The sequence below is a fragment of the Gavia stellata genome, chromosome 1, assembly GCF_030936135.1.
Source record: "Gavia stellata isolate bGavSte3 chromosome 1, bGavSte3.hap2, whole genome shotgun sequence".
Lineage (NCBI taxonomy): Eukaryota > Metazoa > Chordata > Aves > Gaviiformes > Gaviidae > Gavia > Gavia stellata.
In genome coordinates this window covers 83603481-83851483 of record NC_082594.1, presented here as the reverse complement: position 1 = coordinate 83851483, position 248003 = coordinate 83603481, and the positions used below count along the sequence as shown (strand labels likewise).

The following is a 248003-nucleotide window of genomic DNA, read 5'->3' as shown; positions in this document are numbered from 1 at the left end:
TAATTTTTTATGAGGCGGGTGGTCAGATGTCACTTGCAATGCTGAAAAATAAACATCTCCATTTCCAGGCTGAACACGAAGTGCTACCGTCTGACTTTCTGTTCCCAGCACTAATTGATGGATCCATTTCCAAAGTACTCTGTTGGTGGTGGGTGGATGCTGGCGGCAGACGAAGAGCAAACGCGCCGGGAAGGGACTATTTCTGATCGTGACTGGAGATTGGCAGTGTGTGTGTGATGATTAGGATGCAAGTGAGGAATCATTTGTGGTGAGCAGGTTAATGCATTAGTCTCATGCAGCCATTTCACCTTTAGATGGACCTCGTGTTTCAATTCTTGCTTTTTGCCAAAGAAAGAGGCCAGCGTGAGGGAGGTAAAGCAGTAGGTAGCAAATTACTGCAACTCTGCAACTTTGCTAACTCAACAATTAGTGTTCATGGCCCTGACTGCATGTTTATGAGCCTTCAGGAAAAGGGGTACAATGTTGAAGGGGTCAGAGAAATAAATGGCTCAGTAAAAGGCTTGTGAGCTGGACTTTTTCTGAGAAACGGCCTCCTTCTTGGATATAAAATGTGCTCCTTTATAACATGTGCATTATGGAGATAATATTTCTGATGGAAACCAACTGAGAGGCTGCACTCTTAAAGCATACTAATAAAGTCCAGTATTTGTTCAGGTGAATAAATACACTGTGACTTACATTGCCTACACCCAGTAGTTCATTTATTTGCTTTATTTTTTTTGCAAATATTAGGGAAAGGGACATCTCAACAGTCATATGTCTACAGATGACTGTATGGGGGAATAGCTGGTGTGAGCGATGTGCTTTTAGGTCTTTGCTAGTACTTTGCCACTCAGCAAAAAATCAAGAGGATTCCATATTGGAGATGAGGGAGGGACTTGGTGCATTTGTGTGTAGGAAAGTGTTTATTATTTCCCTCATAGCATTTTGTTTGCCCAGATTTTTTTCTCTACTCTTTCACAATATTATTATAAAGTGTGCTTGTTTTTTCCTGGTAAAAACTGCCAGACCTGCATTTAAAACAAAAAAACCTGCCAGACCTGCATTTAAAACAAAAACAACTTCCCAGCCCCCTGCATGTGCCCAGGTAGTAAATGTCTAGATTAATTCTAGAAGCAAAGATAAGGAGACAGTTTGTAATCAGTTTTTCTTCTTTCCAAAGGGCAGAGAAAACATAGTTTTTCTTTCAAAAAAAAATTTTTCCTCCTTGATTTTGTCCTTCAAATGACAAACAAAACATTGATCTCTTTCTGGATGATCTTTTTAATCCTTTGCTGCAACTGGAAGGCAATAGTGTTAACAGGAGATTTGAAATACATGTTCTCTTCAGCTGAGAGCAAAGTTGTGCCCAAGGCACCTTTTAACACAATGAATTCATATGTCCATGGACCACAAGGACTCAGCAACACTTACATCTCTGTCAGTACGAAGCACTGATTCGTACAACAGAAGGGAGGAGAAGAACTTGCTGCCTGGCTGCTTCCTAACTAGTGGGGCCTGTTTCATTCTGATCTTGCTGGATTTGGTGAGACAACTACATTTTGGCAGCCCCCTGAGCCGAGCGAGGGGTGACCCAGACGGGTGTGCGCCTGCCTAGAAGGAAGGAGATCTGCAGAGGAGCCGCAGCACAGACTGATGTGGCCACTGCAGCTGCCTGGTGCACCTGAGGGTGCGCGGAGTCACCCTGAGGAAGTCCACTCGTTGTTTGCTTTTCTCTGTTTTACATGAGCCAAGGGGCGAGCTGAGCGATGTACCTGGACCCCACCCAGCCGGCGTGGGCTGATGGCTGGGACACAGCCACAAGACTAATAGTTACTGTTCTCTCAATAACAATCTTAACAAGAGTTTAGCCTTAACGCTACTTATCAAACACCTTACAGTAATCTTGAAGTATTTTAATGACCTATTTTTGTATAGTTATTCTAGCATTTTTATGAATCTATATCTAGCATCTGTCCACATCCTCATTTCTGTCACTGAACTGTTGCTTACGTTTCATTACTCAGTATAACATCTAACACTCCATTTCATTTAATGTCCAAAATTGAACTCTTCCAACACAGCCAAATGCCACCTAGTGATTAAAGCAAAAATTGCGCTTACACTACCGTATTGTGTGCAACAAACTCGCTGCTAGAATAATTTTTAAAGACAGCTAATTTATCTTTGTGATTAGAGAAGTCTGTTATAAAATCGATGCCTGCTGTGAGTAAATCAATTTGTTATCTCCTAATTAGAGCACTATACAGTTGCAAGCATCATTTAATTGTGATGAGATGCATTTTCCCAAAGAAAATGTTTCCCACTGCATTTTAACTATAGTTTATATAGATAATATGTATAGTGCGCGTTTCCCAAGATACCTCTGGATTGATGCATTGCCATAGACAGGATGGACGGCCAGCTGGATAGCATGGGACATCTGTTTTGCCTCTTACATAAGTGACATTTTGCCACTTCTGAAAATCTACCCAGAATTCTGTTACAGAAGATTGTGGTATTTCTGATTGTGTATTCCTTAGTTATTTTTGTGTTTCGCAAAGACACGTTCTCTCCAGTGTTGTGTCATTATGATTGCAGAGGTAATGCGAAGACAGAACCCATTCTGTGGAGAGGAATTGCTTTATTTTCCCTGTCATGATTTCATACCAGGAGCTCTCCTCTTGGAGGCTACTGCACTGTCAAGCTCTGCATTTTTTTACTGAATTTTCCCCTGTTTGATGGTACCCTCATGCCAACTAGGAGCATCTCCTTCAGATATCAGCCTTGTGGGTTAGCCTGCATTCACGGGGAGCAGCATTTGTGCAGTGTGGGAGCTGGCTGGATGCTCCTGCAGGGTGCTAAGCCTCCCCTTGGGTCTGGTACCTAGGGGTGTGTTGCTGTCAGCCCCAAGTGAGGAGGGACTGTGCAACCCAACGCTCAAAGCTGCTCGTCTGGCAAAGTGTGTCCCGCAGTGTGGGGAGAGAGGCCGTGGCCCCTGGAGAGCAGGCAAGGCACTGGCTGCTTCTGCCTGCGCCCCTGGGAAGGGGGCTGTGGCAGCACTCCTCTGTGTTTGCTGGTGGTTGGTACCCTCTAACACTGCCAGCACGGGATGACTGTATTACGCTGCTAAGGGAGGACAGTGTGGGGCACCCCATTCCATCAAGTCTGCACAATGAGTGAGACAGATGATGTAATTTTTCCTCCCTTACACAGCTTTCTGTGACACTTTACTAGTCACAACCTGATGCCTGCCTTCACCCAGCCTGGAATAGAAATTTCACGTGTGCACAGTGCGACTGCTGCAATGCCAGCAGATCCAGTGCCTCTCCAGGCATCAAATACCATTCCTGGTCCTGGCTTGGCATAAGAAGTGTTTTTGAGAACTGTATCTGGTGGCACATGACTCTTCACTTGCTCGATCTCTGTTGATGCACCACAGTTCCTGATGCAATTTCCTATTGCTTTGCCCTCATTTCTCTTGTGTTGACCCACAGGAATATGTTAAGAAAGGGGATTGTTCAACCACCTTTGTATGAAATTGACCTCTGAATGGTAAAGATCGTAAACAAAACTAATAGCTTCTGAAAATAAACTAGTACCTAGAATGCAATAGATGGTCTCCAACCACAGAATAAAACAGTGTCTGGCCTGAAAGGTGTAAACTCCTAAAATAAACAGCACAACTTTTAGCAGAGAAATACATGACTTTTTCAAAGTAATTTTTATATTTATATTATTATAGTCATATAGAAAAGAGAGAAAAAAAATAATTTCTAGATTATCCTGGCCAAACTCTTCTCTGTGCAACTTCTCTGATGTCTGTGGAGTTACAGGACAAGAGGGTTTGGCCTTTCATCTTAATAGTGTGAATGTGCTAGAGCAGAAACAAAGAATTTATCAAAACTGGCCAGTACACTGTACATCTATTTGTCTATTTTTTGGCAACTTTTTTTTTCCCCATCTTTTTTTTTTTTTAGTGAAGTTATCTATATAGGAGACTGAAAGACTATTGCGATTAAAGTTTCTGAAATGCTGATTTACTTTTAAATAGTGCAGTAAAAAGCCCAAGGAAAAAAAAAAAATCATTTCTACGGGATTCGATAGTCATTTATAAGGGAGCTGATGTCACCCAACAGACTTTGAAATTGATAATTAACCAGAAACAGGAAGGTTCATCATTTGGTAATGAGCTGCCTGCAAACCCATCTGATGAATAAAGGCTGTCAAACAAAATCTCTTGGCATGGCACATCCACCTGCAGGGCTTACTACAGATGGCACGACAGTGTCTGACCATCTGATTCAGTCAAGAGGCGCCGATGAAAAAGCGGTGTGTGCTCCAGACAGTATTTTCTAATTCTTCAAATGTTGCAAGAACAAATGATATAATTTCTACATCCTCGACCGTGAATTTCAGGGGAGGAAGGGAAACACAGTCCCAGTCTGGTGTTAGAAGCAAAACACAGTGTAAAACAACAAAATTACGTATGCATTATTTAACACCATTACTGGAGAGGATGCAGTGGTGGGGAAAAAGCTACTATAAGAGGATGAAATGGAATCCCAGAACATTTATAATATCCATCTTCCCTGTGGCACAGACTGGCATACATACAGCTAGCTGTTATTTGTTGCAATTTGTACAAGTCAAAGCTGTTTTTCACCCCTTTTTAAAAGACTTACCCACTAGTCTTTACTCAAAGGAAAACTGGTAATGATAGTTACTGAAGGCTGGAGCTCCATTCATCTAATAATATAGAGCTGAGTCGTACAATGAAAATCGTCAGTTCTTTGAGGCTGTGCTGCAGTGCTGTAGGCACCACAGATGTTAAGCTTTAGGGAGCTCATAGGGTACCATACATGTGCGTAAAAGTCAATTGGATAGAAATGTATGCTGGTAAAGAAATATACCTTTCCTCTCCCCAAATAAAAATGTGTTCTGGGCTTCATTCAACCACCTCATGGTGAAGAGCTTCGTCGGCACAGCCCAATATGATATGCTGAGAGCTAACCCCAGGCAAGACGTAAAAATGAACAAAAAGGGCCCATCCTGGGTGTGCGCAGAGGCAGCTGGTGCGCAGCTGGCTCCATGGGTTTGCAGGAGCAAAAGTAGCTGTGCGGTTCCCAGGGCCAACTTCTCCCAGCAGTGAGGGAGTTTCTTGGTAAACAGCCCAGCTGCCTCTGATCGGTCACGATGACCAAGGCTCATGGGCTGCACCGTTCAGAGGGGACAGGGCGGTTGCTCTGCAGAGACCCCCATTTCTAAGGCTCAGCATAGCTTATGGTGTACGAAATACCTGTGAGCACCCTCAAATTCTTTTCAATACAAAGTGCTTCTCCGCATCAGCTGCCAAAGAGCAGTTAGCACAAGCAAGGGTGTATCGCTTGCTGCCATTACCAGCAGGTAGTGTTGCTTGGATCATTTGGGCAAAACAGGAGCCAGGTATACAGCTGCGCCAGCCACCTCTGTGCATGCACCATACCTCATCTCTGGTAGGGAGTTTGTCAGGAGCCTGGGAGAGCCCAAAGGATGGGGACATTTGTAACAGAAACATGAAGATTGGTAGGACAAAGTACTAAGGGAAGCGAGTGTGTGTAATTGAGCACCAGAAGAACCAGCAGAACAAAGGGTTAAATGCATAGATCCTCCCCCACAAAGACACCTTTTCCAGCAGTAAAATGGAGGCAAGTGTTGATATACCAAGCCAAGAAGACCTGCACTATGAGAAGACCCCAGCCCAGCCGACTCTTCAGCAGACCCTCCACCCTAACAACAGGAGGGTGGCACCAACATAGCAACATATCCCATACAACGTAGCACATACGCCTTTTCCCATTAGCCCACAAGGAATATAAAGGTCTTTTCCAAACAAGTTAAAACAAACAATGGGCGGCAACCTGGCCTAAGAATTAAAGACCTGAAATCAACACTATGCTCAGACTAGGGAGTGCTCCATAAGAGCTGATGGTTCCTAATGGATATGAGAGATCTGTCCAAAATGTCATTTTGTGTGGCCCTCAAGAGGATCCCCAGGGACAAACTGAGGACTTGGCAGCTGGTGCCCCTTGTCCTCAGTGTCATGCACAAGTGATCCAACTCAGATCTGAGCACAGACATCTTGGTGCTTGTGAGTATGTGGTATGAGAGAATGGGTGAACAAAATGTATGAGGGAATGGCTGTGAACAGGTAAAACTGACTTTCTGGGAGAGGTTTGTAAAGAAATATCACCTTCCCTTTCCATCATATCTTACACTGAGTTTTGTACCACTAATTTCCATCCAAGTAGACACATCTGGCCAGGTTTAATAACTCTAAGCTGCCTCCCAGGCAAGCTGGATCAGGGTGGGTTGTGCTTGTGGTGCTTTGACCAGCTGTAGGGACCATGTGCCGGCAGACCCCGACTGGTCCCCTGTGTGGTGAGTTTGGGTTTGGCAGGTGGGGTCCAGGCTGCACACCAAGCTGAAGTGGGGTAGCTAATTCCCAAGGCAGCCTTGGAAATGGCATAGTCACATTCATGCCTGATAAACCTGGCTCTACATGAGCTTCCTCTATCAGAGGAAGCCTGTGCACCACTGGTGCCAAGGGATGGTTAATTTGGGACAAGATAAAATGCCCTGTTTTTAAAGTGGGTTGATTAGCTGACCAGTGGAAGATACTAGCATGTGAAAGGCAGGAACGGTGATTTTGTTTATGTTTCACATTTGTGGGATTTCCTAGAGCGGGCTATCAGCAACGTGTTGACCTGCTGAATCCCATAATGGTCTATAAATATTGATAAACCCCTTACGGAGTCATTTGTTATGTTTTGTAAGGGCAAACCAAGAATAGATTGACTTTTTTTTTTTTTTTTTTGATAGATTCATTTTAAGGTAATGGAGACTAATGTTGCAGCGAGCAGAAAAAATGTTTCCTGTTCCCCCAGTGCCAGCACATACAGGACGCGTATGACTGCTGTAGTGACACCATCTATCTTGAACGTAATTTAATATGTGGAGTTTCATACATGCAGCAATAAACAATGTACTGACTGTATTATTTGACTGAACTCACAAACCTTTACTTTAATTATATTTTAAGATTTTTTTGATATTTGAGATAGTTTAATTATGAAGGTTAGGAGCAGGTCCACAGACAGGGTTAAAATGAATTTTGTACTCAAAAAGTTTCATTTTCTTAGTATGTGCCCTTCCCAAATGACATCAGTTGCATTTTCTAAGGCTTTACAAATTAAACATACTGATTAGAAAATAAAATGAATTCATATTAGTATGCCAGAGCACGTAACAACCAATGTACAAATTTTTTTTGTGCGCGCCCTTTATCTCCCTAGCAAAAGCACACAGTGTTATCTCTTGCTTTGTACACGGCAGCAAGATTATGAAGGAGCTGCGTCTTCCCCTTCCCCCCTGCTGAACTCAAAATTACTGTGTTTACTCGCAAAACACGAAGGCTGCAAGCTACACAAACCCTGCTGCGTTACCAAAGCCCCGCTGGAGGAGTTATAAAGCATTTCGAGTGCCACCTGCTAGCTGACTGCACAGCGCAGAGGTACACCTCACACCTGTGGAAGCCTTATGCCAGTATTAATTTCCATATGAATGCCCTTTGGAAGGAGCAGTGGTCATCTGCAGCTGCTCTTCCTCATAACTGACCGTCCCTCAGACACCAGAGACAGCTGGTCACCATAGTTTGCTAAAACAGCTCTGCAGAGGATATGTCCCCAAACATCTCCCTCTGCACTAAGCAGAGATGAGGCCACGCAGCCCTAAGCAGGAGCCATTTCCAGGAACACACCTCCGGCGCCGTTCTTGGATCATGGCTAGAGAAAAGCCTCTGTAAGGGTTTGCACATATGACCAGCCTTTAGCGTGCAACAGGAAAACTCGCAAAAGAAAAGGCTAGTGAGAGGGAGAGGGGTGAGAGCCGATTAGCCCACTGCTGCTGCAACCACCAGGGTGACCACCAGCCAAATCTGCCAGACCAGACTCCCGTGGGGATGTCAACTCCAGGTCACCTTGGGACCTTTCGTTGCTCTCCAGGAGGCTGAGCAATTTATTCTAACAACACAAGGAATAAATAAGAGGTTTTCTCTTCTGAAAAAGAACAGTTTTTCATGGAAGATAATTTTCAAATGCAGAAATAATAACATCAAAACCAAGTGTCGATCCAAAACTTTTTGAAAATCACAAGGTGCTTGCTGTATCTTCTCTGGAGAAGAAAAACGGAAAGGCAAATTAGACTGTAGACGTATGGGATGTGTACAGGAGAAGTTGAAAGGTGGTACGGCTTAACAGAAAGCTGTTTAGCAGGAGTGGTGCTATAAAGTCCCACATTGTCATGAGTTGCTCCAGGAAACCTGTCTATCCAGGTAGTCTTGCGGTTCCTGTTTCTTTACCATTGATTTGAAATGCATGTTCTGGTTATTTATTTTTAATGTTTTCCCCTCAAGGTGTCACTGCAGGGTAGACATAAGGCTATTTACAAGCACCAGCTGTGTATTTTCATTCCTAAAAGCGCTTGCCCTTCTTTGAAATGCAACCTTAACTACACACACCTTGGGTAAATAATGCATGGTTTGAAGGTAATACAACATCCCCATATAATGGCAGTCTCCCTTAAGTTACTCTTCTTCATTTTTTCATCTTTTTTCCATCTTTGTGTAGGTCACCTGGGAAGAGAAAGAGTTGTGAATGGCTAAGGCATTGGGTCTAAGCCCATTGAAAAGCAGCCTTCTTGCTGGTACTAGAGAAATGCTGATCTGGGATACCACATGTCCTTCCCGTCCCTGCAGTAAAGCTGCTACCCACACTAGCATACTATTGACAGCCCTTTCTGGGAGCCCTTTAGTTCTCTGTGCAAGTCTTGAATTTAAGAGGCTGTCAGCACTAGCTGACTCTCTACCTGGGATCTCAGGTGGTCAGAGGTTTAGGGAGAGCAACACAGGCTTACTTCAAGTTCTTGCCTCTTTGTTGAACAGGAATTGAGGCAGACTCCTTTTTCATTATTTAGTCTCAAAGTGGTGCAATTGGTAGGAGCCTTCAGGAGTCTGTGAGAGGAAAAATCAATTATTCCACTGGCAGTAGGAGAAATAAAGCCTTATACTCCTAAGCCTTCCCTACTTTACAGTAATCCCAGTTGCCTCGTCTAGCCGCTGTGACACCTCCATCTGAGTGTGAGATACATGTCAGTTGGACAAATGTGCTGATCGGCCAGCCAGCGGGTGTTAAAAAGAATGTGTAACACCTGAAATATGCCTATCTTTCTGTCAGGGAGATGAAGGGATTAATGAAGAGATTAATTTTTAAATCTTCCCCCCCCCCCCCCCCCGAGATCTTGGTTTTCATATATCTTGTAGGGTATTTTAAACATGTGCCTTACATTTGATTGCAGTTAGCCAGTGAGCTCAAAAGTAATGGTTCATAAGCATCATTTTCTTAGGACACCAAGCTACTGGATAAAAAATACTGCGTAGATGAGTTAGGGAAGTTTCTTCTACTGTGACTTGGATCCTGTAAAATCACTCTTCTACTTGCTTATTATGCACGGGTTGCAGAGATGAGTGAGAAGATGTAAGTGCTTATTTAAGCATCCTCTATAAAGGAGTTTGTACCCTCTATAGGCATGGAAGTGAATAGGGAGTCTACTAGTACTTGGGTTGGTTCCTGCTCTGCTCCCTGGTTATTTTGTGTACTATATCTAATGCACACAGCTGCTAGTGACAAGTGTCTTCTTCGCAGATGGTGCTTGCAAACAATATTCACCTCAGTCTTAGCAGATACTGTGATGGAGCTGATGAGCCATGGAAGCTGGACCATCTTAGCCTGGAGTGCTTCATGCATGTTAAGTTCAAATGTGTCTTGGTGGGAGAAGGTAGCTCTCACTGTGGTCCTCATTCCACTTCTGTCTTGTAGATATTTTGACCCCAGGCTTTCTCGAATTTCTTCCCCTGTCCCATCTGCTTAGCCAAGTACTTGATCAAGCATCCCTAAGAAGGAAAGTAAGCATACAATGAGGGTCAGCGAGCAGAGTCTGGCTTGTACCACTCCTCTTCCCACAACTGCATTTTGTCTTGTGCCCTTCATCTCTTTCTTGTGACATTTTCCTGTTGTTGAAAACAATAACATATTAACATTCCTACTTTTGCTCTTAGTAGCAGAACATCAGAGCTACCTCTTAGAAAACTGATTGGGACAACAGTGGGTAGTATGGGGAGAATCTGAATTAAAGCATGCCTAGCTGACATATAGAGAGATATGCAATTAGGGGCCATTAAGCTGAGCGTCTCTACTTGTGATGCAGTTGTGATGATGTTTTAAGCCAGCCTCTGCAATCTAATTACATTCACTAACTATATTAAGAGGGTGTTATAAGGGTGATAATTCAATCACCCAAAAGTTAGAAAATACCAGCATTTAAGTTATAACTGTGATCCAAAGTCGGTATTCTACAACAGTCCCCAATTACTTTCTTTAAATATATTTTAAAAGTCCCCTTCAGAAAATAAAATCTGAACACAAAAGCAGGACTTGGGGGCTAGGTGTGGGCTGAAATCTTTCTTGTGGCTGCTATCCTATCTCATAGGGTGTACATGGTTAGAGAGAATTTGCTCATGCCCTCCAGTTCACATCCCTATCAGCTTTCAGATACCTCCAGCCACCTCTTTCCTCACCCTCTGCTGCTGCTTTCTAAAATAACATTGCTCTTTTCCAGCAGGACAGTCGTGCACTGGGCCCACCTGCCTCTTTCCAGGTCCTACCTGCAGATTTCTGTTTTAGTGGACCCTCATCTGGGATTTTCCCTTCTCTTCTTTACACATGCAGGCGCCCTCTGTGGCAGGTAGACCTCACAGTCATCATTTAACACTGGGCGTTTGTGAAATTTGGTTGCTGCCTAGTGAAAGGATAGAAATGAAGAGTGGAAATCCCACGGTGTGCAGAGCCTGAGGCCTGGGCTTGCCCAGAGTGGGAAGTCTAGAAGGGCAGTCACCACCAGACCAAGAAGAAGGCAATGTGCAAATCATTCAGAGGAAAAATCATCACAGGTTACTATCCCTGAACCCACAAAGGTTATGTCTACATTGAAGCTGCAGATGTAACTGCTGTATGTGCTGGCATGTCTGAGAAGACTTAACATCACTAATTCAATATAATAGCAAGTTCAAGCAATTCAGTAACAGTACAAGCTCAATCACAGTAACAACAGCAGTGTAGTTACCACAACACGATCTTCATCTCCATGCCGTTTCCCAGGCAGCCAGGGTCTCAGATGACCTGGACAGCTTAAAGATATCAGGGCATAGGTTTCAGTGCATTGCTATTATCATACCTGCCGACTAAATTGAAGTTAGCTCATATGTGCACTACAGTGCATACCTTAGATTTTATCACAGGTATAAGAAACAGCATGATTTAAGTGTGGCATATACCATTTACCTGTCCCTGACTATGATTATGATGAATCAAATGTGAACACTGCTAATCAATTAGAAAAGTTGTGATTTAATTTCTTCAGGCACAGCTAAATGCCAGATTTCAGTAAGATGCAACTATGTGAAAAATTTGAGGAGTCTATGCCATTACTTTATCAAGCTCATTAGAGCTAACCACTATGAAGAAACTCTCTCTGAATTAAAACAAAAACTAGTTAAGAATATTCCTTTGGAAACAGGAAAACCATCCTAACCCATGATAACTCAGTATTTCCCTGGAGAGAAACTGTTGCATTTTCAAATAAAATCCCTGCGAGCAGTCCACACCTAGACAAGAGGGATACAAAGTAAAGATGCTTTTTTATTTCAGAAAATACAGGCAGACCATTGAGTTACCCAGACCTGCTCAGCTCTTCAGCATTCATTAAACTGCAAATGTTGAGGTTCAGAGAACACAGCAGTCACCCTGTAGTCTAGGATGTATAATTGCTCTATCCAATTTTATTTGCCCTCCTTAATGCAAGATGTCAATTCCTGACATATTGATTCAACTTACAGAAGTTATTTTTTTTTCCAGTTCATTTAAATTATAGTTTAGGCTGAACGTGCTTGAAGGAGATGTCTATAAATTATGTCAGGTTTCAGTAAGTCTACATTTAAAAATACAATTTAAATCAAAAGTGCTAACTAATTTTGTTTAATTATTGATTTAAGCCTACTCTGCTCCTGGAAAATGTAATTACCAAAGTTGAATTTGGCCAGATCCACAGAGGTTTATATGGATTCAAGTGGTAAAGGAAATAATTCAGTCTCCTAGATCAATGATGGAAATGCGTTCTTTGATAGTGGCTCCAAAGAAGTCAGCCAACGATGTTTCAGAGTGTCTGTCCTTCTAACCATTCCCCAGAGGACAGCAAGTGTCAGTGAGTTTCTGTGTCCTTTCCAACATGGTATCTCATCGAAACATTGACCAGAGTGATGCTGTTTGAATGAAAAGGAGGTCAGATTGGGTCTCAAGCTGATATGAATGTCTGTGTAAGTGTGTGCCTTATACAGACATTATACCTTCCTGACTGCATTTTTATCATCCCCAGAGGCTGTTTTGCTTTTCCTGTACACCCCAATCTGAACTCCAGCAGAGGGACAGGAGGAGTCTTCTCAGGAGAGGGTCACTGCTGGAGGCCTCAAACCTGTGAGGTAGAGAAGGACAGAGTCCCAGGCCCTGGCTCCAGAAGAGGCCTTAAATGAGGATCGCAGTTTAAATTGTGATTATTCAAATGATTTCTGCATGTTGCCCAAGAAGGAGGTGACTCTGAGACTTTATACACCTGGGAATCAACCAGCTCCTTGAGGGGTGCGCTTTGACCAAGTCGCTCCCATCCATAGGGATTCCTATGAGATGATTTTGCCAGATCAGCAGGTTAAAAAGTTTTAAACCAAGAAGTTTTTAATTTAACCTTTTTGTACTACAAAAAAAAAAGAATTCCGTTGCCTTCAATGAATTCCATAGTTCTCTTGAAGGTTAAATTTATTACTCCTAGAAGATTTCAACACTGATCAAATAAAAATCTTTTGCTGATACATTCCTGAAGGGTAACATTAGGTTTGAAGGAGGATTTGAAAGATTATATGAGAGCTTGTGAAACAATTTCAGGATAACCTCAAATTCGTGTTTTTGAATGACAGCAGCTTCAGTGCAGAAACCACAGTGGGATGCTTTCTTTTCATTACAAATCTTCAAGCTCACTTTCTATCAGGAAAATGGGAGTCTCCGAAGGGCTTCTCCTTCCCAGATAATTTAGGTATGCTCGCAGTCCTCCTTCTGATAGAAGCTGTTTGTTTTTCACTTGTTTGCACTGCTGAGCAATTAACGGCTTGAGAAGTAAGTCGGGGCTGGAGAGGAACCCAGCTGCACTTGCTCTCCTCTGTCTGCCTAGCTCGCCCAACCTTTGCCAATCTCAGCAATCTTTTTGGCAAGGCAGTGAGAAGATCAGGAATCTTTGGACAAGGATTTTAAGGTCAGCAACAAGAATTAGACTGGGAACGAATATCAGGCTGCGTGAATTATTTGCTGCTAAAGGAAGGCTCATATTTATTCAGGATTGACTGACAAACCCTGTGCTTCTTGCAAAGTCAGGAAGCTGGGATCTGGTTGGTTTTTTTCCAAGGCTGTTATTTTGAGAGCCTTTCCCTCTGTAAATCCTTGACTCACATAGTATCTACAGGAAGGTGATTCCTGTGAGGAGCTGAGATAAGGTTGATGCATCTCTGCCAGGACTTCCCTGCAAACAAAAAGCAAATCCGAGCTACTGCCCTGCTTGGTCAGCAGCAGGGGAAGATGTCCCTGCTCACCAAGCAGCTCGGGTTATCTCCCTCCAAGCTCTCGGCCGAGAGGGAACAGCTTGCAGCCCATGTGGCACTTCAGCGTGAGCAGTAAACATCACATTAACGTTTGTAGGGACCCAATGACCTGTCACTGTGAGTTTACCAACGCTGCCTGAACTGCCTCAGCATTTGCAAGCCATGCAGCCAAGGCAGCTGGGAGTGCTTAGGGACAGCTTGCCCCTGCCCCTGGGGGCTGCACGGGCTCAAGGAGGGGGAAGAGTGGGGGGATCGCCCATGGCCAAGCCATCTCTGCAGTTACCTTGCGAACGGAAGCCAAAACGGAAATAATAAGCAGCCCCCATGAGCTCAGCCCTGCCCTGGCCCAGGGAAGCTTGGAGCAAAAGGGTGGGATGTTGGTCTTACCGAGTGTACACCCACAGGCCAGGGCAGTGAAGACAAGTGGGGGGAGACTGGGGAGGTCCTAAGTAGCCATGGGTTGGCAACCCCCTCCCTGAAGTGGAGCGGAGACTAAAAGTCGCTCCTGGCACTCCAGAGTCTTAGTCTCTGTAAAGCTGTCCCGGGGCTGTAGCTTTGTAAAAATACATGCTTTTACCCTTTTTTCCTTTTTATTCACTACTGCCATTCTTTCCTTAAAACAGGGACTCAAAGTCTTGCACAGGCACGTGGGCTGGAAAGCTGTTCAGTTCGACCATAGCCAGGATAAGGATATCTGCAGGGAAGGGCCGACCGGAGCAGTCCTTGCTGCGTTGTTCCCCAAACAAGTGCTAAGGAAACCTCAGTCATTTCACAAGAGTGGTGGTGCTGTCAGGAGGTTTCCCCTTCCCCCAGCTGGAAACTCGTACACCCCCCTGTGCAAAACCCCACGGCCTGCCCTATGCTGACACCACTACATGCCGTTGGAAAACGCGGGGGCCCGAAGCACTGGGAAAGTGCAGAAAATGGCGCACCTGGAGGATTGTGGTAGAGCACATCATGGCTCCTGCTAGAGGATACTGGAACTGATGTGACAAACACATATATATGCATAGCTCCAGCCAGAGGACATGATCGAGATCTACAGCCTGCTGTGTGGGAGAGTCACTTTTTTGGATATTGATGGTCTTCCAAAAGCCTCTGCTGAATATGATACAGGAACAATGGGGAAGAGATGTGATGTCTGGGAAGATCTGGGTGTCCTTTTTTAGTCTTCTGGCTCTGAGATATGTAGGCAATGTTAGTGTGATGCAACGACCTTCTGGACTTGCCTTTTTGCTAGGATGCTCTTAGAAAAATGTCTGACAGCCGTCTTTCCAGTTTTTCTTTTTCCTGTTAAGGCAACCTCTACAGCCCTTTAAAATTTTCCCATTGCAGAGATGCAAGGTGCAACCCATCATGTCCCCAGGGGTTTTGGGCTCTGGGGAAAAGGCCAGAGGTCTGTTCAGAAACTACTCTTTGTGAGAAAAAAACGAAGGAGGGAGTTACAAATCAATGACCAGTAAAAAACTCCAGGTAAAAGAAGTAGTTTGACCATAATATTTAAGGCTGAGATTTCCAGAAGCACTTAATGATTTTGAGTACCTCACTTCTTGGGTATTCCACCAGAGAAGTCTTTGGAGGCTTTACACTCAGAGAATAAGTGCTTGGCATTTCCTGAAAATTATGTCTCTGTTAACATATTTCAAGTGGTGCATGAAGAAGGGAGCTATTGAAAAATCATAAGGCCGAGATGTTCTTTAGTGACTTAAAATGGTCAGACAAAACATATTGTCATGCTGAGACACAGCTCTTCAAGGATTTTGAACATTTTTTTTCTTTCTCTGAAAGAGAGATTAAATAATATTATATCTGAAATCTTACACTGCACTTCAGTTGTGTCATGAAAGATAGAATTCATATTTGATATTAATGGAGCAGGTGAAACGTGAAATGATATTTCTTTAATCTTTAATGAAATTTCTGGTTTTAACATTTAGCTCGTCTGTTCAATGACACAGAAGAGCTAATAATATCCCTGGTTTTGAAGGATACATTCACTACAGGCAGCCTGATTTTCTGAATCTGTAGGAGACTGTTTAGGTGCTCCAATGATGCATGAAAATAATAATAATAATAATAAAAAAAAAAATCCCATGTCCTTGAAGCCCAGTGAGCAGAGTTGGAAAGGTATAATTAAAAAAGGAAAAAAAAATCTCCTAATAAGCCACCACATTGGAACAAGCACCCAGTAGTTTAGAAAATAACAGTTCTCAGGAATTAGCAGGATCAACGGGGTTTCAGGAAGTCTTTGACTGAGCATGCTCTATAGCTTGGATAAATACCTGTACATTCAACACTGAAAAGTTGGATGGTGCTTTCTGTAGCAAACTTCCTTTGCTGTACGAATTTGTTGATTGAAAATCTAATAATTGCTTTTGTAAAACCCCATGAAATGGGAAAAGTTACTAATGAAGCTGCAAATTTTTGTGGGGAGAAGCTGAATTTTTCTCATGAGGATGTATAAATAAGAAAACACTGTGCATGACAAAAAGTTTTCTATCAGTTTGTCTGTTGATGCTTGCCTCTTAATTTCTTTCCAGGTCCTAGCTGCTTATCCTTCAGGGGGTGGCCGTCCCAGGGCAGGGTATCAGGAAGAACCTCTTGACTGAAGAGTGAGACAGAGCAGAAGCAAGAGGAGGTCCCAGGGGGAGGTGCAGGGGAAGTTCCCGTGGCTGCACGACCTGAGCGCTCACCACAGGCACCAGCCAGGAAACAGGGAGTCACTGAGGCGAAGACAAACATACAACTTCTTACAGTTCCCCAAAATCCCTCCCATACACCCCTTCCAGCCTCCACACTCACTGATACATAGTCAGTGTCCCCTCTCCAGCCCAGCCTCCTTGGGGCCAAAGTAGATTATGCAACCTCTTAAGGTCATTCCCACCTTGATTTTCTATGATTTCAGCCTAGAATTTTCTTTTTTTTTTTTTTTTTTTTTTTTTTTTTCCTGAGGGGACGGTGCTGACCTTCTTAAAACAGGAACACTGAAGCAGTGTCCAATGGATGCAGTTATACTTCCAAAAATCAGAGTTCTCCAGTACCCATTAAAGCTAGCCGGTAATGGAGCTAATACAAACCTTGGCCATTCTCCCAGCTGACTGTCCTAATAATAGAAACGCCCCTCTGAGTGAGTAGCTGATACTGGGGATCTGCCAGGCGATTTCCATTAAAAAGAGCAATTGGTGACAATATCCTTGGTGGAGTCCTACTTGTCTTCCTCAGAGCATGACTGGGATGAGCAAGAGGAGACCCTTCCTCCACTCCCTGTTTTCAGTTCTTTTTTTGTCGTCAGCACTTTCCTGAAGTCTCTGCTCTTTTTGAGGTGTCTCCTAAACCTGCTTCTCTTTGTTTTCCAGTTACACTTTTTTGCACACAAAACATTGCAAACAAATTCACCCTCTCGCCCTTGCACCAGCTGGTAGGGAACCTCCCAAGCCTGCGTGGCTGAGCTGGGGAGCAGCGCTGTATGTGGTTTGGTGTTGGTGGGTGGGTTTTTCCTCCATCTGTCTTATTTTACAGAGGACCTGGCTCACTTCCATCCAGCCTGAAGGGAGAATAGCTAGTGAAGCTGGGAGGGCAGCTAGTAAACCTACCAGGTTGCAGTGACCAGGGATGAGATGTGCATGAGGCAGTTGCAAAAGTCACTGGTGTGTAACCACGTGGCCATTTAGCCACAGCTTGAAAATACCAGTATGAACATTAGGGCTCAGGCAACATAGAAAAGACAATTTGACCAAGCTGTGATGACGAGATTAAACCACTTGTAAAGCAGCCTGATCTTGGAGTGCTGCAAGCACCAACATTGCTCATAGCTTAATCTAGATGCCCCCCGACCTGTTGGTTGCTGCAAGGCAGGACCCCCATGTGCCCTGTGAGAGGTTGGGGAGGTTGGGGTTGCTTTCCCAGGCACTGGTGCCATGGGGACCCTCCCCAGTTGCAGACGGGGCTTTTGGTGTCCTTCTGCATCGTTGTGGCTCTTCTGCCAGCAGCAGGCACAGGGAGAGTTTGAAGAGCTCTCCCCAGGCCTCTTAGGTCATGTTTTCCTTCTGATTTATTAATATCAGCTCAGATTTTAATTTGCAGAAAAGACGTACCTCAGTAGTCTTGAGATGTGACCCAGAAACCTTATCAGAGAGCACTGTGCCAAGTGCCCGCTTAGCAAAACTCACCGCAGGTACATGTGAGTGCTGCCATTTGCAGGATGTCTGAGCTGTGCCTCAGCTATTTCAGATGATATATATATTTAATCCATGGCAGCATATTAGCAGATCAGACTTAGATTAATCAGGTTGAAGATAACTTTTGGACCTTTTCCACAACTCGGTCAGAGATAAATAAGGTAGATATTGTTCTGTGCTACAACACCTGCAAGCACTGGGTAGCAGGTGAAATTTTCAGGGACATCAGCCAAAGAAATACTGTAATAAGACTAAGGGAAGCAAAGTGAATGGGAGGGTGCATGTATCTGCATGTGTGTGTGCAAATGCGATTCAAGCTTTTCAATTTGCAGAAACCATTAATTTCCAGTGAAATTTTCTCTGCTGTTATAGCAGCAAATTTAAAAATTTCCTTTATGCTAAAATATCCTCCTCTATTTCCTTAGTGTCATAAAATCAGTCGTGCCCACTGATATTAATACAGAAAGCTACAGCTAGAATAACAGTGCAGCTGTTCAAAACCAAGGAAAACTCCCCACATGTCAGGAACGGGCCTTACGTTTTGAGGCTTGGTGATGCCTGGAATGCCAGCAAATGCATGGGAATTAGTTCCTTTAAAAATAGAATAGGTCACATTTAAGATGTCTAATGTGAAATGTGACTGTGGGTATTAAGGGGACACTTCTTTTCTGCAAATTAAAAACCGAGCTAATGTTAATAAATCAAAGGAAACACTAAAATGTTCCCCAGCCTCTACCAGTGTCCCTTGGAAAAGGCCTCTGAAGCACTGTGATACACACAGATTCTGATTATTTGATTGATTCAAATGTGATTGAAATTCTAAATGATGTTTAGAAAATTCTTCATTTTTGTGCTCACTTACTGTACTTGCAACACCAGGAGGGCCAGTGATGAAACCTCTCATTATGGTAATTCAAGGAAACAAAGTCATTGGGCTCCAAAGTGAAAAGCAAATGTGCCGTAACAGCAGACGGCTGAGATGCAGGCTGAGGTCTTGCCCACATTGAAGCTTTCACCATCAACTTGTAGTGGCCTGGATTACATCCAAGGTCAGCATAAAACTTTCTCTTGGTTTTTCCTTGAGCTACTATATGAAAAAAAAGTCAAGAAAAAGATGCTTTTTTTTTGCTTTGCTCCTTTCATGGGTTAGTGGAAGATTCTGATATTCTTCCAAGCAGAGAGCATGCTTTCAGGGCCCTATTACAATGAATGTAATACACATGGAAGTGGAACGCAATTTTCCTGCAGGAGGCAGCTCTTTCAGCTCTTGTTTTTTAAGCTAATGGCTCTGTAGCAGCCGTGCTCTTCACCCCTCCTCTGAAGAGCGTCTTTGGTAACCCCTATTAGGACCCACACTGATGATGTCCTACGTCTCTCCCAGAGGACAGAATTCATTAGCTTATTACAGGAAAAATGCACTCACTGTCCTTTTCTAAAGGTTAATTAGCTCATCATAGACATTTGTCCATGCTGTTCTTGTTGGTCTCCCCCAAAAGCAGCCATAGACATCTCCCCTTCTCACTCCAAGCAATGGCTAAGAGGACATCTTTAACCACACAGTGGCAGGCTTCTTCATTTCCAGACCCTCATGCCTCTTCATAACATCTCTGCCTGACAATGCAAAGAGAGGAGAAGGTAGTGTCTCCAGTGCAAAATAAATGACTAATGCTCTCATTTACTCACTGGAAATCCCTGCTAAAGGCTCCGGTTCCACATGCAACTTTACGATTTCTTTCTGTTTGGAGCACATGCCCTATCAAGTGTTTTGCAGTAGGGTCTTCATTTTTGTTAGTGGGATTGCACCCACAGATGAGACTGAAGATATTCTGTAAATACATATTTTGGACTTGACTCTTCTTTGATGAGTTCTCCCCCTTCCTGTTAGTCTGATTTGGGGTGGTCTCTGCTCTTGGCCCGACCACTGTCCTGTCCTGTGGCCATTACTGGGCCACTTCCCATCACTGGAGGGTCCCCTTTCCCCACTCCCTTTGGCTTCTCCTGCTCAGGGGCCCTGTGCTGGGCACAGTGGGCTTTCACCTCAGGCCAGGCTTGCAGAGCAGCCCAAGATGGTGCCTGCATTGGCTGGCTCATCCCCACATCTCCCCACTGCCAGCACCCTTGAGCTCCCTCTCTTCTTGCACCAGCCCTTGTGCTCCTCAGATCCCTTGCTACACTCTTCTGGCACCTGGGTCAGGAAAAAACAGGCAACGCCCAGGATACTGTGGGGACACATCCTCACACGAGGGTCTTCAGCACTGCTGCAGGCAAAGAGGACTTGCAGCTGAGAGAAGGGAATTGTCCAGGGGCCAAGGAATAAAGATGAGATTTCCAGACATGCCCAGCCAGGGGCCTGATCCTGCTGCTGTGATGTCAGTGGTAGCACTCTGTGTGTCCTTAAGGAAAATGGATTCATGCCAAAGCAAAGGGAAGGTGGAAATCTGTGAATCTTTCAACCCATCTGTGTAAATGCATTTTCACTAAGTGCTGCTAAGGAATGTATTCCCCCTGTGCACTCTCAGGGGTCTTGCCATTTTTCCCAGGCAGTGGAAAGAGGAGCAATGTGTCCAGCTGCCATTTCCCCGGCATGGCAGACGCTGTCCGCCAGCCCCAGCAATAGCAACCCACTCTGCTGAAAGTCAGATTCAGGTCTTAGAGTAAGCTGTTCAGATGACTTCTATTTTATAGAATTTGTCCCAATAAATTTGTAGTTTTTAGCACAAGTGAAACACTGTCAGGATCCCCAGAATTCACTGTTTTTTTATTAATATTGCCTCACAGGTTTCTCTATAGCAAAGATATTAATTCAGCATGTTTTTTTCAGTGGAAACTTGAAGAATTGAGTGTATGCATTTCACAAAGTTAGTTTTCCTAATTATTATCTGAGATGCTTATTTTGACTCAAGTTTCTATTCCTCCTTAGAGGATACTGAAGAGAGCTAATCCACTCTGAATATTTTTCCTCCCAGATTATTTCTGCTGTTTAGCATTGGAAAATTATCCTTCATTAGGGACTGATCGAGAAGCTATTGAAGTCAATGAAGCACTTTTTTTTTTTCCCTTCTGATTTCAGTGAGCACTGCATTGGAATTGGAAGTAAATTGGCTAGATGAGTCTGTCTGGAACTGGTGAAACTGCTCATGTTCTGCAGCTTAACCCTAAATGTGATGACATTTCACATTTTCTATGCAAAAGTAGGAAAGTATCTTCAAATGGCATAAATATCTTCTTTTTCTCTTCCTGTCAAACCAGAGAAGATTAATTTTTAAAGTAAAATCTGTGAGGAGCATTTATGGAGAAAGCATGACTTTGCTCAGATTATTCTCCTAGGCAGGAGTTCCTCTAGGCAGCCTTGGTTTTGGTTTTCCTGTTTTCCAAAACGTTGCCGTAAAAGGCAATAAAAAATGTTTCTATAAACACGTTAACAACAAAAGGAGAGCTGAGGAGAATATTCATCCTTTACTAGATGCAGGGAGAAACATAGTGACAAAGAATAAGGAAAAGGCTGAGGTACTTAATGCCTTCTTTGCCTCAGTCTTTCATAGTAAGACCAGTTGTTCTCTGGGTACCCAGCCCCCTGTGATGGTAGATAGTGATGAGGAGCAGAATGAAGCCCCGATAATCCAAGGGGAAATGGTTAGCGACCTGCTACACCACTTAGACACCCACAAGTCAATGGGACTGGATGGGATCCACCCAAGGGTACTGAGGAAGCTGGCGGAAATGCTCACCAAGCAACTTTCCATCATCTGCCAGCAGTTCTGGCTAACTGGGGAGGTCCCAGTTGACTGGAGGTTAGCAAAAGTGACACCCATCTTCAAGAAGGGCCAGAAGGAGGATCTGGGGAACTACAGGCCTGTCAGTCTGACCTCAGTGCCAGGGAAGATTACGAAGCAGATCATCTTGAGCACCATCACATGGCACGTCCAGGGAAACCAGGTCATCAGGCCCAGTCAACATGAGTTTATGAAAGGCAGGTCCTGCCTGACTAATCTGATCTCCTTCTATGACAAAGTGATCTGCTTAGTTGCCGAGGGAAAGGCTGTGGATGTTGTCTACCTGGACTTTACTACAGCCTTTGACACTGTTCCCCACAGCATTCTCCTGGAAAAACTGACTGCTCATGGCTTGGATGGGCACGCTCTTTGCTGGGTAAAAAACTGGCTGGATGGCCAGACCCAAAGGTAAATCCAGTTGGTGGACAATCACAAGTGGTGTCCCTCAGGGCTCAGTATTGGGGTCTGTTCTGTTTAATAACTTTATCTCTGATCTGAAGGAGGGGATCAAGTGCACCCTCAGTAAGTTTGCAGACAGCACCAAGTTGGACAGGAGTGTTGATCTTCTGGAGGGTAGGAAGGCTCTGCAGAGGGATCTTGACAGGCTGGATCGATGGGCCGAGGCCAATTGTATGAGGTTCAACAAGGCCAAGTGCCGGGTCCTACACCTGGGTCACAACAACCCCATGCAACGCTACAGGCTTGGGGACGAGTGGCTGGAAAGATGCCCTGCAGAAAAGGACCTGGGGGTGTTGATTGACAGCCGGCTGAGTATGAGCCAGCAGTGTGCCCAGGTGGCCAAGAAGGCCAATGGCATCCTGGCTTGTATCAGAAACAGTGTGGCCAGCAGGAGTAGGGAGGTGATCGTGCCCCTGTACTCGGCTCTGGTGAGGCCGCATCTCGAATCCTGTGTTCAGTTTTGGGCCCCTCACTACAAGAAGGACATTGAGGTGCTGGAGCGTGTCCAGAGAAGGGCAACGAAGCTGGTGAGGGGTCTGGAGCACAAGTCTTATGAGGAGCGGCTGAGGGAGCTGGGGTTGTTCATCCTGGAGAAGAGGAGGCTGAGGGGAGACCTTATCGCTCTCTACAATTACCTGAAAGGAGGTTGCAGAGAGGTGGCTGTTGGTCTCTTCTCCCAAGTAACAAGTGATAGGACAAGAGGAAAAGGCCACAAGTTGCTCCAGGGGAGGTTTAGATTGGATATTAGGAAAACTTTCTTCCCTGAAAGGTTTATCAGGCTTTGGAACAGGCTGCCCAGGGAGGTGATTGAGTCACCATCCCTGAAGGTATTTAAAAGACGTGTGGATGAGGCGCTTAGGGACATGGCTTAGTGATGGACTTAGCAGGGTTAGGTTAATGGTTGGACTTGATGATCTTAAAGGTCTTTTCCAACCTAAATGATTCTATGATTCTATGATTGTAAGACATGAATGACTATGTCAAAAAGCATTAGAATAAATTACTTTGTAAGTCTGGCAGAAACTTATTTTTCACAGATACTTTATTATAGATAATGAAAATAATAGATTCATTAAAATTATTTTCATACTACTTTGTGTAATGTAAATCTCATCCTACAGCTTTTGTTTCTTTCGTCCTTGCCGTGTCCTAATTTTAAAGGAATAAGGCTTAGAAAACTGTGCGTATATAGACTTTATGCCCACACATCAAATCTATTTCTTTCTGTACTTAGAAATATATTTCTAAATATAGAAATGCCAATACTACACTGGGTCAGATCTTTTGAATAACTTCATGAAATGTGACTTCCAGGTGAAGCAGAAGCCTGTTGCTGAGCCAAAGATACCAGTTCAACCCAGTGAGAGCCCTTTCTGGGAAATACCCATGCCTGCAATTTCAAAGATTAGTTCCAGATTCCTCCACAATGCTTTCAATAAGGTAAACTGTGTAAGGCTGTAAGTTCTGGCTGGTGCCTCACCTTTGGTCAGCAGCTCCTGTACCACTGGTGTCAGTGACAGGTTTGCACAAAGATGAAGGGCTGTAGCAGTTCAGCCTGCAGTAGATGAACATTATTTTTCCATCAGCTCTTTCCTATTGCCTTCAGCATCTCATGCTGGGGAAGAAGGGTGAGAAAGTCTCGATGCCTGTGGATGAATGGGGTTGGCCCTTACTCCCCATTTCTGTAGGACAAGAAAAAATCTGACCCCAGAGGCATCATGTATCCTGGAGTTGTCCCCCAGTAGTTATGAATTGCCAGTATCTCCAGACTCCAAAAGCCTCTATTGCTACAACATCTCTCACCTATGATTCAGTACATCACAAGTGATGGCTCTGCAGCCTGAAAAAATATAGAGAAAAAGAAACAGGAAAAAGAGATCTCTCATCTCATATTGCACTTTTTTTTGCTTTCCTCCTATTGCAACGAGGTTTTCTTAAAGACCTGTTTTATCGATTAGGCTTTATCATAGCACATGACAGCATCTATCTGGTGAGAGATGGTTAAACCTTTCTCTTCAAGTACTGAACCACTCAGGTCCAGCCTGTAACAACAGGATGCCAGTGACCTGACCTGATGTTGCATCCTTTAAAGACATGCTTAAAGCTTTTTAAGCTTTCTTGATAAATTAGAAGTCATTACTTATAGCGAAATGCAAGTAGTTTAAATGCCCTAGGGCTTCATTTTATCTTACTAGCTAGAATTGTAACCTGCAGGTTTTCCAATACATGTAGAAGCTCTTCAGAATTAATCCCGGGTCTCTTTCCTTCCATCCTGCTGTGTCTCCTGCTTCATGAAGGCTATTTGTCCAGGACTTATTTCCTAAGCCATTCTTTTTCCTCTTTCAATAGTGTCTTGAAATGAAACTGCTTCACTATTTAATTCTGCTACTTCTCTGAGTAAGAGGTGGCCAGTGTTTGAGTATTGTTTCTCTGATAACCCTACTGAGCATATGTTTAGGAAAGTTGTGTCCTTCTGTAAGTCCTGCTACACTTGTTATTTAACTTTTTATCTTCAGGCAGTTTCTCAGCCAGTATACATCCCCTTAGTGACAGCTAGGAAAGGTTCTTTGATACCTGTCTGATAAGAAACCATCTCTATGTGAGATAGTTCACAGGCCACTGACCAGCATGCCAAGAACTCTTCTGTATCATGTGGCCATTCCTAATTCTTATGCTTGGTGGGCCTTGTCCATTTGCATGCATCATTTATGTCCAAAATTTAGTCAGATAATTTCAAGATTCACAACTAATTGCCATGTAGCTATAAATTCCGTCTTCAGAAAGAGAGAGACCTGTAAGGATTTTGTGCACAGATTACTCCCATGACTGGACCTACGTTTATATACATGGCAACAGTGGAGCAACCTTACCATGCATGCTGTCAGCATACCACAAATCTGATCAGCAGAATATCTTTTACCAAACTATTTAGTCAACGCTAGTGAGTTTGTGAAGTGGATGCTGGAGGCAGACGAGCTTCACCTCAAAAAGGGACGTACAAACATCCATCAGCTGAGAACAGTTTTGCATTCCTATTGCAGTCATCTGCGGTTACATGGGGGAGCTATGAGCAATAGGCTCTGACATTCATTAGCAACACATCTGTGCTCTGAGGATTAACATTAATCCTGGCATTACATGTTCGTTTAAAGCAGAGTTTCTGGAACAAGGGGCTGGCAAAAGTGAGCTCTGAATGTTTATCTACCAATGAAGGCCCCTAAATTCCCATGCAAACACAGTTTACAGCTGAGTATCCTTGCCGTGCCAGAGCTCATGGGACTAGGATTGCACTGAGGTTATCCTCAACTACATTATCCATAAATCAGATACTGTTCCACTGTAAAAAAGAATAAAAGCAAATCCTACACTATAGAATTTACAAATATTACGATAGCTAAATTTGAGTCAAATGCTTATTCTGCAAAGCAAAATAGTTTGGACAGTTGTTTTGAGTTCTTACTTTAATGTCTGGTTCCCCCTTCCAGGACTGTCAGTCACATCTGGATCCACGGTCTCAAGGAGATGAAGATGACTGTTGCCACTTCTGTCACAGGTGTAAGTGATGGGAGAGTCTGCAGAGCTGAGGAGGGTATGGGGAGATAAAATGCACAGCTGGCTTTTTACCATTAATTTATGTAACTGTTTGGGAATCAGCCTGGCAAGATCTCTAGATGCTCTTCCCAGTCCTGGGAGAGGAAAAAAGCCTGGTAGTTATAGGCAGCCGTGCGGGGAGGGAAGGGGTCATGGACATGGACGGACACACAGACACACATAGAGGCTCGGCCAGGCTGTGGTACCTGTATCCACAGCCTATGAGCAGAAGCTGGTCTATGAGTCAAAGTGGAGTGAGAAATATTGCAGGTACAGTATGTCTCTGTACCACATCTCACTAGGGGAGGCGGAAAAATGTCTATGCTGGGCAGCTACAGGGTGTGTCTATGCTGAGCAGCTACAGGGTGTGTAGACTCTCAAGGGAAGGGCGGTGAACTGGGTGCAATGTAATTTGCTTTTAAACTATCAGTTGTTATGATGTCTACATGAGGCACCTGAAGTAGGCCATCTCAGCATGTCCTTCAACTCACCAAAGTGACAAAGCTGTAAGAAAGTCAGGAGAAAGTTTAGGATACCCCCCCAAGCCGGGCCCAACACGTGTGAAGCTGAGGTGTGCTTCTTGCTGTGCACAGATGCTGTAAGCGGGGCGCGGCGTGCCTCCTCCCCCAGGCCTGCCTCCACAAATGCAAATGTTCTGCAAATGCTCCTGTCATATCCTAGCCACGTTTCTGACACAGTCCTTGACATACTCCCAGGGGCTGCAACAGCCCCTTTGCTGCAGGATAGATAGCAAAATTTGGCGTGCTAAGCCAGGTCAGCAGAAGGTTGCTTTCCACCCTCCTTCTGCTGACCGAGCGGTGGAAGAGCTCAGCCCTGGCGCAAACAGCCCTGCTGCTGCAAATGAAGAAAAGAGTGAAGCAATGTTAGTACCACATTTAGCTTTATTGAAATTGAACAAATACCTTTTTTTAATAAACCCTTTTACAGCAAGTGTAAAATTTTAATGTTTGATTCATCTTATGTTACAGGTTGTTTTCTTCTGTGTAAGCAAAAATACCATCTTTTTTTTTTTTTCATTTTCTACTTTAAAACATGTAGCAAGGATTTGAATAATGCAGATCTGGCACCAAAAGGTAACAGGTTCTGAAAATCACAGTACAGTTTTAAAATTCTTAGGTTAATTAATGATATTTAAAATGATAGCCACTTTGAGTAAAGATATAAATTAGAGGTCTGTAAACAAGTTGTGTTTACCTATAGAGCTATTGTTTGCAGCTACAATGAGAGCAGTAATAGAAACTCAATGCTAAACTGAGCTACACCTTTGAGGAAACAAGTTCTTACTAAGTAATGTGGTACAGGGTAGCACAATAGGTAAAATACAGTTTGGCACCTCAAGTTGCATGTAAAATCAGCAGAAATAAAATGAAGTAAGTGCACTGTCTTCCAACAAAAATAAACCAGGCAGTTTCACTGGTTTTGGTGTCAACTATCAAATAAATCACACGACACACAAGTTCAACCCCAAAATTACAATTCTAGTAAAGCAAGATAATATTAAAATGCACACCCACAAGGATAATAAAGTATAAATTTTTTTCTTTTTTTTTTTTTCCTCTCCCCTGTCAGTAGAAATAATTTACAACCCACAAAAGGACTCCTTGGTGAAACCACTAACTACAGACATGGTCATGGAATGTAGCTCAGTAGACTTGTTTCAAATAGAAAGGCAACATTATCCTGAAAAAGTTTGGTCCTCTTATAACTCACTGTACTGTAGCCACCACAGTCTCTTGATAGATGTTTTAGGAGAATTGTTTGTTTTCTGATTCTATTTTGTTTTGAAGGATAGTATCTTGGTGATAAAGCTGGGTAAAATTTGGCCCCATTTACAGATGTCTGGTCAATGCTGAATCGGGAAGAACAACACTGAGAGTACATAGGGGGAACCCTCATTGACTGGTCTTACAGCATATTTTTTCATACAATCACTTTTCCTTCTATACTTCTTTTCCAATTTGTTCATTTTTTTCTTCAGTGTCCTGGGGGGGAAAGAAACCCTTAGTCCAAATGACAGAAAGACATTTCACTGTTTATTTACATGTGGATCACTTTGGCTAAGTAGTCCCGGCAAACCAGAGTTGCCTATTTCTTGTGAATGTCCTCATGCCGTATAATTTTGTATGTAATCCAGTAAAAGATGTTGAAAATGAGGAAGGCGAGTGGGAACGCAGCACGGGATATTGTATCAATCCTTTTTGCACGATCAACAAACTTCTTTTTGATGGAATCTGAATCCTTTGGTGGTGCTGGAGGTGGGTTGGGTGGAGTAGCCTTGACTGCTGTGCCATCTTTGACCTGGAGGCAGTGACCCATGCCATAGCCACTGAAATTGAATCGACTGTCACGAGCAACTTCATCTTCCTGGGGGATAAAGAAGACAAATATGACACACAATCACCTGTCTATCAAACACACCATATACTTCAGGATTGAGGTGCACTGCTCCAAAGCACCTAAGTAAATTAGCTGTTTAAGCTACGACACAAAATCCAGGTTTCAAAGACAAGCAAGCAGTTAAAACTCACATAAAAATACATGGAAATTAGGTGACTGCCAGTGTTTGTGAATCAGAGCTTTAATTTTTCTAGCTGTGACTAAATCAAGTGCCCTGAGCAGCAAGCTGTATCCCAGCCCCACAGGGAAGAGATCTGACTCCACAGGTTTCTCATCGCTCTCCTTGGGCTTGCTGTGGGGAGGAAACATGGTCATGTTGGTAGCAGGGAGTCTGCTCTGGCCAGGTTGAATTGAATGACCCAGAGATCCAGGGGCCCAAGCTCATGGCAACGTGTATCCATTGCTTGATCTAACCCCAGCCTTGCACCTCCGTCTCTGATCTAAGAAACAAGGATAGAGCATGGCCCCTCCTTGCTCACAGGAGGACTCTGAGAACCAATATTTCAAAGTGCACTGGGCGCTTGGATTTAGTGGTATCTGGGAGTTAGGTGCAATAACAAGAGCTAATATAGCACCATCTTGCAGAAATCCATTCTCTCTCTTGTCTGAGTGGGTAATATTTGTTTTTGCAGAGGTGAGTAACTTACACTGAACTTTATCACCATGATAACTGTGTGATGAAAGGTTTGTGACTGTGCTAGTAAATTCCGACTGCCATTTCTCTTGTCTGATAGTACAATAATACACAAGTTATTGGCAGCCCTCCATGAAGGATTCAAAACCAACAAACAAGCAGCTCTATTCTTTTTCATTCCAGCAGGGATGAATTGTAGGTCCAGCAGCTTGCCCTAGTTAAAGACCTTCTCCTTGACCATCAAATACTTCATTGTTGACTTAAAATGACCACTTCTTGGGCTCACAAGGAGCCCACTCCCTCACAGGGAATACTCACTCATATCTCTCACTAAACCACAGCCTTCTGATCTTAACAGAGAATCAGAGACTGCAAGAAAAAACATCACAGCAGCAAGATATTGAATAAGGAGTACATTTGTTGAACTTGGGAGTGGGGAGGGAGGATAATTTACACCTATTCAGGATGTAAATCACTGCTCCTTCACAGAAGCACCTCTTTCAATAATTGCATTTTTCTCTCTCCCCAGCTCCAGCATTGGAATTGAATATATAACCAGACTTGCTCTCCTTACCTTGGAGCTGACACACAAACGTGAATAACCAGTAGTGTGATCCACGGCTACCGCATGAGAAATAGTCACTCTGACTGCTTATGACATTGAGTGCTTATGGAAGGAGGATAGGCAGTAAACAGTACTTTGGAGCCCCTGTCACTTCAGCATAAGGACTATTCTACAGTCTACCCATGAGCAGGTGGGTAATTGCAGTATTGCAAGGCTTGTTTGAGCACTTATCCAGGGTTTATATGCCTTTCATTTCAAAAGCTCACCATCATTAAGAAAAAGAAGCATGATCCTCTCCTTTTTCAATTTTATTTATTTACAGTTTGCAGTCCCTCTGTGAAAACACTGAAATTCTGCTTGTCCTAGTGATTATAAATATGCAAAGTATTTTAAAGATGAACCCACTGAGACCTAAGTTCTGGATAGTCTTATAGGCAAGGCTTCTTTTGCATGACTTAATAACACCACAAAGTCCCCCAACAGTACAGGGAGCTGCCTTCCTCACAGCGCTTTCCCTTTTACTGAGTTTGAAGGATAAAATGCATGCCCAGGACACGAGAGGTGATTAAAAAGGGTAACAGATTTTCAGCAGCTGTGTTGCCATATGTACTTCATTCATTTTTTAAAAATTTAATTTCTGTTAGTCGTGAGGGATCTATGGGAGGAAAGAAAATGTACTGAGCTCAATGCAGGACTTGGAGAGTCTCGACTTCTACTGTGCCTTGCTGGGTCGCAGCTTTGTCGCGTGGGGCTGGGCAATTCATCTTCAATGTCACAGCCCTGCTTTTGAGCTTACACTGTTATGAGTCGAGCGGGAAGCCATCTGAGAGTAGGGACAGGGATGTTTAAATCACATTCTTTCAGGTCTTCAGCGCCCAACCTTTAGCTGTAAGGAGCCACTCATTTCCCAGGGGGATTTATAGCCCTGCTTTTCCCCACACAGACAGTTGGCTGTGGCACTTCTTTCTCACAAAACCCAGAGGGAAGTGTGCTCAGTCCCCATGCTAGGTTTTTATTTAGACTGCAGTAGATGCTGATTTACCCTGGATACAAGAGGTACAGCATTCATCTGGGGTATGAGGAACATGTGCTTGGTTTCCTTCTCTGCTTGAGCAGATTTGAATCTCCTCCCTGATAAATCTCTTGGTCGGTTTGTTACCTGTTCTCCCAACATGGAGCTGTTTGCTGATTACAAAAAAGTGTGTGTTTATGTAGCTTTTTCTAAAACTTTATCAGAAAACATTTTTTCAAAGACTAAATAATTAATCAAGAGAATGGCATTGTGTTTCTACCGGGCCACTTGTTTCTGTGTTTGATATTACATCCTTACAAAAACTTAGCACTAGAGAGACCTAGCTGTAGCTGTGCCACTGGAAGCAAGCAAAGCCAGTCCTTACAGACCCACCTCTAGCCCTGGAGGTGCCACAGCTCCATAACCACCACGTCATTTTCAGCAGTAAAATCCTCCAGGAGCCAAAGGGGCTTTGCAGTCTGGCACCTGCCTGCCCTTTGAGCGCTGCCAGCATCTGCAGTCTCACAGGCAAGGCCTGACCCCATCGGAGCTCTCCCACCTGACCAGACATCACCTCAAAGACCTCAGGGTGGTGAGGTCTCTGCCCTCTCTGATGAAATTGGCCAATAGTATTGAAAATAAACAGTGAAACCCTGCAGAGATTGAGACCCCCATGCTAGGAGGATACTTTTCCCATGAGACTGCAGTCAGGCGTATGTCCTATTGGCCCCCTGAGCCCTTAAACTCATTCCACCCAAAATGACACAGAAAGGCTTCCTCCCTGCTGCTGAAGGGAGCTGGGGGTCAACCCAAGTGCTAGAACTTCATTGTCCACGCTGCTTGTGGGTTAGCTCACTCTGGCGTGGGCCATGCCGACAAGCTTTCTCTGAGAAAAACCTGCTCCACTGGGGACTAACGCAACACACTGTGATCATGAGCCATGTGGTGATAGCTGGCCTCAGGAACAATAAAATCACTGATGTGACTTACTTTAGCAGTATGGATGTAGTTAAAAAAAATGTCCCTCAAACACCATAATCTTATGGCAAAACTACAATTTGACATTTCAGGTGATCTTTCAACATTCTGTTACATATAAAGGATTTGGGGCAATAGTCACGGAGAAAGAAGACCAAATTTAGACTCTTTGACAAAGAGAACTCTTTTTTTTTTTTTCATGTTTCAATACATGACATGAAGAACTGACCTCAAGCACCTTCCCTTAACATAGTGGGTGTGCCTTCCTTTAACCTAGGGGCTTGGTGAACTACTGGTCAACCTACCTAGGGTACACTCTGATGTGGTTGTAGAGTCACTCTTCATTCTCAAGGTCATATTCAGTTCACAGTGTCTGACTTACATACTCTACCATGGATACTGATCCAGACAGTCTTCAATCTGAGCTGTTCACCAGCTTAGTGCAAACTACTTTGAAAAAATTTCTATCATTATTTTAATCAGATTACACATAAAACTTGCATTCATTTTAAACCAGACATGATCTCACTTGCTTAAGTCCCAGGCTATTTATGTTTTTACAGATTTTAAAACCAAAATCAAAGAGCAGCTGAAAGCCACTGGACATCAACTGGAGTGTCAGAATCCACTGCCATTGATGTCATTGACTTTATCCTTCTAAAGGGATGTGAAGTTAGTCTTGCCTAATACGTAGTCATAACTCAATCTGTCCTTGATAAAGACATGGGGAAAAGGGTCAGAAGCTAGGATGAGAAACAGAAAAGAAATAAATAGCAAGATGAAAGTGTTCTTTTGCTAGTTTTCTCTCAGATGTTCAAAATCCTGAGTATCTTAGAAGAATTATCCTTTGAAAATGAATTACATTTCCTGAGGTTTGGGAAAACGCTTTCAACAGATGCTTTTTCAACAACTTAGGTTTATGTGTATTATCTTATGGTGTCATACTGAACATGCTTAGGTGTTGGCTATACACTATTTTCATCAAACAAGAAATACATTTTTTCTCAAATTTTAATTTCCCTTCATGAATTTAATCATTTTCTGTGCTTTACAAAACAATGAAATCAGATTCTCTTGACTTAGCTTTACAGTAGGCAACATGTAAATCAGGGGCCTTATATTTCTGACATGGTTTTCTTTCTTCATCTTCCATCTTTGTAAAGGTTTTATTTCTACTCCATAGGGTCTAGAATGTAATTCATACTACCAACTTCACACTAAAGCAATCAGGAATGGGAAAAACACTTTAGAAAATCTAGTCCATTCACCGCCTTGCATGCACAGCTTTCTGTACAATGCATTCTGAAGTGCTTTGTCCTGACCACTTTTAAATGCTTATTGTCAGCATTGACTCAGCTTTAACAATGAGGAAAATGAGAGAGAGGCTGGCTTCAAACAGCATATTTAATTTACTCTCTGATGTGATTTATTCCTTTAATTTTGCTACTCTTTTTCCAACATATGGTGGGCAAACGATTTAAAAGACTATCTGGTTTAATTAAATTTCAAGGACATAGGAGATTAATTTTAGGTATACGGTAGAGAACATCAGGGAAATTTTCCTTTTGGCATTCATAAGCACGAAGTTAGAAAACCACAATAAATTCAGACTTGAATGCAAAATGGAATCAATAGGAATTAGATACCAAAATAGCTTTGGAGACTTCATTCCTAAATCATCTTTATGATTTTGAGACACTCCCATCTCTCAGTACTTTACATAATTCATGGTGTGGTTTTGCAAAGGCAGTCATGCTCACATGGTTTCAGCCCTCAGGAGTCACTGAGTATGTGGAGGAAGGTAGTTAAGCTGAGAAGCATGCTTGGACTTTCAAATCGTCTTTGGTTCCCAACAGAAGGCTCTTACAAAGCTAAATTGTCAGGAGATGAAAGAGAAGGTCCTTTCACAGATTAACTGTTTAAAAGGCAGTAACGGAGTTTAGGAGTAAAAGATCAATTTCATAATTGAGGTATTCGCTGGAGGGGATCCCCAAGAATCTGTGCGAGAACCAGTAACAAAGAAGAGATTTATAAATTAACTGGAACAAAGGTTCCCAAGGGAAGGTAGGCAGGTGAAACAGGCTATTCAAAGCGGACAAATCTAAGCCAGGCTTTCCAGAAGGATTTCTAAACGCTGAGTGACTCGGTAACAAATGGCAGTAAGTGAAATACAGGATTGATAAATGCAAGGTAAAGCACATTGCAAAAGATAACCCTAATTTCATATAGACAGTAATGGGCTCAAAATTTATTTTTTCCTGGGTGGGAGTTTGGGGAATTCCCACGTAGATGATTCTGACGTTAGTCCTCTGCTAAGCAGCCATCAGGCAACAGGCAAACAAAACAGAAAACATCATTCTGCCACTTTATCCACTCACAGTGTGATCAGTTTTTGAATACGAGGAGTGTTTCTGGTCACCCAAAATCAGTAAAGCAGAATGAGGTAAAGTACAAAGGGGAGCAGCAATGATGATAAAATACTTTTTCTGCATGAGGAGAAACAAAGTAGATCAGATCCCTTCAGCTTAGAAAAGCTGTGTTTGGGGGTGGATATCACAGAGGTCATAAAGTCATGGTGAATATTAGTAAATGGAAGACAAGGGAGTAGGTTATGGGGTCTTTTGTATATATGGTTTTTTTCAAGGCAGGAAACAGGAAAAAACACAATGACACTATGAGGGAGAAAGGAAGAACTTATTCTTTAGAAGGAAGTTATCTTTCATTTACCAGTGTAAATCATTGTGTGAGAACATTTCAGAGAATGAAAATAGCACAATGGCACAGATTCATACGTCCATGTGCAGCTATTGAAATTGCAACATAGTTCATGCAGAAGTGCACCCTTGGTTGATTATTTTCAGAAGACAGAAAGTCCTTCTAGGTTTGTCTTGGAGCTTTTAAATACAATTTGTCTCAATATCCATGCCAGACCACTGCTGGAGAAAGGATCCTGGAAAAGAGGCCATTCCTTCTCACCGAATATGGCATTTCCTATGGGAATTCAGGTCTTTCACCTCTTGATAATATGCTGGGAGCTGGAGCTAATGTTGAAATGTCCTGTGTTTTCACTAGTTTTTAGTACTTTGAGTGTCATTTTTTTCCTCTTCACATAGTTCTGCCTTGAGGCTAAATCCTGTTGATGCAGAAAGAGATCACTCTTACATAGCAAATCTATGCATCCCAGTTCTTTAGATGGGAGGAAAAAGTTAAGTTGGAGCAAGCTCTGGTGGCATTTGGTAATAAAGAGTCACTAACAGGCTTCTCTGATTTGTTCCACCCTGAAGAGCCCTGGATCTCAGTTCACTTACACCAAATGCCATTCCCACTCCTCTTTAATCCAGGCTTTAGAGGAACAGAAGGTGATGTAAAATTGTCAGTTTCTCACCTCAATCCTGCCCAAAGTACAAATCAAACATGTCCCACAATTTGGCCTAAGTATTGTTTTTTATAAATCTTCACCACGGTGTTTCATCAAAAACATTAGCAGTCTCTGACTGATCCTACTGCATGGTGCTGCTCCATCAGGACCCACCATCCTATGTGCGATAGTGCTGTTCGCCCCTTTTCTACCTCTCTTAACACCAATTTTCCTGCTCACTGGGGTTTGGTTTTTGCGTCATTTGGACACTCATGCCTTATAAAATCTAAGTAAAACAGACCTTGTATTATAAATAGCACCGGCATTTTAATTGATGGAAGAGAAATCGGTCATTGATGTCTTCAGTAAGAGTTTCCAATGGACAAATTTAGGTTTGTTTTAGAATTCTGTGTTTAATAATATCTCCTATCTCCAATAAACAGCAGAAGAATCTCTGAAGCATGAGTGATTTACTTACTCATTCTGTAAGAACAGCAAGTGAACTGTTGTTAATACAGTAATGAAATGGTAGTTAATGTGGCTTTGCCCTCTTCGAGTAGGAATTGAACATTATCCAACTGAAAGAGTAACATAATTTAAACATGTTGTGGAGCAAGAATATTTTCCAGGCTTGAAATATCTTTAAGTGAGATCTAAATTTTTCAAGGATTACTTTAATAATAAAGATTATACAGTCAGTAAGTGTGATAGGTTTGCTACCAAAAAAAAAAAGATTTTCCTTTTTCTTTAGTAAAGCAAAGCTTTCTTCTCTCAATTTTGCAAACACTGTTAATGTAAATTTCTTATTCAACTTCATGTTTTATATATAATATAATTAATATTTTAATTTTGGGGGAGGGAGGGAGGGAGAGCCAGATGAACTGCTGTTTTGCACAGCATCATAAATGTTACGGTGGAGTTACAGCTCCTAAATAATAGCGGATCTATTCCTGACACAGTGTCTTGTTTTCCCTTTGTTTTAAATGAAAATAATGCCTTAAAATATCCAGACCTAGTGATCTTTGAGTGTCCTATAGACATCATCTGCCTGGATATCAAATCCTCCCAGGACAGCGAAGTCTGGAGAATTGGCTGCTCTTGGATAACTCTTCTGCCAGTCTCTCTCTGATGAAAGCAGAGGCTGGCCAGTTTATCAGTGTGAATGGCACATTAGTGTGTTTTACACCAGACAAATACGAGTTAATGACCTAGATTTGAAGGATAATCTGCTCTGACCAGAAATCTGTTGGATACAGGGCAACTAATTTCTGCTCATTCTATCTGCATGCAAGGCTGAGCAAACTGCAAAGCTAGTGTTTAAGTATGTGACTATTTCAGCTAGAACATGGAATAGTGGTTAATGGGCACATCAAAGTAAAATAATGTAAAGCAAGACTATATTTGCTAAAATTTTAGAACCCCAAAAAACCTAAACCACTGAGGGAAAAGTACCTAAAATTCACCTTTCCCACGTCCTCTTGCTCTCCGCAAAACATCTGCCCCTGGAGATATGAGATGAGGCACATGCAGACTCTCTCACCTGCTTCTTGTCGGCAGCGTTCAAGCTCCAGCCTCAGACTTCAGCGCTTTCCTGTCCTGAAACCTGGTGCAGGACCAACAACGCCTGGCAAGTCCTATCCTGGGACAAGGGCGCACGCTGCCCCGGCAGTGTGACAGGCTTGGGGAACCTGCCACCACAGCACGTGGGGCAGCCGAGCTCGCAGCCACCAGTCGCAGACAGGAACATCTGAGCACCCAGCCCCCCCGGATTTTTCCCATCAGGTTCTCTGATGCTTTTCCCCTAGCAGATTTAAATATTTTTGGGGAAGATAGATAGTTTTTATTGCACCTTTGGGAAATTTCTCACTGGTCTCTGCCTCAGCTGTAATCATTTTAGAACACTTTATTAGAGCACCCCTGTGCCCTGACCGTGGCATCTCAGAGTACCTCATTTGTTAAACAGTCAAAATTAAAAAAAAAAAAAAGAAAAAAGTGTATATGTGTGTACAGGGCCCATAAACGGTACTTGTGATTTGACCCATGCAGACTACTCTCTAGAACAATGTATTGTGGGGGATTTTTTCACGCTCGTTTTTTAATTCCCTCAGTTCCACCAGTTTTCCTGGCCGATCTGCAGCCCAGCCCACGGCAGGCCAGGGACAGTGGACGCTGTCCTCCCCACCTGGGCCAGGGCTGGGGACAAAGTGCTGGGACCTGTGGCATCTGTGAGTCTCAATGGGCACTGGCTGTCTCATGCTAGGTGCATGGAAGAGTAAGGGGAAGGGGAAGGGGAAGGGGTAGGGAAAGGAAAGGGAAGGAAGGGGAAGGGGAAAGGGAAGGGGAAAGGGAAGGGGAAGGAAGAGGCTTTTTTCCTCTCTGTTGGTGCATTCTCTCCTTCAAGCCATTTGCTACAACAAACACCCAGAACAAACCCCAACAAACGCAGAGGGAGATTACCAGTGCTTTCTCAGACAGACTTCATGCATTTAATTTACACAAATACTGCACAAAACAAATTAAATATTGCAAATTATATTAATAATTTAAATTCTGTAGCTAAAAATAGTCAAGAATATCTGAATAATCTTAAAGTGTACACATGCAAATTTTATAAGTTTTGTGGGGGTCTTTTTTTTTTCCTGAGACAGACAACTCATAATTAAATGCCTTCCTTTTCCAATTATCAGTTCTTAATGCCAGATTTCCAATAAATAATGTTTTGGGGTCAGTTTTCTTTTCCTATCTTCTATTACACAAATTATCCTTTCCAGCTTTGCATAGCATTTGGTTCGTGTTGTTAGCTCAATCTGGATTTCTCTAACTGTTTTTACATAGCTCTGAAGTGTGATTGGGTTAAACAAAGTATTAGCCATCTATCTGCACTTCAAACTTGTTTCTAAAATTAAATTTTTGCATCTTAGAAACATGTTGACTGTTTAAATGTATTAGAAATTTACTACACAAATAGACTTCTGTATTTTCACTTTGATTTGCTGCTATGAGGGTTGCTCTATAAAACACTGATATAATTTATTCACAGCAAAATAAATATTCATCATGACGTAAAAATCAATGGCACTCAATGCTATAGCAACTTGATAGTGCAATCTTTACACAGAATTTTTGGGGTTTTTTTCATCATCTGGTAAGTAATAAATCCACAAATCCTACAAGGTCATTGGAAGTATGAATACAATGGAAATGAAATGAGATTTCATTTAAAATGGGTTTTATAGTTTTTCTTTTACTGTATTACACACACACATAAATATACACACTCACACAGTCTGTATGCACCCACACATGTAGATATGTGTACATACATATACATGCGGGCATTTACTTAATTTAGTCATCTAATGCCTTTTGTATTCCCTAAAGGCATTTGTTATTGGTAAGTCCACCTAGTGAGCATTTTTGTACTCCAGCTTAAGGTTGGGAGCTCTCTCCAGAGCATTTATCAAACTGCAAACTCTGTTTTTAATAACTTCTCAAAATGCTAATTTTCCTGCTAACTTTTCCCCTTCAGATGGGAATGCGGTTCTGAGGAACAGGGATACAGAACACATGGGCAACGGTCATTAAACCATCCCAATTCTCGCTGTCCACGAGCAGGCTCTGTGATGGGTGCTGGCAACTCTCCAGGAAACCATCTGCCCAGGCACTAGCTAAGCAACAGATCGCCTGGTGATGGACTTTTATTACTTGGCAAAACTGATTAAAGGATAACCCGAAACAATAGATTTAACAGTATATAAGAAAAGTCAGTACTGAGAGGTATAGATGAAACGTGGAAGTGTGGTGATAGCAGTGGAAGAGGTATTCTTGAGAGAGGATCTCACACGCTCTTCTGAACTCAAGTTTTGCTCAAGAATATAAAGGAAAATGGGAGAAGAAATGTCCAATTAATTTATCTAGAGGAGAGAACACAAGAATAACACCAAAATAAAGGGTTGCTATGCCAGCAGCCTTCCTGAAATGTGCATGTTGTGTGTTTCATCTTTTATGTGTCCTGGAGTAATTCTAAATCAGTGTTTGCGGTGCTGGAGCGCTGGAGAAACCTGTCCTTGGGTATACTGAAGAAGTCAGGACTCACTTTGAGGGCCTATGACCCCCTGACCTTGAGGTCCTACTTTTGTGACGGGATAACAACTGGGGAAGGATTGTGTTCAGAAAATATGCCAATAAGCCAGAGAATGAAGCAGTGTCCTTGACACAAAGGGAGACCCAGCAGCATAGATTTCTACATCACTGGACATCCAACAGCCTCGTGACTCCCAAGCAGGAGCTCTCTACCAGAATCACACAAGATGATGGGTTTGGGGGCAGCCTAAATACTGAACAATAGGATATCACACACACTGTGCATTTATAATGAGTGGGCATTAACCTGATTTGTCTGTCCTCTGAGCCGGAAACATGAACGGGGTCTTAAAACCACTAATGTGAAACACAGGCAAATTGATTAAGGAAATGGTATTCAATAGCCACTCCTGGTCCTTTTGCTTCCCTGCCTCTGTCCTTCTGCACCTGTCTCTTCTCTTCTCGACTCCTTTTCTACTTTTTTCTACCACACATTTTGCCTCACTAATTCCCAGTTCTGCTCTTGCTAACCTCCTCTTTGATGCTTTCATCCTTACTGATTTCCAAATATGTGACCTCCACTTTCTGCTTGCAAAATTCAGTTCCTTCCTCAACTCCTATCTGCTCTTGCCCCTTTCTGCTCTTTGTGGCTAAATTCTCTTCCTCCAAAGAAAAGACAAATCATAAAAGGAGCTCCACCTTGCCAAGTCCACATCTGAACTGAGAGGCATTATTCTACCTTTTAAGAATAACCAGGAAATAGTTCATTTTTTAAAATGAAAACCTTTCACATTTGGGTATCCACAGAGCTCCTAATTGCTCAAAGAGTTTCCAGTACCACAAAGCATTTAGAAATGTATCACTTCTCATTTGTACTACTGTTCCTGACATACAGCATGGCCAGTTCCTGGCATGGAAAGCTGAAGATCGCTGAGGGCATTGGCCCATGGAGCCGTCCGTGCCTTTGTTCTGACTGCCCAGAATGTGCAATAGGATCCATTTGGAGGCTTTGGAAAATGAACACAATGAGTGCTGCAAAACCAGCAAATGGGATATTCTAAGTTTAAAGCTCAGCAAAAAGCGTTGCTGTTTGTGCATAGTACATGTTGTTCTAGTCAACTGAAAACTGAGTAATGTGGTAGTATATGCAAATAGTAATATATTAAAGATTTGGCATGCTCTGGAATACTCCGATGACATGTCCGATCACAGCAATACCATCTGCTTTTCCTCATATGTGCTAAATTTATAACACTGTGGTAATTTCTATATTAGTTTACACACCACCTTCAGGAAATTATACTTAACAGATAAGCAATATTTAGGCTTTGTGACTTATCTTTAGCAAACAGTTAGTAAATGTCTCTCCAATTACTCTCTGCTCTCTTCTTAGAGAAAGGAAAGAAGTTTAGAAATCAATAACATTGATTATGTACTCTTTTTATCCCTGAAGGAATGGCAATGACTTGCAATTCAAATGTTATTTCCCTAAGTTTTTGCTCATGCTAGAATTTTGACAGACCAAAAGGTGATCAGACTTTCACCTGGAGCTTGGACACCAGTAAAACACAAGAACCCTGGTATTGCACAGCTAAATTAAAATGAACCCCTTCTGTATGGAGTGGAAATTTTACCATATTGCTAACTGTACCATCTTTTCAGGTGGTGTTCAATTTGACGTTACAGAGAATACCAGCTTACTGATCAATGCCATAAACAAACCTACAAAACACATGGATATGCTCTCCCTGTAATTTGGAAAGAAAACAAAAGTAATGGAAGAAGACCCATGGAGTCTGCACAATATGGACAATATCCCCCTCCTCATTCTTGCTCACTGACACTCTGAAGCACGGGAAGGCAGTTGACCAGGCAAGGAAAGGCTCCTTTCAATGGCCTGGGGTTTCTATGAGACTCTTGCCCTGTCGTCTTCATGGCTGGATGGTTTACTGATGATCCCAGAGCTCATTTGCAGTGTCTCTGCATGACACTGCATGATCTCTCCCCACAGGATGAAAGGCTGAGTTATCCCTTCTTTGGGTCTGAGGGGAGTAGGTACTTCAAAGCACAAGACCATTGAACCATCACCTGAGGGGACAGCTGTCTAGAGGATTTTTTAAACGGGTTTGACACATTTAAATAGATGGTTTCAGCTTGCCAGTCTTGGAATGGCTCCTAAAATAAACGTCAATTTAAAGAATAAGGCAATTTGGTTTGGATGATTAAGAGAATCTGGCTCATATATCTAAGGTATGACAATTCCAATCACATCTTCATTTCAATATACAGGAAAGAAATAAACTAGGCTTCATTATTGTTCATACTGCTGGTGCTATATATTTGACACGATAATCTACAGTATTAGTCAGTAAATTGACTCACTGGACTGCCCTTGATCATATGTTCCATTTTCCGCTCAGCAGGGCTCTCTTTAGCAGCTATATATAACCAGGGAGAAAAAAAAAAGAGACAGTTCTCTCTTAGATCATTATAAGATGATGTTGCATTCAGTTTTCCTTTTGCTTCAAAGGTTATAAATGATGTGATCTTTTTGACATCACAGATAATATATGGCTGCTGTTTGTCTGACTTGTCAACTCCTCACACAGAAATCCGATACTCGCCACTTGTCACATATTCATTTCAGATGTGTGTTCTTTTGCAGGGCCCAAAATGAAATAGTCACTGTATTCTTATCTATCTGCCAGTTTTCAAGTCTTGCCTCATGTGGTCCTACTTTGTTAAACCACGGTTGTCATGCTAGCAACCCACATGAGTACTTGCAACAAACGTAAAGTCTCCTGATCGTAACTAAAATTCTGCATGCTTTTCTATTAAATAAAGAAAATCATCATGTATCTTAATCCGTAGCACTGCTCTTCTGCCACTGTTTTTTAAATGTCTGATTACTGACCTAATTGCTCAGGCAGGTTGTTTTTAGACTGCATCATGCATTTATGGGTTTTATATCACTGTCAAAATAAGTATTGGATTAATCCTGGCTCCTCATCAATGTGTTGAAAAATTGTTTCCTCAGTCCAGACAGAAGTTAAAATTAGGAGTAACCTCTAAAAGGGGCTATAGGGTGAAGGGCAGTTCTCAGTGCTAAGAAAGGATGAGAGCACAGACTCAGAAAGCAGACAGCTCAGTAGGAGATTGGCACAAGTTACAAAATACAAACTTGTGTAGCTGTATTTCAACAGCATATCTGCAGCTGTAACCTGTGCTGCTGCAGAAGGAAGGGGGACCAAAGAGCCTTAGGATAGAAAGAGCCTATCGCTATTCTTGTCCAGAATGTTAAATAATTGTTCAGAGACTTTTTTACTGACCTTTGTTTCAGGAGTACTTGCAAGTCAAGAATTACAGGGTGTAAATCAGAAATACTCAACTGAGGGTCAGCACATCCACAATGAGATATAATTCAGCTCACAGTCTCCCTGAGAAACAATCCCTCACAAATCTCTCTTAAACTCACTCCTGATATATTGGGCACATTACAGAAGAAACTGTTTAAGAGCACTGATTAATATTTTCAGGAACTGTAAATCTTCCAATGTACTGCCTGTTGCCGGCTCTGCCAGCTGGCTCTCAAGGGCTCTTCTGGTCCTGTTCCCTGCCATCCTATGATTCTGTGTTTGCAGTTGGAAGAACAGAATAGAAGTCAATAACCGTCCAGGGCAAACAGCTTTCTCTACGTTGTAATGCTTTACACATGCAAAGAGGATAAATTCTAAGTCTCTTTCCTTCGAAGCTACAAAAGCTGCTGGCAGAAAAGATCCTCAGATTCACATGAATTTGGTACTAATTCCTAAGACATCTTCACTTTGATACGGAAGGCAAGAGGGGAGGACATGTGGAAAAAGGAAGGTCAAAATTCTCATCCCACCATGGCATGTCAATTACCTCTGGGGGACCCCTGTATCCCTGGGGTACAGTGCTTTGGGAGTGCAGTCATCTGCTTCGGGCTATGGCAGCCCACAGCTCACACAAGAGATAAGGTGTGGCACACCCCCCCAAATACCTTTCTCTCTCCCCTCTGATGAATCAGACCTCACTGCAGGAGAACTAGGTTCTTTCATAGCTGAAGGAAGTAAATATTTGACACTCACGAGAGTCACCTTAGGCAGCAAGGAACATACATATAGCAGTGACAGAAAAAAAGTGACTCTGACAACATTGGCTGGGATGCCACATACAATAAAACCATCTATTAGCCTCACGTGGGGTTTGAAAAATATTCAGGAAATAACAGCTGTTACGTTCAAACACAGTGTCTGATGAAAAAAATCCGTTGTCATGATATAAGCCTGTTATTCAACCCCAGCTATGCAAATACCCACAAGATAATGCACCAAACAAAGGGAAAAGCAGTAACAGAACAAAGAAGAGTGACGAAATCATCAGTCTTCACATGTCAAAAACCAAATTTCAAATAAATTATTTTTACAACAAAATAACACAAGATAAGCCACAAGGGAAAGTGAACAAAGATCAAAGAGCAAATAAGAGACAAACACAAACAGGCATCCCCAGTATCTAGAAGTAATAGAAGAACAGGCGCATACAGCCCTAGAGCATCTTAAAAGAGCTGTCGTGTATTTGGGGAAAAACATCCTTTGTGCAAACTTGAAAAAAAAGAGTATTTACAGCCAGGGAGCAAGACATTTTCTGTGCCTGCAAAAAGCTACCTTCTCTGGACTTTTTATTACTCTTTCCTCACATGCCTGTTTAGTCCCTATGAAAAAGTACAGTTTCTGTCTGCACTGCATGAACATCCACCACAGGTAAAAATAAGGGCAGAGTAATAAAAGACCAACCCATTAGTGAAAAATACAGAACTGACTCCACCGAAGTTCATGACAGACAAATCTAGGACATCTCCAAAATAAGGAAAAAAATGGCAGTGCTCAAAAACATTTAAAAAAAGAACCTCAACAGCTAACTAATCAATTGCTTTTAAGTAAGATCTGAAGTTGTTGTGAAAGGTGAAGATTTGGAACAGCAGCATTGACTTAGTGCTTCATGTTTTGTTTTGGTTTTTCTTTTGTTATGGGAGCAAATAATCTTGCTTTCCTCCATTGTTTTTGCTTCCTTGCTTGCATGGGCTAAGGACCCCCAGCCACCACCTGAGAAATCTGAAATGGCAGGATGAGGTTGGCTTATGCTCAGTCCTTAAATATGCTAAATTTGTTCCTGCTCTTGTTCATGTAATTGTACTGAGAGAAATACCTCAGATCAGGAAAGAAAACTAGCGTAACTAGCTCTCCTCCTTTCTCTTTCAACCCTGCTCTCCTTGCAGGCACAGTCACTGAACTCAGTATTACTTTGTTCATGACAAATACCGACTGAACCCTGCAAATATGCATTACGATTTGCAAAACCATTAGTCATCCTATTTGCTTTCATCTAAGACATAACTTTGGTTATTTCTATTTCTTGATTGACCTTGCCAAGGTCTTCCTCCACTTCCAACACCCTTTTCACTCCCAACGTACACTCCTGGCAGCTCCAGTGGCCATATGTACTCCTAGTCCCACAAATGCTGAGGAGCTAATACAAACAACTCATAGCAAGTTTAAGAAAAGTGTTTTAATAATTTGTAAATCATCACATTGAACTGACTGCTCTATCCATAAATAGTAAAGGCTATTCATCACGAAAGTACCACTTCTGGCTTAGAAAGTCCTTGAGCTGCAAAGTCCTGGAGCCTAGGAGGATGCATCGAGGACATACTGCTGTGACAGTGAGCTTCTTGTGCCAGGCAGAGCCCTGGCCTAACACGGGACAGCCTTCTTGGGGTTTATCTTCTCCACATGGAGCTTCCCACAGTGAAGAGGTGCAGCCAGCTGCTGAACAGCTGCCCCATGAATTTCAAATCTACATGGGCTATTTAACTTCTTAGTTTGGATAATGACCAGAAGAAATGTTCCTACCAAGTCCCTTTGCCTTCTGACTATAATGCAGCATGTTCAGCTTAAACAGGTGGCAAGTTCATTTTGCCTAAGATGTAAACCTGAAGACAAGAATCTAAATCCAATATTATACCTTTCTGTAGGTATTACTAAAACAATTGTTTACAAGCATTTTTAAAAAAATCTGTAATAAAGATCTATTATTTCTGATAGGAATCCAGTTTTATGGGGTCTGTGATAAGAACCTTGACTATTGCTAGGGAGAAAGGTTAAGCTGAAAACAAATGCTACATGAAGAACACATGGACTAGGCTGAAAAGCCAAAAACCAAATTTGCTAACTGGGTAGGAAGAGCAACTAAGCTCATGCTTGGTAGGAAAGGGTTGAAAAGTAATTAGAAAAAGCTATATAGAGCAATAATTTTGAAGGTAGCAGATAAATCAAGAAAAATCTAATCCTCTTTAGTTTGGCTAGGGAAATCATTACTAGAAATATTGGTGAGGCTACCTGCAGTGAGAAGCATGATACCCAAATGTAAGAGGCTCAGAGAGAGAACTAGAATTAATAAATTCAGAAAAGCTGAAGCCCAGGCATGGCAGGACATGCCAGCATATGAGAGCCTGGGGAAAACTGGCAATTACTAGGTAGACAGGCACAAAAGAAATCCTATATAGGAAATACAGTGTAAAGCTAATGCAGGGAAATTAATATCTAAAACATGTTACGCCTCCTCTGCTTTTTCATCTTACACACACACGCATGCACAAATATGCAAGGAGGAACCTGTCTGTTGGAAGATCAGTTGACGTTACAGTCTAATAAGGAAACTGCAGTTGAACAGCTGCATGATTTGCCACTACTCCTCTGTAAAGGATGGGGCAAGAACTTGCAAAACTTGCAAGAAAGGTTATTGTCTTCTGCAAGAGCCACTGGAAGTTTATAGGAAATACCTATATAGCCTATTGGTAGGGCTGGAAAATTATTGAGCAAGATCACAAAGTGATTGTCAGAAGACTTGAGTATCCACTCATCGGTGTAAATATCTGCAAACACAAGAATGTCCCCCAAATTTTGCATGGGAAGTCCAGTGACAGTGGCAGGGTCACCAACCTTTCAAAGTTAGGACAGAGTACTTCTGTAGTATAAGTACCCATGCTGCACATGCAATGAAACACATGGGACCAGACAAATACATCTTAGTTCATCTAACTAGGTATGTAATGGTGAAAAAAGAGTACTAGAACCTTGTACATCTTCCAGACAGAAGATACCAAGGGCTTTAAAAGAGCATCCTGTGATGCACAAATTCTCTCTACCTCACCAGCCTGTAGTGGCATCACACTTGATTCGACGTGCTGTCATTTCCCTTGCCTGTCATGCTCAGCACAGAAAAGAGCCTACAGGACAAAAATTCTGCAGATGGGACAAATGAGGAGACTTAGTGTCTGGTTCTACAGTGTGCTTTGCAAAACCTGAAGATTGTGAATGTGGTAAAACCCTTTGGTTTTTTGCATAAGTATGTGTTGCACAGCTCTTTCCTGTCAATTTGACAACAGAAACAAACCATATTAGAAAAGTAAGCCCTCCATGGAAGTGAAAGAGAAAGCTGGCATAAGTTAACAGACAACAGACAGATTAATTTCTTGGAAAGTTTGTGCTAGAGAGTATCAGGGCTGCTGCATGCAGGTACCTGTAAGTCTTTACATCCTGAAGAGGAAATGTACAACTTGCTTTCCTAGAATGGCATCCAAGATCTCACATTCGTGCAACTCAGATAATCTCTAATGAACAAGGTCTGTGATCTGTGTTCTTAATTAGTTATTCTTCTGACAGATGAAAATTACAGAGCACCTGAAGGCAAGTCTCTACCACCAGCAGGCTTGGGAAGGTTTAACAGAAAAATGAATGAGTCAGTCACAGGAGAGCATTTCCACATGAGTAGCAGAAAGAGTTATCTCAGAAAACTACATGGAGAACTGCTTGAAGAGAGTGAGGTGAGGCATGAAAACAAAGACATCATGTCTCCTGGGAGTCTTGTCATGGTATCACAGAGAAATTAAAACCTTGGCACCTTGGTGAAATAACTTGCACTTATGCAAGTGGATTATGTATGTGTGTGTACCAATACACACACAGTATCTGTGTAAGAAATTACATACACAAGTTAGAAGTTAAATGATTCGAAGAGCTATGCTACTGCTCAGAGAGAAGTTACAGGCTCGATGCAGAAATTCACAGGTAGGATTCTGGACTTTTGTTACTCCACATGTTTAGGCAATGCACAGTAGCCTTTTCTGACCTTACCGATCTGTTTATCCAAGAGCTAAAAAGACTCTGGCACGCTCAGTATGCCAGGTATATTCAACCAGCCACTGCAAAACTGACATTTCCAATAGTAAGTCCTTCTTGACATTGACCCTGCTGCAGTAAAAAAGTGTTGCGTGGGAAAAGCCAGGGCTGTGCCAGCTCTGAGATGCCATGGAGAGAGTCCAGTCACAAGAGCAGAAGTGGGTAAATTTTTAGCGACTGCCTGGGCTTGGCAAGGAGTTTTCAGATGCTCCCAACTTGAAATGGGTCTTTGTGAGGACTCTGGGAAGACTCAGCAACAAGCACTCAGAATATGTGGAGCTTCAAGTTGTTTATTCCTTCCAGTGTAACCATCTCTAGCCCACTCCTCATGTTGAAGCAAAGAAAATCTCCTTCCCCACCTGTCCGTCTACTCTCAGTTGGCCAATTGCTTCTTTTGTGCAAGATAAATTGGTGTTCTCACAAAAGAAAACAAAAAAACCCCAACAAAAAAATCCCCAAAAAACAAGCAGCAAGAGAAATACCCAAGTAGAGATATCCATATTTACAGTAAATAGCATCTTGCTCTAGCAATGGATCAAGTGGAATAAACATGTCTAATCGTTAAATCAAACTAAATGTGTCAGAATCAGGCTCTGACTGATCAGTTCACCATAAGCAATGGCTGTTAACTTGAACAGAAATGACTAAACAATGTTGTTTACCATCTGGAAAAAAAGATAGAGAAATAAATGGCTTCAACACCACTGTTTTAAAAGTACTGGATTTTACTGGAACCCATGAAGTTTTTCAGACCTTGAGACAGCATGAGCTTTCAACAGTCTAGTTAATACAATTTGGTTTTGCACAATGTCATTTGGACAACATCATTACAGAATGCTTCACAATTAATTACATTCAAATAGCAGCTTCTATCCCCTGTGGAGAACGGGATTAATTGGGTCAGATGTAAATATGCATTTCATGGATCCTGCTGAACACTTGCCCATCTCACCAATTTACCATGTAATTTGATACAACTGGTGTACTATGCTCTGGAGATGGGCAGGGCGAGCACAGTTGCAAGTTAGGGTAGAAATACATTGATACAGCAGCACTGGTATTCTCAGGCTGCAATATGCTTGGCTCTAACTGTGTGACCCTTTCATTCTCTTGCAGAAATAGTAATTTATATTTATCCATGCTGAAATACTCTGCTGTTGAAAATGAAGCTTGGGACAGAACTCAGAACAGATACGAAGCATCGTGACGGACCCCTGGCAACGTGGAATCAGAAACTGTTCTCCTCCCAGGTGTCTTTACCCCACCATTGGAAGGAGGACCTGACCATCACTGCAGTGAGAAACCCTGAGACCAGGGCCTGATTGGGTCCTGACTCTGGGCGGTGAAAGAGTAAAGATAAGCTACCTACAAGGAAAGAACAAAGGAGCCAACTTTGGGCCAAAGTTGTTTCCTTGACCCCTTGTGCAGCCTAAGCCTAAATCTTGGGACTGCAATGGCTTTTCACTCTCTTTCTGGAGTCTTAGGTAGGAACAGTTTAGGATAAACATACTCCTCCTGAAGTCCCCTTTTTTCATTTTTTTTTATCATGAAACACATATTCGACTGGCTTTTTCCCATGAAATAAGGTGGGCCGGAACACATCCAGTGGAAGAATCACCATTTTCTAAAATAATTTGGAAAGCAAAAGCTTGTGCCTGAGGCAGGTGGTTCTTGAAAAACTACTTCTTATTGCTTTAAAGCATCAAAAATAAGAACACAGTTTCCTGGCTTTTTCTAGCTTCCTCTGCCCTATTTTCAGTTTGCACTCTCCCCTAGGTATAATAAAAAATGAGACATTTGCACCCAGCTGGAAAGTACCTTTCATGAGCTGGAAAACTGCAGAGTTCATTTCTGGCGTGTTTCCTGCTGTTCATGAGTAACTACCAGGACAAACTCACTCGAGTGAAGTGCAAACTTCAGTCCCCAAGGCTTGTCTGTTCAGAGCTGATCCTTTCAGCCACTGCGTGCAGGGTAGGTACAAGAGACGACTCAGAGTTTCTAAAGCAAAGTAACACTACTGAGCAAACAAAAAAAACTTTACCAAGTACTCCTTCTGGCTTTTCCAGTTCTACCTGTCCCAGGTGGTGCAGCATACAGTCATTTTGTTGTCCCAGATCTGAAATATTGTAATATTACTGTTCTGTAGCCCCTTTAAACTTAGTTTTACAATGCTTATATCCTGTTCATGTCTTATTTAATGTTAAGGAGCAATTTGCTAAACTATTTGCAAGCTGGCCAACATGAGTATCATGTCCTACTTACTGCTTTGGTGCCATGCCCGGTCCCTACAGTTTGATTATCTGTCCCCTGCTCCCACTGAGTACTCTGTGTTGCACCACTCTGATCATTGCAGTGGATATAAAGATTCACCATCCTGCAGCCTTACCAACTCCCCATCAGTTCTCCACTTCGATGGTTTCTACCACCTCTAGACTAAGCATTTTTTCCCTGTCCTCAATTTTTTTATTTTTTTCAGAACTATGAATTTTGTTCTCCTGATTTTGTTCTCTACTCTGGTAGAGAGATTCCATTACTTCAGCTTGCGCACTTATACTCTACCAGCTTTAATTAATGCTTAGATATTTGGGACTTGATATTTGGAGGTCCTTCTCAGGAACTGGTATTACATGTTCCATAAATTAGTCTGCCTTTGATTACAGAATGTTTAATGTACCCAGATTTTTATGTGGTTTTCAGAGTTGTCTCCCTTGAAATGTAACTATCCTTTTTCTCTTCTGTTTCTTGGTTTGGGGTGAAAAATCCACCCCATATAATCCATTATCTTATTATGTCTGAGGCTGTAAAACACATGAAACACAGATACTTGGTTTGAGGTTTTTTAACTTTCCGCCTCCAATAAGGGAGTGAAAAGCTTCCACTTCACTTTTCATGACACTTGTAAACAGACCGTTATAAAAACCAGTTTCTCTCTTCCACTATTTCTTTGTCTGTGTTTGCTTTTCACTGGAAAATCTGCATTGCCAGTAAGCTTAGTCTTACCAGATTTTTGATCCATTCCTTGGATACCACCCCCATGGCTGAACTGCTTCTTTTGTCTACAGGTTTTTCTTTCTTTGGGGACTCCTGCCTCTCTTTAGACTTGTGCCTAGAGCTAGGCTAGGATTTATATGCAGACGTTTTTCCAGTTTGAAATGATGCTTTTGTTTAAATGTTAAACTCACTGTAGTAAATCTATTTAATAAACAATAAAGATATTTTGACTGATGCTAACTTGGGCCATTCCTAGCCTATTCATGTTCACATTAAAATGACAGGCAAGGACATTCAGATGAAGTCACAAGGTGACATGGCAACATGTTGAAATGTATTATGTCTATTATTCAACTGGTTCTGTGCAGTCATATGTGGGACTGTAACTTCAAGCTAATTGATGATTTTTGCGTATTTATCTTCTGCTGGATTTTTTCTGTGCAGTTATATTAAAGTGCTAATGCAACTGCCCTGGAGAAAGAAAAGTAATCACAATATCTTGAGGGTGTTTATCTACAGCAGAAGCTATGTGCTCTTTAATCTGTTAAGCAAGTCAGATGTGTGTGAGAGAGAAAGCCATTCAGACTGGGATTCCTATTTTTCACAAGGAAACTCGTGTGCCTGAGCTTGCCTGATGAGTACCAAAAATAGCTCAGCAAAAAGGGCTTTCCTTGAGCACTTCCATTATTCACATGATGCGGCACCTTACATAACGCAAAGCGTGCACGTCATCCCGCCGAGGGTGGTGCACATGGATACTAGAGGGCAAAAATTTCCACCAGGGACAGTAGTACCAAGAATTTTAAAGGCAAAGTCAGTCTGAAGGCACTGATTTGTTTCATTGGGCAAGTCTAGAAGATCTTAGAAAATTGTTTGGGGGGTCTGACGGAGGGATTTCAGCATGATTAAAATGGTAGAGACGGCCTTTGAAAATCGCTGTTATTCAGTGTGTACTTCTTCTCCTTTTTAATGATGGAAATATTATATCACCTTGACAGTCGTAATGACTTTGTTTGGGCACTTGGGGTACCTGCCTTGCCACCTGCAGCTCCATCCAGAGACCAGCAGTTCTCTGAAGCACTCGTCCGGGTGCTGCCACCTTTGTTCAGTGCAGTTATCCTTTGCTGCTGTAATCACTTAGGCTCAGTCCCAGCTCTTTCATTTGAAAACACCTTTTGTGCCTCCCTTTGCTAATCTGAATGCATGTGAACCCCCCCAGCTGCAGCATTGTTATTTGTATTGCTCTGTGTTCCCTGCACATGGGATTAAAGTCTGTCACAGCCTCCAGCTGCAGAGTTTTCCATTCAAGCTATAAAGTATTGCTTTTAACACTAATGGTCCCAGATTTAACCCCTATTCTTGGTCACAGTGGCAACCATCACACATATAATTTAGGAAGTCGTCTTTGAGATGATGGTATGAATACTCGTATACTGTGAGTCATCCTGACTACTGATCATATAACATAATAATTACTGTTTTCAAAAAGGGATGACTGAACCTGTGTAAACAGAACTCTTCTGCTTCCTGAGAAATGCATAATTTTGAAAAATAAGTAAATCTTGTTTGATTATTACAAATCATATTTAAAAAATAAGTTCTTTTCTTTCAGGTGATTTGGTTCTATGCAAATTTAGATTTGCATAATCTAATGAAACTGCACTACATCCTCAGTACCATCAGACTCACAGCTTCTGCAGCCTGTACTCTCTCTATGCAAAAAGTAGTACCATGATATATAATAAATAGGCAACCATTTCTCTCAGCAGTGAAGTATTGCTACTGTTGGGTGTATTTCACTGTGAGCAGGAAGACTACACAAACCTTTAGGACAAGCATTGAATGCTTCCTCCAACAGAAACTGCATGGGGAAGGCAGACAGGTTGAAGCACTGATTGCCTTAGGATATAGGGATTTATTCTGTATGGAAAATGGCAACAGGTCCTGATAGTGCATTCTGTTCTAAGGCAATGACAGGTCAATGGTTCAGCTGTAAATACAATTTCTGGATCATCAACACCACAACCCTGACTTTCCTAGAGAAGTATTAACCGACCTGATCTTTGGCTTAAGAGATCTGATGGTCTCTTAAGGTGTCTCGTGCTTTCATGCAATGCTCTGAGGGTTGCAGCACTAAGAAGAACAAGACCCAGAAGAAGCGATAATGAAAGCAGTGACAGAGATACAGGCTTACAAAACTGAGAACAGTATTTTTCTTGTTTTGTAGATCTAGCTGCTAAACCCAGGAATCCTGGTCAGGCATGGTTTGGCACCTATTTTTTCTCTCCCCGGATTAACACTGAATGATGCAGTATAAACATTCAATCACCCCTCTTCTACACTGTCTCCTCTTGACTGTGTCACAATCACTTGCCTGTCACTTTTAGATTCGCATTCACCATAAACCCTAGCTCAGTGAGCAATACCTCAGCAAGTCAAGCTCCCTGCTTGTGAGGCTTCCTGTGGCACCACAGGCTACGTTGCCTTGTTCTCCTTTGCACACAAATGTCCTTCTCTTGAGCAGAAAAGTACTGAGCTGCAGCTATGGTAGCATTGGTCCAGAAACCTCCGTCTTGGTATGTCTCCCCTGTTCACCTCTCAAGTGCACATCACTTCTGTGGTGGGAGTTCTCCAGGGGAAATCAGTGCCAGTGCAGCTCCAGCTCTTAGTTCTTCGCAGCAAAAGTACTGCAGTGACATGGCCCCTCTGTGTACTGTACTGGCTGTATATGATGTAATACACTATATTCAAAAGTAGAAGAGAGGTTTCTGCAAGCATTCCTTAGACAGATGGTAAGCGAGCCTTACATGAACCTTAGCTGGACTACTAGCACTGTGTGACTGATAAGACACGCAACACTGAGTACTTACTCGGACTGTTTTTGTAATTGTATGGCATCAGCTTTCCAGTGACAGCATAGTAATATTGATCCTATCTTCTAGAGAGACCCTGAAATTTCTCTTTTTATGTTCAGTTTTGTATATGTGTAAATACAATTATTTCTACAGTAGAAAGTATCCAGAAATGAAGGCTCTCTTCTACTGCTTGATATTGTAGCTCTGAAAGCAAACAATTTATTGCATTGCAAACCCTCTATCCTAGTTTTGCTGTGTAACGTGAACTGTGATTTTTGCTTTGATTTTGAAAGCTACTAATTCCCTTTACAGTGTACAAAATCCTCTGAAATCATCTGCATCTTATAATCACATAACTTTACAGAGCACGATCAAAGTCAGAGGCCCATTACAGCTCAAAAGCTGCTCAGGCAATGTTTTTGTTCTGGGAAATCAGGTCCTGAGAGATTTAAATCCTGGTCCCGTTTTATTTAAATTAATAAATTTCATTTCTCAGCCACCAGTACCAAGCACTGAGCTGCACACTAAGCTCATTTCTCTCTCCATCACTGATTTTATTACCTCCACAGCTCACCCGTAATCTGGAGCTATCAGCTGTTATCATATTGCTTCAGATCTGCTACGTGTTATGCTGTGTAAAAGATTTCAGCTCCATGGCTCTTCTCAAATAAAAAGAAACCAACGACATACATTTTTTCATTCATATATATTCATACTCTACTAAGCAGGACTCAGGACATCATGAGGAGGAACACTGCAGGTTGATGGTTCAGGAACATAGATCATACCAATAAAAATGCATTTCATTATACATACCAAGTTTTGTGGGAATGTGCTCATCTGAAAGATGACACAATGTGGGATTTTCTGTCCCAGAGCATTTCCTATGCTCCTGTCGCCCCCATTCACCCTATATTTATACAGGACCAGGCTACCAAATAGACATGTGCTTTCCTTGGGAAGTTTGGAAAAAGGGTGGCACAAGCCAACCATGGAAAAAAGCAAGCATAAGGATGCACCACAAGAATGCACAACATGAAACTGCTGTTCATGCTGGGGACAGTATTGTATATTTCATGGGGACATTTAGCAAAGAGAATACAAGAGACTACCAGTGATGCCATCAAAATCATCCATTCTGCTGATTTATGACATCATTGCACATACTAAAATTCTCTCTTGCTTTCTCTTTCTCACTACAGTTTTACCCTCAAACTTGAATTGCCGATCTGATTCACTGTCCCGTAAGCTGACGACTCTTTGCTCCGCAAGCCATTCATGCGCCGCACGGACTTGACGCTTTCATTCCCAACAGTCATAGCCTGTGCCTGTCCCCAGAGTGTCAGCATAGATAGCAGCAGCAAGAACGAGAATATCACAGCAGTAACACAACAACACACATACACAACACGCAAAGAGAAGAATGGCTCAGTTAGAGAAGACCATCATGCAAAACAACGTGAATCACTTTCAAGGCAAAATAAACTGAGAAAATTTTGAGAGACAAACTTAAGTAAAGAGATGCAGAAAACACCTCCTAAAGAGATGGCCTTAGTAACATTATTCCCTGTTTGGAAATTCATGCAACCAGATTCATAGTAAAAGTGGAAGCAAGCCTGTGCAGATGGTTAGGTGTCTCTTACTCCAGCACAATATTTCCTTGTATTTAATTAGGGCATTACCCATTTTGCAAAGAATCCGTGTACCGACTGGCTCGGGATAAACACAGATCTCCTGATGATATAGTTTTAAATAACTTTCTTTTAATAGTCACCGTAATAATCATTCCCACAGCAGATGAATGACCACTTCCATGGACCAAAATTTTTGAGTGATGCCACTGGATACTGTTACTTACCAATGGTGGCTTCTTGCCTACTTGTTCATCTCTAAAGAAGACATCGTATCCAAACCTGCAATTACAAACCCCATACAGCAGCTTCTGCTGCTGCCATGCTGGTTTTGGAAACAAAGACTTCCAGTGGCAGTGCATCTGGCATGTGTGCCTGCAGACGGGCAAGCATTTCTGCTCTCTCCTGTAATTTAGTCATAACGGGAATTTCAATTCACCTGACAATAATATTAAACCAGAGAACAGCACTGGATTGCTTCCCAGAGCATCCATCAAATATTACATTAGCTACAGAACATTTATTAGACAGACCTGTCAAAACACAAATATCCTGTGCCACTGTTGTCATTCCTCTTGTAAAGGAAACCATTATTTGTGGCTTGAAGCACTCGCGCAGCTCAAGCAAATATTTACTTCACCTAGCAAATGCATACGTACAGCATAAACCTAAATGTTTCTACTGATACTGAAAACCAGTGACATAGATACCGGAAGGATGAAGCCTTTATAGTTGTGGGAATGATCATAACTGGACTAAAATTCAATTTAATATCTATTCTTGTCTTTCCATTTACCAAAGAAAAAATCAGGAAAGGTGGAAAGACTTCCTAAAAATATTTCTAGACTAATATCTAGGTTAGAAACAAGCATCTCTTCTACATTTCAATCACTGGTATGAAATGATGTGATAACGATACTCACAAATAGTCCCTTTGCTAAAAATGTGACGTTAGTATCAGTAACAAACTGTGAAAAAGCAGAACGTAGATAGGAAATTGTCCTAATCATTCTCTTTTTTAAAGTGGCCATGTTTCTTGGTTTCAGCTGGGAAAGACACCAGTCGCTGGTGGTTTAGAAGTGAGGGCAGACCTGCTCATCACTCTGCAGTGGGCTACCCTAAGGAATCTCCCATTTTAGCATGACTAGCTAGGGTAGCACTAGAAAAGACAGGTCTCGAGCGTGTGCTGATGTCAGCACATCTGGATGATGTCAAGGAAATAATACTGGTACTCTATCTATGTCTTTGCTTCAAACTGTTCCTTATCTGCTGGCGGGTGCCACATAATAGCATAATATTTGGGGATTAGAAGAAAATCTAATTTCACGAGTAAAGGTACAGCTGCCTCAGCAATTGCAAGAAGAGAATAAAATTTTTGGAATCAGTGACTAATCTATTGACTATCAATAACTTCATAAACTGCAAATAAACCCAGCGGCCAGTTTTCAGCTTCTTATAAAGGAGTAAATCACTCAAAAGGAAACCTTAGAATAAGACTCTCCTGCAAGAGCAAGAAGAACTGAGGTGAGAAATCAGCTGCCCCTGTGCTATCAAGGCAGACTCAGTCACCCCAAGTAAAGAGTAGCTGTACCTTGTTTTGTCGTCTTTGCCTTCTTCGAAGCCTCAGAAACTCCTTGTGCTGCCGTGAAACGAAGTTGACTGCTGCATATTCCAGTAATGCAGCAAAGACAAAGAGAAGGCACACGGCCATCCAGATGTCAATAGCTTTTACATAAGAGACCTACAAAGAAATAAGACATGTTATATTTCAAACTTCTTCATGAGCTGAAGATATTGATGTGAAAAAATAAACACATTTCTGCACTGCACGAGTTCCAGTTATTCAATGAGGTGGCATTTTCTTGTTTTGTGTTTTGGTTTGTTAGTTTATTGGCTTATAACAAATAAATAATCCAACTATTAATGGAAATGCGTGTTCACAAAGAACACACAAATTATGAGCTATTGCCTTTAGGAAAAGAATCGGGATTAGTCTAACAGAATACAAGTGCTTTTATAGTCACAACCACAGCTTATCAGAAAGAATACAGGGCGTGATACAATACCTATTGAAAAACAACTCTAGAAAGTTTCTAGTTATCACCTTTTTCATCGTTTATGAACCAATCACCATATTGATTAATTAGCTATGTTTGATATCCATAACCTCAAAGTAAACTCAGGGTACTGTATCTTACTGGTTGATATGACTTTACTAATATATGTGTTATTAAATATTCGATCCTAGTTGCGTGACCTTTATCCAACAACTGTATAAGAAAAATAAATCTTCATAGATATTATCTACTACAAATACCCAAATACCAAATGCTTCTGTTCTAGTAAAAGCCTGTTCTGATTTGAATTGACTGGTCCACAACAAAATCAGATGTATTACTGCACTGCAATGTCACAGGATTTTTATCATATTACCCACACAGTAGGCCAAACAGTAGATAATTAATGAGCTACATACTATGCATACCAAAGGTACATTGCCCTCCATAGCTGTATTTGGCCTCTGTCTTTCTTTGTAGTCTTGCAGTTTTTAAACAAAGATCTTATGATTATGCAACAGCAGGTTGTCTCTTTTGTTTATCAGGTATTACATCCAGGATGGAATTAAAATCATCTGACTTTTAATGTCTACAATGTACCTGTGAGCTAGTTGCCTAAACTCCTTCGATACAAATAAATCAAGGGATGAAGAACAGGCATTTCTAGGATGTAATGCATCTGAACCGTTTTAGATGTGTTCTTTGGGATGTGATGAATAACACCCAAATAGTGCTGCTTCATCTTCATGTCTGTAAAGAGGAACTTAGAAGCACTGCCTAAGCGTAGACACATAGGGCTTTACTCCGTTGTCTAAATAAAAGCATCACATACTGCCACATTAGGTATGTAGCCTCCATTTGCTAATCCAGCAGAGCACAAATGTCCAGTATTGTACTAAGCAGTCCTCTGGAGATGTCTCAGATACCCAAGGTCACCTCAAATGGCACCACCATAAAACTGAATCAAGATAAGTAAAATGGATCGTACCTAAACTCTGAAAAATTATAATCAAAGGTATTTAAAGTCTGAATAATACCCTGCAGGCCAAACATTTCAATGTAGTCAAAACATACAGTGGTCTGAAAAGAGAGCAGAAAAGGATGTGTTGTGCATATAACACTGTAATGCTTAGGAGACCCAATCTCCACCCTGGAAAACTCCACCTCTACCCTTTGCAGACACTATTCAAAATCACCTTGCTCTCATGGTCAATGCTACCATTTCATGATGAAAGGAAGCACACCTATTTCAGTAGATTTTGTTCCTGTTTACCATGTGCTTGAATAGCATCACTTTTCAAAGTCTGTAGAACATTTTTTGTTAATGTCAAATGGTATATATTACACTATGTGCTCCAGCAAGCAATATGAGCAGAGGAGCTGGCATTTGAAGCATGGCAGAAAGGATACAGAGCTCCATCCTGCAGATGCTGAACACTGAGCAGGATGTTTCAGAGGAGCCAACTACTGTTATTCAGCCTGCACCACGGGAACATACCTTTCTGTAGCTGAGGTTATACTCCAGCTCCACACTACCATGCCCATTGCAATTCCCACAGTACAACATGCACAGGCTGAGATGGAAGAGGAGGATTTAGCAGGCTAAGGTGACACTACGAATCTGTGCCTTTCAATTAGATACACAGCAGGTATGCATTTCTCTCTCCCACACATAAAAAAATCTTACAAGTTACATCTTTACTGAGCAGCTGTGAAACCCAGTGAAAACTCGACTATGTCCCAGGCATTCTGTGCCACAGGCTGAGGCGCAGAAGGAATCAAGTCACTGTAATTTCTGTAAAATGCAACTGAGTTTAGATTGTTTGTTACCTTCCTTGAAGAGGCAGCTTGTTTTCCTTTACAAATGCCCTTAGGAGATGTATTAGACATGCATAAACAGCTGGACTGTGCTGCCAGAGACAGCACAATGCAGGGAGCTGAAGCCACAAGAATCAGCATTTCTGACTGTGCAAATCCTGTCCTAGCAGGCTTAAAGCAGGGAGGGCAAAATAATGAAGGAAGCCCTGAGTTAGCCTTCCTGCCACTTACACAATGCTGCCAGAAATGGCATCCACACAATTGCTGAGCCAACTGGGTTATTTTAACTCCAGCCTGCTGGGCTGGAATCAGAGGATCACGATATACTTGGCTGGTACGTAGCTTGTTTTATTGTTTAGCCATTGCCATACCATGGCACAGCTTTATATGCGAAAACAGCACATTAGAAATAAATAAATGGAGAAGTCTTGCTGATCCCTTTGTTTTCAAATCACTTTTTATGTAATTTTATCTATGTCTTGCCAGTATGTACAGAATTATGCTGCTAAAAGCCTAAAAGCCCGCGCAATTTTCTGAAGTCAGACTTTTTTCTAGCCACCCCTATGCATGGAAAATGATGTGGATCTATTACACCAAGCCTATGAGAGCCTCACCCGGTACACATTTCAAAAGAAGTCCTAAAGTGAATGCCCAGATTTTAGACCAGTGCTTTGGTATCTAAAGCATGCACAATGCAAAGATTCAGTGGATTTTAGGGTGTCTGTCTACTTTAGCTGACTTTAACCTGTGTCTTCCTGGAAGAAGGAAATGGTCACATCTACCAGATCGTAGACTGATCTGAAGTGAACCTCTCTCAACCACCCTTGCTGAAGCTGTTCCACTTTGTATGAAAACACTTAAAAATCCATTAGCTTGGGGACTGGGAACAGAGTCTCCACTTTCTAGATGCAAATATTATGCAGTAGAATATTAAGTCATTCTCTGTCTCGGTGTCCGAAACACATGCAGGGATTGAGAAAGCCCTATCACAGAGTATTTCATGGTGCTTGAACAATTTCCTCAGTGATATGTGCACAGAAAGGATGTGAATTTGATCTGCTCATTGCAGGTGAGTGCTATAACCACTTGCCTACCAGACGCTGGAGCTTCTTACTGTGGTGTCTCACATGTCAATGAAATGCCTTTTTCGAAGAGCTCCTCAGCCATTTCCCACTTATCTCCACAGGAAACTCTCCACTTGGCAGGTTCTAGTGTGCTTTTCATTCCCAGGTGCTTATCTCTCCTTTGCACTGTACAAGGAATCTTTCACATCTAATTTTCAGTTAAAAATATTGCTGAGTGACACGGTCATAGGAGCTGAGGTCTGCAAAACTGAGTACTTCGTCATATCATAGGCACATCCATGGCTTCGGGAGGCTCTTTCACCAAACTCAAAAACAGTGTTACCAGCTATGTTTTTTCCCAGATCATGGTATAGCTTGAAAACTTGCATGTTTGCTCAACTAAAAGCCTTACATCACCTGCTTTGGTAAGGACTCATCAAACAATACTGTATCTCCAGCTTCCTTAACTACCATGTCCATGCTTCATGTCCCATGCTCCATAGTCACTACTGTGTACATGTAGGACAGTATAGACCTTGATTTTTTTTGAGAAGATTTCGTCTCACCTAACTTAAAACATGTTATGTACATCTGGTTTTTTTTTAATTAATGGTAAGAAGTAAGCATTTTTAGGACAAAATATATCTAAGGGGAAGGTAGATATCTACACTATAGTCAAATGAACTGCACCCTAAAAATGCCAGTCTCTCATTTTTGACCAAGACTGGAGTTTTGGATGGCTTTTTCAGGTATATATGTCTGCTTCATACAGGCCTATGTTGGTTAGATAAAGGCTGTGAATCATCTCCATTAGCTAGTGTCTTGAGAGACATAGAGCAGAATAAAACAAGTTACCCACACAAACCTATGTAATAGAGACTGTTACCTGAGCATTTGCCACCTTCCCCATAATTTCACTTGGAGGACAGAATGCAAAGTGTGCAGTAACACTCCAAACTCAGAGTAAATATTATCAAGCTACTAAGTAGTAGTAGTGATTGGTGTTTTTTCAAAGATAGCCTGTAACCCTGGCAGCCCACTGGCTCCATTTACTCTGCAGTACTTTTAGAAGTGGATGTTTGCAAACTCTGCCTCATTCAATGTTATCGTGTTCAGAAAGCACATTAAGATTTTCTTGCCCTTCTCTTTCTTTAAATAGCTGCTCCACTTTCTACTGCATGTTGCAGAGCTTCCTCTCTAATGTTGTTTGGGGGGAGGGGATTTAATGGCTCCCACCAATAAAACCATAAATCATATCAATTATTCAGGTGCTCTGTAAAAGTTTTAGGGCCAGCTAATGAGGGAAATTTTTCAGAATGAGAGCTGTCTGCACCAAGAGCCAAGTATGATAAGGCTGAGCACTGTCAATGTGACAAAGCAACTCCTTTCCCTTCATAATTTTCCTCATTTGTTATTTGGCCACGCCCCCTATGTAAATAAAAGACCAGTTTGTCCTCTATAGAGCACTGCTGTAGCATCAATGACCCCAGTGAAGTTCCTGGAAATGAAAGCCTAAGGAGGATTACACTGGTCATGAAGGCCTTGCAAAGATTAAGCCTTCCACTTTTCCAGCTCTTTTTATTTTAGCACTGTGACTCTCTCACAGCTTCTGGGTACCTTGTGGAATATCGCCATGTGTCACCACCAGAACGAGGCATGCTTTTGCGGTGAGAAGCCGGGGGAAAACATGGTCATGAGTCCTGCAGTTGAGCAGCTGTCATTTGTTGACATTTGTGAATCAACCCGTATGTGAGCTCTATTTCTGCTACAGCGCCAGCCTCATGAGACTCCAGACAACTGCTTTAACTCTCTGATTCAGTTGAGCAGGTGTAAAATGGAAGTAAAGACACATCCATTCTCTCCCAGAGTTCTGCACTGTGAAAATAACTTCAAATGCAGTGCGAGGTGCACAGCCTGTGTTAAAAAACATATATTCCCTTATTGTGGTTGATAGGATCTCATGAAAAAAATCTTTGACTTGTGATATGAAGCCCCAAACTTCTACTTTTGCACAATACCACATTCTAGGCAAGATCTTTTTAAAGAATAAAATTTTCAGCTACTGGAAAATGTTACAATTTGAAATTAATTTCTCCTATGCATTAAAAGAATCTCTTGGGGAAAAAAGTTTCAGAGATTTTTTCAGATTGGAAATGTGGAAATAGAACAAAGTAACATTTTAAATCAAAACTGAAACAAAAGCTATGTAGAACTGTCTTCCAGTACAAGGCATTGATGTTCCATTAAATTTCACTTTATTTTTTTAAAGCAAAACACCTACACGAAATGCTGTTATCATAAAACATACTGGTTTGGGTGTTTTGTTTTTTTTTCAAATCTTGAATTCATAAAGAAATTGATAACTCTTGCCTTCATATCAGCTTTATATAGCTGCAGCTGAAAGCACCAGTCCTGGTTTCATCACATTTTCCAGGCAGAGAAGTTTCTGAATGAAGAAGATGCTGTCAGCTGCTATTACAAGGAAAGTATTTTCTTTCTGTCTCCCTTTTACTCTGGATCTTTCTTTTCACCCAAATATTTCAACCCCATGAAATATCATCATTCTAAAACAAATTCATATCAGAAAATGCACATTACTTTCCCAGTCCTAAACCCTCAGCCATTTTATACTATCCTGTTGTTGCAACACTTTCCAGTTAATTGTCCTTCACGCCATGTAATTTTAAAGGGGCATAGTACTGTGCAATACCTTGATGGGTCAGGTCAACAAGACTTCTTAGCTTAGTGGACAATACACATAAAAGAGAAAGTGGTTTAGATTCTACCAAGTTTAAAATTAATGGGATTGATCACCTGGTGAGGAAACCTTCATGAAGTGTTCAGGAGAGGGCAAGTAAAGCAACTATCCAACACAGCTGGCTTTGGGACTTGTTCTCGAAGGGGACTGCTTCTGCAGGGGAGGGAATGATAATGAAAGCTTTTATCTTCCAGACTGCGGTAAATGTTTGTTTGCCTCTTCAAGACTTTAATGTCCATATTCTGTCCATAATATACTTTGCAATGCAAAAGGTTAAGCTATCAGAGCTACTATTCTGTTACTGGGAAATAAGCATTCATATATGGGGCAGATTTTGACAGGAGATGGTTCATTGGTGAATGAGTCCTGTGGAAGTTGTAGGTGTCCTTCATCAGCTCACTTACTGCATTGCTAGGCAGCTTGGGAAGACAACCAGCCTGGTTGGAGACCTCCTTTCCTTTTGAGGTGAAATGAGGTTAAAATCAAGTCACAAATGTCCCACTCGGGAACCAAGCTACTACCCTCAGAATAAAATGCCTGTTGCGAGATGATGACATAACTAATCTGGTTTGTTTGTTGGATGAATGAAAAAATGACAATATTTGGTGAATGCGAAACACACTTTTTCCAGTTATTTAAATAAAACAACTCTTTTTTTTTTTTTAATTGACCCAAATATTTGGTTCAACTCTTTTTTTTTTTTTTTTTTCCAAAAATACCTACTTCATCTTCCATTTCTAAATGAAATGTGGGCAATTTTCAAACCAAAACAAGAAACAAGCAAGAAATATTTAATGTAAAAACACTAAAACAAACTTTCCTACCCTCCCTCCATTATTCAGATTCCATCTGAAAGCATCCACCTAACTCAGCAAGGGCTCACAAGTTGTTCCAGTCACCCAAAATTGCCTTTTTCAGTTAATAAACTATTCATCCAAAATTTTTTGCTCTATTTCTGTCACTGGTTCTGCCAAGTCATGAGATGCTAAACCTACCCACTGCTGATACAGAACTAAATGCCGAATGCATTCAAGCCAGGGAAAGTATGGAAACTGTTTATGGTTTGGTTTTCCTTCAAAGGTGAAGGAAAATTTTCTTCAAGTCTTCGAAGATGATTAGGGAGTTAAGGTGTTTACAAAGATGCTTAGAGAGAGGCCCCTGGAGCAACATGCTCCCTACCTTAAATCAGAGTGGGGTTGGCCCCCAGGAAACTGCGGGTATTATCCAACACTTTCTGAACCTCTGCAAGACATGGCTAACACCTGATTCAGATGATGCAGGCCTGTGTCATAGTACATCATGCAGGATGTGATAAAGGGAGCACGGAGCAGTAACTGCACACTGGAGACTAGTATTTCTTTAAATTATGTAACTATATTCTATATGACACATTATAAAAAAAAGTAAACCTGTGTTCCAGGTAAAGGAAAGCCGTTCTAGAGAAGCAATAAAATATTTCTTTTTAGCATGGGCTGTGTCTATTCATACTTTATGTTCCTTCTTCTCAAACAGCATATTTCCACCTTTGAAAAATGTAATCCCACTCATACAGAACCAGTTATCAGATTGGTGAAGCCAAGACTAGTTGTTTTTCCTTCCCAAGGGCGTATGAAGTATTGGCATGTTCATCATGTGTCATTTTGTGCAATCATATGGTATAGTTGCCTTGTATTTCCCATTCCTGACAATTGATTCTTTCTGTACAAGGAATTTAGACAGGATGTACCATTTCCACTTCAAAAGGCCTTGACTTCCTTGAAAATAGTGTGGCTATTTTTCGGACGAAGAACAAAAAATCTGAGCAATAGCTTAAGGCAGTTTTTCTAACCAAGCAGGTTACAGCTGAGAAAATAAAGGCTTGTGCTTTGGACAGATAATGGCATTGGTTCTCAGCTTGGGAGCAAACTGTGTGATTTTATTATGCATTGATAATGCAGGGATGGGCTGAATTCTGCTACTGGGAGTGAAGTAACACTAATTGAAACTGTAACCAGGGTCAAAAGCCCACTTTCGCGAACAGGTAGTCAACAGTGCTTTGTATCACTTTTCACTAAGGTCACAATGAAGTGGGAATGTCTCTTATACCTAGGCCAGGAGTTCAAGTCTAGCTCAGATCACTGCAGAAATGGTTAACAAGATGGTACAGATGAGAAATGCTGAATTATTTGGAAACAGGAGGTTCTGGTGACCCTCCCCAAGAACTGTGTTGAGTTCATGCCCTGTAAAAAAGGGCAGAGTGGAACTAGGAATGAGCAGATCTGCATCAATCAGGGTGTGTGAAGTTTGGGCACACGGATGGACCAAATAATAAAGGGACTAGTTATTTCTGTCTGGTTGTCACTTTTCAGCCCCCTGCAGAAATAGATTTTGGTAAGAATCAAAACTCTGAAAGAGAGAGAAGGGGAAAAATTCCTCTGTTCATCATTAATTAGGACTTTGGCATCCACCAGGGCACTGCTGACTGTTCACATTGCCCTGATCCTGAAAAACACGGGGCAAGAACAGGTCAGGGGACGCCACCACTCCCACCAGCTCAGCCACATCCTCAACGCTGTATGGAAACAGGAAACTGTGGGTTTTGTCACTCTCCAGCCTGGTTGCCTCTCTCTGCCTTCTTTTTTAAAAAGTCTGGTTTAACTAGCCAACAAAAATGTGCTCTGCAGTAGTGTTGCAGACCAAGAGGCAGCTAACCCCACCCTAATCCAATGTCACAGCCAGAGGTGGTACGGTTTTGTCAGATCTCAGACAAGCCAGTAAGACCCACAATCTGTGCTCGAGCTGTCTCAGAAAGAGACCTGCAACACCAAGCATCGGCTTCTCACCACTAATATTCTGTACATCTTTGCTATTTTACTCAGTCCCATTTTTTATGTTTTCTCTTCTTCTGCCTTCAAGAAATTGGTCTTGAATAAGAGCTCACAACCATGTGACTAAGTCTTTTTCTTTTTTTCCTTCAAAAACAAACAAGCTTTTTACAGTCAAAGGGAAAAACAGTCCTGCCCTCACAAAAAACTAGGACTCTGTGCTCACAGACTCTGCACAGTTTACTGCAGCATCTCAGTGCCCCACCAATTAATCCTTCGGGTTTGGCTTGTGAATAAAGAAAGGCAAAAAAGCAAGATCATGTTGGCAGAAACAAAATAAATAAAACCAACATTTGTGACATTTCTTGTGTATGGACCAAAGAAAGTAATCAGCAGATTGGTGGAGCCATGGTGATCAGTTTATGAAGGGGACATAAGGATTGATGGCCCTGCTCCAAGGAGGCAGCTTCTTATTGTTAAGTAATTTAAAGATATTTATCACACAGAAACACCCCCATATCCAGCTGTGGTCAGTGCAGATTGAGAATTATATGTGGCTGCATTAAGACACAGGCAAATACACATAGAGGCAGCCTTCGTAGCTAGATGATATCAGTCTTGGGTCCCATTTACAATAGAAGTTCCTGGCTCTTCCTTCCTAGTGAAATCAACAGATAATATTTCTTCAATGTCATTAAATACTCACTTGACTACTTGGACTTTAAGTGGTAAATTCTTCAGTGGATGAGAGTGTGGATAAAAACAATCACCAAGGAGAAAAACCTGAGGAAGATTAAAAAGGAGCCACAACACCGTGATTGCATGATTGCTAGCAGGAACCACTGGCAGGATTTTGAAACAATGTCATTAAATTCATAAACAGAGTAAAACGCTGATACTTACCAGAGGAGCATTGCTATTTAAGATTCATTTGAAATAAGAAGCCTATGCGGTATGTATCTGAGTACAGCCAGAGTGCCTACTTCTAAAATGCAAGCTTTTCTGCTGTGATTACAGTTTTCTGAAAGGTTTTTTTCTTTGGTTTTCTTATTTTTCAAACAGAGCATTAACTCAGGTTCAGAAAACCCTTTCCATTTCCTCTGTAGATCCAAAAGTACCTCAGCCACCTCAGGTGAAAAGTAATCTTCATTCAGCTCAGCTGCAGTCATGCCAGATGCAGTTATTACCTCTGCCACCCAGTTAGGAAGAATTGCACTGAATTGCATTATTCTTTGACCTTTGAAGAGTTAACTGACTCAGTGCATGACTGTTATCAAATAACAAGTCAGGATTTTATTTTTGTAGCAACAAGAACAAATCTCTTCTTTTCATGTGAAGCAGGTAAGAATCACAGAACTGGCAGATGGCAGTGTAGCCACCGCGATCAATACCGAGAACATTTGCACCTATACGTACATTTTTAGGTATGATTTTTCCATTGGATAGCATGAAAATTGTGTTAATGCTCAGGTGACTGCAGAACATTCTGTAACATCCACTCTGTGCTGTATTTCCTATTGTAGTCACAACTAAGTGAACCATTAAAAGTGATCCAATTCACTGAACCAAACAACAAAAACCTAAAATTAGAAAAAGGATGCCTAGGGCAATATGCCTTTTTTTCTTTAACTCTTGGTCTCTGCTGTTTGTGAATAGAGCGTTGATTTTTCTAATTCTTCCCTAAGATTATACTCCTAAATTCTGGATTTCTTAGGACTTCCAGCAATGTAATTTGGTGGGAAAATGCATTTGCTTATTTTTATGACTGCCATTCTCTCTAGATTAGAGATGGGCAAATTGAATTAATCCTTTGGTCAGAGAAAATTGCCTTACCAATACTAAATATAACATCAGACTAAAACAACTGAGAATAGGATGGTTCATTACATTACTCAGTATCTACATATGCTTCTTTCTTGACTATTACTTGATCAGTCACTTACTATTCCTGAGCCACTTATCATTCTTAATGATTCTTCTGGCTCTGTGTTCTGAATTGCTACTTCTACCTGGTTAAACTGGAAGGGAGAAAAAATAATGTATTTGTGGATAATATAAGCAATACGTAACTAACAATAATGGTGCAACAAACAGATCTGTATATGCAGTCCATCAAATTATTCTCTTTCTATCTTTGGGAAAAAATAGAGATTTTAAATGAAAAAGTGTCCCTAAAAAAAGATCCCGAAGCTGACATCAAATAGAACATAGGCTCAGGAGACATAACATGGTCCAATTCCAATTGTAAGTGTGAGTGAGTCATATTTCATGTACAGTAAAGCACTTACGGAAATGCAGAATTGAAAGAGGATGTGCAATGGGAATAATAGAATATGGCAAAGGTGAAAATGTACGTGGAAAGAAATTGATGGCCTGAATATTAATAAGCAGAAAGAAAGAAAATGGGATAAAGAAGGCAGGTTAAAGGAAAGAAAATGGTATTCAAATAAAGGGGAAAAACCAGCAGCATTTAGTGAGATTCATACAAAGATTTCATTTTTTTTAAACTTTAACTGGATCAGTTTCCATATTCTAAAGGGATTAGAGCTGCCACTTTAATGTAAATGTGCTTATCACACACCCAAATTAGCTCAAGCCCTTAGGCTCAGGACCTGGAATCAACGCTGCTGCTGTGTTTGGTGAAGCAGAGGTTGCATGCCCAGACCACTGTTTTGCAGAAGGTAACCTTGCTCCAGACGGCGTAGAAAGCCAAGTGCTTCTTCCTTTCCCATGGACTCCTCCAACCAAGGACCCACCCAACCCACTCTGTAGGTCCCACTAACCAGCTCCAGACAGTCAACCTGCACCACCTCTTTGGAAGAAAAAGGCTGGGACTGAGGGCTCATATTGCACCAGGTTTTGTGATAGAAGCAGACCCACACAGTGGGTTTGAAACTACTGGCAAGTACCTCCTTCCCTGTTTTTCCTGTTCACATTCTTTGAAATTTAACAATCTTCCTGTTCTCTTTTCTAAACTCATGTAGTACTTCCTAATCACAATCTACCTGTCCTTTCCAGCCAGAGATGTCTGACCAATTAACTTTTCGATCCACTTGAGGAAGACCAGCCATGGAACAAAAAAGCAGGAAAAGCCAGCACAGGAACACATCATTGTAGGCTCCCTTTTGTGTCCATGTGGAACCACCAGGAACACCTGTGAGGACTCACCAGGCTACTCAAGCACAGAAGAGAGAGTGTCACCTTTCATGCTCATTTTCTGCCTCGGATTCTGATTATTTGTAATAGCTTACTGATGGTCTGCTGCTAACATTATAACTCAGAATGCAATTCTCTCCTCGGCAATTCAAGAGACAAAATAATCTGTTGATTTATAGTAAAAATTGGGCCTTCAAATTCTGAGACTTTGCTTCCAAGCGCAGTATTGTACTAAGGTTTTGTTTGCAGCTATCGTGTTTTTCACAGAATTTCATTTTCACCTGAGCTGTAAATCCAAGTACTTTATGAATCATATTGTAACGTCAAATTGTTTCCAGGACTCTCATACTAAGAGCTTTGTTCCAAACCCGGCCATCACACAGCAAGGCTGAGTGAAGTCATTTTCAGCCACAACAGCTAGGAATCTAGTGCAAATATATTAAAAAAATGGTAGCTAAGAACATCATTGCTTCTCACTGAAGGATGTTTGTGCAGTAGCTTCTAGCTGTGCATTCTTGTATTTGGGGCATATTTATATTCCCTTCTCAGCTTATCTTTGAGCCAAAGTACTGGACTTTCATAACAGGAGAATCCTTTTCTGAAGGTTATTTGATTGCTTAGCCTAAAGTCCAATGTTTACTCCTATAAACTTCTCTTTACTCCTCATCCATTTTCTAATGCCAGAGTGGGTGCATTTGTTCTGTACTGTCCGCAGCTATAGTTAGAGCATCCAGAGACTGTCCAAGGACCGGGAAATCAGAGACACACACCACCAAATGCTAAAGGCACCCACAACACTCTCAGTACCAGTGACTGACTCTAGAGCACAAATGGAGAGTTATATGAAGGATCATGCAGACACCTCTCAGAAAGGCTGCTGTTGGCTCTGGAGGTTCAAAGCACTGCAGCACAAGTAAGGGGAATGGTTTTCATGTCAGTCTGATCCCACATGCTCAAGACTTTTTGAAGTCTGTTGCCCCCTAGCAAGCAAAAGCTTTCTGGCTGCTTGCATGATACTGACAAATGAATGCTCACCTTACAAAAAGCCTGGAGAAATCCTGGAGGGAGCTAACAATTCCCTATCTACTGAGCATATCACCGTTGCTCAGTGAATATTCACAGTGAAGATTGCTCATCTGTGCAGGAAGTAGGGAATAAATCACTTCTGGTTCTCTTATTTTTATTTGCAATATTATAGGCTCTTGCATACAATGTATTGGATTATATCCTTCCTGCAAGCAAGGCATTGTAATTGATGGTATAGGTCCGTTTACTTCTTTTTTTTGTGTGTTCCTAGTTTGTGTCACATGCTGTGTCTGTAAGACAGTGAATAGGTGAGGCTGAACCACCTACAAGGAGGGGAAATTGCTGCATCCTTGCGGAACTGCTAATCTTGCTCAAATGGAGAAGGTTCAAAAGACTTAATCATATGGGATCTGGAGAAACTGTACTGAGGAGTAGCCAGACACGCCTCAGAGATGATGGATGGAATAATTTGCTAAGACCCAGAGGGGACCAAACTGAGTTTTCTGCCACTCAAAATCATTGGGATGGCTGGAATTGAGGACACAGTAGGTAGGAGGAGAGCCGTGTATAAACTTTTGCGTTTCTGCTTAGTCTTACCTAGGTGCTTTGAGTTTTCTTTACTTAAGAAAGAGAATCAACTTTTCTCATTCTATTTGTGTTCTAATGAAACATGGGTAATTTTTAAGTTCAAAAAAACTTTTAATAGCTTGCGGGATCTCATTGTGAGAAGAAGATACAGGCACATCCACCTCAAAGCTCTGGCTGATATAGGGTCTTGACACAGGCACCATTTCGCAAAACGAAGAGACTCTGTGCTTTTCAGATGACTGCCCAGCCTTTCATGTGTCAGACACAGAGTCAGTGGGCGTTTCCTCTGATACTCCTCTCTGTACTCCCAGGGCTTCAGAGCAAGAAGCAAAAGCCAGCTTGTTCACCAAAAGCATAATTTACGGCTGCCCTGCAATGCCCCCGAAAAGGAGCAGCCACGTAATGCACAGGGATTGTTCCTCTTGCAAAGTCACAGACCTGGGTGCCCCAGAGCCCATTTTCTGCTTTCCGTCTGACGGCGGGGCCGCCTGGCGCGGGCGCAGCATGAGCCCAAGTTCTCCAGGTCGAGCACAGCACATGTCAAAGGTGGGAGAGAAAGGGAACAGCTTTTCTGACTTTCTGGCAATTCTGTCCTGCTCAGATGAGTCGTGTAACTTAAAAGAAGCTGCAAAACTGAGCTAGCCTACACAAGAGAAGACAACAGCCTACATATAAATAACAACCTATATAAGTTTTCCTCTGTCAGCTCCATAAGTAGCTGGAGAAGAACAAAGCTTTGAAGTGAGTCATGTTAACTCCCTTTCTCTCTCTCTTTTTTCCCTAACTCTGAACATTATAAGGAAGCTCAGAAAACACATTGGTCAGAATTTTAAGTCATGAAGATCAGGGTCAAATTATAACTCTTTCGGGAGATTTTAATGAACTGCCTAAGCCAGTAATTCTATTTGCATAACTGGCAATGAACATGTATCTTCCTCAAATCATTTTGTAGGCATTTGCCTTACTGGTAAGACTAGAGTAGTAATAGCTCACTGCCAGGTTTCTTTCCAGCGCTACATGTTCTTGCAACATTGGTCGGTTCCTGCTACTAGCTTAAAAGCAGGAATTCACACCTGCATCTTTTATATCCACGTGGTTACTACAAGCTCCATTTCCATTATGACTCAGCAGAATTAGCACATAATACACAGTTTTGACTCCTGTTAGTTCAAAAGAAGAGTCTGCTAGTCCTGTATAGAAGCCCATATTGTGATGCTGTTACCCAATATTCATGTTCAGCATTAATAAATGTATCATTTGAAAGGTCCCTACCTCTTAATAACTCTGACCCCACTACCAAGTTGCTGAGGAGAGTGACACATGGCTAGAAATACAGATAGACACAGTTCATATTATATTTAAGAGCTATCTTTATGTCTGATAAGTTATTAAGAGATGTCAGAAATTTCAGTAACATTCAAAACATTGTTTTAGCATTATTAATTAGAGCTGTGGGGAAGTAGTTGCCTGGCTCGTGAACCCTGTTAAAAGTTTCTCACATAAACTGACATTTACTCACTTGTCATTATGATGGAGATGAAAAAAGAAAAAAAAAAAATAAAGAACTTCTGCATGGAACAGTACATTTTAGCAGAGAGTAGATAGCATCTGAGACTCAAAGACACAAAAAAGGTCTCAGTATTTCTCTGCCTCTTTCCACTGAAAGATCTTAATGAAGAGTCTTAAAGAAGCTAAGCCACCTGCTTCTCAAAGAGTATGTGCAATGCAGGGAGGTATTACTAGCTCCATTTTACAAATAGGGAATTTAAGGTGTGCATACAGCAAGTACATTGCCCAGGGCTACAGGAGGAGCCAGTGGCAGAGCTCTGAACAAAATCTTAATCTTTTGGCTACCACACCCATGTTTTAGAGTCCAGACCATCCTTCCCACCTGACTGTGAGAGTGATCCACATTGCTGGCTGTTCCACAGAACTGCCTAAATCCATGAGAACTTTCCTGGGGAGACTGCATCACCACCACACTGCAAATGGGATTGTGCAAAAAATGCATATTTGTATCACTGTCAGACACATCAGGAGGAGAACGGGAGAGAGACAGGGAAAAAATGTGCAATAATAGTATCCACTCTTTTTTGACTGTTGCTGTCAACTTGGTTTTGGACATGCTAGGAAGCAGTGAAAAGAGATTTAAAAAGATTTGGGTTTTTTCAGTGTAGGTTGCACTCAAATGTTTTGGGTTTTTTTCCAGCACATGCAGCTGCAGGAGAGATTTTGCTTAAGTTGTCAATACAATGTTTATTTTGTAAACATATTTGTCAAGTTTGCAGCACTTACTCTGCCTAAAGGGTACCTTGAACCTAGTGTTATTCCAGCAGCCATGACTTTGATTGATTGCACATCAGGAAGCTTAAGTGCAAAAAACTCCTACACAAAATCACTTTAAAGTATGGAAATTAAAATTTAGAGGCTGCTTCTTTAACATGCTTTGTGTGCCAGAGCAGCCCCAGCCCCAGTCTGAAGTGTGGGGGCAGCAAGGAGGAAGGGGGGCACAGCCATTCAGCCCTACTCCCACAGGTCATGTCATGGGCGCAAACAGTACATTAAGTGGTGTAATGTGGGAGGGGAGCAAAGGAAAAGAGCGTCCACAGCCTCCTGTTTCTAACAAACCCACATCTGTTTAACATCTCTAGCTGCCAACTAGCTGCAGAAGAGCACAGAAAAAGCCGCAACCAGGACCTGGTTCTCCAACAAGCATGCTCGCCATATCCCTTTCATGCACATCCCATCAAAATCCATCATTGCCATCCAGTTGATATGAATGTGCTTTTACCAGAGGAAGGGGTGCACACACCATCCTTCACCAAAGCCTTCTGATCCTTAGTGAATATCTTCAGAGCTGCCCAGCATGTTTGACAGCAGGCTTTCCTGCTAAGGATTGTCTCCACAGAGGATCTGCTGAGCTCTTGGGGAGGTCTTTGCATTCTTATCTGAGGGCTGTTATTTTTAGAGTGCTCCTCAATACATCTTCAGGAAGGCTGCAAGTCAGTGTTCCTGTTGGCGGTGGTGTTGCAACGCAGCAGGTGCATTGGCACTGATTTTCCGTTGCTACAGTAAAACCTCACGATCTCATTCCTGAGGAAAATGTCCCCCTTTTGCAGGGCAGGTGACTTCTCATGACTGCATTATGTCCAGTGGCCTGTGAAGTCATTTGCTATATCACACTATGTTCTTTCTTTCCACTCAGCTCAAGCAATGTTCCTCTCTTGGCCTTTCTTAACCCAGTTCTCCTAAGTATTTACTCTTTTCTTTTCCGCCCAATGGCTGTACAAAGGAGTAACAATTAGCTGGAAGGGAGTGTTTAATTCATCTTTCCTCTCTGTCCAATATCCCTTTGATCGTAGATACATGAAAGATCTGGGTGCTTAAGTCCAAATGCTTTGCCCTTGTTCAGCTGCTGCTTGACTCTGGAGATAAGTTCAGTAAGTCCTTCATTGTTTAACTTCAATGTTTTCTGGGCAGCTGAGTTCTGTTCATGCCCAGAATATCTCCTTCTATGTGCAGGGAGGTATCTAGATCCAACCTGCGTCCAAACATGATTCAGGAGCTACAGTGAGAAGGTATAGGGACTGTGCACAGGAGTTTATTCAGAGTCCACCAAGCACACACTGACAGCTTCAGGTGCTTTAAAAAAACACCTTGGTAGCTGCAGGAATATTAAAACAAAATCACGCCAGCCTTTACATTGGAAGCATTGTAGCAACGGCAGTCATCAAGGGAGAGGGAAATACACCTTAAATGCCTTCCCAAGCCTGAGAGGATATCAGTGCACCTCTTCTATCTCCCACAATATCTGTATCAGGTCACGAGCAGGGCTGGGAAGAGAAGCGGTTTTAAAGCTCAAACGGGAGCTGTTCTGCTGCACAGAAAGGAAAGCAAGATTCATGAATTTTGTAGCAAGGAAGAGGAGAAAAGGCGCTATACCTTAGATGCCTCTGGTATATTGTCAGTCACTGGCCAGAATGAAGAAGCACCTTATCTGGTTGGTATGTTATTCGCTCTGTGTCCAATTTGAAATAATGGTAGTGCTGCTGTCAGAGGAACAGTCTTCAGCTATGTGAGTGATAGGGGGAGGATTCAGCGCACCAGCTGAACAGATAGGTAGCTCCAGGGTAGACTTCATCCCATCTACTTCAGATGTTGATTGGCCATAGGGATGAATTGGCTCTCTGTAAGTATCAATTTCCCTCCACTGAAGAGGGAACTAAGATAAAGAATACCTGCTAGCCAAATCGATCCGAAAAGCCAGGTCGGGCATTCAAAGTGGGGAGGAAGGGGAAGCTAGAAATACAGGGGAGAAGAATTCAATGACATTAACTTGGGGTCCAATTCAGAAACTACAAAGATGTAGGGTTCCCTGACGCATTCTGTCCTCTTTCTTGCTGTGAACAGTTTCCTAATTGGAAGAGAAGTTCCTGTGTTTTATATGGATTTGTCTATTTATCTTCAAGGCTTAACAGAGACAAACATGATTAAAACACAGTTTGGAAAAGCCTTTCACCACTGCCATTTATTTTAAATATTATTGTTTAATCACCGATTTCCCTGTGGTAATTATGCTATGTTTAGGCTTTGGGGTTTTTTAATTGGTGTTTTCCTGTGGCTTGGGTGTGATTCCTGCAGAAGCCTTGTAATAACCAAATAACTAGGACAGCCTAATCTAATAATTTGTGCATGCATATGATGTTCAGGGGGATTATTAAAGTTATTTTCTCACTAAAATGTTATCAGCTTAGAAAGCCGAGCTGTTCCAGGCTGATGGCTCTTTATTGCAAAAATATTTAATACAGTCATATGCACCAGACTGCAGTTGCACATGCTAATGTCTGATTTTGCCTTTGAAAGGGACCTTGCTACTCTCTAATTTTTGCTTAAAGAAATCCTAACAAGCAAAATAATGTTGTTCAAATGGCAAATGTTTTCTCAAACTGAAAGCTGGAGCATTTGTCTAGACTAAAAAGGTTGGATATGCTTTAGTTTGACAGGACTTGTTATTAAATTAGGACATGAGGCCTTGAGAATTTTTTCCCGCTTTAATAGCATTGTATTTCAGGCCCCCAGCACAACTAATTTAAATGGTTCCAGGGTTAGAACCTAATCAATTTTGAACACCAAGATGGAAGTTCAGTCCCTTAGTACTAATTTCCCTGCAATGTAAAAACAGTGATAACAAAGAAAGGCAAAAAAAAAAAGAGAAATAGCATGAATGCAAATAGCATTACTCAGACTTTTTAGTTCTGCTGGAGTAGTCTGAATTTCAAAGCCACCTCCCACACATACAGTTACATATAACATTTTGAAATACAATACTTCCTCAGATGTTGCATTCATTGTCATACAGTTTATTCCTAGATATGGAGTATTTTGCTACAGAAAGCAAAAATACATTAGTATTTTTCTGCTCTAATGATTCATTCTGGACACTGAAAGAAAGACCTGATATACAATAAAACAGGAGCACAAACAAAGGGAAAGAGATAAAGATATGGGCAGACAAATGTCAAATATTATTCAGTTGCTTGGGCCATGATATGCACAGTATGTCATGACTCTGCAGTCGTACATGCTTCGTATTTCTCATTTGAATGATAATTCTTCTTGGTGCAATTGTAGCAAATATAGCCATATTGCAATTAACATTGTATCCATTACCCTTTCAGTGAATTATCTTAGATTTTTTTTAAGTTTCAGAATCCAGCCTAGGAAGGCTTTGTTTAATCAGCTAGAGAAACCATAGCACCAAACTGTGACAAGCCTTTCTTAGAGACTCTAAGGAGGCAAAGGCTCAACTTGCTGTTCGTATACACTTGTTACTTAGCCTTGATTATTGCAAAAATAATGTTTACTGCAGAAAAGTTCAAATAAAGCATTGCCTTCTGAAGTTCAGTTGCATCTGAATGTTGGCCCTTTTTTTCAAGAGTGTTATACAAAGCCTCTTGTTAAACAAGGACACTAGCAGATGTGGTAGGGAAAATGAAGATATTGTCAGATCCCTGGGGACTCCAGCAAGACTTGGTTGCCCTCACCAGTCTCACTTGAGCCCCCAACCAAGCTCCCTCTGTCTATAGGTCCAGGAGTATCCTGGTTTGGGCTGCGTGTTGTGTGACCATAGGCTGTGACCAGCCAGGTCTCCTGCATGGACCTTGGACCTTTGTTATAGTTAGCCCTGCCACCAGCCTGGCCTCCAGCTGTCCTCACTGGCTGCCTGGGCTTCCTGGATCAGCTCTGGTTGGATCTGGGATCTCTCTTCCTTGCCTTCAGTCCTGTCTCTCCTCCCGGTTGCACCCCAGCCCTTGCTCATCACCTCATCTGGGACTGTCAGTGGATTACATCACTGCCACCACCCCAGTCCTGCCCAGATCCTGTGGGTCAGTGCCCTGGCCTGCTCTGTGCTGTAAATGCCCTTGGCCCCCGGCTTGCTCTCCCTCATGGAGCAGCTTGGCTTATGCTGCTCCCTGACAGATATCATTGGGCTATCACAGTCATTTATTACTTCCTTCATTTTTTCTGGGTCTTTCCCACTGCTATGGGTTTGGACTCTGAAGACATTTCAATGTGTAAAGTGCATAGCTCTACCTGCTATACATTAATAATTGACCTGGGTTTGGAAAGCTTGCTTCATAAGGGAAGCCAGTAGATGTGGGGTTTTTTTGATTTTAGCAAAGCTTTTTATACTGTCTCTCACAGTAGCCTTCTGGACAAATTGTGCAGCATACAGCAAATACATTGGGTGAGCAATTGGCTGAGCGGTCGGGCTCAAAGAGTTATAGTAAATGGGGTTACATCAGGCTGATGGCCAGTCACCAGTGGGGTGGGTTCCCCAGGGCTCTACTTTAGGGCCAGTGCTCTTTGATGTTTTTATAAATTATCTGGACACAGGAATCAAATGCACATTAAGTAATTTTACCAATGGTACTAAACTAGGAGGAGCTGTGGACTTCTTTGAGGGCAGAGAGGCCTTACAGAGAGATCTGGACAGACTAGAGGGCTGGGCAATCACCAACTGTTACCAAATTTAACAAGAGCAAGTGTCAGATTCTGCACCTGTGATGGGATGGGATAATCCTGGTTATACATACAAATTAGAGGTCAATACAGTGGAGAGCAGCCCTGTGGAAAGAGATCTGGGGGTTTGGGCTGATGGTAAGTTGGACATGAGTCAACAGTGTGCCCTGGCAGCCAAAAGGGGCAGCCATGTGCTGGGGTGCATCAAGCAGAGCATAGCTAGCCGGTCAAGGGAGGTGACTGTCCCACTCTGCACTGCACTGGTGCGGCCCCACCTCAAGTACTGTGTGTGCAGTTTGGGGCGCCTCAGTATAAGAAGGACATCAAACTATTAGAGTGTATCCAGAGGAGGGTGACCAAGATGGTGAAAGGCCTCGAGGGCAAGACTTATGAGGAGTGGCTGAGGTCACTTAGCTTGTTCAGCTTGGAGAAAAGAAGGCTGAGGGGCGACTGACTTCATCGCAATCTACACCTTCCTCAAGGGGGGCAGTGGAGGTGGAGGTGGTGATCTCATCTCTCTGGTGACCAGCGATAGGACATGAGCAAATGGTATGAAGCTGCGTCAGGGGAGTTTCAGATTGGACATTAGGAAAAGGTTCTTCACTGAGAGGGTGGTTGGTCACTAGAACAGGCTCCCCAGGAAGTGGTTACAGCACCAAGCCTGTCAGAGTTCAAGGAGCATCTGGATGACACTCTTAGTCATATGGTTTAGTTTTAGGCAGTTGTGCAAGGAACAGGGAGTTGTACTTGATGATCCTTATGGGTCCCTTCCAACTCGAGATATTCTATGATTCTATGATCATGTAAATTATTATGCAAAATTATTGAGAATAGTTTTTTCTGTAGAAAAGTCTATCAAAAATCAACATTTAGTGTGCAAGAGTAGTCTTTTAGCAGAAGTATGAAAGCTACAGAGATTACAAATAGTTATCATAGTGATTCTGGGGAATCTCAAGTCCACTGAAAACTTCATTTTGGACTTTAATATATATATATGATCTTGTTTTAACTTATCAAACCCGATAATACACAAAGGTAATAAATACATAATAATTCACGACGGGATGGCTAAAAGCTGCCGCTGCAAGATTATGAAGCTTCAAGACAGCCTTCCCACTTTCGGTCTAGCCAGAAATATCAGACTCCACAGGACCTACAGGACAGCAAATGCTCTACAATGGAAACAGCTTGGGCAGTCTCCTGAAACTTTTGTGCTGCTGGGGGTTCTGGTAATGCATCTGCTTTTCTTGAGTTGTCTCTGACCCTTCTTCACAGGTAGGAATGAGAAAGGACAGAAAGCTTCTTTGGGGAAATTTCTGACTTTCTCTCCACATGTGCCCTTGCTTTCTCTGTCTGCAAACAATGAGTGAATGGTTCCCTATTTACAGGAAGCATAGTCTTCTCCACTTTTAATCTTTCCTTTTTTTTTTTTTTTTTTGTTATGGAACACATTTTCTTTCAGTAATCCAGAAAAAACACTTGGAAATTTTATCCTAGTCTTCCATACCATTTTAGCAAATCCTGTCTTCAAATTATGACCCATTTGCTGTACAGGTTCCTGTATTAGGATGCTCAAAACAAGGACAGCCAAACCATCATATGCTATAATTAATTGGTTTTGGTGGGTTTTAAGATGGACTGTACTGAAATCAGAATGAAATTCAAGATAAGAAAGAAGATGGTATCAGGATTATATGATTTTGATCCCCTAATATGAAACGTACAAGGAGTAGTGATGAACATCTATACCATGTGAAATCATTACTTTTATTGGGCAGTTCAACTGTATCACAAAAGGAGAATGTCAGCAGTTTATTAAGAATATGAACATCATCTTTCTAAAAGTAGTTGTCGGTCATGAATCTAGGGTAGAATATAGGAAGTCCCAAAATAGAGCTACTTTCAATCATTATTTCTGTTTTCCAGTGACCTTATGGTCACAGAAATGTCTACTGCCAGGAAGGAACTCTCTGTTTTACTTTTTTACTGAGTTCCTACACAGCAGAGATTTTTCCCTTAGCTCCTGTGAGCCTGACACAAAATACATGTGTGAAAAGATGCCCTAAATGCAACTTTTAAGGATCTAATGTAGCTTCTTAGCCTGACCTTATATTTTCCGGCAAACAGCTCACTGAAGTTCACTTTTGATCAATGTCACTGTCATTTCTAGGCTCATCTTTATTCACGAGTAATGGCAGAACCTCCTCTCTGCATTTCTACCCTTAGGTAATGGCATGATACCCATGATTTGTGGGTACTGACTGTTTCATACAAGACCACAGTTGACTACATTGAGAAATGCAACATAATATGCCCATCACTTCTTTGGTCCTGCTAAAAGAAGTGAAACAATGTAATGCTACGTTGGCATCTGAGGAAGCCTGGTGCTATGGTAACCTGCCACATGAAGCATCCCTAGGAAGCCCTGGGAATCAACTAAAGTCTCCAGCAACACACAGTCTCCACATAAACATTCATCGAAACCTTGAGTCAGTGCCTAGCTGCACTGCACAACTTCAGCTCAACAGTTCACGTGCTCCAAAAAGAAATATGTAGCTAAATTTGGACAAAGGAGGAGCACTTAGCACCTGACAGGACAGACTCTAACAGAGCTAGCAAGGTGACTTCTGACAAGTGAAAGTAACTGCAGTTTTCCCTACATTATTATTTTACCTGCTTTCAGTAAGTAACGCCGTTCTGAGAATTTTCATTCACAGTTGCGCGTGTGTATGCAACTTCAAGCCATTATATTTTCCCTGTAAAACATGTAATTTCTCTGCCAAAAGGAGATATGAAGAGCTTGAATCCCTTTTAATCTATATTTGGCCAGCAGCAGTACATGCTAAAACCCCTAATCACATCTTATGTTTTACCAGGGCCACAGGTAAAGAGATGCTGTTTAACCTTTCCCAGCTGGTTCCTTCCCATTCAAACGCTGCATTTATGCATAATGACCTCCAGGGCTACAAGAAAGCTTTGGTCCACTTTATACTGCTTGCACTGAGATGCAGAGGGATGGGGACACAGAATCCACCTGATCTCCAGGACACAGGAACTGGCCGTATGTGTTTCTGGAGAGTTTGGCCATTCCTAAGCTTGGCCGAGCACAGTAAAATTCCTGTGCCCATCCTCAAAGGTCTTCTGCTTTCTTCCAAAATGAAGTCTAATGCTTAGCTCTAATACACTGGAAGCACAGGTCAGCACCACAGACTGGGGTACTGACACCCAGGTTGTGCTGTCGGGGTATAAAGAGCCATCAGGGAGCATGGTCTGAGCAGGAACACACCCTGTCTTCCCCACTTACATCAAAATCAAGCAGGAAGGGACACAGGATTCACTTCTCACAAGCAGCTACTGACAGTGAACATGCATTTCACCCTTTTCTCTGTTGCTCAGAGCCAAGGACCAGGTGCTTATAAGCCATGATCCTCTAAACTCTTCAACCCCTGGAGGTGCAACAGGCAAAGGCAGTGTGTTAAACTGCCTGTAAAATCCCTTCTAGCCCAGGTCTGCGTGGCATAGCAAGCGCAAGCGCTTACAAAATGTCACAACTTCACACCAGCAAGTTTCAAGAACCTGCATTTTCCCTTGGAACTTGCGATTTTAAAATACTCGAAATATATTTGTATTGTGTTTATCCTCTCCATTTTCACGTCAAGGAAACCTGTCAGCAATCTGCTATGCGGATAGGTAGAAGGGATGGGGGGAGTGCGCTGGAAATACTAGAAAATTGCCTGCCATCTTCATCAGCTTGATGCACAATAACACGTCAAGCCAAGCACAGCTCGGTGGTGCTTAGTCTCCTGACAAGACAGAGCTTTAGTGTAAGCACCTAAAGATACATGTATATAGAGACAGCGGTGGCTGCACCACCTCAGCTTTCAGCTTTTCCCTTTTAGGCAAGGTCAAAATAGTCAGGCAACCCGTACAGCAATTTTGTCGTACGGGAATGGGCAAACCGGCTTCTTTGTGCCACAGATCTGACCCAGAGGTTTTTCCGAGGGACTGTTCATTGCAGCTGGCAATGCTTTAGAAATAAATCCACAATTTTTAGTGGGATAGTGATGGAAGACTAGAAAATTCCTCTCCTTTTATTCCTCTGTAGATCAGGACAAACTCGAACCTCAGTGATATCAGTCAGTTTGTTGTCTTGAGGAAAGTGTAGCAGACGGCTCCTGGTTTAAATTTGCTCTGTTCCCATCTTCAAATCACTCAGATTTTGGAACGATTTTTCCCAAGAAACAAGCTTCATGTTATTATGGAGACAATTTTAAAAAAGTACCCATGCAGTAGTGTTCAAGAAGAGTTTTATGAATTTATAGCACTCATGTTAAAGTACCTTTGAAATACTAAGGTTCACTGGCAAAATAAAAGCATTCTTTCTGTTTCTTTAACAAAGGGGTAATCACATTAAGATTCTCAGCAGGCCTTCTATTCCTTTAGGTTTTTTACGTGAATGCATGCTGAAATAAAAGATCAATGATGGTGTCATTGGTACATAATTTGCAAATGGCTTTGTAAGATGTTTATTGCATTTTGTGTAAGTATTTTTGCATGACCCATGTATTCAATGTGGGTGAGTTGTGGGAAGTGAATGAGTATGACAACTCCATAATTTCCATATAAAAATAAGAGTAACAGGCCAATACCAGTTACTCATACCTTGAGAAGGGCAAGAAGAACAGCTTATTTACTCTTTGCATGTCTGATTCATTGCTTTTTGTTCTCTGAAAAAATGTCTAGCTGAAATCCTTGCTTAAATCATGATATTTTTACCCTGCTCTGATCCTAAATTTAAAACAAAACAAAGTAAAAACTTGCATATGATAATGTGATGTAGTTTTGCTGGATAGCACGTTTACTCATTGCCTTTTTCTGCCATGACTTTTAGGTACCTTGCAGATAGCCAGACCCTGAAAGGATGTATGTACAAGGATCACAAAACATTAGTCAAATTCCAGAAGACCAAAATTGGTCCCGTAGTTATGTTTGACATCTTTTATCCACTTCAAATAAACATTACAATAACAAGCAAGTTTCCAGTTCTCTCTCATTAACTCTGCCCTGGCAGAAGATAGACTGCCAGCTCCATCGTTTGGTGGCACCCATGTTTGCTGTGCATACTTCCTGAAAATGGGACCTGGTTTATCATGATTTAATGACGTGACTAACCTGACACAACTGACTAGCCAGTAACTTTCAACATTAACTGACAAGAGCTATCTCTCTATCAGCTATTTCAGCACAATTAGCTGACATGATACTGGACATGAAGTTCCTCGGAAGAGTCAGTCGTGCAGAGCATCATGTTAGCTAATTTGATTTTTGGCTTCTACATTCAAAGGAAAACTGATGTCTAATCAGAAAACACATACAAAATCTTTCTCTCATTTCTCTTGTGCATGTTATAAGGTTTCAGACTGACACATTCATTTGAGACTAGCCTAATGAGCACACTATTGACTATGTGAAAATATGCAGCATGTTTGAATGTGAATGAAGGCAAAGAAGTTCACTGTATATACTGCAACTTTTAAAGTCCCAGTTTCTGGAGCAAAAACACCTGTAACAAGATTTTACACATTTTGATTTTTCAATTTTTAGCCTGATTTCTAAGGAAAAGAATGCTGTATTACTGTACATGTCCCTCTTGCTGGTCCATGCATATCTCTCTCTGTCACTTCTTAGAAACTTGAAGAAATCAAGCAATTTCAATAAAATCTGACAGCAGGGCAAAAATTCAAAGATATCAAATCCCCAAAGCTATTGAATCAACAAAGATTCATATTCTAGGGAAAAAATCCTAGAATCATAGAACAGGCCAGGTTGGATGGGACCTCCAAAGATCATCTGGTCCAACCTTTCATGGGAAAGGAAGCCTAGATGAGATTATCTACCACCCTGTCCAGTCACATCTTGAAAACCTCCAGTGATGGGGGCTCCACCACATACCTGGGGAGATTGTTCCAGTCAATGATTGTTCCCATTGTAAAAAACTTTCTTCCTTATACTGAGATGAAAATCCTCCTGATGCAACTTTTACCCATTGACCCTCGTTTTCTCAATGTGTCTCCTTGTGAATAAACAGGGGAGGAATTTTCTAGTCTTCCATCACTATCCCACTAAAAATTGTGGATTTATTTCTAAAGCATTGCCAGCTGCAATGAACAGTCCCTCGGAAAAACCTCTGGGTCAGATCTGTGGCACAAAGAAGCCGGTTTGCCCATTCCCGTACGACAAAATTGCTGTACGGGTTGCCTGACTATTTTGACCTTGCCTAAAAGGGAAAAGCTGAAAGCTGAGGTGGTGCAGCCACCGCTGTCTCTATATACATGTATCTTTAGGTGCTTACACTAAAGCTCTGTCTTGTCAGGAGACTAAGCACCACCGAGCTGTGCTTGGCTTGACGTGTTATTGTGCATCAAGCTGATGAAGATGGCAGGCAATTTTCTAGTATTTCCAGCGCACTCCCCCCATCCCTTCTACCTATCCGCATAGCAGATTGCTGACAGGTTTCCTTGACGTGAAAATGGAGAGGATAAACACAATACAAATATATTTCGAGTATTTTAAAATCGCAAGTTCCAAGGGAAAATGCAGGTTCTTGAAACTTGCTGGTGTGAAGTTGTGACATTTTGTAAGCGCTTGCGCTTGCTATGCCACGCAGACCTGGGCTAGAAGGGATTTTACAGGCAGTTTAACACACTGCCTTTGCCTGTTGCACCTCCAGGGGTTGAAGGTATCTTCCTTCCATCACTTCTCTCTCCATAGTTACTTTCTCTCTATGGGACTGCATGTATTAGAGCCTGCAATGTGAAAACATAAGGAGAAGAGCAAATGAGGAAGTCCCATGTTTGAAGTGTGTGTTGTGACTGTTCTGGGGAAACCTCCTCATCTTTATTTTGAAGCTTGGAAAATTGAAGACTACAGAGTTTGCTTACTTGAGCAGAACTACCTGGCCCACAACACGCGGAGCTGGGTAGGACAGTCTCAAACATAAGGATGTTTTTTTGGCACAGCAGCCGCAGCAGATTTTATACGTGAGGCGCAGTGAGCCCATTGTCACGAGGTGCTCTCACTCAGCTGTGTGCCGCATACGTATGAGGTCTGACATTGGCTCTATTGAGTATGGACACCTTCATAATCTGGCTGCTTCTGGACCTGAGCCATGCCCTACAACCTCAAAGAAGTTGGGATTAGACCCTGAATCTAAAAACACTTGGCCCAAGAAATCCTGGAATTCCTCACCCATGGAAGTATCTGTACCTACTCTGGTTACAGAGTACATCACACTGAAGAGATGCTCTTAATTAGTGGCAGGATCTGAACAACATATTACCCTGAGCCCCAAACAACAACCAGCAGAAAAAGAAATTAATTGTGGTAGGGATACACTGTTAGTACTCCTCAGTGCGCAGTTTACGGAGGGCTAGGTTCAGAGCCATGCCTTAGGAAGCATCTGTTTCCCACTGCCTGCCCTGTGCCGAAGCACCTCTCTACTGAGCCTTTCTTCTTTCCCAGTCAACTAATTAATTCCCAGAATGGGGAGCAAATTGAATCAATCTGGGTTCCATCTTGCCTCCCCCGTCTGATCCCTGCACATGTAACTAATAACCTCTGCTGCCTTTTTCTCTGCTCCCCACAGCCAGGCCCCATCCCCAGTCTCTCCAGCCCATTTGCCAATTCCCTGCCGTGCACAGGCTCTGTTCAGGAGCTGAAGAGTCCAGCACAAAAGCTCCTGGCTTTCCAAGGAGCAATGCAGAATGAGCAGGGATTCCTCCAAATGGCATTTACAGGCTGTCTCCTTTCAGCCCCTGCAGCTGAGAGTACACATTTGCCATTCTCATTTGGCTTCTCCTTCTATAATAACCTGCAGCAGATGTTTGATGTTTCACTCAGTACTAACTAGAGATGCATATTGTTTTAATTTGCATTAGTGAATCCCTGACACTTTCAAAGTCTTTTTTCATGTTTTTTAATACTCAACTGATATGCAATACAATTAAAATCTCCATCTCACAGAGGGTGTTCAAAATGTTTACTGAAGCACGGATTTTCTCTTTTTGAGAAAAAGTGATTAGACTGACCATGCAGCTTACTGAAGGGTTGCCTTGGCTGCAGTTTTTTAATACAAAACCTGCAGAAGATAATGATGGCAGAGTCTTGGTCAGAGCCGCTCCAGGATATTATTCCAGGACCATCCAGCAGGAATCAAGTCAACGCTGAGGAAGGACATAGCCATATCACTGAGTTTCCTAGCACTGTTTTTAGCAGCTGAGTCTTGAAATCTACTGTAATTCAGCAGAATGCGAATGAATAACAGCAGAGGAGTTGCTGCAGCCATGATGGGCTACAGACTCAAAAGAAACAGGGTTTGAGGAGGTGAGTTCTCTCTTATTAGAGCAGATGATTTTCCTGAGAAAAGCAGATTGGTTTGTGGACGAGAGACCCTTTATGAGCGTGATGCTGACAGGAAGCATCACAACTCAACGAACCAACAGAAGTATATTAAAGGAGTCTATTGAGTCCTTCTCCCTTTCCCTGAGGTCATTCTCTGCTCTCACCCCTATCATCCTGTAGGTCTGACCTAAAAGGACTCTGGTCCCTGTCTCAGAGACTGTCTCACCAGCTCAACTCTCTGCTGATCTGTGCTCATGAAGGTGAAGGCAGGGAGGAGGTCCCAAGGACATGCAAAAATCAGATGGAAAGGTGTATTGAGGTACAGAAGCCTGTGTTTTTCCCCAGACTTGGTCTCTTGAAGGGCCTGTGCAATGCTGTGGTGGCAACAGAGTCAATGATCCTACATCCTCCCTACTCTAGCTTTGGCAAGAGGCTGCTGTAAAGAGATAACTATGGGGTGGCAAGACACAGGGGCAAGGGTGGTCCAGAGAAGCTTCTGAGGTGAAACTGCAGGTTGACAAGAAGGGAGCTGGAAAGGCACCTTCAGTGAGGCAAAAAAGACCTCTAGATGCAGTTGCACCTTTTCTGTGACTCCTCCTCTTCCCCTGATTCCCATCTCAGCTGGAGAAAGGATGGGGAGAGGGGGAAAAGTTATGTGTCTGGACAGTGGATGCCATAGCAAAGACAAGTCAAGAAGGGCTTCAAAAGGCTCTTTAAGATTTTAGGCAAAATTGACTTTATCCTGATCAGGCATGCATAAAATTAATTTTCTTCCATTTAATAATAGTAATAAAAAGTAAATATTCAATCTATCCCAAAACATTAACAGCTACTACCATGATACACTGAGGTGGGTTAGATTTCATTAATTCTATCCTTTTCTTATAAAAGCACTGGTTCCACCCCCCCACCCCCCCCCCCCGCAATGGTTGCTTGAATTTCTGTCCCAAGGAAATAATATATGTTCAGAAAATAATTTTCTCACCAAGAGCTGTGTGTTTGCCTTCAATAAGGAAATGGTCATAACAGGCTTCAGAGAAAGTCGCTTGCAATGGAAACAGTTAAAAAATCTCAATTATATGAGTTGCTGAACACTCTTCCTCCAGTGGAGTTTCAGCACAGCAGCTACCATGGCTTGGTGCTCCCCTAGCCATTTGCAAGGCTGTCACTCCCACTGCCCACCCCACTAAGCACTTCCCCTGGACTCACACACATGCAACATTTGAGCTTTTTCTTCCAGAAAGTGGAAGCTGGCTGAGTTGTAGGAAGCAAAATATGAACTTCAGGGTAAGGGTTTATTTTGGATCTAAGTGTGAAAGAAAAGGCATGAAGTATTGCTAAAAGCATTATTTGTGGTCAGGAAGGAATACTTGGGTGTCCTTATAGGGCTTTTCTAAACTTAAGTCATGAACATAGAGGCAAATCAGCAGCAGACATTTAGTTTGAGTTATTTCTTTGAGAGGGGGCAAAGGGCAACTCACTTTTACTTTTCAGTTTTTGTTAGGGCTTGGGCACTTATGAAAAATTCATGTTTGCTATTGTCCTAATGGTGCTGAGGAAGCACAAATCTGACCGACAAACAGGAAGAGGTGAGTGATGCTGCTCATATTGCTTATGTAAAGTCATGCCTCTCTCCAGGTGTTTTCTTCCTCAGTCCTTGCTATTTGCTTCCATCAGTCTCAGAGGTGGGAACTCAGCAGTTAACGTGGCTTATTTGCACACTTTTATAAAAGTTACAATCAAAAGCCGTAGGATGTCTGCCCTGGGGGCAGGAAGGGGGACTGGCATGTAGCAAAATAGCTGTTCTTTTTCTCTAAAAGGTGAAGTCACCAATTATTCTTGTCCCTTTATACAGGGCCTCATTTGCTCGGTAAGTTTTAATTACTCTAATCTAAACCTCAGTTTCTTTTTTCATCCTAGCTACCTGTAGTAGATAAGTTGCCTTCTAAAGTATTTCATGTGAGTGGGCAGGACTGACTCCTTATACAGGCTAAAAATATTTGCTCTCTTAATGCCATGGTAGGTTCTATCCATAAGCGGATTAATTAAACCACGGCTGTGAATACACAGATATCATGGTCACCAACCACAGAGCACATATGCACACACACAGAGTGAAATGAATTAATGCCTCCAGAGAACCGTGTCACTTGATCTCCCAGCAAACTTCTCCATCCGGGCCCTGTTTGGCTGGCTCTGAAGTGGGTACAAGGGACCTCATCCCAGTTTTGGGTCCTTTCAGGCAGGATTGAGTCGCAGCACAGAGGAGGCAGCAGAGAGTGCTCCAAACCTCTTCTCCTGCCTCTACACAGACCCAGAGGATGCCAAGAGATGTCAGTCAGGGACTCCCCAAACACAACCTAGAGGAGGCTGCATTTCATGGGGCAGGATTAACCCACACTTCACCAAGGAATTCTGCAGATGACTTTACAAACCAGTTGTTGCAGAACTGAGGTTGTCACCAGCTATTCCCTGGAGGACAAGGTGTCTTTGTAACCTTATGACAACATGCTAATAGCAACAATACCTTTTTTTTAAGATGGTCATGCTATAGCAGGCTGGCCAGAGCAGAGACCGGAGTTGGCTCACCTACTATATGTCAGCTTGTGACTGTTATTTCACTTGACTGGGTTTGGAGTTCACAAGTAACCTTCTGTGATGCAGAACCTAACATGGGTCTAAGGTACATCCAGAGCTGATCAGCCATTTTCCTAGTGAAGTTCAGGGCACCTCACACCAGGGCAAGCCAAGGCCATCAGGTTGTAATGATATCAATGATAACGGTCTCAGTAATTTGAGATTCCCTTCCCTTAAAAGGATGAACTGACAAGAAAAGGGGGTCACAAATAGATTGTAGGACAAAACGTTCAGGGATAAGTTATCTTGCACTGGCTTCACTGAAATAATGGTACAGTGAATTTGGTGTTACGTCTCTATTGAACTTTTTACCTTGCTACAGAAGGAAGCATGGGCAGGGAAAGCAGGCTGTTAGCACCTGAAGTTTCCAGGATTTGTTACTATAGGAGTAGCTGCTGTTCATTTGTTGGCTGATACTTCAGGTGAATCCAGGGGGTTCAACGTCCAACTCCTAGGTGCTCTGAGGTTGAGGGGTGTACTGTCCTGTCTTCCTATGTCCTTCCATTTCCTGGGCAAAGCCAGCCATGCAAGGAGATCTTCAGAAACCAAATTGAAGTATGTCTAAACTGTTCAGGAATGAGGTGCAGAGAAAAGCAAAAAGGCTTAGACACCTAACTGTGTCCACTTGCTATGGACACAACTTCTCTGCCTTGGATTTAGGGATTGAAACCTACTTCTTCTGTCAGCACATCATCACAGAGAGAATCTGCCAGCTGCCAGCTGTTGAGGAGTCTCCAACCTTGCCCACAGTCAGCAGTGTTACCCACAGCTACTGAGGGGCTCTGCTGTTGTCCATACTGACAACCAAGTAAGATACTGAACTTTTATATTATTGAGCGGGGTAGGTGAAGGTTGAGAACCATGGATTCACAACAAGTATTCAGCAGGTACAAAGTCATGTTCGACGTGATTCAGAGAAAAATAAGTACCAGCTCAGTGCCTTACCTCCCAGGTACTACCTACTCCAGGAGATAGGAAAAGTGCCAAGAAATCAGGGGAAAGAGAAAGGGAAGAGAGGGAAAGAGAGAGGTTTTTCTGTCCTGCACAAATAACAATAGACTTTTAATTAAACACATTTCAAGAAGAAGCTTCTTGTCTTTAGCTCTAGGCAGAGCATGAAGATAATTCCAAACCTCTCGTGTCCCTGAAGTGCTGCTGGCGCTGGGACATGACCATGTCTTGCCTCTCTTGGAAAATGCCTACAGAACATACTGGGCTGGTGAGACATACTGTCTCCGAGAGCTGCTTTCCAAGGCTTCGGCACAAGCTAGGGTTCCTCACTTCTCATCGGATCAGGGGCAAGACTGTTGCTGAAACAGCATTGAGAGCTTAGACATTTAAAGGATTAACCTTCCAGTAATGATGTGTATGGGCCCCTAAATAGCATGAACCATTTGCATTTGATTCTCAGATATCACTGTGGAGTCTACAATATGTCTATGTGGTATTAGGATGTCTTTTCAGAAGAGTAAATTAACCCTTAGCTGTTTTACCAATATACCTTTCCCATGTCTGTTTGCTCACTGTCACCACAAAACACTGCATTCTCAAGCAGATTCTGTAGGAAATCGGTGGTGAAAGTTTTCTCCCATAATTCAGAGGTTGCTATGTCTATATTGCAAGGCGTGTGTGTCTACACCACTGGCTGTACTATCCCAGTATCCATATAGCACAGCCCCTTCCCATTAAAAGTGTAGCATGAGTTAAGGCACCTGACATAATGCACCAGCCTTTCCCTCATGTGACACTGAGCTTTTTTGGAAACCTATAAGCAATTTGTCTGCTTGATGCTGAACACATGATATCACTATAAGAACTGATGGGATAGGTAGAGGGGGACACTGGCTGGGCATAATCTACCCGATTCACTCACATAACTTCCCTGCCATAGTCCACAGAGTTCATGTATACCTCATAGGGCCATAAAGCAAGTCTGGCTTAAGTATAGCACTTGGGAGTTTAATGCAGTTTGCCACTGGCTTTTACTGAGCTGCCCGAGACAGTGTCCAAGACAGCTGGTGTAAAGCTAGTTCAGCTGAGCTTCCCCACAGCAGCATTGCTGGCACGCATGAGACAGCTAAGCAAACCCATTTTCCGTCAGTTAGTTTAGATTGGGAATTTATTTTCAGTTAATCAAGGACAAACTAGAGAAAAGAGAAGTTAAATTCTTGTAAAGCAGTTTAGCCACCTGGATTTTAGCTCTGGATCTCATCTTATGACAAATAAAAAGGGAAGGACACTCCTTAAAATGTCCTTATCATTTTTGTCAGTGCCTATGCTGTCGTTCTCTGAATAAGTGGTGTGCATGTTTATAGATTGCAGCTACCTGCGTGAATCTATCAGACCACGCAGAGCTTTATCGTATAAGACGGCAAGACAATATCAAAGCATTTCAGCACAGAATGTGAAAAAAAAGAATGCAAGGAGAGGCCGGTAATCTCAGCAAAAAACAACTGAGAGTAAAACCATATCCAGGACCATTACACAAAGAATACAATTTTTAGGTTATTTTATAAAGTAGCCATGAGTTCTGTCTTGCCTGTTCGCATAAAAATGGCAGTACCCAAGTGTTAGTCATAAAAATGCTATGTAAAGAGGTAAAATCATCTTTCTGTTCCCATTCACAGCTGACACACCCATAGACCAAGTTAGCCCCTTTTGCACAGCACCTGTCGGTAGTCCCTGTGTAGTTGCTTGTCCACTATAGTTTCTAAAACTGGGATTTACTGTTTTCCAGAACACATTTCCTGATGTGTGAGCCATGCATGGGTAAGACTTTGAAAATAAAAATCCTGTCTTGGAAATACTTGGAGTTTGGTGGGTTTTTTTGTTTTTGTTCTACTATTCTAAAACAAAATGGTGATCTGTCTATATTTTTCAGAAGACACGGTGGAGGGAGAAGCTCAAAAACTAAAATAGCCAGTAAAACAGTAGTTAGCGCACTAGCCGCAGATACGTATGATAGCAGGGCGTCATTTCATCTAACTGCAGCATCTTTACAGCTCTACATCTGACCTGTTATTTCTACAATAAGGAGAGAGGAAGAGACATCTCTGGGGCATAATTCAGCTCATCTATTTGAGTCATTCATATTTATTCAGTGGAGTTAAGGTTTAGTTTACCCTACTTAGAGTTAAAATCAGACCTGGTTTTAAATCAGACTCAGAGATGTCAATTTCCCAGTTTTGTGCTTCAGTCTGCTAGTTACCCTGGGATCATAAAACATTATCCTGACTCCAGGAAATTTTCCTGAATTTGACAAATCAATATTTTCAAATAAAAAAATAAGATTGTGCTAAAAAAATCCCCCAATATGGTCACAATCCCTATTCTTCAACGGACAACTTGGGCACTTGACTGCAAGTATGAGTCCAGAGCATTACTTGGACCTCTGTACACTGATGGATGGTAGAGTAGTTGACATCAGCACCTTCCTTGCTGCTTCTCCAAGAGCCAGAAACACCAGGTAAGCTCAGTGACGCTTAACTGAGACAAATGTGAATGACACACTGGAAGGAGCAGATCTCAACAAGCACATGCTCCAGTGTATTCTCACATATTCATGTGCCTCACCCAGAGAGCACTAACAGAGGTGCCTCCCATACCTCGCCTCTGATGTGTATCTCCCGAGCCTGCCAAAGTGGCATGAAAACCCTGCGAAGAGAGGCCCTCTCCAAAGCAATCACACTTCTGTACCTGGTAACAGCTGGGAGCCCTGTAAAAACAACCTTTCTTACAGTATCCTGGCAACTCTGGAAGGAGTGTGCTTATGTGGGAGGGAAGAGAGGTAGGAGAGGGGAGGACATGTGGCTTTTTGAAAACATTTGTGGAAATATGTTCACTTCAAGTTCATTTCTACAAGTGACACGAACAGCACAAGGACAGATTGCTTTGTACTTTTTTTCCAGTGCAGCTTTGGTTTTGTATGAAACAACCAATTTGCAGGTTTTCGGCCAAGTTCATAGCATCAGAAATGACAGTTAAAGACAAAAAGGATGCAAGATAATTACTTCCCTCCAATTCCATTCTGACACTCAAATCCCAGTTGCATTGCTCCTATCCACTGTTACATTTGCCTGTTATTACCGGGCATTAGTAGCAATGGCAAAGTAGTTAAAGGCTTTTTGTGATGCAGCAGTAAGCAGAAGTGTTGAACATGTACAATATCCTTGATAAAATTCTCAGAGGAGCAGAATGTTCTCTGCAGTTGGCAAAGCATGTGCTTATTTGTTAGGTAAAATGGAATTTCACTTCTGGTTAAATCTCATCACAGAATTCTTTCACTTTAAACCATTTTTGAGAGTGTAAATTACAAAATATTCTGCTTTTTTCGCTAAATTCATGTATAAACAATGACATCTGAAAATTTAAATAATTGCATATGAAAAGGTGCAATGTACAGACCACTGCTAGTTTTAGATCTGAACTATTGCGCTGAAGGTTATCTAGTAGAATAAAGGAAGAGCAAACAATTCCACAAGATGGGCATATTGGGAACTTGTTGTGGTTTGACAGAAGTGTTTTCCTTTATCAGCAAAACTACCTGTTGTTTTAGGATCCTAGGTTGTAGAAATGACCAAGAGACAACAAAATAGGGAGATGATAAATCACGTAATGTACTCAGCGCTGGTGAGGTCACACCTCAAATGCTGTGTTCAGTTTTGGGCCCCTCACTACAAGAAGGACATTGAGATGCTGGAGTGTGTCCAGAGAAAGGCAATGAAGCTGGTGAGGGGTCTGGAGCACAAGTCTTATGAGGAGCGGTTGAGAGAGCTGGGGTTGTTTAGCCTGGAGAAGAGGAGCCTGGGGGGAGACCTTATTGCTCTCTACAAGGAGAGCGATAGGTTGGAGTTTGGAGGTTGGAAAGGAGGTTGTAGCGAGGTGGGTGTCGGTCTCTTCACCCAAGTAACAAGTGATAGGATGAGAGGAAACAGCCTCAAGTTGTACCAGGGGAGGTTTAGATTGGATATTAGGAAAAATTTATCCACCAAAAGGGTTGTCAAGATTTGGAACAGGCTGCCCAGGGAAGTGGTGGAGTCACCATCCCTGGAGGTATTCAAAAGACCTGTAGATGTGGTGCTTAGGGACATGGATAAGTGGTGGACTTGGCAATGTTAGGCTAGCAGTTGGGCTCAATGATATTAAAGGTCCTTTCCAACCTAAATGATTCTATGACTCTATGATTCTATAAGCAATTATGTGAACAGTGTTGAAAAGTTAACAGCAGCTTCCCTCTAATGGAGCACTGGAACTAGAAAGAGTACACACAACAGCGTACATGTGACAGCTTTCAAATTTGGAACAAACCAAAAATCGTTCAATAAGGAAGGGCTGCCACATATTTGCTGGGGTATGGTTTAGCTCTTTGTTCTCCTGGGATCTCTATGGGTTTTTCTTTTAGCTCAGACTACATGTCCTGTGATACCTTCTCTTGGAAGGAGCCGGTAGTGCATTATAGAAGGCAATAAAGCATCTGAAATGTCAGGGAAGGACACGGAAGGAAGGGGACTATGACACAAGTGATTCCCAACTTTCCTGAAGCAATTGCAATAGTGTATCAAAATGGAAACATTTTAAGCTTTTCTTGGATGTTTTGATTTTGAATCATCTGAAGAAAAAAATCCCTAAATCTTCCATTAAAAGAAGATACTTATCTACAGAATGTTGATGTAATTAGAAAAAATAAAATTCTTCCATTAAAAAATAAATATACCCAAGCAAGGTCTCCAGCTGGTAAATTAGCCAGATGATTTGTGTCAGTTTAAAGCAACTGAAGATTTAGCCTCCTCTCTGAAAAGCAGATCTCAGTTGTATGGTGTGTGCTTGCTCCATGCATATGAGAGATCCACAGATCTGATAATACTGCAGAATTTATCCAAGAAATGTAAGAAAACCAATATTGGCTCCAGTCAGTATGCAATGTGACCATTTTATACGCAGGAGAATTTGATAACATTAATTGGTGACAATCCATTCTTGAAATGCTTAAATCATTTTTATCTAGAAATGCTTGCATTGAAGAAATGACTGACTAATATAAACCCTTTTCTCTGATTTCCTCCTAGAATACATAAAACCGTGTGCCAGTTTATGCTGACAATTGATTTTTTTAATCTGCTGTGAAGTTACATGTCTACTGTTTCAATTATTTTTACTTTGCATGGATTCAATTTTCTAATTTATAGCTCCAAGAGTCAAACTGAGTCCTTGTGCTCATGCAGTTCTTTGCCTGTAAAACTGGTACTGGAGACTGAATTATGCCCCACTGGTTCTACACAGGGCCTTAGAGTCACTCACCTCCTGTAACCTGTTTGTCTTAAAGATTAACAGATATCTTAACAGACTGTAATGAAACAAGGGTTGGATACCACCTCATCCACAATTCATTTGCTCTAATCCATGTTGGCACTGCACACGAAAAAGAATGAGGAGGAAAAAACTCATTTCTTTTCCTAGATACAACAGGTTTTACCTTAATCGCACACAAATAGTAGGTGTAAGTAAGAAGATTCTCATATAGCTACTTGTCTGGAAAAAAAAGTAGAGCTTAACGCTTTGAGTATTTCTGTATTATGATGCACATTTTACTATTTTTCACACTGTGTGCTTGGAATTGGATTTACCTCATGCCACTTCAGACATCTGACTTTCAGACCGGTCACCCTGGCTTCCCTTGTCAGCACTTGAAACAAGTGTTTCATCTGACCTACCTTGTGTACCTGTCTGAGCGTCAGAAGAATTTGGCAGTAGAGGTGTCTCTTTCTCTCTATTGAGGCAGTCTAAAACAACTTTCAGCCATCTCAGTTTTGACAGTTGGATCTCAATGCAGGTTTACAAGTCCAATATTTACTTTCTGATTTAAAACTGGTTGTGAAAAACAGATGCATATAATAAAGTAGCCATCATTAGTCTAAGTGGAAAGAATTGCTCTGGCTTTCCCTGGAAAACTTTAGAAATGCAAATGGGACACAATTTCTTTCCATTATGGGCTATTTTACTTTTTTCTCAATCTGTTATTACAAGCCACAGCTGAAAAATAATCCTCTATTCATGTTCTTCACATACAGCTACCCAGGAATATTTTCAGTGCATGTACATCACTAGCTGATTTTAAGCCATAACTATTAAAGGTCTTGTTATTTATTTCCTCCTTTCTTTTCCCCCTACCCCCATATGTTAAGCACTTTTTTTCTTTTTCCTGTGCATTTTTTGTCTTGTGTGGATGGAAAAGTAGCTCTTTACATTATTACAGTTCCTCAACTCCAAAAGCAAGTCCACATTTTTAAATTTTTACTATTTTTAACATTGCCTTTATTCACTTTAATTTATACTAGAAATGATTGCCTATCCGACTTTGCTTATGAAGAGCTTTTTCTCTTCTCAGGCTAATGTTGCCACTGGAATTCTGTTGTCTCACAGTTAATGAAACTCATAAACTTCTCTTTTATGTGTTTCATCTTAATCCACATCCTATTTAACACTGCACAGGCTTGACTTCTTACCAATTCTTACTTCTCCTCACCCATGCACCCAAACTGTCAACTGCTTGTCTGGCTGGGGACCTGGAAAGCTCTCACGCAGTCGTGCCTCTCCCAGCTGCCCTAGACTCTATCACTATTTAACTGGCTAAATGGACATAAACTGCCATTTTTCACAACACCATCTGATACTCGTTGCAAGTTGCTGCTCAATTTAATCTAATTTTTCCATTTTTATTTCAATTTAGTACTCAGTATACCTTCTTATTCCACGAATGGCAAGAAAAGTCGTGGAAACTTTCCGAGTCCTCCTTTTTGTCCTTATTTACACTCTGATAAGTCTTCAGCTATAGCTTTCTCTGTAAGTTTCCTCCCACTGGGAATTAACCTTTTACAACCAGCTGGGTTTTCCGAAAGCAAGTAACTTTGTCCTAACTTACATGGCATAAGCACAGATTGTCACAAACCTTTTCTTATTTACTAGCAGTAAGTATGTTACAACCACACAAGATTTAAAGATTCTAATAACTGCAATTCCACAACCACCAAACGCGATAAATTTGGGGTTTGAATACCCTTTATGGCATTACAGGAGAAGCAGAAATAGCCATTATTATTGAAAAAAAGCTAAAAAGGAAATACTTAAAAGCCAGGTAAAACCATAAGAAAATGAGCACCAATCATTAGAAACAAAAAATGCTGGAAAAATGAAGAAAAATATCAGAAGAGATAAAGAATGGTAGGACTATAAACAATGATATAATAAGGTGCATAATAAAGTAGAATTAGGATTACTGGGCACTTCCAAACCAAATCCTTGTGAAAAGACCCCAGTACCAGGTCACACTGCTGGAGTCAAGAAGGGGGCCACATCTGTACGCAGGGTGGCTGCAGCGCACACCACGGGTGGTACTGAAAGGGACTGACGATGAGCATCGGCTGTGCAAAGCTGTGGGGAAAAGGTGAATATAACTACTGAGTCTATAAACAGAACAGAGGAGGAGGAGGAGGAGGAAGAAAGCTATATTAAGAGTTTCCACGGTAGCGTAGTTGTGATTGCTATATTTAAAAACATGATCTTGGCACAGTGAGGAAGATGCAAGATTGAAGGCTGAAGAAGACATTGTACGAGTGAGAGACAAAAGAAGCTCAATATCTGTTTAGTTTACCAAAAAAGAGACCAAAAGGTTGCTCAATTTCATCATAGGATTTCTTGAATGAGAAAAGACACCAGGTCTGGAAAGCATTTGTAGACCAGCAAGAAATGCATAGGAAGGAACACTGACTGGAGGGTAAAACCAGAGAATCCCCAGTCTCTAAAAAACATCTACCTTTAAGAACGTGCATGGCTAGTTATTGAAATAAACTTCCAAACTTCATTTTCAAAGCTAGGCTGCACACTTTTAAGACATGCTTAAGCCAAATACAGAGTATTTATAGAACACAACTGTAACGGCACTTGGATGCAAAAAACAGTGTTATCCTGGAAGGCCAAATTGTCCCCTCTGGACTTTGAAAAAAAGAAAGAGCTACGATTTCTAAAATTCACTAAGCCACATTAGAATAGAAACAACTGATTAAACTGTGCTCCGATGACTTGAAGCTTCATATACGGGCTACAGTGAGCATGGCTGGAGCTCACTATGAGGCAATTTGATTTTATTCTCTTCTTCTCAGACTGTTTCAGTGCCCGAGCTTGATCTTGTGACTGTAGTAAGATTTTAATTAGAGCAATTTTTCTCTGAACTCTTAATATTATTTGAAGTTGAAAAGTGCCTACCAGTATCTCACTAAATGTTAGATCTGAGTGGGATGTGATTTTTTCCCTTCCCTGGGGATTTTTGACATTTCAGAAATATCTTCTAATTTAGAATAAAAAAGAAAATGTAAAAAAAGGCACAAATCACAAATTCAACTTTTTAAAATCATGTCAGTTGAACCACTTCCATCATTTCCATTTTCATGTCAAACTTTTCAGATATTTTTAGATTGATTAGCTTTTAATTTCCAAGTAACAAGGAAGTTTCAAAAATAAAAAAAAAAGATGTCTCGGAGAAATCAGACAGTGGTGGTTAGAAGTCAACAGCAATGGTTTGGGAAATTTTTCCAATAAATGAGAACATTATTCTAAAGTACCCTTTACATAGCTTCAACAAAGGAACATTTTTTTACAAAAAGCAGTTCCTCAGAGAAAATGCCTCACCTCATCGAAAATGTGTATCACTGCTGGAGCGCCAATCTAATACAACGTGTACTACACAGACAAAGAGGAGTTAGGAAGAACTATGTATTTTGTTTTAACTGAAAATAGCAGAATTTGGTTTTACCTGAAAATATTAGAGCAGAAAATTCGTTTTCATTCTCTCTTCAGGGTGGTTTTCAGTTGTCTTTCAGAAAAGCATCTCAAAAGAGTATGAATTACAAAAGAAATTCAAAATGAGGACAACAGCTAGCACTGGCAAGGATTTATTTTAAAAGCCTGTTTCACAGATGGCAGACAGAGGAGTTGGGTAAGATGCTTTTGAACTCTGCTGCGGTCAACAGCTGCTACTGAGGCTGCCTTTCCTTAACTAAGAGGGAAATACATCTGGAGGAAGTCAGCCTAATCGCGGAAATCATGAATGAAACTGGCCAGATGAACTTGCCATGAAGTGCAGTTCCCATATTCAGACAATCCACAGTCTTTTAATTAGATATGCCTTTCAATTTGGGAAAAGCTTTTACTGAAACCTCATTAATGTAAGAAGCTAATCAACTCTTATAGCTGCACTCACTGAGAGAGTTTTACCTTTAAACAATTCAACATGAAATCATTTGCCAAGCTACAAGTCTTGCCTGGAAGCATATGTAGTACACACTTTTTTGACTTGTTGCAAAACACCTGTCTCCTGTTCCAGTCACTGTGGAAAAAGATAAGAAGTCACCTCTATACACAGTGGTGTGGTTGGCACATAACACTTCTAGTTTGAGTAATGCAGTATTTATCCCCATTCTAACAGAGCTTTGGAAAATTGCTAAAAAAAAATAAAGTTCTCATTTCTTATTTACCAAAAAGATAACACTACCCAGTTAAAATCAATGCTGCACCATTGCTAAAGAATGACAAATGAACCAACTTCAGAAAGAATAATTAACCAATTAAGAGAATAATTATGTCTTATTCTTCCCACTCTCTAGATGGGATAGACAGAGAAAACAAGACATAAAAAAAGACTGCATTGCTTCATAGAGAAGTATTTTAGCCATTTTTAGATACATAAAAGCGAGGTTATTTTTGTTTTCATATCAAGGGATAGATATATGCACAACTGAGTTGCTCTGCACTGTTATCTTCGTGGCATATCCCTGTCATTCTTGACTTTGGGGAGCCCTGTTAAGAAGTAACAGCAGCAGTAAAGCCTGAGCATCTGAATGCTTTAACTCAAGTCATTCCCAGTGACAGGATTTTGTTTTCATTCCGAGCAGATTCTGTTTCTGCTAGAAGGTTCAGGAGACAGCAAAATGCAGCCAACAAACTCATAAAATAGATCCTGTCAGACAACTACGGCTTCCTTAAAAAAGCAACTGAGTAGTTTGATTGTTTGAATAAGAAAAAGTAACAGAACACACTGCCTAACTCTAAGAGTTTTTATTATACTCCTGACATTGGGGCTGCTCCACTTTCTTAATTTTTCATTTTTTCTTTGTCAGTTCCATGCAAATTTAAACTGTTTTTAAGTCAGTTTTTTATGAGCAGAGCACGCTTAAGCATTGAGTGGTGCAGCCCAGGAAGGTGGTATTCTCATTGCTGTCTGTGACCATCTACATGGTTGCCTGGAAAATGTAGAGGTGTTTTTAAGTTGATCATACACTATAAAGGGATGGTCATCAGTGCCTCCTGACCACAGACAAATTTTAAAAGTACTTTCTCCCATATGTGACAGATACTAGTATGTTCTTGTTATAATACTGTCATTACTGATAATTATTTATAACATAACTGTACTATCTTTTCTATGAATACAGATACAGAAGAACATCTGTTATGTGTTCTCCCTTTTTTGTAACTTATATTTCATGCTGTGATTTATTCATTTAAGTTTCCCTCCAGACATACTGAAAGTCCGGGCTCAATTCTCCAGAGCCTTAACCTTTGGCAGAATAAGGAAAGACAGCACACTATGTCTATTTCTCACAGGCAGGGAGGCCTGACAGCAGATACAAGCTACTGAGGATCAAAGCTCTTTGCTCTCATGCTCCCTTCACTTTGAGGTGAGATATCTCAATTAACTCCAAGCTTCTAAAAGGAAGAAATAAGGAGGAAAAGAGACTACTTCATCAGGGTTTTTAATTTTACTACTAAGGATCTGTGAAAAATGATGCATTCTAGAGTGCATGACTATGTTTTCATGCCCTAAAACCAAATGGTATTGTTTTCTTGGCATTGCCTAGTTTAGAATTGTTTAATTTCCAAAGTTGATGTTCACAGAATCACAGAATCACAGAATTACAAAGGTTGGAAAAAACCTGTAAGATCATCAAGTCCAACCAAATGTTGCTACAACAAAGAATAGTGTGCCCAGCTACTGCCAAATTAAAGTCATAATCACATCATATCACAGATACTATATATAAAACCAAGACAGTGAGTCGTTTAGTTCCTCCTCCTGCAGAAGTTCTTTTGACGCATCCATGAAGAAAAGTAAATTGCCTCTCTCTGTTTTCATTGGGGGGGGGGGGAGTTGGGGGGGCAGGAGGGGAGAGGGAGAGGAGAGGAGAGGTAAAGAAGGGGTTAATACTTCCAGGCATCAATATCAACAATGTTTTTTCCCAGAGAAACATTTACCAAATGAAAAAAAGACCTGTCATTCAAGCAAAGGAGTTCATATCGTTGCACTGTAACTCAAAGACAACTTTTGGGGAGTAAGATGTCAATGGCCCAGCTGCCTTAACAGCCATGGGCAGTGTGCACTGATGTTCAGACTGGAATGTGGCAGCCTTAAGGTACACTGCAAATGAAAGTGTTTTTCCCAGACTCCAGGGGGTCCCATCAACATTATTTCAAATGAAATATTAACAGGGGATATTCATAAGTAATATTCCTAGATGATCTAATAGAGTCAAGGCTTGCAATCATTTGAAATGGATGAGCCACAACAGCCTACGTTGTTGCTTCAGAGCAGGTTTGCAGTGCTTATGTGTATGAAAGAGCGGCACGAAGCATTCCTCAGAGAGCCACTAAAAGCCGCCAGAAGGTCCTGGAGGGTGTGACAATGAAGCCAGAGAGCCCCAGTACCGTGCCAGGGTTATGAAACAACCGGCAGACTGGTGTGCACAATAACTTCAACTCTTCTCTGATGCTTGAAATAGGCTCTGCTGAATGCCAGCCCTCCCAGATGACTGCATTATAAAACCTGCTGAGGAAGTGCCAGGAGTACTCAGACTACATCCCAGAGGTATTCAGACACATTATATCACATATTTTTAGCTGTCACGCATGTCAGCAACTACTGTTTTTGTAGTACAGTAAATGCCACTGTCTTCACTATACAGAAAAGTAAACTTTGAAGTTCAGATTAGTACAGTGGAAAAAGTGACTGATTTACTAAGTCTTGGTTTTTTTTACTTTCATAGAGTAGAATCTGCTATAGACCAAATGTATTAGTCTTCATCCAGTGTCTCGTCAGTCAGCTTGGTACGGAACGAAAGGCAGCAAGAATTTCACTAGACTTTGTACATAAACACTTTAAGACCCAGAGATTGGCCAGGACACCTCATCTCTGTGGCCAAGCTAAACAGAATAATGTGGTAATTTCTAGCAACAGATGCAGGTGCTCTGTTTAACATCTACATACTTCTTCCCCCTGCTCTTCTCACAAAAAACATTGATCATGCTGGGTTTTGTCTTCTTACCCATGCAGCAGATGCAAATCTTTGCTTTTGCAGAACTGGAAGTGATTGTGGAATGGAAGAAAAAAATTCCTTTCTATAATGGATGCATGATCACAGCATATATAACTGTGCCAAAGCTCGTCCAACATAACTTTAATTGAGATACTGCTCCCAGTGAAGTTGTAACTGCATAGGCTAGCTGTGTAAGTATCTACCTAGATCTCAAAGGAGCAAGATTTGCAAGAAGGAAAAGTGCCTTTTACAAGACCAGCTGATGTAGGTGGAAGCAGCAGAGAAGTTTCTGGGCACCACACAGTCTTTTCATCAGGACCAAGCATGTATTATCAAGCTGGTACTAACAGGGCCACAGTGTTATTGATACTTGAAGTGGCTAGAAAGTTGTCTCTGGTACTTCACGTATCATCTGGTACACGTGCCACATCTTCCACTGCAGTTCAAACACTCTCTTGCCCTCAAGCATGAACACATTAATATCTTGCCTCAAAACCATTAATGAGAAAATGTAAGTAAAAAGGAAAGAAGAAAGAATAAAGAAATGATAAAGCTGTAGCGCAGAATCAGAAAACACCTTTATTGAAATATAAGTTATGAGCAGGTGTTTATAAACAACTTGTCAGGAATTTATTTTACAGTGTTTTGTAGGACTGCTTATTTTGTACACAGAACTTTATGTTTAGTGACAATTAGTTTGTACTGAAGTAATTGCTTCAATAAGTCACAGCAAGCAAACACATGCTCACTTACTTATGACCCTTGTTTTATTTTGGATTTTTTTTTGTTGAAAAAGAGCTTCAGTCTGTGTGAGTCCCTTTGTTATAGAGTGTAGGACAAATCTCTGTATCCAAATTCAAATACTGTATGGAATATAACAATGGATATTGAAAGCACTGTCTGAATACAGGATTTAGTTGTATCTAGCTTTGTCAAACTAAAAAAAAAAAAAAAGAGCTAAAGCAGGTTTCATGATTCTCTTAATATAAGTAAAAGAAGGAATACATGTTATATGTTAAAGCTATAATGGAGAGGGAGAAGAAAGTTATATAAGAACATTGGAAATGAACAAAACAAGTGACTGCTAAAACTTTTCCGTGTAGGCACATGACTGAAGAGTAGACCCTCGTGGTTACCTGACAGCACAGCCTGACTTCCCAAGGGTTTGGACAGCATGCCCACTATTATTACGGTCAAGAAAACTGACAGCCACTAGGATGTTTCTTTTTAAATCCACTCAAGGCCCCTGAACAAATTATTTTAAAGTGGAATTTTTTTTGCAGTTCCCCCATCAGAATCAATAAATATATGACATAGGGCAGGTATATTAAATATCATGGTACTGGTTTAGGACCATCAGATCTACAACAGGAATTTATAAACCCCTAATAAAAATAGGGTTGGCCTAATTATTTAAGCAGCACATCAGGTGCTCAGACACCCATATAAGCCAACTAAGTGCCAATTAACATATCTCATGGTCATTGAATTACTCCTGTATTTCCTCTTCAGATCCTGAGACTAGAGTAAAAGTAATTTGTCAAAAAATTGCTTCCATTCCAAGTTATTTCATTATTGGTATTTTACCGTAATGCTGCACCAAAATGTATCACCTCTGTGTTTTGTTACATGAAAGAGTAAGCTATCACCTTAGGCGCTCTACTTCCTATGAAAACAAATGAACACAGAATAATATAATCTCTGAGAAGAGCATCTATTCCTTTTTCTTTATTGTTATTTCTCCTCATTTCTTCCTTTTTTTTTTAATTTTATTATGGCATCATTTTAACCTTAATTCAAAATAAAAAACGTGCTGTGTTCTTGGAGCTTCTTTACTTGATAACATTCAGCATTCAAAAAAGGAGAGGTTACTTTCTCAGACCGGTCTGCCAGAAGCCCAAGAATCTTGAAAAGGCTCCAAATACGCTGGGGATAGTGGACAACACATAAAAGCAGTCATTTACTGCCAAAGGGATAGACTTCATTGACTTTGGTTTTGCAAGTCTCTGCACCTATTAGAATATAATGCTTTTATTGCATTTGGTAATGCATTTAGTGATCCAAAGCAAAATGAAGCGAATGGAAGGACTCCCAGAGGTTTCAGTGAGCTTTGAATGAGACTCTTTTTTCTGCACAGATTGCTCCCTGGGGAAGGAACATGCATTCATTAAGTACTGTGCATTAAAGTAACACAATATGAATGCTATGCAACTGTGTAAAATACGGTTGCTATCACTTACTTGACTTAAAGTATCCTCAAATGTTTTGCTTTATGGCATTAAAAGTAATTCATTTTCTTGGACTGTTGTTGCGAAGGTTTGGTTTATATAAGTGTTTTAAGAAGAAGGCAATCTGAAAAATACCCAATTACTAGCACAGCAGAGAATTCATTATTCTTTCAAATGCCTCTTTTAAAAATGCTTTAAAACTTTTGATTCTGTTGATTCAACAAAAGAGAAGGTGTTTAAAAATAAATAAAATAGTAAGAGAATAGTCATTCAATGCTCTGAAGAAAAGAACTTTTCTAACACTTCTCAACAATTCCGCGCTATTGCACCTTGATATCCTTCCCTTTACTCCCCCAGCTTAAACACAGCTGGGACCACAAAATACGTAAAGGCATATTCTATGTCTCTGTGTCCCTTAGGATGCCCAGATGTTCCTTATCCATATTTTGATGAATACATACTGCCATTTTTGTGCCATGGATCTGATACTTCCAGAAGGCGTTGGACCTAAGCATGTGCTGAGTATTGCATGGATATACGGTAGGTTACATCAGATTCCTGATTTGTGTGCTGTAGAGTTTCTCTGCATAGATGAAGTCCAGCAAACCCTAGGTGCAAGGGAGCTCCCAGGCTCATGCACAGGACTTGCATAGAAAGCTCAGGCTTTCCTGAGGGTTTCATTCTGCATGTGTGGTCACACTGATCACCCAACTGGCAACCAGGATTTCTGCTCAGCTGGCCAGTTGGCAAGAGCTACTGGTGTAGCTGGGTGCACAAACATTTATCTAGCTAAACTTTCTAAGTGGAAGATGATGATACGACCAGAGGAATCCAGACATAGAGTACCAGATGTAGGTAAGACACATACCCATGAACGTGTGGGAATGGGAACTGATCATAGGAACCCTGCTATTTTGGATCACCATTCCTGGCCATTCCAGCAATGGATTAGCCAAACTGGAGGGAAAGTATTCAATCCCAGCTTTCTGGACGAGTTCCTTACCACCCCCTAACACAGCCAGTAAGGGTAACTCTGTTCACAGGATCCCTCACTAGTCTTCTGTAACAAACACAAACTAATTTCATCACTATAAAAGAGGTTGACACCATGGTGAATATTTCTCTGCAGATACATGAAGGAAGCAGGACACGGTATTGCTCAACTTATGCTAAAACTGTGGAGGAAGAGAATCTTTCTGCTTTCTGCCTCAGGCACTGCCAGCCTCCCTTCCTAGAACAGTAGCTTTGCTGGGATGTAAACTCTCTCATGTTTTATTCTTACCTTTTGTAACAAAGAAATCAACTTTGTAGAAGAAAAAGGAAAAAACATGCAGATTGCTTTCTTTATTACTGTGATGCTGATACTGGAATTTGACCCTATATTCTTAGCCAGAATTTCAAAATACTGCAAAGATAGGTAATAATTCCACAGAAATACTACAAAATTTACCAAAGAAATATAATTATATTTCATTTCTTTTCCCTTCAGCAGTCTCAATCCTATGTTCAATTTTCAATAAATGAATGCCTAATGTCTATGTTGCCGTGGCCTATCATTATGAAATCTGTGTATCGAAATGAATATTAGTTATTAATATGGAAAAGAGCAGTTTTAAGCAAACAGAACTCTGTCATGTAAACTTATACCAGGGTTGAGAACAATATGTAGGTAGTTACTTCTAAACAGTACCGCTTTCATCATTTAGATAGTAACTTGGAAACTGACAAAAAATATACCCAGGAATCTTCTCATCATAATTCTTCTTTACCTTTTTCAGGTGAAGGAATTATTCCCTTTAAAGTTGGTGAGTTTTGATGCTTTGTTGTTTTTTGTGGTAAAGCTCCACTAAAATAGAGAAGAATGAGAAGAAACTCCTTGCATGAGACAGTGGGTAAATTGAAGGTAAAGTTAAATTGTATAAATGTGTGTTAATAAGAATAGGACACAAAGAAGAATGGGGGAAAAAATATAACTCTTGTATTCAAATCTAGGCTGCTTTCACAAAGCAAAGTTGCATCTGGTTTTTCAGTACTCTTGCAAAAATAACCCTCCTGTCATGTCTTATTCTGTTAGATACTCATGCTTGGAGCAATTTTTAAATGGATGTTTTATTGACAGCCTAACTTCCTGTGTCTTGGCAATATGTAGACAGGACTTAGAAAAACATTACTTTTAAAGACCCATTTTGGGACTTCAGATTTAACACTGATTTGATTCAATTCTTTTCATATTTTTATTTCTAAAAGCATTTCAGCTGAACAGATTTTATAAAGAAATACAATTTTAGTATTAAATTACAGATGGGGTTTTAAAATAGCTAGGTGCTTGCAACAGCAACAGCAAGAAAAGCTTGCTGCTTCTTTGTGTAAGGAATCAGATACTGGTGATATGACACCTATGTAGCTATACACAGCTATACAGCTACATGTGCACACAAAGTCTCTTTTGAAGCACTTTGGTTTTGGTCAGTCCCGTGTTTCTTCAGGCAGCTGACTCATCCAAGGTGGGAGTCAGCTGGCAGGTATGCTAACATTTACTTAGAATCACATTTTTAAGTCAACTGGTGCACCTTCAAAAGCCCCCATGAGGACTAACTCACTTGTATGGAGACCAAACCTGTAACGTACAGCTCAGCTGAATTACACAGTGGAATTGCAACAACCAGGTGTAGCCTTACTGAAATAAGTGTGCTGGGCTCTCTGGTGAGGTACTTTTCCTTAGTGCCTATCTTCTCACAAAGGAACACAGCAGAAAACACTAGGAGAGGATGAAGTAGAGCCAGAGCATCACTGTTCTCTGACAGCTGCTGAGATAAATCTATTTAATCCTGAGGCTGGAGAAGAACCTCACTGATAATCAAATAGCCACAGTCAACATATTCTGGATCTTCCCATTTCCTCCACTCTGCAAAAGCCCAAAAAATTATCCAGCAAATACTTTTCTGCTCAAATGAGGCAGAATACAAAAGGGAGAAATATTTCAGCTGGATCAAAAACGTATAATGAAAAGTCTTTCTAAAACATTAGCATTTTGGGCATGCCAACACTGCAGAGCTTCTTGGCAGGGTATATTTGCCCAGTTGGAAATGTGGGTGGAAATCTCCACTACAGTGATTGTACCACCTCTAATTCTCAAACCAGTTAATTTGGAAGAAACTTGGAATATATCAGCATGGAATCGTGTTGTACCATCTAGACACCGTCTTCAGTGACTCCAAACCTGCTATCTACAGAGCCTGTATGCTCCTTGCCAAGATTATCTCTTTGTTGACTTTCTTTTCAGAGTATTCACTTGGTAATATTGACTGAATTGTCTGAACAAATGTTTAAGAAATTATCCATTTGAAATTCTGAGTTAATATATGAAAGGCTTTCAGTTTGCATGGAAAATTATACATATCTCCAAGTGAACAAGTGAAGCTGAACCAACTGTTGTAGTCACCAGATTTTTAAGTGATGCTTTCTCTTTACCAACAGAAGCGTAACACAATCTGTGCTGTTTTTGAAGTTGCCCTATATATGCTCCATTGGAAGAAATGACAGTATTTGGAATGAGACTAAATATGCTAATGAGGGCAAAGCAGAACAAAATACAACATGCTTTTTGGAATGGATCATGATCTGTACAAACAGTCAAAATTTGTGCTTTCATTGCTGAGAGACCTGTTTTATGATCCCGATCCCTGTGATGATGGACTGCCGTGAAGAGGACTCTTCAGGGAGTGTATCTCATGGCTCCTTAGACTATTGCAAACTGATCTACCTCTGAGCTCTCTTCCACAAAATTGTACAAAGCCTGAGCATACCCATGAAATTCTGCTGGGAATGCTATCAGCAGAAGCATTCAGGCTGTGCCCATGCCGAAAAGAGCTGTCAGCCTGACTAAACAAAGAATCCAGTTTGTAATCTGTAAGCCCATCTACAGCATCTGGCCTGGATTAAAAAAACCACAAAATTCAAGTGAGAGGATTTTTTTGTGCACAGACAGGATGGAGGTCTGCAGATGACACTTGAATGAGAACATGAAGAAATTCTGCTGTGAAGCAAAGACACCAGCAGTTCCTCACTGACAAGATTTTATAGATACATATATATATTATGTATATATCCATTGGACTAAATGCCATATCTAGAAACATTAAGATATTTGAGAGTCTAACAGTCCAGAAAAGACCAGACAGAGTTTATAAAGTCCCCAGCCAGACAGAATGTCCAATTTTCATGAAAGTGCTTTCAGAAATCCAGGCAGGTACCTAAATACCCAGAAAAATCTGGCTTCTAAATGCTGAAAACTGAGTGTCAAAACTAGTAAAAAACTCATTAAAAATCCATACCTTTGAATCCCCCAGCCATCCAGCAAACCAGCAGAAACCTGCCTTAATCCAAATGCAAGGATATTGCAACAGTTTAACACCACGCTGCTACCACTTTCTCCTGTATTCATACCGTCAGATGCATATTTACACAGATCTTTCAGAAACTTCAAAACTAGTACAAATATTTCTTCTTAATAACAAATTGGTGGTAGAAAATGATTTCCTTACTTTTGGGAGGGAAGCTCTCGATCCTGAACTTTGCGTGGTCATTGTCAAAACTGTAGTGATACCCAGTGCGACTCTAGCTGGAGCAGCATCCATGTTGATCCAGAAAGAAACCCAGGACAAAATGACAATCAGCAGGCTAGGAATGTACATCTGGATTAAATAGTATCCCATCTGACGCTCCAAATGAAACTTGACTTCAATGCATGTAAACTTTCCTAGAACACGAAATTACTTTCATAAATGCTTTTTGCACATTTTTATCTTGTTTTCTGAACACAAGTTAGATGCGTGGCCTGTTTCCTAACCTAACACTATGAGCAGGTCCTGATACACAAATGCGAGTTAGCCATTTGTTGCACGCTAGCCTGGGAGACGCATGGGACCCCTGACTCACATTAATTGAGAAAATGAATATTAGCACAGTTGTTTCACCTCCAAAAAATATAATGTAATGTTTCTCTTCTCAAATTTTAATAAGATTTTACTTCAGTCAAATATAATGGTTCGTATTAAAAGGGGACAGCATTTTGTTCTTTTAATTACATGCGATTAAGCAAATGTAATTAAACAGACAAACTTTAAACAATCAGTCTTACAGTCTTATGGTAGATCACATCCCTTCTCATTTTGGTCATGTCATTTGCCTGTGTCTGTGGATTGTTTCTCACAGCAGAATCAACTCAAAGCCTACATTAAGTTTTGCCAAAAGCCTCACTCCAGGAAACCCACAACCATCTCTTGTGGGAGGTGAGTGATTCTTCAAACAACAAATAGCTGCTCCACAGGGGCAGTGAAGGACAGAAGTCTAGGATTGCCTGACAGGGGAGCTGGTCATGCAGCAGGGGATGCAGAGTCCTGAGTTGCAACAGTTCGTCGCTGCTAATCCCATCGCTCTGTGCTGCTCTCCACATTACTGTGCATCCTTACTGTTGTTTAGGTGCTGTGAAGGCTGTCATTCAAGGCAGACTACTCCAAGTACAAAAATGTCTCTCCTTCCTGAGATGTCATGCTAATGGTTTCGAAGGACCCCTTTTGCCTTTGTTTGTCAAATGCATGAAGATGCATTGGTCCTTGTTCATGCTTTCAGGTGAAATTAGGTTTTTTGCTCCTTTTTGTGATGCATGCATATTCTTTCGCTAGTCTAGAAAGCTGAATGGCAGAGTTGGCACAAAGGACAATGCAGAGGCTGTTTGGCAAAGAGAGGAGGGGAGAAGAACTGAATTTCTTTTGGCGGGGCAGAAGCTCCTGTATGAGTGGCCTGACCTGTTGAGTTGCCTGATTTGTGACCCTGAAGAGAGACTCTGCGACCTGGGTAGCGACTGATGCTGACCAGTCTGCCCGTACATAAGGGGACCTGAAAGGTGTGGGGTGGCCAGGTGTGGCAGCAATGGCATTAGAGTAGTCCAATCTGTCACACGCTCTCCAGCTTCCTGCGGTGCAACCTGGACAGAGCGCCTTGCAGTGTGGGTAGGAGGAGAAGGCTGAATAAAACAGCTTTTATCCACATTGGAATTTCACAGCAAACCTGAAGAAGCATGCTACAGAGAAGACAGCAATGTGGGTGCCTGTAGGCAGAGTTTTCTTTCACTCGAATATTGCTTTTCAGTTCCCCTCGCCAGGCCACACACTTTTAACTTCTAGTAATTAGACATTAATTTTGTTTAACTACATGCAATGGGAGCTACTAATCGGCATTTTTATCCTTTGTGGGGAATCTTCGTGGGTATACAAGGAAGCTATTACTCATGCTCTCCCCCCTCTCTTACTTTCAGGTTTGACTCTGCAAAATGGTTATGTGACAGTAATTAGAAAAGCAGATGAACTCACTTATTCAGAGTTTGAGTTATGTGCTGGGAAATGGGTAAACTTTGTATCAGCCAAATTACAAATAAGTAAGCTCTGTCTATTGGAATTACTCTCGATTATCCCCTTTAAGTGTGAGAAAAGATGAGAAGTCACAGCAGTCCTCCTTTCCATGGGTCTTGGACTGTGGAATCACAAAGTTTTCCTTCCATGGCACTTTGGGCCCCAAAATGAGAAGCTGTATTTGTAAAAATTAAAAACAATCATTTTCTTTTCATAAGAAATGAATGTGACTAATTTTTGGCAGAGGCAGAACCTATCGTGTTGTGTTATCTCGCAGAATGAAACATGTATTTCGTACAACCAGATTGGCTCTTATGCTGAAACGATGAAAAAGCTATTTCAGATGAGAGGGATTATATCTAATCCCAGCAAGCACCCAGCAACCCATTCTCTAAATGCTCTCCCTATTAAATAAACTCCAAGCAGCTAAATCCAAATTTTAACAGAGTTCTTTCTGCTCTGTAAAGCTAAAGATAGAAAACACAGAATTTGAAACTTCAAAATAGCAAATATAGGAAAAAGATTACAGTATTAAGCAAACATTCAATTTCCCCACATTTCATGTCTGTACACTATTCAGATCAGCAATGAAAGCATTGTCTTTTCAAATACTACATTTCATAAATTAGACCACACATAAAAGCTGGTGAAAATTTGGTATTTTTCCTCATTGGCCCTTTGATATGCTGGAGAAATAAATCAAGTTCCAAAAAATCAGTACATTAAAAATGCTGAATCAATATTTAAGAAAAGATTCAGTTTGTTAAGAGTTTAATTTTAAGGGAATCAAAGCAACTAGATTTTTTAATCAGTTTTTTAAGATTTTAAATTCCTTAATGATTTTAAGGATATTAGAATATGTATATTAGAATACCTTTAATGAAACTAAAGGAAATTTGGAAACAAAATCTTTCAAACAAACAAAAATAAAAGGGAGAAAATTTTGTTTTTTCAGATTTAAAAATAAATGTGGCTGAATCAAGGTTTAATTTCAGACTTTTTTTTTATTTTACCCATCTTTTCCCTTTACAAGTTGACAATAGATACCGTTAGAGCAATTAATAGAAAAAAATAAAATAATGCTCACCAGTGTTGTAATGTTTTGTGCAATAACCAAGTTCTTTATCTTCTTTCAAAATAAACTGTGGCAAGGTTAAACCCTCTGCAACTTGCACAGGTCCATCACTTAGCCACTCAAAGATTAGATCATTCATAGTGTAGCCAACTACAATAAAGAAATCAGAGTTTGTTAGATGGTAACTGACTGGAAAACATTAAAAGCAAATATTATTATGTCTGAGAAGCATGTTTTTTTATTACAATACATGTTATCTCAGTTATATTTTTAAACTGTCTGATTAACAACAGCACTATTGCTGTTAGTTACCAGTTACTATTACTGCACTATTACTCTATTAAAAGCAACAAGTAACAACATTATGTTCTGAAATACTGCCCTGGTTTGCCACTAAAAAATAATTTTGCTGGCCCATCAAAGATACTGTTTACAACTGAAATGACATTTCTCTGTGCCCATGTATCAGCCTGCATTTTGCTTTATTTTCATCATTCTTTGATGATGTAGTTGGTGGGCACCAGCAAAACAAGGATTTCTAGACTGCAGAATGCTGGGCCCTTACGGAAAAGAAAACTGCAGACTTTGTAGACCTGTGAGCCTACCACTGAGAGGTGCGGAGGGGAAAGAGTGAGGCTTCAACGCGCTGAAGTCTCTTTTTGACTGCAATGATACATATTTACGGGTAAATTAAACAAGCTGTGTGCTGACACACTTAAACAAGGTGTGTGCTAACAGCTACGTGGTACGGACGAGTGTGTGCCGGTACCCAAGTCCATGCCTTGGCCATATTTAGCTGACTAGTATAAGCATGCCTACAGGACCTCTGCTTCATCAGGTATGTTGCTTCCATTTTTCAAAAGACCATAGCATGTCTGGATCAGACATAGCTAATCCCTGGCTGTGTAGTAATTGTTATTACTTTCCTGAGATATAATTTCTCCTGCACAGCATCGCTGTGGTTATCCCTGGAAGTGATGCAGCCCTGATGGGTGAGGTGATGTGCCTCAGGAGGCGGAAAGGGAAGGGAGCAGGAACAGCACAGAGACAGGGGACCTGCAAGGTACGGTGATGGACAGTTAAAGCACCGTTCCTCTATGTTTTTCCCTTTACAAAATAGGAATATTGAGTCTCACCACACAAAGACAACAATGTAGATACTATCTAACCACCGAATGTTATGGTAAAATCTTGTTCTTCACTAGATAAAGCAGTTGGACACTCACAGCTCTCTAGCTGCATTGTACATGTCTGTACATCCATAGGAAAATTCTTCAAGTCCATGGGACAGGATAAGGTTAAAGTAAGCCTAAAATCGGAGGGGGAAAAAAAAAAAAAAAGAAGCTATTGTTAGAAATCCACAGGTTTTATCCCAAGTCCCATATTTAGAGTTTAAAGGATCAAGACCAAATCTTAACAGCTCAGAGGCTGGACTCACTCTCCCCTCTGAGCTTTTAAGGACACAAGAGCTGTGAAGACAGAGTGGGTAAGCAAACCAGGCGCTCGCTGGCTGCATTGGCTGAACAGAACAGGGACAGAGAAGACAACATCAAGATAGCAAGAAATGTTCTCCACTAATGCACCAGTGAATGTTTTATGTATAATACTGAACCCAAATAATGCAAAAGCTGAAATGACTGATCATGGGACACACATTTCTAAGCTTTGTTTTGGAAAAGCAAAGGAATGAAACAACAACCATGAGTTTTTTTCAACAGAGAGTGCTTTTGTTGTGTATGAAGGCCATTTCTAACCCTTCATTCTTACTGCTTAGCCATTAAAAGAAAGAAAAAAACACCATACAGTAAAAGCTAGAATCACGTAGCATTAAAAGATAAAGAGTGCAGACAGAAGAAAGTAAGCCTAAAGGAACATTATCATACAAACTAAATTTCTTTTTTAATTTTTTAGTTGTTATTGTCCCAGATAAAGCACAATTTTACTTGGATGGGAATATTCTTGATGTTTCTTTCTTTCTTCTTTTCTTTTTTAGTTCAGTTTACTTTTGCACATTTGATTGAAATCTGTTTCAATAGTTCTCCTCTGCTTTACTTCTTTTTTTGTTTGTGTGGGGAGAAGAAACCATTTTTAACAAACCAAGGTACTGGGGTGACATAATTACAAACAACAAGCTGCTTTGAAAAATAGAAGAATTGCTAAGATTTTGGGTTAAGTCATATAAAAAGAGTACGTTTTTATTTCAGATTACCTTCACCACAAAAATCACTTTGACACAAAGAAAGCAAATAAACAAAAACCTCTGCACGTATTTACCATCAAGGACAAGAACTAGATTGTCTGATTTGAAGGTACACTGAAACATTAACACAGTACAATGAGAATAACTTTTTAATTATGCCAGTGAACCCACGGGCCAGCTGCTAACCTTGAAAGTATGTTATCCTACAGACAAATGCAACTGCATGAAGAAATACTTCACTAAGCTCTGTCTCCCGTGGTGACTTTGTGCTTCTCACCACATACAGCTGATTCATGGTCTTTCAGTCTATTTCTTCATCATATGAATTTTTTTGAATAGCCTGACTGGGCCTTATAGACCTACTGTCCTGCCATCAAATCACTATGACAAGAAGATGATATTTAGATAACTGAGATCAAAATGGTCTCAGCCTGATCAAAAATCACATTCAACATCTCTGCTTTTGCCTCTCGTGGGCTACCTAGAGAAGGTCACATTATTTTCCCCTTGATACAGTCTTCAGTGTACAAGATGATAATATCAGGAAATTAGAGATCAGTTGTCTGTGGCAGTGCAGTGCACTCTGCAAATGTTAACTAGTCTCATTTTTACTAGGAAATTTCCTAGATTAAAGATTGAGCTATTTAAATTGCTAATCTCCAGTATTAACAAAAGACTGCTTCTGCCTTTTTTCCTGAAATGTTGATATATCAAACTCTCTTCCTTCTTTTCAGTCATCTTCTAAACATGGCTTAGATGGTTTAGGTTCATTTCAAACATGCCTTTATGCAAATGCAGCCTTTCTAAACATGTCATTTGTTTGCATTCATTGAAGTAGGCATGGTCTCTCCACCCCTTAGATTTTACTGTGGGGCCTACATGCTGACTGCCCCTTCATCCCTTTCTACTCCCCAAAACCCTCAAAGGATCTGGGGGTTTGACTACATGCATGGGCAGGGGCATCTCTTATTAGTTTAATAACAAACTCATGAGAAAGTGAACACATCCAGTTGCAGCTTTCAAGCCTCCCAGGGATAAATTGATCTGTCTCCATTGATGTAGGTAGATATATCAATTTTTTTTTTCTGGAGGTAAGCTGAGAAAATGCTCCTTATGTTGGTTGACACAAAGGTTGACATTTCTTTCTCTTCCTAACCACTGGTGTCTTTCATGAAGACTAAATTATTCTCTTCTCACCCTGACAAATGGAAAATAATTTCTATTCATTGTATCGATAAGGCTAGCTCGAGAGATCATGCCCTTATACCTTTTCCTCTACTTGTTGTTCATCTCAGCAGAGTAGCCATTCATAGTTAACATCTTTCCCTCCGTAATCCCTTCTACTAGGAGTAATGCAACTGTTGAACGCAACACTTATTGCCTGGTATTGTCCACAGATCTATTGATTTTCAACAAAATTACTGCATGTTAAATGTTCAGCTGCTGGAGTCTGAAGTAGCTCCAGTGAAGTCCATGGTGGTGGGTCAATTTATAGCAGTTGACTCTTTTTCAGTAAAAATATGATCCTGCAAGTGTTTCCAAACCCAGGTATCATGTCATTACTTGTATAATTACATTAATAAGGAAACAGGATCACAAATGTAATGTATTAGGCAGATATAGCTACCCATATTGCCTATAACAACAGTGCCATTCACAGAAAATATTTCAGAAAAGTTAATGTGTCACACTTGGCAAATTCAAGAAGGGCCCCTGGAGATTTGGTGCAAAGTGCAAGTTTAACTGGCAATTACATTGATGAATACTTTAATCGTTAATAAAAAAGAAGAAACTGCTATAGAACAACTATTTTATTTTTCAGGCACCCCGCCACCAAGGGTTTTGAGATGCATAAACAACAGATTTGGTGAAGCAGTGCCATAAAGCACTGATGGGAAGAGTTTTATGAACAATCTGTGCAAAGCTGGAAGGAGAAGCTGACCAAGGACCTGATTTTGTCTTCAGTTACCTGAGCACCCTTTACCCCCTGTTATCCAGGCTCATGTAGCACAGCTTGCTCAGGGAGAGCTCTGGGGTTGGGCACATTGTATTTTAGGATATATTATAGGAGAGAGTCACATCTCCAGCATTGCAGCACTTCAGCAACAACAAGCCACCCCAGAGGAGAGGTAAAGTTGCTCTTTTCTTTCCCTCCCTGGTCCCTCACCCATCCCGGAGTCAAGGAAAAGTCAAGCCCTGGAATAGTGCAAATAGAGTAAGAACAGAACAAAATACAGAATCAGAGCCAGAAAACAAAGAATGAGAAATTAGCCGGAACTGTGACAAAAATAATAAAAAAATAAATCAATAATATTACTGAGCAACGCTGTGGCAGAGGCAGGGCTGTAATCCAAGTACTCCAGGGCAGCATTGCCTGTCTTGAACTTTGGACCCTCTTCCCTCACACACTAGGTAAGTCCTTTTGAGCAGCATCTACTGGTACTTTAAATGCCTTCAAAGTGCAGTGGGCACTGCTGGGATTTCTTCACTCAGCATTTCATTCAAACCCCCCTTTTTCATCCCCAGGTTTCACCAGAACATCCTGAGAAATCATTCAGACTTGGGCTGTGGGTCTGTCTCTCTTCCCACCCCAGCTTAATCTTAGATTTCTGGTCGCCCCAGAAACCCCCTTACAGCATCAGAGGTCTGCATTTCCCACTTCTGCAGTCAGGAAGGCGAAAGTCCTGCAGACTGTGGCTTCCTTTGTTACAGAAGCCAGAATAAGGCATCCCATGGGAAAAAATAAATAGCCTGACAACATCTTATTAATCAGAAACCCTCATGCTGGTGACCTTTAACACCTGAACACGTTTTGCAACATCAGTGTTTTCTCCAGATGGAAGCAGACGTGCCCTCAGACAGGCCAGCAGCAGAGCTTAGCACAGGCACTACCGCTGCCCTAAACGTAGCAGCTGTAGCCAGCCATCGTCCTCCAAGGAATAGCCAGTGGAGGGGAGTGACAGACATGTGCAGCCGAGGGAGCTCAGAGGTATTTACATGCAGTGCAATCAAGTCCTGAGCTCAGTGGTGGGGCTGAGACACTGCTTTCTATTCACCCTTCACCCATTCCTGCCCTTGTCCTGTCCTTTCTCTGGCCCTGGACATACTTTCCCCATCTCCTCCCACGTTTGCCCATCTATCCTACATGTCTCCAGAGACACCTACATGACCCAGAGCCCAGCCTCTTTCCTCTGCATCCTCATTTGCCCTCCTACACTTTCCTCCTCCCTTTCCTATTGCCCTCCCTTTTACCCCAGTTCCCACCAAATCCCACCCCCACCTCTCTTTGGGGTATTAAGCACCTTGAGGCCAGTCTGCTCATTGACACCTAATGCCCAAAACAGCACTATCAGTGGAGGGTAAGGTCCTTTAATACAAAAAAATTCAATAGGAGTAAAATGTTTGTAAACAGATTATTCTCAAGATCATCTCCAATCTCTTTCTTTCTCTTAGACGATTTGAATGCTGATGCTCATCACCATCATGCCACTTCTCTGATAATCTCAAGCTACAAAAACACTTCAGCATACTACACATACAGACTGCTTGTGAATGGTCTGCAGCACAAAACTGAGGTAAAGAACTGCTAGTGTTAAACCCTTAAGGAACTGGGTTTACACATTACATAAGCCAAGAATTTTTTTTTTATAAATCTAAGAGTATATCTAATTTTAACTGGGATTTGATGTATTGCCTAATCTGCAGCAAACATTAAACTGTATTCTAACCCACTTCTTTATAAGCAGCTATCATGCCATAGCCTGATGTGTTGCGACTCACCCAAAACTTCCCTTGATCTGAGCGATAACTCTCGCCCTGGAGGAGGACACTGATCCCACAAGAGAAAGACCCTGTGGCTCACAGTAAGAGGTGTCTGACAACAAGGGGAATATAATTTTAGTTAATTATCCTGCAAGTGGGGTGCTTTGTGAGTGGCTACAGAACAACAGCCTCCCCACACAGTTTTTTCTAGTGAGAAGTAGCTAGGGTCAGTGTTATTAAGTATAGAAGTACTGTTGGAAATTTAAATAGTCCTGGAGATAAGGGTACAAGTCCCTTCCATGGAAAAAAAAAGCATGATTATGTCCTCATAAGCATGAATAGCAACAAATGCTTCACCATAATGGACATGGTATCAACAATAACTTTTTTTTCTATTCTTATCCCTTCATTCTTTCAAGCTACACCCACCTGCAGCTCAACCGTTGAGACAGGAGACTTTGCAACCTAGGATTTTGTGCTGCAAATACCAGAACGCAAGTAGTACAGGCGTGGTCACTGCTAACATTGGCTATGTGCCTTTTTTATGAAAAGTCTTATACCTGTGAAAAGCCCACAGTGTTGGGTTTAGTGAGACTAGTGGGATTTTTTTTTCAGTATTGCCAATTCTAAAGATGCCATCATAAACTGCAATATTTCTGGTATTTTTCTTAAAGCTCCAAGCTGACAATAAAGGTAAAAATATTCTTAGCGGTACATTTTTCTTTGGAAGATTAAATTCCTGATCCTTTAGCTGCTGAAATAACATTAAAATACTACTTAAGCGCAAGCAGACAAAGTTCCCCGTTAAACTGGCAGGGGAGATGGAGTTGCACAGCAACCATGACAGCATCGCATGACACAAAAGCAAATGCCATTCAGACTAGTGGCACTGAAACAGGGAGGAGAATCTAAAATCTCCTTATATTCCCCTCAGCCCCCTCTCTTGGGTGATAGCTGCCTGAAAGGACACACACACTGTTAATATATCAGAAGGCCAAAAAAAATTCCCCGTGACATTCTTCTTTTAAAGGGCTTTTCATTTTGCAGTCCATCTCATTATATTTTCAGGGACCTGACTCATCATTTTGAATGTCAATTCTGGTAATTTTCACAGTCTACAGGCTTTGTCCTGTTAAATGGAACAGTCAAACTGTCTTCTTTTTCCCTTATATTTGAGGAGTCCTGGAATTCCTCTCTAATATTTGTCATGTTCCACAGCTTCATTTCTGTCAGATGGGAACGGGCTGAAGTTGAGCTTAGAGGACACGTGGAACCTTCTTTGCTATGGCAAAATGTGAGGTGTAGGCTGGAGTTTCACGTACTGGTGTTTATGAGCATGTTCTTGCTCCCTCCAGTGCTTTGCTTTGCTCCGCTCCATGTGCTGCTTAACAACACAGCAGCTGGCACAGAGTGGGGTGGTGGATTTCTCATTACAGGCATCCCACTTCTCATTGTAATGCAATCATTGTCTGTAGATACACAATGCCAGCACATGAGCTGCCAGCAAATGATTTTCCAATTATTGCTCAAGCAAATCTATGAAATTAAATTCAAGTATGATTTCATGTAACAGTTAAATTCTGCGACCACCTGTTTCCTTTCCGTGAATAACAGTATTTCATCTCTCCTTTCTCCTCTGTCATTTTCGATCTTAATTTTCCTGCAGTGTGTGTTTAGTATGGTGTTGCTTTCCTCCTGGCATGATGACATCTCTGTTCTAAGCCTTTTATTGCAATGCAATTGGCAAAAGACCTTCCTCTCATCCCTGCGAGCACGTTCCAGGAAAACACGTGTTTTTTGTACCATTTAGAAAGGGCTCCCACACCTACATCATTTTACACCTACCCTTTAATGGCTCCAGTGCAAGTTCAATGGGTAAATGGAGTGATTGGTCACTAGCAATCAAGGACAGGCATTGGCATTAGCCGTAAGGAGAGCAGGTACACAGACACGTGCCTTGGCTCTGCAACTATCCCATTGGCGTAGACATCCAGAAGTAATCACCTGCCAATATTTTTTTGATCCTGTCAGCCAAGAACAACTTTATGCATACAAATTGGTCTCCAACAGCATTTCCCACTTTTTTTACTTAGAACAAAGTTTTTTCTTTATTTGAGACACAGGAATATTGGGCCATCAGATCTGGTCATCTGCTATCACACACAGTCGCATCATCTATTCCCTTTCAAAAATGATCAAAGTTCGTTTAATGATATCTAGTTCCATTCCCCCCGCCCCCCTTATTTCTGTTGCAATATTGTTCAGGGTGTATATGGCTGGAAACTTTGTAACTTCCACTTTAAGCTTACTTATGACCAGTTCAGAGCCAGTTCTCCTGGCAGCATTGTCCTTCAGTCTAAGTAGCTCTTCTGTTGTGTTTGTATTTATTTACCTCACCTCCAGTGCTCTTGTGTTGTCAGCTGGAGACGTGCACGGCATTAGAGGAAGAAGTGAGGCAGTACATGTTCAGGTATAATGTCCATATCCCTACTTTGCTTTAAATGCCTTATGAAGTGAAAAAGCAACTAATTTTGTGTAATTAAAATGTAAATTATTCTTTCCTTAAGCAGGATGATCAATAGGGTTTTGACAATAGCTGTGCTGGTTGCATAACAAAGTACCCGCATTAGGCTTTATTATTTATTTAGTAGCTTTTATTATTTGCTATGCAAAACAAGTACTTCACATACAACAGAAAAATAAGGGTATTGGAAACCCAGGGCTAGATCCTCAGACTGGATTTGTAGATTGAGAGTAAGTGAGAAAGACAAGAGTGGATGACGGGAGGGCGCAGTTAAGAGTGTTAGGAAACCACCCCAAAGGATGTGAAGAATCTCAGGCCATTTAATTAATAGACCCCAAAAGGAAGGAGGGTGGGGGTGGAAGGAGAGGCAGGAGTAAGGGCAAGAAGGAAAGAAAAAGGACAGGTGAAAAGTGGACAACTAGTGATAATCCAAGGACACTGGGTTCAGCCATAATGAGAACAGCTGCTTGTCCCACAAGAGGCTGCGATTTTTTAGCCTCTGAAACCATTGTTATTATTGTAATCATGCCCATGGGAAGATGAACTTGTCAAATTCACTGGATTCACATAACATGCAGCCACAATTTGGGAAGTCACCGTGTCCCAGTAACGTGCAGTTTAATAAAGTCTAGTGATTCTAGCACTATTTATATAATGTCTATAAGGCTTCTGCCTATAATACATAGTCAAACCCAAAACTTATGTGCTCTATTTCAGTTAGTATTTCTGCATTGATTATTCTTCAATGCTTTTTTCTTTTTTAAAGGTGGAAAAGTTACTTTAAAGTATATGAAAATGTTTTATGCTTTCGGAAAATCAGGGCAGTGAGCATGGGGCAGTGTGAACATTTCTATGAAAATGTTCCTGTGCTGATTGAGATTAACTTCCAAGGGAAAATCGCCACCTTGTCAATATTGGTATTATTCTGGTAGGAGCTGAGATAATAAATATGATTGTGTGAGGTCAGAGAGAGGGGTTCCTACATAGTAAACAGCCATGTCAATCATGATAACAGTCTCTCTGCTCCCCCTTCTGCTAATCTGTCACATGGAAAGACAATGCTGCTAGTAAAGTCCAAATCCTCTTAAATCCCAACATTAGATTGTAAAATAAAATTGAAGTCATCAAATGAAAGCGCAGGATGCACACAGAGCTGTAGAATATAACATTTCCTACAACTCTGTTAGGCTAGACTGTGCTGTGCCATGGATGATTTATATACAGCGATGTCATCAGGTGTAAATGGAGCTTCATTATTATATAGCTGATAAGGCCTGTACCCCAAAGTGGTTTTAGAAAACCCACGCCTGACTTTACTGTGACATGGAAACATATTCTGTAGTAGCTATGTTAAAGATCTAAGATCCGATCTTACTTAAAGCCAAAATATTTCAGAAGGATAGTGGATTCCCTATGAATAGTCTATTGCAGAGGGACTAGCAGTGTTACCTATGTATTTCCTTAACTTGCTTTGTATTCCTTTCCCACTGGTCAAAGAACACAGCTACAGAGGAGACACAGAAGTTTCACTCAGAAAAGCTGAATTATAAAATGCTATAGATTACTTCTGATGATTTACATGAGAGACACAGTAATCATAACTCATGATATAACCCCAAATGGTGTGTGGGGCAGTGGGGGTGCAGGGGGGAGTAGACTCAGTGCTCTGTCACTCGGCACTACGGCCACACTAGGAAGAGTTGATTTTTGGAAACTCCTGAGTCGGGCAGCTGGCACGGGAGATAGCATTGCAAAGAAATGCGCTGTTTTCACAGATACTTCTCTTTGGTTGCATAAGCAGGCGAGGGCTTTTGGATGTGCCAACTCATCCTGTCAGCTACTTGTTGCCGAACAGAGGGTCTAGTAATCACCCCCAGAACAGCTGCACAAATAGAGAGCAATCTAATAGCTTGAATTTTCTCTGTTTCGTGGTGCCCTGACAACACAGTACTGCTTTCTAGTAGACACTCTACCTTCGAACATAATAACATATAACAATTAAATCTAGGTCAAGTGTTGAAACCATGAAGGACTAATTGTCTACACAACTGTAACACTTCTTGCATTGTGCAGATAAACAAAGACAGAAAAACAGATATTTTGAAATACTTGAGGAAATTCTTCCTGGTCATTTCATTGCTCTTCGAACAGGAATAGCAAAAATGGGGGGAGAAATGTAATTTGTGAATTTGCAGAAATCTTAGAATTCCAGGTGACTCTCTTGTCAAATTATGCAACACCTTCTAAAATCTTTGCATATTTTAAAAATATGAAGTAATCTGCTTTGTAACTCTTTCTGGCTAAATGCACTCGCACTACGTTTCAGAGCACAGCTCTACAATCTTATCAGGCAGTTGGGAGTGATTTCTGGAGCAGCATGTAAAAAAACCGAGTTACAGCCCCTTTACCTTCCTGACCAATATATTCTAGGTTCAATGCCACGGATCAATATTACAGTTGAGTTATAACACACTCTGCATCAAGCTCATACGCCTGAGATGCACTGAAAATATTAAAAGGAGAGGGAGGCAATTAATGCAGAAAAAAACCCAAACCTTAAATAAAACCATTCCACTTTCTATCACTTTTCTAAATTAAGCTTTTTGGCAGATGCTAATATTCTGAGCTGGCTGGCAGCCTGAAATGAGTTTGTGGGAATCAGGTAGCACAAATGGGTGGCTCAGAGAGAATGCGAAGCCTCCTGTGAGGTTATTTAACATTTTCCTGATGTCCCAGGTGTCCACAATGGGCCAGAGAAGATGCGATCCTTGCCCCTGGAACATAAAATCAGTGCAGCAGTGTATACAATGCAAAATCTGTGTGTCATACAGAATATGATAGCCAGGAACAGGATTCTCAGTATCATCACACAGCACTGCCACTCTTTCCAAGTGCATAGCCCCCTACAAAATCCGATCCATGCAGAGATCATTCAAGGGTTGGGAGCAGATAAGTCACAGCCATCTGGAGGGTGATGTTATGTGGGTTCTGATTTTAACTCTCATAATTTTTTCAGCATACAAAACATATAGAACTTAAGCTAATTTTTTTGAACACTTTTATAACAAACCCCTCTTGTTGACTGCTCTCTGCAGAGGGCTTTAAAATAAAAGTTACAGCTATTTAACTGTTTTGCAGCTCAAAGAGTGCAACTGAGACTGATCTTGACTAAAGTGTAGTTGTTTGCCAAATATAACTGCTGTAACTGCTGACTTCTCAAAATACGTGCACCTCTAAGAGCTGTAGCGTCATCTCTAGTGGCAATAGCATGTATTTGCGGTACTGAGTAGTGCTGGGTTCCCTCTCCAACATTCTAGTTCTTTCTGCAGCACCCAAAGGTTTAGACCAGTTACCCAGTTATAAAGCCTCAGGCTCTATATAGCATATATAGCATGCTATCTGAGATCAAAACAAATACCAAGGTAGTCATTTGAGCATGCAGCAAATATCTAAAAATAGGTTTAGACTGCTAAACTTATATGATTCATAGGTGGGTACATCAACCATCAACAACTCTGGCTTTATTTTCTATAACAGCTCCCAGAAAATTGAATATAGATCTAGGAGTCTGCAAGCATAAGCATCATAACTAATTATTCTAAGGTAAACTATGATGGAAATCTACGTCATGCTCACCACCACCAGTAAAAGCAGGATGGCTTATCCCTTGCTGAGAGAAGGGCAAAGAGCCTCATGTTTACCACGAGGTGAGATAATTCCCAGAGCTAAGCACGACGGTGGGGCTAGCACACAGGCCAGACCCTCGCTGACCCTGCCATGACTTATCTGAGCACCCATATCCTACACCGTGTGTCTTGTTTTAGTAAAATATGGACAATGAGATCCAGTCCCAGATGACTTTCCAAATTCTTTTCAGAAAGGGCACGACTGGCCTCTGAGAGCATTTAACAGCATAAGCCAGTTGTGCCTCCTGCATAGTATATTTCCATGTTTTCAGTGCAGTATACAGGGAAGAGGAATACCACTGTCGTATAATACACACACCTTGCTTCTTACCCATTAATTACCAGGAGCAGTTCTAAACTTATTTTATGCAGAAAGCAGTTTATATTTATGTGAGATTAACTTGTCCTTGATTTTATTATATTTGGAATTATGACAAAACAGCCTACACCACTACTTCTCAGACATCTTTGTAAAGTGCTTTAAACATTTACAGCATCCTAAATGCTAAATGTTAAATATCATGATGCCAGGCTAAGTGCTATTGGTGCAGTAGTGAAAATGGCAGCTTTATAACATTCTCAATGTACTGAAACCCATCACTATATTCCTGTTTGTTTTCGCGTAGCACAACTAAAAGTGACTGGCAATACACAGATTCATCTAGCCCAGTATCTAAAGAGTAAAGACAAGTTTTTCTAACTACCTGTGATTTCAGATTTTCATACTCTGGAGTTTTCTTCACTGTAAAGTACTATTCAAAATTATATGCCATGTTAGAGGTGCTAGGTAAGCCTCTATCACTGCTGTGCGATACAAATGAAAAAAAATGAGTTTGCTTAGTACTCCATTGGAATACTGCTTACTTTGCTTCAGATTAATTTGCATTTAAGTGTGGGAATTTTACAAATGTGATATGACAGCTCGAAATATTACTTTTCCTGCATGGACAAATGTCAGGGAGATTATCCATCTGCATTCAGAACAGCACCCAACTGCACTGTTGCCTCCAATAAGATGGTGTCTGATGTCATTCGAACAAACAGATGCATTCATTTCTTTCCCGGGGTGAAAGATGAAATATTTGTAAGTGACAGCATATTTATCACTCTTAAAGTGCTAGTTTCATCCTTGTATCCTATTATTTTTCTCAAACTGTTCAGGTACGCCTGTTTGAAACCTTGCTCAATAAACATTTATGTTCCACGCTGCTTAATCCATCCAAATATTGCTGGGGTCTTATCAAGGAATTTCCACGAGAATTAAACAAATGGAGGAAGTGCTATGCTATTACTTAATTATTTAGCATCCTAAAGAACACAGCTGTCGTGAACCTGGATGAATAATAATTCATTAATGAAAATGCAGGTCACAAACAGAATGCCCAGTCAGAAACAACTGCCTTCTAAACTAATCTTCCTTACAGATGAGTAAATTCACTAAACAACCTCTTAAACAAATACTATCATGTTTACTTTCCACAATGCAAGAAAGGCAAAAGCTGAGAAGTATTCCCAGGCACAAATAAAACACAGTAATTGCTTTTTTTTAAACAATTGTAAGAGCAATAATACAGTGTTTTGCATCTTTGACTACCTATATTAAGCGATTAGTGGTGACAGTAAGCTGAATGTTAAATAAATACTGCAGATTATTTGCTGCTGTTTATGCCTGTGCAATGCAATTCTGATTCTCTGCATATGTCCCCTTCCTTCAGGTCATATCAATCATGTTTTGTCAGTGTTTATTAATTCACCCTAAATACAGTCACATGACACACACTTCAATGCACTTGGTATTAAAAAACGCTTTCCGTAATTCCAGTTATTTTTAAATGTGAGTAGATACATCTGATTACCCAGTGACTTGCATGTCAAGTTTATTGCATTTCAAGCATGTTTTTACTTCAGGTGTTGAGCAGTCATTTAAAATACTATTCCCCTTTACTTCTAAATTGCAACCCACAAACTACTGAAGAGTTCATTTCCTCTCTTTGTAAGAGGAGTGACTTGAGCTAACGCTACTGGGAATTATTGGGGCGTACCATTAAAGTGTTAGACAGCCTTAAGTTTCCAACAAGACTAAGAAGTACTTGCTGTGCCACTTAGAGACTATTTTGCAAAAAGTAAAAGCTTAGCAAAGGAACGTAGGCAAAATTTTTTTCTACTCTGCTATGATTAAGTCTCATTTCAGTTGTACACATGGGACAACAAAAAATTAAATATGTACATTATGTTCTGTAAGCCTAGTTACATCCAGAAAAACGGAGTGAGGGGAAAAAAGGGGTTGAAGCCAAAAAAAATGAAGTTAACTGGTTTACCTGATACTGTACAACACTTTTCCAGTTTTAGAAATCCTCAGCAACTTGTTGTCTGTAGTGACATCGTGGAAGTTTGCTCCCTTCTCATTGGCAAAGAATAAATCCGGCTTCCAAATAGAGTCCAACATAGAGGGATCCAAATCCAGGGAGTCATCAGGATATTCACTGTAAGCCAGACGTGAGTCGTTCCACTGCTGTCTCAAAAAAATGTTCACTCTGTAGTCCTACAGAAATGCCATGTAAAAAGGTTACTAAGCCACTTACCAAAACTGGAAGCCCACTTTAGCTTTCTTTATGCTCTTAGACTTACTACAGTACCAGCTTTACAGCAAATGTTTATATTATCCTTTGAACATACGAGTTGTCATTTGAAAATACAGGAGTCTAAATGCTGTATTGAACCAAACAAACACAACTGGTACATTTTCCAAATCAAAATTACTTCAGCGATAAAAACAATATTAACCGCAACCTCCAACGTTAAATATAACCCTCTTTCAAATGCTATGGGTTAACTCAGAGTACTTAGAAAGTCAAAAAGCATTGCATCTAGATATAGACACTTTCAACAAAGATTCTGTAAGACTACTAATTTAAATAAATTTCTTCAAATGTGTAAATCAATTATTACTAATGTACTCATGAATAGTTGCTAATTCCAGTGAAGCCAGATTTGTATAGAAGAAATTAAATCAGCACTTCTTATTTACTGTTTGTATTCTTTTTCTATCTACCGTATGCTTTTCTCTGTATGTTCCTTCATTCACTCCTGCCTCTCTGCATCCCATTAAAATTGTTCTAATTGCATTCTTCTGCTCAGTAGTCTGCTAGTCACGACTGGGAAAGGCAGCAATTATTTAGAGGTTCATTCATTAGAGAACCAAGATTAACGCTGTGTCAAGAACTGGCTATTAATGGGTAGTGTGAAAAGAGCTTCTAGGGTCTAAACTCTCTAGAGGGAATGGAAAGATGCTAATGCTTATTCTCCTTATCCTGAATTTCCAGAGTCAGCAAATAAGAGCTTCATCTCCACCACCTTTCCCTGCTATTATAGCATATTTACCTGAAATTACGACATCTAACTTGCTTGTGAACACTGTCTTAGAAATACATCTACTCTTCCTGTAAAAGGGTAATATTTAATAGTATTTATATCAATTATATTATCTGAAAGACTATGTTAGCAAATAATTCTTCCAACTGTACAAATCCCTCACATTTAGGATTTACTTCATGGTGGCAGCAGTACTTTAAAATAGCAGCACTGTGCTTTTGACTTGGAAGATGTATGAGTTGACCTGGCTTTAGTTAGGCCACTGAACTGCATAGTCTAAAGAACTTATCATCCTTGAAATGTAAATAAATATTCTTACTCTGATTAGAGCTGCGGAAAGCAGCTTGCCCAATATGCAGACTGTGAACAAGCCCCTCCAAGCTTCAGTGTTTCCCACCCTTCATTCAGTAGGTTGGTGATGAGGTGTGCTGCTGCCCTGGCAGAATATTTCTGACATCCAAACTGATGCAGTTTTTGAACCCTATGGGATGATGCTTTACAACCTCCCTAGAAACATGATTTTTCTTGCTTTCATTATCATTTTCATTTTGCTGTCGGGTAGATGAGAGTCAAAACAGGCATGTCTACCAATCAGAGCAAGACAGACCTGAGAGAGGTTTCAAGAATAGCACAGTTATTAAAGATACTTACAAAAGCCTGTATCTTTTTTTTCACAAGCCACTGTACTTTTATGATGGTGGTGTTTCATACCGTTAAAGATCAAATAGCTACTTGCAGTTCTGAGCTTATGAAATGTTGTCACATCTTGTGAGGTTACACTAACCCTAAGCATACTTTCCCTTGTTTCTTGGTCTTAGAAACTGAGAGTGTCTTCTAAGTTTATATAGAACAGTTTTAGTTATAAAGCCAGGAAAGCACTTGTATTTCATTCTGCAGAAAAGAAGGCAGGAGCTGTCATCAGCAACTGCTGATAGAATAAAATTGCTACAACTAGTTGTGCAACGGCGTTTAATTTTTCTTTGAAATAAGATATACAATGAAGTCTATGGCAAGCAGAGGGATTTCTCCCCCCACGATGCGGAAATCGTACATCAGTCAAATCAGTAAGTTGTTTTGAAATATCTAAAAATAAATGTGCTTTCATAAGTTTCAGTAGTTGGTGATCTAGATAACAAAAAACAGTTTGAAAAATCCTTATTCATAAAAGAGTTTGCATATGATGATATATATTATATCAAAAGCATAAATAATACCAATAGGATTACACTTTTTCAGTATGTACCTTCATAAATATATCAGAGCCATCACACTGATAGACTTAGAAATGCTTTTTCTCTGCAAGCTTTGTTGTTAGAAGCAAAACAGCACTGAAACCTTTGTTTATGTCTGATAGGCTTTGCATATACATATATATTATAGATAGTTTAATAAGAAATAAAAATGGAAATATAGTATAACACTCACATCACAAAACCATCATTACTTTTTTCACCTATGCTTGCAGTATAAGCAGCTGAGAGGGATGTGTGTTTACACAGTCAGACCTAATCATGTGCAGAATTTTGAATTTACTTTTTCTGTACTAACATTTTAACTATCTTCTGAAGAAAAATTCTCCTGAGAACAGTATCACAATGTGGAGCTCAGGCAGACTACAGTGTGTATCTTGCAAGTTCCTGAGGGTAGAAGTGGGTGGACTGTAGTAAAGCACTCCTACACAACCATGAGCACACTTGCTCCACAAATTCTTTCTGACAGCACCACGGCTCTGAATGAGGAGTGGGGACCTGAAGATTCAATCTTGATGCAACACCAATGCCAGTGGTAGCTCAAGGCAACTCAGATAAACAGTTTTCCTCTGTTCTCAAGCCATAAGATCAGGGTAATACTAACATACTAAAGGAATATTCATCTGATTAGTTTTAGTAGATTTATCTGAAGATTCAGGGACTCCATCCACAGATATACTTAGTTTTTTGCTGTAGGAATCTAGAGACAAATAGTCTTTCAGCAAACCCATGGCCACCAGGTTCACTCCCCAGAGCTTCAGCAAAGCTCTGGGTCCCTTTGGCCTCAGGCACTGCTGTGGCAGGGGGGTGCTGGGGACCCCCGCTCCATTTGCTGTGCTATTTTCTGTCTCTGAATGGGTGGTCATCTTAGATCTTAGACTTCCTCCCGTCTTCCCCTCAGCATTGATCCCCCAGGTATTGAGTGAGATGTCTGAGGCAAACAGCAGATTTAGCTGTCCTTCCTTGGATAGGAGGTGCTTGCCAAAGAGACTACTCTCTCTCTCTTCAAATCCTAAATATGAATGCTAACTGAAAAGTAGTGGTTTAATCATCTTTTTCAAGGCCATGTGACAGAAAAGCACTTGGTTACCTACGTACCAAAGCACGCAAGGTGTCCCCAATGGCTTCAGTGGGAGTCTCTTATGCAGTTAAAACCACACATGTGATTTAATCATAATCTAACAAGCTGATCTGTAATTATGTTTTTTCTGGTGGGAAGACAATATCATACAGCCGGCCACAGCCAAGCTTTATTGCTCCTAAAATTTTAAAAGGAACAGCAAATTTTTCTGCTAACATAAGTACTCAAAACACAACTGGAGTTTGATGCATTTACCCCAACAGAGAACCTGCTGCATGGTGTCAGTCATTGATTACAGGGCATAACGACAAAAATAATGTCCTTAACAGTTAGCCATTTCTGTAATTAACAATTAGCTCATCAATGTACAAACTGCTCTTAGCTTCTCCTACAGCTGATAGCTAAAAAATCCTGGTCATTAGCAACACTGAACATCTGAATTCTTTGGGACTCTGCCCAGCCTGATGTAGATTACTCATCTGTGATACTCAACTGCAGCCATGCTATACAGTGAATTTTCTGCTGAATACTGCATGTGTGGATGCTTCCAAAAATAGATACAGAGCTTACTGGCATAACTGCTTTATTCAGTGAAGTTACTCAGGAACGTCTTTTTCTCTTTCTTTGCAAGTTAGGGCTTAAATGAAAGCCGAGCGAATCAATGAAGAAAATTTCCAGCTATTCCATCTTGACTCTGATCTGGCCTTTTTTTAACTATTTTTATTTTGGTATAATATATGTCATTCTAATATGGAAGAAAACCATTTCTTTTGGAGAAAAAAAAATCAGTTGTGATATTGTCCCACATGTGCATTATAGTGCAGAAAGACTAATACATGTGCAATTTTTTTCCCTAGACTTTTGGGAACAAAACTCATGAAGACTCTATGGAATTCATCCATTTGGAGAGAGCCAGCACAAAATCCTGTTTTATTTCTGAATGAAGGGGTTTGGTTTTCAGAAGAATATACTGAATATAAGAGTTGTGCTGCCTTTTCACACAGGGATGAATTTCATCTTGGTGGCTGTCCTAAGCAGAAAACAGAAGCTACTCCTGCTGACGTTGCTGAGAACCTGGCCTACTGAATTTAGTCGGTCTGGGACTGTCATCCTGTTTGCCATGTTAATTTCTCCTACTGAAAGCTTCTCTAAACAAGTTTTCATCTCCTAAGTTTCCAATGAGCTACTGTAGATTGTCCAAGTTATATTCTGATGATGTCCCTTCAGCATGTATGCATGGTTTCACTAAGCATTCCTGTCCTCTGAAACAGGAATGTCTCTATTGAATTTACGATCCAGGGTTTTAAATGAATCTTTTAGTTTTATGTCAAAACCATCAAGAGCATTTTATAGGGAAAAATGAATCCTAGGAGTAAAACAAACCTCATTATTTATCACAAGGGATGCCAACATTTTTACCACATGATTACATCTGTTTGAGAAAGGCAAAGTAGATGGAACAGTAATTGATGTCTGCCTCTCAGAGCGGTTTTAAAACATCCTAAAACTAGTCACACTAGTCATTAAAGAAGTGACAGCATTAAGAAAATCAATATCAAACCATTGAACAGCATCTAAGAGAAATCTTTCCACACTTTTGGCAGATATTATGAACAAAGCAAAATAAGAAAGCCAATAGGTTTTGTTTTCGTCTACTTCAATGTTTGGCTATTTTCAGCAGAATGTGTTAATGAACATTGGAAAGGTGCACATTAACATATTTGATAGAAGGTAAAATGCAATGAGGGGATTTAATCAAAGCAATGAAGGAGTCTAATTAATGCAATCAGCATTAGGTCGTGCAAATATTTTCATTGAATGCCATCTTGTAAAGCCAGTGACGTGCAGGATTTTTGCTGCTTAACTCTATGCCGATGCCTCTACACTCCAGGATCAACAGACATGGCTGGGTAAAAAAGGCTACATTCACAGCTATCATCTTCTCAGAATCCTTTAAACATAGGAAAACAAATGAAGTTTTCCAAAGAACTGAAAATTATGTCTGTTGATAATTATGTTACATCAAGATATGGTTTTCCTGTAATTTTTAACTTGATTTTAGTTTTCTTTTCTTTTAAGGTATTTTTACAACATTACAGATACATACTCTAAAGCATTAAGTTATCTATTTTATAGCACTGTATGTTATAGCTTGTCATTTATAGAAAAGTCTTTCCCACACTATTTAAGAAAGCAACCTGCCTAGCAATAACTTGCCCTTTATCTCTAGAAGACATTAAATGACAGGGTGGTTTTTTAAATGAAAATATTTAGGAGCAGAAGATTTGAGTTCCTACATTCCTTAGGCACTGCTTTCGAAAATGTTGGCATGAATTACAATTGAATTTAACTGACGTATTTGAATACTAAATAAAATAATTAAGTTGGGCTAAATATCTGCTCTTCCTTCATAACACAAGGATTGCAAGGCAGTATCTGTTCCATTTTATAAAAAAAATAGTTCTTTGGTATACCTTAAGTCCTTTTGTGGGTAGCAAGTTCATTTTTATTTACCAAGAACTCAGTCCTACAGGATGCTAAGCACCTTTATTGCCTCTGGCTTCAGCAAATACAGAAAGACTTGGACGCTGTGTAGGAATTTCCAGAAAACAGAGTTGTGAAACTACATTGCAATTGCTTCAAAAGTGTCCATAGCTGTCCATAGTGTCCTGAGGCAATGAGAATAACTCTTGTAAAATTTCAGTGAAGGTGAGACCACCCATTTTTAGTTTATTTTGTGGCAGCGGTGACTTGAAGAGTTCAAAGTCAATCTGGGATTTGTCACTAGACCCTTGCTAGAATGTGTTTAACCCACTTCTTGTATATGAGCACCTGATAATTATTATGGGTTTATCACATTATTATAAGAAAGCCATCAAAAATCTCTCTCTGGACTAACCCCAGTAGTCAGGTGTATGTATGCTTGAATAAATAACTGATCTTTTTTGTTCATTGTTTGAAAAAGAAGATTAAAAAACTAAGCACTTTTTTAAACAGACTCAGAAAAAATCTTTTTCATTTTTCTTATCAAATATTGAAAAAAAAGAAAATTCACTTCTAGACTAAAAAAGAAAAAAGTTGGACTAAAATTTTCATTTCCATTTTTTTAGCTTGACTTCATAAATCCTAAATTTTGGCAATTTTTAAAAGAAAAAGCTCATCTTGAAATTAAAAATCAAACTATTTATTTTTATATATATCAAAAATAAAACTCTGACATTTTCATTTTGTCTTTGTTTTTTTGACTGATAATATTACTTGAATTCAGTCAAAATACACATTTCAATCAGCTGGGATCTCATAATTTCCTAGTACCAATTTAACCCTCAAAACACCCAAGTGTCATTATAGCTATATATTTTAGTCATTTGACTCAAGTTATGCATTCGCTTCAGTTATTGATGTGGCTGCAATTCACAGAGATTTAGCTAAGTTAAACAAGACCATTCTGGCAGTTCTGTCAGCACAGTCTGCAGCAGCAGATAATTCAGCGTGTGGTGTGAGACCCACTCAAAATACAGAGTACTTGGCAGGGAACCCCACAGCTGAGCTCCAGCCATTCCTCTGCCTCTTCAGTGCTAATAAAACCTGGGAAAACTGGTTTGCACGCACCTGTATTTTCTGTCATCACAGTCACTACAGACTATGGTGCAGTCACTACATATGTACATTTAGACTTGGTAGTTGAGTTTAATAATTTGTATGTCTCTTTATATAGTTATTTTATTTTGATTTTATTTTAATTCAGCTGGTAGGTTTTTAGTAGCTTCATAACTCAGTAAACATCCCCATGTCCTGAGCATCTCTATTCTACATCACATCCCACTCCTTCACAAGATGGCTTCAATGACCAGTCCCACTCACCATTGTAGTTTCTGCTATTGAACCAAAGCTGTTGATAAATATGTTGCAGGTAACATTTACAGGAGGACCTGCAAGTTGAACAATAAATAGAAAAATTGACAGGTTTTGTTCATGACATATATTAAGTATTGTTGTTCTCTTGCCAATGGCATCATAGCACTTACCATTGTGGTTTCTGTGACTGATCCAAAACTGTTGATAAAAATATTGCAAGTAACGTTTACTGGAGGACCTGTGGAATGCAATAAAAATGTTGCAATATACATTGAAACAAAAGTACAGACCCCTCAGCCTCCGTACAATCTGGTACAGATGTGGCTGAAAACAAACAGAAAGTGAGTTTTCCCAAACAGATCATGTAAATATTGATCAAAAGAAAAACATTGTCAACACTAATTTAATTAACCTAGGTTCATTGGGAGTTGTTATATAAATACACAGAACTATATCCTTGCATTTAAGGATTTATGCGAAGAGTTGATCAAGGGCATGAGTATAACAGCTTTTTCTTTATCCACAGTACCAGCGCAGAATATGCTTTAGCATTGCAACAACTCCTCTCTCCCTTCCTTCTCAGTCTTAAAATTAAAAGATTATCTCTCCACACCCATTCCACTCTGTATGCAAAGGCTTGCCGCTGAAATTCCCAGCAAGGGCAACTTGTCACGTTGACTCCAGTACACAGAAAATGGTCTTAGATGAGCACCTCTTCGTGCACCTGATCTGAAGATGTCTGCCTTGCCATAAACAAATATTTTAGCAATATCTGTTCTGGCTTGACACAGCTTTCATTAAACAGCTATTTGTAATTCCTTCCCTCCCACATCCCTTCCTGCTATTCAGCAGTCACAGACATGTAGCAGAATGAATGGGGACTTAGTATTTAATTAGTTGTCTATTAGCTTCCTAGTTTTTTAGGCATGATGAAATAAACAGGGGTTCTCAACTGAATCAATAAGGATTAATGCCAAATGCCTGATTTTCAGTGACACAAAAGTTGATACAAGCATTGAGTATCAAGTACTTTCTTCTCTTTTTTCTTGTTATTATTTTTAATCACGTAATTGTCCTTATATTAATAAAAAAGTCAGTGCACAGAATATAAATACCTATATTTCATTTCATATTTAGATCTGAAATTGCTTTACAAAAGATGGAAACATTATTATTTCCTTTTTTGAAAAATGGAAAGATACAGTAATGTATCCAGTGAAACCCAGTACACTATCAGCTTCCTGAGTGCTAGACCACCCACCTTTGAGGAAACAAACATGTTGGTTTTAGGGAAAAAAACCACGACAGTAATATCTTTTAGGGCTGTTAAATTCCAATGAAGTGTGTTGTTTAACTCAGTTTTTGCAACAATTGTTTTTAAAAAAACACTTTCTTTTCACATTGTAAATGTGTTTTCACTCTCAACACCAAGGTAAACAAGCTAAATAGTCTGCTATTCTCCCTCATAGTATCTTTTTTTTTGCTTTTTACTTGATGATATTTCTACTAAGTGGGCAGCTTGATCAATGTATTTCTCTACATCTAAACAAACAGAAACACTGAGTCATTGAAGTTGGAAGGAACCTCTGGACATTACCCAGTCCCCCTAGTCCATCTAGTCCCAGAGCAGGGTCAGCTAGAGCAGGTTGCTCTGGACCATGACCCATCAGGTTTTCAATATCTCCAGGGATGGAGACTCCACAGCTTCTCTGGGCAACCTGTGCCAGTGCTCAGTAAATGGTTTTTCTTATGTTTAAGTGGAATGTCCTGTGTTTCGGTTTGTGCCCACTGCCTCTTGTCCTGTAACTGGGCACCACTAAGAATCTGGCTCCACCTTCTTTACGTATGCCCCATCAGTTATTTATGCACATGGATAAGATCCCCCTGAATCTTATCTTCTCCAGGCTGCGTGGCCTCAGCAATCTCAGCCTCTTTTTGTATGACAGATCCTCCAGTCATTTAATCACCTTCGTGACCATTGGCTGGGCCCATACCAGTAAGCCCATGTCTCTCTTGTACTGGGGACCCCAGAGCTGTACCCAGCACTCCAGATGTGTCTCACCAGCGCTGAGCAGAATGAAGGATCCCCTCCCTCAAGCTGCTGGCAATGTTCTGCCTAATGCAGCCCAGGAGGCTATTGGCCTTCTTTGCTGCTAGGGCATGTTGCTGGCTAATGTTCAACTTGGTGTCCACCAGGACCCCTATGGCCTTTTCTGCAAAGCTGCATTCCAGCTGGTCATCTCGCAGATTGTTCCTCCCCAGATGCAGAACTGCATTTCCCCTTGCTGAACATCATCAGGCTCCTGTTGGCCCATTTCTGCAGCCTATCCAGGTCCCTCTGAATGGCAGCACAACCCTCTGGGGCATCAACCATTCCTCCAAGTCTTTTATCTCCTGCAAACTTGCTGAGGGTGCATTCTGTCCCATCATCCAAGTAATTAATGAAGATGTTAAAAAGTATTGGCCCAGTATCAACCCCTGCAATACACCAGTAGTGACTAACCTCCAGCTGGACTTCATGCTGCTGATTACAACCCTTTGAGCATGGCAATCCAGCCAGTTTTCCATGTACCTCACTGTCCATTTAGCTAGTCTGTTCCAATAGTTTGGTTATGAGGATGTTGCGAGGGACAGTGCCAAAAGCCTTGCTAAAGTTGAGACAAACAACATCCACTGCTCTCCCCTCATCCATGAAGCCAGTCAAGTCATCATAGAAGGCTATTAGTGTGGTCACGAATGATTTCCCCTTCATAAATCCATGCCAACTGCCCCCAGTCATCTTTCTGTCCTTCATATCTGGAAATGGCTTCAAGGAGGATTTGCTCCAGGCTTCAAGGTAAGGGTGGCCAGCCTGTAGTTCCTGGATCCTCCTCCTTGTCCTTCTTGAAGATAGGAGTGACATTTTTTTCCCCATGATGAGGAACCTCTTCCAGTCGCCATGACCTTTCAAAAATAATTAAGAATGTCCTCACAATGCCATCAGCCAGCTCCCTCAGCACTTGTGGGTGCTTCCTATGTGGTCCCATGGACCCGTCTGTGTCCAGTTTGCCTAAATGCTCTGTAGCCTGATTTTTCTCCACTGAGTTTTCCTTGATCTGGACTTTCTCACAGGTCTCAGGGGCATGGGATTCCTGAAGACCAGTCTTACCAGTAAAGACTGAAGTGAAGGAGGCATTGAGTGTCTTGGCATTTTTCCATGCTCTTTGTCAACTTTTCCTTAATCTCATGGCGTTGTCTTGCAAAAGCCACCATATGTGAGCACCACAGCTTTCAATTCCTGAGTGCCAGCAGAACCTAGTAAACATGCTTACCTATGTTAGGAAATATGCTACTGCACCACAGACTGCAGTTCAGATGTAGACTAAGTAGGTACATGCTAGAGCACTGTATCTTACAACAAAGAAAATATCTCCCTCCATTTCTCTACTCAATTGTATAATGTCTTTTACTTGCCTTCTGCTGGTAGATGTGAAATAGTATAACAACTCAGTAAACCTAAGTACTGCCAGCACAACCAGTCACGTTCTCTTCATCCTCAGAGTTTTCTGGAAAGAGCTTTATTGGTGAGATATCACCAATTCAATTTTTTTCTGATAGTTTATATTGTTTATAAACATCAAAAGTGTAATGCAAGATTTGCAACCAAATGAAAACAGAAGATGCTTCTCAGAGGATCTTAAAAAATAACATTTGATCAAATAACTTACAGATTCTAAGCTAAAAGTAAAACTTTCTCTTAAGTCAATCTGCTAGTGATGTGGTTTATAAATGTGCATAGGAAACACAAGCCAAATGAAGTAGATAAGAAAAACATAACTAACTGAGCACTGAAGTTTCCTTCATGCATTTATTCCTTTTTTACTCATCTTTTTTTTTACTGTTGGTATTATTCCAGTGGGGAGGGGGTGTATAGATGTTGTACATCTTAAGGAAGAAGTGTGCTTTAAAGAGGGTACACAACATCACTTTTTCCAATGAAACATTTCACACACTCCATCCTACAAGATTTTTCTAATCTAATAGTTCATTTAAAATGAAAGTGGTAAACTTCTATGAAGTATAGCCAAGGTTTAAGAACATACTCTAAAACTCTTCAAAGGCAATGGAAACATTTAATTTGACTTTATTGCCTAAAATCTAAAAAGAGTTGACATTACCTCTAAAAAATTGAGCAAAGTCTACTTTATAATGAAATCCTTTTTTTCCCCTAGTTTTCCTTTTGTCACCTCCAATGCAACAAGGTAACAGTCCCAGTGCCTTTCAGGCACATTCAAGATATTCAAAGCGATTTTCCAGTCATAAGGAAAATGTCTGTTTCTTGAAAGGACTCAGGCAAAACAAACCCAAACCCAAACCAGGTATCTAATGCTCAAATCTACCAGAAAGTAGATGTCAGGTATTCTGACAAACAGCTAAGATATTGCCTCTGTCCCCTGCAGCTCCCTTCCCCTTGCTTCCCGGGGAGGGAGCTGCTGCTGCTGCCAGCTGACAGGAATCTCCAAGACACTGCCTTTTTGAAAAGCCCTGACATTATAATGTCTCATACACCTCCCGTGACTTCAGGGCACTTAGCACTTACAGAAAGTCCTCAGCACTCATCTGCTCACCTTACCCACAAGAAACCCTGAAGATACCAAATGTTCCCCTGAGTTTGCTGTGGCATAAAGCCTCATAGCTCCTGTTCCAAAGGTGGCTGTGACCTTGCCACCGCCTGGCTAGAGAGTGAATCCTTTCCTTGTCAGCTGCCAGAACAGGTGAATCCATCCCAGTGCGTGGGGAAATCCCCATGTTGAGTGGCAAGTGCTGAAAGAGGTAAGCTGAGCCCCATCCAGCTGCTAACACAGTTTTTGCTGAATATTCTCCAGTGTTTGGGGCCACATGGCTCCAAAGCTTCCTTCATCTGGTAGGTTCTTGAGGAGATTTACTTGTACTCTTGCCCTGGAGATCATCCTAACTGCAACTAGTCATATCTGTATTTTCATGTCCATCCCAACTCTGCCGTTTTGGTGTACAGTTTCCAGGCTGCACCTGGTGACATTTTTTTCTTCACATTAATTACAGCCATATAGCTAAAATGTCCTTAGTAGGAATATTATAATCATACAAGAGATTTAAAATGATACCTGTGCACTTGCCAATTGTCTTTGATATGTGTATTTAAGGGATTTTGTAAGGCAAACTAAAATACAGTACATACATACACACGCAGAGAACTGTGGGCAAAGCAGAGAGATGTGGAAGCCAAAATGAGAGATAACGAGGCAGAACCATCTCATGGAAAGACAGTGAAAATATTGGCAAGGTATTTACAGATCTGTGAAGAATCTTGAGTCTTTCTCTATACATAATGTTTTTTGGTCCACCTTCTGACTTTGCCCCATGCGCCAATGGAAGGAGTCTTTTCCCACCATCTCAGATGTTTTATTTCATCCCGTAAACAGGGGAGAAAGGTGAACTGAACTGCTCTTCTCCCCTTACCACAGAAAGCAGGATAAGCATCGAGACTGTTTGAAAAGACTAAAATCAATCCCGCCTGAGTGTAGGGATAAAGCAGGGATCCAGGAACAGGACCAAGGGATAAAGTGAGGAGGCAGCGATCTCACCCGTGACTGGGCATCCCCTTGTCTGTAGAGCAGGGATTTCATGTCTGAGCTTAAATGAGGGGATCAAAATGTGGGTGAGGGCAGAAGAAAGACTCACGTGCTGACCTGAGCAGCAGTTAACACAGATCCCAGGACAGCAGGGGAGGGTAGCAGAGCTTGCTGGAGATGGTTTTTTAATTGATAGTTCTGGAGGCATCTGGGGTTTTAGCAACCATTGCTCCTCAACCAAACTGAACAGCCTCCAACATCCAGCACAGTCCTCATGAGACCTAAAACAGAGCTAACCTCCATGGACAGCTCTGCTTTTGCAGCTGCAGTACTACAGGTACCTGAATTACTACTTCAAGAGCCTGCCAATGCATCTCTTCATGGCCCCGCAGGCACATCCCTGGAAGTCAGATAACAAGGCTGAACTACTGCTGGGACACCTCAGCTGGCCATGGTCATTAGGCAGGAGGAAGTTGTTTATTGTCCTAGCTTCCTCCCTGCTCAGAGTGAGGCAGGCAGGCTAAGCACTGGAGAAGTGCTATCAAATGCAGCTCAGCCCGTCCTGTGGCCAGGGACCATGGATATTGGGCCAGGGAGAGAAAGGCAGATGCAACGCACTATAAAAGTTCCTCTGAGCCACAGGGATCCTGCAGCTGCTCCAGAAGCAGTGCAGCTTGCACACTTGTTTTCAAGGACCTGTATGATGCATAGTCCAACCCCTGATGAGAAAATTCACATGATGTAACAAGTTTGCTTAAGGTTCTAGTAAGAAAGCAGGAGGTAGAACACAGGTAGTCTTTACCGCAAGTACCTAGGTAAGCCTTCTCTCTTTCTCTATATCATTCTGACTTTGGGCAAAAGCAATGTTTTCCTCCATTTAACATCATCACCTCATTAGAGTGTTAACAGCAAGGGAAATGTATCAGTCACAGAAGGCAAAATTAATGACACCAGGACAACAAGTTGTAAGGCTTACAAATCAAGGTGACATTTCTTGTTGGGAAGTGATGCCTTTCGTTTATGAGGTTGTCCTGCTATGGGATTTCCATGAAGTGCCATCACCCTGACTTCCTAAGTATAATCATGCCCGGTAAACAGAGAATTCCTTCTTCTTTAGAAGTATTCACCACAATCCAATGTACCACAGGAATTATTATGCTTATGTCTCTTAGTATTCATCGATGACAATTCTACCTACTAAATAAACAAACAAACCCCCCTCCAAATGCCAAAAAAACCCACAAGGGCAGAGATCTCAGGAACCTCTGAAATACAGTACTTTGCACTGATGCAATTTGCTGGAAAAATCAAATATAGACAAAATTATTGTTCTGCTTCATCAAGCTAAAACCAACATCCTCTGAAAGTTCATCTGTCATATATAATAACTGAGCTTGCAGAGAATGCTGTATCTCCTGGTGGGAATGTGGCAACAGTTTTGGGTGCTTACTGTTGCATCTTGGACTCAGAATCATATTCTGTGATATCAATATACATTTATGATGAACAGAATAAGGCTAAGAGCCATGAAGGACCTTACAGAGCCAGAGCAAGACCTGCAGAGATATTTAGGAGTCTAAATCCTTTTTAGGATTCTCATTCCCACTGATCTCACTGAGCCCAAATACTACGAAGTATCTGAGGAAGATATGTGAGCAATGCCACTTATGGCAATGGTATTTACAGACTGGAGGAGAGACACAACATGCCCTACCCAAAGCAGGCAAGAAGTAGAGGCAATGCTGAACGGAATCAACAGGAAAGCATTACAGATAGAGGAAAGTACAATTTTTCCCTAGTTCCAGCTGCCTATTTCCAGAAGTGCACACACAGGCAGACTCAAATATAAATAAACAAAATGGCATCAAGAAAACTCTTCAATTACATCAAGATTTAAGCTACCTCCCTTCACTTGGTTAACTTGAGAAAACATCTGAGCAAAAATATGGCCTTATGACATGACCTGGACATAAAAAGGGCATGTCACATTCCAAAATCGAAAGCTCTTCTTCAGCAAAATACCACTGGCGCCTCACAAGAGAAATATTCCAGTGACTGTCAGATCCAGGTGATTACAGGGTGAGTCACAGAATGAAAATATCTCTGGAGTAAGTACAGCTAAAGCTGTATGTATGTATACGTTGACATAGTCTGAGGTCAAACAGTGAGTAATCAATTTCTGAACTGGTATGTGAGTTTTCAGCTGTGGGACTATTGCTGAATGTAACGGGAGTCATACCGGTAAAATCCTATCAACGTTTCAGGGAAGGAGAATCCATGCTAAGATGCACTTTTTTGTGCCTTAAAGCGCTTGTGAAAATTGCTGGATTGGCATGCTTCATATTCAGTGAATGCCTTTGTCCATGGACACGGCTCTGGAAGAGGAAGGTAAGTCTCACACTATACAAAACCTCTTCAGTTCTGCATTTGGCATTACAGGATAGTCCATATGACATGTTCATTCTTCCCTGCCTCTTTCTGCTGAGGCTGATAACAGGAACATATATTACTGTCAGCTCTGGGGTGCAGTGGGATATTTCCACATAGGTTATCTAATAGACACTGCACAAGAACAATTTTCAGGCACTATTTTATTTCACTCCACAAACCAGGAGCTCAGAAATGAAAAGCCCTTTAAACAGTTGACATGTTCCTGATTTACCCAGCTGACCTGAGCTAGTCTACAAAGAATATATAGCCATAGCAGTCACAACGGATTGTATAAATGCACTGGAGCTGGCTTTCACGTAGGTAGTTTGAGGGCTGCTACCGACGTAGTCATGGCAGGCTGGAATTCACTGGAGGCCATTAACCTCAGGCATTATAGCTTGTGCTGAGCTCTGTATCATCTTGATGTGGCACACAGCACCTCTGAGCAAATTACTTGAAAGCTAACTCAGATATTTCTACACAACCCTCAGTCACGCTTGTGACTGAGTGCAGCCAGTCCCAGAGCTAAAGCCTTCCATGTGCAAATGAGTCTGTGGAAATAAATCTAAAAAACAGCGAATCAGAAATCTTACATCTGGAAACTTCCCATTGGAACTAGAAGCCTATAGTGCAAAGTTACTTAGTACTTATGTTAACTTTAAAAACGTTCAAATAAATGTTTTTATTCTTCATATGTCCATCAAACTATTTTTTTTTCTCTGAGCATTCTGCTCTTCTTTCAAATATTTCCATTCCAAGTCATGACAAGCACCTCACTGCAAGGCATCTCTTTCTGCAATCTTCCTTCCTCCAATGCAATAGAGCAATAGGTAGTATTTGGGAAATTGAATTCTTTGTTTTTCTTATGACATGAAAAGATCCAGGCACCTACTTCTTTTCTTATCACAAAACAGTGCTCACTGAAGTGAGCAAATGGAAAGGCAGAGACTGTTGGCCTCACTGGGAGCAGGCAGCAGACATGCTCCTCGCATCTGATTCTAAGAAACTGCTCGGTTGTTTTGCATTAATGAAGACAGAGCTCTTCGCTGCTGATTGGCATGTGAACTGCATAATGTGTACAGAGGCCTAGGACATTCCTGAATGTGGTTAAATAAAAGATGGTATTACATGTCTAGTCATGAAATCCGTGCTCCAGCATTGGGTCAGTCAGACTCCTCCTGGGTAATCTTATTTTTAATAATGTTTTACGAAGTCAGTGTAGCCAACTCATCTAAGAGACCACATGGAATGACAAGACAAAAAATGTTCACTGAGAAGAGAAGGCAGGAAGGAAGATCTACTCAATGAAAAAAAAAAAGTATTAATAATAATATTGAAATGTTGTCAACCACTCTAGTTTTCTATTTTCAGTCAGAATGAACCACTTCATTCTACTCAGCATACTCATCTCGAAACATTTATTAAAAAAAAAAATTGGTACTTTGTTCCTTTCGCTCTAAATATTTCTTATTTTGTTCCTTCTCTGTGATTCTGATCTTGTGCTGCAGAAATTAATGGAAGCTCAGTTATAACAGTCAATAGGTACTGTCTCAAACACAGGGCTTGGTCAATACCTCTCTCTGTGGCCACAGAGAGGTCTCAGAATTGATTTTAATTCCTTTTTTTTGTTCCTCTCAGCTCGGACATTCACTTTATTTCACAATTCTGCCAGCTTTTCCTTTAATGTCTCCATAATGTTCTTTGCTTTACTGTCAGAAGGCATATGCAGGACTTGAAGAAAAAGAGCGTTATGGGTCACTAACATTACTGGGCATTCATTGATTTATGGGTGCTAGGGAATTATACACCAAATGATACATGGGACACAGATGAACAATGGGGTTTAGAGAAATGGGATGGCTCAGGCATAGGGACAAATGACAACAGCAATGGTCAGGAGCTGGTACAGATGGCAATCTGCAAGTGGTCAGAGACACACAGACCCATATACTCACCACATCTAGCACTAATAAAATAAAAATTTCCTTCTACTTTAAAACATTTCAGCTTTTGGGAACTTCCCATTTTTTACTTATAGTTCAACTCATTTCCATACAATCTGCACAGAATATTACTTTGAAATTAATTCCTCCCTCGTGACTCTCAGCTTCAATACTCCCACCAGCTGATCTGTTGCATGTTTAGCTCAGTCTCCTATTCCCTCCCCTTCACACTTTCTCTCTCCCTTTGGGAGCCTCCTATGTGATCTCTCACATCCTGAATACCAAACAGGATCTGCCTTTTAACTCCAAGACATCCTTAAGGCACTTCTTGGGTGTCATTCACCAGCAATTTTTTCAGTCATCACTTCTGCCTATGTATAAAATGGCTGGGAGAATGGGAGAGGGAAGGAGAACTCTTCACCAGCTTAGAAAATAAGCATCTTCTAAACTGACTAGCTTACTTTTTTGTTGATACCAAACCACCTGTTGTAAGGAAATTTTCAGCTCTTTGATGCAGGATGCTCACTGCATTGCTGAGAGGAGCATCACGTGGCTTTCACATAGGCTCAGAGCCCTGCTGACATAAAGCATGTTGGAGGGTCAGGGCATATGGTCTTTTTCTGGTTTCTACCACGAATAGTCATGCTGAGTAGGAGTCTTCTACAAAGTCATCCAAATGAGGCTATATCCACACTGAGGATCTTACTGGCCTGAACTGAATCTGTCCCTAGTTATTTATAACTTTGATAAGTCAAAGATTTTATTAAAAAAAAAAAAAAAGTTAAAATCTGTTTTTAACAGATTGTGTGTGCTTTACCCCACACAAAACACACCTCAGAAGTGTGACAAAACCAAAATTCTCAGGGGTATGGAGCCAAAGATCTGCAGTTATTCCCAGGAGTATAGAGCCAAAGAGCTGCAAAATTCTCCCAGATGCTTATTTTTAGGATTGCTCCTATAACCAGACTGACCGAAGGCTTTTTACACCTCAGACTGCTCCTTCTGATGGGATATCATTGTCTGGAAAGGAAAATTGCTGCGGTCTGAAACCCTTATGTTGAGTGCTCACATACGCATTTTAGTTTGTCATGGGGGAGAGTATGTGCATGTGTTTATGCATAGGCAATAGGCTACTTTCACATCTGGTAAAAAAGAAGTTTTTACACACGCTTCTGGTTTGGACCCATGCATGTAATCTGCATGCATCTCTTTAACAACTGCTTTAAATTGCAGTGTGAGAGTTTATAGCAGCATTCTGGCCAAAGTGTTACTGTTATTTTATTTATTATTTAGGACTAACTCTTTATTAGACATAGTAAACAGCACAAGAAGAAAGAGCAGTCCTGATAAGACAGTTTTATAGCCTAAGATGAAGACATTAAGACAGCACACATTGGGAATGTAGTCATTAGAGGCAGCCTAACATAATGAGTATTGATCTGGTAAATTTTAATCCCAGGTTTTCCCTGACTAACTATGCTGGTTTAAGAAGAGCATTTAGTCTCTTCTTATCTATATTTCTCCAAGTACAAAAGTGAGGGAGATAATACATAGACATGTTCCCAGGATGGAGGAAGAATGAGTTTGTTGGTGCCATGTATATCAATTGAATATCAGTTACTATTCTTTAAGGGAAAGTGCCCACAATTCAGCTAGTTGCAGATGTGCCCGGTTACTTCCATGCAGTCCTGGGCTTTGGAGACATATAAGACCACAGGTAGAGGTTATTAGCTTTTGGAGAACAGTATCGTACCACTGCTGTGCTGCCCTGGACAGCCCACTGTTTGCTATAGCCAAAAAAATCTCAGCCCCATGGCAGGTAGAAGCAGTTGCAGTGTCTGACGCTTTGGTGCATAACACTCAGGCCCTTGTGGAGGAACCCTAAGGGCCTCATACAGTCCATGGGCAAAGCACAATGCTTCAGCACAGTGGGACACCATTTGCAGAGAGCAAATAATTTGCAATAGGCTCTTCGGGGGCCCTCCTGAAACCCTGCTTCTCAGCAAGGTTGAGGTACCTCACTCAGGATCCACAGTTCAGAGCATTTTCCACCAAGTCAACACATACAACCTTCCTTTGCAAAAGCATTCAAGATTTTCAGTCTTTCCTTCTAAAACACAGCCAGCTTTTCAGCCCATTACAAAATGTTGAGAGATTTCATGCAGAAAGAATCCTTTCTAGGATCTTCTATGCCTGCCTTGGATTGAAGGGATGCAAACTTGCACCTCCTAGGCTACAAGGCTGTGGGTTCCTTGGGAACTGGGGTGGGAAATCTCTCACTGTCTCCTATTCAGAGAGGATGGGATTCATCCTAAAGTGCAGCTATGGTCACTTTTAAAAATATTTAATAGGTGTGGATAGCCTACTGAACCCAGCAAGTTGTACAGCAAAGCACTTAGGATACAACATCTGGAAAAAGAGAGAGAAAGTGCGCTCATGCACATTTGTATCTTTGTGGTCAGGGCAATTATCAGGAAGAGTGAGAGAAGCGCTGGCTCCCAATCCCTGTCCTTACAACTTTTTCTGTAACAGTCACATCAGCTGCCCCTGAGGGGTAACGGCTGCAACAGTCATTTCTGTGCATCACATCAAAGTGGTCAAGAGTAAAGGTTCTCCCCTCTCAGAGAAGTAGCTACATCACAAGGTTGAAAAGCCATGTTCCACTTATATTTTCTCCCTGGCTTAGTGAAGTTTGAATTCTTTGCTGCAAAATGGGCCATTCAGAGTCATTTATAGTCCTTTGGATCAGATACTGAACCCTTTAAGCTGAGGGCAAACTGGACCAAAAATCTATATACTGCAGAGGAAGGCAGGCCACTCTTGTGCTTGTGGGTTGCTTTTTTTTTAAGTGATCACAGATCCAGCCTGAGAGGAATCCCTTTCCTGTGGAATATAAGGCAGACTCTGAGATACCTGGTCCCTACAGGGAGGTGGAGGTGGAGCAGTGCCTCATCAGAGAGCCTGGATTTGGCTGAGGAGTAAGGTGGGTGCTGAGTGAGGCAGTTCTGGGCACACTCAGGAGCAGAACTGAGAGAATCAGAGGAGCTTTAAAATTAAACAGCAATGCACTGCCAGCTTTACACAGCAGGTGGATGGGGGATTTCCGGGGGGGTTTGTTTGTTTGTTTGTGGACTTATATTCTGTCTAAGTCCGGTTTTAAAAGCTTTCTTCTTTTATTGGCTCATGAAGCCTTTATGCTTCCACTCTTCCCAGCTACTGACATATAGATGAAGCATAAGGAGTAATCAATGTGCCTTTGTGTCCTTGCAATACCTGAGAACTGCTGGTAGGCTGCTCTAATTTATCTCTTGCAAGTAACTGAACGCTTGGTGAAAGGCACTTCTGTCTCATGAACTGCACTGCTCAGATATTGCATGGTTTCCAGAATCACAGCCTTTGTATTTCTGTAGATTTTGAATTTTAATCATGGACTTGGTGTTTATGACATTGGCAGGTCACTATTTATGCCAGACATTGTGTAACCTTCATCTTAAAGCTGTGTCAGACCCCGTACCACCCTGTCTGCGTAATTCTGGGGGCTCTTCTCTGCAGACTGTTAAAATTGCTCATTTTTGTGAAAGATTGCGAAATGCATATTTGGAAGCTGAACCATCAAACATACATTTTCTGATGATTTAATCAGAGATTTATATTCATATTTCCAGAGGGGAAAAAAAAAGATAATGAGTCTGTCTAATAAAACTGCACATTTCTGCTTTATGTATACATATTCCCAGTTACTATATCACCACATGTAGTAGATTTTCAGTTTATAAATGTATATTTTTGTAGTAAATTAAGTGTACATGTTTTTATATATTCTATATATAAATTGCATGTTTTCTAAGATAACCGAAACACAACAAGATGCTTAATGAGTGACCTTAAGGCATTGGCTTCAACTGTATAGAAAATTTAACAATACGATTAAATTAGAACACGATCAGAACAATAGTGTCTCCTGCTTTGATATCAAAGATCTTTGGCTCTGCTTTGACATTTGTTTTTCATAAATTCCCTTGGTAGTTTATGCAGCAGCAGACCAATATTCCATGACAACATCCAAATCTATTGATATCTCTTAATAAAATCACTGTTTCTGAATAAAGGGCACGCACCAATACAGTATGGATCACTGTGGCTAACCTTTTAAATGTAAAAGAAGACCAGGGACAGATCCTCAGCTTGGATGCCATGCAGCACTGCTTGGCTTGTGTTTACGCTGCTGCATGCTCGCAGCCTTTCTGACTTGCTTTGGAGGGAGCTGGCTGCAGGAAGCTCAGAAAGAGACCCAGGGAATGAGCAAACAGCGAAGCAGCGTAGATAATCAGGGGGGCTGCTTGAGCTTGCTGTCTGGCCCCATTTGTCTGGAAGCCTAAGTCATAACCTAAATGGCCATGCAACTCCCCCAGCCTACTCATGTTCTGGGAAAGAACCTGAAATTAAAGAAAGATGAGCAGAAGGAGAAGTTCCATAGCCCTCTTTACCAGCAAATTTAAAAGAAACACAATTAAAAAGATCCTTGCATAATTGCTGTAAAAAGGTTTCTGCATGCAAACGACCATACCTAGGGCAGGGGCTGAACATCATTTCCTAGCTACATTTTTGCAGCTGAAGAAAAATTAAATAAAACCAAACAAACCCGCTATCCTGTGGGCAAGGATCCTCATGCAGTATCTAACTGTGCGGTGAGATGCATGTACGCAGCGTCATCTGAAAGCAGTGTAAAGTTGTAGATATGTTTCAAGGCAGAAAATAAACCAGAAGCATATCTCTCTAATAACGGATGCTTGCACATCTCAAGCAAGCTATATTCAGGGAGTGCAATGACCTGGCCACATCCACAAACTGGCCACATAGCCTCCCTCCTCCTACAATGAACCTTCAGCCCATGCCCTACAACGGGAATGCACTGATAGTGTGCACTTCCCTGCTACATGCTGTCATGCAGAATGGGATTTGAGTCTCCATCATCTATGGCCCTTTGAGGCTAAAACTGTGTGGAAAATAGCCCAGTACAGGATACTCACTGCATCTGACTTCATGGCCAGTAGTTGTTAGCAACTGAAGTCTGGCTTTGGGAAGGTTGTTAACCACTGGAGAACAAATCACTGCAGCCCCGCAGCCTATCTTAGGAACGATTTTCAACTTTTATATGTATTCACAGGTTGTTTTTCCAACATTATTTATTTATTGTATTTATTGTGAAGTGTCATGTCTAGATTAAGGTCGACTTCTGCAGACAGCGCCTCTTCTTAGCACGTACATAGAAGCTGCTTTTATTTATTAAGCCTGATGCCATTAATTTCACCCTTGAATGTCATTCAGTGGTTTCCATTCATGCTTTTTTAAGCATTTCATTACTGATCAACTCAGGGGCCAAATAAGTAAGCAATGGGCTTGAACGTATGGGAAAAACTGACCTTTGCTGCCAAGGAGTTAAGGTATTAAAGTGCATAAGCCATTTCCTGTAACAGTTGTCAAGCTAATTTTCAGTAAATTACTTAGTCCATGTGTTTATTATTCCAATATAAACCCACTGACTCGGCATGAAAATGGCATTACACTGCTGTAATCACAGATTAATCTTTTACAACTACAGTCACTACACCCCAAAACTGCATCCCTCTGACAAGATTTCTCTGAGTTCAGAAGCAGCAGCTTTTGAGCAAGTTAAATCACACTGCATTGCACCATCCAGTGATGAGGGTAACATTAATAGGCACTGTTGCTGCACGCCTTCATGTAAGTCCATAAAAATCAGAATATTCTTTAGCAAATAATGACTTAATGGGAAAGAATGTACTTAAAACATAGAATGAAATTCAATACAAAAGAAAATCACCATCATCTTCATGGTAAACATTTTCCATGCCAAAAGATAACACATTTCTAAGAGTTCTTGGTGACAAACTCCCCTTCTCTCCACCCAGTGCATGACAGCCAGTCTACTACTTAAAGTATTTGGCATAAAGGACATAGTAGTGCCTATAGATAAGTAGTTTTCTCTATCCGATCATTTCTAGCTTATGTTTAGATTTTAAGTGGTTTTAGAAGATGAAGGTGTTAAAAAGTGGAAAGAATTTAGTAAACTCTGAAGAACACCACCTGCTAGGAAATTTTAAATTCAAGCTGACTTTCCATTAGCCCCACATCTCATGTTGTGATTAAGTTGTAGATTGATCCCTTGTATCACGGCATTGCACACAGTGCTCTGGAGGGAGCCTGAGCTGAATATACACTAATCTAAGATACCACTTCACCATCCCTGGTTTCTACTGGCAAGAAAGCACATTCTTGGCTAGTTTTATAACACAGGTGCCCTACACTGCTATTTCTGGTTGAGGAAAGCAAAGTGAGCAGTGGAGAAAGTGCAAGACATCACGCTGGTTTGTTGTTGTTGTTTTTTACCATTAAAAATGTGACATTAATATTAATCAGGTAAAGCATACATCATGCAGGTTTCACTTTCTATTATTTTACAGAAACTATGCTCAACTGATGTCATAATTGAAGAAGAAACAGCAAGTCAACTCATAGGACCACGAGTGTATGTTCGCTGTCAACAGAAAGACTCTCAGGGACTTCAATTAGTATTAGATTGCAGTCTTCATATTTACATTTAAAAGTATTCCCCTCTGTATCCTTACACAAATTACTAGCCTATTCAAATTCAATAAAAGATAAGTGTAAGATGAAAAAGTATGCATTAAGTATCTGACAGACAGTGATTAAAGAAAGGCAATTTTGAGAGCTGTCACTCTGGCACTTCTCTCTAGCTGTTCATCAGGGAGACAGTCCCTCTCAGTGCCTGGTCATTTTGTATCGGATCAGTTGGTGTGTCAAGAAGAACCAGAAATCTGCTCCTTTGCTTTCAAATGATGGTATAAGACAGAAAGATACTACAAAGAAAGATTCTTTCAGTATACAGTACTGCTGTAAAAAAAAACCCCAAACAAAACCCAAAAAACTGTTGTTGATGTTTAAACATTTATATATTCACCCGTTGTTTTCCCACTATCTTCCTGAATTTTCTAATTCACAGGAGGAAGTTAGAGAAAAGCAGTAACTAATGATGAAGTGCTTTATCTGGATAAAACACCTTGTTCCAGTAAGTAGCATTTTCCTCTCTCTTTAGAATGCGTAACCTTTATTCCACAAATTAATCAAATAGCTGCTGTTTTCCAGTAATTCAGACAAGTCATAAAAGTATATTTAATTATTGTATAATCAGTGGTATAAGAGAAATGGATTCTACTCAGTTGCCTTTCCATGAAATCAGACTTTTCTGACACTTTAAAATGCCTACAGTGGACTAAGAGAAAGCTATGTAAGTTGTCTAAAGCAGAAAAAGCTAGACAAATGCATGAGTAGTGGCACAACTATCTTGACCCACAACATCTTTGCAAAACACAGGAAACAAATATTAACCCCAGACTACATGCAAAGCTAGATAGCAGATCCCTAGTTTAAACCATTGTTCCTGCAGACCTCTTTTATGCTTAGAAGTTCTTTCCTTAAAATACAAAAGGTGTTATAACTTAGGTAATCAATCAACAGTTTATACATCCATCCATTTATATGATTTAGCATATCATTATTGTACAATAGCACATATCCCCAAAAAGATCTCAAATAGATTAATGAAGCTGAAACAATTTGTATTATGGTCACAATAAAGACTCAGTACAAAAAATATCTTTATAATACTTAACTCCATGCAAGATAAATTTATTTTGACCTCTTTGCAGCTGTACTTCTTATTTTTTAAAAGGAAAATATATGCAATAAAGAACAAGAAGTATTTTCAATTTTTTTTAACGTTAAGAAGACTTGGGTAACTAGAACATGGGTGTGCATCGTATTGACTAATAAAAATGGTTATCAGCCGAGAAGGTTCGACTGGTGATGTGTGGTTCAAAACTGCATGACTTAACTCTCTAGTTCTGAACTCTGAGATACAAAATACCCTTCAAAGGAACATAGCAAGGAACAAGAAAACCTTTCAGACCCCTCACCAGGAGACTGAGAGCTCCAAGAGAGCTCAGAGATATGAAGTTAGAAAAAATGCTGAAAAACTGTTTATCAGTTCAAACTGCTGCAAAGTACCATCCTGCTCTGGAAAGTGACTTAATAAAAAAATCAAAAATAAGAAATGGCAGATTCTTTGCCGTTAAGGGTTCATAGGTGTCATCAGGCAGCAGCTTCACTTTGGGAACACAAACAAACGGTGGGACTTGGAGGGGAGCAGTGTCTGTCAAACAGCTCTGCACGCACCATACAACATCGTCAGCACCATACGTGCTCTACCAGCTTGAACATCAGGGGAGCAAAGCTGTGAATCTGTCTCCCCCTGTGTTTTTCACAAAACGGTTTTAGACATGTACTGGGGAGCAATAAAGGTCTGTCTTTAAGTTGCCCTAAGTACAGTGACTGCTACTATTCCCGGTTTTATTTGAGCTGCAAGAGATGAAGCAGAAGTCTTCTTTTAGTGTCCCTCCCATATAAAGGGCAGGAGTAAGTTCTTAATGATTGCTAACTTGCTCAGTTCAGGCAATTTCTGCCTTCATTTGCATTCTCTAAAATTTCCCTGATACTCATGCAAATGCACAAAATGAATGTGAGAGTCTAATGCAATATTACTTACTACAAGCTAATGTGGACTCCAGTTCAGGAACTCAGTAAGCACTTTGAAAACTATTCTGAAATTAAAACTTAAGACTTCCATGAGTAGAGTTTTTTTAACTTGTCAGCTTTCGAACCTTCGGATCTGAAAGCCATACTAGGTTCCTCCTCACTCAGGCATAGGAAGCAGACAAAAAAGGCACTTTGTTCCAAATCTTGTAAATTGCATGTGGTACAGAGAGAAGAAACTGATCTTTGATCTAAATTTAATTAAACATTTTTCTTACTGACATGTGAGCTTCTTCTTTCCAAACAGTTTATTCACTGGCTAAGAAGCGATTGTTTATTCCACTCGTTACCAACTTTCACAGCACTGCTAACAAGGCTCAATACAGGAAAACATGTCTTTCAGTGACCAAAGCCGATAGATACACGTGCAAATGTACATTAGCATCAGATTTGTTAAGGAAGGAAGCATTTTAACAGTTTTCAAAGTAAAACCACATTCTGAGCTTTAAACTGGTGTAGAAGAGCCAATTTTGGTGGAATTTTAGGGCTTTCCAGAAATGTTAAATATTTGCAATGAAAACTTCTCTTCCAACTCCTTTCATTCAAAAGCCACAAAACATTCTGTACCCACTTCCATAGGGATTTACAGGACTACAGCAAGAAAAACTTTCTGTGAATAGTAATGGTTGCAAAAGAAGCCTCCAGTCCACAGCCTTCTTTGTGCTGGAATGGTGGTGGCGACTCTCCGCAACTCAGTCCAAATTTTGGAAGAAACTCAGTCCAAATTTTGGAAGAAAAGGGAGGAGTCATGGAAGTGACAAACAGAATATGTTTTTTATATTTTGTAGGAATCCTGAGAAATTGGTTCTTATCATTCAGCCAACATTCGCAGGATAGAATCTGCTATGTGCATACCTTGAGTCCTATCTCCCTACTTTGGGGAAGAAGGTTTTACTTTCTTCAAGTTGAACAAAAGCATAGACCTTTTCTTCAGACACTGCTATAAAGAAGACAGAGCACGGAAGTGTTAAAGATATAGTCTTCAGGGCTTAAAAATTTCAGGAACAAGTCATCTCAATTGCTTTTGGTGTGGAACCTGGAATCCTATTTACTTTGTGGAATTAGTAAGGTCTTCAGAAGCAATCTCTGACAGCTAAACATTATTGTCATGTGAAAAGAGGGCTTTCAAGCTCTGGATCCTTATTACCTACACTGCTTTCCTAGTCCTCTCCATGGATCAACTGATCTCCATGACACTATCACACTGGAAAACTGAAGCTATTGAAAAGAGAATCAGAACCCAGACGTAAAAACCTCAAACCTATAATTTGTCCAAAATATAATCGATTAATTAATCAAGTCTTAAAAAAACTTACCTTTAAAATTTGGTCTGATTCTAGCATCATACCCCGATGTCCTTCCCATCAATTTGTCCAAAAAATCTGAAGGAGACAGGGTCTGTGAGGGGGATTTTCCAGATCTTGAATCATGTTCTTTACAGAAAGACGTCCTAAATAAATTATTAGCCACCATTAGCTAATATTTAGCTTGTATTGTATTCAAGTCATGGAGAAATTATAGCACTAAATAAAATTGTCTCAATTCAGTGAATGTAGCAATTAATATTTTTATAGAAAAATATAGTGTATTTTTCATCTGAAAACTTTATTCTAGAAATAAAAATGAGCTTAAGGTAGTATGCATGGACACAATATGCTATTCAGAAAAAAACCTGAGCTTTAAAAAGAAATTTATTACAGCTTTAAGACTTTAGAAGATTCAATTTACTTTTCATCTTAATGTGTAGAGCAATCTTACAGGGACTTTGATACCCTATTTCATATCGTTGTTTTAATTACATGTATACTGTTAAAACTATATGTTAACACTGGTTTAAGGTGATCTTAAACTTCCAAACAATAGCTGGCAACACTCACCAGGCAACACTGAAAAATACTGGTTTTGTTAAAGCTGAGAAAGATATAGATACAAAAAATGGTTTTTACAGATGCTACCCAACAAAGATTTAAGTCATGCTAGTGAATGTCTGGATTCTTCCCCAACACGGCAAAAAGGGTTCCAGAGTCAGTCACATCTGATCTTAGGGGTTTTTACCAATGAACATTGAGTAATAAAATTTATCAGTATTATCACCAGCTGGTATGTATATGCAAGCTCTTGGAACACATCTGTTTTCAGGATTTAAGAGCAAACTTCTGGTACCATATCATGTATGCGAAACACTGTGTACATAGCATATTACATTTTGCAAGCACATTAAATATTGCAGAGAAAGAGAATTTAGGAGTTACCCATCATTGTTCCCTAGGGAAAAATAAAGTAGAATGAAATGGTTGTATTTGGTGTGTAGAGGCACCGATTTCATCATAAAGCATTATCTTGATTCTTAAATAACCAATTTCATTGTATCTATGTTTCAACATAATCTTTGAGCTATATTAAAAGTAATTCTATGACTGTGTCTTCTTAACCACTCTCTGTTTAAATATTTGCCCAAAGGGAACCACTCAGTTTCAAGACTGTTTTGGGGGGGGGGGTTGTGCATCTATATGCAAGTATAAACAAATTAGACATACATGTAAGCATCTGAAATGAGAAGCAAACTTCAAATACTTTATCCCTTTACAAAAGCAGCAGAATTGTTAAAAGGCAAAGTGATAGTAAATTCTCGTGGTGTGATTCCCTGTGTTTTTTCAGATTCCATTTACAGGGGGCAGTTGCTTCTTTTTGCTTTAGTCAATGACATGGTACCGTTACAAAATATCTTTAATTTTTAATACATGGTAGATGATATTCCCCACTTAAATATTAACAACATTCAGTTAAGATAATAAAAACTGGAAAATTAATCCAGTCTGCTTATTTGGGATGTTACTGTACAAATTACTTCTTTTCTCTTTCAGACCCCACTAGTTATGAGTTGCGTTGTGATCCCAGACTCGCAAATATAAACACTATTACACTCTGACACTGTATATATACACCTCATTATTCATATAAAAACACTTTATATGTGTACATGTAGATACACAGCAGTGTACAATACAATAATGAATCTCAGCTAAAATGGTGTTTTGGTTAATAAAGTCTTAAGTCAGTCTCATTTGGTTAATAAGACTGACCTGTTTGCTTTGTACTGCAAAAAGTCAATAGCTGAAGCAAAACCTCATGAAACGATAAAAAAGATTAGAAACAAATACTGGTGTGATCCAGGGTTTTCCCAAAATCAGAGGAGAGGTTCTCTAATTGCAAATAAGTACGTCCCTGACAAAACTGGTTCAATCATTTCCAAAGCTTGAAGAGGACGGAACAAAAGCAACTTCCTAAACAACCTCCGGTGGGAGCAAAGAATTTGCATTTCGGAAGAAAAACTGAAGAAAATGTTTTTCGCTATATTGATACCCAGTGAAAAACACATGCCTTTGAATCAGAGAAATGGAAAATAGATCACCCAAACTTGAGATTGTTATTTTTTGTGTTTGTTACCAAGCAACGAGTCTCCGAGTGTAAAAGGGATAGCCTGTATAGAATGAACATGAAATACTCTCAAATATAGCAAACACATTAGGTTAATGTGACGTAGTATTTTTATAGTTATGATTTCCACAACCTTTTGACAAAAATCATCACATAGAGTCGTATCACCTACCTGAAGTGGTTTGTCTCTAAGAAAAATGCAAACAAGGTTGTCAAAATTTTCACTAGCTGCCGGTTCATTCCTCCTGCTTTCTGTGATGATTTGGAAAATATCCCAGAAACGATTCCAGAGAGATGCAGGGAAAAAGTAAGCTTGTGCTGCCTAGATTTCCAAATTCAGCAATAATTTAATTTTCTTGACAATCAGGAAGAGAAGGTCTGGATCTCTACAAACTGGGGGCAAAAAAGAAGTGCCAGTCCTTGGAATCATGGTCAGGTCAAGCCTAGGCTCATCTCCAGCAGCCAGCACAAAAGAGACAAAGCATCAGACCTGGTCGTTCCCCCGCCTCGCTTTTGGTGATGGAGGGGAAAGAAAGAAAAAAAAAAAAAAAAAAAAGAAAAGAAAAAGAAAGAAAGAAAAAAGGAAAGGAAAAGAAAAGAAAAGAGGATACCCAACTACCCGAGGAGCATCACGCAAAAGGGAATAGCGCTGAGAGCGGTTCTGTTGCCGGTATGTTTTATTCCCCTTTCGCTTTGAAAATTAGTATTTATGAACGGTGGCGGGGCTACTGGGTCCGTCTGCTTTCCCCCTCTTTGGGCAGGGAGGCGTCCGCGCTGCCGGGGAGGGAGGGAGGGAGGGAGGGATGGAGTGATGGAGCGGGGCTGGAGCGGGCGGGGGCCGCGGGGAACCCCAGCGCCTGTGCTGGAATGAGGCAGGCGGGAGCGCACCGCGCTATAAATTCAGCGCTCGGACAGCTCCGCCACCGCCGCTGCGCATGCGCCTGGCGATGGCGGGGCGGGGGGCGAGTGCGCGCGTCTGCGCCGGCGGGGGCGCGCCCGCGTGTGCGCGCCCGGGGGTGTCTGCGGGGTGTGGGGCGGTTGTGAGAGGGATGGGGGGGTGTCGTGTTTCTGCGTGGAAGGGGTGCGGTGTGTTTCTGCGAGTGGGGATGTGTGGGTGTGTTTGCTGGGGGGTGTTTCTGCGTGGCGGGGGGGGTGTGCCACGGTGTGTGGTGTGGCGTCTTTCTGAGCGGGGGGCGGTGTGTTTCGGGGGGTGCGTGTGAGGGGGTGTCTGTGTGTTGGGCCGTGGGGGGGTGGGGCGTGTATCTGCGTGGTGAGTTTGTGAGTGGGGGAGTCGCTGCGCGGGGGGTGCGTGAGCGGCGTTTCTGTGCGACGCCTCTGCCAGTGGGATGGCGCCTGCGGCTGTGGGAGGTGGGGGCGTGGGGCGCGTGTGCGCACCCGCCGCCAGAGGCGCTGCCCCCGGCCGGTGCCGGAGCCCGCCGCCGCGGAGGGGCCCTGCCGCCGCCCCCCGCGGGCCCTTCGCCCCGCCGCCACCGCCTCCCGCCCGGCTGGCGGCCCTCCCCGGCGGCGGGCAGGAGGGCGCCATGTCGCGCCCCTCGGGGAAGGGCCTCTTCCCGCAGGTGCCTGTGGCGAGGCGGGGGGAAAGACCTCCCCTTCCTTGGTGGGGAGAGGGAGCCTCTCCCCGGCTGCCCCGTGGCTGAGGGAGGAGGGCGGAGAAGGATGGCCCCCACGTCAGGAGCTCGCCCCCCTCTTGGAACCTACTCCATGAAGACCTCAGTGGGTGTGAGGAGGAGGAAAGAGTGGTCTGCGGGGAGTTTGTGGAGAAGCAGAAGGGAGGGAGATTGCGCAGTTTCCAGTTGTTCCTTGGTTTTATTTCTCTTCTCCATGTCGTGGAGAAGATAATGACAGGCAGCTTACTAGGGGATGTTTCCATCTGCAGACCCTGGCATGCTGGAGGGAGATACTTCTCTTTTTATACACAGGGAGTTGAAACAGGGGATGCAATTACCGGAGACCCCACAGATGGCCAGTGATGGAGCAGGGGTGAGGCCCAACTTTGCCATTCTCCAAAGTCCCAGTCCTGTGTCCTTCCCCCAATGCTTCCCACAACTTTAATCGCTCAGTTACAGGTCTTCCTGTTAAACCCAAGCTGTCACTGAGGTGTCACATTGTTTAAGAGAAGGAAGAGAATAACTTGCCCCTCTGAAGCACGCATGGTGGCTGATGGAAACTGCTCAACACATTACAAAGCTTAAAGCGTTTTGGTAACATGGTTTTAAATGGGCAGCTGGGGAATCTCATCTTGTGATGTTCAGGGAATATAAATGCTTTTTCCTCTGCTACCACTGTGGTTTTCCCTCCCTCTCACCACTGGTTACTCTCTGGTTCTGTGTACTCTGCAACATCCTGAGGAGAAGCTGGATGCTTCCCCACCGGTTCGGTTGGTTCCCATTGGAAAATCCTAAATTTTGTGTAAATCAGAATCAAATCTGTTTCAACAATCTGGAAACCAATTCCTGCAAAGAAGTTGTCTTTTTTACCCATGCTGCACTCCCAAAATAAACAAATTACTCTTCTTCAGTTTTAGGTCCAGCTGTATTCTTCTGCCACAGACCCAGTCCACCTGAACACTGCTTCACTTCCATGAAAGTAGTTGCACGCACACACATTTCTCATATCTCCAGGTAAAAACCCTACCAATTCATGACAGGTACTCTTACCATGTTTGTAGTCGTCTTCAAAAATTGCTTCTGAAAAGTGGTTGTTCTGTTCCCGCGTTAGCAAGAGATCAAAGCTACTTACCGTTCATTAAATGAAACTCAGTTGTTGCATTTTGTTTGCTTATTTTACTTTAATACTGTAGGACATGCCTAAAGAAAATCTACCATACCAGCTATTCATAGGTGCAAATGCTGGATAATAAAACATCTTATGTACAAATAAATTAAATAACTGGAAAAAGAAGTCCAAATATGCAAACATAAGTTAAATCCTTTACTGCCTAGCCTGCGGAGTCTATGTCAGTAGGATAAAGCAAGGTCCAGCAGAAGAAAGGCCACAGAATTTGTTTTTATTAAAACTATCAATGTTTAACGGTAGACACTGAGGGTTGATGCTGAATCACTGTACCATAACATTCTCTAACCTCTTCAGAAGGTAAGTCCTCCTGCTAACATACTAAAAAAGAGAGGTTGTGTTATGTCTCTTACTGCAGTGTCTTGTGTGAGAAATAACAGCTCACAAGGCTGCATCTGGAAATAATGGAATAGTTTTGAGTCACCAAAGACGTACTTTTCAAAATTTGTGCCTGTCCCCATCTAGATAGGAACCCAATAACACTGCTATATATCGTTACCTTGGTAAATGGGTAAATGGAGAAATTGGAAAGCGACTATTTCTATCAGCTGCAGGAAAAATCTATGTCTCTTTAACCTACACTGCCACCTGCTTAAAAGCGGGGGGAATCTCAGGACTGCTTGCAGAGTTCCTAATGCAGAAATCACTGAATACGATGACCGGTATCTTTCCGATGGGGCTGTTCACATGGATTTTGTGACATGGCATGCATTTAAAGACCTATAACTGTTCATTACCTTTTTTGGTGGAAGAAAGTAACTGAACATTTCTGTAAGTTTTCTAACTAGAGAAAACCTACCTGAAAGTCTGCTTTTCTGTGCTTCACAGCTATTTGAAATGCTAAGTAACTATATCCCTAAGCTAAATAAAAGTTGCAGGAAGTTCTTCAAAGTAGCCTGCCTTTAATTGGGGTGGGGGTTGTAAAAACATGGTGAGAGACCTAATAATGAAAATTTTTGGTATCTACTCCATTATTCCTTACACTTCCAAATGCCTAGAGGCTTCAGCAACATGTTACTCAGCATGGTGGTAACATGGAAATGCCAAACAAAACTTAATTATTAAGGGTTGAAAACAGTGCGCTACTGATACTAAGTTAAGTAACAGCAATGTTGGCTCGAATAGCTCTCTTCGTGAAACTCTGAAGGCTCAAAGCAACTATTTTCTCTAACCAGAGGGTTCCAGGTCAAGCTCCCATCTGTATTTGGGGGGGGCACATTTCAGTACATCCTTCACCTCTTTTCCATGAATTAACACATGCGTGAAAAAGTTCCTGCTTTCAGCCATTCTTGTAACACAGTCTCTCTTCACCCTCCTCCCATTTAAAAAAAAGTTGTTTATGGCTGTTTTGAATACTCTAAGTCTCTAAGTTGTCATTCATCCACAATATCTATAAAATGCATACCTGATGGTGAGGGATGATTCACAGCTCTGCAGATCAGGGGGAACCGTTTGGAAGCACTGTGCCTGGATGTACATGGCGCTTCCAGGGGCCCCCTTCCTGTGCAGGAGCCAGAGCTGCGAGCAGTACAGCCGTGGTTCTGCAGCGGTTTCTGGATGAGCTGTGTATGTCGTGTTGCACGGATGTGATTCTTTCCAGTATCACTCACCTCTTATCTCTCACAAGACACTTCTGACAGCAGTGTGTGGCAAATGAATGGGAGTCAAGGACTCCCACCCGGGATGGGACGGGGAGACTGGTAGTAAAATGGTGCGGGGAGGTGAAGAAAGATGAGAGGGAAATGCTGTTCTTCCAGTGAAGAAGCTAAATAACACATCCCTGAGGTTCCCCAGACATACACCGAAGCTTAATAATCGTACTAAATATGATACATTGTATCAAGTATGAACTAATTCAGTCATTTCTCTATTCCACCTGAGTTTCTTAAGCAGTAACTGCTGGGCAGAAAATAGGACAGAATCATCCTGTTTCCAAGTAAATGGTTTTATAGCAGTTAGTTGATGGCACATGACTTATGTTTGTTTGCACTGTGTATGCATTTTTGGAAACCTACGAAATGGAAGCAATAAGGTCATACCACTTTCTCAAATTATGATAAGTAAGTGATCCAGAAGCATGCTTCTGAGGAAACAAAATCCATCACTCCAAATATGCAATTAGTGTCTATAAGAAGAGAAAATTCAATATAACTTTCAAAATGGTATGTCATATTATCATAATTGTTGGATGTTTGTTAACAATGCCAAGTGTATTTCAATATACTGCCAAATATAAATGAATAAAGAGTACAGTCTATGTTAAAGGTCCAATTATAGTGAAGGTAAAAAAGCCAAAACAAAAACCTGAAGGTTATCTAACATGACTGCATGATGATCTAAGGATAAGAAACCTGTTTCTTGAACTGTACCATAACAAATTGTGTAAAGGATCAAAAAATGTAAACATCTGTCTTTAATTTTGAGACCTGTGGTAATAGGAAGTCTCTTTCACTGAATGACAGTGATAGCCTTAGTTATGTTAGGACAATGCAATAGCTAGTTCTTCAGCTGTCCAATATGGAATCAAATGATGTATTTCAAACATTTTTATACCTGACATTATCAGATTTAACAAAGCATTTGTCAATACAGCTCCATTCTGCATGTATTCAAAATATTTTCACATCCTCCCTTCTTCTATTAGTTGCCTGAGTCTCTCTAAACTTTTCAAAAAAGTTGTCTGTTTTTTTTCCTTGTAAATAATAACAAGCATAGCTGGAAAGAGAGCACAGTAAATTTATCTTGAATGGAGTTAAGTATTGTAAATATATTTTTGTATTGAGTTTACGTCCTATTTCTGAATTTTGTTTTCTGAAAGTTTTAATATATATCTATTACATATATAATATATGCATATATTTAGTTTTGTATTATAAAGTGCCTATCATTACCCAGTGTGATTTTTTTACACTGCAAAGACAAGAAATAAAGATTGCACTAAATCTCATTTGAAAATTTGCTCTATCCTGTATTAAAGGTCTGAGAGTCTCATGGTGTTATTATGTAGGGAGTTACTTCAGTTTTACCAGTTGGCTCAAGTGGGTTCAGCTATTGGTTTTTGGCATTGCCATCAGATTCCCAGTTTTCCCAAGAACTTCCTATGCCACAAGGCCTGGTTGGGTGATTGATAACACCTTACTCCTTGTGTGGCCATTACAGAATAGGGGAGCATTTCATGCAAATAAAATGACAGTATCTTGCATTTGGGATAGGATGATGTTGTCTATAGTGGAAAATATGAACATAAAGTTACATATACTTCAACCTGTCCAGATCACCTTGGGGAGTAGGAGGAGGAAGAAAGGATAAAATGAGCTACTCGTGCAGCCCTTGGCCTTCAGTCCCAGTATGTGGTTCATACTGGGAGGGGCTGGCAATACCCAAACAGGAGGAAAAATAATGCTCAGAAACATCACAAAATTGTTCCTACCCCTCCCTTCATATTGTCTCCTGCCAATTTAGATGCAAATCTGAATCATTCCTAGCTCTTAGGCATCATTTATGACTTAAATTCTTCACAACAACATGTATTATATGTCATGGATTTCAAGAAAGTATCCAAAGCGAACCCTTCCACCAAGGGTTTTAATCTCAATTGAATGGAAACATCATCAGTTACAATTTTGACAAAATACATCGCATGCAAATTGAGATTACTAAGTGGGGCCACTCAAAAGAAAAATCAAAGATGTGAACTACGTTATTTTGCGTTAGCTGTACATGAACCTGTACTCAAATTTATTGCAAATACATGCTCCTGCCCACCTCCTTTGTTTACTTTATCTAACCACAGCTATGAGAGACAAGTTTTCTGTAGGAAGTCAACAGGCCAGTCATTCCTTACAATTTGGTAGCCAAACTCAATGTCTGGCTAACATTCATTCAGCTTTAGTATTTAGAATTTTTTAAGTTCTGAGAGAAACAGTGGCAAGAAAGAACTATACAAAAGATTTATTTAATGTGTGTCTGATAGGATGACTAACAAAGAGGTCTGTTATATTAAGATGATTTATCTAGTGAACACTTGCTTCCGACATATATATACACACACACAAAAATTCTGTCATGCTCCTTGATTTCATTTGCAGTAGTTATTTTGTTCCAGATGTTACATATTAACCCAATAAACAAAATATCTTACTTCTACTGCAGATTAGAGACTTCGGCAGACAGCAGAATTGTATAGTAATGACGATTAATGCTGCGCATCGTAGTCAGTTTGATCATGTCTTCCCTTAGTGCTTGTAAGCTGAACTTGCTTCTGTGCTGATGCTATTATCTTGTAAATTTTGGTCTTTGATACATAATCAAGTATGCATTCTTCCTGGCTTGCAATAAAACTTTTTTTTACCCTATTTAATGCTTGTCAAACTTATTCAAAATAACATTTTTTAAATAGACTTTACAATATGGCATCTGATCTAGCCAGAAGGATGCTGAGATCCAGAGCGGTGTAATAATGAATGCAGACTGAAGAAAAGCTGTAAAGCTTAATTTATTTATAAATGGATTACAAGAGTTTCTTTAAACTGATCTTTTAATATTATACGCCTGGTGAAGAGCATGATGAAAACAATCATAGTACAAAATATAGATGATTTAGATAGCTAGATAATTATGTGTGTCCTGCTTGTGCTGGTTCTACCTTACCAGGATTAGCCATCCCCTAGCAAGTCCAAAATGCAGACACATACTCATTTTCAGTACTGCTAACAAATGCTGAAAAAAAACAGAATAGAAAGGGGAAAATACTTCATCCCAGGTGATATTTGGATACTTACCAGTGGCATTTGCACTACAAAGTTCTTTAGTCACAGAACAACATGCTGTCACTATAGTGTGGAGTATGTAATAAGTTATCAACATCACAAAACAAATACTGCCATGCACACTGAAAAGTTTGTTTTGTGGTTTTCCACACCACAAAAGTGTCTCTCACTTCTGTTCTTATCTCTAATGTTTACTAGAGAGGAGTATCAAGAGCAAACATGTGTGAATGTGTGGGTGCATAAACGCTTTCCCCCTATCCTTCCCACGGCTCTAGCTACTGGGAGGGAAACTGCTTTTTCTACCTCATCTGACAACCTCTTCGGTTTCTGTGGTGCAGAGTAGAGAGGGAAGGATCTCAGTTTCTGCATTCAAGTGACTCACTGCTAGTTCTCCAGCCACCTGGTAGCAGGCAGAATGTGGGTATTCCTGGGATAAGGAGTCTATTAAACTTCAAAAGCAGAGGAAAGACCCGAAGATGTGTTCACTCCAGACTCACAGGCTACATGTTATTGGTATGCACATTCATAATCAGTTTTCTCTGTGAATAGAGGCATCTGCAAGGTATCCTCTAAGTCATTAGCAATATTAGAGCTATGATTGTTTCTTAACTTTAGAGCATCTGTTTGTTTATGACAGTAATACATCCTGTGGCGGGGTCAGGTGCTTGGGACCTAGAGGAATTAAAATGCCACTGAGTTATGTCTCAGTCACCTGTGAGGCTGTTTCAGATCCAAAGATGAACAGTGTTCCAGAAAGGGCGATTTATTTGTAAATTTATTGAGCAACATTAGCATGCTATGTGATTTTATATTAAAGACTTTCTTGGATTCTTCTTAGCATACACTGAATAATAGATAGCACTAGAGAAATTGCATAAACCAGTATTTAAAACTTGTTGAAGAAAACGGTGTTATTCAAGAAGTGGTATACGATCATATAATTAAAGGCTATAACATAATGCATTATTCATTATGGTGTAAAATGAAGATTGCCCATGCATTTTCTGACTGGAATGCTTAACCATGCAGGTTTGTATTCTCTGTCTTGCTTTTTGTATGAAATTTTTATTAATCCGATGTTTAAATGATCTTCTCACATGTGGTGGTATTCACTGATAAAACCAGTACTCAATGATAGTGAGAAAATATAAAGAAAAAATTATTACAAACCATATCTTTTAGCTAAAATCTTTTCTCTTTGGAAACTAATTAAGCAACAAGTCTCTATTAAACATTTTACCTGTATTATTGCTACTGCCCTGACAGTAATTTGACTAATGCTTATTCACTCACTGCATTGAACAGTGGTCTATAGAACAGTTGTAATAAGGTTTTATGAAGAGTTACCAATCTAAAATTTCCATTCCCTCCCAGTGCATGTGCATAATTACTATCAACACCAATCTGAGTTACACATTCATTACACAGTATGTACTGAAAGGAGGAAAAGGCTCCTATGAAGAATGTGGATCTGTTCATTTCGCTATCTCGGTTGTTTACACTCTAGGGAATATGCAAAGGTCATTTTCCCAGGCTTTTTCTCCTTTCCTGCCAAAGTGTGAGCCAAATTAAAGTCAATTGGAGTTTCATTGGAGCTTTCAGACATTTTAAGTATTCAGCTTGTTAAACAGGTTTGCTTCAAAGCTCTTATAAACAAAAAAAGGCCTGCTTTGTTTTCAAGTAAATTCAGTAAAGGCTGCTTATGTCAAGGTTTCAGTCATCTCCACAGTTATATTTTATAGTCAGGTAGTTACTGCCTCTTCTAAAATCATTTGGGTGGTGGTGTATCCTAACAACAACATCCCAGAATCTGCTGTTTATAAAGAAATATATTTTGGCAAAATTGGAGTGTTCAGCTTTTGCTGCTTCAATAATCATTAGTGTACAACAAGAGACAAAAAGAAAAAAAAAATCAACAAACCCAAAGCCTTCCTAACAACATAATCTTAAAATACTAAGATTGTCTGGCAGCTGTTGATAGCCGTATTAAAAAAGACAAGAACAGCACTGATTTTTTGAAAAATAGATACTAATCACCCACTAGTTAAAGTTGTGGTGTTGTGGAATTAATCCCGATAGCAAGCTAAAGACTGACACCAAGACAGAAAGACAGCCTTCAAGTTCATTTAAGCAAATATAGATCTGGGAGTAAGCAGCACCCAAAGTATAGCTACAGAACCTTAGCAATACACTTAGACCATTGCCATAGCCCAGTTAGAGAGACAGGGACCCTAGACGTTCAGCATCCTCGGTTTTTGTTCTTTTCTCTTAAACTTGAGGTCTTCCAAGCTAAAACATGCAGTTTTCTGCCTAATGTTGAGTGCCTCAGTCATGTGAATTATACAGGGCTTTAAAATCGTCGGAAAACATTTTTTGGAATAAAGTAAAACAAACCCTATAAATTACAGTTTTGTTAATGACACTGAGAAGAAGGCATCATTAAAAAAATTACCTAGCCTGGATCATTTCCTTTTTTTTTTAAGGAAAATCCTCCCTGTAGCATGAATAAAAGTTCCAGTACAGTGCAGGATTCTCTCCAAATTTGATCTGGCAAAATAGGATACAGAAAAACTTTGAAGCCTGTGAAGCTTTCACTGAGACTCAGAAAGCAGAAAGTTATCACCTATCTTATGTCCTCGAACCTCCCTCTGTTGGTGCAAGCCAAGGCAGCTCTTGCGCCTGGCTGCCAGATCTGATATTTCAACAGTTCGTCAGCACTTCTAACTCTGCTCTCTTGGAGGCCAACAAAAAATTAGTTAGGAGCAGGGTCAAGAAAAAGAATATTTTTACTATAAATGCAGAGGAAATACCACCACCACAGCAAATGTGTAGTTCTTACATAGCGTCTCCTTAAACAGATCTTGAAGGAGATGACGATGGATGTGCCAATTTTCCCAGTATTTAAGCTCAGAATTGCAATTCACTTGCATGTGAACCCTTTGGGCACCTGAAGACAGCCTTCTAGAAAACCTTCAGATAACTCAAGTTAGCATCAGCCTGCCTTACCCTCTCCTACCTAAGCCATTACAAACAGTGAATTCCAGCTGCATCGTGAATCCTCGTGCACTCCATTATGCAGAATGCTCAACCAAAGGTGTATGTGTTCTACAGACAACTGCTGTCTTGGAGCTGTGGGACTGGAAATCCACAATATTTATTGAGAAAATAATTCATGTCTTTGAATGAAACTAAAAGCTAATGTGTTTCAGTTAACTGTCTATTCCTTCTTTCTCTTTTAAGAAAATTTTGCTAGGATGCTGAGGTCTTCCCTGCGACAGTATGATTATTTGGAATATTTTAATGTGGGGATATCCTCCAATACTAGTTGTGGGGATAATACAAAGTAACTGGAACAAGAAAAAAAAATCACCAAGTTAAGATAAATGGTTATCAGTGCATAATTAATGAATCATCTTCCCTATTGTGTTTAACCCAGGAGAATAATCAAACATGCTTCAGGCCAAACTGAAGTGTGATATACTGTACCAAGTCCTGCTAGCAGGTAGGTAAGTTGCTTGCAGACTTTTAAAAACTTAGATTTATTTATCTAGTGGACCTAACTGGTCCCTTTGGAGTATTACTGAAGATGTTTCTATGAATTATTCATACAACCTGGTTTTAGTATTTGAAGGCTTATAGTATATCATTGATGGTGTTTTTTGCAAATAAGCAGTGCAGAGAATTTAAAAGATTTATTTTATGTATAATCTGACCACATTCTTCTGTTATATTGCTACCTAATTTCAATGCTGGAAATGGAAACTACCCTCTGTTCACAAGGGAAGCTTTACACAGTTAAATTCACTTACATATTCCATATTCAGCTCATGAATGTTGGCCTATATCCATGTAGCTTTTTTTTTTACAGAAACACTGCAAGGAATATATTTTAAATTTTCTATTTACTTATTTTTGGTTTTTAAATCTAAATTCTCTTCCCCAATCTGCATCACTGATTTCTACATGTCTTCGTATAGAACTCATATTGATATCAAGAGGAATTGTGATTGTTTAAGACTTTATTTACCTCCTAATGCAATCAAAATAAGTCTGTGTTCTGACTTCAATTAGAACTCATGTTCACTGGGAAAAGCTGAATAAATATGCAGAGAACGAAAGGGAGAGTTCAGACCTTTGCCACCTTTTTTTATTATAATTGCTTTTGAAGCAACTTTTTAGAAATGTAAAAATTATCTCTCTCTGAATAAAAATGCTAGTCTTTTCCGTTTAGCAAATATCAATCTTTTTGTCCTGTATTTTTGTTACAGCATAGTCTTCCTTCATTTTATTTCCTTTCTTGTGATGGAACGCTATTCATGATGTCTCTGATCCGTCACAACAAATTCACAGAGCACTGTAGTCTCTTCCACATTATTTATTTGCTTTCTTTTTTTAACATATGTCCTCAAAGTAACATCCCACTTAGTCATATGCTAAACACTGGTTCAGCCCCACAAAAAGCACTGCTCCCTAAAATATCCTTGACAGGAAAGATCGCCAAATTCCTGCGTGGCCGTGAACTTCATCTAGGGCTTCCTGAGGCATTACGGAATTCAGGACATTACTGAAACCCTGTCTGAGTCACTACATGATCTCATCAAGTGACAAATATCTGTAATAAGAAATGCCCCTTTTCCCAACACAGAGCTACACGACACTTTTTAGGATGACTCCCCATGAAGACAAACCTAGACTTACTCTACAAGAAAAATAGCTTAAAACGAAGATGGTGTTTGAGCTAGAAGGGAGCAATCCTATTTAGATAAACAAGATAGTATCACTTATATGCAGGATTCTGTGTGGATCTGGGTAAAGATCTGTAAGTATTATTCACATTATGTCATCACTAAATCTGATGAACACAATCTGACTGAAGAGCAGTGCTCCCGGATTATCAGTGCAATACTTCTCCAATAGAAATCTTGTTTCAGGACAGCTGCCTGGGAACACTGAGAAATCTGGTGCTGGAGGGCTGTCACCTACGCAGAGTTTTCAGGACCCTGAAGCATCCCCAGCCTTCAGCCTCACTTGATTCCATGGGCATCCATCTTAAAACTTAGCCTTCATGGCTAAAGAGAAAGTAAAAGAAACTTTTCCAATTTAGAGAAGAATAGTTTTATTTCACTTTGCAGACACCTTCTGGATTTTCATGATCACAACTGTCATTTTAAACTTAGCCACTGGAGTAATATCCTGTTTTCTTCACCTGGTGGAAGTGATGAAATACCTCACCTTTATCTCTGCATCAAAAGATTACATATAGTCTTGGCTGACTGATAGTCCAGCTACAGAAATTTCTGTTTGAATTCCTCTGTCACCTGTGTGAGGAAGACACCTGAGTCACTGAGGACATCTGAAACACAATGGTCACTTGAGTTGATTACCTGACTCAGTCACCCAGACCAACAATGAAATGAGGACCTAAGTTTCCATGGAAATGATACAAATTAGGTGAAAAATTATATATACCAACATTGGATGCCAGATTTGTTGAATGTTCTGTAGAGTTATAAAAATAAAATGAGCTTAATCAAATTTTTATTCATACTTTTTTTACACAAGCTGACATTTACTGCAAATATTTTGGAGGTACTTGCCAGTTCTTCTTTGTTCAGTTACACATCATCAAAAAAAATGTCTCTGAGAATTGGAGGCAGGGGGGTTAATGCCACCTTCAGAACAGGAGGTGGTAAGATCCCTCATGAACCATTGGAGCTAATTAAAGAAGGTTTAGATGGCTGATTATTAGGGACAAAAGTAATTTTCCTAACTGATAAAACCTCATTTTCATTCTTAAAGATTAGCCCTCATTAATCTAAAGCAAAACAGCAAGAAAACTTCTAAAATTTCATATATAGTCTGTCTATTCCTAGCTAGACATCTCAGTGACACTTACAGTACTTTTAAAAAGGGGAGGGTTGTATAATCATTAATAGTACAGCTTGTCAAGAACTGTTCCATCCATCAAATCAATTTTTTTTTGGCTCATCATATCTCTAGAACAATGACGTGAACCGCAGGTCCTTTACACCTATTTTTCATTAAAATGTAGTAGGAAATGCAGAAGCAGCAGGAAAAAATGAACCATAAACATCTGACTTTATGTAAGATAGATAAATTAGCCACATATTGTTTCATGGAAGACATTCATGGAATTTCCACACTGAGAGCAAATGAAGTTTTTAATCCAATGTTTAAAAAGATACACACACATACATATTTTAAAGTAGTATGATCGAGCTTGTGTATTAATGTTTTTTTTTTTCTGAAAGAACATTGAACATTCTTCAAAATTAGAGGACTAGATATATTTCTTTTTTGTTTTTATCTTCTGCTATGCCATAAGCACTACTAGATAAACCCGCATATTTACTCAGCTTATGACTTTGTCAGACTCTCATTTTCAAAACACTAACTTCGAGACCAAATGCTGTTCTCTGTCAATAAGTGGAATCAAGCAGTGAAATCACGAGGGAGAAAATGACTGGCCTGCTGGGACGTTTCAGACCATTCCCTGCTTGCAGACTGGTCTCCTGCGATGTCCCCTCTAAGGTCTTCCTTGCGTCGGGTGAGCAGCTTCATCTCCTGGCTCCTGGGCTCTCTGCTGCCCTGTCTTTTCCCTCCTGCCTCCCCAGTTACAGCCCATGGTACTTTCCCCAGTAGCAACCTCTGGCTCACTCTGCCCATGCGTATATCTCAGAGTCAGGTATCTTCTGGTTTTCCTTTTACCTGGACTCTGAAGGGCTCTAGTGACTGGATGCTTAATATTGCAGGAAGAATGGATGAATTACTACAGCTGATCATATGAAAGGATAGAAACAGCCAACAATCAACAGGCAAAAAAAGAGGGAAGATTAAAAGTCTGCATCAGATTTTGGATCAGACAGCTTGAAATGGCCAATAAATTTATTCCTGTGTATAAAGAAAATAGATCTCCATAACATAAACTGAACTATAGCTGTAAACGCTAAGAATTTTCTTATTTGATGCTAAGTCCTGGAAGTTATCTTATCCACATTGTTGGTATACGTATTCAAAAATGCCAACACTGTGACACGTTTGTTCAGACTAGTTCGCCTTTTACACCCACAGGAGACAGCAAGACTTTTGTGAGCTACATCTCTTTGCATGAATGACTCCATAACTATTGCTGTATGAATGACAGCCCACTGGTGTCTGTGACACAGTCAAAAAAATGTCTTTTCAGTTAAAAGTTTGAGACAAAGAATGCCCAGTGGTCCATGAAAAATTGTGAAAGTTGGTAGTAATATAGTCAAGGACTCTGAGGATCCCTGTTATAGACAGCTTGTAAGATGAATGGGAGGCATTGCTTTTGCCTCACAGTTCAGTAGGATGGGCACAGTATCAGCACTCCCGCTGTTTGATGGCTTTCCTACTCTCCTTAGCACAGCTTCCTTCATCTGTATACCTTAGTAACAGCATGTATCTAAGCGTAATATTGCATGGCATATCTCATTTAGCTTTATAGCCACCTTTTGTCCTGTTCTTTAACTGAACAATAGTTCTGCATCTTTCAGACCGGGATTCATTAGACATGCTCCATTCTGCCATAGATTTCCTGCAGACCAACCTCACAATTCCCCCAGTCTCAGTTTTCCTCATGGAGGAAAGCATCCAATGACTACTAATGGATTTGAAGGCCAATATTTCACTGGGTTTTACCACAGTTTAAGGAAGAAAGAGCTAAAAAAGGTTTCTATGAGGCATCATTATTTTAACTAATCTGAAGTGATCCATCCTGTGCATAGTACTCCTGAGGCATTCCTAGAAGCATTCATTTAAGTGATAGTGTTTTGTTGGTAGGGAAGGCAGCATTTCAAGGCCTCCTCGTTATTTCTAGATGTGCCTCAGAATAAGACTGTTAACAATTACATTTGGTTGCAGACAACACAGAATAAAAATTACAACATAGAAAGTACTGCAGCTAGTAAGGAAATCCAACCAGGTACAGGAACTGTGCAATTTTTTTTAAACCTTTGCAATGAGTAGGAAATTTAATGTAGCCTGCTGTTCTTTCTGATAACAGATGACAAACCAGCATCCAGCATTTGCAATAATTAACTGAAAATACATGGTAAGATATTATTACTTGGTTGTAAGTATCCATTACTCCCCTTTCAGAAAAGGTCATGTATTTCTCTAGGACAGGGAGGCATACAGGAAAGTCCATGTTCACATTTTCCTTTGAAATACAGCCCTTCTGAGTACCACAGCATTGCAGTCAATGGTCTCCTATAATTTCTGTTTGATGCTGCAGAGAGCTGTATCTCACCAAAAGACATAATAATAGCAATGTGATAACTGAAAAATGCTTGTGAACTTTCAAAGTGAGGAAAATGCTTTAAAATGCTTACAGCTGAAGTTGAGTCAGTGGCATTATGCTGTTTTTAAAACAGGAAAATTGTATCATGATCTACAAAGAGGAGCATCATTACTAAAACAGTTTGAATACTCTCCATTCTGCTCAGCACTGGGAAGGGCTCATCTGTAGGACTGGGTCCAGGCTGGGGCTTTGTTTCCCTGAGATCCATTGATCAATTAGAGAAGGGTCAAAGGAAACAGCAAGAATGATCAGAGGTCTAGATGTCCTGTAGACTGAAGATATCTGGGTTGCTTAGTCTAGGGAAAAGGAGCCCAAGGTGATGTACAGCTGTTTTCAGCTACAGAAAAGGTAGCTGCAAAACGAAAGATTAATTAACCATCTTTGACAGAACTAGGTTTAGGGCAAAATATAATGGGCTTAAATTACATCAAGGAAAATTTAGATTTGAAATCAAGAAAAAATTACTAATAGTAAGAATAGTTGGATGCTGGAATAGATTTCTGGGAGGCTGTAAAAATGTCCAGGCACAGAGAATATTCCTAATACTTCCGTCCTGAGAAACAGGAAGAGGTGACATTGCACAAAGAGTAATTTACTTTGTAAGAGATCTCTGGAAGTCAGCTGGTCCTATTCACCTGCTCAAACAATGCCAATTTATGTTGCAATTGCCCTGTTTGGTCAGGCTGCTCAGGTTCCTCAGCACCCTATTTTTTTGCTATTGCTTGACTGGGAAAGTATCCATCATGTTGTGTATGGTCTTTTCTATAATCAATATTCTATCTCCTCCTGCTTTCATCCTGAATTCTTAATAACTCAAAAATTTGTGTATCCTTATGTACTGGCCTTCCCATCAAAAGAACAGGCATCTTTCACAATCCATGTACATGAATACTAATGTAACTGTATCTTCAGATTCCTTTGCCTGGAGAAGCAGCAATGGACAGTATTGTACATGGAGGTAGAAAATTCATCAAAGCGCTATCAAGAGGGTAGCATGAATCAAATGATCTGTGGAAGTAGTGTTTGGAATCAGTGCACTTCTGGATAGTTATTTTTCTGAATGCATCTTACAATGTTTGTATCTTTAAACCTTTTGGTGTATGAACATTGTGAGATGTATTTAGAAACCAAATGGTTTAAAGATCAGAACTCCAAGGAGCAGCTCCAGTGATCAGTGACCTGCTTTTCCCAGAAGCATCAATTGCTTGATTAACAGGAATGGCTGAGGAGAGACCCATCCTGCTGACTTTCAAACACGGCTCAACTCTACAAACACCAGACAGAAAGCACAGCAGGAACACCTCTTCTAGTTTCCCCTATTCAAAGTGTTAAATGTCATTATGGCCAATAGAGATAACACAGGTTTCAGTTTAGCTGCATAACTTTCCTCCACAAATGCAAAAACTGTAACTAATAATTTCACCAACCTAAATGGAGCCTCGAATTTGGGAGCACAATCATATGCACAGCTGCCATCCAGCAACCAAAAAGGTTTCCTTAGAGCCTTCCTGTTCCTTTTCAATAATGTCTGTAATGTAAATATTAAGAACACCATGGAAAGTAAAAGTTCAGCTATGGGGATTTTAAAATTTGCAATGAGAGCATGAAGTGTATGAGAATTATTTCTAGTTGGATAACATCTTTGTGTGTTAAAGATTAGTTGGGTTAGGAATTGAGACTTGTCATCTTTCCTCTCACCATGAGAAGCATAATGTCCTGATTTTCAGTGTCAAAGCAAAAGTCACCATTGCCTTCATTGACATTTCTAGGCACTTAGCACTTTTGGGACTCAGTTTACACCAAGTCAGTTCAGCAACATGTTTGTCCTAGATGGAGCCCAGGAAGTAGCCTCCATTCTTAAAAGAGATCTGGAGGTAAACACTGCTACACATTGCCTTGAAGTCTTCATCATTAGATTTGGGTGTAGGCAAGATAAATGTCAGTAAGGAAAGACGAAAGGTGAAAACTTTCTCCCTGTTCTTTGGGAGAGGGATTGGATTTCCTGCCCTTCGAGTCTTTGATGATATACTCAATGCATACAGATTTGTTTAACGAGGCTTCCTTTGCCTCATAGAAATAAATAAAAAATTGAAATAATAGGTTATTTTGGAATTTTCAGCTTCCTAATTTTATGCGTATTCTTGGAGCAGCTCTTCAAAGTAGTCTACCATTAATAAGTTACCTTTTGCAGAATTATAGTCTAGTCCCAAAGAGACAGAATCAATTTGAATGTACTTATTTTTAATTTGCAGAACACTGAATTTTTGAAGAACAGTTTTGGTATTTTTAAGGAACTGGAGGTATGCCAACACTACTGCTACTAAGATTTTTTTTTTCCTAATTACAATGTTGAACATGGTTAATTTCATACCAGTCATGAGATTTTACAATAGGTTGTAATATACTGTGAACCTACACTTCCACATTATATCAGAATCAGAAGTGATAATTGCATTGTATCATCCTACAATAATGGTCCAATTAACCTATCATACTCTGCTCTAGTAGATCCCATTTTGATGCAGTAGCTTTGTCTAGTTAAAAAAAAAATAGATTAGGTTCGCTCTAAGCATTAAAGAAGTACGTAATTCCCCACTTCCTATGCCAAAGACAGCATTAAGCTCTAAAAGAAATTACTCTTTTCCTCCTACAACCTGGGTTGTCCAAGGAAGGGTACCCTGGGGTATTCTGGAATATCACCAACAAAGGTCTGTCTGCAATGAGGATGAAGTAATTAAACTGAAAATTCTTGCCAGCAGCCTTCCTCCATTAGTCTAAGGGTCATACTGAAGAAAACATTGGTTTTCTACAGCTGCTACAAACATCTTGAGTTTGGATCCCAGTTCCTCCCACTGAAACCTGATTTCCATAGACCCATTTCTTGGCATTTTCCCATTTTCTAGCAATATATTTTCCTTCTGGGATTTCTGATGTGCACTTACATTTCAAATGAACTTACACTAACATGAAGTTTCCACAGTCTGCCAGAAGCTCACAGTGAATCACGTGCAATGTAGCTACCATGAAGGTGCCCTTTGATCAGTGCTACCACATTCATTTACGGCTACACCTAAATAAGTGCTTGTTGAACATGTCCCTTAGATAAAATTATCCTGACTTTTCACTCAGGAACCTGGTCCTACAGCAATGTTAGAACTGCCATAGGTGAAGAGAAGAGGAATTACTTTGGAACGCCTTTTCTGATGGATAAACATAGAATGAGAGAACCAGAACAATTCAGTTCATAAGGAAAAATGGTTTTGAATCTATATAAAGCCATTTCACATCGAGGAAGTCATGACAGACAAACATCTATACAGTGTGGCACAAGTGTAGTGGGAAGAAGGAGTGGTGACCTCAGTGTCCTTTCAGTTCAATTAATGGTAAAACTTGAAGCTATCCTGCTTGACTTGGACTGTTACAACTATTGTAACTGTTATGTTATAATCCACCCCTATTTCCATGAGTGGGATGGGTTCAAGGAAAGGCTTCAAAAGCATTGACTCTTTTTCCAAAAGGGAGCTGCAGGAAGGAATTTGTCCTTCTGCTGATGGGATGCTGTGGACGACTTTCACTGAAACCAGCTCTTTAAAAAGAGAGTTAAAAGACAAAAAACATAGAATTTATGCTTTACAAATGCATGCTGACTTGAAATGTGGAAAAATGTTTTCTACCAAATAGAGATGATAAACTTGTTTTTCTTATTACTGTCACTAAACAATATCTAAACTCAAGTTTGCAGAGTATAATTGGCAGATTTCCATTTATGCCAGTTTCTTGTTTCCTTCATATTTCTGTTCCTGGTATCAGCAAAAAGAAGTGTTAATTAACCTTAGCAGCCAAGCAATGTGAGACCATGCTCTGAATTCAGAATATCTTCTGACAGGAGACTGCAGTCTGCAGTAAATTGTAAGTAATGCTGGCCTGTCAATTAAACAGGACAAGATAGGGAAAGAGGGCAGAAGATCTTCATATTGTTTTCTTGAACTGAAAAGATGAACAACTCGGTCAGTCAGAAATAATTGTCTGCATTACTGCCTGCAATTACTTTTAATGGGACTGTGATAATATCTGCACAATGTGCCTATACAGTACTTGTGAGCCAGAGAGATGAAACAGTGTTTGTTCAGCCTTTTGAAAGAGGTCAATCAAGGAGAGATGTTTCACTGCAAAATTGTAGGTGCGTTTCAGAAAGAAATGCACAGAACAGTGATGTTCTGTACATTTTCTGGAAACAAGCACAACAAACTTCTGAAATGGGCCAGAATTGTTTAGACTATTATATTTGGCTTGGATAATAACAGTAATGCTGTGCATGGGCTGGCCAAATAAAACTAACTTAATTGAAGACACATCTGTAAAACTGCTTTTTTCGATTTTTGTAATCATAACCATTCTCACGCTAAACAAGTTCTAGGAAAGGAGTCATCATGCATAAGAAGCGCTGCCTTTCCATGGAGGGGAAATTTCAATTCCAGTGAAAAAATTTTGATAAGGTGGATGAAAACTGACAAAAACCTGTATGTTTCTTACCTGTTGTTTATTTACTAGAAATGGTTTATATTTTGACTTTTTTTTTTAGGAAAACAGATTTTTCTTGATGTTCTTATAGTTTTAAAAAAAAATTCATATCTCATTAGATTTTTATGTGTTTTTCATAAGCAGTCGATGTTTTTTTGTTTGTCACCTACTCTTACAAAGTTCATACCAATCAGAAAATGGAAAAAGAGCATTTCTAGAAATATGGTTCCAAAATTCCAATGACATTTTCAAAATGTGGAGCCAAGAATGACTGGGGCATGTGACAGTTTTTTTGTTTGTTTGTCTGGAGTAAATAAGCATTTAATTATAGGTTTGTTATCAAATTAAATACACATTAATTAAAATTTAACAGCAAGCTAGAAAAGATGATAAACACCACAGGCCTCCTTAGTTTTCTAATAATGAAAGTTTCACACACACAAACAAAAGCTTATTAAAAAACACATGCACAAAAGGGGACAATTATGGATGGCATACTTCTCCATGAATTAAATAAAAATGTCATAATGATTTTCAATGGATTTATAATTTTTTTGCTGTGGTATTTTCTTCTTTATTCTGCTGAGGTCTCTCTGCTTAAAGAATCTACTGCTTGTTATCCAAATCGTCTCGTGATTTTGCTAGTTAATAATAAAAATATCTCTGTGCCAGTAATGGGAATAATTTCAGTTCTGAAGCTGAAAATTATGTCTCAGTTCTATAGAGACATGTTACTCCAAGAAATTTTAAAGATTCCCATTTGCTGACCAATGATGTGCTCTGTTGTCTCAAGGGTTTTCTACACTTACTGTCAGAATCAAGTTCTTCCACTTTCCACTACTCTTTAATGAACATATTTCATTCCTGTGGGAAGGATGTTCAGTGTAAACATAGTCTGCATAGCATCCGTGCACTGAATTTGAGATTTCTACTAAGAAAAATGATACAAGACCCCTTGTACTGTTTGACTACCGCCAAAACCAAACTCTGCTTTTTGTTATCAAGGCCCTACCTCCGGGTTCATATTAGAGGTAGGAAGAGAAATCCTTTGCCGTACTTTAACTGCAAATAAATGCCTTCTGGCATTCATATGACCATCCCAATATCTTACCTTTCAGAAACAATTTGCTCAAGCATTTTGCAAGAGCAAGGAAGCATGAAATGACTTGTCCCTAGCATCATAGCAATGTCAGGAGAGTTCCCAGCTTGTGCTAGTTCCAACATTTGTATTTCTAATTTAAGCATCTGAATTCCAACACCATCAACTCTTCCCCAGAAGTTATTTACAATTGCCTACAAACGCTTGTGGTTTTTTCTCACTCTTAATACAAAGGTGGACATTCTGCTTAATATAATTTCCAAGTTGCAAGTACTGCTCTGTTTCTCCAGTCACGAGGATGCCATCCAAATAATACTGTGTAGCAGCTGGTCTATGGTGATTTGAAAAAACACAGTGCTGCAATTCTGCATCCCAGGGCAACAAGTTACACTGGAATAATCCTTCTAATAAGTGATGGCAAGGCAGGGTGACCAGCCAGCACCACCTTCTGGTAAGCAGGGACTGAGCTCGGTGAGGCCTTGTCCTCCCGAGACGCGCCAAGTGAAGGAAGCATTGATCCATGTCTGAGGAAAGATTAATTGCTACTTTATAATCCTCATGAACAGGTACACCACCATCTGTTTTCAGTACAGTAGACACATAGCAGGGAAGATTATCCTTTCGTTTTCTACCTCCCTGCACTGCTGTTTCATAGACTCTTCTGGAAGCTTTGGCGGGGCTTTTCTACGGATTGTGGAACTGCTCTGCTTTTGGACTTGACTTTTAGACTCGACCTTTGGACTCAGCACTATTAACAGAGCCTGCTCCTAACGTGAGCATAGACGTTTGCTCAATGAGCAGTTCCCTACAGACTGAGCATGCTGCCCCACGCCCGACCTCTCTCAGCTTCCGAGTCCAGCTTAGGTAGCAGACTCCCATAAAACCCCCACCTACTGCTATTGCCTAATGCTCCCGTATCTGCTGTCAGTCCCCAGCAGCTGGCAGACCAGTACCGGAGCGTGTCCAAAGGCTCCAGTCTAACACAACTGTGTATGTGCACCCAGCTTCACCCAGGTCTATGGCTCTGCTGAACTGCGTGGGGTTGTACTCACTGCAGTGGTAGCACCGTTCTGCCAAAGCATGCTGAAGGTACATACTTTTAACCAATACCTGCATTTTCTGTCCTACTGTATTGCTACTAACTGAACTAGGATGACCAATTTTTGAAATAAGGAGCATGGATAACACATTTTCTTAGAGAACTGAAAAACGCCAGTCTCATCAAAGAATCAAGTATCACAAGTACTGAGATTTTCTTAAACTAAAAAAATCAAGATGGTGTGGCAAACTCTTTGGCAGTTATGTCTTTGCTCTGGCTAACTGAGAAACTGATGAAATGGCACATTTTTAATGATATTCCTATTTTCAAGCTACAGTTCCAATGTTTTTCAGGGTCATTACAGATTGTGCTATTCCTTTTATATACAACAGTGAGTAAGGAGTTGTTTGGTTTCCTATACCTAGAGATCTCATGATCTCTATTACTAAAAAACATCTCTAGCATTGAAATAAAAGCAGCAAACTTTCAGAGTGTCTCATCATGTCCAGGTATTTTCTTTTCAAGTTAGCTGATGCCACCCTGCAGAGGTGACATTTAGTTACAATTAACTTAAAAAACAGGAAAAAACCCAAATCCAAAGCAGATGATAGGTCTTCAACACGTGTGTGCCTCAAGTAAGGAGAAGGCATAGACAATTCAGGCAGATATTTGCAGTGAACTATACAAATGTACAAATGCTAGAACAACCATTGTCTACTTAATACAAAATAAAATTAAAAGTAATTCAAAATTAGGAGAGGTAACTTGGAAAAACATTTGTGAAAGTCTTTAACAACTCACTTCTAACACACTCGATGACTAATGCTGCATTTATTTGATGGCCATAGATGCAAGTAGCAGCAGTCAGAAGCAAAGTGCAACGGGGAAGTCCAAATTTTAGGAATTTTTAGGTGAGAAGAAAGAAGGATCTTTTAGCGCAAACTACCCTCTATCCTGACTTTCTCTGATACTCTCTCTTCATGTTGTTCTCTTTTCAGCTATTAACTTAGCTCTACAAAAAATCATCTTCATGGGGAATTTCACTATTTTTCCTGATCTTCTAAATCTGAACGCTGATGAAATTTGTCCTGCAGCAGCATCTGACTCCACATGTATCTATCGTACTGCCATAGCGCCCAGCGGTGGCCTCAGGAGCTTCCTGTTCACCATCAGCTAGTTTAGCCCTCAAAGCATCTATATGGACTCCCCCAAAACCCTGTCTTGTGATACCTTCCCTTATCTTGTCAGTGAACCCAGCAGGGCCTTTGTGAGATGATCTGACTCTTTTTCCTGTGATGATGACCTTGCACAGATGTGATAGCTCATACAGGAGATTGGAAAATAGGCTTCTTCCAGCTGCACCCTGAAGAAGAGCCATGCCACTTTTCAGTCACAGTATAAAAAAAGATGTGTTTTTATACAATGGCCCCAAAGAACAACAGAAGATCATGCATAATCACACCCCAAACCAACAGGTCATCACTGAGGGCCTGAGGGACCATGCACTAGGTTACAATATAAAGCACACTGAAATTTTATAAATCCTGCTATAGAGAAACAAGACGCATTTCCAGTTACTTCTAGACATGTCTTTCCTCTTTCTAATTGTTTTGTTGGAAACTTATCCCATTGTCTACACAATTTAACAGTAAACTTCCTTTCCTATTCTCAGGACAAGAAAAATTGTACACCGGAAGAAAGCAGATGCTTGAGACAGTCAAGCCTGAAATACAGGTTAGCAGCCTTGAACAGGAGACCGGAGCTAGGAAACTGCTAAAACTACTTGTGCAGGGAAAAGCCTTTAAGATTACACAAGCTTAGGATAAACCATTGGTCACAGAAGTCAGTTTTACCCCTTTCTCTTCAGTAGTCTTAAATTTCACTTCTACTGTATACAGGAGAAAATAGCAATCCATACATTTTACTTGTTACCAGGAAATTCCTATAAAACAACAGTCTCCATGCCGTATAGATAAGTGCTCTGGCTTACTCTTCTCTGAAGTAGATACTTGTCTATTAAGCAGCACTAGCAGCGCATGTCTGCCCCAGCAAACATAATGGGCCAAGACCTCTCCTAGGCTGAGTCGCAGAACAGCTTGCACCCCTACACCTAAGCTTTCCACCCCACAAAAACAGAACAGCCTTATCCATATCATCTATTAGGAATGGTCCACGGCCTGCGATGTTCCCTAAGCCACCTTTGGCCTTTTATGAATAGCACTTGTTGACAACTGAAACTGAACCAGAGAACGTGCTAACAATTTCACTCGACTGGGGTCTGCTTACCTGCACTATGCCCTTACTTAATGGACAGCACACCCTACCATGGACATAGCCAAATGGACCCCAAGATCATGAAGTCCAGCTCCTGCCAGAATACAGCAACTGAGTCTTACAAGGCTCTTATTAAACTCATCGGTCTCTGTTTTAAAACTAGTGTGGGCTTGTCTCCCTCTGATGCTGAAATGGCCAGAGACCTGAAGTAGAAAAACTGCCTTCTTCTCAAAGCGAGCATGCCACAAGGCTTCCAAGCTCTACAATTTATGACCAGATAGCTCTTTAGGGTGTAAAATTCAAACCACAAAAGTTTGAAAACAAGCCTACAGCCAGCCCATGGTGGGAAGGGATGTCCTTCCTTCCAAACCTGTTTTCCCAGCCAGCAATGTTTTGTGGCTTCTGGGCTCCAACAAAACTCTGGCATCCAAATCTCTTTCTTCCACCATCTTTGAGGCCTGTCTGTGAGTCTGTTCCTTGCAGAAAGCAGCCACTTGCTTCTGTCTTGTAGTCTGTCCCTGTGCTGCAGGCTCCTTGCCTGCTCTGCCTCCTCCTCCAACCCCACCTGACACATCTTGGCTCCGAAAGCTTCTCCTGACTGAGTCAGCCCAAGACCACTTAGGGTAGAGAGAATCTCCTCTCGTGTGCAACAACTTTGCCAGCCAGCATGGAATAACTAAGCAGCCTTCCACTCTGCTGCTTACCATGTGCTCTTTAAGAAAATACATAATATAAGCACTAACAGAGTAAGCCTCCATAGCCTCTGTTGCATCACCCCATGTCTTGTTTGTAAGGCTGCTCCAGTACCTCACTGCTTTCCTAATTGATCAAGTTCTTTGACTGATCAGCCTAAGGTTAATTCTTGGTCCATTCCCATCCACTTGTTTTTTGTGCCAATATTATGTACGAGGTGGTGCAGAAGGGCCAGGCACTGGACAAAACTAATTTCCTGGAGTCTCACATTGCCATGAAAATCTCTGGATGCTGAGGAACAGTTGCAATGGTTCCTGGCTGTTTCCCAACCAATCTCTTGAATTGAAATGGAGCTCGTTTTTGGTTGAAGACCTCCAAATCTGTCATTAGCAGAGCAATTTCTGGGCCCACAAGCAGCAGCCAGCTGCTAGGCATTAGCTTGCGAGCTATGGCAAAGTCCACTGCAGATGGGCACCTGCAGACAAAAGGCCAATAACCTGGTCTGGGAAGTCCACAGTGTGGATCCACACAGATTTACCAGCTGGGACCTGGAAATAATACACCTCCTTTTGCATAATTCAATGCCCAGTTAATGCAATCTTCCCTGGGCTATTAGACTGGGAAGAAGCAGTGTTTGAACATGCCCTCTGCTTCCAGGGCTGAGGTGTTTCCACACTGCACTGCCCACTGACTCTGCTATGTCCTAGACGGCTGCAAGCAGCAGCAAGGACCACCTTGTCTCTTCTCCAAGACCAAGCAAGAACCGGCGACCAGACCAAATGATTCATCCTTCCATCTCTTCAAATTAACTGGATAACTGACTCTTCACCAGCTAACACAGTAAGTGTTGATGCTGTTTAGCAAAGGTGGTGAAAGCTGGGGGGGATGAGTTTAAGAATTTCAACGAGAAATAGAAAAAGATCTGTCTACAATGATCTTCTGGAAGAAGAAATTACATTGAAAACCCTTTCTCATGCCTCTGTGTGCTGTCATAAACCAATGCACAATGAAAGGCATCCAGAGTCAGCTTTTAAATGATTTTAAGCTTTATTGCAAATTGCCCTGAAGATACCTTAGTATGACATGGCATAAGTTTGTTGCCCATGACATTTATTTTAATTCCTGCAACATGACAGCTTGCCATAGTGTCTGCAGTGTGATTCAAGAATGGAACAAAGTGCAAACAAATGTTAGTGTACCATATGCAAACTACATTTAAATTTGCTTTTGGCAGCATAATTCAAAGCGTTATTCAGGAAACTTCCATCCATGACCCTTGTTAAAAATGTCAGTCTGCAGTGAAGTACTTGCATGTATATGAAAGGAAATAAATCTGCAGGATTTTTAAAATTATCTTTGATTGGGATATGCTTAAACTTTTTTACTTGTTGCTACTGACACAATCATTCACCTTCGAATCTTGACAAAACCTACGTTTATTAATAAAGTATTGAATCATACACTTTATACTGTGAACAAGGTGGACTTCATCCATTAGAATAGTTTAAGGACCAGAATGTTAATTTCGCTTGTAATTTCAAAATTTTCGCTTGTAATTTCAAAATTTTACATCAAAATTTAGAAAAGCTAGCGCAAAAAGAGCTACCTACAGTCAGGTTAGCCACAATCCATGTAATCACCTTATGTTGAAAGGACTTCTTGTCCAGGAAATATCACCTAAACCAACACGCTGCTGTAAGATGGCTGACTTCTGATGGAAGTCCATTCCAGAAGAAAACTTGTTGCAACTGCAAAATACATCTTGAAACAGAAGAAAGACCTGTTATGTTAGTATAGCCAGCAGACTATACTGTCTTAAATGCTTCCTAATAAGATTGAAGCAATTCATTCTGATAACCTCAAATAACAATATAAATCAAGGTCCACAGTGTTCAACATACTGGATGCTAAACTAATAAGGCAGGTTCCTGGGGAGATTGTGGGGGAGGGTGATCCAGCAGTTGTAGCCCTCTTTTCATATCAAGCAGCAATGGAGAGGTCCCCAAAATGCTGAGCCCTGTCTCTCCTCTGGCCGTGAGAGTATCACCACACCCCTAATATGTATTCTGCTAAATGTAACTGTTGTAATACACTGCACTATCAAATACCTACCTTCTGATGTCATCAAAACAAAAGATTTCAGTCTTGTCAAGATTTTTCAGTCTTGTCAAGATTTTTCCCAACGGCTTTTGATGACACTGTAACTATATATAGTGTCATCACTATACAAATGTGTGTATGTGTCCTATGAGCTTATGTATATGTGTGTGTTTGTGTTTGGCTAGAAAACTCTTTCATCCGAGGTTTTTTGATTAGAAATAACAGAACATAATTATCTTTCTTTAGTCAGATTCTTTTAATATTGTTTTCTTCTACCTAAAAGCAAATGCAGCCAGCACACTTAGTCCCGTAAATATTTGTCACAAGTGTCTGTATAATGTTTATTCCTAATTGGCTATGCTTATGTGTTTTGTATTCATCATTGTTGTGGCATTATAAATTAGTATTTAAAATCTGGCAAGTTTGTATAGTTCAGGTGGGTTTTGTTCATACTTATGGTGGAACTCTAATTACATTTTAAGGTTTTTCACTATACTGGTTTCAATAATGTGATTTTTGTTTTAGGAAAAAGATGGTGAATCAGTGTTCAGTATTATCATTCCAGATAAAAGCACAACATCCTAACAAAGATACAGTCCTCAATTTTTAAGTCTATGCTTGATGAACCTATTTGCATGATTCAGATCAGCAGAGCTGGACACAAGATGACCTGCATTCATTGATTAAGGAATGTCATGCAAAAGAGATCCTCAAAGCTTGATGATTTGAGATTCTAAAGGTTACCACCAAGTAATCTTAACTTTATTTTTTTGTTGCCCAGAGAGAGAGGGCAGATCTAAGCACCGTGGAGGAGTAGGAATGGGAACAGCAATGGGGTTCAGACCCCAGTTCCAACACTTGGTGGAAGGAGAATCTGGGAAGCTGCACAGGCAACTGACACTGCCACCTTCCCACTGACAGTGAGCCAAAGACAACTCCATCAGGCTGGGAAAAGTCTCAAAAAATAAACCCTCAGGTCACTGCAAGTGAAATTCTTTCAGTCCTTGAGAAAAAAAGTGGGGAGATTAAGATTCCCATATGACATAAGGATTGATACTACTACAAAAGTCTTGGGACATTGAGTCATTGAAAAGCATCCAACAAAATACCACCTCTTTTCAGCAGAGCACTCTGTCTGAGAGAGAGGAGGTAGATAGCCTCCAGGAGCTGAGGCTAGCATGAATGAAAGAGTTTTAAATGAAGGAATGAGGGTGAAAGTTGGCAGGTAGTTGTGTAATCACCATACTTGTTCCTAATACAGAGCAAAACAAAACCCAGTTCAAGCGGAGGCAGTAAAAGAGCATCAAATCCTAGAAGCTGTACATCCTGAAGAAAGAAGCTGGTAGTAGTGGTTGGAACTGTAGTCAAATGTGCAGTCTTCCCAGACAGCTATACATAAAATCTTGTACCTCATCCACACAGATACTGGGGTAAAATCAGTAGGAAATACTTGATATGCGTAGCTTGTCTTTGGCTTACCCCTTTTCTTATTTACAGCAGTGTCACTTTATGCAACGCACAGGGTTGCCTTGCTTGAAACACACAGTAACTCTGGGAGTGTTGTGCCATTAATGTCTGAGGGATTTTGTTCTCGCATTTACAACAGCCCCACTGCAACTTCTCTTTGCTCATCTTAGCAGGCAGCTCCATTTGCTTTGCCCTTGGGGCCCCCCATGCACCCAGGCCCACCCCTAGTTATCAGCATGACAGAGCAGCCCTGCCTGATCTCTTCCGCGAACAGCGGCACATCACTCTGCTTTCAGGCCACTGAGCAAGGGCTTGAACAAACTTTAGATATAGTAGCCTTTGAAGCCTTGTGCAGGAATTGGAGGGAGTGTCAGTGAAAAGAAAGAAGCATGACCTCCTTCAGTCTCTCTCACCCTGTGGGCATCAAGCCAGAACATACATTAGCCTTGCAACGAATTGAATTAATTTGTCCAATTGGGGCTCATAATGATCATGTGGTGCTTTATGTACGTTGTTCTTGAGATACCCAAAAGCAACATGTGTTCTAGCATAATCTGTGCTTTTAAAGACAGTTTCAAGAGCCTGTGGTGTATCGGCTCTCTATTGTTCCAATTAGACAGTTAGGAACAGATAGCTGAAGCTTGCAGGAGTTCCCTATTGTCTTTTACCCAAGCAACGTGTGTCAGATGTCATCATTTATATTCTAGCAATAAACTGTCACAGGGCACAAATGCCCTTGATGCCTGTAATGTCTACATTTATTAAAATAGCTGGAGAATAAAAAACGATTAGCCAAATCACAACTCAGATATCTGGCTGCCGTGACAGATCTCATATCTCATGACACATCGTTTTTCTAAGTGAGACCCCTGCACACATGAAACATGCCTGTTCTGTGATTCTCTAGGCTTTTGGAAGGCTGTTCAAGCAAGCCTTTGGACTTTCGTTTGCACGGTGTGGTAAGCAAAGTAGGGTGTTTGGATAGTCATCTTCCATTACACAAAGGGAATAGGTGTTTCCTGTACAGTGGGTAGCATCCTTTCCATTCATCTCTCACAGAGCTCACCTTGAGACCTGTGGGAGCTGAAGACACTGGAGGCTGTTCCCGTCACCGCAGGTAGGTGAGCGGGTAAGTCTCTTTACCTCTTTAGGTAAGGCCCACATGGACTGGAAGGCAAGTGGCCTGGATCCCATCCTCACTGGCCATACTTGTCTTTTGTTCAGACCTTGTACTTCTGGCAAGTGCTGCTGTTAGTTTGTTTTTAACACAGCCCGGTGATTTTTGGGGGTTTCCACTGAACTTCACATTGAACAAACTCTTTGTGCACACACTTTTATCTTCAGGTTTTTTTCCCTCAGGATGTATAAACTGGTGGATTGATCAAGGATCAAAGTGGCACCTGGTTTTTCTGATTAGGGACTGAAAAAGACCCTTGAAAGACTCACCTTTTCACCAGAAAAAAAGCAGGAAACAACTTTTTGGTTAATGAAGCTGTGGAAACGATTAATAGAACTGATGAAAGAAGTGGAAAACTATTTCCATAGACAACTGTCTCTTCACACAACTTCTCATGAAACATTTCAATACACTTATTTTTGTGGCCATGAAAAGGTGGAGGTCCAAACCTTTCTTCTCACATGAGAGGATTTGTTGTAGAAAGGAAAAAAATCTCTCTGCTTCCCACTTGCTTAGTTCAAGTCAACTGTTTTGAAAAGCCTATTTTTGGATTTCTGATTAAAGCCTTCCTAAAGTTCTTAATCAATCTGAATCTTTCTTTCTTCTTGAGTTGCAATTACTGTTCTCCTTATTTAAAGGAAATGTATTTAAAATTACTCCACCATTTCAGAAAAAAAGAATCTGAGGTTTTGGACATCAAATACCTGAAGTGAAATTCTGCCTCTGTGTAAGTCAATGGGAATTCTGATGAGGTACAAAAGTTACCATAAACAGAAAAATGGAAAAGGTTAGTTTGAAACTCATCTGTCAAAGAGATCCAGAAGAGCCCTCTTCCAGGCCTGCTTTTCAGCCTTCAACGCCAAGAACAGAGGCTGACACCCTTAGACACAGAGTATCTCAAGTTTGTTTAAGTGAACATGATGGGAAGAGAAATTACCTTCTGAATGCTGTGTAAGAACATATGCAGATATTTGTTTTTCCCATTCTAGGTAGTCTGGGATTACAGATTGTACACTTTAGTCCTACTTGGTTCAATTTTTGTTACTTAAATCAAAGTTGTTGCCAAAATAACCTACCATAAAAATTCCTTCATCCAATTTCTGAGTCTCATTATTGCTCTTGTTTCTCTCTCTGTTCCCTTCTGAGGAAGATGATGCATTTTATCTCCATTAAATCTGAACAGTGACTCAACCTGAAATGACGACACAAAGCTAGAAAATGATTTCTGAATCCCATCCTCAATAACATATGCAATGGAGAGGTCTCTAGTAGCTGTAAGACATGAGCACAGAGAAGCAGATTCACCTGGCAGTCAGAAGACTGGGCTGCCACTATTGCCAAGCTGATTCCTATTTAACTACAAAACGCTTTCTAAAAAAAAAAATTCTACCAAAATTAAATAATATAAACTTTAACACAAAGCTAAAAATGGTCTGCTTATGGCATTTCTTCCATTTCTTTTCCAGCATGCTCTGGGGTTTTGGCCTTTGATTTCATTATGTTGTCAGGCTGCATGTTTTCATTTTCACTCTCCAAAGGAGAAAGTTTGTCATCAGTGTTAAGCAAAAGGTAATTTGAGCTATGGTGTCCTGCCTCTTTAAAATATATTCAGTGAAATACACACAAACCAGCACCATTTTTTCTTATGATTTTCCTGAATTTCCTCTACCACCCACGAACATTTTTAAACATCTCAAATTATCTTATATTTGGTAATGACTATGAGCTTCCTCTTCTGGAGGTAAGCCAACAACAGGATCCTAAATCTAATTTGGGTTTCTTGCCTCATCCAAGAATCTTGTAAACAATCAGTTTCTTCTCATGGGAAATCAGCTTAAAAGCAGCAACTGCAGAGAAGTTCCTTTTGGATGTGTAGGAAGGTGTTCTGCAGGAATAAATCAGTAACCTCACTTTTCTCTTAGCTAGAAGGTAGTGGAGTTTGCAACACATGAATAAAGTGCTTGTGAAGGCTCAGTCAACCGAACTCATATTCCCTCCTTTGCAGTTATGGCTGTGCCTGAGGGAAACCAGGTCAGCTCCCTCAGTTCCTCTGGCAGGTGAACAACTTGTTTCCTCCATTTTCTGTTGTTTGTTTGGAAATCAGAAGGAATGATTTTCAGAGAGGAAGCTGGTTCTGTATGCATTAATCATAGCCGTTTGTGGCAGAATCTCCTATGAGGCCATACAAGGAAAGGAAAAGCAAGCACCTGCTTCAGGAAGCAAGCCCTTAGGGAGAAACTGCAAAGACAAGTCAAGGCAAAGAGTTGCCTTGCTGGTGAGGGTAGGCTGAGGAAGACCTTGCTGTAACACACACCTGCAGCAGGACTTGGAGGAAGCTATGTAGGGCAAAACTTTTCAGAATATTTCAGCACGTAAAGATGCAATCAGGGGCCACTGGGATTTTCCAAAGCATTGGAGCAACTCAGGTGCTTTACACCCGCTTACTGGAAATCCCCATCTGGTTCTTCTGGTGCTTCAGTGCTTGCAAACCTGTCTGGTCATCTCAACATTACGTACCCACAAATGCTCAGAGCTAAGTGGGAAAGAGATGGCCCTAGAAACCTTCCTTACATGTAGAGCCAAGTTAACAGGCCAAATTGCAGCAGCAGCAAGGCAGCTCCCTCGGCCAGGACCCTCTTCCGAGCCCATTGCAACAAGCTTTGTATGTTGTGGCAGGTGAGGGGACAGGTTGAGAGGATTTGAAGTGCTATCAGTCCCTGCAGGGAGTGAGGGGAGGTCACAGCACCAGAAGAAACACATTTCTTCTGGTCTTGAGTAGGTATCAGCAACTTACAAGTTAAAAATTGAAGCTAAATTAAAATGGAAATCTCAATATGCCTCTCTAGGCTCAAGAGGTCTGGGTATCCTACTCTTTCACACATCACACACAAACGTAGTCTCATGCTTTCTAACATCAAACAGCATACCTAAGTGGTGACAGCCTCATTTTTGATCACCTGCACATAATTTTTCCATTCACTCTTCCATATTTCTATTATATCACTCTTGCTCACCTTTCTTTTACCCTTTGGCTTGCACATGTTTTTTGCTAGTACCATAAAACAGCCAGAAGACCCTAAGCTTAGAATAATGTAGTAAATAATATTAATGTTAGGGGCTGGTAAAATGATGGTTCAAAATATGTTCTCTGGGAACAGGAAGAGTTGTATTGTCAGCCATCATCATAATTGACAACTATTCTCACTGCAAAACTCCTGACTACTGACAGCGATGCCACCACATTATGCCCTGTGGAGTCCCCTTCCCGTCAACCTGCACCAAATGCAATGGAGCATCCTGCAGCACTGCTGCCAAACCACACAGATCTAGTTTTCACTTGGATTTCAAAATACCTTTAATCCATCACAGCTGCAGCCTGGAACTCAAAGCAAGTCAGGAAATGTCCCAGGAACTCTCATTTTTAAGAGAATTTCATGTCGCTCCTTTTTCTTTTTTTTTCTTTTTTTTTTTTTTTAAGAAATGTGAGAAATGTGTTTGAAGGTGCCCTTTTAATTGTGCATGGTCACATATAACCACTGTTGCAAAATTGCTGTGGTTTTGTATTACCATTAATCAATGCAACACATATTAACTAAGTACTTCGTTCTGCTTTTGCATGATTTATTAGGTCTTCCTTCATTAATGTGTTTGATCAGAAAACTAATTAAACAATGAACTGTGGCAGCAACACATACTTTGCATCAATTATTAAAAGCAGGTTTCTTGGAATAAAAATGTGGTAATGAATACTTGAGTTACCATGGGTTACACTTCATGTCAAATTATCTGAACTGTTAGTAGCACCAGTCCTTGGCTTCCCCATTTATAAGCAAGCTACATATGACAGTGTTAAAGACAAGCATACTAAGTTTGTTTCCAACATTGATACTTTAAATAACGGCAAATAAGGAGTGAGTTCCTAGAGTTGAATTACTATACAGGTGTGTTTTATGTATTAACATTTCCTTTTTTTAAACAATGTAAGGCCTCGTTTGAAAATGTCGTTTTCATTACCTGTCACTGAGTATACTCATACTGTATCTGGAATTTGCTATGTTGAACACCAAAGTTATTAGTAATGTCTCCATGAATAAAGCAAGATTTAGTTCCCCTACGTAGAATTTTAACTTAACAAATTTCAAAGCTATCACAGAATCACAGAATCACTAAGGTTGGAAAAGACCTGTAAGATCATTGAGTCCAACCATCAACCAACACCACCATGCCCACTAAACCATGTCCCACAATGCCACGTCCACACGTTGCTTGAACACCTCCAGGGATGGTGACTCCACCACTTCCCTGGGCAGCTTATTCCAGTGTTTCACCACTCTCTCAGTAAAGAAATTTTTCCTAATATCCAGCCTGAAAGGAAAAATTTCTTTCTATATGCTTACTTGTTCTTCAAAATGCATTCTTCCTGCACCATTGTGATTCATTTTCCCATGGTTTATTAAGCCTGGTTTATGCCAGTCAGATTACCCGTGCTATTAGTTATGCAGATCTTACAGACAGCAGAGCCGCTTACCTGCCTGAGCCTCATTCCTCTCACATTCCACCTTCATATACTGAGAATTACACTCATGGGCCATATTCCATATTTGTTTCCCTTGCGGTTATTTCTGAGGAGAGTCTCTCATATATTTGTGTAATGGAAGAATAAAAAAAAATGAGTAACCATCCAATACCCCTAAAGAGGGAAGCACTTGGTACCACTTTTCATTAAATGCCACACTGCCATTTAAAGCTCACTCTCCCTGTCTTAACTGGAGATTGAGGCAATAATCCAGCAAGCACTTTATTTCATAAGCTTGATGGATTCCTCAAACGTGGGACCCAGATTGTTTTGAGAAATACTGCATCCCTAAAACCATGTATTCATGCTGGTCTTATTAAAATGTACAATTCTGAGAAGCAGTTTCCCCTTTATTCCCTGTTAATCACATTCTAGCTTCAGCCTTCTGCACCATCATAAAGCACTTGGAGTGAATTTCCTCAGTGACAGTTTCAGATATTGCTCAGATCATCTCCCAGATGTAGCCGGCCATGAGCTGATTAGCTTCTCGACCAGCAGGACATTTGGAGGAAAACATTTCTGTAATGGGTTTTAGCTTGTGCCAGGAGAAGTGAATATTTCCATGAGTGGGAGTTTACCGCCTTTCCTAAAATCGGCTTACAGCGTACCATTGCCATCTGACTTTTGTACAAAAGACATGCTCGCTTCCATCTGGATGAGTTAGTAAGTTATCTGCCTGCACCTATCCTTCACTTCTAGCTGACAACCACACATTATGCAAATCCCTGCGCTCTGATGGAGAACAAAGATGAGCAATAAGAAATCAGAGCATTTCATAATCCGTGTGCATTTCTTACAAGTTCTGTGTTCCTGAATAGACCTCCAGCTTCCCTACTGCAGTGAGCTGAGCATAGCAATGATCCTCCTCTAAATAACTGTTCTAACTACTTACTGCCTTACTCTTACCAGCTCCTACTTTCCTTTCTTAAATTGGTGTCTCACTAACAGAAAGGTGGATCCGTCTTCTTTCTGCCTTATTCAGAAGCCAGAGCACACATACCCCACATGTGCAAGAAGTACGTAAGAGCCCATGCCTGCTTCTGTAGGTACTAAAAAGAAATGGGCTGTCATTTTGAATAAAGGAAGGATTTTGAACTGAAATTGTTTTGAAATTCATTGATTCATTTCAGTGTTACTCCCATAACTGTTAAGCTTTTTCTCATTATGAATTTACAAATATGTATATTCTACACACATTTACAGTACCACATGAAAATTTTAACAAGGTGTAATCAATAACACAGCTCGGCCTAATTTTCATTACACTAGAAACAGGCTTTTATGCAGGATTGTCTAACAGATTTCACTGCATTAGACCACAGGGTGCAAGTACCAGGATGTTTTGGAGCATTCTAATGTTATACTATAACATGCTTAGCATTTATGTTATACACTGCCAGATAAAAACACTGTTTCAGATAGAAAGATCCACTTTAATCAACCTAACTCAGAGAATCCTCAACCTGCGGTACTGTAAGTATATTACACAAGCTTTGTAGGCTAACCAGAGCTTGACAGAGCCTCATGGATCCCTGATTTTGCATATTCTAGGAGTTGTCATTAGTTGTGATATAAATAAAAGGAGACTATTGTCTGTAGGGGAAAAAAAAACCCAACCCAAAAAAGCCCTAACCTTTCTGCATGCGAAACATACAATCTTTTTACTCAAGCAAAGATAATTTGAGGACAGTGTTATACTTTATCTGAAATAAAGACTTAAACAGCAAGCTGCTATGAAAAATTAGCAGACATGCTTCTACCTGACCCACAGCACCCTCACTTGTTTCACCTTCCCCATGATTTGCTGTGACGCTAACTAACCCCCTTGTTCTGCGCTATCAGCTCCTAACCTCAGGCTGAGCTTTCAGGCTCTCATGCCATTTGAACACCATTGGCGTCATACTTCAAAAAGTTGCCTTCTTTTATCTCAGGCGTTCTGTGAAAGTTCGATTGTGGATGTTTTTCCCAAATGGGTGCTGGAAACTGAATGCTTTGTTTTATCATGTTCCAGCTTAGCTACAGCACGCGCTTTCTGTGCAGTTCTCAGAAAGGGATTTTAGCTTGTTACATGCTTTAGAGCTCATTCAGAGCTCAGAGGCCACAGATCTGCTCACTGTCCTACAGCATATGTTTCTGTTAGGGGCAATGCTGGAGTCCCCTTTAGGTGACATGTATGTATTTATGCCTTTACTGCAAAGCTCATGTTGCCTTTGCTGCAATCCAAGGCATGGACCTTCAAAGCCAAAGCTATTTCACATTGTCCTGACATTGTCCAACCTTACTGAACTGTTAAAGCTTACAAAGTACTTCTAGCTGCCTTGGGATTTGGTAGAATGAGGTTAACAGTGTTTCAAGGGGAATTCCTAATGCTGAACATTTAGTGCCCTTTTTAGGATTTGGCAACAAATTCCCAAGCTACAGATGGGATGAAGAATGACATTATATGGAAAAAAATAGTCACTTCAGAGAAGACCACACCTAGAGGTCAGGTTGTGGCAGAGTGCTTCAGCCATGCCAGTTGCCCTGGAAGAACATCTGCTCCAGAAACTTGTCTCCATGGCAGCATTTTCCTCTTCAAGTTGTTTTAACTTAGTCAGGTTTTGTCCTAGATTTTTTTATCTCTGCCTGTACCCAAGCTGACCATACAAAAGGTGAGCACTCAAAGCCACTAGAATAGGTGATTTCCGTCGTCTCACAGAAAAGTCTCCAACTTGCTGATAGAAAAACACAAGTGGAATGTGGTTTAGATTTCTAATTGCATTTTGCTTCTTGCTGCAGCAAATTGAAGTTGTATGGCTGCTGAAACAGAGGAACAAGAAGTTTTAAGACCCATTCACTATGAAGAGTGGTTGGAGAGAGACCTCTTAAAATGAAAGAGCAGAAGCTGCTAGTTTGCTAGGCATTGCTTTCGGACAACTGCTTGATAAGTCCTTGTTTTCCCCACCGCATTTGCCGAGGAGGTTTTAAAATACAGTGCTTCTGCCAGTGGTAACTTTAAATCTATAACTCATCTCCTCACCCATGGGGGAGGCTATTCGGTGTCTCTCTATGTATGTGGTATCACCCCAGGGTGCCCAATTATCTGTGCAGCTGAAGATCCATGGATCTCAAAGATCTCCCATACCTTTCCTCTGGTATAAGTTGCAGGAAGAAAGGGAAGTGTCCGCACACTGTTTACTGCTTACCTGTAAGGCTAACTCTTTGTCTCTGAAGACAGGTGGCTCAAAACTGCAGTAGACTTGCTGCTGCTTAGAGTTACTCGTGTAGCAGTCTGGCCCTCAGTTTACATCAGGGTGGCAGAGCAAAGGTCTGTACTTTTTTTACCTCTGATACAAAGTACTGCTTGTGCACAAAGACAGCCAGCCTTCTGTCACTACATAGAAGACATCCAGGTTCACTTAAAAACAAAAAACCTCACAATTTTACATAGCACAGAGTTATGAATATCCCATAGATACAACCCAGCTGCTGTACATTGATATTTCAGCCTTCAAAGAGCTCTTCTTCCTTCTATATTGGGCCACTGTTATTGTGAAATCCCATGCTAGGAAGCTTTAGATGGATTACTTGTGCCTTTCCAGTGTCCCTTTAGTTCCCACACCCTTGTGTACTACAGGAAGGAAAAATTGTGCTACTTTGGGGGCTTTTTTTTTTTTAAGGATTTAAAAAGTAAGGTTCTCCAAGAGCACCATTTGCTCACACACTGAATTATCCTGAAGCATTTGTACTGCAAACATGACTCTAAATTAGACCTCGTACTTTTCAAGTCATTACCTCTCCCTTGGCTCCTCAAGCATCATTGAAGGCAAAATGCAGATGTGTCTGGGTAGTGCCTGTGTTCTTGAACCCAGACTTGATCCATCCTTCTTACCATGGTGCAATTGAGTAATATATGCTTTTGTCTCTCAAGTAAAAGTGCCAGCTTTCATCCCAATCAGCAGTGCCAAGACTCAGGCAAGTTTTTTTGAAGCAGACCATTTTATCAGCCATTTTTGAAAATGGAGAACAAATGATGAAAACAAAGCCTAGCACTCAAAAGTGAGTGTTATAGAAAGATCTATTAGACTAGAAGTAAACTCAGAAACCCAGAATAGTTTCTAAAGCCAAACATACTTTACGTGACCCAAACCAACCAAACCCCCTTTCCTTGTCATTTCTGTGCACTTCTGTAACATGCTCAGGTGGGTGTGTATCCTAAAACACATATAAGTAAAATATGTGTAATGCCATTACACAGTTGTTAGAACTGTTTGGAGAACAGGGAATGAAAGGCCGAACAAAAAAGGACACGTTCTAGGCTGTGGAAAATGAAGTGTGAAGAATTTTAGACAGATACCCACTGCAGGAAGAAACCTGGCCCCTGAGAACTGGTCTTTCATCCTGCTGTTAATTTCTGAGGCTGACGACACCAAAAAGACACTTGTGTATTTTCTAGACCTGGCAGGTCTGACTGGAGTACTGCCTCTCCTGTCTGGTCCTAGGCAAGGTGATCACGTTTCTGTCCAGACTTACTGGCTACACACGAAACAACAGAGGGAATCAATGGACTGTACTTACTACCACAAGCAGCTGAGAAAAAGAGGGACGTAAGGAAGAAAGATATTTTGCCAAGAGGCATTTTATGTCTGTGTAAGATAAACAAGTGAACGCAGAGCGCCTGTGCCTGAAAGCAACACAGCAGCCCGCCAGCCTCCTGGCACAGCGTGCGAGGGCAGGTCCAGTGCTCCTCATCATCATCATCATCAGCCAGCCATATGATTCTGCAGCCCTACACGCACCTGTGGCACGCTGGATGCGTGCAGGCAGCTCACCCAGAAGACTGCGATGTAAAAGTCAAAAATGAACCTGCAAATCACATGCAGCAAAAATATTTCTTTTATGTTACCACCAAATGCGCTCCGCTGAGTAATAGTTGAAAGAACAAGCCTGCTGAAATAGGCAACTGATCCCAAGCTTGCTGCTCGAAATGTTTTAATGTGTGCCTCCTTTTAAATTCCTTCCCCTCATTTTGGAAGAATTTGTATCACACAAAACCCTAATATTTTCCTTCTAATTGTACTGTAATTTTTCTTTGGTATAAGGGAGGGTATAGCTTTGTTCCTGCTCCTGTATTTCACTGAGTTTGAATGACTAAAAAATTTCAAAGCAAATTGAAATTGTCTGAAAACATTTGGCCAAATTATATGGTTTTCCATACATTCTTCTCATACGTTAAGGAAACATAATGCTTATCTAAAATTTGCTCAGACAATTAACTTCAGTTGTCCTCACCAGGTACTTCTAATAGGTACTTCAAATTTTCTTTATAAACCCAAACACAGAGAATTCATTGCAAATATTCCAGGTGTCTCTTCACAGTCAATGTTCAGGAAATCTGTCTTTCCTCTGAGTGTGGTACTGCAGATATACCCCTCATAGGAATTAAGGAGTCCTTACAGGTCTGCAGGTGCTTATGGTATTGTCAGTTCTACAAGGTTAAGTACTGAAGTCTGAACATAAGCAGTAGCTGGAAAGAAGGAAAAAATGGAATCTTTTTATCGCTATTTTCTTCATTTGTACCTCTACAATTTTCACAGCCCCTCATAAATTATTCTTTTTGGCTTTCTGTCCATTCCTTTTGTAACTCTACTACAGTTGCTATAACTATAGTTACTTTTATAACTCACCAAAGAGCAATGCAAACACAAATTAAGAATAAAAGTTTCCAATGAATTGCAGCATAGGAATTTCTCATGCAGGCTATTGCCGAAGGTAATTCTGAAGGTTCTTTTGTCAGCAAATGCTTCACAGCATAATAAAATGAAATTGTTTAAGGCAGGCAGTCACAGGCTGTAAAGGATATCACATATAACACAATGACATTTAAAGAGGCTTCGGAAGTTCTGTAAGTGCAACCTGTATCTATCTAAGTCAAGGCATTATGTCTCAAACTTGCAGCTGTACGCTTTAATATTTTGCTTCAGTCTGACATTAACTCCCTTTGGCATCTTTCGAAATCATAAATCCATACAAATCAAAAGTTTAAATATTGTCAAGATAAATAAAAGTGTAGTGATGTGCCTGGAGGGACTCTTAAGGTCTTTTATTCCTTTTGGAAACTCTGTCACCAAGTTGAGGGGAGGTTGGCATGATTTTTCCGCTTATGATAGAGACAACTCAGTGCTGAGTACTGCCAGAACTGAAGCTGAAGGAATGGGACTGCTGAGTTTACTGCCCTGGTTAGCTAAGTGTATGTCATTCTTCCACCACACTCATCTCAGCTGCTTTATATTATTTGGATATGAGCAGTTCCACACAAGACAACAGAAAAAGGAATGAAAAACCTAAGGATGATATCTCCGTATTGTCCCCATAGTCTCAATTTCCCCTGTGCCAAGTAACTACCCTGTAACACTCAACTGGCTCAGACTTTATCTTGTTACTGTTTGGTGACAAGGTGGAGGAGCTTGCTGCAGGTTTGGAAACACTGCCTATACTATTCAGCCTGCAGGATTTCCCCTGTCAACTGATCAAAAATCTAGATTCAGAATTGCAACGGTTCCTTTACTGAAATGTCAACTATTTTGTTTCAATATATTTCTGTGAAAAGGTGGGACATCTAAAGAAAACATCTTCATAAAGAGAAAAAAAACCAGAGAGGGGAGTGGTTATTAATCAGCTCCAAAGTCAGGCTCTTGCTCTAAGTGTGATGTGCTGTGGGAAAAAAGCTGCCTTCTTACTTATATGTGAAATACTTCATAAACTTTTCATGCTATATTGACAATTATTTAATGCAATTAATAATGACACACTGACAAGTCTACTGCTTTTAATGTCTTAAAGAGTTTGCAGCTTCTTTCATGTGCCACTGTACTTAAGGGACACCAAACAGATTTGTATTAGGCCATTAAATATTGTTGATTTTAAATGTAAATCAAATAGTACTAAGTCCAGCTCTGAGATAAAAAGTTCTAGGGTCTTGAAGGAGATAAAGGTTTTCTTTCTTGTATGGACCCCCTCACACTATTAAAAAGGATGGGGAAGCACACAGGTGTGCACACATGCATGTGCATCCATGTATGACTACATGCATATTTTCTTCTGAATGTGAGAACTGAATTAAGAGAGGGGGAACTGTGAGTGAGAGTAAGAGCAAGTGAGAGTCTTTATCCTTGGAGATACTCAGAAGTCATTGGGACATGGTCTTGGACAATCGGTTGTAGCTGGCCCTGCTTGAACAGGGGTTTTGGACCAGATGTTCTCCAGAGGTCCCTTCCCACCTCAGCCATCCTGTGACTCTGTGATTGTGTGAATTCTACAACTAGGAAAAATAACAGTAAGAAAACCCCACTAACCCCTACTCTGCTGAAATACAAGGTAAAAATCAAATTTTGTTTCATCCTTAGCAGTATTACTAGTTCAGGAGCATTAAGAAGAGTAAATGTGGCAGACAGAAAAAGTCCATCTCTCCACCCATTCATCAGGAAAGTGCTCTGACAGCACTTGTCTCAGAACATGGGGGGGATGCAGGGATGTCGAGAAGATCTTTTTTGTATTGTCTCTCCTGCCTGCCCCCCCCCCAAGTTAGGATCTATCCCCAACCACAATTTAATGCCTTGGGTTTTCTTCTACTCTGCTTTTGTGCAAGTGGGAATTGCGTCCTTTGTCCCAAGCTGAAATGTCAGCCTTCTTGTAGCTGCTGTGCACATGAGAGGAGTCTGCTGACTGCCAGTCACTGCCTTCAGTTATGCTTTATTTTGATGCCATGATTGTCTTATGAAATACTAAGTTCTACAATGCAAAAGTAAAACTATTATTTTCCAAGAGCATCTACATTTCTTCAAGTGAGTTTGAAATGTACTCAGTATCTGACCACATCTTCAATAACCAAAAGTTCAATTGGCAACTTACCAACTCCAAGAAGAAAAGGATCTTAAACTGAAATAGGAAGATCCTCTGAGAGTGTCCTTGCAAATATCATAAAGTTTGTGGCATACAGCCATTAAAACTGAAGGCTATGTAAACTTTAAGTTAACTCACCTGTAAACTAGGACTTTGTTAGCATGTCTCTTGGGCATGAGTACTAAATATTCATGCTTTACCGCCCCACAAAAAGAAAGGAAAAAAATCATCTGCAGGAAAAGCAGGTGAGCAAAAATAGGCAAAGGGCAGAATAGTACACCAGTGGTGCAGACAGCTGCTTGTGTTAAAACATCAGAGAGAAAAAGGTCACGAGTGAGAACAAGGTCCCTCAGCCCCACCACCAAACTCAGCCTTATGCATCAGCATTTCAGAAATAAGATGTTTGCTTTATCTTGCTTATGGTACCTAAAGGTCAGAGGATAATCAAGACTGTGTAACAGAAGTGGCTGGTTGAATACAGTATGTAGGGATGGCCAAGCCTACCAAAGCTGTGATTCATCAACTTCAATACCCTACTTCCAAGAGTGGTGAGTGCCACATGTTTCAGAGAACGCTACAAAACCAGTCTGTCGTGAACAATTAAGGGTATTACTTCTTCATGGAGGCAATCATCTTTCAGGCCCTGGGTCTTAATCAACAGAACTGAGGATTTATCACTGAATCCAGTCCCCTGCTATTTTAAGCAACCGCATCTTGTAACACCCTTCAGGAAATGATCAAAAAGAATTGGTTATCCCTGAAGTGTGAAAGTTTATCTCATTATTCTAAGTGGATCTGTCTCCAATGTAACTACGATACATCTACACATCTCTTCTTGAGCCTTAAATTCCTCACATCACTAATGTTTTATGACAAAATGCAGCATAGGTTAATATCTTGTATTTGTTGGCAGGCTTTAATTATACAGCCTTTCAAAGCAGCAGGAGTGGAGTTCAGCTCAGGTTCAGACACCTAAGCTTGTACGACCAAATACAGATGCTGTAGATGCCTCAAATTTGGGGGCTGAGCCCCTACTGACCTCAACAATGAAGTTAAACATGAGCAAAATATAGTGTAAAGTAATGGGAAGGACAGAAGCTGTATTTCAAGAATCCATTTTGAACCTGGTCTAAGCCAAGACATTTCTCTTCAGAACTGAGAAAGGCCAAATCCACCCACAGTCCAGATACCTCAGTTGGGTTGAGAGGGGGTAACTCGTAAATCCACTGCAACTGGTTTACTTCTGATTTTTCTCAAATACTATGCATTGTTTTTGCCTGGCAAGGTTTTGGTAATGAGGGGGCTACAGGGATGGCTTCTATGAGAAGCTGCTAGAAGCTTCCCCTATGTCCAATAGATCCAATGCCAGCCGGCTCCAAGACGGACCTGCCACTGGCCAAGGCCGAGCCCATCAGCGATGGTGGTAGTGCCTCTGGGATAACGTATTTTAAAAGGGGGGGTGAGGGGTGGGGGTGGGGGTGGAAATGGCTGCACAGCCGCAGCCAGAGAGAGGAGTGAGAATATGTGAGAGAATCAACTCTGCAGACACCAAGGTCAGTGAAGAAGGAGGGGGAGGAGGTGCTCCAGGTGCCGGAGCAGAGATTCCCCTGCAGCCCGTGGTGAAGACCACGCTGAGGCAGGCTGTGCCCCTGCAGTCCACGGAGGTCCACGGTGGAGCAGATACCCACCTGCAGCCCATGGAGAGGACCCACGCTGGAGCAGTTTGTGGAGGACTGTCTCCCATGGGAGGGACACCACGCTGGAGCAGGGGAGGAGTGTGAGGAGGAAGGAGCGGCAGAAACAAGGTGTGATGAACTGACCACCACCCCCATTCCCCATCCCCCTGCGCCGCTCGGGGGAGGAGGTAGAGAAATCAGAGCGAAGTTGAGCCCGGCAAGAAGGGAGGGGTGGGGGGAAGGTGTTTTAAGATTTTGGGTTTATTTCTCATTACCCTACTCAGATTTGATTGCCAATAAATTAAATTAATTTGCCCGAATTGAGTCTGTTTTGCCTGTGATGGTAATTGGTGAATGATCTCTCCCTGTCCTTATCTCGACCCCGTGAGCCTTTTGTTATATTTTCTCTCCCCTGTCCAGCTGAGGAAGGGGAGTGATGGAGTGACTTTGGTGGGCATCTGGCGTCCAGCCAGGACCAACCCACCACATGTTAACCAGTTACCTCAACCATCTCTTCGTGTGCTTTTCTCAAAGTGGCGTTTTGGAACAGAGTAAAGAGTTTCTTGAATTACTGTGGCATTGATTTATATGCCACAACATTTTCCGTGCATTACCTACAGCTGCAACATGCTGTTGCTGTGCCTGAGCCCAGCAGCACTCAGAGGACCTGGACGGTGTTTGAGCTGTGGGTGGTTCCTTACTGAGTGACTGCCGCTCATGCAGAATTCAGCAACATTTCTGTTAGCAACTCAGATGGCTGAGAAGAGATATTTAGCTTCTAGGGCAAGCTCTGCTTATTGGAAACACTTAGAAGTTTAAAATTAGGAAATGATAGCTAATTTCTAATGCATGTGCTTTATGTGGGTTATTTTATATTAAATGCTTGACAGCTTTAAGACTGAAAACTATATTCACTGAACTTTTCTTGATTTGTAAATCTCAGAGTTATGAAAATAATTAATGATTACTGGTGCCTGAAATGCTTATTTTTAAGGTTATTTATTTCTTAAAACACAACTCTTTCTTAGACAATCTTACAAACACTCAGAGAACTCATTTGATTACGCTCAGTTTATTTTAGAAATCTTTGCATCGAGTGGTCTGAAAGCGATAAATCATTAAAGAAAGAGATTAGAGAAGAAGCTAGTATCTATAACTAAATCTCTGAGTGTAAATTCATATTGTCCATGGTGTGTATGTGCACCCTGTACAACTCTATAGTTTTCCTGAGAAGGGAATCCCTCGAATAGTACATTATAATGATGAGAAGGTTTTAAAAGGTGAATGGATGGAGGGACTGATGAGGAGAGTAACAAGCTATGTTGAGGTTCTGGAGTTTAAAAAGGTGACGAGTGTATCAATCCGCACAGGTGTGTGGGGTTGAAAATTCCTGATGAATCCGTTTTCAGTATCCAGTGGGGTTTTGACAGAATGTATGTTTTCCACTTAGTAGAGAAATAATAGCAATACTGAACTGATTTGGAAATATCATTCTTCTAGTTCAGAGAAGCTGTACTTCAGTTGTGTCCTGTCCTATTTCTCCCCCACTGACTACCTTCACTGGCTCAACTTCATCTTCAGGCCATTGACATCCATGATGAAAAAGACCCTTCTTTCCTCAGAAAGGTGACTCTTGCTTCTGGTTATATGTAGAAGAGTCATCTACAGAAGAATGGAAATTTAAGGTAATGAAACTACAGCCTCTATGAGACACCATGGAATTACTTTCAATTTGAGGAGCTAGAAGCTCTTAGTACAAAAAAATTTTTTTTGCCAAAATATTTAAAATTTGTGCTTGAAAAAACATCAGCACTTTAAAATCTATTTTATTTTGTCAACAGCTTGAAATGTGTATCAACAGTAACAGAAGCAGTATGTGTAGCCCAACATCAGACAAGTGCAGTGGCCACTCAGCTTTCTAAGTGCACCTCTTCTACACAAGACAGAACAAGGTGTGGCTTTAAATAACAAAAAGTAATAATTAATGAACAGTCATACAAGAACAGAGCTATAGCTATTGCAGCTATATGCTATATTGTGTTGTAATAACACATACCTCTAATAGCCCTGGCTCTAGTATCAAATGAACCAAGAAGAAACAAACTTTTCTGGCATTCACATGCAGTCACCACAAGCACATACACATCCAGGGATCCAGACATCCTTAGTCAAAGGGCTGAAGAGAGCATCCTCACAACCAGCAGATAGACGTTACACAGCTAGGGGTGGAATTGGGGTGTGAGGTCGCACTTCTTTCACAGCTACAATGTGCTACAGCCACTAGCAAGCTCTGCTGGGTTTACACTCTTCCAGAAGCACAAAGCATCTGTCAGCCATGCTTAACTACACAGGCTTGCAGTTGTTTGGCACAGCCAGAATGATCTGAAGACATAGACTGAACATGGGAATCACCTCCAGCAAGTTACCTTTCTCACATCGTAGCAAAGAGTATAATCACTTTATTTGTAGTCACTTACAAAAGGTCACATTTCTTGCCCTTTGTTGAAGAAAAGCATTATGAAGAAAATACACAGGCCCAGCTATGGGCCCAGGAGCACCACTTAGTTATGAGATGCACCTGGCTGCTCTGGCAAGTTTCTGAGGGCTTCTTAAACACAGAGCAAAGCAAGAGCCACCAGAGAGACTGAACCCTCTAAAGGAAGACTCTTCCATTCCTATGCATTACACACAAAATTGAGGAGAGGGAGTGGTACAAGATTTTTTTCCCTCATGGTCCAGTCCCAAACTGACACAGCAGAGTTTTAAAGCTATAATATCTGTTCCTCTGGAAGCTGGGCAATTTTCTCAGCACAGAAGCATCAAACTTGCAACCTCAGTTCACTACAACCTTATGATCTCGTAGTTCATAAACCTGCCACTATGGCTTACTTCCATAAACTCAGATTGAAGTGCAGTCATGTCTGGTCTATTAACTCACAAATTGTCTTGATCCTTTGAAGATGGCAGCAGTTGCATGTCCTCAACATAGAACAGTAAAATAAAAAAAAAAAAAAATCCTCTCTTTCTTCTTGCACACGAAATCTGCACAGTATCTGATATGAACTCTGCAGCAGAGGGAAGGAAATCTGTGTTTGGTCTGTTTGGTAAATAAAAGCAGAGCTCAGAGTATGGCTGAGGCCACAGAGACAGGTTTATAAGTCAACAGATTGTAAGGTTTCAGGGAACAGAGGTGCCAAGTCTGATGACTATCTGATGAAAACATTGCTTATGGAGAAAGAATTTAAATTGGCTTTAAGTGAATGTTTCAGCAAATAGGTTTCAACTTCATTTTCCATAAATGCTTATGACAGAAAAAAAATAATCACATATATCTACAGAAAGGGAAGACAAAGAGGTTTTATCTGAAATTACAGGTTAAGAACCAAAAGCCCTCTCAGTAAATACTGTTAAAAATTTATTTTGTTCAGTAGTCACTCAAGACCTACTTGAAGGCACCCAGTAGACAAATAGGACAAATAAAGGAATTTACATACACCTACACAGACCATTCAGCCACCAAGACAGAGAAGAAATCAAGCTATTATTCTCTTTCTGTATTTTCAAATGCAAGTGCAATATTCCCAATAGCAAACAAAGAGCAAGAGAGAACAATGACAAGTACAACATGGAAAATAAGATTAAAAGATTCACCACAGGTAATACAAGAATACCAGGAAAATTTTAAAACATTTTTTCTCATCACAGTTTCCAGAGGAGAAACAAAATTGGCCTACGCTCTCTCCTCCAGGCTGATTCCTGTTGCTTGCTCCTGATATAACTTCTTTCCTGCGTATACCATGCATAAAGAGAAATAAATCCTCCCTCTTGCTCCACAGGCCTGCAGACATTTTTACAGTCAGTTCAACACAGAGGGGAAACAGGAGGTTTTCTCCTGTGACCATGCGAGCTTGCCTTCCTGCCTTCTTCCCTCCCAGCAGGCGACTGAAGCCGGGCTGCTCTTCTCTCGCCAGGACAGCACACAAAAACCCCCTCTGCACCCTCACACAAAAACCTCTCTCACCCACTCCTTGAGGGCGGTCACTCGGGTGGCTCAGGGCTTGCAAGGCTGCCTGTCTGGGATCTGTGGACGTACAAGCAGAAAGACAAAGCTCAAAGCACCAACACAGAACAAACCTTACCTGGGCAGCTTGCCCAGCAAGCAGGCTAGGTATTTCAAAGTGTAAGAAATGACAAAGCTGTTTGCTAGAAAACAAACATTAAAAAGCTACAGGCAGACATTAAAAGGTTAGATACATCCCTTTGTGGACCATTCTGTATGACTTTTAAGAATAATATCATGTGTTTGCAGCTTCTCAAAAATGGGAAATATGACTTGTCAGAAGTTCACTCATTCGTTTTTCCGTGGTTGCTGTTTGTTTTCTTGACTGAGAACCTGACAGTGGTGTCTGACATATAATGTCCTTCTTTATAAGTCTTGGAGATTAAAATTCTTTAAAAAATTTTAAAAACTATTTTAAAAAAAATTTTTTTTTTCCTCCACTTGAAATTCCAAAAAAATACTGGGCTTGAAGTTACACTGCAATCAAACTCAAAAAAGACATCATGAATAACATCACTACACCTTTAGGGACACCTATTGGCATAGCAGCCGCTTAACTTACATCAGCTGAAGACAGAAGTGACAAACTTTGTAGCGGCTAACTTAAACTGAAACGATCTTTGTCATTGTATAGAATAAGAAATAACTTTCTTGGGTTTTTGAGTTCTTTTCTTTACTTCTATTTTCTTCTCTCCTAATGCTTTGTCCAAAACACATGTCAAAGACAGAGCCTGCAATAATGGATATTTGGCGTGATTCTTCCCAGCACTCGCTAGGGTTTTCCTAGCATCTCCCCGTTGCTTCTTCCTGACTGTATTCATTAGCTGCCTTTAAAGCATTTCCACAAACCTCCCTTCTCAGCAAGATCTAAGAATTCTTACACAGCCTCCACTGTGCACTGGTGAAATCTGGTCAGGACTCTCTTCGCCAATTTGTGTGAGCAGCTTTGCTTCATACATTTCTTTGACAGTTTTGAAACCTAAATAGTGACTTTGGTTTGTTCAGCATACACTCGTAATTACTTCCCTCCTGGTTCTTTTTTGCTTCTCATTTCCAAGTGGAAAATAGTCACTTGGAGACACTCTTTCTTCTAATTTAAGAGCCAGGCTCTTCCAAATCACCTGGAGGAGTCGCACTGAGTCTGGATGAGCCTGTCCTGAAGGAGAAGAACTTCCAGTTTTCTTTCAACTCCTTGCCAATTTTATTCTGCACTCTTGATTGTTTAAAAGTGAATATTGACTGATTAACACCAGGGCTGAGTTCCCAGTTCATCAGCAAGATGTTCAACCTCCATGTGACACCCCAAACTTTCCCAGTCAGTCAGCCTTCCAGCACATGGTCAGACCACCCATCCCCACAAAGGAGAAGGCTCATGCAACTTCACTGCTGTTCATGTCTTTTTGTACCTGTAAATCTGCTTGCCCAGCTGTGGAAAGCTAACACTAAACTTCTCTCAGAAAGTATTTACTTAGGCAAGTATGAGATGGGGTGCAGAGCAAAGTGCCTAGCTCCAGAACCAGGGCTGCCAACTCACTTAGAATCAGAGAATCAGAGAATTGTTTAGGTTGGAAAAGACCTTTAAGATCATCAAGTCCAACCATTAACCCAACACTGCTAAGTCCACCACTAAACCATGTTCCCACACATCTTTTAAAAACCTCCAGGGATCGTCACTCAATCACCTCCCTGGGCAGCACATTCCAGTGACTGACAACCCTTTCAGTGAAGAAATTTTTTCTAATATCCAATTTAAACCTCCCCTGGTGCAACTTGAGGCCATTTCCTCTTGTCCTATCACTTGTTACCTGGGAGAAGAGACCAGCACCCATCTCTCTGCAACCTCCTTTCAAGTAATTGTAGAGAGTGATAAGGTGTCCCCTCAGCCTCCTCTTCTCCAGCCTAAACAACCCCAGTTGCCTCAGCCATTTCTCATGAGTCTTGTTCTCTATGCCCTTCATAAGCTTTGTTGCCCTTCTTTGGACACACTCCAGCACCTCAATGTCCTTCTTGTAGTGAGGGGCCCAAAACTGAACACAGTATTTGAGGTGCGGCCTCACCAGAGCCGAGTACAGAGGCACGATCACCTCCCTGCTCCTGCTGGCCACACCATTTCTGATACAGGCCAGGATGCCATTGGCCTTCTTGGCCACCTGGGCACACTGCTGGCTCACATTCAGCCGGCTGTCAATCAACACCCCCAGGTCCTTTTCTGCAGGGCAGCTTTCCAGCCACTCGTCCCCAAGCCTGTAGCGTTGCATGGGGTTGTTGTGACCCAAGTGCAGGACCCGGCACTTGGCCTTGTTGAACCTCATACAATTGGCCTGGGCCCATCGATCCAGCCTGTCCAGATCCCTCTGCAGAGCCTTCCTGCCCTTGAGCAGATCAACACTCCCTCCCAACTTGGTGTCATCTGCAAACTTGCTGAGGGCGCACTCAATCCCCTGGTCCAGATCATTGATAAAGGTATTAAACAGAACTGGCCCCAGTACCGAGCCCTGGGGAACAGCACTTGTGGCCAGCTGGATTTGACTCCATTCACCAGAACCCTTTGGGTCCATCCATCCATCCAGTTTTTAACCCAGCAAAGAATGTGCTCGTCCCAGCCATGAGCAGCCAGTTTCTCCAAGAGAATGCTGTGATGGGAAAGGACATTGCTATGAGATTTTACATGATGGAAGTGTGTGCAGTGCAGCAAAGCTCTTGGAATAAAAGATTTTGAAGAATTAATCAGCTTGTTTTGAGGCATGTTGATGGCAAAGGATTTGACTCAAGGCTACTTATGTCTGACATTGTCTTTGCCTGCGCTGAAACTATTCACATGGAAAGCAGTGTTTTGCCCAGTGTAAGTAACTCACAGAGACAACCAAGACCAGGGTATCTCAGGCTGAATTCCCCTCACTCCTCCCACCTCCTTTGAATAAATGAACTTCCTTACACTCTGACAGACTAGGGAGATTAATTCAGAGTGTGTGTGCACAGTACACCTGGCAGACATGATAAAGCCTGGCTCAAAGAGCTAAGATGAAACAAAGGCATAAATAATAGCGGAGAAGGATTTACAAAAGGACAAAATATGGGCAGCCATTTAGAGGTGACAGTAATTACTTAAGTAAATGTCAAAACTCTTCAAAGAAATAAGGGGGAAAATATTCATGAATATTTAAGGCTGAAACATGTGAGCATGTTGATTTGCCATTTGGAATGTCTGTTCCTGTCTTATCTGCCCTGTAATAGCTACCCGAATGGATATTGAAATCTGTTGCAGGACAAACGCTTACTGTTTGAGGGAATATTGATTCTAGATGTATTGAAACCAATGGTCTTTTAATTCACTCGGGACCTAAAAAAGGTTTATACTGTTCCAGAGCCTAGCCATGAGGACGAAAACAAACAAATAACAGAAAGAACTCCAGACACCTGTAAACATGTAGAGGCACTTTCCCTGCTATAGCCAGTATCTCCTGACCACAGTGGAACAAAAGAAGTTCACTGGACCTCATTATAACTTTTTTCTCTCAGCTCCATCCCAGCTTCCACCATCAGAGGCAGAGGAGCTGACAGGTGATTGTACAGCTAGCAATGGTGCCCACAGGCAAAGATGGGGAAAAGTACAGCACTGCTCTGCCACACGGTTTCCTCCACCATTAAATACGCTTTCTGCAGAGCTCCCTGCTACTCGGCTATCACTGCCTGACGGTGAATGTGGGCATATATCAAGAACACACTAAGCAGCTGCAACAAAAGAGTTTACAAAGACTGAACAGCATCTCCAAAGATATGCATTAGCTGTCAAGATTGGCAGAAGAACCTTATAAAGTCAAGTGATGGTAAATAAAAAGGCAGATGAAATTCAGTATATTGAATTCTATATTCAAGGGACACGTGGAAAAAAACCCCACCTGTTATAACTCTGTGCTTAAAAATATGGGCTCTGGGATGTCTGTTAGGAGAAAAATTGTGAATTTATCATAGACAATTCTATGAAAAATTCAGTTCAGTACCTACCAAAACAGCAAGTCAATGTTAGAATTAATTAGGAAAGGAATAGAAAAAGAAAAGAAAAAAAAAAGAACATTATTATGCCCTTATGTAAGTGCATGGTTTGCTTGGTGCAGTCTTGGTCCTTGTATCTCAAAAGTTATAGAATATAACTAGAGAAGAGCTGAAGAAGGGCAAGAGGGATGATCAGAAATAAGCAATGGCTTTTACATGAAGAATGATTTTGTAAATTAGATCTCTTCAGCATGGTAAAGGGATGGCTGAGGGGAATACGCTAGAGATCTACACAGTCATAGCAGGACAATAAGAGGCAAAATGTTACATGCACTCATTTTGTTGCTCACTCCCCTGCATACCTGCTTTTGACTCACATTGGAAACAGTTTATGGGCTAGGAAGCTTGGATCTGATTTAATTCTGTCAGTCTTAAGTTTTTACCCAACATTTTACATATGATGTAGCAGCTATAGAAGCTACAGAGCTTAATGCTGCACAACAGAATTATCCAGTGTTTAAATTTTGTTTTTTCTGTCCATTTGATTAGTTCATATTTAAGTCATAAACAAGTCCACCTACCTGAATCCAGAGACCCACATGTAGAAGAAAAAGGGAAAAGCATCTTATATCACAGCTAACCCAATCTCTGAGGCCATCCTTGACCAGTATAAATTACATAATCCTCAGTATTCTCTCATTTGTGCTAAAGACAAAAGCAGCAGCCTCACAGGTCCATGGTTAGAAGATTATTTTGTCTCTCTGCTTCTTTTTGAACTGTGCCGAGCACATACATATCTACAATATGTCATGTCTCCAATAAAGGCCATCAGGAGATGACCTTTAAATCCAGAAGGTGTTTCAGACTCCTTTATATTGCAGACATTTTTCAAATATGATATAGACAATGCTGACCACAGAGGTATCCAGCTAGTTTCATTTAATGCAGTGATTTATGTAAATTGCCACTTTCACCTAGACTAAAATTAGGCAATGAGCTAGTGCACACTCACTTGACATATCTTTAATGTTCCTGGTAAATGTTGAACAGCAGGACATAGGCTACTTGCAGTTAGCCAGAAGGTCTCTTCTTTGTTCTCACATCTGACTAATCTGGGTTTGATATCAAGGGAAATCATTTAAGTTATTTCATGTTGGAGAAAGAAAGCCTATTTTAAGTAAAGATAAGTGGGAGAATTCAATCTGGTGACAATTGAATACTATTAAATCCATAACCCGCAACACAGGACCATACGAAGAATGTTTCACTCTGAAAAACAATGAGACATTTTTATTCTAAATTATCACCAGTGATGAAGGAAACAATGGTTAATTAACATCAGTAAATGTGATGCGAGCTTAGGAAGTTACCAAGTCCAGTCAAATCCACCAAGAATTTACATTTTTTATATAAATTGGAAATAGGAATTATTCTATAGAAAAAAAAGGAATGGTATAGAGAAACCCTGATAATAGGCATTAAAATACTTGTCTGTACAAGTTATTTGCTCTAGTGTAATGAGCTATATCCCAGTAACACTCATAGGAACTCAGCACTGGAAGGGGTGACGTGATCACCAACATCAAGGAGAGTTTTCTGCAAGTGTCAACAACCATTAAGTACAAAAGAGATCACAGAACATCTGCTGCCCCTAATGTCCTTATTGACACAACACCCCCACCAGCCTTTATTAATCTGAAAGCCTTCTCATTCCTTGGCTATCTTCTAAGTTGTCATTATGAGGAAGAGATTTTATTCTTTAAAACAGTAACAGGCTCATAAAAAGCATAGGAATAGGGGCAGTCTGAGTACAGAAGAAAGAAATCAGTAATTTTGAGAAGAAAACATTTTGCTTTTCCCATTTAAAAAAGTCCAAATCTGCAACTGAGATGGCAAATGCCTTTGGGAACGTGAATTAAAGTCCAGCTCACATCCATTATAGAAGGACCAGAGGTCCAGCTGCCAGCTCTGTGCATTGCACCGTCTGCTGCTTCCACCTCCAACATAATTCACGATGCTTTGTGGCAGTCTGGCAAGATCAAGCAGAAGGTGGATTATCCCAGTGATGTTGGGTGAATGGTGACTTTGATCTCAGATATCCACAGTCCCAGGTTTTTCCTCCTTCTGTTCCTTTTTGCCTTTATTGCCAGAAAAGAATAATCCATTAAATTCATAGCCAGATGAGAATACTTATTTTCTTGCATAGGTAAATGCTGCTTAGCTGCTTTCAGACAGGAGTATTCCTTATTTCCTTAAGCTAATGCAAAATCTGACCTCTTTACCATATGGTTCTAGTCTGTATCTCAGGGCTGGTTGTATCACCAATTTTATCTTCCATTTTCATTCAGAACCCTCAATCACAGTGGAAAAAAAAATAAAAAAACCAGACACCCCCTCCACCCCCACCTCCCCCCAATCCACTGTCAAGGACTCCAAGGAAACATCCCGTTGTCATCTGGAATCACAGAGAATCACTGAATTGCTTCTTTGTATGCCTGGGCTCTTTTAACCCCTGAAGTTAAGCTTTAAAAAAAAAAAAAACAAACCAAAAACCACACAAACCAAAAAAAAAAAAACAGAAGAGGACTATTCATTCGGTGAATTAAGTTTGCTGATGCTAAGCACAACTCTCACAGAAACTGGAATTCCCAGGAGACAGGTTTCCATGGAGGTACTAGGGCTATTAGGGCCTTGCTTAGTCCTGTAACTGCTTCTAAGCTTCTGCTTCTCTAGCAACAAAGCCAAGTATTACTCCACAACACCAGGAAGTTTTCTGCACACTTAAAGCCAAACTGAGCTGAAGCAGTGTCCTCCTTCACGGCCAAGGTCTCTCACGCCTTCTCTTACCAGCTATTATTATCATAAGTCCAAGTGTGCATTTGTGTTTTCCATTAAGTATCCAGCCATTCTACGATTCTATGACTTTGTTCCAGGAGACGAGTTACTGCTACCTTGTCTCCTCTACCAAAAACTGTAGCCTCCAGCACGCTCTTCATATGTGTGTTTGGACATGGGTGGGTTTTGTCCATGTTTATCATATTCAATGAAAGATAGACATGTTACTAATGTTCTGCATATATGGTGACAGCTCCTTTCTCTGTAGACCCTTAGAGGGACTGAGTACCTCTACATTGCTTCTGCAGGCTACTGTAAAGACTCTACCAGCTGTAGTAGTTTAACAGCCTATTGCATGAGCTTACTAAAATCAGAACATTAACAGCTAGTTATTCCATACTACTTCATTTTACATTCTTAGTATAGGATCCTCCAGGCTGGAAAGCAGCACATAGGTCCACCTATCACTATTTAGAGTAATAGCACTGTCATCACATTTGAAAGGAATTTAATTCTTCAGCTACGTGAGATTACCATTCCTTTCACTCACTGTCTCAGGCTGTACAGTCACCTCTGAAGAACACATCCAGCTTCATGTGATGAGAACTTCTTGTGCCTTTTCCTCTGTATGCAGAGCCATGCCCCAAGACATCCAGTTCTATAGGTCCCAAGAGAACTGGTCTGAGGAAAGACCAACCTCAACTTCCGTAATTCCTGATGCTAAGAGGAATTCTGGTGCTGTTTATTTTTTACCCTTCATCTCACAATCACTTTCAAATGGCAAATTTCTGATAACGAACTTGTACCATAGAAGATATTACAGACTTTCAATAGATGATCCATTTTACATTAACATACATTTCTTTATTTTGCTTTTCTCTCAAAAAGTGAAACTTGGTATGTTAATAAGTTTCAAAATATCTACATTTAAAATCGTGTTCACTCATCAGAATTTAATGAGCTTTTCTACTCTCTGATCTATGTATTGATTCCACCAACTCCTACAGCTTTGTTCACTTTCACATTTTCTGCCTCATTTTTCATAGTAGCAATTAAAAATGTATAAATCAGACTCTCTCTGAAATGGGAATATATTAAATTCTTTTTTTTCATTATCATATGATGAAGCAGAGGAAAGTCTCTAATACACTGCACTTGCCATAACAAGCTACCTTGTGATTTACACCGTTCTTGAGAAGCTCTTGTAGTGCAAATACTGTTCATGTATTTGCATAATACCTACCACAGTCTAGCCACAGACTTGACACATGCTGTGAGCAAAGAAGACACTCGTGTCTTCTGCGCTGGCTATGGAGGTACAGGATAGAAAGATATCTTGCTAGTTTTCGCATTAGGAATTAATCTTACATTGCAAACAGCTCACATTCAGGTTCTTCCCATCGAGGTTAAAAACTCTGTGGTCATTTGCAAGGACTGGTGAAACTTGGGCCTGCTGGATCTGCTTGGCTTCCAGCTGCCACCCATCTTGATGTCTGTGTGGAACTGCGAGCTGCAGAGTGCTCCAGTGTCCATCCAGCCAACAGCGCTCAATGAAATGGCAGCTCGTGGCCACTGAGCACATGTTTAGGTGGTGTCCCCAATTTCCCTAGCCTGTTATGATGTGTAGGTGCAGTCTCAGACTATTTCATTCATGTATTCTGGCTCCAGAAGACTGAGGCAAGCTCCTTGCACAGATTCCTCAGAGGCATCTAGTTCCTCTGAGAGAAGTTTATAGATAGGACAAAACAGTGTCAGCCTCTCCCAGAGCCTGCGATCCTCTTCAGCCGGAAACACTGGGGCTCAAATGGAGGTCAGTATTGATCACAGCACAAGACATCTCAAAAAAGCCAAGTGGGATACTTCACTTGTCCTCTGTGGTCTAACACATCTTTCTCAGTCCTAATAATAGGGGTGTTGCACTCACAAGGATGAACTCATGTGGTCAGTGAAGGGCAGAATCACCTGGATGTTAATGGGAAGAGGTTCTTCCCAAAACAGCCATCCCACCTCTGGGCCACTTCAGTCCTGAGTCTCAAGGATGATGGACAGTTGAGCCCCAAAGGATGAAACTGGAAACTCGTCTCAGCATTCCAATGGATACTCAAAACCACAGACACAAAAAGATTATTTTGGCACGCTACTTTTTACCCCTACCCTCACCTCTGGTAACCTCTGACTTCCACTAGTGATAACTACCTGCCTTTCTTTCCCTGTCGCAATGACTAAAAATCTTAACTTTTCTTCCCTTGCTAACATCCCTCTCTGCTCCAAAAGTGCCAATCATCCCTTTCTCTCAAATTTTATATGGATTAACATAATTAACTTAAACTCAGTTGTTCCCAGTTTGCTCATAGCTTGAAGCGTGATGCTGTTCCTCCTTCAAGAGCTCAAGAAGGGCTGCTGTGTTGAAAAGCCTAGGTGTTTGTGCAAATTCTGTCAGCTGGGAAAAAAATACTACCTGTCTCTTCAAACTTTGCCTCCGTAAAGCCCTAAAAGTATTTCAGTAACATGATATTTACACAGCTGACCCTTTACCTGACTGTTCTGGCTCGGTCTCTGAGGACCTTCTTGGCTATTTCACCTTGCTACAAGCATATCACAATACAGTGCAGGGAGATCATGTTGACAAAAGCAATGACAAAGGCTAAAGCAGCTTCTAAGATGGGTGTTCTAAGGTGGGAGCTGTTTAATACAAGAAAAAAAAAGAGAATTTGAAGAATTTGTCCCACAGTACCTCACAGAAAAATTTCCAGAAAGGCTCAGCTGTGTGTATCACTCAGGAATTGGGGATACACCCCACAAGCACAGATTCTGCACAACTGTGTCAGGTGTTGCGTGCATACAAATAGGCTGTCTCCATACACATTGCACATTGCAAGCAGTAATGGGGACAGGCAGGGGATAAGTTATATGACATAAAGTTTAAGGTTTGTCAACAGAAGAATAGATGTATAACTGTAGAAGTACAGCCTAAGTAATGGTTACCTAAGTAGTCCAGAAAATGGCAAGACTTTATGTTTTGTTTCAGGTCAATAGAACATAGAAGGGTGTGTGGTTGTTGGTAATAGCGGCACTCATTATTATGGGACTAACTTGTGTTTCAGTAGCTGTGAGAAAACAATGTAATAAGGAAAAGATGTTAAGAAACTGTGGACGAAGGTGTTAAACCCAGTAACTGAATTAAAAAATACTATAGAATTGTATTTAATACAAATTCGTAGTGACAGACAGAATACTGTTATCTTCCCCTAAGGCTTGTCCTGGTGTGTGTGTCACATGTGAAGGCACAAGCAGAAGTGAGGAAACAAGAAATGTTTTCACTGTAGTCAAGGTTGGTTCATTCTGCATTGGTTCTGCAGAACGCCACCAAATGTCTTAGTAGGGGATGAATGAGGATACATTTTCAAAACCACTACATTTGGCAAACTGTTTGAAAAGCTAAGTTTACACAATCAAAGCTGCCTGAAGCATAGTAGCAGATGGCATTACAGACAGATGCTAGGAAAAAAATGTTATTTTCTGCAAACATACATAAGCACTGAAAAGCTGTTTAGATGAAAAGGTTACTCCCTCATGCACCAGTTGCTAGCTGCTTTTTCAAAAAGAGAGGCACCAATTTAAACTTTTCTTTTTCCTTGACAGATGGATAAGACAAAATAAAACCATGTTTTAATTTATGCACTCAAAGGAGGTATTAAAAGAGAAAAACGAACAACTTAGGTTTGAGTTTATCTTAGTTTCTCCCTCTCTTTTTTTTTTAGCCTTAAAACATCGTATTAGGAAGAACCACTGCCTTCCTGAGTTTAACAGTGCTAGCTTATGCCTTTGTTGAAGACTGCCAAGTATGTGAACACAAACAGATTAGAACTCTAACGCTGTGGAATATTTCTCATTCTAGGAAACAACCCCATCTGCTACAGAACTTTATTTACATGTAGAGCTGTTCATTGTTTTTCTCCTGAAACAGATCTGGCAATTAAAATCATACTGAAATGAGAGTTAAAATTTTCCACAGAATGAAACTCAGAATGCGCTCAGCCCAGAGTACCAAGTTTATTTTTTAAAGGTGGAAACACTCTAACAATTACATATTATGCATATATAATTATGTTAATGTGGTGTGTATTTTAATTTTACTATTAACATACAGCATACAAATCTATATACCTTTTTAATTGCAAATGAAGTTGAAATGAATTTATTTTCAAAAATTTCTTAATGAAATTCCTGTGAAATACTCTTGATTTTACAATCTTCGTTTTCTGATGGAAGATGGGTCTATAGTGTTGTTGGCTGGACAAGATGAATACTTCATTGGAGTAATTTCATGGTTATTTTTCACAGCCTTATGCAAAGACATGTACTTTTCCCCTCAGGTCCCCTCGTCCCCAAAAACAGACAAAAAAGAAAAAAGAAAAAAAAGAGAGTGTATAAACAGAAATTGAATTAACATCAACCTATGCAGCAATCCAACCTCCGTTCAGGCAGCAGGTGATTTGTAAAAGTAATTCCTCCCATGAAATATATCTCTGACCTTCAGAAGAAATCACTGCTGTGTTTAACAGCTATGTTTTTAAATACACCTATAACTGGAGAGTATAATGTTTTAGAGGAAATGTATGAAAACCTGGCCCCTTCATTTTTAGGGTCTTGAGGGAGCAAGCTTTCCCCTCTTGCTAACTGTTACAATATGCAAGCAATCAGCTATTGGCTAAAAGCTGTTCAGCAACAAAAAGCCATCATGCATGTTTTAGTTTGTTTTTCAAGCTTGCCATTTTGAAACAGAATGATGAAAATACTATGCCAAGTTCTTTCAGTGGGTTGCTGATTTTAAAACAAGCTGAAGTAGTACAGTTGAGTTCTCCATGAAGTAACTAGGCAATTTAATTATAAAATGTATTAATTGTATTTTCTAGTCACAGTAAGTAGGAGAGATAAAGTAAAAACTTCAAGCAAGCTTAATACACTGTTAGGAAAGACAGAGGATAATAGTGCTTCTCATTAGTAAAAGGTATCACCATTTAGGGAATTAAACTTTTTGTTACAGCAGAAAAATCAGTCTGACCTTCACATTAATCTACTTTATTGGTATATTTTAGTATTTTTCTTGTAAATACCACTGCAAAAAGAAAATTTAAGGCAGTTTCAACATATATGGGGAGTTTTAAATGGTCATTCCATCAATCAGTGCCTCTTACTCTGTTAGAAATCAACAGAAGATAAACTGGTCTTAAATCTTTCAGGGGTAAACATCCCTATGCAATGGTAAAGAGGAATCAATCCCTGTACAATTAAGCAGAGACATGCATGAGATCTGCTCATTCTGGGAGTGAAGCAAGCCTTCTGGTTAATATGTGAAATATGATTCAGAAATATAAAAGACTTTTTTAGACCAAGTGACTTACACATGTCAAAAGTACAGTTCTTGAGAAGAGCTATGAGGTAAATGACAAGCAACCATTAATTCATTGTTAAATTATCAATACGCGTTTTTGTTAATTTACTTTAAGATATGCAGCAGCATATCAGAAGCAGGTATTTTAAGGTACATATTTTAGCAGATGTTTGGTTTTCATAAACCAAGCATATGGCTTACATTTAAAATAAAGCAGGTGTGCCTCATGCACAGACTAATTATACTGCAAAGAAAAACCAGCATGTTCCTCTACACAGAATTACCAAAGCCATCATCCTTGAACTAGATCTGGCTACTTAATAGTGTTCATTAGTTGGGAACAGTTCCCAGAGCAGTCTGTTAAGGCCATTTCCAAACCACCTTGTCCTAGATTAGGAAGGAAAATTAGCACATGTCCAAACAAAAACTGAAACAACTTTTTCTGTTCCCAGAAGAAAAATGTAACGAACACACTTGCATCTTCTCATACATGACATGAGAATACAAGGCAAATACAATAAGCAAACAAATAAGAAAACAACAGCTTCATTGCCCATGAACTGTTCTGTAATGAACAGTTTCTTCTTTTGGTTCTGTCAAAAAGAGAACCTCAGCATAACCAGTCTGCCACTGACTCTGTGTCACTGTGAGGATTAGAAGGAACAGTAGAGAAAAATGTGTTTAAATATATTTTTATGAATAAAGGTGATTAAGTCACTTCATCAATTTTTGTAACACTGTTTACTTGCTTTCAGGGAACATCTCTATGAGCAATCTCCACCTTGAGCAATCCTTCTGAAGTGCGAAAGAACACCTTTTATTTTCTAAGGGCAACATAATCTACACGAGTGCCCACTCACAAAGGATCCATGCCTTGGCGCACTCAAGCTTCCTCTCCTCCAGGCCACAACTCATGTAGGGCAAGGAGCAGGGTTTCAGAGCAAACGTGGTAAGAACAACTCATATGCTGAAAGGGACGCTCATAAAGTGCTATGTAAAACAAGATGAGTTTTCATATCAGCACCTATGGCAGAGATACAGGCCATCTTCTCTAACCTACAAAACACATTCTATGAATACATATACATGAACCTCCCTTCTCTCCTCTCTGCCCTGTCCTTTCAACCACAGGGCACTCACCTGAGAGGGAATTTAGACAGGAATCTTCCAAATAGGCATAGGACATCTGGTGCCAGTTGAGTCTCCCTAGCTTCCCACTTGGCCTACAACTTTCTGTCTAAAAGGGTAGAGGCCTCCTGTAGGATCCATGACTTATCTGCAGCCTTATGAATGTCTCAGGTGCCCCAAGGCATCTCAGAAAGTACTAGACACTGATACATAAGCACCTGAATACTACCCCATGATTTGCAAGGTAAAAATCTTAAGAGTAACATGAGAATGCTTTCTTGCAGGAACATCATCTTCAGGTTTTGGTTCCTCTGACCAGCTGTTTCATACTTTCACCTAAACCAGCGTTCCTTGGCCAGGAGGAAAAAAAAAAGGCAATGGTGATACACATCCTCCATTTCTAAGCCCTTTGTGAACTGAATTTCTAGCACAGACTGGAGAAGTCTCAGCGCAGCTCTTTCCAAATCACACCCAGCTACAATTGTGCCAAAGGACTGACATCCTATACCCAAGTATTGTCAGAATACAGAAACACCCTAGATGGTTGTCACCAGAAATAGCGCTGACAGCTTCCAGAAGGAGCCAAGCCAAATAACAGCAGCTTGAATTATGGAACAAAAATTACAAGAGAGAGAAAGTGTAACTGAAGGTTCCCTGATACTCTGAATGGATCCCTAGAAACAGAAACAAAACAGTGCTTGTAGTAATGTTGGGAGTAGCACAAGGAAAACTGCATTAAAATAAGTGCCCCAGAATTTAACCCTATAACCTTGCTCTTTGCAAAATTGCTGCTTGCTGATAGGACAGCTCTTGTGCTGGATCCTCTTTCCTCTAGATTCATCTGTTAAAGAGAGAATTAATTTATTTAGGAATTGTGATCAATGGTAAGTAAAAGTATGAATAAATTATATCCTAGAGTTCACAAAACAGGATAGTATTTTTTCATATAAAGACCCTACTAAGAAACCAGTAAAACATTTTTTTTAACTTGAATAGGCTTTTAAGCTGCATTTATATAAAATATGTGCTCTAGTGATAATTGTAATGTACAAGCCTACCTGTTTACCCCAATGAGCCAAAATGTTAGAAAAGTGATGGATTGTGTTTACTGTAGGACTAGTTTTCCAGGTTGTATTTGCACTGTATCCTTCCTGCAATAGTGAATTATGAAAGCATTTAGCTCAATATTTTGAAATTCATTTGCCCATGCCAAGTAGCACTGTGAATACAGATAATATTAATCAAATGTCCATTCAAGCGGCAGCCTGCCAAGACAGATAGAGTTCATTGCTGTATTTTTTTGCTGAATGTGCATACATACTCCTGTGATTTCATCAGAGCTGTCAAATTACGTCAGCTTTAAAATTTGGAGTATTTCCTGGCTTCAAGTTGCCAGCATCAGAGCTCTCTTTCTTCCTCTTTCATGCTGCTTTGTCAATTTTATTACATCATCTGCTTCAGATTTGTTTGGTAGCAGTAGGAAGAGATTGTCATATTTTTGTTCAATTCCATCTTTAATGGTTCATTGAAAAGAGATATGGAATGTACACAGAGAAATAAATATGACTGTTGATTACTTTCTAAATTTCTCTAGAAATATGAAGTTTGCTTAAGCTTTGGCTGAGAAAAAAAACATTTGCTTATAGTAGTACAGTTTCCTCCTTCAACCTCCCTGTCAATAGGCCAACCTCTCATTTGAAAAAACTGTTTGGAAGGTTCACTTATGTATAGCTTTGAAGCCAATTCCATATTAGACTTTTCTGCCAACAGTAGGAAGAAGATATCTTCTTGCCTATTAATTGAAACCGTGGCTTAGCATTTTGGACATTTGTTCTCCAAGAGCAGGGCGTGCACAACAATAATCAAAGTAACCAGAGACTTTAGTGAGCAGTACTAAAAAAAAATGTAATTTGGAATAAAATCTTGGCCCAACTCTTATATAGCCGTGTTGTGAGAGCAAGTGCCTCATTCTAAACAGTCTGAAGGTTGCTGCTTAAAAACATGAGTGAGAGGTCATTTTTCTTTCTGGTATTGGGCCACCAGAAAATACAGCAACACTCGTCTCCAACTGGGAATTGGACCTGATGTAGCCTGACCCTTCACACGGTGACTTTACAAAGCAGGCGTGAAACAAACTACACATGCAACATAGCAGAGCAAATTCACTGCAGCAACAAAATGCCGAGTACTTAAAACATTAGTAGTAATGGGAATTTGCTGAGTGTGAGTGTTCACTCTCAAAGCTTTAGCAGAAGGAATATTTTAATATGTTGCAAATGTTCAGCCCAAATAAGGCAACAAGAATCAGTCTAGAAGACAGAAAAGCTCAAAAAAAAAGTAATTTGAACAAAACCAAAGATGTTGGAGAAAGCAATTGTTTGTAAGTTATTTCTTAGGGGTCATCCTTTATTAATATTCACACAACGTATTCCGTTGGAACAACTACTTTCCCATTCACATTTAAATTATACTCCATATTTCTGCCTACAAATTATTCTTGACTCTTTTGTGTTCCCTTCAATTTTTTCCTTCCTTGAAACTTGGCCTTTCAGTCAATGTATTCATGAGTGTAAACGCTTCCAATTCCACTGTGAAATATGGTTTTATTTTTGGTTGTTGTTGTTTTGAAAGATTCATCTCTAAGGTCCATGATTGGGCAAGAAACTTGGATGTAGAAAGTAGAAAACAGAAAAACTGAAAAAAAAAGGGGGCAGGAGGCATTCCCATGGGCAGGGTGGGGGCAATCCCGAGGGGCTGGCATGGGGTCCTGGACCATGGGCAGGGTGAGGGGAGGCCAGGGGGACATGGGCAGGGACAGACAGGGCTGGTGGTGCCCTTGGGGCCCAGGCATTACTGCCCTATGAAAAATTAGGAAAAATTTCTTCACCGAAAGGGTTGTCAGGCATTGGAACAGGCTGCCCAGGGAAATGGTTGAGCCACCATCCCTGGAGGTTTTTAAAAGATGTGTAGATGAGGCACTTAGGGACATGGTTTAGTGGTGGACTTGGCAGTGTTAGGTTTACAGTTAGACTCAATGATCTTAAAGGTCTTTTCGAACCTAAATGATTATATGATTCTATGATTCTATTTCACCGGGTGGCCCACAGACCAAGGGAATTACATCTGCATATATATCTCAAAGGATGGAAGGGTGGGTATTAGATAAGGGGGATGTATTGGATAGTGGGGCACCTGATTATGATGTAAATGGTATGGAATAAGATGTGGAGATAGTACTGGTTTTGTCAGGGATGGAGTTAATTTTCTCCATAGCAGCCTGTATGGTGACCAATCCAGCGTTGATAACACACATTGTTTTAGCTATTGCTGAGCAGTGCTTGCACAGCATCAGACACTTTTCTTTTTCCCCACTCTGGCCCCAGAACGAGCAGGCTAGGGGTGGGAAAGGGATTGGGAGGGGACACAGCCAGGACAGCTGACCCAAACTGACTGAAGGGATATCCCATACTATATGACATCATGCTCAGCAATAAATTTTGGGGAACAGAGGAGGAAGGGGGGACGTTCAGAGTCATGTCATCTGCCTTCCCAAGCAATCACAGAATCACAGAATCACTACACCCCACACCAACCCCCCCCCCCCACAACAACAACAAGCCACAACCCACCCAACACCACACAGCACCATGTCCATCAAGCTACATCCCACAATGCCACATCCACACGCTCCTTGAATATCTCCAGGGAGGGTGACTCTACCACCTCCCTGGGCAGCCTATTCCAATGTTTCACTACTCTCTCAGTGAAGAACTTTTTCCTAATATCCAGCCTGAACCTCCCCTGGCGCAACTTGAGGCCATTTCCTCTAGTCCTGTCACTAGTCACTTGGGAGAAGAGACCAACACCCACCTCTCTGCAACCCCCTTTCAGGTAGTTGTAGAGAGCGATAAGGTCTCCCCTCAGACTCCTCTTCTCCAGACTGAACAACCCCAGTTCCCTCAGCCGCTCCTCATAAGACTTGTGTTCCAGACCCCTCACCAGCTTCGTCGCCCTTCTCTGGACACGCTCCAGCACCTCAATGTCCTTCTTGTAGTGAGGGGCCCAAAACTGAACACAGTATTCGAGGTGCGGCCTTACCAGAGCCGAGTACAGAGGCATGATCACCTCCCTGCTCCTGCTGGCCACATCATTTCTGATACAAGCCAGGATGCCGTTGGCCTTCTTGGCCACCTGGGCACACTGCTGGCTCACATTCAGCCGGCTGTCAATCAACACCCCCAGGTCCTTTTCTGTGGGGGAGCTTTCCAGCCACTCGTCCCCAAGCCTGTAGCGTTGCCTGGGGTTGTTGTGGCCCAAGTGTAGAACCCGGCACTTGGCCTTATTGAACTTCATCTGGTTGGCCTCAGCCCATCGATCCAGCCTGTCCAGATCCCTCTGCAGAGCCTTCCTGCCCTTGAGCAGATCAACACTCCCTCCCAACTTGGTGTCGTCTGCAAACTTGCTGAGGGTGCACTCTATCCCCTCATCCAGATCATCAATAAAGACATTAAACAAGACCGGCCCCAAAACTGAGCCCTGGGGGACTCCGCTTGTGACTGGCTGCCAGCTGGATTTCACCCCATTCACTACAACTCTCTGGGCTTGGCCATCCAGCCAGTTTTTTACCCAGCTAAGAGTGTACCTGTCTAAACCACGGGCCGCCAGCTTCTCCAGGAGAATACTGTGGGGAACAGTGTCAAAGGCTTTGCTGAAGTCCAGGTAGACAACATCAACAGCCTTCCCCTCATCCACTAGGCAGGTCACCTGGTCATAGAAGGAGATCAGGTTGGTCAAGCAGGACCTGCCTTTCATGAACCCGTGCTGGCTGGGCCTGATCCCTTGGTTGTCCTGCACGTGTCCCGTGAGCGCCCTCAAGATGAGCCTCTCCATAACCTTCCCCGGCACCGAGGTCAGGCTGACAGGCCTGTAGTTCCCCGGATCCTCCTTCCAACCCTTCTTGTGGATGGGCGTCACGTTGGCAAGCCTCCAGTCATCCGGGACCTCCCCCGTTGACCAGGACTGCATGCTGAGGCCCTGCTATCCAGGATGTTTCTTGTTATGCTTAAATAAATGTCATGAACTGGGAGGGAGGAGCTAAAAGATTCTTGTTTTCCTGTGTGGTGTTGAAGGTGCAGCATACTGAAGAAACATTTTCAACACTCTGTCTACTGGCATGAAATTGCATTGGACAACAAAAGCCAGACTCAGTAACACCATACGCGAGTGTTCAAAACCCATTTGAGTCAGCCACAACGTCATCAGGTCACAAGCCACACATGATTTCCTCTGCATAAACCACTGTTTGAGTAACCTCATAAAGCTGTTCTTCATAGTTCAGGACAAAAGCTAACCACGCTGAAGAACGCAATCTGCTCAAGCATCCCCAGGAAATCGCAAAGGATGTCTCTCCCCATCTGCAGGGACTGCTGCCCTTCAGAGGTGATGCACAGGACACGTCAGAAGGCACCGAGGGGTGCCTGGGAGAGGGGTGTTTTGCCTCCTGTTTGGGAAAGTGGGCGCAGAAGGAGAAGCAAATGCAGCCTGTCCCTGCTAGGTCCAGCTGGGAAATCTTCCCAGAAGCCTTCCCAGGCTTCTCCTCTCTGCCCCAGGCTTCTTGTTTTCTCTAGCCAAGATTAGGCTTTGTCTTTTCTCCTTCCAGCCAAGTATTACAGCTATCCTAGACATGGCTATCATTTCCTGACCGGGTTTTCAGTAAGAACAATTACAGCCAAAAAAAAAATTTCACTAGTTAAAAAAAAAAAGAATTTACGGAAGAATTCCCAGTCAGATCTGGTCCCTCTCACTGTATTTTCCATCTATGCAGGGACTGCATTCAGGAAAAAGCCACTGCATTGGCCTTGCTGTGGCATCATCTCTCCACAGACACAACTGAAGAACAGCAGAAGTGTAACAGCGGAGCTACAGCGACAGCAAACTTATCTCACTCTTCCATCCTTTGCATGAGCCAAAATGTGACAAAAACAAAGAGCAAAATTTTGCTTTCAATTGCACCTAGTAATCCTTTCCATTGAACAAGCCAAAGAGACCAGTGAACCTGTGTAAGGAAAAACAGTTGTCGCTGAAGACCAAGTTTCAGGCCATGTACAACAGAAAATGCAGTGCTCCTTTGGATCAGGGCATGGAGGAAGCTTGGTAGAGAATGTATCAGAGATGGGAATAAGTCATTATTAGCAAGCTGAAGCCAGTTATAGGACACAGTGCCAGAGGAGAACAGGGCTATCCACAGTATCACCTCAAAGATACATGCTATTAAACTTCCTGTTCAAAAAGCATTGAAAATGGCAAAACACAGACTAGCAAGACATTGTCAAAGTATACTCTAAAAGCTGATGCTCAAAAAGAGTTTAACTCCAGGTTTAACTGGCTGGTGTTGCAATGCTGAGAAGAAGCAGAAAACCCTGAAGGTGATGAACCGGGAAGTCTAGTGTCAGTGTAACCCTTTGCAAGCAAAAATGTACAACGTGCTCCGGCGCCTTCCTCAGTCAAAGACTTCCAGGCCAGGCTGGTCTTCTCAGGGCGTGATTTGCCCATCTCATTTGTGTAGCTGGGTAATGATCCTGTTTTCTCTTCTCAGAATAAATCCTCCTGTTGAGCTGGCCACACATAACCACATCTCAGGGACATTAAAATACCTTGTTATCCACTTGTTAAAATCTGTTAGCACAGCTTCCACAAGGCTTGCCTCATATTGTGATCAGGCATAGCTCTCATCCTGCACAACTGCTTTTCTACATTGATATAACTGTAGGACAATGGGTCCAGAAGTGAGCCTTGTCTTAAAACAGTTATAATGCTACTAGCATTCAAACCCTTAAGCAGTCCCCACAACTTCCTAGAGTTCATATCAATCAGAATGAAAGGATGTGGCTTTTACTTACTGCTGTTAAAAAATTATTTTTGGTTAATTCTTAGGTACTATTGATTTTATCATTTGCTGCTACACATTTTTTGCTACAGTGTGAGTAACCGAGCACCGGACTCTGCATCTTGGTGACCTTTCTCCCTAAGAAGGAACTCTACCTCTTATGGAATGTTTTATCAAATCAGACTTTGTGGACTGATTTGGTCACTTCAGCGCAGCATCTCCTCTTTTTCTTTCACTGTTTGTGCTTAACATGCTTGTGCTAGATTCTGTAAACCAGCACTGCCAATTTCAACCCTTGTCAGTCTGGATCATGACCTCTCCTGGCTGCTCTCCACTCCTGACACAGGATTTGTGGCTGAGATTATTACAATTTAGGATATTTATCCCCAATATGACTCTATTTTCATTTCTGAGGAATGGTTTTCTTCCCACTGTATTTATAAGCCTGAAATGCAGTTGAGGACTTTCAGGCCACCAAACAAATTTAAATTTAATTGTTTCATGAAATATTGCTGCTCTTGAGAAAACACTGACAGAAACCCTGCCTGTGATTTTAAACAAGGAATTGTACAGGAGATTCAGGAGCATGACTGCAATATGATCTCAGTGTTAATATAAATAATTGTTAGGCAAAGGAGGAAAATTTACACTGCCTTTATAGCCCGTTTATGTAGCATGAGAGGAGATGGACTACTTGTTAGGCAATGTTAACCCTTATTCCAGCAGCTCTTTCTGAAATGCTGCATTTCCTATTTGATATTTTTACTGGAATTCTCTAGAATTCATCCCAACTGTTTTGCTGTTATCATTCCTGGCTCTACCATAGACTGAGCTCAGCACTGTCTGTAGGAACCTCAGGTGTGAAGATGCTCCTTGGCTCCGCATCACTCCTAGTCCTGCTTTAAAGCACAGACATCTATGCCTCTCCCTGGGATGCCCATTTACACAGGCATAGTTATCACAGAACTGACCTTAGCAAAAGTTTCCAGAGCACTGCGCATTACCCCATGAGGAAAGGCATCATGTCTCCTTCGTCCTTCAGTCTAATGCTAGCAAGCCTAGCAACGACTCCTAGATCACACACCACACCTCCCATGAAGACAGACACTTCCCCCTGTGAAGTGAGAGGTCCAAGCACAGAACTGCTCAGATGCACGTGCGTCCAATCTTTAACAGTGATAATCACAAGGACATATCCTGGTTAGCAAGGGTTCCCCTCCCTCATAAAACTAAGCTTAGTTTGGTTCCTCATTTTTTACTTTCTGTCATTTTTTGTATTGAAGCTGGAACTCAAGGAGGGAGATGTCAATGTTTCTTGAATTTTCAGAGGAGTTGTCTGCCTAACTGGGGTCTTTTGAACAATGCTTTTTTAACCATCATTGTTTATAAATGTTTTCAAGCCTCAGCATCACCTTAATCTACATGTTGTCCTTTTACCAGCGGTCCCTGATACACACTATCCCACCTCAGTTAGGTATAGGTGAATAAAAGGTATAGCTAATTATTTAGCACAAGCACGTGCTGGGGTATCTTAAGGTAAGTAATTCACGGAGCCAGTCATGTGTCAGGAGTACGTTATGTGAATGGCTAGCTTTTCACATAAGAAGTGATTTTAGTACAGCAGTTACATCCATGAATACCTGGCAGATTGCTAGATTAATCTCTGAAAAAGACACTATAAAATACATAAAAATAGGATGTGATTTCCACATGGGGGACAGACTTGTGAGAGAACGTGAACTGGCAACAAACCAAATATGAATGCAGAGTTTAGCTCAAAAATGCCCATGATAAATATCCCCTAAAACTGGCTGTGGGACGCTCAACAAGCTATATTTAATCTTTTTCTTTTTTTTTTCTTTTTTTTTTTTTTTTTAAATTTTCTCTCCTGTCTGGAACTTAGCAGCATTTCACTGCAGAAGCCATGTATTCATGTGAGGCCAAATTCAAATTGTAGCTCATAGCAGCTGTATTTCCACCCTCAGACCGTTTATTCTGACTTTTAAAACCAACTAAGGGGACCACAGGGAGAAGAAAAGGTTGCTGGGATGTAGGTTGCAAATGCAAGGGTAGATAACCACATATGTAGAGGACACCCCTGCCTCTTAGTTTTGCTGGAAAAATCATCTCTGTAAATTCCTGATATCAAAGCTTCATGGAGAGTGAGAAAAGGAGTATGCATCTGAGCTTCAAAATTTCTCCACCTTCCTCCTACTGGTTCTCTGATAGCACCTACAGTCACCACCATTCCAGATCCAGCCTCTGTCTTTGACTCTTCCTATGGTCATACGCTGCTTCTGTCTGGAGTCCCAGACAATTCCTCTGGTAACATTATCTACTGTGAGAGAAAAATCCACCTGATACCTCTTCCGACACCCTGGATATGTCTCAGCTCCCTTGCGATCTGTACCATTTGACAAGTGCATACCAGGTCAAATGACCTCTGGAAAGGCAGAGGATGGGAAAAATGTGCTGTTACAGCTCTATTTGAGAACAGCCTGCCAGCTCTGGAAAGTGGAGAGCAGACTCATTATCCTTGAAATTGGATTCACATGCTATCTTCTGCCCTCTTCCATTAGCATCAAGAAAATTCCCTGGGTTTCACTCAGGAATCAGCCATCCAAACAAAGACAGCCCCTTTCAGAACAGGAGAAAGAAAGGTGACCCTAATACTTATTATGTGAAAGAGAGTGCAGCTCTTTAAGTATGATATGTATGCCACTGATCATAAACTACAGTTTAACCACATCTGGCAGAATAAATCATACAACCCAGTTTTGCAGCAACCTGTTTATTAGTTAATATTTTTCTATGAGGTTACCCCTTGCAAATTCTGATTAAATGTGGGAGTTGCCACTTTAAATATACTGCAGTATCTTTTGCAGAGAAAACACCTTCCACTCTTCCTCAGCAGTAATGTTAATCATAACTATTTTGTTAAAAGCAGGATTCATTCCATATTAAGATCTGTTTAACAAGCTTCCTGACCTCCAATGTCTTACTTCATGTCATTCAGTATTGTAGACACACACAAAAGCACAAAAGAAAAAAAAAAAGAGAGTTTGCATGCTTTCTTTACACTTGATTTTGCATAAAGAAGTGCAACACTTGAATAAAGATTTTTCTTTACCATTCATTTCTTATTTCTGAGATATAATCTGTTGCCTTCTCAAATTTTTTTTTAATGTCTTCCTAGAGGACTGAGAAACAGGTTTGTGGAGTTTTCTCAAGCCTTGAGTGTCTGGCAGGTGCTTGAGTTAATTAAGAGTCAACAGAAACAGACAAGGGAAAGAGTTTTAAGCAACCTGGCTAAAAATCCATGTCCTGTTTCTCACTTCTCACTGCTTTTGTACTTCTGATGATATAAATGTGTGAGTTCTTCAGTTATCTATAGAGTCCTCTGGGGAAAAGAGAGTAGACAGTGTCTGTATTTCTAGTGGGAAAGGAAATTGTAAGACAAATAATTTAAAAGAAAAGAACAAAACAAATATTCCAGGCTTACTTTATCTAAGAAAAGAAACAAGAAGGAGACCATATGACCTAGACATAGTGTCCCTAAACCTTATTAAAATTTGAAATATTTGAAATAAACTGCACTTGCAAATATTTTCCTCATGGTATGCACCCATGGTAGCCTTCAGCTGCAAAACCAGCCACCAAGCTGTTAAAAAGGGCCCTTTTATCCATATGCTCCTGAGGGTAGAAATGGGAGGGGCAGGGGCCGAGAGTACCCAGCTCCTGCAGACACGGCACAGCAGTGGCAGTCTGGTCCGTGGTCCAGGCACGCGATGAACGATGAACGGGGAGCAGAAACATCAGAAATCACAGGCAAGAATCACTACTTCTCCTTCTTCTCCAAAAAATCACTTCTTTGTGCTGGCAGCAAATGGACGCGTTTCCCAGTAACTGAGGTTGTTGCCTGACTGCAAAACCTCGCTGCTGCCTCCAAAACTTAACTGTTGGCTCAGTCCAAAACCCAATGTGAATCTCCTCCTAGATGAACCCTGTGGGGAAGAGCCATGCACCTTTCAGCTCTCAGTCCTCCCAATATCATTCCTTTCTTCCTCTGAAATAAGTAATGCTGCTGAAAGGGTTACTTACAGAGAGCTCAAATACTGTTTTAGACAATATATGCTATGGCTGACTACATATACAGGGCCTCTAGCAGAAAAAAAATCAGGAAAATTACAAGGAGGAAAACTATGAGACACATTTTTTTCTTTGACTAATGAAGTAAGCACCCTGACAGGAGAGCTCTGTGCTATATTTATTCCAGCAGCGCCAAGTTATCTTTTTTAATACAGGAGGCACTGGAGAAGGCAGATAGCAGATAATGCTGGAAATGGTAATAGGATGTGGAGTCAAATGACAGCTGCACGCATGATGCATGTTCCTCCTGGATCAGCTCGGAGCCCATCGGGGGTCTGCCTGGCAGGGACATGGGCACAGAAAGTCATCAGCCCCCCTCAAACTGTAGCAAGTTTAGAAGAGACACGCCATTACAGCCAGCTTAAGCTTTTCAGAAAGATATGAAGTCCTGCTTCTCCACTACATTGCAAATCCCTGTGTGTCTCAAAGAAGTATAAGCACTCTCTGCTCCGTGAGATACATGTTTTGTGTTCACCTGGTACTTCAAGGGCTAGGACACCAAGGCAGTGGAGAACAGAGGCACAGGGCCCTGGGCAGGAGCACTGTCTGCCTCTCTGATCCTTCAAGGGTGTCTTGGACAGGCTGAAGCACTGTGGCTGCCTTTCCAGCCATGCTGAATCTGTACTCTTGGAAGGCAGATGAAACGGGTTCCCCTGCCTCCCCATGTCTGCAGTTGAAATCAGTAGTAGGAGAGCATATGATGTAGCCAAATTATTCAGGTAAACACTGTGACTGAAAGGAGAAGAAAGTAGAAGGCAAGTGGCTTTTCTGCTGCTCAGATCACAGTGCATCAGGTCCCTGTTGATGGTGGCTCCTGAGGGCTGTCAGAAGCAGGGAAGCAGGCCAGGGAAGGCTTGATGTCTTCTTCGTGTTGGACTAATGTGTGCGCCGTAGCCAAGGGTGAGCCAGGGGGCTTGAGTGCTGGCTGCCTCAGCCCAAAAACTAGTCTCTGTTTGGGGTCATTACACCCATGACCATGGATATCACATGCTACCAGCAGCCAGAGCAGTGGTACATGGCGTGCAGACCTGTGGCGAATCAGATGGTCTTTAACAGTACAGCAGTCTAAATAGTTATACGATAGTCAGCATAACTTTGGCTGTGTCAGGAGGTTGGGTTTTTTTCCACAGATAATAATTCCTTGAAAAGCAAAATCATCCAAGCTCCAAAATTATCTCATGTCAAAAAGCAGAAATTGATTTATTTTTGAGAACAATGCAGCACCAGCAACTGGATGGTCTAGGAGGGTAACCTAATGCTTCCTTTTCCCAGCAATTTTATTTTCAGCTGGTCTCCACCCACAGGCAAATAGAAAATGGGTTCTCTTCAGGCACAGTGAATGTCTTGGTTTTTGAACCCTCCTGCACCTCCCTCCCCCCCAAAACTCAACTGAGCTGCTGACCCTCAACAACTGCTCTGCAGAGAGAATGTATGAACCATCCCACATCATCCTGCCATTTTTCCAGGCATTTCCTTCAACTATCATGTATTGCCTCAACACTGGAAACCTTAAAAGTCCTTGCTGCTTTCAAGGTCAGCTTTTACTCTACAGTGTTATTTCTGAGAAGCATTTGTTCCATGAATAGCATCCTCCTTTTCAAACAAAAGACTCATATCAGGAGGATGCACGATCCTACAGAGAAGGTGGATTTATTTATCACTGAAGAGTTACACATTAAACCTCCTCACGCTACTTACAGCCAGTAAGATAGATTATTGTGGCTGTAGGAGAGGAACAGCTCTACTGAAAGAAAATGCAGGTCCAGCTAATTTGTTCTAGGCTACTAAGAAAGCCAAGGAAGCGATCCTCAGTTTGTCATAAGACAAATTCCTCCCACTCATTAGCAATATAATTCCTCTATTGTACATGCTTTCAAAAGGTTTTGTTCTAAGAAATCCCATGGACAATGTCACAAGAGCAGATTTTGTGTGATGTTCCTAATTACTTCATTTTCTCAGAGCTTCAGCATGTTTCTGAGACCACTTACCCTGCAGTATTCCCTTCTTCAGATTTCTAGTCTCAGCCTGTGGCTAAATCATGAGGGATCCATCCAGGGCCCACAGCTCCATTCTGCCTCTGATTTACAAGGTGTCCCTGAGCAACTTTAGCAGAAGGACCGGGTGAAATCCTACCTCCCAACTGCCTATATGTAAAGCTGACTGAGGTTTTTTGATAAATGCTTCTTCCAGATACCGCTTTTGTCTGAACAGATTTGCCCACCCTTGGTGTGAATGAAAACAGATAACCCCTATCTAAGGCTTCTGAGTTTGGGAAATAGGATGTTTATGAGAGAAAGTTCTCCATGTGGCAATTTGAAATGGAAATAGCTGAAATGCCAACAGTGTGTGAACTTGTTGGAAGCCTCACAGCATAATTTCGATCTCTCTTCCAAACACAAGCCCCACTGTTGCAATTACTCAGAGAGCATGTCTGCACAATTATACAGAGAGAGAGAGAATAAAACTTAAAAGATCACTAAGCTATAAATGATGGAGATCCATATTTGCATTTGAGAAGTAGAGCGGCATGAGTGTGATAAAACCTGTGTTCTGTCATTTTTCCAAAGAACTTGGGTTGCATGTGACTGCATTCTCTGTTGCACTGTGCCATGAGTTATACAGGAGCACTGCTGTGATTCTACTGATCTCTGAAGTTCCTGGCCCCTCTGCGATTTTCTTTATAGATTTCTAAATCTATATCTATCTATATTAGATTTCTAAATCTTTACAGATTTCTAAATCTATAAAGTGATCGCTACGTGGAACTGCACAAACGTCGTTTTCAGGCTGAAGTGACAATCAGAAAAAGAAAATGGCAGGAAAGCTGATTCTGAAGGGTGTACTCCCAGTTTCTCATAGGGTTCAATTTTTCTTTAAAGATGCTTTAAAGAGAGTGTAAAAATAGCTGCCCTCCCTTTAAAGATGTGTTCAAATACAACAGCATTAGGATAAAGGAGACTGTGCCTTAATAAGCATTGAAGTACTCATCACCTCGCAGGCAACCCTTAGCCATTTGTATAGTCAATCCCATAGAGCAAGCACCCTGTTGGCTTACCCTGAAGGATCAGGACAGCTTTTTCTCAACATACTGCAGATGTCTTGGTTCTCTGTGCTCTTGTTCAGCAATGTTTCATCCGAGGAGAGTAAGACCAGAAGCTTTACATTCATGGAATAGAAATGCCTTTCAGAAACACATAAAGCATGAAAACAAGGCATATTCCTTCAAATCTGTTAAAGACTTGCTTATTCAAATTAGATTTTCACAGAGTTTACAACTCAATCCTTTTAAATGGGTGTTTCAACATGATTGATTGACTGCTCTGGGCATGACAGGTAACTGAATTCATAAGGTATTATTCTTATTCCCATGTTTTAAACAAAAGAAGGATGAATAACAAATAGCAAATTACTTATCTGTGGACAAATATGCAGCTTCACATTAAATCTGTATGAAACCAGCTATTCCCCAAATGCTACACAAATAAAAACATATTCTCTGCTGGTTTGCAAATAGAAAGTTGCAAAATATCATCGAGCCTGGCAGCTATCAGGCATTTACATGAAGTTATTATAAACTCTATTTTACGTTTATAAACACAGTAAAAAGTGCCAAAAGTCAGAAACTAACCATAGTCGGTGGTTTTATCAGCCTTTGTTCAGAAAAAATATATTCTAACACATGCTTAGCTTCAGGCCTGCTGACCTCTGGGCCATACTCATCTGTACCAAGCTAAACTTGCCAATATTCCCTTTTCATCTCTCCTACGTAAATCAGGCTTAGGACCAATTGTATCAACAAGGTTACAACATTCAACAGGAAAGTATGGGAGAGTAGAGACAGTCTAGACACCAGCTGCTACTCAGAAAGGTTTTCCTCTAGACAAGGTTTCTGTACAACCTTTGATAAAATGGGAGTTTGTGTTTTTTGTGATCCCAACTCCTTACATCTTTCTTACAGTAACACAATAGTAACTAAATTACTTGGGGTTTGCTCTTTTCTTAAAACACAAATGTTCTACTATGTCATTTCAAAACATTGCAGTGTTGCCCTTTGTAAGCAGCCTTTCCTGCTCTGATAACAGTCTTGGATTTTGCTTTCTAGCACAATTGCTGTTGCACCACATACGGTGACAACTTGTTATCCCTGGCTCAAGGGACATAATCTTCTTTTTTTGGTCTTCTAATCCACCACTGAATCACTGCTGCACTCCTGAAAGAAGAAAGTAAGCAAGAATTTTCTATTTGTGCCACAGATTTCAATTGCTGCATGGAATAAAAATGCAAGAACAAAAAATGCATGAGGGGTAAAAATTATATGTTATACAACATTACATACAGAAATCTTGTATTTACATTTTTATACTGAATTTTATAGAATAATGGGGGAAACAGCCAATATAAACAAGTTAGATTCATAATTTCAAACATCTTAATGTCAAAAGACTCATTATGTTCAACTGTCTAAGAAGCAGCATGTAGTCATTACTACATAGAATTAATACTTAAAATCATCTTCAATCACTCATTCTTGAGGGCTTTATTCTCTTATATGCAAGAAGAAGCAGGCAGGTTCCATGTTCTTTTTCTATACCAGGTTCTTTTGGGATTCTGAGAAGCTTTGGATTTGTCTTAGATCTTATTATGCGTAGGATGATCAACACAGATCTCAGAGGCTTCCCCTGCAAGACACAGGATTGTTTGCTGCACCTTAGCCTTAGTGGAAAGTGAGAAAAAACACTCCCTGAACTCTTGGGCATCCCAAACAAGGGCACAACACTAGCGTATGTGAATTTCATCTACTTGACTCCCTAATGTATTCCTATGGGTTTCTTCACACGTGACAGCAACCAGAAAACTCTGCAGCCCAGTAACCTTTTCCTCCAGTCCATTCTTCTGACATGCTCTTAGGCCAGAGACAGTACAGAGAATGACAGAAAGCCGTGTGACTGTATTACCTGCGAGAATGCTCTTTCATATCGTCAGAACAAAAAAAATAGCAGTAGCGGGGGTCCAAATGCTGGCGCAAAATGCTTCTTTACACACTTTCCTTCTTTAGCGTGGCTTTTCTGCTCCCACTTGGCAACTTCACAAAGACCCGTCTCAGCAGCTGGCTGTTTCCACTGGTGGGAGTTGCACAGTTAGAAGTATTTGTGGTGTAGAGCAAAGTTTTGAAGTAGACAAACCTTCTTCTCTAGAGTTTGGGCATAGAATGGAGCTGATCTATGAGAGTCTCTCTCTCTAAATGGTTCTTTGATCAATGTATCGCAACCTCTCAAGGACAGCTTTCAGATCACAGAGGCAGTAGTGGTGTACAGAGATTTCTCTTGCTTTTCATGTGTGGAGTCCATAAGAGCAAGTCTCAAGCATCTTTGAAGAATGGCCTGCTCCTCCTTCTAGTGCAACTAGGATGTTACCCTGCAGGTAGCACTCGCTGAAGGGTTGATAAAAATACCTTTTTGGCTAATTGTGGCTGAACATGTGTGTTCAGCTTCTCTATATTCTTCTGTAAGGATTTTGATGGCAGAGGAGCAGCAAAACCCTGTATCCTTGCAATTCTGCAAAAAGTAGGGACAGACAGAGGCTCAGTGAATACAGAGCACTGAAGAATCATGGTTGCTGCAGAGTAACTTTTTTTTTGCAGGTACTCTTGAGCATATGTCCTGTTGTAGATATTCAAAAAGGAACATGAAACAAGGAACCATCCATGGTTTCTGCTGAACACTGATTACTGTATTGCCCTCCTGACCTTGGCACCTTACCCAGTACCTAATTCCAGTGTGCAATATTCTATAAAGATTAGTGACTTACACCACGTCACTGCTTTGCAGGTTTCTGATTTGGCATATTTTTGAAACCAGAAGAAAATGACCTCTGAATTCTGCTTCAGTCAGCCTTGCTGTCTCAGTGGAGAGCTACACTACACCAGCTACACTATTATATGCTTTTCAATCCATACTGATATTCTCTGGGATGAGATAACTTGACCTTTAGGAAACCCATCTACAGCTGAATGTGCAAGAAATGACAGCCTGGAATGGTATGTTCTTGTCAGGGTAATAAAGCCAAGCTCCAAAAGAGAGCTAATCTATGCAGATCCCTTTTCTTTCAGTGGTGACTGTAATTTCAGGGAAAAGGCAAGCAGGTGATTGATTTGTTTATAGGGAGTCATGAAAGCACATCAGAGGTGAATTTCAAGTGTGCTGCCTGTTACAGCTGTGGAATAATGCATGTGTTAAAGAGTCAGTCACAGTGCCTGCAGCTCAGGTGTAGTCCTGGCTACCTGTTGGGGTTCAGAAAGATAGTTCAGGGTGAAAGGATATGATGAGCATTCTGGGAAACATTCAAAAAGACAACCCATGAGACGTGGGAGGACTGAATGGTTAAAATTGTAATTCTTCTTCGGAAAATTTTCAATACCAATGATTAAAAGAAGACTGAGCACAACTGCACTGTCCAAGGTTTCTGGGAGACTATATAAAGCTAAATAAACGATGAGGGTGTCTTTACTGTGATAAGTACTCAGTGATTTTACAGTGATTGCCTCGAGGAAGCCCACATGTTATATGGCTACATTTGTTGGAATCACTTCCATTTGAAGAACTCATTCTCCTGGCAGAGGTTTTCCTGATCTGCAACACAATTTTCTGGACCTGTGAGAAGTACTTGCTCACCCATCAGCTGTTATGCCTTTGGGTCTGTGTATGTCCATGGTACTGAGAGACGGTGTGTGGGTCTATTGAGAGCTGCCTTGGAAGTTGAATATCTGACATATATTAGTCAGCCAACACTTCCTCAAGTTAGCATAAGAGAAGTTTTTCCTTTTTGATTCTAGAAACTATCCTGGGAATTCAGGAATTTATTGGAGACACTGGCCTCTTTCACTGAAGGAAAAATCAAACAAACCCATGACTCAGGACTTAGGCTCCCTCCAGAGGAGAAATTCAGACATTTCTTTTAGTCCCAGATAACATATAAACCTGTCATAGGGGATTCCTATGAAGCATGGACCCTTCATGATTGGTCATAGACAACTTGCTTAGCAGTTGCTGATATATTGAAAATAAGGGGAATAAGAAGAATTTTCCAAATATCTATGCTACATATCATGGTGATGATGGCACAGTGGCACCCATTTTTCAAAAGCATCCTTATGTGATTTGTTGAATGTAGCATGTGAATTCTGCCCAAATAATCCTTCCAGGCAGATAAAGAAAGGAACTGAAGAAAGGCAGTGATGCAAGCACAGAAACTGGAAGGGAGTATTTATGGCTATCCGTGACCTTGCAAGGGACTCCTACCGCGGCACAGGCATCCTGCTTGTTTGTGTTTCTGCTGATAGCATAGCCTGAAAAATGTTACCTAGACATACTAAGATAATGGGAATGAGTAAATTATTAATTCCAGAGGCATATCTGCTTGAAAAATTCTAGAATGATGACTTATTCGTAATATCAAGTAAAGTACAGATCTTTTGTCTAATTGTCATTTCAAAATGACAGTCGACTAAACCCTTGGTAATGGGCTCATTTATCCAGCTCAGTTAAATTCCAATTTATCTTTCTAATTTGCACTACAGCATCACAGAAGGAGCATTTCTTAGGGTTCAGCATGTTGCTGTCAATTATTGAATGTGAAGCTGCCAAAGCTTTTTGTATCAGATTCATAGTATATGTTTGGCACAATTCTGTATTCATTCTTGCCAGAAACAATGAGATGTAGAAATTAATTAGATTAATTAAAATAATTTTTTACAAATGAAAGATGACCTTTGTTCTCTTTCATAATTTTGGTGAACTTTTTTAATATTGTTGACAAACAACCAAATATTAATGTGTGTTCTCTCACACAGGAATGCATACTTATTGCTTAGTTATACTCCCAGAATCCTACAATAATAATGGATATTCTCAGATTATTTGCTAAGAAGTATATAGTGTAGTATCTGCGGCTAACGTTCTGCCACAGATCGTATTCCTATAAATAGCTCGTGTGAAGAATCATGCTTACACCCAAGGGGGTGCTTGGTTAGGGAAGACTCCCCCCCACTGTTGTAATCCGACATTTCTCAAGCCTGCAATATTTTTAAGTGCAGGAGAATCATCTAAAGAGAAATCCAGCATCTCAAGCTTTATTTTGATTACACTTATACCATATAATAAGTCTATAATTTCTGACCATGAGGCCTCATGAAAAATATATCCAGCTTCCATAGAACAGAATAAAATCCTACTGATTTTGGATTTGTAATACAAGGCATATTTTGGTGCACAGCTGTTTTATGTAGCTTTTAAACTGGTGCTGTTCTCAGATCTTCCATCAGCCTATGAGGGGCCTGAAAAAATTCTCAGCTTCACAGTGCCTCTGTTTCTCTGTCTCAACATGATTTGTACTCCTCTTTGCCATTTTGTCACTAGCCATGACAAGCAGCTGAGGCTTATCGTTGCAACTATGAAAAAAGCTCTGGTTGTGCAATACTTTTTTTGGGATATAGATCAAATTTTATCTTTTTTCATTTTGATCGCAAATACTCAGTTTATAAGTGTTGGCAATAAGATATGGTAGATGCCCATTAAAACGTTTGGTTACTACTACATTCTCAATACAGTTATCAGCTTTCTGACCATGGGGAAGTTTCATGTGGTGGCAACAAAATGCATGCAACGTCTTGCTCTCTGAGTCTTGACTGAGAAGGACTTTGCAAAATTGTATAAAGTCCTGTTTTGAAATTCTAATCGCAAATGTGATGACTGAAATTATATTTTTTGCAACAGAAAAGCCCAGTCTGCCTGTTTGGTAGGGTTGTGTAATACATCATTTCATACATAAAATGAAATGTATTTGTGAGATACATCAGAGAAGACTCAGTCATTCAGGAAAGCAGTGTCTGGCCAAATATATAGCATGTGCTCTCTCTGTGTTTATTCTTATAAACAGTATTTTTAGTGGAAATGATATCCAAATTTCAGCACATCAGAGTTTGCATTATTTGTGGAATATCCACTCTGAAATATATTTATTTCCCTGGAGGCTGCCCATATTGCAACTGACAAGGTAAGGAACAAGTGCAAGCACATGTAGCTTAAGCAGATGATTTATATGTACAATATTTTGAGAGATGGGGGATAAACTGAGATCTGTGAGGTTTCTCTGGATCATGAAATATTTCATACGGTAGCTACTTTCCTTGAGAAAGTAGTATTTTAGTCATCACAGCCTACTTTTTTCCCACACACTGTGCCATTAACACATATTTTCCTTTCACTCAATGTCTTAAACATAGACCAGCAAGAATGACTCATATATTGTAGTTTCTGCCCACTAAATGTATGAATGCATTTCCAAGTGTGCCTGTATGCACAGGAGTGCAGACCATAACGACCCCTCTATTTCAGACTGACTGGAGAGCTAAAAAGGAAAGAAATCCTACTTACAGCCCCCCGTACACGCAGCCTGTTGGTTTAAATGAGCTGCACCATCACACAGCAGCCGAACCAAACTGAACCTGCCCCCTGTCAAGGACTCAGCATCCTGGGGAACAGAGCCAGTGTTAGGTCTGTGCTGGGGAGCTGGTTCCTCCCCTCACAGATGACAAGGGCCATCTGTAGGGCTCCCCAGGGCAGAGCAAGAATGCTGGGATCTCGACAAGATGATTTTTCTTCCACTCCAAACCACGGTGATAGCACAGAGCAAGTTTGCAGCCTTCGGTACGCAAAACCCTCTAAGTATACATTTAAATAAACTGAGCACAGGCTTTTGGACATATGCCAGGCCTCCTGTCCGGATTTTCCAGCCTGAGTAACAGGGAGAGCATCTGTGCATAACTGTAGTAGAGATATCATGCCCTGAGGGCCAGAGTGCTTAGTCCTGCTGAGCTCTTACACTGCTCCTTTGCAAAACTATTCTTCAGTTCCTCTGGTCCATAAGAAATCAACAGACCCAACTTTTCTCCCCCTTTCACCTTGCCAGGTCTCCCTTTCACCTTGCCAGGTCCTCCTCTCACCTTGCCAGGACCCCCTTTCATTTGCTGAAGGAAACCAGATATATAGAGTCTCTTATGGATCAAGAAAGTGAGTGTTTAGAAGCCTGGTCCCTACAAGAGCTGGTTGTTCATGCCTTTCCTTGGTCTTGTGCCATGACAGGGGTGTCTTCTTCAAGTACCTTCCCTCCCCCAATAGCTTCTCTCATACCATGCATTGACTCTCCATCTGCTCCAGCAAATGGCAAGACTCACAAGGCTTCCCCCAAACCCACTTTTTGAAGTCACCATTCCACTTCCAGGGTCTATTTAATTCAGGGACATACACACAATCCCTGATTCGGAAATATCATGTGCAAATGCTCTTCCTGATGGCTGGTGGTCTACCAGAAGGCATCCTACAATAGCAGCTTTTGCCACATCTTAAACTTGAAATGCAGCATGGAATGGCGTGGGATACAGCACTATCAGTAAGCATTAAAATACTTTGCTTGATTGGGTAAAATGTAACATGGTAAAATGAAATACTGAATTGAAAATTAACTGTAGCCACAGCAGAGAAAAGTTACGATATAATTAATTCTAACAGTGGCTTCAAAGAAAAAGACTTTAGGTACCATCATACTAACAAGACAGTGTCATTGTCTCTGAAAAGGGATGATTTGGGGCTTTTTTAAATTAGCTTTTGTGTGTATCAGTAGCATTAGCCCTTTGTTTTTCAGCTTGCGTTTTGCATAGCTCACTCCTGCATAGCGATGGATGGCCATTCTGTGAGTTTTAGATTGCCAGTCTGGCTTGATTGCTCTTCATTCGCTTGTGAGCATCACTAATAAAACACTCAAAAAGCTGCCTGTTTTGTGTGTCAGGGAATAGCTAGGTTCTTTTATTGCTGTTGACAGGCACTTACCTATTTTTTACCAGACTACCTGGAATGCCTTGTAGCACACAAAGGAGGTTAAAAAAAAAAAAGGCAAAAAACCAAATACTGAAAAGGCTGGTCCAGAGGGAAGGGCCAGGAAAGCAAATTACGTTTAAGCAGTTGATGGTATTCAGAGATGTTCCCTTACTCAGGACTGGCAGACTTGTCAATACAAGCTGCTGCAAAACACAGAATAGGCTGGAGAATTCATTGTCTCAGTTCCCAGAAATTTTAAGCTCAGGCACATACTGAAATGGTGAATCTTTATATTTCATGTTGAATGCACACGTGGATCTGATTGGACCAAACAGTGTCCACTTCAGTTATGCAACCAGTTTAGTTACATTCCACTGGGATACTGCCCAAAACATCAAGATGTGCCAGGATGAGCCTTCTGTTACAAAAAAACCCCACAGAGGCAGATATAACAAACAAAATCAGCACCTGTATTTACCTACTCGTGCAGGCTCATCCCATGCAGTATGTCTTCATCAGAATTATAGATACGTGACACCGCTAAAAAATAATCAATTCATGATTTTAATGGTAGATTAAGGCAAATCAGACTCTGAGGGGGTTAGGGAGCCACTAATTATATCTGCCAGAGGGAAAGCAAATAATACTTAGAAAGCATTAAATCAAATGTGCTCTTGATGCTGCAGTTGTGAGCCCTTGTTCTTACAGAATGCCTTAAATTAGTTGCATAAAGGCTCACCAGCTACTGTAGGATTTTATTTTAAACTAAAATTAATTTCATTTTAAAATTGAAGAACTTTATTCAAAACTAGGGTTGTTACATTAACGTTACCATATTTAGTGTTAACTAATATTAACTGTTATTAATAAAGTACATGGCATCTGCTAGGGCCAGCAATTAATTTCTTACTCATACATATCACTCCTGTGGCTCATGCCAAAACCCCATGTCAATCTACCACCACGGCCTGCCATTCGGCTGATAGCAGTGCCTCCACAATCTGTTCATTCTTCATGTAGTGCACAGGCTTGGCTGCAACCACAGCCAAATCAAGGGCATTTATGCTTATTCCAGGACCTCAGGCCCATGCACAGTGCAGAAGTCACTAAGGCAGACCGGGCCATCAAAAGCATCTCTGATGGCAGCAGTGCCTTCTTTAAGTGGCCATGGATCCATCCTGGTCCAAGCTTCTTGCCAACAGAATTAAGTTTTGGGCTCACATGGACCAGTGAGCATAGAGCAGATCCAGCAAGTATCCCTAGGCCAGGTAAGGCTAACGCAAACAGGCACTACAAGGCGTCGTGGTACCAGGAGTCACCAGGACAGACTCCCAGGCAGGTTGTCTCTTCTCAAGGCTGCCTCATGAGATTTAGGGCAGTGGCTGGCAGCGTCTTCTGGACGAGTGCCAACATTCCTGGCCCAGAATTAAGGTCATTTGTCCTTAGGAGAGGAGAGACATAGGTAATGACATCAACCTCGATGTCATCCCATCTCGTTCCAGCATCTGCAGGAATTTTGCCACTGACTTCAACAGCAGCTGGGAGAGTCACCACTGCTCCTGTCAAAGAAAACTGAAACTTCGCTCTGGTTTTTGAGAAACTCTAATGTAAGACAGATAATTCTGGGTCTCAGAACCCTTAATATGCTAATTTCCCATTGATTTCTTAATAAATCAATAAAGTCAAAAATCCTCAGTAACCCTCTCCTTTTAATTATCAGACAGTGACATAATGTATTAAGTCTATTGAATCACAGTAGTGGGTTGCATAATGGAAATGCCCTTGGAAATGTATGCTTTTGTACCCTTCATGTTTCCCCGTTGCAATTCCATAGATTTAAACATCATCAATGTGCTATTTCGGGCTAATATATTGCAAGGACATTGGGGTGGTAGCATTTTATCAATGACTTTTTGTCCTCCTTTTTTTTATTAGTGCTATTTAAGAAGGCAAGCTATTTCTATCAGGAGCTTCCTATAAACATAATGGATTTTACAGTATAACCATAATAGTGCAGTATTATGCCTGTCCCTTCCTTGTATTAATTATGATCATATTTGCATTCAGGATGCAACCTTATCTCAATCCAATGCAAATTACTATCTTTGAAGGAGAAAGGCTCTAGCACAGCAATTGTTGTCCCTGGAGGTAACATGACAGTGCTGTATGTGCTACCAAAGGGCCAGAGCAAATACCTTCCTTGATCCACACAAATATATCTCAATCTCTGGAAATGGAAAATGTACATTGTAATGTAGATTTTGGCTTTAGTCTAACTTTCTCTTTTTTTTGCCTGTACATTACCTCACTGGCATTCACTCAGTATTATGCAAGACCGTAACCAGGTTCATTTCAACATACCTTCCTTTTCAAATCAGTCAAAATAGGCAGTAATCCATTTTTCATACATATTACTTTTACTAAGAGAGATTTTGACTGAGATCTACCCAAAACCATCTGGTATTTTTCATCTACCTACCTCACAAGTGACAGATACATAAGCCTTTGCTTTTTCCTCATCTCCTAAGTCAGCAACTTAAATTCTCAAAGGCTCCAGCTCTGGGAAGAACTGGAAAGGCACTGAAGTACCTTCTTAAAGCCCACTTACTCAGTGAGATTAAAAGTATGGCTTATGTCCATTTCAATAAAGAAGGCATTAACTCCAACTTCAAGGCCAGATAACCATGTGTGCTTGTGTATAGTCTTAACTAAAAAACTATTTCTCCTGTTTAAAGCACGTGCATAAGAGCCCTGCTAAATCTTGACCTTTGAGTCACATGTGTACCAGAAGACCAAGGTGCTGCCTGGAAATGTGACTGTCCGTGATGCTAACTGCTGAAATAAGCAAATCAGAAGGTCACTGACTTCAAAAGTATATAACTTCAATAATTTTTTTTCTGTTTCATAAAAGAGAGGTGCATAGGATATGCAAAACTTCAAAATATTCAGTCCTTCTGCAATCTTTGCCCTTGCAAATGAAAAGCCAAAAGAAAATCTGAAAAAACCCCAAAAAGTAGAGAGTTGCCGTCTCCAGAGGAGATTTATTGTTTTCTTCACTGTGATGTTTTTTGGAAAGGGGCATTTTAAAAGGGTTTAAGCACTTTTCTTCTTGGTACTGTATGCCAGGTGGAAGTTCTCAGGTAAGACAATGACTTATGGTGTGCCTGATAGGTCGCCACAAAGATCCTTGCAAAATAAAGCTGTCAGATCTCCTGGGGCCATCAGAGCCAATGCGTAAAACAAAAAAGTGCAGATTTGTCTTGATTTTCTAGGTGAACCCACTTAACAGGTATTGGAAAAGCACCTTGTAGATCAACAGCTGGAAACAGTCCTTAAAACAGGTGATGTCTCACCATGCAGCGCACCACTAGCTGCAGCAAGAGCCAAGAGGACCTTTCAGTGTGCCTTACTAACCCAGCAGCCACCACCACCACCACCCCCCCCCAATGGATTTACAGGTAACATGGTCTTGCTGCAGCATCGTTTGAGGCTTCTCTGCTCTGCATAGGTAAGAGAGTGGAGGAAGGGTAAAATGTTGTTGACACTTCATCAAAGAATTATGTACTGCAATGCTCACAGTTAAAAACAGGGCAAATTCTGAGAGAAAATATTAGAAATACGTCCAGTGATATTGCTTTGTGTAAGCTGAAGATCATCCCGCTACAGCTCTGATTTCCAAGAGCAAACAGTGATACGTCAAGTGTCAGGGCCCTGAGGGTACCAATAGGGCCTGAGTACCTGCTCCCCATCACCACCACCGCCATCACCTTTCATGAGCTCAGGAGTCCCATTTCAAACCAGCCCCGGGCCATCCACCTCTGCTCCAGTGATGCCGCAGCAGTGCCAGTCCCTCGGGGAGTGGCCAGCCCTTGCTGCCGCCTGACAGTAAGCAGACAGAGTTGGCAAGAATTAGATCCCTAAGATGTACGTGTGTCTGCTGCGTGCTGGACACCTGTCCATCGGAGCAATTTCCCCTGAAACGGCACCTCTCTCTTGCCATTCTCATTATGAACCATCAGAAAATGCTCAGTTGGTAAGGACTTCACAGTGCTCTGATGTACCTTTGTAAGCTTCACACTGAGGGAATTACACCTGAGGGACAGACCCTGAGGACACCAATTCAGTGGCTTCACAATATCACTGGAGTTTTCCAGCTGCTTTTCAACCATGTTTTCATTAAGTATCCATTCATAAGCTCATCACTTAATGAAAGAAAACAGTCAAATGGGGAAAAAAAGTTTCAGAAAATTATATATATGTATCTGTACTGATCAATAATAACAGTTTTCAAATGTTTTTAAGAAAAAAATCTCATTTTCTCATATACATATACAGAGAAACACACACACACAGAAAATACACAAGCATAGGCAAGCACACTATGACTCACTCAGACTTTCTTTTCCAAACAACAAACCAGGCTGCTTGAAGCTTTCCAAATTCAGTTAGATGCCCTTTCCATTGCACAGCTTCCTGGACCCATCTGTACAAGCTTCTGTCACACAGCCATCCTCAAAGAGCATGTATTAAAATTTAAGCTAGGTTGTTTAGAAAATAGTTCCAAGACTGTCCCTTTGTGGAAGTACTGGTTTGCAGAACATCTGTTGCTTTCAATAGTCAATACAGAGCCATTTGTTTCATCTGAAAGCAATGGCATTTCCCTGTGCTATAACCACGCTCCCATGAATCAAAGGAAATATGTTAAGACCATTCAGCCATTATTAATCTTTTACCTGGGGACTCTGTCTTTCTCTGATCACATATTTATCAGCATTAATTTTGGCTTGATTTTTAATAGCATGTTCTCTGTGATGATTTCTACTAAATAGGAAGACACTCAGAATCTGAATGCGTAGAATGGCTCAGTGCGGATTTATCAGTGCTTTTGGCTTCATTTCTGTATGTCCAAGCAGATCTATTGTGTTGAAAAAGCAAATAACTAACAACTGTGTCAGCTTCCCTTTGGCTAGCATCAATTTCTCTGAAAAGGAGTTTCAGCAAGCAACGCCAGTCTGGCCCATGGTGGTTTACTCCTGTTTTTCTTAAGACTTGCTCTTTTTTTCTCTTCCAAGTTTTGTTGGTGTTAGTCAGAATTCAATATAAACCTAGACAAGGTTTATATTAAGTATTACTTAAGTTACATCACTGCAAAGACAAGGCAGGCTAGAGGTCAGATGTGCAAAACATGATTCAAAAGCATTGTTACTGAGATCTTTTATTTACAGATTTCTTTTTCTTATCGATATCACATCTCCAGAAAGCAGCAGGATTACTGAAGATGTCTGAAAAGCATGAAACTAAGGTCTTGGTTTTTCTCTTGAACAAGTTTGTAGAGAAAGTATTGCATTGGTCCATTCTGACTCGGTAGACTCTCACATCTCATCACCAGGATGCAAAGCAGTGGGAGTTCAAGTAAATCCCATCTTGAAATGGTGTCCTCAGTACACTTCTCATTGTAAAAGCTACTGCAACTCCTAAATTGAAAACATCAGGACTAAAAAGATGTAAAGATGTACAACATCGGTAAAACAACAGAAAAATTTCTAGTTCATGAGATGCTCTCAAACGCTGTGCATCATATAAAGGTCATCAAAGAAACTTCTAATCATCATTTTTATGAAAGTTTTAAATTTTAGGTTTAAGAATTAGTTAGGGTGAATGAGTAAACAGATTATATGGCAGGAAATTCCCTCTAGCTTTTGAGAGGCATTAGTATCTCCGCTTTTTACCCTTTGCAGGAAATGCTTTACATTCAAGGAATAATGAATCAATAAAAGAACCAATTTACAAGAAGTATATGAGAGTCTGGGGAATACCTCCTGACAGACTGCACAAGCTAAGATTGGATATCCTATTTCCTACAAGGCATGGCCACATCGTCGTAAAAGATGGGTGGTAGTGTGAACTAGCCTGCTAATTTTGTTCATTCAGAAGATAAGTCATTGGAACATGTTTATGGTAGAGATGCCTGCAATTAAATGACATGGGGACAATGTGTTTGGAGGGGAGGGATCTTGACCTTACCTATCTCCAATAAAAAAATTTAAAAATTAAAATAGAAATAGTTATTTTTAACAGGAGCTTTGGGAAATTCCTTTTCAAAAGTAAAGCTGGGCAACATTAAGTATTACATTAAACTACTTTTTTCGCTGTCCCCATTAAGAATGACATGAGAATCTACATTTTCTACTTGAAACTGGGATGTGTATAGCCCTTTCTGAATCATATACACAAAGCCAATGTGCTTTGAAATACTTTATTGGGATATAAAAACAATGTATAAATTATTAAACTAATAGTACATATCTGCTGAAGAGAATTTAGAGTCTGGAAAGCTTTATTGGAGAATCAGATATTTGTTTAACCAACACTTGTACATGGATGCAACATCTGCATGTGTGTTCTCATAGGTAGGTTCAGGTCTCCACCTCTCTTCCTCTTTCAACAAAAATCACAGCCAGTGGTCTTCTTCCATTACAAAGCAGTTGCTTCAGGTCTCCAGTGAACTCACATTGCATGAGAACACCATGCTGTTGTGCTGAAACATGGTACTGAATTAGGCATTTAAGACATGCTAACAGATTGTGCATAGGTACCTTTTAGTTTTTCACAGACCTAGACCATTAAATGCACAGAAATGGTATTAAGGTAGTGGTCACACAATTAGAATAATGAAAGTTACAGTTCAAGTGTTTACATTAGTTTGAAGGATTCTTGCTGCTGTATTATTTTCTGCTCACTTGACTTCACAATGGAAATCCTAGTAATCATCATTCATTTCAGCTGCCCCAGTCATTTCACTTGAAGCATGGAAACTGTTCTGCTTGCTCTCTCATGCACATATCAGTGCTATGTGATTCCACCAGTAAAGGAGAAGAAATAGGATACCTGGAAGGAAACCTCAATCGCTTCTTGATTTGAACAAATGCTAAAAATACTTAATTTCTACCAGCCAATTATTTGGAAGAAAAAAAGCCCATGAAGATTCTCTTTCAATTTGTGATTTTTAGTATTTGTTTCTAAACTACTACAATTTAAAATGAGTAAGATATTTTTTCACTTGGGAATGTAAAAGCAGGAAGACTGCTATTTCATACATATATTTCTTGAAACTTTTTTTCCAATGAGAAAAACTATCAAAGCCAACTCACTCTTGTGGCCAGTATCTTTCTTGAAATATCAGCAAGAAAATCAGTGAAAACAGTTTTGCAGGAAATTCTCAAATTTTATTTGCAAAAAAACACTACCTGGATTCCCTTCTTGACAGTACCTCAATTTCTACATGCTCTAGATTCAACAAAAAAAAAAAAAACATTAGCAAATACCATTTTCCAGAGGGAAGAGATTACTCCAAGGGAGATGGCATGCAAAGCAGATTCCCACTTTGTGTAGCATGTATGGTGGTTGGCTATAAATGCAATCTCCATTTTCTCATGAGCCCAGATGGCATCTCTCATGGATGTGAGGAGGGTTGAGGATGCAACACAATGAATATTGGAGCATTAATCCTTCCTGAACAGCAGCTGCTCTCTAGCTGCCTGTGAAATTATTTAGCTTTTGAACTACTTTTGCAGGGCAGCACCTCTCAGGCATGATACAGGCCAGCATTTACTAGACGCAGTGTAGTGCAGGTACACTGGGTCAGTGAGCTCCCCAAAACAGTCAGGGAAACTCCTGAGGTGCAGACAGTGATTCTGGGCATGTTCAAAGCAGTTAACTAATGAAGCTGAGCACTGCAAAGCTTCAGCATTCCAGAATTCTGAAAGCAAGATGACCAAAAGCTCTTTCAGTCCCGTTTATCCATTCAAAAAGTTAAATTTTTGTTTCTAACTTAGAAATGTCCAGAAAGTCAGTGGCTTTCTCCACCGAGCTTTATTTTTCAGCTGAGACCCAATCGCAGAATTGCAAACTGAATTAAAGGCTAGTAGGAGGAATGAACTGTCTTCATGTCATAACCATTTGGATTTGTAGCTACAAAGGCCTTTCCAAGAGAATAAAACGTAACTTAATTTATGATTCATCACATTATGATGAAAATGGAGAAAGAAAGTGATAGCTTGTTCAGTTTTCAGATTTCCATTAGCAATTCTATTTTGTTGTAAATATATCTCTTTCCTACATCTGGCTCAGAAACCAGCTTGTTAAGTACTCAGAATCACTGTAGGGTAGAGAATCTGTAGGTTATGAAGAAAGAAGCCTGTGTGGGTTTCTGTTGTTGCCAGGAATAACAAAACTAGAAAAATAGATTTCTTAGGCTAGGGTTGAGGTTGAGAAAGTATTCTCTTTTAGGTATAAATACAAGGTTGCTTTATTCTTAAAAATCACAGATATATGTGGATTTCTGAGTAAATCTAACAAAAGGTCATCAGTAATCTTTAAAAAAATTATCTAATATTTTATACTGTAGAGCTACTACACAAGTAACATTACTGATTCTCCATCTGGATGAACAAGTTCACGTAGAAATATTCACAGAAATTGAACAGGATAACCACCTTCGGTACCCTGTAGCAATCTATAAAACCAGAAACTGGTTTTATATGTGTGTGGTTTGGGTGTGTCGGGTTTTTTTGTCTCTCAGTATTCATCCTTCACCTTAACAGCCATTGTCAAGTGCTTTGAATTTTTTGCTGTCTGTAGGAGTTTTTAAAGCTGACTTCAGGGTTACTGCTTTAAACATTTCATGTTGGAAAATATCTCATTTCCTCATCTCCTGATACTTCCTCTCCAGTTTACACTGATGAAGTGCATAATGATCCTTAATTAACAGAAGCACCTTTATTGGACTGAGCAACATGGTTTCTAGACAGATAATGATTAGCTGGGTTTTCCCCAGAAACATTATTTAAAGTTGAATTCTTCTTGTCATGATGGAAATACTTTAGAAGTTTTTCCTCATGGACAAAATGATACGATAAAAAAAAAAAAAAAAATACATGATGAATTAAAAAAAATAAGCCAACGGCCAAGGAAATTATCTGGGTAAGTAGCAAAGTTTAAAATCTACTGAAGTGCAGCTGGCCTCATTCAGAAGAAAGAAATCTGACCCAAGAGAAGTCAATTGGGAAAATAGCAAGCCACCACTGGCAACGTGCAGGCAAGAAGATAGAAGGGCAAAGAGGGAATATGGAGAATAATTGCCAGATGTAACACAAACCTGATTCTCTAGCTATTACAGAAACAGGAAGTCATGAGTGAATTAGTAAATCCCAAGACAAGATGAGCAAAAACTAAAAAGAAGCAACAATGGAAATAAACTAAAAGAATTCTTTGAATAATCCTTTCCCAACATTTCCCAACAAAACTATACACTCACTAATCCAGGATCAGAAATTTCAAGTAGTGAAGATAGGCCAGAAACAGAGACTCAAGATGAACAGAAGTACAAGAAGAGAAGTTGGAACAAACTGGCAAATTGAACAGCAACAACTCACTAGGACTGG

General features: G+C 40.8%; 1 protein-coding gene across 2 annotated transcripts; it reads right to left on the bottom strand.

Moving 5' to 3' along the window:
• Window positions 1-27899: 27899 nt before the first annotated feature.
• Window positions 27900-155053, bottom strand: GLRA2 (glycine receptor alpha 2). Of its 2 annotated transcripts, none has more exons than XM_059818935.1 (9): window positions 154986-155053; window positions 152692-152825; window positions 132888-132955; window positions 125475-125698; window positions 112211-112293; window positions 110997-111134; window positions 108044-108258; window positions 56171-56320; window positions 27900-28178 (listed from the first exon to the last, which is right to left on the bottom strand). In XM_059818935.1, exons 1-9 carry the CDS (start codon window positions 155051-155053, stop codon window positions 27900-27902), a joined length of 1359 nt encoding a protein of 452 aa, XP_059674918.1. The 2 variants fall into 2 exon arrangements, with proteins under 2 accessions (XP_059674918.1, XP_059674925.1); XM_059818942.1 differs by lacking the exon at window positions 132888-132955 and adding an exon at window positions 132724-132791.
• Window positions 155054-248003: the final 92950 nt, after the last annotated feature.

Bases quoted from the DNA above. Each gene is read 5' to 3' on its own strand.
- GLRA2 (XM_059818935.1), bottom strand. From the start codon at position 155,053: ATGAACCGGCAGCTAGTGAAAATTTTGACAACCTTGTTTGCATTTTTC. The intron at 132,956-152,691 runs GTAAGTTTTTTT...TGCATTCCACAG, and splicing joins AATCAGACCAAATTTTAAAG to GTCCTCCAGTAAACGTTACT. The intron at 28,179-56,170 runs GTACAGCTACTC...TTTATCCCCCAG, and splicing joins GGCAAAGACGACAAAACAAG to GAAGATGAAGTTGCTCGTGA.